Below are 220,637 nucleotides of genomic sequence, written 5' to 3' on the forward strand. Positions count from 1 at the left end.
CGGGGCATTTTTTCATATCACGATATATGGACTCCCTGTCGCGACATGGGGGGGTGGGCATTTTGGCTGAGTATATCCTATCGCGATATAAGGGCTTATATGTCGCTGCATGGGGGTGGGCGTTTTGTCGGGGTACGCCATATCGCGATATGCGGGCTCCATTTGCGACATGGGGGCGAGGCGTTTTGTCGTCATATCGCGATATATGGACTTAAAGATTCGCCAGTCGCAATTGGTATCACGATGTGATCGTGATGCAGGCACTCCTATCGTGACGTGCTATCGGAGCCGTGAATGCGCTGTGGATGCCATGACGTTATTTGTCTGTTATTCAGTTTTGACCTCAGTGCGACTTCTCTTAGATTGATTAGTAATTGGAAACGAATGGATGTGTTACTGTATATCCAACGTGCTCACAGCACACACGGTTAAACGGGACAACAGTATTTGGACCAAAAAGAACATCCATCACCTGTGAATCTACATGTTCTCGGAACTTCCGCTGTGGCGCTTTGCCCAATCAGAGTGTCGATTCTCACTCTTCACCCAATCGCGGCCCGACCTGTTCGGGGGTTTAGCCACTCCCGGGTCTGAGAGCTGTTCAAGCCAGCAGCGCCAGGTGGATCGGCTTGTTTACTGTCAATGAGAATCTATTTTTAAAATGCTTTACTTATTTGCAAAATAACTACATCGGCTTATTTTTTTAATGTATTTAATGATTCATAATGTCCCGCACTTTTCGAAATAAATACATTTTTTATTTGCAATATAACTGTCTCCGCTGCTTTCTGTGATGAATACATGGTATTTGAACATTTTTAATCGTATATTTAAGGTAGGGGAAACACCTTCTGCTTGAATAGAAATGTAAAGTCTATGATCGTTATATTATTATGCTCGTGCTTTCAATTTTGTTTTTATTGTTAAATTATATCGATCTTGAAACTAATACCTAAAAATTTGAATATGAGCTCTCGTGTTGTACCAGCGATAATTTGGAAACTGGTGTCTCTTCACCAGTGAAAGGAGTACACAAGAAATACATTTTCGAGAACATGGTTAACAATTAAAAGAAAACACCTAACCCAATGAACTAACATAGTATCTCCTCCCTAAATGTAAGACTCTTTATTCGCGTAAAGGCTGCAAAGTCTGGGGTCAACTGATCAAAAGATCACAACTGAAAGATCTGGTGGTCGTGACTTTGCTGTCACAGATTGACGTCACAGCCAGGAAAAGAAGGCGCTATATCTCGGGAAAGAAAGAAGCTGGGAAGTTACTTTCACCGGCACAAACGTAGCACTAACGAATGAGACCGGTTTAGTTTCCCTACGACGTTGTAGGGGGGGGCTGAGTGACGTCACGACCCCGATAAAACAAGGCGCTATATTGAATATTGGGTCTCTCCGGCGTTAAAGAAATTCTGGGCGATGCGTCGGAAAAACACGAAACATTCCGGAGATTAGCGAAGGGAGGGAGCCGTGCTGGGCTGCTGCTGACATGGTGGCAGAGAGGCACTCTGAAACACAAATCGTTGTGATGCACCGTGCAGGATTTCGATTTAGCCCAGCATAACTACACAGTCACCATGAAGAGCGTATTTGTAACCGTAGGCACTACGAGCTTTGACGAATTAATAGCGTGCGTCTCATCCGAAGACGCCGTGCAGGTACATCCATTTTGAATGTTTCGCCGCCAGTAGTTAGCTTGGATAGCCGCCGTACGGGGCTTGTGTGGATTTCCGAAACAGTTTTTTTTTTATATTTCTTTTCGTTTTTAAATGTAATGCTGTTTTAAAATGACGCTGTGAGGAGTTCGACTTCGCTCTGCGTCATTTTTTCTGCTTTTGCTTTGTGAAGGGCTGGCGACCCAGAGCTGCAGTGTGCGATGGGAGGTGATGACGGGTTAACTTTAATTACCCCACGTTGGGGTGTTTTATGTCCGTATGGCGCGCTTAGGTAAGCAGGGAGAAACTAAATTCAGCGATAAGCACCATAGTTCGTCTCGTCGAGGGAGTGACGTGTCGTTTTCACGGGTGACTCCAGGAGCTGTAGAGCTGTTCAACCTAAAGATGGCGGCGTCGTCCAGCTCAGAAATCCAAGTCCCCAGAAAAGTGTCACACCTCGTATTCATGTTCCCCAAAGCGCTTTTTTTTTTTTATTAACATCAAACAAAGGAGAGATGGGTATCCAGAAAGATGTAAAACGCAAAACAATACGCTGCCAGCGGTCATTTCAAATCGCAACACAAGATTTTTACATAACACCGTGTGTTTTTTGCCATGTTATTTTTCCAAGTTTATAATGGTGGTCAAGTCATTCGTTTCCATTTTAATAACATAATAACATCTCTCCATAAATAGTAAAGAGGGGAGTAGCATCAGTCCATTTTATTTTGTGAATATATCATCCCAGTGTTCTAAAAAGTAATTACAAATATGTCCCTTTTCCATATTCAGTTTCCGTATCTTGCTAAGCATAACGTAATATCAAACCCCTTAAATCTTAGTCACATTTAAATGCTTAATTATATAGATTTGCAAATCTATCCCAAAACAAATGTCAAAGTTTATTTACCACTAAAAGTGCTTATTACCACCAGGAGCTAAAGTCTGCGAGTCAGAGTCCTGAGAAATATTGTAAGCTGATCATAAACTCGTAGGCAAAATACAACATGAATTGCCAAGACCACATTAATAATGAAATGACATTCTCTTTAGACTGTGGCAGCAAGGCACCATGGGAAAGCCATGTTAGCACTTGGGACGATCCTGGTGAGCCAGGGCCTGACCGAGGCAGGGAAACAGCTCGGGTGGGTCAGCAGTCCTGTGCAGGGTGCCCACAAGCATGCAGGGACGATTCAGAGTCGCCGGTTCACTTAGCCAGCTTGTCTTTGGAAGGTGGGAGGGATTGGGAGAAAGTCCACACGGACGTGCCGACTCCACACAGAAGGTGCTCCAGGTCGGAGTCGAACCGGGGGAGACGAGGGCTGTGCAGCAGCAGCTCCAGGGCACCACCCACTCAGTCACTCTTAGAGCAAAAAAGCAGCCTTGGCGTGAGTGTTTGAGGAAAGCGATGGATATACAGTATAAAGGGCACGTGTTTGTGCTGAAGCTTGATTAAATGCTGCAGCAGTTCATAATCTGGAGCGTTTCCTTGCTCGTGAAGCCTTTCCTCTCCGGAACGGGATCTGCGCTTCCCGGCGGGGCTGTCCGTGCCCCCTCTGGAGACAGCCCGTGACGTGAATCGGGGGGGGCTGACGATCCCGTTAACCGGCACCTTTCTTCCAGGCCCTGCGGGCGCTGGGCTACAGCCGGCTGGTCCTGCAGATCGGCCGCGGTTCCGTCCGGCCCGACTTGGCCACCTGCCCCGGGATCGAGCTCCGCGTGTTCCGCTACAAGGACTCCATCGCCGAGGAGATCCAGAGCGCCGACCTCGTCGTCAGCCACGCAGGTAACGACGGGACGCGGAGACGGAATTGTTCCGTAGGACCAGGGGCGCGAGGACGTAAGAAGGGTTGAGAACGACAGGAGGCCTTTAGGGCTGTATAGCTCATCAGGCTGCTGGAAGATTTCAGGCCCCACTTTCTCGTCCGTCGCCGTCTTGAAAGAATGTCACCCTGCAACCCATCACTGGCAGCCCACTGGAGCTCAGCAGGTGTGAGCCTGGTCAGTACCTGGATAGAAGACTCCTGGGGACACTACTGTAAAAGGGTGCCGTCCTTCGGATGAAATGTAAAACCGAGGTCCTGACTCTCTGTGGTCATGAAAAATCCCAGGGCATTTCTCGAAAAGAGTAGGGGAGTTACCCTGGTGTCCTGGCCAAATTTCCATGGCCTCCTCATAATCCCCCTCTCTGAACTGGCTTAATCACTCTGCTCTCCTCCCCACTGAGAGCTGGTGTGTGGGGAGCGTTCTGGCGCATTATGGCTGCCGGCGCATCATCCAGGTGGAGCTGCACACTGGTGGTGGAGGAGGGGATCCCCATTACCTGTAAAGCGCTTTGAGTGGAGTGTCCAGAAAAGCGCTATATAAGTATATTATCTAACGGTATCTGATTCAACTATTTGGCCTGGTATTTTATTCCAGAACCCTGTAAAAAAGTGCACCCTGTCTTCTCTTTTCACCACCTCTGGGGATTTTCAGTGCCTGCGTGAGGCCCACTGATTGTCTGAGCTTTCCTCCAGGAAGAAAGCCCACAGGAACCCAGCCTGTCTGCAAGCACATGGAACGCTTCCTCCCATGAATCGAGAGAGAGATTTGTGGGCGCTCCGTTTTCGTGACCGGTAGAGACAGGGGTGGATTGGGGTGGGAGCACTGCAGCAGTACAGAGTCTGTGAACCTTTCAGAGAGGAATGGCGGGAATGAGTTTGTTTTTCTTCGAGCGCAGCACGACGCTAACTTGTCGGCCACTCGGAGGGCCCTTATACCGATGTGGTTGTGCCGCACGTCCAGCCCCAGCGTCAGTGTGCTGTTCTGTGCTGCAGGCGCAGGGAGCTGTCTGGAGACCCTGGGGGCGGGCAAGCCCCTGCTGGTCGTGGTGAACGACGGGCTGATGAGCAACCACCAGCTGGAGCTGGCCAGGCAGCTGCACAGGGAGGGCCACCTGCACTACTGTACCTGCAGGTGACTGGCCACTGGCGTGTCTTAAAGTCCCCCCCTCCACATTTCCACACCTGCCACCTCTCCTTCTTCTTTCTCTCGACCTCTTGACCTCCCTCCCCAGTCTCCATGTACCCCTCCCTCACGATATCTCCCCCCCCCCCCCTTTGTCAACCTCTGTGTGGGGCTTGACGTTTATTTCCGAGTAACGTGCTTTTCTTGAAGCTTTCCTCTCTTAAGCGGTCCGTGTCCTAATTCAGAGAAACACGCCACTCCCATTTAGTGTTTCAGACCGCGTACGTGTCTATAGATACACACCGTGCTGAAAGAATAGGTCAGCAGACTTCCTGTACAGCGTGAGGCGCAGATAGCCAAGGTGCAAAGATACGCCAGCGGCTAACTCCCACTGCCAGCAGGATGAAAGGTGTGTCAGGCCGGATCGGGGAGAAGAGATCGTGTGTTGATTTTTGTGTTGAATCGTCAGGCTGAATCGATGCTGTGCTTTTTCAAGGAACGTCACGTGATCGGCCCCCCAGAACTGCCCCTGCTCTGACGATAACTGCCCTTGCTCTGTCGATAACTGCCCTTGCTCTGTCGATAACTGCCCTAGCTCTGACAATAGCTGCCCCTGCTTTGACGATAACTGCCCTTGCTCTGCTGATAATTGCCCTCGCTCTTCTGATAACTGCCCTTGCACTGTCGATAACTGCCCCTGCTCTGCTGATAATTGCCCCTGCTCTGCTGTTAATTCCCTTGCTCTGATGATAACTGCCCTTGCTGTTGATAACTGCCCTGGCTCTGCTGATAACTGCCCTGGCTCTGTTGATAACTGCCCTTGCTCTGTCGATAACTGCCCTTGCTCTGCTGATAATTGCCCTAGCTCTGACAATAGCTGCCCTTGCTTTGACGATAACTGCCCTTGCTCTGCTGATAATTGCCCTCGCTCTTCTGATAACTGCCCTTGCACTGTCGATAACTGCCCCTGCTCTGCTGATAATTGCCCCTGCTCTGCTGATAATCCCCTTGCTCTGACGATAACTGCCCTTGCTGTCGATAACTGCCCTTGCTCTGCTTATAACTGCCCTTGCTCTGACAATAACTGCCCTTGCTCTGCTGATAACTGCCCTTGCTCTGACGATAACTGCCCTTGCTCTGCTGATAACTGCCCCTGCTCTGTCGATAACTGCCCTTGCTCTGCTGCTCTTATGAGAAGCTGTAGAAGTTCGCCTGCTTCCTTCCTCCTGTCTCTCTGGGCTGTTGCTCTGCTGCAAGGTCTTTGATGTGCCGCAGTGTGTGCATCTGGTCCTGGCGTGTCTCTTTGTGTGTGAGTTGAGATTGTGTCAATGTGTGATTCGTACTCTTTCCTGAGGTGGAGGGGGTGGCTGTTCCCTCTGTGCTGTGTGCAACTGTCACATCACATGTTCCAGTCTTCCTTAATCAAAAGCAAAATAAAGCCAATATAAATAACGTAAGCGCGATAGTGAAAAAACAGTTTAACCGTAAGTTGTCGCATGCTTTTTTTGTGACAGACCTCTTACAATGATGCACACGACCTGTTCAGACGTTTAGCACAGGAGCAACAATGAAAATAACATAAAAAAATCCAAACTCTGGTTTTCAAAGATGATGAAACTCTTGTCCGGCATCAGACTGCTCTGCAAGAATTTATGCAAAAGCTGCGGCCTCTTCAGTGGCACAGCGAGAAATGTACTGTGCCCTCTTCCTCGCTGGCACTGTAGCTCTGTCACTCAGTTATAAGGTGCTCGCGATATACAGTTATTAAATGTGCAGGATTGTAAGGGAAATGAGAGACTTGACTCTTGCAGTACGTCAGTAGACGGGTGTGGTGTAATAAACGCAGATGTGTGGCATTGCTCCTTGGGAGAGGCGAGAGGCGAGAGCCGTGAGGTTTAACCCTGGCGTCTCCCTGCCTTCCTCCACCAGCACGCTCGTCGAGACTTTAAGGACGATGGACCTGTCAGCTCTGATGCCCCTCCTGCCCGGCCAGCCTGGCAAATTCGCCTCCTTCCTGGACAGAGCTGTGGGCCTTCGGTGAGTTTCCGGTCCGGACTCCTACAGCTCCTCCTCATGTGCTTGCAGCAGCTGAAGACACACACGCAGACATCTGTGAAGAGTTGACCACCGGCTGCCCTGACCGCCCGGCTGGACACTGGAAAGAGGAGAAGCTAGCCTGCCTGAGCAGCCCCCGCTGAAATCCCACACGCGGTGTTCCTGCATTGTGTTCTTTTCCCATTGCGGCTTTCCCAGCATGTGGAACGCTCCTCCGAATGGATTGAGAGAGAGATTTTTGGACGCTCCGGTAGAGATGGGGGAGGAATGGGGTTGCGGCAGCGATGAGTCTTTACAACCATGCTGAAAGCCTTTCTCAAAGGAATCGCGGGAATGAGTTTTTCTTTGACTTCATTGTGCATTTTGGACGAATCCGTAGCCACTCGGAAGGTCCTGAAAATGGTTAAAAAGAGCAGGAAAGAAAGCGTTAGTGCCTCGGGAGAAACAGCAGTCTTCAGCAGTCGAGTGGAAAAAAAATGAAATGGTTTTCATTTCTCTTGTGAGCTGGAATGTGACCAAATAAACCGTTAGCAGGAACGAGTTTCTAACAATTGAGGGGTGGCTAATTCTGCTGGTTTGCAGTATTTTGTGTAGTGCTCCAGTCATACTGAATAAATGCTATGTAAATATTTGTGTCACTGTGTTCAGTTTGTTGACTGGATTCTTTTACCCTGATCTTTGTGTGGAATTTCTTTTCCAACTGATTAAGCTTCGATCAGCGATGTCTGCAAAGCACAGAAAAATACCTGATAAAACTCGGATCGCTGTTTCTCCAGATTCCTGAAACCCGGACTCCAAGTTCAGTGTTTATAAACTGCTTGTTTTGTAAGGTGCTGTATCAGTGGAATGTGTCCTGGTTATGTCGCATAAAGTCGGCGCCTAAAGCCTTTTCCACCAGTTCGCTTGTTTCCTCTCATGCACCCTGAAAGCCCTGCCATTTTCTTGGCCCACACTTCCTGCCATTGATCTAAAGAGTTTTTTTTATTATCTTTATCTACCCTCTTGCTCGGTCGGAGAGCTCAGGCTTCCCTCTGACCTGGTTGACCAGTCACTCGGACCTGAGCACCCACCCCCCTCCAGTAAAGAAGTCTGAGGCCAGCAAGGATTTTGAGGTGCAGCATGTGACCTTCGGAACTTTCCACAACCCAGCTTAAGCCGCTTTGCCCCCTGGGTCATGTAGTTCTTATGAGCTCTTCTGTGCCACCAAGAACTACAATTCTGCAAGTCTGGGCTATTCAGAGAAAGCAGTGTCTCAACACGAGCTGGCCGGGACGCTGGCCTTTACCAGTTCCTGTCCCAGGACGCAGTACGTGTTGTGTATAACTTCACGGAAAGTACTAAGGCCTTCCCCTGCTGCTGAAATGTAAACACAATTTCGAGTCTCAGTGTTTAGTCTGTGTAAAAGAACAGCTCTTTGGCCAGCATCCCCGAAGCCCTCAGCTAAAACCTTCTCATGAGATAGTCAGACCTCAATCATCCTGTGAATCTCACGTTACTTTATCCTCCAACATGCTTGTGACACTTTAAAGTATTTATAAGCTTCCAGATGGACCCTTCCCACGGACTAGATTTTATCTGGTACTCTAGTTCCAAGTCTAGTTCTTCATCATTTTTTGTCTGTCCCTTTTTTCAAAAGCTTCTCTCTCTTTTTTCAGATTTGTATTTAAAACTTAGTAGGTATGTAAAAATAGGTTATTTCCGGAGCCGACGATAACATTGCTAGTCAGGTGCCCCAGCCTGAACAGGAAACTGCAGAGCTGTCTGAACACAGCGCCACGAGGCTGAGCGAGAGAGGAGAGAGTCACAGTGCCAGCCCTCGCCGATTCAGACCGAGCTCTGTCCGGGAGCGCTGGGTCACAGTGGGATTCTCTCAGGATGATCACGGCAATCGCTCTCCTCCTTTCCCTCACATTTTTTCACCGATTCCAGGACATCAGCGCAGTGGGTGAGTACGTTCTTACCTTCCAACCTGTTCCCAGAAAAACAATTTCACCTGCGCCACTCGACCTCTCAAAACCCAGCAAAACCGATTTGTTCAATTTCTGTTTTCGAGTTTATTGTCTGACCTCTTGTCTTTTTTCTTTTTTTTTACGTGTGATGGATGTGAACGTAGCTGGTTCAGTAACAAGAACGGGTTTCAAGTTCCTGTTTTAAATTACTTTAGATTTTCTTTATGGAAATACTGGTACCTCTTACATCATGAGCATTCTGACAGGAAATCACTCAAACCTCTTGCTGTTTGAGAAAAAAAACAGTAGTGGTGCAGTTTATGAGAGTCGTTAGTTGCTTGTTTGTTTTTTTTAAAGCTTCATGCTCCTTGTCATCTAATTTATTTGCTTGTGTCACATATGTGAACATAGGTATGTTTTTCTGTTTAAGGAAGACTGATTGTTAATTGACTTGGCTTGACAACCCAGGACCACAATCTAAAGACTTTAAAAGCTTCAAAGAATAATATAAAGAAAGCCATTTTCCAAACCAGAGCACTTTATGGAAAATCACATTGTTAATATTCAATAAGGATTTGATTTCCAAAAGTGCACAAAAGACATTTTTCTGAGTGAATTCCCAGACGTGCACCCTTTCAAAGGGGAGAATTTGCGCCTTATTCATGCAGAACAAAAAGCCGAGTTTCACTGGAACACAGTTCCTCTCACAGAGTTTTGAATTCCTCATGGTGAGTGAAAGGGCACCGAGTCTCACATCCCTTTGTGCATCTCTCCCTGTTTGTTCTGTGGCTCTCGAATCCTCACAGCAACCTGCTCTTGCAGGTCTGTTTTATTCCGAACTCTCCCGAGTGACGCGCTATCTTTCGCTCGACACTGTATCAAATGTTCTACATAAACACATTTGCTAGGGAAAATGTAACATCTGGGGTGAACTGTTCCATGTCCCTGCAGAACTTCCTCCCCTGTGGGGAGGTGTAGTTTTAAAGATGTGTCTTTTGTTGTCTTTTATTTTTAAGCGTTTCTTAGGCCAGGGCTTCAGTCTGTCTGAACTTTTGTGGACTCACAAATGAGCCAAATAAAGGGGGTTTCCGCACCAGGCTAGTTGTGATGTCATTTTTTTCAAATCACATCTGCAACAAGTGCAACCAAAACCAAAAGCTGCTATCACTAACGGTAGTTTTATCAGGATTTTTCTATGAAATTCACAGGAAAGCAAAACTCAGTGTCTAACAAGGGTCTCTTTTTCTCTGCAGCAGTACCGTACAGAGACAGGATGTGTCACAGGCATTTTAGAAATGAAACAGCTCTTTTCTGAAATCTGCTAATCCTGGGTAGAAGAGCATTAATTGCTTTGTCTTTAAACTTTCTCTTAAAGAGGTTTGAAAATGTGTCCCATTTGGCGAATTCATCCCCCAACAATTCTCATCAGGTCTGTGCGGACTCCAGCTAGCTCTGAGCCAGAAACCTCAGAACAAAACAGCCTGGTTAAGAAACCTTAAAGCAGGGAGCAGAGCCAGGAAAGTCTGAAACCAGTTCGAAATGACTTTTTTTTTATTCCAGCCTGAAGGCGTTGACCGTTTCAACTGAGTTTATCGTCAGTATTATCTGATGAGTACGGTTTCCTTTGCAAAGAAACTCCCACTCGCCTTGCGCACATCTCTGCTCTGTAATACAAGGACACAAGAGAAGTTACGAATGAGAGAGGCCATTTGGTCCCTCTGGTTTACTGTGGTCATGTAGACAATTGATCAAAGCACCTCATCCAGCCATTTCATGACAAAACTCAGGGTATCGACTTTAACAGCTTCTTCCAGAGTCTGGAAGATACGAATTGTTATGGAAACAATTAACAGGACTAAACAAGAGGATCACCTTTATGGAAATAATGTCTTAGGAAATAGTCATCATGGATTTAGAAAAGATACTGTAGGTCTTGCCTGACCAACTGGTTAGAGTTTCTTGAACAAGCATCGGTGGTAATGGACACACACAGAGCTCATGATAAAGTTCCCCATAAACATGAAATCTCAAATTACTATACATTCAGGCAAATGTGTGCATTTGGATTGTGAATTTGAGAATTATCTGGAAACAGAGTACAGATAAGGGGTCTGGGGTGATGTCACTAGTGGAGTACCACAGGGATCTATACTAGGACCAGTGCTCTTCCTAGTTTTTATAGTTTCCATGATCTAGATTCTGATGTAATTAGTAAACTAGTTGGGTTTGCAGATCATACCAAATTAGGAGGATTAGCTAGTTCTGTATAATTAGCAAATGAAATTCAGAAAGATTTAGATATGATTCAAGGCTTGGCAAACACTTGGTAAATGACATTCACAAGACAAGTGCAGGGTTTTTCATGCATGTAGTAAAAACCTAAACCATAAATACAAAATGTGAAACACATACCAAGAAGATTCTGCTTATGAAAAAGACTTGAGTGTTTCTGAAACTCTTTTGCTTACGTTTCAGACAATATAGAGAAGCGACAAAAAAAGGCAAACAAAATATTAGGCTACATAGTCAAAAAGGTAGAATTCAAATAAAGGGCTGTTGTGTTCAAATTTTGCAAAGCACTGATTGGGTCCCATTAAGAAAATCATACAAAAAATGATATTGCTGCTGGGGAGTTAGGCCTGGCCGGTCTTAATATAAATTGGACCCTGTGCAGAGTAGGGGGAGAACTAGGAAGATGAGAGATTTCTTCAGGCCATAACAATCCGATCCGTGAGACTGAAGTCATGGTCCAAGGACGAGGTCAGGTTAGAAGCCGTGGTTTCCTTTCAGAAAGGTTTTAGCGAAGGCGAGGTATGAACTCCAGAGAGAGAGACCAATACCGGGCACAGAGTGATGTGAAGTGAGGGTTTAAATGGGAAGGAATTTGATGGTAGAAAGATGGGGATAATTAGTTACCTCGTGCGGTGGCGCTTAGCGTTGATTAGGTGCTTGTGGCGAGTAGCAGCCGTAACAGAGTCAGTACAGAAAAAAACCAACCAGATGCATCCTAGGGCCTAAGGAATTTTCTCCACTCACCGGCTGGAGGACCTGAACCTTTTATGTCTTGATCAGAGAAGACGATGAGGGAACCTGGATACGAATTAGTCCTCAATGGCAAAACATGAACAGTGAGATGTGAACCAAAGGGCACAAGCAGAAACTGTGCGAAAGAGCATTTATAATGGGGAACTGGACACTTCTTTATTCAGATGGCTGTGCTCTTAAACCCTGCTTCTTCCACCAATCCAGTCTCTTAACTGTTTCAACCAAATGAGGGTTGTGGGGGGCGCCTGTTCCAGCAAGCTCTTTGATGTGGGGGAAATTTCCTGCAGCAAAGGCTTTTAAAGACCTACGATTAGGTGCCGATTGAGCCCCCCAGGCCCTGAGACGCCTGTGGCACCGAACGTGCGGATTCTGACCAGAGTCTGTGTGTTTCTGCGCAGAGCTGAGCTGCCTGATCCCCAACGAGGAGCGCATCCAGTGTCAGTGGACCAAACAAGGCCGGCCTGCCCTCAACTACACCTTCCACAGCAAGTGAGTCCTCTCCTTGAAAGCCTCCAAGTGAGAACTGCTGCACGGTGTTTTCCACTTACTGTAATGCAGCCAGACCGCGGTGAGAAGCATGCAGTCACAGGGGAAAGGAAGACTAGCATGAGTGAAGGGGTGTAGCTGCCACCTTGGTATACAGAGTTAAGGATCTGTAAGCGGAGGTCTGCTGCCCTCACATTGAAACCGTACAGTGTTGTGTCAGTGCTTCAAGATGGTGATTTTTGCCGGTTCTGAATATTTAGTAGGTGAGAACTAGATTATGTATGAGAGGTCACCCAGCCCAGCTTGGTCATCTGGCATTCAGGCTTATTGTACTTGAGGTGTATCTTCACCTGCACTCAGGTTGTCACGGTGAAAACCCTTTCAACAACGGGGCTGTCTAACTCTGGGCTCGGTCCTCACTGTGCTTGTGAGTGTGGTTGTGTGTCTGTGTGTGTATGATTGTGCGTCTCTGTGTTTGAGTCTGTGCGTGTGTCTCTGTGTGTTTGTGCGTGTGTGATTGTGCATCTGTGTCTCTTTCTGTGTGTGATTGTGTGTCTGTGCGCATCTGTGCGCTTGTGCATGTGTGCATGCGCGTCTGTCCATGTATGATTGTGTTTATGTGTGTGTGTCTCTGTGTGTGATTATTTCAGTGTGTGTTCATACGTGTGATTGTGTGGCTGTGTGTGTGCATGTGTAATTGTGTATTTTGTCAGTGTGATTGTGTCTCTGTGTGTGCACAAGTATGTGTCTATGTGTGTCTTTGTGTCAGTGCGTGCATGTCTCTGTGCATGCATGCATGCATGTGATTGTGTGCCTGTCAGTGTGTGATTGTGTCTCTGTGTGTGCATGAGTATGTGTCTGTGTGTCTTTGTGTCTGTGCGTGTGTGTCTTTGTGTCTGTCCATGTGTGATCGAGTCTGTGCGTGTGTGTCTATGTGTGTCTTTGTGTCTGTCCATGTGTGATCGAGTCTGTGCGTGTGTGACTGTGTGTCTATGTGCGTTGCCCATGAGTGACAGGCTTTTGTCCTCTGTCAGGTTCAAGAGCAAGCACAGCCCGGACTACACGGAGTGCCCACTGTACCTGCAGAAGGAGGGCTACAATGTTGGCTGCATGCTGCCCTACAAATCAGATATGAAGTTCAACCCCCTGTACACAAGGCTGTTGGCAGAAAACAAGAGCATGGTCCTGGAAGTGACAATCAACCTGCAAGGGCTAGGTAGGAGGCTGACGCCATGGCTGTCACACAGGGGCCACAGTGCAGATAAGGGGTGGCAGAGCGGAGCAGTGGGCAGGGCACTGGGCTTCTGGCCACAAGGTTACAGGTCCCTGACCCAGGGAGCAACAAGCACCACCAGCTGGATTAACTGGTTCCAACATCTTTGTAATATCTGTAGCCTCTGTATGCACCTCTGAATAAAAGCATCAGCCAAAACAACTTACTACAACAACAGTGTTTTACATTAGCAGGTGTACTTGACTACAGTTGAAATGCTGAGCAAGAGCAAAGGACAAATGTGTGGTGAGAAAATTAGGGGAAAAGAAGTCCCCATGTATTTTAAATGGTATTAATGTGTTTGCGCTGAAAATCTGGGGCATGAATGACATTGATGTTTCTGTGTGTTCTGAGGTTTCTGCAGGTTCAGGAAAACCTGTTTTTTTCTAATTATATTCAAACATAGGCACCCTGCATCAGCACTGTGCAGTGAAACACTCACATGCAGTTCAGGTACACTGATGGGTGGTGCAGACTCTGTTCCAGATACGTGCTGCAGAGAGCTGGGCAGCCCGTGTGCAGCCCGTGTGCAGCCCCTGTGCAGCCCGTGTGCAGCCCATGTGCAGCCGGGCTGCGGAGGCCTACCTGATGGCGTCTGTTGTCTTGTGTCTCCGAACGCCAGTGCTGCTGAACCCCCCTGACAACCTGACGCTGGAGTTCAGCAACACCTCTGGGCTCTGGCTGTACTGGAACTTCACCAGTAAGCCTGGCTGCGTGGAGAGTGAGGTCCGATACAGGAACAACAAGGACACCGACTGGCAGGTGGGGATATTGCCCATACTGTCGTCATAAATAATTAGCCACCGCAAAAGAAGCAGCAGCAGTAATGATAGCTGTAATGATCATTTTCCCTTAGATAGCACTTCCCCTCCCAGAGAGCCTTGTAAATAGGAGGGGAGATATTTTATCCATCCCTGAAGAGCAGATCCCACCTGGGTGACGCATGGTGGCCATTCTGGGCCAGCAGCCCCCAGCGCACCGATCAGATCAGGCGGAAGAGTGAGAAATCACTTCACAGAGGCCAGACTGTGGAAGCACGGGGTGGAATTTCACACGGCCATCCTTTGTATAATCTGGCTGCATGGTCCCAGCATATAAATATGTTGTTTTTAAAATTGGGTGGATAATGTATTGACAGAGGTCTAGTGATGCTATATTGGACTAATTGCCTAAAGTGCATCAGAGAATTGCAGTTTCTTCTAGATCTAGTTTTTTATCTGGACCATTTTGTTCATTTGTTTGCGTTCTGAGTTTATTTCCACCATCGCTGGATGAGAAAACTCCTGTCTGTGACAGATTTTGCCCATAAGTTCCCAGGACTCAGGCTTTTAAGTTTATGGTGCAACAAACGACTGAGCCTTTTCATTGTGCACATGCATAATCCTGCATTTTAAAATCGAGGAGATTTAAGTCTCTCTCTCTCTCTCTCCCCCCAGATTTCCAAGCCAATCAGCGGCGCAAGCCCCTACAACATGGCCTTCCCCGATGAGAAAAAGCTGTACACGTTCCAGGTGCGCTCCCGGATTGCGCATCACTGCGGCTCGTCGGACTACTGGAGCGAGTGGAGCATCCCTCTGTCCTGGGGCAGCAACAGGACAGGTACTGCTTCTCCGGGATCTCCCACCTCTTCCCAGCCTCCACCTTCCTGTCCTCCTCTCTGCAGCCCTGTTGAATTTAAATTTCTTAACCTTTATTGCCCCTCAGGGAATTCGTCCTGCACATCAAGAGCTCATAACACCCATGAGGATAATACAACAGCATTACACAAAACAACATTTAACAACATCTCTCAGTCAGAACTACAATCCAGTATCATAAGATTTAAAACAGAGAATTAGCTGGTAAAGTGTCTACAACAACAGTAAAAAGATCCCTGCGTCCAAACAATCTTTTCTTTGTTGAATGAAATGAAATGAGATAAATACTCTATCTTATCTTTATACATAGGATCTGGTACCTCTTTTCAGACAGTAGGAGAGTATGTTCTAAAAAGAGTGTGAAAAGTGCCCACAAATACTGGTTCTATATTAAGGTCACAGGTCTTGATAATGAAGATCTTTATGAAGGTGGTGGATTTCAAGTAGCCTCTGAGATACTGTATTCAGTTCTTTTAAATTATGAAGAGTTTAACCTTTAGCATTAACAAGATGACCATCTGAGATTTTATGTGCAAGATGAATAATATGTCGTTCCCTTTGACATGTTATTGAGTCAGAGGGCGCGATATTCCTATCCCAACGCCCTCACTTAAAGCGGGTCAGATGTTCAGACAGTTGGTCTGACCTTGGTCATGGCAGGAGTTGGGCACAGTCTGCCCAGGCACGGAGGTGCTGACCTTTCTGTGTTGCTCTCTCTCTCTCTCTCTCTCTCTCTCCCTCTGGGCTGACGCAGAAAATGAAGATGACTCTGAAAGCCTGGTGAACCCCGGCAGCGCAAATTTGCTCCAGAAAGTGCTGTATCCCATCCTGGGTTGTGCCCTCCTCGTGACGCTGGCTGTTCTGCTCGTCCACAACGAGAGGTAGGCCCCACGGGAAACCCGTCAGTCCCTGGCCTGTCCAGGGCACTGCTTGAAGTGGTCAGTCACAGAATGATTTTTTCTTGTTTCACTAAAGCATCACAAGTAAGAACATTTCTGTCTGTCATATGCAGTTTGCATTTATAATCTATTCAATCGGGATCAGCACATCCTTTTTTAACCCCATTAATGCTCTGAAATATCATTAAGGCATCTGATATTTGGTGTCTATTTTTAAGATGCATACCTCATTTTAAACTATAATAACTGCCTTTTAAGCATCCTCTGTCCTGCCGAGGAGAAAAGTCTGCAACACCGTGTTTTAGAAACTTTTTGCAAACCATTCAAACTTTAAAAGCTGCAGATGTGTGTTTCAGACAGCACACAAGTGCATGGATATTTATTCCTGGAATAATGTTTGACAGCAGGAGTTTCGTACAACACATGGCAAACAGATTCAGCCGTGCAAAGGCACCCTGGAGGGTGAATTAAATTATAGTATAGTGAAATGTGAGGCAAAAGTTGAGGATCAGACAAGCTGTGTCACCTGGCAGCAGTGTTCCTATTCCAGAGGAAAAAAAACAGCAGTTCAATCATTAACGCAAGAGGAACCCCCCTTGTTTTGGAAATCCTGTCTTTTTAATTAGCAAGCCGAAAAAGTGTCACGATTTAGGAATTTGAAAAGGGTGTTTTGCACGCTTAGGAATGAGCACCGAAAAGCTGAAGCCCTAATTATGGTTTTGGTTGGTCAGCAGAAGTCCGTCCTGTCTGCACCGCCAACTCACTAATAGAGCTGCAGACGGAAGGTAGTGTTCTGGTGGTTAGCCTGCAGACGCCACCCCCCTCTGACCTCTCTGTCCACTCTGCGCTCCTCAGGCTCCGGGTCATCTTGGTACCCATCGCCCCCAACCCGCTGAAGAACCTGGAGGACCTCTTGAATGAATACAACGGAAATGTCGAAGTACGGCACGGGAGGGCTTGGTTACAGCCCCCTTCTCTCTCTCTCTCTCTCTCTCTCTCTCTCTCAGGGACCACAGCGCTAAGCAATCCTGCAATCCTACTGCGGAATGCAGCTCTGAACTTGCGGAATGCAGGGAAATCCCTTTCGGGTCTCTGTAGCGCTCCTGAAAGGGTGATGCGAGTCCGGAGTTAATTGGCTTCTGAGAAAATTGAGTGTGCATCTGTGTCTGCCCTGAGATGGACAGGTGTCCCGTCAAGGGTGTACCGTGCCCGGCACCTGGTGCTTGCTGGGATAGGCTCCGGCACCCCTGCAACCCTGTACTAGATATAACAGTTACAAAATGGATGAAGAGAAACATATTCTCTAGCTTTCTCATGGCTTAGAAGCCCAGTCACCAGGGCCACCTCTCTCCTGTCACAGACAGAGTGTTACATGTCTCCGTTAATCGAAGGCAGCCCAGGTCATACGCAGTGCCCCAGTGTCACACCCACACTGCTCTGCCTGTGGTGATAATGCACATCACCGGGAATCACTTCAATGTGTTGGCAGGCTTGCTGGGGAATCACACTGTTTAAAACGTGCAGAATAAAGAAACAAATTAATTTAGATGTTTAAATAGAAAAACACAAGACAGCAGCTCTATATGAGTGTTTTTAACAGCATGCGCTCCGGCTTTCTCGGGGCCTCGTTCCTCCAGGTGGGAGCAAAACCCTGCTGTCATGGTGCTGCTCCTGTTGGCCATGATGTAGGACAGGGGTCCCCAATCCCGGTCCTGGAGGATTTCCAGTCCTGCCGGGCACTTAACAACCTGGACTGGCTTGTTATTGGCTTAAGTGGCTAAGCTACCAACACCTAACAGTCCCTTGTGTCCTACTGCTTGAAAGAGGCCTAAAAAAACCCCCAGGGATCAGGACTGAGGGACCCCTGAAGGCCATTCTCGGGGCCAGGCTTGGGCTTCCTTCAGGTGTCCATCCGTGTGATTCCATTCAGTGCCGAGAGCACCTTGTTCCCTGTGTTCATCCCCTGGCAGAAGTGTCGCATGAACCACTTAAAGGCTTTGGACCTATTTTTCTCCATGTGAGGAGATGTAGAAGGAGTCTGGACGCTAAGGACTGGGTTTTTAGGAGCCCCTAAACCCCCTGCTGCAGACAGCCGGCCTGAAGGGGCGCCCCGCGAGAGAACAGCAGTTGATGAGCGGCCCTTCTGATGAGCCAACCTCTCCGTGCTCTTCTTTGACAGGAGTGGCTGCACATTCCCAAGGACATCATCTTCCGGTCCAACTTCACGGAGACGGCCTGCCCGGTGCGGGAGTACCACAGCCTGCCCAGCGGGAGCTACGGGGGCTCCGAGTGCTCCCTGCCCATCCTGATGGACGACTCCGACTGCTTCTCCACTTCCAGCGCCTCGTCCAGCTCCACCCTGCCCGCGCCCCCCTACGACGCGCCGCCCCCCAGCCTTGGATAACCTCCGGCAACACCCCCCTACCCACCCGACCCTCCCTTCCTCCTCCTCCTCCTCGGCACAGAATTCCCCAGCCATTCCGGTTTCCACAGTACAGCTACCTCTCTCCTCCCAGCAGGACGGACTGTCACGCCCGTCCTGTCGGCACCGCAGAGCAGGAGGCTGGAAGGCCTCTCAGCTCATCCCCCTCGCCTGTCGGATCCCAGGAACCCCGACAGGAGCCCCATCAAAGACAGCAGAGCCCCGGCCTCGGCAGCAGGGCTGTGACTCGGCAGGGTCTTTTTCTTCTGTCCAGAATGTAGAGCGCTCTGGGATATTCTGGGATGAAAAGTGTCGCTTGAATGCGATTACTCTTTAAACAATTATCCTCATGTTTGCCACAACGTTTAGCTGCACTGGCTTGATTTTAAGAGCTGAGGCCACCCAGGGACAAATGAAGTATCATTTTACAGTATCAGAACTCACAATGGTGTTTCTTACTCATTTTCCAAAGAGGCGGTCAATTGGTGGGCGACTGGCAGCCAGGTGAAGGTGGAAATTCTTTTTAGCTTTTTTTTAAATGTATAAAGAAATGTTTGGCTTTATGTTGTAGAGTTTTTAAAAGAAAGCAAGGCTGATCAGAAGGCAGGCCTCTGAAGTCTTTAATTGATTCTTTGCCTTTCTCTGCTGGAGATCAATAGAAGGCAATGTCTGTTTCTTTACATAATCTGCTTTTCTACTGTACGTCTCTTGAAAGCAGGACCGCCTGAATACCTGGGAGAGGTAAATTGCTCCAGTTAAGCCCATAACGAAGGACTTCAGGTTGTTCAACTCTGAGTTGAACTGAGAACTTAAATATACATCTAGACTGGACACCCTTAGTTTAAGCTTTTAAGTCACAGGTGCTCAAATCACAAGTTTAAGAGCCAGAATCCAGTTTTCCAGTTTTTTAAACATACCTTTTCTTAAAGTGCCAAACTGGTTACTTAATTGAAGCTTAATTAGATCATTTACAGCAAAGGGAAAATAAAAACCTGCAGGACTGGAGTTGTGCGTGTCTGTCATAAACGCAGGAAGAATAGCAGTCTCCAATAACCACTTGCCTCTCTCCTAGACATTAACAAACATATCATAGTGTTTTCTGGTGATTTCTGTGGTTTTTACACGATCCATTCATCTCACTCATTTTCAAAGAATGTGTGTTGAGCAGTTTACCTTTTTTTACTAGAATTTCGTGATGCTTTTCTTTATTTAGTGTAGTCTTTTCTCATAATTCATGATTTGGACACTGATTTAGAATGTTCTATCCTTTTCCTGTTAAGCATGAGAAGACATCCCCTAAAATGAATCCACCACACTGATACGGATCTAAAATTAAGATACTCACCTCACCTGCTGAGCAAATGATAATATAAACCTACCAGTGAGGGGCTGTGATGGCCAGGTTCCAAGCAGTCCATTAAAAGGCTTCAAAACTGGGAAGACCTGGAGAAAGAGAACACAAGCAGATCAGACACAAACATGTTTAAATTCACAAAGAGTGTGTGTGTGTACCATGCACTGGTGCATGAGCTGCATAGCAGAGATCTGTATTTATGCCAGAGCAGGCAGATCCGTATAATGCACTGAGCTTCAGAAAGTGCATCCCCAAATAGCAAAGGCTTATATAAAGGGGCTTTGTAACTGCTGCTTCATAGATATTTTATTTTTTGTTTTGTATGAGAGGAATTAAAAGCAGCAACAAATATTCTCCGTTCCTGTACCCATTTGTTGCCTTTTTAACAACTCTCGGGTGTATTTAACGACACGGCCGGTCTGATAAACCTAACAATTTGTCTCTCAGAAATTCTCTTGCGGTTCAGGGCGGATTTTAGCTTTAGCCCGAACGTGACGTGTGAGCGGGCTCAGTTATTCCGCTCTGTCACTGAAATGAAAACCAGTGTTCCAGACAGCTGTGCGCAAACATCTGGGCCACAGCCTCTTCGGGCGGGAGTCCTCTAACACCCCTGGCTGGACGAGGGGTCAGCCGCCACCGTACGATGACGGAGCCGAAATGCCACCCCAGAACCCTCCTCCTCCGCGCAGCGACGCAGAGTTCTCAGTGCCTCCTTTCAAAAAGGAAACTCGACGCGTGGATGTTGCTGAATGTAAAAAAAAAAAGACGCATATCAACTGTTTCCAGGAGCTCTTAAATTAGCCTTCTGAAAGATTTACGTGAAATCTCAAAACTTCACTGTGCTCCTTTTTGTATTCGGAAAAAAGCACAGCGCTTGAGGGCTTTTTGGCCTTCTGATGACACGTCCACATTACAGGGCCTTTGAACAATATTTTACTCTATAACACACGTTTCATTAGAAAATGATTGTGTGTCTTAAAGCCATTGAGACTGTACGTACCATGTTTACTGTTGGATTTTGTCTTAAGAATTTAGTAAAAAAATAAATGTTGAAGCAAAGTGGAAGAGAAATATTGTGTGGTATTAATGTATTCCTATACACGGATTCAGGACGTTATCAACACACGTTTTACAGTGTAACTGTTTTTTTTTAATATGTTACACCATGACAACACTAGTTGCTGTTCCTGTGTTTAGTTCTAGAGCAAAGTTAAATTTGAATGTATGACATCAATTTCTTTTAAACGCTTGTCTGGCTATGACTTCCCGAGTCCCTGATGTGCTGCTGATTGTATCAGTTTGCAAGTTTAGCTAGAACTGTGAGATGTTAAGATAAGAGATGGAAAGGACAGATACGCTTCTGCTGAAACCCTTAAAATGTCTTGAGAGTAAAGGTCATTCTGCATCAGCTTTTCTGGAGATCGCCGGAGCTCTGACATGGTGTGGCTGGGTTTTTGCTTGTGGTGTCTCGCTCAGCAGTTCCTGTTTAAAAAAAAAAGAAGATTCAGCCCTATTTCTGTGACACTTGTGTGAAACTGATAAATGGTGTTTGGGAAAGCAGAGAACTTCACAATTAGTTACCTGATAATGGGGGAACTTAATTTTAAACAGAATAGTGTGCCAAACCATATTTTTATAACCGGAAAGGAACACAGTTTTGCCCATCTCAGTGCAATGCCCCAAAAAGACAGAACACGTTGAGGAAATGTGTCAGAAAAGCATAGGCAAGACAGCGAGCTGGTCACGGGGCCAGTTCTGCACCTCCTTAGATGAGCATGTTCATCTTTCAGCACAACGGTCTTTCTCAGTACCTGCCAGGAGCCCGTGAGCTAGCAGGTACTGTAATTAATCCACCAGTTCAGGCCCCAGAGGGCTCTGCAGGAGGGTGTGATGTTGGAGCTGTAGCCATTAGGTCACACAGATGAACGACAGGCCACTCCAAACCACTCGGCCATTCGGGAAAAAAAAGCAACTGTGTAATTTCAAGATGCTTTGCAGTGCATTTGACCTGAGGGCCTTGAAATAAATTCGAAGTCGAACATGTGCTCTGATGGGTAAAAGGCATCAGCGCCGGCCGATTCTCTCGAAAAATTGCCCTTTCATCCCTGTCCATGAGCACCAAGGTGCTCTGGGAGGTCTTGGGATGCCCAGGGACAGGAAATTCCCTGCAGCACTCCATCTGTGTATGATCACACTCGGGGTTTTCTTTTTTTTGCTTGCTGATGTGGTGGGCTGTGGTTGGACCCGGGGTGATTTCAAGCCAGTAAGCAGAAAAGACACCTGCGGGTGAAGTGGGCGCAGAGGGCTCTGACCCAGACTCCCTTCTCACTCGCGCTCCGAGCGGCAGGAAGCTGCCGGCAGAGCCCCACAGGAAGAGGAAGCGTGGCGGGACAGTGTGTGTGCCGACGCTCTAGCCTGTGAGTGCTGCCTGCAGGCCCGCGCGGCGCGGAAAACCAGACGAAGGTGATGCCTCTGCGGCAGAGTCCGAAGCACAGAACGGAGCTGAAAGCAGGCGGCTTTCGCTCTTGTGGATCAGGCAGTCAAGCACTAAGCAGACACGCAGCAGGTATGTACTGTACAGCCTGGGCGTGGAGCTGCTGTCTTTCCTTAAAGAAAAAATGATTTTTTTCATGATCAGCCCCCCCCCCGGAACTGCTAAAGCTGTCTTTGAGTCTTGTCTTGCCAGAGATTCAGGGGTGACCCTCACTGGGGTCCCCCATCCCTGCTGGAGCAGAGGGGCGACCCTCACTGGGGTGCACCATGCTGGAGCAGAGGGGCGTGACCCAGATGCCTGACCTTTGAACTGGCAACATCAGCGTCACACACTCTGAGTGAGCACCATTACTGGCCCAAACACACGGCCACTCAAGACACTGAAAATAGGGGGTATTCTACTTCCTTTTATGGTGCTCATTTTTTTCAGGCATGACTCTATAACAGCTGTTTTGTCACTGTTGTTGAAGCCTTGTGCAGAAAGCACATTGCAACCATACTTCAGAGTAAGTATCTCTGGGACTGAAGCAACACAGCTCACTTGTAAAATGGAAGAAGTCTCAAGGTGGCACTTAAGTGTCTGAAACACTGTAATCATCAGAAATGTAAAGCAATGTGCAGGAGGTAAACTGCAAATTTCATGACAACTACAATCTGTGTCATTTGCAAGTCTTAATAAAGTCCCCATTCACAATAATGGGGCAACTTTTTGCTCATTATTTGTGAAGATTTTCCAGAATAAGCACCAAGCTTTAACAGCTGATGTCAAATTACCGGACAATACATTGCTGTGTCATTTTCAGCCTGTGCGGCGGGGTCGTTCCCAACTCTCTATGACGTCATAAATATGTACCACAAGGGGACTGTGACATCACAAGGTAGCCACTGTGACACATTAAACCACACCATTGCAGCCACATCCTCTAACCTAGTACTGACTGTGCTGTCTGTTCCGAGGAATCAAGTTCCCAGCTCTGTTGTGTGAGATGTTCGTCTGCATAAAACACGGAGGTAAGAAACAAGCATCTTGCACTCCATCTCTGTGTCTTTTGCTCACATTTTCTCTCTCTCGTTCTTAGACGTGCCCAGTTCCATGATGCCTTTTTATCCTCATTGTTTCATAGCCTATTGCCAGAACATGCCCTGGTTCAAGTGCTCTCCAGTCTCATAAAACTGGGCATCTCTGCCCTATAACCCGATCTTTCAATATCCAGCTCCCAGTAGGTGTAAACGACATAGTCTAAATGAGGAACACGGGGATATAAACTGTTGTGGCTTGGGTGTCTGCGTGGTCTCTGCATGGTCTACAACTAGAAGCATGAGCTGTGTGCTCTTTTTGCCTGTATTAGCTTCCCTTTAGTTGTCTTGTCTGCAAAGACATTCCCCTATTAACCTGCTTCTGTGCACATGCAATGTTCTTCTGTCCAGACAATGAGCAGTTCCTGGCCAACACAAACTGCCCCCTGGTCTTGCTGCTGCAGTATGTGAGGAACAGGCTGGGACTACCTCAGACAGGTAGGACAGCCAAGCCTATTGCCAATTATCCCCTTCAGCTTAACTGTTACACCTGCCTATTCGGTAGCCAAGTGTTTTTAAAAACTAAAGTATGAATAAACCTCATCCTGTCGTACTACAAAGTTTGCAATGTCTTGTGCACAGGCAAAACGGTGTAGTTTTTCAGAAATTCAGATGTCTTGGATATATATATTGTAGTTAATATAAAAATGTGCTCTGTGGAGACATTAAAAATGCAGTAAATGAGTATCAGAACTGGTACCATTTGTTGCGATGTTAATCCCTTTCAGAGTAGGCTCTACTTTATGAAACTTCACCTTCTGTTCAGACCAGGCATAAATGTAAAGGTCATCCCGAAAAAGCTCTTTTTCAAGCATGACACAGCAGTGCTAACAAGTGCAAAACTGAGGCAGAAAAGATTTAATCACACAACCAAAAAACACCTTCGGATCCGACTGCTTCAGACATCACTCTACAGATGTCTGTATCAAACTGAAAATGACTGGTACCCAGGGCTTTTGGGAGGTTCAGTGAGATAAGAGTTTAGTAAATAGCAGGAAGGTGTTTTCCCAGTAAAAGATCTGTAAACTCGTTTGAACTAGTGACGCAGTTCTCTAGTAAGGCGGGAGAGCCGCCCAATCATGACTAATGATCGCAATGATGAGCGCGTGCTGTAGGGGGCGCCAGTGATTACTTTCACCACAGAGTGGTATAAAATGGGCCAGTGGCGGGCAATTCCGGTCCTGGAGCACGAGCTTCCTGCAGTCCCTGGGACGCCACTCCATCACACACACACACACACACTCACACCTGGGCCAGTTTTCCCAGACGCTTATTAACCTACTGTACCAGTACATCCTTGGTCTGTGGGAGGAGACCACAGCAACAGAGGAAACCCACCTGAACACAGGGAGAACATACAAACTCCACACAGAAAGTGCCCCAGGATTGGAATTGAACCCAGGACTGTGAGGCAGCAATGCTAACACTGCCTCAATTAAGGCACTACTGTCTTAAATGGAAAGATATCCAGACACAAGTGTGGCCCTCCGAGGAGGAGAGCGAGCTGGATCTGCTATCAGACGTTGAGGGCTGTTCTGTAAAAACAACATCACTTTAGTCCTAGACAGGGGAGTGTGGATCTCACCAGCACAAACTGTACCTACAGGAATGTGTAGGACAAGATTTACCACAACAGAAGAGACCTGGACTAGCCTAGACTTCACCTCCACTAGTAATCTATTGATCTGAGCGACTGTGACTCTCCGCCACTGATCTGAGACGTGTGAGTGAGGCACTGTCAGCCCGAGACACACAGAGTCTAGACTGCTGATGGGCCCTTTAAATATTTTACAGAGCAAAGGTGGTGTTACTGTCAGGTGTCTGCTTACACCTTCTGCACTGGGAGAGAGAGAGAGACGCCACTTCACAGCCCACCCAGGTCCAGCAGTGTTCGCACAACCCAGCACAATGTTTATTAAAGACCTAGTAAATATTGATGTTTTTGTAAGGGCTACTGCCTGTGCTCTACAGGGTGCGGAGTCCCTGAAAAACACATCTCTTTTGATGCATTTTTCTTTGTCAGTTAACCCCTTACGCTAGGTGCGCGTTTTTCACCGTCTGGGTCTAGTCGATTTGTGATGTCCACAGGCAGACCTGTGAGAAAGAGCACCTCGGCCGGAGAGGGACATACCCCATCTGAATGACTGTGAAATATTAAATGAAATATCCTCCTCATGTACTCAGTAGAACAGCAGTTAGTCAGGTAGCAGACAGGTGTACCAGAAGGGAAATAAAAAGACAGAACAGAGTGTTAACTAATAATGAGAAAAATAATCCCTTACATTTATATAGCGCTTTTCTGGACACTCCACTCAAAGTGCTTTAGAAGTAATGGGGACTCTCCTCCTCCACCACCACCACCAGTGTGCAGCCCCACCTGGATGATGTGACACCAGCTCTCAGTGGGGAGGAGAGCAGAGTGATGAAGCCAGTTCATAGATGGGGATGACAGAACAGGTTGCTTTTGCTGCAGAGTCAAATTCAACGGATTTGGTCTTAATTCCTCCCACGAAGTACAAAGCACAGGGAGGTTCCCTAACCTGCTCCGGGTGATCAAACGCAGGCAAGGGCTCCTCGACAGAGTCTCCGACCCCGGCTCCCGGGAGTACCGGCTGTCTCCCCTGCAGAGCCCCTGTTCGGTCTTGAGCAGGTGTCGCGCCCCTCGCCTGACCGCGCTGTGCCTGTGTGTCCGTGTGCCGCAGCGCTCATCGACCTGTGTGACGACAGAGGAAGCCTGAAGCTGCTGTTCCTGTGCCGCCAGCCGCAGGAGAGCGCGAGCCGGCTGCTGGCCCCGCGCGCCACGCTCGCGGTCTGCGCCGTGCACCGTAAGCACGCCGGGGCGTTGGGGTGTCGGGGTGTGGATTGGGGTGGGTGTTGGGGTGTCGGGGTGTGCCTGTCTGTGCAGGCCCGGATTGGGGTGGGTGTTGGGGTGTCGGGGTGCGCCTGTCTGTGCAGGCCCGGATTGGGGTGGGTGTTGGGGTGTCGGGGTGTGCCTGTCTGTACAGGCCCGGATTGCGTTCCTCCTGATACCCCCGAATTATTCTAACGGAATAGGAGTCTGAACCTCAGATATCTGTGGCTTTGCACTGTGCTAAATTTCTGCTCCTGTCCGTCTCTCCTTCTTGTGTTGGGCTCTGTGCCTGATGATCGTGGCGCTTCGTTTTCACTCGTTTTCTTGTTTGTTTTTTTCTTTTTCTTTTCCTTCAGGAAACAGCAGAGACGGGTCGTACGGTTCCATCAGCCCCCTGCTCGCCAGCCCCGAGCCGCCCCTCTTGGGTAACTGGCCGGTTGGGTACTAATTCCTGCTTTAACAAAAATAAAAAATAAGGGAAGGCGATTTCCCCGGATCGCCCGGTAATAGCATGACTCCCGAAAGAGAGAATGAAGGGGGAAGCAGAAATGCCGATCCTTGGGATGCCTTGTCTGTGGATCAGACAGATCGCGTGTTACGCGCAGGCGGACGCGGCTCTCCGCCGAAACTGGTGTCGCACCGCCCTCTAGCGTGCGTGTCCCCGGGCGACACCCACCTGCTCACCGGACTCTCCGTGCGCTTTCAGAGGCCCTGCAGACCCAGAGGGACAGCCTGGAGAAGGCGCGGCTCCGGCAGCTGCGCTCCCAAGAGGACCGGAGGCCGGAGAGTCCGGCACAGGGAGCCCCCCCCGCCCCGGCGGTAAGACCGCTGCGGGTCCGGCTGTCCGTCTAACACCTTGAACTGAACTGAAGCCTCCCGGGTAGAGCCTCAGCGTGCACCCCCGCTGCGTCTCGGGGCAACGTGTGGGGGCGAGGAGGAAAGGTCGCGGAGAAGATGATCGCAAGAGGCTGGTTTGTTGTTATGTCTCATGCCAGTTTGAGAAGAACAACGGGACACGTGAAGGTGCATCCCGGGCTGAGTAATGGAGACGAGAAACTCGACGAGCGTTTTGGGGTGGGGTGGGGTGGGGGGTCTCCTTCAGGCGTTTCTCCTCTCTGGCCTTCAGCGTGGGGGGATGAACTTCAGCCTCTTCCTTTGCAGCCCAACGCGCACCGACGAACATCTCAAAAGGAATCGCGTAGCTCTGGCAGCATGAGGCTGTGCGATTCTGTCTCCGCAGTTTGCACAGCACGGGTGCATATAGGAATAAATAATAATTGCTTACACTTATACAGCGCTTTTCTGGACAAATCCACTCAAAGCGCTTCACAGGTAATGGGGATCCCCTCCACCACCACCAGTGTGCAGCCCCACCTGGATGATGCACCAATACTCTCCCCACACACCGGCTCTCAGTGGGGAGGAGAGCAGAGTGATGAAGCCAGTCCACAGAGGGGGATTATTAGGAGGCCATGTTGGGTAAAGACAAGGGGGAAATGTGGCCAGGACACCGGGGTGACACCCCTACTCTTTTCAAGAAACTCCCTGGATTTTTAATGACCACAGAGAGTCAGGACCTCGGTTTTACGTCTCATCCGAAGGACGCCGCCTTTTTTAACAGTACAGTGTCCCCGTCACTACACTGGGGCATCAGGACCCACACAGACCATAGAGTGAGCGCCCCCTACTGGTCCACTCACCTTTTCCAGCAGCAGCCTGAGCTTTCCCAGGAGGTGAAGTTCTAATAGTAGGGAGCTGTGTCAGCATGCGTAGGCTGCAAAGGAACAGGTGAAGGTTTATTGTTTCAGGCTGAAAGGAAGGGAAAAGAGAGACAACGTTTCAGCTGTGGAGCTTCTTCAGGCGTGTGGAGAAGGAGTAATAAACCTTCACCTGTTCCTATGTGGAGGCTGGTTGGCAAGCCAGCGATCACGAACCCGCAGCCAGCGGGAGATTGCAGGTCGCCACGACGCGTCTCGGCCCCACCAGGGGTGTAACCCCGCTCTGTCTCCCACCCAGGGCAGGGGCAAGGCAGGGGTGCGAGCTGGGCACCTGGCCGGCGACACGCCGGAGGACGATGCCCCCCGCAGGGCTGGAGGGAAGAGGGGCGTGAGGGCGTGAGGAGCCGACCTGCACCCAGGACCCCTCTTCTGTCCTCGGGAGGAAACGAGTGTTCACCTGCTCCCCCCCGTCCCCCCAGCGAGACGCTGTTTTATTATCACGTGCTTCACTTTCAGTTTTTGTTTCCGCCCAACGTGCTTCTCCGAAGCTGCTCTGGTAACACAACATGACCCGTTGGGGAACAGAATGAGCCGTTGGTGACTGCCGAATGTTTTATTTCTGCTGCTTCACTAGGCTGTGAAAACAGGGCACGAGAGCAGTCAGTGGGGTTGAAGTCAGACGTGTTGGAGATCAGGAAATAGATTACGGGTCAGCCGTCCCCCCAGCCCGAGCCTGGACTGCACTCAGCCAATCAGAAAGCCTCCCACCGGCGCCAGCCAGCCAATCAGAATCAGGGGGGACAGGGCGGATGTGAAGGCCGCACATGCCCTGGGCGCTGCTGGGGAAACAGAAGGGGTGCAGGTTAGCGCTCTGCTCGCCAGCCGGGGGCAGGGACTGTACTGCACGGAGGCACAGTTCAACAACTGCGAAGAAAAAGCAACATCAGAAACACAAGAGGTGAAGCCTGAAGTGGATTTGGTGGTGAGCGGCACAGTGGCGCAGTGGCAAGCATTGCTGCCTCACAGCGCCGGGGGGCCTGTGTTCTGGACCTGGGGTGCTGTCTGTGGGGAGTTCGTATGCTCTCCTCATGTTCTCTTACTGTAGGTTTCCTTTCACAGTCCAAAGACATACTGGTCAATCAAATGGCTTCTGGGAAAACTGGCCCTGGTTTGAGGGTGGGAGTGTTTGTGTGAGCGTCCTGTCCAGGCTGTACCCTGCCTCGTGCCCATTGCTTGCTGGGATAGGCGCCCGGCTCCCTCTCGACCCTGCACTGGATGAACTGGTTAGAAAATGGCTGGATGGGTGGATGCATTTGTGTTGTGTCTTATCTGTGTGGTGTGACTGAGACTCAGTCGGTATGCTGTTTATCACCCCTGCTGGACTTAAACCATTTTCTGGGAAGGTGGGGGTAAACCAGAGCACCCAGTAAAAATGCACACAGATTTGTGTGTGTGGGGGGGGGGGGGACATGCAAACTCCACATAGAAAGTAGCCCAGGCTGGACTCGAACCCAGGACTCGAGAGCTGTGACCGCCATGCCACTGCCCACGCGCAGACCTGCCTGTTGGGCTACAGGGAGACGGTCCTACCTGGGCGGGTGCTCTCCCAGCTCAAAGTGGGGCTCCACTTGCTCCAGTGCTTGGATTTCCCACAGAACATGCTGATCCTGGCTCTCACCTGGAACGCGGCCCGGAGCTCGGTGCTGAGCAGGGGGGCCTTGTACTCGAAGGGGGCGCGGATAGTTTTGGAGACCTGATAGAAGAAAGGGAGAAGGTCTGTACGAGGGACTGTGCAAGAGCTGCACAGGATTGTGGGAATAAAAGTGCAGCAGCACCTAGGGAAGGATTATGGGAAATGTGGACAGGAGACTGAAAGGGAACATGGATGTATAGCGTTTACACTATTCTTTCACTTGTGTAGTGGTCATTTCTGTGTCTGGCCTGTGTTACGCTCCTGACCTGGCCTGTCACTGTCCAGTCTGCTGCCCTGAGCTCTCACTGCTGTGTGCTGCCCTGTCTGTGCATGTGCTCTTGTGTTCTGTTCTGTAGCTGTCTCTGTCCAGTCTGCTGCCCTGAGCACACCCTGTTCGCTTTGTGCTGCCCTGTCTGTGCATGTGCTCTTGTGTTCTGTTCTGTAGCTGTCTCTGTCCAGTCTGCTGCCCTGTGCACACCCTGTTCGCTTTGTGCTGCCCTGTCTGTGCATGTGCTCTTGTGTTCTCTTCTGTAGCTCTCTGTCCAGTCTGCTGCCCTGAGCACACCCTGTTCGCTTTGTGCTGCCCTGTCTGTGCATGTGCTCTTGTGTTCTGTTCTGTAGCTGTCTCTGTCCAGTCTGCTGCCCTGTGCACACCCTGTTCGCTTTGTGCTGCCCTGTCTGTGCATGTGCTCTTGTGTTCTGTTCTGTAGCTGTCTCTGTCCAGTCTGCTGCCCTGTGCACACCCTGTTCGCTTTGTGCTGCCCTGTCTGTGCATGTGCTCTTGTGTTCTGTTCTGTAGCTGTCTCTGTCCAGTCTGCTGCCCTGTGCACACCCTGTTCGCTTTGTGCTGCCCTGTCTGTGCATGTGCTCTTGTGTTCTGTTCTGTAGCTGTCTCTGTCCAGTCTGCTGCCCTGAGCACACCCTGTTCGCTTTGTGCTGCCCTGTCTGTGCATGTGCTCTTGTGTTCTGTTCTGTAGCTGTCTCTGTCCAGTCTGCTGCCCTGTGCACACCCTGTTCGCTTTGTGCTGCCCTGTCTGTGCATGTGCTCTTGTGTTCTCTTCTGTAGCTCTCTGTCCAGTCTGCTGCCCTGAGCACACCCTGTTCGCTTTGTGCTGCCCTGTCTGTGCATGTGCTCTTGTGTTCTGTTCTGTAGCTGTCTCTGTCCAGTCTGCTGCCCTGTGCACACCCTGTTCGCTTTGTGCTGCCCTGTCTGTGCATGTGCTCTTGTGTTCTGTTCTGTAGCTGTCTCTGTCCAGTCTGCTGCCCTGTGCACACCCTGTTCGCTTTGTGCTGCCCTGTCTGTGCATGTGCTCTTGTGTTCTGTTCTGTAGCTGTCTCTGTCCAGTCTGCTGCCCTGTGCACACCCTGTTCGCTTTGTGCTGCCCTGTCTGTGCATGTGCTCTTGTGTTCTGTTCTGTAGCTGTCTCTGTCCAGTCTGCTGCCCTGTGCACACCCTGTTCGCTTTGTGCTGCCCTGTCTGTGCATGTGCTCTTGTGTTCTGTTCTGTAGCTCTCTCTGTCCAGTCTGCTGCCCTGAACTCTCACTGCTTTGTGCTGCCCTGTCTGTGCATGTGCTCTTGTGTATTCGGTTCTGCAGTGGAGCTTGTCTGTTGTAGAGTACAGGTACACGGCATAGTTTCGTTCCTGGCCATCGGCTTCTATGCACGAGAACTGTGCTCGCTACTGTGACAACATGCTTATTACCTGTCCGCTCACCTGCCATTTGGCATCATCGCCGTTCCTGTACCTGACCTGACTCTCCACGCAGTGGACCTTAGAGCTGACGTTCCAGTACAGCCAGGGGCCGGAGCTGCTGCTGACCTTCAGGGTCACGTTGTGGGGAGGGCTCAGCACCACTGGCCGCCAGAGACACAAGAGAACAAGGGAACCAGTGTGTCTCCCCTCCTCAGCACGGGCAGGCTGGTAACTCAGCATACACGCCCGCAGGCGCTCTGAGCCTCCCTGCTCTTTTCTGATAGAGGGCTCGCAGAGGATGGGCAGCTGCTTGGGACTGATCACGAGTCTTCTATCGGCTACAGCTGCCTTCCCCACAGTTCGCCACGGAGCGCTGTGCAGAATACTAGAGCAGTAAACAGTACAGCAACAGCAAACCATGGGGATCACAGATCAGAAAACCCCCCAGAAAACAAACCTCTGGGGGTCTCGGGACATGCGTTTTTGGTACGTGACTTAGAACAAATCACGGACAGCCTTTGCAAAGTCAAGGGCTGGAACACTGCTGCCTCGGCTGACAGTAAACCCTCTAGAATGCGTCTGATAGGTTACACAAGCTTGATTAGCTGCATTTCCTCTGAATGCAAACTTTTTACTAACCTCTTCCATCGCTCCTGTGGTTTCGACTGAACTCACTCCCTCTGCCCAGCAGGAATTTGTCTGGACACTGCCCGACGAGGGCTGATTGTGCATGCCGACACGCTGGCAGGTGTTGATGAATGAATTCACCCGGAGCAGAGAGAGTGTGTGGCCCCTTTTACTGGCCAGCACCTCGGTAACCTGTGGGTGTGCGTGTCTTCACTTCACGCGCCCGAGCCCGCGCGGGGGGGGGGCGGCCACGCCCGGTCTCTCACCTAGCCCATTCAGCTCGATGCCCGTCTCCCAGGCGGCGCTGCTGTTGCCTGCTGCCAGCCTTGCATACAGTGTGTAGAACTTCAGGTTGCTTGTGTACGGCAGCTGGCAGCCCACGTTGTAGCCCCCCTTCTGCAGGTACAGCGGGCACTCCGTGTAGTTCTGGAGCCTCCGGAGCCTGGTCACGGGAAGAGTGCATCATGGGAGGAGGGAAACGTGGCCGACGCGCTCCAGTACTGCGTGTGTTCAGGAATTGCTGCAGAAAGCCTGGCGATGATGGGGCTCATCATGCTGAAGATAGGAATGCGACTGTTGATAGAACTGGCTGACACAGCCCGTATTTTAATACTCATAAATAATTCCATACACTTATTGAGCACTTTTCTGGACACGCCAGGTAATGGGGGCTCCCACTGCCCCCACCAATGTGCAGCCCCACCTGGATGATGCTCCAGCACGCTCCCCACTCACCAGCTATTAGTGGGGAGGAGAACGGAGTGATGAAGCAAATTCATAGATGGGGATTATTAACAGGTCATGATTGCTAAAGGCCAATGGAAAATTTGGCCAGGATGCCAGGGTAACAGCCCTACTGTTCTTGAGAAACACCCTCGACCACAGAGAGTCAGGACCTCAGTTTTACTCCTCATCCGAAAGACGGCACCTTTTTTTTAAGAAAGGCTCCCTCTCACTGTCTGGAGCATTAGGAACCACACAGACCACAGGGTGAGCACCCCCCTACTGGACCCACTAACACCTCTTCCAGCAGCAACCTTAGTTTTCCTAGGAGGTCTCTCATCCAGGGACTGACCAGGCTCACACCAGCTGAGCGTCAGTGGGCTACCTGCTGTGAGTTACAGGGTGTTATGGCTGCTGGATACCAATTTCAGGCTGTTCAATTTCATGCCACCTGATTTCAAGGCAGCCCTGAGCCGAACGGGGCACATGTTGAGCACGCACCTGCTGTGGAAGGTGTAGTTGAAGCGTGGGGTTCCCTTCTTGCTCCAGGTACAGCTGATGTGCTCCTCGTTGGGGATGAGACAGGCCACACCTGCGCGGAAACTCGACATCAGCGGGGACCCGCCGGTCTCTCGGCCCACAGACAGCAGGGGAAACCCCGTACCCCCTGCTGCTGGGGGTCTCTGTCAGAGAGGGTCTCTAGGGCCCAGCCCTGTGATCCTGACTGCGCAACCTCTCTGTGGGGAAGATGCTCACCTCCGTCACACACACAATTCCCCCTGCCCCTCTTGCCGTGACACCCCCAAAGGCGCACATTGCGTCTTCTAGAACTGGAGCACATCAAACCCCACAACAAGGACTCGCACCGCAACGCAGCGCCTCCTGCTGGCCACCCTGTATGACAGCACCTCTCCTCTTTCAGCTGCACCGAACCTCCTCTTTTAAACCTCCTTGAGGCATCACCTTCTTTTCAGTTGCCCTTTCCATACAGCTGCACTGGGGGCTCTGCTGCCCCCCCTTCCTTGTTGCACTACATGTGCTGCTCTTTGCATCCCCTGCCTGGTATGTGCGCTTGTCCGTGTAGCCCCCTGCGATTCTGGATTTTCACTCCCTCTAGACCTGGGTTGGAATGACCCCACTACTGGACACCTGCACTAATCTGTTGCTGAATGATTTACCTTTCATTCAAAGAGGAAAGGTTTCTTCAGCGGGCTGAAGACTTTACAGTTTAACTGATATACCACACCTGGCCAGCAGGGGTCGCCCAATACTCCAGTGCAAAATCAACCCTTTATACCTCGATTTTGAATCGTCTTTGCTCTGAATGCATTCATTGTTAGCTGGGTTATCGTGTGTTTTATTGCAGTTTCTTTTATTGCTGTCAGGCGTTTGCGTTCAAAGAGCACCAAACTCAGCGAGGTGAAAAGTGCTCCATAAACACAGCCCGGTTTAGAGCAGAATCAGACACCTCCAGTTCTCACGCCAGTGAGAGCAGCACACCTGAATACTCTTCTAGTTTTCTGTTTTTTTTCTAGTTCTTTTTCTGCTTGAAGAATCTTGCAGGAGAAAGATATTTAGCAGTCACCCCCATGTGCCGATGGCCCTCATAATTCAGGGCACATTCTTATTACATATACAGTCTGTTTGACGAGCACTGAAAGGAAAGGTACTACTTCCATACTGACCCTTGGACAGTCCATCATTTTGCAGCATGTTGCCCATCCCATTCTGCTTCTCTCTGCCTTTGACTCCCCCAACCCCCCCCCCATCCGAAGTTCAAGGTCACAGACAGAGACACCCCCAATCAAACCCCACTTACTGATTTCGTCAGCGGCGCCTCCCGGGTTCCAGCACCCCACTGCGAACAGCAGGCCCGCGAGAGCCACGATCCTCTCCATCTCGGCCTCCTGCCCCACCAGCAACTGTGACAGCGGTGGCCCCCCGGCCCTCTTACATCCATTCCCTGGAACTGCTGACGTCAGCGGTCATCTGGGAAGTCACACGAAAGTGCAGTCATTTAGCCCCCGAGTTCCCTATTTAGCTTCAACCTTTGTAAAGGGGAACTTGCTGAAGGTGACAGGCTCTGCCCCTGTTCTGTGGTCCATCCCAGCTTCCCCGCCTCAGGGGCTGCCATGCGGTTTGAGGAAGTCGAGTGGCCACAGACCTTTACTCAGGCAGCACAGCCGAGTACTGTTTTGCAGTAGTGGTGGGGGGGGGGGTTGTCAAGACAAGAACTGATGGCCTCCCGCCATCCCAGAGGAATTCTGGGAAGGTTCGCCACCATCCTCCCATGCTGAAAACGGCCTCTGCCCTTGACAGCTTATTAGAGACGGGAAAGGTCAACAGTGCCTCTACCTTGGAAGATAAGAAACCTGGCAGAACGGTTCCGTCTAGCGATCTCATCCTCAGGGTGCCTCATGCCCGGTGCTTGCTGGGATAGACTCCGCCCCCCCCTCTTCGACTCTGGACTGGAGCATTGGACGGAGCTGTGAGAACATGAAATAGTTCCGTTCAGAAACCTACTGGTGTACAGAAGTATAACCTCTTACCAGGACGCAACGATCAGAAGTGAGAAGGAGCCAAGAAGCAACAGTCCTATCTACTGCACAACTGTTCCGCACTGTGCTATCTAATATTTAATCCAAACCCCATTGTTCAAAATGGTTTTCAAACTGGTCAGAATGCAGTTTTGCTCTGCTGGGGCTGAGTGAGAGGCCGGTAGAGGAGTATTGGACCTGACGGACACCTCACTGGTGATGGGGACAGGATCTCACAGGTCTGTGCTGCTGCTGAACTGGACAAATAGCCCTCCAGCTCTCTGGCGCTTCCTTCCCTTGTGAAGCAAGAAGACTTCCCGGGAGAGAGCAGGTCCTCTTCGTCGGGACGGGCCACACTGTGGCTCTAGAAGGTCCCAGTAAGGTCCCAGACCCGGACTGGAAAACAAAGTTCATTCCCCTTGCTAAAACACGATGCGCACAATGTTTGATGTCACGCACGCAATGTCCCGAAAAACACAAAGAACACAGTTTTCTCTAGAAATGACTGCATCAGCTTGGAACCAGAGTTTCAGATTCCAGAAGCAAAACCACGAAAAGGGTGTCACTGAATCAGTTGTCACATCATACATAACTACGTGACATTTGCAGTGGTTTGCTGTATCTCGCTGAAGTAATAAACACAACGGTTTCTGTCTAAATTCGTCTCAGAATTCATTCGGGCTGAGCTTTTTCTACCGCCTGGGCTCGGAGCTGCGGTTTTCCTTCGGTCGAGAACAGCTTCATAACACGAGGCTTGGGATGCGCCTGAACGAGATGTGAAACTTGACAAAGCAGATGCTCCGAGTGCATTTGCTTTTTTTTTTATCATGATAAGTTTACAGAAGTTTCCCGGCATTGAACAGAAACCGATACCTGCCAGAATGAGGAGAGCTGTTCCTGTGCACCAGGCCGGCTCGCGCTAACCACCGGGCTCGCGTGGGTTGACCTGCAGGTGTACAGTATGCGTCACATGAAAGTGAAACCAGCTCGACGTTCACTTTTTTTCCTCAGTAGCCTTTGAATATATATATATGTATTCGTCTAAGGTGAGTAAGGAATTACAAAAGCTCTGACACTGAATTATCTGAAACGCAATGGGAGAATAAGTTTAAAAACAAAATTAGTTTACGCTAAAGAATTTTGTATTGGAAAATGTGTGCATTCACTCGGTGTAAACCTATCTTTTTAATATAAGTACATATATACGGACACAATATTCATTATTTTGTATGTAATTGGGCGGTGGCTAAGGATCTGCGCCCGTGGCTGGAAGGTTACCGGTTCAAATCCCGCAGTCGGCAGAGAAATACTACTCTGTTGGGCCCCTGGGCAAGGCCCTTAACCCCAGCTGCTCCAGTACAATGGCTGACCCTGCACTCTGACCCCAAGCATCTCTCCCTGTCTGTGTGTCTCATGGAGAGCAAGCTGGGATATGTGAAAAGATCATTCCTAATGCAAGAAATTGTAAAGGGTTAATAAAGTGATGTTGTAGATGGCTCTGTACTTGAGCTTCAATCAAAATTGAAAAACCTTGGGGTTATATTTGATTCTGGCTTAACATTCGATCCACATGTACAGCATACTGTCAAAACATCTTTTTTTCACCTTAGAAATATCGCAAGACTACGCCCTATGCTATCATTAACTGTGGCTGAAAAGCTGATCAACATATTTGTATTCTCTCAAATTGACTACTGCAATGCTCTACTCGCTGGGGTATCTAAATCTACTCTGAACAAACTGCAGGAAGTCCAAAATTCAGCAGCCAGAATCCTGACCAGGTCTAGTGCAAGTGTTCACATTACTCCTATCCTGGAGTCCTTGCACTGGCTTCCGGTCAAATTTCGCGTAGACTTCCTTAAATCCTCATGCTCACCTATAAGGCTCTACATGGCTTGGCACCTCAGTACCTGTCTGAACTATTATCGCCCTACTCCCCACCTCGCAACCTCCGCTCTTCAAATTCTGCTCTCCTTACTGTCCCCCAAGCCTGTCTACATTGTATGGGCGACAGGGCCTTCTCCTGCTATGCCCCCAAGCTGTGGAACTCTTTGCCCAAGGATATCAGAGAGTCACCTTCTCTAAACTCCTTCAAATCCAGACTCAAAACCCTCTTCTTCAGAAAAGCCTTTACTTAACTGGTTCCATTCTTCACCCCTCTGCTCTTCTTAGTACCACCTTCCACGGTCTCCTCTATTGTTATTGTTGTATTGTTGTAATTGTAATTGTGTCTTATCTTTTGAATTCTTATTTATTGTTGTAGTCTTCTTATTTATTGTTATTGTCATCCTGTAAAGCGCTTTGAGAAGCCACCTTTAAAGGCGCTATATAAAATAAAGTTTTTATTATTATTATTATTATTATTATTATTATTATTATTATTATTATTATTATAAACATCGGTACAGCATTCTTTTAAAAGGGCATTTTCTCCGCGGCACTTTTAGAAACAAAGCGCGATCTCCACGTTCACCACAAGGGGGAGGTAGAGTACCGGAACACGCTCACTGTCGGGAGAGCAGCGTCTGCCCGTACACTGGCTGCCAACTGAAAACAAACGTCAATGACTCGAAAAAAGTAATAATAGTTAAACTTCTGTGGTTCCTTTCTTAAACTCTATCACTTAAAATGCTCATTTCAGAGCGGAATACAAAGGCCTGTCAACACTTTTAGTTTCTGGCGGTGTTAGACATCCTTTTTCCAGCTCTCGGGAAGGCGAGGAGCATCAGCGGACCCCATCCACTGCGCTTCGTTCTCAGTGCATACTACTCCCATCAGGAAGGCGGTTTAGCGTCCCACATTCAAAGAAAAACATGAATAAGAAGTCTCATGCCCCCTGTGCAATAAAACCACTCAACGAATGTGCGTAAATGTAGTTCTTCCGCACTATTTCTCCATTTATTTATATATCGCATACTGATGTTGTGATTTCATGTGGTTTTAGGAGACGCTTCTGTTTTGTGTGTTTTTTGTACTTCTGCAGGAGAAGCCTGCAGTGGGCAGTAAAGTGCCGGTCTTCTCCTGCCGCTGCTTCAGCAAGGGGCCGGCAGACGTGACACCGGGGCTCCCGAGCCGACCCCTTGTGGCCCCGCGCGACAGAGGGCAGCCTCGAGGCTGTTTCCGCTCTCGAGGAATTATTCCAAGTTGCGTTTATTTTTCTTCCCGTTTTCGTTACGTCAGGCGGGAGAAGCAGCCGAGAAGGTGCTTGTGCAGTTGAAGTGCTACAGTCACCCTACTCGTACACAAGGAGACGACAGTGCGGACCCGGGACGCGAACGTTTATCGAAGTGTTACTACTGGGAGTCGAGCGAACGGCACACGGCGTAAACCAGTATCACGGCTTTACTGGGGAAGTGGCAGCGCCTTGAAAAACTGTCACCAAGAGAAGCACGGTTCATGAAATCTCAGGAACCTAAACATGTTTAGGCGTTAGGTGTTTATTCGCCTTGCCTCTCTAATCTCAACCAGACCGGAATATATAATTAAATTAACTTGGCCTGAATATCCTAACTAAAAGGCAGTTGCACTGCGTTTTAATGTTTATATTTTCTATACAGCAGGGAGATCGATTCATTTGCTTACACACGTGTACCGACGTCTTGTGAACGAGCGGTTTGCTTCCAAAAGCGTCTATTGGGAAATATAGGAGCTCGAGCTCACGCCCCGTGCCGGGAGCTCTCGCGCGCGCGGAGTTCACACCTTCAGCGGGAGCCTGCCCCCCCGGCGCGTGCCGCCCGTTCCGTCCTCGGGCTCGATGACGACTTCCGGCCAGATGCGCTCGCCCGCTCGGCCTCTGGCCTCACCGTGAGAGAGGAGTGGGAGGCCGGCAGCCTGAGCTGAAATCCGATGGGGAATGCGGGCCGACTGCCCGTAGCCTTCTGTAAGACACACAATGCAGCCGCTGTTTCGCCCTCTTTCCCCATCCAGGTCCTCCTGACCTCCCCCCCCCGCGGGCTGCAGCGTTTTGTGTTTTGCTCCCTCTGCGTCTGCGCCCGATTTACTAATTAAGCGTTTTTAACAGTTTTCAGCCTTGCAGCTGCTGAGAGATTGTGGGGCATGCCTATACCACCTGCTGCTCTGTAGGAAAAGAAGACGTCTGATCTCCTCTAACGCTAATCCTAATCAATGCTCAATAAAGGGTTCGATAAAGAAACCCAGAGCTCATTTGGAACGAGAAACAACAGACAGTGGACTCTCATAATCCTGGGCTCAGACCAAATAATTCTTTCCACAGAGAGTTTTCTGTCAGTTATTTGCTTGTGAATTTGCATCTTGCCGATTTCTCTGTTTTTTTTTATTTTTTTTGCCCATTTCAATATTTCTTTACGGGCTGTTGTAGTTCTGTCTGTGGGTACTCCCTGCGTCGGAACTGAAACAGGACAAAATGCTCTCATTTAGAACATTAACTTCAGGAGGCAGGAGGGGACCCAAGCACCTGAGTGAGAACAGGGGTGTACCTTGAAACTCCATATAATAATAATTCCTAACATTTATATCGCTCATTTTTGGAGACTCCCGTCAAAGCGCTTTACTGGTACTGGGCAAATCCCACCGCCAACACCAGTGAGTAGCTCCACCTGCATGATGCGCCAGCAGCCAGAGTGCACCAGGCCGCTCCCCACACACCTGCTCTCAGTGGGGAGGAGAGCAGAGTGATGAAGTCAGTTCAGAGATGGGGATTATTAGGAGGACATGATGGGTAAAGTCCAGGAGGAAATTTGGCCAGGACGCCGAGGTTACACCCCTACTCTTTTCAAGAAACGCCCGGGGATTTTTAATGACCACAGAGAGTCAGGACCTTGGTTTTACATCTCATCCAAAGGACGGCGCCTTTTAACAGTATAGTGTCCCCGTCACTATACTGGGGCATTAGGACCCACACAGACTGCAGGGTGAGCGCCCCCTGCTGGCCCCACTAACACCTCTTCCAGCAGCAGCCTTAGTTTTTCCCAGGAGTCTCCCACCCAGGTCCTGACCAGACTCACACCTGCTGAGCTCCAGTGGGCTGCCAGTGAATAATAGTGCCTTTACAGCAAAAAAAAAAAAAAGAGAAGCATCCCATCAGCAAAAAGCAAATCCTGGAGCTTAGTACAAAGTCTGATCGCTAGCACAAGTTCCCTTCAATCCTGAGAGCCCCTCTTTAGCTTGGAAGAGAGCCCTTTAAAATTTTAGGAAGCTTAAACTAAGAAGAGAAGGTTGCCTGGCCTAGAGCAACGTCAACAGTCCCATTTAGGATTAAGGAATGGGGAAGAAGGCCAAGGAGCAGTTCTACCAACCCGATTATGTAACTCATTTCATGGAGGTCTTGCATTTCGACAGCTCGGGTCTTTGTCAGTGAAGCACTACGACCAGGGCTGAGGCCCAGACTGAATCTGAATTGGTTGTCTTCCAGAATGTCAAAGCCCTGTGCCAAGTGAGAAGTGAACTGTACCTGGCAGATCTAGGTAGATACCATCTAACTGATTCTTCCCACTGATTATTTTTTCATGTATTTATTTCCTGGACTAGAATTTCACAGATGCTGGGGAACCAGAATTCTTCTCCAGCAGCTAAACTGATCTAGGGGGGCCCAGAATTGGCATTCTTTACAATCCTCCACGCTGCAGCCCTCCACCCAGTTTCCAGTCCAGCTGCTGAGTGCGATGACGTTCCTTTCATTTCCTTTCCCTCAAATCGCAGAGAGCTTTAATCCAGACGAACACGCTGGCAGCAGAGAAGAAAATAAACTGGTACCTGTCATTCCGGAGGTCCTGACCTCGTGACGGCTACACATCGAATCCGCAATACAAAAAACACTCGGGCTGACGATCACAAAACCAAAGCGAGCTTGATTCTGCAATATCCCCTCCCTGCCTTTTTTGGGGTGTCTCTGAAAGCTGAAAGCCTGTTGGTGCTGCAGCTGTGCGAATCTGTGGCACCCTTATAATAACCTTTAGCGCTTTCTCAGCCAAGTCTTAGGTAAAAGCAAAGCCCTAGCTGTCTTTGAGGATGCGCGGTTTGCCCCGAATATCCTGCAGTGCTGCGGAAGAGAAGCCAGTGTAGTTCGGGCAACGCCATTTTGTTTTTGAGGGCGTACAGCAGTCTCCCATCATCCCAGAAGAGCTTATGGAGAGGGGTCGTTCTTGGCTGGAGCCCAGAGCTGATCAGGTGTGATAACTGGCGTATTTGGAGGAGAACAGCCTGCATGGAGGGTACAGTCCAGAACGGCCTGGAGTGGGGCAGGCTGACCCTGCTACAGCTCATGTAACTGGGCTCTCTGTTATGATCCCGGTTTTCATCCAACTGGCATCTACCTGTGCCTCCCAAATCAGGTTGGGCATTCCTCCAGTGGTTCTTCACCGTTACTGCAGCCAGCACTTAAACCCTCTGGTCCTCAAAACACGTTCTCGCACCCCTGATTAAAAAAAAATCACTCTGCAAATTGCCTTCTAAAAAATTCTGGAGAGGTCACACAAGCAGAAAGGACATCTCACACTCCCAGGGGGCTTGTTCAGAACCACTGCCCTGTGACCTACAGACATGTTTCCTGCACCGTTATTCTACAGATGTTAGGGTCATATCACGGGAAAATGCGAGAATCTGAAATTCCGTCTTGACAAGGGGGACCAACATCACAGGCCCGGTCCTCTACAGGCCTCTCTCCTTACACAAGCGAAAGTGCAGCTCGCTTTGCCAAAACCAGGCTCTTTCAGATGAGCTCTCAATGCCACTCACTGAACTGTCGGGCGCTGAAGGAAGAATGGCCAACACTAATTTTTTTTTAGGTCTTTGTTACTCCTGCAGGTACAACTGTATAAAGACAGGCTCTTTGCAAAAACACATGTAAATTATAGCCTGCCCGTGTCAGGGTTTTGATCTGACTTAAGACTAACTAGAGACCACCACAGGGTAAAATGCAAGAATAAAATGTGAGAGAAGAGAAACATGAAAAACCGAATGTTAAAAAAATCCATATCCCAAAAAATAGAGGTGTAAGGGGATGCTTGCTGTTTCCTTTAACCTCAGAATTTAGTCTCACAATGTAGCATGACTGCCTTGGAAATCGCAGTAATCTAGTTATTTACCATTACCACCCTTGACTGAAGCTGAGTCAAGGACAGAAATGGTAAATAATGTCTTTCCAACAGCCACAGGGCTGCTCTGTGCAGATAGTGTTTTATTTATTTTTCCTTCTTATTTGTCTGCTGTGTCACAAACACTTGAGTTTTCAGACGATCCCTTACGGTGAAGGATGATGTCATCTCTGGCTGCTGCAATTGGTAGGTATGAATACCTGCGTGTTACCAAGCTAAACACAGCAGTGAGAAAATGAGAAAATGATAAACAGATATTATTAGAATTAAGTGGGCCGAGGGGGAATGCTTTTTTTCTTTGTTTCTTTGTCGTTTCGGCAGCACCCAGAGCCCCCTGATTAACCAAGTCCTAACACAGGGCCCCTGACATCATTGCTCTGAGTTTAGATTCTGTATGGTGGCTGGGTACAGGATCAAGATGATGCTAATCTAATTTTCACAGCAAATAATCCATATGACTCCTTAAAGCCATACGTATTTTTTGAGCTCTGTGCAAATCTGGAACACTGCACTCTCCTGTACTGCCCTGCCTTGCAACATTAATTTCTGAAATCCAGTCTTTCAACTCTTTACGGCTCTCGGGGGGACATCCTTTCGAGTTGTGTGTGGCAATCGAACCTGGAGAAACACGTCAGAGCTCTTTTCCTTACAGTTCCTTGTCGTCCTACCTGCGCAGGTGAACAATAAAGATGACAGGACAGCCTGGGTCGGGAGACTGCATTTCAACAGAAGTGCCTTCGTAATCAGCAGAGGGAGAGGGCTAGTGCAGAAGAAGGCAGATGCAAGAAAAACTTACATTTAAGTTCCAGGAACCACTTTGAAAATATGTGTGCAAAACAGTGAGAGAAATAAACACTCCTGCTTCTCAATGCTTTAACCCGATTCAGGTTATATTTTTTCTCATTCAAGTCCTGAAGGTGCTTAAATACAATCAAAGCCAATCAGAAGCGCAAGATTTCTTCTTAGCTTCTTTAACGTATTACTTTTATTTAGTAAGATTTGGAGAAAAAAAATGTACTTCTATAGTTACATACTGTATGAATGTTTTGTGTTTCATCGGTATAACTTGCAGAACACTGTGCAGCTTGTTAAATCTAAAATGGCTTAAACCACAGTTTAGTGACTAACATTTTCATACCTAAAACTGCTCTTCTGCTGCCCTGCCTCCTCCTTTTCAAAGTTCTTTTGTGTATTTATATTCCCTCATCTCCACCTGTAAGCAGTGCGTCTGTTGTGCAGCCTGAACCTTGCTCCTATTTTTAATCTGTCTGTGCTCTGCAGATGCCACCGCCACCAAACCTCAGATGCAGACCTCTATTTTTTCTGCTCTTTTTTTTTTCTTTCGCTGCAGGAAATTATTCTTGCTCCTTGTCGCTACAACGGCCCACCTTCGCGGAGATGAGGACACCGCAAAAACACTCGACCACGTCGTCACGCAGTATTTAAGGCGGTCGGCCTTAGTTTGACAGCAAGCTGCCAAAAATATTAGTCTGCATCCTCCCTCCAGCCTGTGCCCAGGATGGCTGGTGTTCATAGCTTCTCAGTGTTGCTTCCGGCAGCTTTTCGCCACCCTCTCCAAAACCAGCTGCTTTCCTTGGAGCCTAGCCAGCCCAAATGCTGCGAGTGTCAGCTGGCATCATACTCCAGCTCCTGGCTCTGGTCAGGGCAGCAGGGCCGCAGGCAGGGCCTGCTGGATGTCTGTAACAGTTACTGAAGAGCCAGCAGCCATGTCACCCTACAATTCATAACTGACAACCCACTGAAGCTCTGCAGGTGTGAGCCTGTCAATACCTGGATGGGAGACTCCTGGGAAAAACTAAGGTTGGTGTTAGTGGGGCCAGTAGGAGGTAGTGGCTCTGTGGTCTGTGTGGGTCTTAATGCCACAGTATAGTGACAGGGACACTAAATGAGACGTGAAAATGAGGTCCTGACTCTCTGTGGTCATTCAAAATCCCAAGGCGTTTCTTAAAAAGGGTAGGGGTGTTACCCCAGTGTCCTGGCTAAATTTCCCACTGGCCTTTACCAGTCATGGCCTCCTAATAATTCCTATCTGTGAACTGGCTTCATCACTCTGCTCTCCTCCCCACTGAGAGCTGGTGTGTGGGGAGGGCTCTGGCGCACCTTGGCTGCTGTGGCATCATCCAGGTGGGGCTGCACACTGGTGGGGGTGGAGGGGATCCCCATTACCTGTAGAGCACTTTGAGTGGAGTGTCCAGAAATGCGCCATATAAGTGTAAGGGATTATTATTCTTATTAAAGAGAAAAGGCTCAGCAAGGGGGGTGTGCAGCTCAGTTCCTCCCCAGACAGCTGTCACTGCTCTTGTGTATTTTAGAAAGGAAAGCAGCTGGTTAAGTGAGTGGTTAAGGAGGTTTTACTGTACTTCGAGAATGACATAGCAAAAATCGGAGGTTATTATTTCTCAGTTTTGCCCTGTGCACTCACTTTCCATTCCCCAAAGTGATGATCGACTGTTACACTCAGTTTAGAAAAATCCCCTTCGAACTCCTGAGCGTTGCAAAAGGGTAACGGGCAGCATCTGCGAGAGTCTTGCGGACATCTTGTGGCTTCTGCTGTGAAAGCAAAACGCTGCAGACTGAAACCCCCTGCAGCCTGCGTTCGCTGGAGGGGGCGAAGTCAAAGACGCCAGTAAGGTACTGTCACAGCGCTTGCGCCAGCATGCGGGCAGCCTGTGCTGTGGCCAAGCCGAACCTTTCTCTACGCCAGACTGTCCGAAAGCTGGACAGCAGAGCCCAGTCAGCCACACTCTTGCGATGCAGTCCAGCTGACACCTCTGTGCCCCCACGCAGGGCGGCAGAGTTTGAAAAGGTGGTTTCACCCACCCATTCGATCGTTGCAGGAGAGACACGGGGCAGAAGAGTGTACAAAGAGCAGCGAATAGAGAATAACACACTAATCCCAGTGATCTGAAGCACATAAGAGGTGAAGTAGTTTAAAAAAGGGGCGCATTGTGTTAGGACTTTAAAACCACCCACCCATTTTCTAAACCACTTTGTCCAGAACAGGGCCACACAGAACAGTGGAGCCTATCCCACCAAGCACAGGGCGCGAGGCAGGGTTCACCCTGGACAGGACGTGCTTTACAAACCATGTTAAGCACAACGCTGGCTACTGTTTCTAACTCAAGAGCTCTTCGTTTCTGCTTAAGACTACAACCTCACAGCTCTTTGGTTTTCTGTATTAGCCACTTTCTTGCATCACTCTCAGTTACTGTCAGAGCCAGGCACACTTACAGTCCCAGCTGACTCACGATGAGGAGGAATTGACCGTGGAGGGGTCATTAACCTTCTTCTTCTTCTCCTTTTTTATTTAGAACCGGCAAGGACTTTTTTTTTCCTGTTATGTGCCCACAGAGCTTGGAAACCATCTTCTGGGCGCCCAGGGAGAGAGAGCGAGGAAGAGCAGGCCGGCTCCCGGGCCACGCCACACCACACCAATCGATCCGATCCGATCCGCAGCTCAGTCCCGTTCAATTTATTTGCGTTGCGCACAAGTGCAATCAGGTGCCTATTTGCACGTGTGCTCCGATACAAAGACGTTAAGGAAAAGCCAGAAGACAAACACAGAGCAGCAACAGCAAAGTGAAAGAGCAGCACAGCTTAAAACTTAAGTGTGAGTCAGCACAAGCAGCGTCAACAAAACAAAATGAACTGGTGAAAAAAGCTGGTGGCTCACGAGAGAGTCACAGGCACAGCTGGCTGCTCAGACTCAGACTGGCGGCCTGTGGCTCTCAGAGCCCGGCCTGCATTCAGAGCAAGCTCCTTCAGCGACTGGGCCTCATGCACAGGTCCTGGTTCAGCCCGGTAAGCTCTTCCCCAGGCCCACTGGGCGGGGGGGTTCTACTACACAACTGTACCCTCCACCGATCTCAACCTCGCTCCCTCACTGAGAGGCCCCTAACTTGCCCTAACTTAGTCTGGGACGCCAGCATTTCCAACCACCTGAAACCGGGTGCTTCTTGTGCGAAGTATCCTGTGTCAGACGTGGGAATGTTCCTCGCTTGCCGGTGTTGGAGGCGAACACGAGAGGAACACTTTCACAGGCCAGCTCTTGCTTCTGGGAGACTGACCCCCTCATTTTCCAGAAGTGCCCGAAAATCCCATTTTAAATTCAGGCCACCTGCGGCGCTTGCCACAGTATAGCTCAGAGCGGCCTGCTGCAGGACAGCAGTGGAGTGGAATAAGATGCAATGATTTCTCTGTCTCTGTTCAGTTCAGTTCCAGGTGCATTCCCCACTGGCTGTGGAGGGCCAGACAGGGACAGGAAATTTCCTAAATGTGTTCATATTCATGCTTAGCCCATTGTGTATGAGCTATTTCAGATTTTGTGATTCTGCTTTCAGTTCCTAGTCAAAGCCACAGATCTTTCAAAACGGTTGGTAGAAATGGTCTTTTCCAGGAATGTGCTCACACTCACACAATATAGATGTAGGTCTAGAGGGAAGGCACATGGCAAAAATGTGTAAGATTTAACAGATGAAAAATCGTGTTTTGGTTCTTGATTCACTGGAACCTGAATCAAGAATGTTGGAGGAGAACAGAGAGATTCTGGAAATTCCTTAAAGGTCAAGAGCAGAATGTTGGAGGGGCTGTCAAGGACAGTGGGTCATGTAGGGGATTTTCATCGGGTGGGGTGTTACAAAAATGAATTCAGTAAAATGAGGAAGCTAAAGAAGTCCCTTTTCTAAACGGTAAAGCCCAAGTTGCCGGCTGAGGTTGATGTGCATGTACTATAGAAGCCCGTTATAACCAGGAGCTTAAACCTCATCGTTTCAAAACCCTAGAAGTCAGATGTGATATCTGTCGGACAGAACGGAACTTTTTTTTTTCTGTTTGAAACTCCTGTTTTTCAGGAAGGATTCACATTGCCGTTGATACAAAATAATGAGAAGGTTTTTAGCATGTGTTCTAGCAGGCATATTGTTGAATATATAGGTGCAATTAAGACTGTGCCTATGGAAATAAAATGTGAAAAAAGATTAACACATTAACAAAAGCATTGTTATGGAATCCCCTATTTTGTAATTACTGTTTATGATGAACACACCTCTGGTTTAATTATATAATTACAATAATAATTATAACCATTTTGATTTGGATGCAAATGCAATTGAATCACAGACTGAATCGTATTTGCAATCACACACCATGTGTGAGCCTCTTTCAGTATCAGACAGATCTGCTAGCAGCCACAGGCAGGCAGTGTGAAAGGGTTCCAGAACTGTCGCCAGGAGGCCTGAGTTTTCCAGGGTGTCCAGGACAGGCCTGAGCTGTGGATCAGTGGCAGGAGAAACTGACATCTCTCCCTGCTCAGACCCCAGCTGCCCCCCTCTAAAAACAAGTAAAATTAGAAGAAAATTATTTTGGGAAAAAATGAATTCCTGTGGAAACCTTGCAGATTTGCATTGCAGAATGTTGCAGCAGTCCGATGTTTAAAGTAAATTCCGACCTCCAAAAGACTGAGTAGAAACTATTGATTTTTCATGGTGACTTAGGCTCTGCACTTTATAATAAACTGTAGTGGAGGTTTTATTATTGGAAGGGCTCTTTGAACTCAGCGTAGTTACCGTTCACCTTGTGTAACGTTTAATCTGAATCCGGTTATTGAGCAACAGAAAAATACATGAGCTCTGCAAATAATTCTGTTTTTTGATTCCTTAAAAATATTGCAGGGCACCAGCTAGTTGTGGACATAAAGGCTCTCTTCCAAGACTTCTGCGATGAAGCAGGACACCACAGGGCAGGACAATTAGCAAAACTAATGAGAGCAACTGTTACACTGCCCATCTTCGGAAGCGAACAGAATACTCGTGCAGTCTCACATTTGAAGAAAACAGAAAAGCCAAGAATCTCCTTGCTAATAGGATTAATACAGAATTGCCACAGAGCAGTTTTGTTCAAAGTCCTTGAGAAAAGATAATTATGTTTATTGTGAATTTTTTAGAGGTTTTGGACCAGGTTTCTACAGTAGTAACATTCTCAATCTTTGTCTCCCTATTAATGGACAAAGATTAGTTACTGTGAATTCTCAAATCTGAAAGGAATTCTAATACATACTGTGAATTCTCAAATCTGAAACGAATTCTAATACATTGCTGAAAGATAAAGTATTTTATATACACATATAAAAGTTTGTCAACGACTTCAGAACAAGGGACTGAAAACAGTTGGGCGTATGAGCCTAGCACTGGAGCATGTTCTGTTTGGAGTTTGCATGACACACTGGCTGAGCTGTCCCTTTCTGTATGAAGGGTTTTGAATGGCCATTCGAAACTGTCCTTTGCTCTGCGGCCCCGAGATGGACAGTCATCATGTCCAGGGTAGGAGCAGAACCACAAAGCTGTCCTGCCAAGACAACGGATTCTGCCTGGAGGCCATATTGCTGTGGTTTAAAGCAGAAGTCTCTCCATCTCCTGGGCTGTCCTCTTCAGTCTCCGAGAGGGGCACTTGTTAGGAATCCGGTGTTGTCCCAGTGTGAAAGCCAGTGGGATGGCCAAGTTCCTGGTTCTTCTTTGCTGAAATGTGGGAGTGGAGATGGACTTCCTGCTCTGTGCTGTCCTCTCAGGGACTATTTGTGGTACCTCTGCTGAAAAGCCTACTGCACGCCTCACCAAGAAAACCAGCTTTCTGATAACAGTAGGATGGCAGCTGGGAGGACTGCAATTCTGCAGCATAAACGTTTGTAATGTTTATTCTGCATTGTAATACTGTAATGATTTTTTGCTATTTCATATCTCGATAGTTGGGTGCACGTACTGGACTATTCAAGTCTGCCTTATACCAAGTCTGGAGGTGGCGTAAATGAACAAGTGTTGCTAGTGCTTATGGGAAATGTAGTTTCATTTTTTGAGGCATAATATTCTACATGCCCCTCACTCTGTTAAGGACTTCAAAGAATGGCCTTTTGGGACAGCTCAGTGGCCCGAAATCCCACAATGTGACTGGATGGGTTTATTCATACACAGCCTTCAACCCTAACCAGCAGGTTGTAAGTAATATTATTTCTGTACAGTGCTACACATTGCACACTAAAACCAAACTAACCAGGACTGCTTGGTACACTTAAGTATGGTTTCATATTTTTCTTTTAAAAAAACGAATTGATATTAAAACTACAATTCTGTGAAGGAACATTTTTATGCATCTGTTTTCACATACCGTAACAGCAGTCCAACAGGTGAAAATGTCAGTAAAAACTCCAATAAGCTTATTTCTTGAAATAATTGCTATTCTATCACAGTATTTCGCACAGCACACCTCTGCTCTAAAATGTATCTGGAAGTGGCAGCTAAATGGTTTCTATTCTGCATTTGACAGAGCTATTGTACCATCGTTTTTCCTCAGTGATTGAATTAATCTGGCTTCAGATCGCTGCTGTCTCTTCTGTACTGGGTTTACTATTTCTTAGACCAAAGTGTATGTATTAATGTCCATTTTACTAAATCTCTGATAATGTTATCTGTGTAAAAATGGACATCACTGAAGTGCTCTGCATGATGCCCAGTACGGCACTCTTCAGGCCCTTTAGTCACAACCTCTGAGAACCCTTCACTCTGCGCTGCAGAGCGACTTGGGCAGATCTGTTCATTCCCAGCATCCTCCGGAAAGCACAGATGTCAGGAAGGATCCTTTCCATGTAGATTTCGATTGGCTTAGAGCTTCACAGAAGTGAAGACGCAGCCTGCTGCAGCCCGGCCCGATCTTGTTGTTTAATGTCTCGTACTGGAAATCCTGTCGCTTCCTGTAAGGGATGATTGTCTTGTGTTGCAGTCTGCAGTGCTTGCAAATCTGCTGATTTGCATGCTGACATTTCACGATTGCATGAATTACGCTGCTGAAGCTGCTCACAGGAAGCAATTCTCTAAACAACAAAGGCTAGAATTTCCTTGTGTTTTTCATAGCGTGGCAAACAGTTTTAATGCTCTTCTGAAAGATGTATTGTGATCCGGGCAGTGCAACAATTGTGGAATAAAGGTATTAATTATGGCCAGTAAGGGTAAACCACAATTATACTAAGCTGATGCTGGCCTGCTTAGTTCAAGCTGTCTAAACTAATTACCATCGTGGCCTGTGACAGCAGTGGGGAGCAGAGGTCAGGGCTCTGGCCCTCGTAACTGGACGGCTGTGGGATTTAATCCCAGGTGGGTTATTTGTGTGAGGTACAGTGATCAAGGTGCTTGGCTCTTAAGAATTCCAGAACAGTTACAGACGAGAAGAGACCATTCTGTCCATCTAGACTCTGTGGCAGTTTCTCGCTAATAATTTGCAGATCCCAGCCACTTAATTTGCAAAGAGCCCAGGGTATGAGTTTCAACATCATGACTGGGCTTTTTGTTTCATACCCCCACATCCCTTTGTGTAAAGACGTGCCTCCTGTTCTTGGTTTTCAATTATGTATTTTCCACTTGTGCCCTCTCATATTTTTCCCGAGCTCCGTTTTGATCTGGTCCTCCTGCTCACCAGTGTCCAGTGACGTATTTGGCTAAATAAAAGAAGAACAGGGTGAGCCCAGTGCTGAGAAGCTCCGTCTTCGGAAGCTAAAATGTTGTTAGCGTGCGAAAGGCAAAAGGCCGGTGTGTCCCTGACAACAGAGAGGAAGGAGCCTGCAACAGCAACGGCAATTAAATGCCGATGAGCGAGAGACAGCATTCCTAGTGCTCTACAGATCCCATAACGTCACGACAAACTCACCCGATCTGTCACTGACGAGAAGGTAAGCAGATTAGGTGCACCTGTACTGGCTCAGGCGATCAAGGTTAGGACCTGTTATCGACCCCGGACTTGAGTCACCTGAAAACAGTCTGACTTGAGCGGCAGCTTTCAGTTGCTTTGGAGGAAAGACAGTGCTCATTCTTCAGCCAGTCGAACCAGGCTGCTTCACTGCAGGTGTCAGAATAACAAAGCCTGAAACATCCCCTGTTCACAGTCAACCCGAGCTATTTTTGTGAAACATCTGCTTCTGTGCTCACTGCACTAACCCCATGCGGCGGAGAAGTTCAGTTCTCTGAATTCAGAGCTAGAAGGCGATGGGTTCCAATGCTGCGTAGAGCACTGCTCTTGTACACTTAGAGTAAGGTACTTCTCTCAGACTGATGCTGCTGTATGAATGGGCACAAATGTAAGTCACTTTGCATAAGTGAGCCAGCATAATAAAGTTAAATTTTAGTGATTCAGAGGAAATGCACTATAAATGTGGTGCTATAGTCTGGGAAGAAAAGTTGGGTCTTATGATTTGGACTTTAATTAAGAAAGTGGGGCCTGTTTCTCTCTGTTAACACCCGGTACGAGGATGTCTCTGTCCGCGCTAACGAAAATGAACTGCTTCCGTAAAGGTTCAAACTTCAGCTGAAACGGACATTATTTACTTTATTGTCTTTGTTTTGGTCAGGCGTGTTTTTGGACAAACATACAGTACAATCGTATGAATCTGATTCGGTTGGCCTAAATCCGGTATTATCCCATCTGTTAAATCTGCCACACCAGGAAAAACTTCTCAAAGTTCCCTCGGTATCAGCCTCTTTCAGCTCGGGGTACTCGCTTCCAGTTGGCAGGATATTCCCAGTTTAAAGGGATTTTTACTTAACGTCATTTTCAACGGCACTGGTTGTTTTTCAGAGCTTCGCGGGCACTGCGTCCTAAACTTGACCTCCTCTATTACCACAAAAATTCCGTTTTCTGGCTCACATTCATAAAATGGCTACCCATCGACTTTTTTAAACAGGATTCTAATGTTTTCCGAGCTGTTTTATTTATGTACTGGTAAACCGTACAAACCTTGTTACAAGAAATGTGGAGAGAAACCCTGGTATCATACACATTTTATACACTTTGATCAGTGAACCGGAGTTTTGTTTAGAAATGTCGTCGTTAAATCCTGTTAGTATCCCGGTATGCCGGTTTACAAAGAATTTACACGTCAGGCACTGTGTTTCATAAGGGGGGTTTTGCAATTTGATCTTAAACTGAATTTATCGCCTGCTGACCACACTGTTTTGGGAGCGAGTTTAACAAGATGTTTTGCGCACACAGCACAACTTTTCGATAGGATTTAAGGAGTCGGCAAAGTAGCGCAGACGTTATTATTTGTATTATTTGCTATTATTTTATTGGCTCGTGTTCTGTAGCAGCTCTCCCTGTATTTTTTTTTAAGGTTTTTGACGTCGGGGTCGCACGCGCTGGAAATCAACACTGAAAACGATTGTTATTGTTACTAACAAAGATTGCTGGGAATAAACATTATTACATTATTCTCCCCCCCAAAATGGGCTGTCGCTCCCTTTTTTCCGGATTAAACTACCGTAATGTGAGCTTGCAGGCAGTGAAAAGTCTTATAAGAAAACGGGGGTGCAGCATACGTCACACCAATAGAGAAAACCGGACTGGTTTGCAGGTCTTGACTTATACAAAATATATACAATGGACGAGAGAAAGGAGGACGATAGAAATTAGTGTCAGGTGTGACAACAATTAATAATAGGCAGCTTTATTCAGGCACTTGATTCAGATCACCTAAAAACACAGAATGCAAATGAAGACGGATATCCCACCCAATTAAATACTTAATTACAGTTTGTGACACTGCTGTTGTTTTTGATGGAAAACTTTTAATAAGCAGATTTCCTAATATTTAACGTTCCCCTTGGCGTGAATCGATTTTAAATTAAGTGCCCCCCCGTATTCTCCTGTCTGTAGCTGTATTCATACGAGTACAAAGCTGGCCAGATAAGCCAAGGGGGTCTGGCTGCATACTGTTAATTAGTTTTTTCAGTAACACGTATGTCTGTTGTCAACGGTTAATGGCATTATTATCTAGAAATCACAGCCAGTAGTTCATGTTAAATCAGCCAACATCTCAAAAACGCCACCAATGATTAAAAAAAAACCGCTTTCAAAATCGCCTGCGCGACTTTTGTCTTGGCCAGAAGTGAAAATGTAACAACAAAAAACGGGTCAGACCACAGACGCTGCTTTGATTTCCCACTCAAAAAGTCATCACAACAACTTCATTTCCCCCTTCCTAATGGTCTTCGAGGGTTGTATTTTCTTAAGGATTGTAACGAGGCGAGTCTGTTCAGTCGCAATTTGCTTAATGACACTCTAGCATATTTAGTTTGGGGGGGGCGTGTCGTGTGTGCAGAGAATAAAAATATGACCAAACACAACATCCAGCTGACGTCACCCTCGGCAGCTTCCGTCCACTTCCCTCTTCATCACTACTTCCGCCTGCGGCTTCTCGTCCTCCTATTGGCTGGGCCAGCCGGGCGCTGATTGGCTACGGACACCCCACGCTGTTACCGGGCGGAATGTGGAAAAAAAAAAAGGAAGAACCTAAAAACTGAAACCCGAGGAACAGAAGTCTAGTCTGCGATGCTGCTAGGAGCTTGTGCTTTTTTTTTTTAGAGTTTTCCATTTTTATGGTTGTCATTTTCGCTGTTGTATTTGCTGGTAACGAGATCACTTCCCGTGCCCAAGACACTCATTTGCTCCCCGTCCTGTCTCAACGCTTATAACCGATACTGTGGAGGATCTCATTATTAATGGTTCGCTGTCCTGTACAAGGAGAAAGTTTGGTGCTGTTAGTTTGGCCAAGCAGAATGAAGCATTATAGAGTGCACTGCAATCGCCAACATCTGCGAACCATCACCCTTTTGCGTGATTTTAATTCCCAGCGTCTGTTTTTGAAGACCCGTGTCTGAAGTGGACCAACAGGCTGTCTGCCCCCAGAAGCGGCCCAGCGGCTCACCCCTTCCCTGACCTGCAGAATCACGGCGCGTTGTGGTGAAGTACCGCGAAACTGATACAGAACCCTCAGGAGAGAGCAGTTATTTATTACGGACGTTAACGTGCACAACGTTTCTAGCTCCCCCCCGTATCAAAGCGTTAAAAAAATCTCAAACCGTTGATGCGGTTAATTCAGTCTTGCATTTCCATGTATTGCGCGAGACGGACCGAAATCCAGGGTTCGGTCACCTGAAGCTTCATGATGTCACTTCCTCTCTGCCGTCCTCGTGCAGTCACACATCCTCTGGGTTATGAGGTGAGGCCGAAGCCGAATCATCCTCCCAAGCATTTTGTTTTCATTTTTGAAAAGAATATTGATTCGGGAGGCATGTGGGAGAAGCCCTGTGCGATTCCAGGCGTCCTCAGGCCGGTTGCTCTGATAACTGGGGGTCCCCCTCAGAAGATGAGGCTTGCACGCACAGAGAGCGTCCTTTTACCCTGCTGTGACAGGGTCAGCCTGCTGTGTGTGTGTGTGTGTGTGTGTGTGGGCCTCACCAAGGCCAGGCCTCAGGGCTGAATATGAAAATGACCTGGAGCTGTCATGGCCCCGTGCATTGCTTTACACAGAGGGCTGTGGGAGCGTGGAACAAGCTAGCCCAGCCACGTCGCTCAAGAAGACGCAGGTGTGCACGCAAGTCTAGAAGATTGCCGTTGAGTGTGAGGTCCGACAGGTGTCTCGGTTTGTGACTCTCGGTCTGAAGCGGCTGTCGTCAGTATGACGAGTGCTGTTCTTATCAGATGCACGTTTGTCTGTCTATGTGCTACACCTGTACGCTATACAGCAAATAAAATCAATATATAAAAGGAGGGGTTTTGCTTAATGTTTAAGGTGTTTTAGGGCTGCACTGGTGCAGGACCTCCAGTCTGATTCTGCTGTGATTCTTGGGAGTATTTTCTGGCTGGGAGGAGGTGCCGGAAGCTGTCCGGCCTCAGTCCTGCGTCACCGTCTTTGGGGCCGAGCCGTTAGTTTGTCCTCTCCAGCGGCGGGGTGCGGTGCGGCCCACTGTTGTCCTGCCACGGGGTTGGGTGGAAGAGCACTCCAGCTTGAGAGCCGGAGGCCCGTCTCTACACTGAGGGTTGTGGGAGCGTGGAACAAGCCTGTAGCTGAAGACGATAATCCAGATCCCTGGATCGATGAGCTGCTGCCTGCCTGAAGGGCCTCCTCTCGACTGTAACTGATCTTCTGTTTCAATTTCTGACTGACGGAATGGTGCTATGGCTGCAGCACAGGCCCTGCATGGGGATCTTTCATCATGCAGCTGAGCTGTAGCAGGAGCTGGGATAATTGGTGTGCTGTGAGCACTTCCACTCTGATACCATCTTGCAGAGACAGAGGTGCCGCAGTGAGCTGACGTTCTCTGGAACTGGGGGGGGGAGGAGGGGTGTTGCTCTCTGAACCGAGACTGACTTCTCTTTGCTCTGGCTGGAGTCAGACCCCCGGTGGTTGGTTCATCCCCGGTCTCCCCGCTGGTCCAGGGGATCCGGACTCAAACCACGGAAGCAGCTTTTGTGTTAAAGCAGGGAGGCTGCTGGGAGCCATCTGTGCTGCCCAGGAGTTTGGAAGCCTGGATCTTCCCAGGGGGAGTGGAGGAGAGCAGGACACTCAGTTGCATGCGTGATATACTCTATAGCACACCTACACAGAACCTGTCCTCTTCTTTTCTAGAGTGGCAGTGCATGATGGGTAACTGATCTGTGTTGTTGTACCTCAGATGAGCAAAATCATTACGACCTGCAGAGAGACATGGAGCTGCGCCTGGAGAGGGCCAGAGTCCTGGGACTGGACCTCAGGAGAGGCAGCTGCTGTGGAACATGTTTAAAAGTACATAGCCTTCCCCTTTCCCCCTGCCCTAACCCAGACCTGTTCATCTCTCTGGCCGCTGTGAGTCATCGAATCAGACACACACACACACACAACTGCCGTGTTTCTGAGCTTCTCCCCAACCCCATAACATACCACAATTATCTTAGGTTAAACAGAGACACACAGCCTTCCTGGTGAAACAGTCAGGGCATTGTAACTCCCAGTGAGATGAATTAAAACAGGGAACTTCAAAACTAATATGCATGGTTTTGTTTTTAGAAAAGGGTTCGTAAAACAAGAAAAAAAAAGCACCCACAATCGTTAAAACCATGCTGTTTAAAAAAGCACTTTAACAACTTGTGGCATTGTACTTCCCCAAAGTGCAACTTCTGTACCACTGTCCTAACGGCACTGTGGTTTAGCTCTTACAAATATGACGAGCTTTATCGTCCACATAATACTCCTCTTAATAAGCTCAGGAGCTCTGATCCGTCTCTTCTGCTGGGAGAAGGACTTGTGTAATACATTCATAGCTGCCTGTTAAACTAAGGGGATGAAACCAGGAAGCAGTTTAGTCCAGGATGCTGAGGCGAATAACTGCTCACTCTGACACTAAAACACTTCGGCTGGAAAAACTTTCCTAAAACACCTCCACAGGTGGGAATTAAACGTTTCCCCTTTCAACGTTTTTTTTCTCTCTTAATGGACCAGTGATGAAACTGAGCGTGCAATCACACTGGCCTGTGACAAAAAAGTGGGCCTTAATGATGATCCAAGCAAAATAAAATTTTGAATTAGGTTCCAGGAGGAGCTGGGAAAAAGGGAGGGGGGTTATATAAATGGCATTGACTCTATGTTCAGAGAAGACAAATAATTTGGAAGCTGAATTGCATCTAATCCAGTTAAGCAATTTATTTAAAACAGAACTGTTACTCACCAGACAGTTATGGTGACTGAATCAGCCCAGCCTACAGAGAGAAGGTGGTGAGTGCACTGCCCAAACACTAACCGCAGTGTGAGGGGCCAGAGCTGCTAAATATCACAAGGACTCCTACTGTGCATCAATGACATCTTTTTAATTGGAGCTGGATCAGCCAGCTAAGCATCGTGCCAGCTTTGATTAGCAATCGAAGCTTCGCATTTCCATTGCAAATAGAGCCTCAGAACCAGCATGTCTGAGTTACCAGGCTTCCACATGAATAAAATCTTGCTTAACCAGTTTCTGTTCCACTAAGAAAACAACCCTGGCACTCATCCCTTCAGGACGGTCTTTGAAGAGGAAGCGTGAACTCTTCCTTCTTAGTGCATTCATTTCAGGAGTTAAAATTCGGTTTCTGGTCATTTTTAAGGCACGGGGCTGTTCTAGACACCACTTCTGCCACACAGCTCTTGGATCACAGGATCGATTCTGTGTGGAGTGCTCACGTTCTTCCCACAGCCTCAAGACAGGCTGGTCAGGTGTTCATTGGTTTAAAAAATAATAATAATAATTGCTTACACTTATATAGCGCTTTTCTGGACACTCCACTCAAAGCGCATTACAGGTAATGGGGACTCCCCTCCACCACCACCAGTGTGCAGCATCCACCTGGATGATGCGACGGCAGCCATAGTGCGCCAGAACGCTCACCACACACCAGCTCTCAGTGGGGAGGAGAACAGAGTAATGAAGCCAATTCATAGATGGGGATTATTAGGAGGCCATGATTGGTAAGGGCCAATGGGAAATTTGGCCAGGACACCGTGGTTACACCCCTACTCTTTTTGAGAAACGCCCTGGGATTTTTAATGACCACAGAGAGTCAGGACCTCGGTTTTACGTCTCATCCGAAGGACGGCACCTGTTTACAGTATAGTGTCCCCGTCACTATACTGGGGCATTAGGACCCACATGGACTGCAGGGTGAGCGCCCCCTGCTGGCCCCACTAACACCTCTTCCAGCAGCAACCTTAGTTTTTCCCAGGAGGTCTCCCATCCAGGTACCGACCAGCCTCACACCCGCTGAGCTCCAGTGGGGCTGCCAGTGGTGAGTTGCAGGGTGATATGGCTGCTGGCTAAAGGCTCTGTTTGGGCTCTGGCTCACGACAACCTTGTATCAGAGTATGCACTTATTGAACATGAAAGGACGGAAAAGGCTCTAAGAACGCCCTGTAACTCCACAAGCACTTTGTAGCTCCGCGCTGTCATGGCGGTGAGGAGGAAGCCAGGAGTGAGAGAGAGAGAATCCGATTCCACAGTTCCAGGGCAGGGATGACCAGGAAATATCACGCCACTGCTTTCCAGATGGGAGTGGGCGGGGCTGTCTCCCGGAACAAAGCTGGCTAATTTAACCTGCAGCTTTTTTTAGCCACTGGAAACTTTTCTTTCTGCTCTGCATCGAAAGAGGAGGGATATTTGCAAGATAGCAGCCCCCTGGCAGTATGAAAAGTTGAATGCACACTGACTGTGACCCCTCCCTCAGGGGGCTCGTCGATAGTGCTCCGAAAGAGTTGATATAATAATTTAATATGGGGTAATGCAATATAGTTATTATAATGCCTCTCCTGCCCATCTTGTTTTCTTCTACATCTCCAGAGGAAGCACTGGATTTAAATGATTTGTCCTATTGAATATTCTCGGACGAGGGCCATTTTTATGAATTGATGCAGATTGGTCTTAGGAATTTGCACAGATGGTTGCTCATCACTGCCGTACAATTCCTTCCATCACCATTACTAACACAAACCAGTACACAATGCGAACACACAAGAAGGGTATGGGATGAAGGCTTTTGGGCCCACCTAGCCTGTGGGGAAGGCTGGAAGTAGTTAACTGATCCCAGGATCTCTTCCAGAGGCTTCCTGAAAGAAGCCAGGGTGTCAGCTTCAAGAGCACAAATCAGGACCTCATCTGAGAGCGCCAGGAGCACAGCTCACACTTCACTCCCCTTTCATGTGTGTAAAAATACATGTATCTAAAAATGAAATTGGGAATGACTGTAATTTTTCTAATGTGCAAAGCTGTGTAGTTATTATGTTTCTCTTCAGTTGAGTATGAGGCTCTCTGACACGGCTTCAACATGCTCCACACCCCCCCAGCCCTAAACTACAGTACAGAGATCACTGACCACCCGGTCTGTATTTCACTCCGCCTTCTAACAGAAGCCCACTGAGGCGACTGCTGGTTAGCAGGATGGATGGTTTTTTAACAGACGTTAATAGAAACTACATGGCTGTTGAGCTGACTTCTGGGCTGTTGTCTATATGTGATTTATACGTGACTCACCCACAGTTTAAACTGTCTTGGGGGCCATTCAGCAACTCGTCCCAGAATACCAAAAAAAGAAACACAGCTCGAAGACACACCTGACCGTTACAAAAACGACTCATTTCCGAAAAAGTGGTTGAGCTCTAGAAGTTTCTCTGGGAAACCTGGTAAGGCTATTTCACTTCCAGTCATCGGAAAAGTAATACCACCACACTAAAAACAAAAGCTGCCCTGATCCCTTTATTATCGACACATGACAGCCTCAAGCTTTCGTAGCTGGAATCTTGGGAACCATTTTCGCAGCGATCACGCCCCGGTGCACACGCAACTGTTGTAAAAACACTGGGGGGCAGAGAAACGGACGAGGCTCTGAAACGCTGGCTGTTGCTCCAATGTTTTGCGAATCCAGCAGTCTGTTTTAACAGATCCTCAGGGCTGGATTTTCTCCGGGGGGGGGGCTGTAATGACACACAGAACTACAACGCATTTCATCCACTCGGTCCCCTCTTGTATTGCAGGAGGGAAAAGGGAATATTTTGTGGAACGGGTCCACACGCCTGGGGGGGCGAACTAGTATCTGATAGCAGCACAGTAGAAAAAAAACAGCATTAGAATAACAAAGGCAGGGGCAGCTCGGGTGCACTGTGCGGTAGGAAGCGCTGGGTGCTTTGCATGCACAGTGCCGCTTGACTGAGGATTGCGCACGCAGGCACTACAGGCCCAGGTTGGCTGGCTCAGGCCTGGCAAACTCGGCGCCCTGTTGCTGCGGTTGCCCACCAGCTCGTCGGGCCCGGGGGGGCCTTGCTTTCCGAAAAGCAGCGGCTTGTTTTTTTTTGACAGCGGGAAGGATGGAGGGCGGGGCCCACGCCAATGCTTCACGGCAACAGGAAGATCCGCGCACCTGTCCCGGCCGGGGGTCTGCGAGCCGAACCCCCACAGAGGGTGCGGTTTCCAGCGCTGAACTCTGGGAGCGTGCCTGATCCCGGCTTGCAGCTCTCTGTACACCTGTTAGAGCACAGCAGGCAGAGTGTGGCGGAGCGCGAGCCCTCCTTTAGCGAGTTCTTCTAGGTTTTATTGGTTTGCAGATAGAATGAAATGCATGAATAAATCCAGAGTCTTCATCAGTCTATAAAGCTGTCAACTTAAGAACTAGTTGCCTTTTATGTAATGTTTTGTTTTCAAAACTGTGATGATCCTTAAATAAGATAAAAGGACAAAAGGGGCATTTCCCCCCTTTTTTTACATTACAATTGTGACACCTCTGGGTAAAAAAGGCTTTTAATGGCAGAAGGTTTTGTGTTTATAGTTTATAAGGTAGCTACCTATGCAAAGGTTGACATCACACTGCACAGGCTTCTTAAACGAAGAGACTAGCTATGTGTCTCAACAACAAAAAAGCGTTTAAACTGAATGTGTCTTAAAGTAACTTGAAATCCAATCCGTTTGGGGGGGAAAGAAGAGAGAAATTGCATGAAGATTTTTTTTTTCTCCCAGGCCTAGAAAGGAAAGGGTTAACTACCAGGCCCCTTTTCCTCTTGCTGTCTCTTTTCTTGCCTTGTAATTTTCCACTGGAGTTTGTCGGCACATAACAATTGCCGTTTGGAAGACAGGGTAGCCGAATGGGTTTTCAGGCAAAGCTCATCTTAAATAGCATCCTCATTCACCACCCATCACCACCATCAGCCTCTGTCCTGAACTGAGCTCCTCTGCTCCTCTCTCTGTCAGTATGTGCTTGTTCATCTGGGGCCCTGTCACATTAAAATGAGCAATATGCGTGCAACACATCACTAGGCAGTTCCAAGGTGGACATCATGCCAGAAGGGCCAGACACATATGCTCATGCAGAAGACTAGCATTTATGTTCAAATTATTTGCAGAAATATGCATATATTTTTATCAATGGTCAATCAATGATCATTTATGGGTTTTTTTTGCTCTGTGCAAATTTAACATTTTAAAATGTTAAGGAGTTTAATTCATGCTGCGGATCAAACAATTCTTGTTTGGCATTATTTTTCCAATATTTACTTATCAAGTGTCATGCAAAATGATTTTTTTTCAGTTGCAGAGGCTTTGCCATTGTAACGCAGAGCCAAAATCCGAACGAATCAAGTTACGACAGCTTCTTGGAAGACTTCTGAATCACCAAACTGTTGTGTGTAATAATACCCCCCTTGTGTTGTGTTAACAAATAACCACGTATCATCATAAAACACGAATCCTTCAGCAAACGGTTTCGAGGGTATCTGCCATCTTAAGACCCGCTACAATAACATCTCTCTGCACAGACACAGCAACACCATTCGGATCGTCCAAAAAAAAAAAACGCAGCGCAGCTTTTCAAAAAGCACCAGTTTTTTTTTTTAATCAATCCCCCCGCCCTCTCCGTGCTCGCAGAGGGGGGGTCTCATTTCTGTCTCCACACACTGCGCCTGAGCCTTCTGCGGCAGTAGAGGGTGGGGGCGGAGCTCGGAAATTGACAGGTAATTTTCCACCAGGCGCTCTCTCTGATTGGCTCTGGCCGGGAGTCACGGGCTCGGGCCTAAACACTTCCGTAACTGAGCTCTGATTGGCTGCCCTCCCTCCCACCTGAGCCCCGGCCTCCTGTCCCGCCCCCGCCCTCCCTGGATTGGCTGAGCCCGCCGCGGATCTGTCACTCTCGGGTCTTTTTTTTTTTTATGCCCAGGCTTGTCGATCTCTTCTTTGTTAGCTGGTGAACATCAGAGAGAGCGGACCAGACCAGACTCCCACCCCCCCCCTCTATCAATGCACTGAACAAGAAAATGATCATCTGTACGAAGAAAATGGACTACCCCATAGGAAACCAGTGCCAGCGAGTCCAGAACCAGGTACCGTGTCGCCCCAGTTCTGCACAATAAAAGCGAGAGAGGTGACTGGTAACGAGCGGACCTCATATTCATCCTCGGCTTTTAGAAAAACAAGTTGTGCAGGGAAAAGTTGGCCAGTCTTGTCGCTTTCATTCATTCGATGGACCGAAATCAGTTGGTGCTGTTGTTGCTGCTGCTGTTGTTTTTTTTAATTCGGGTTCCGAGGTGTTTTACTTCTTAAAAAATAAAATAAAATGCGATTGCTGGCTATATGCATCCTCTTACAGCAGGAGAGCGATTCGCATTTTTAATAACTTCTTGACGAAGAGGTGACAGTTGCGTAGCGCCCGTCCTTAAGTCTTTTTGAAAGGGGGGGTGGGGGCTTTTAACAATTTTGGGGGGTTCCGACACTCATGTCTCTTGTATATTTTTCTTAACGCGAGTTTATTGTACCTCATGCCGTCCTTTTACCCTTATCATCGACCATAAAATACGTCTCGTATTTACAGTTTTGCCTACAGAAACACGTTAAGGTGGTAGCTCAGCAGCAGAGGGGAAAAAAAAAGAGCACAAGAAAATGAATTTCGATATGCAAAATAACGTTATACCTCGCCAGGACAGTACAAAAACACGTCCCTCCTCCGTTTATCTTTGCCTTCGGAAACTTTTCAATGCATGACCAACCCCAGACTGTAATTAGTAATTAGCTTTTGAAATATTAATTACCCCCCCCCTCCCCACCGAGCAAGCATTTTAAAGTTATATGATAAATGTATAAGGAATACTTTCTTGAAGGATGTTGAATCCATTCCTGGAGTTGTGTGCGTGCTGTGTGTGAGGGGTCTACATTCTGTAACTGGGGATTCAGATGTGAAACGTTGAGGAAACGGTTTGAAACTGAGGAGACAAGAACAGATCCATCAGCTGTTTTAGGCTGAGAGCGGATCTTAATGAGTCCGATCGTTTGCAATAAGACCGTGCGTAGTGCTGCTAGAGACGGAAGACTGTGCCAGTTATGTACAAGCATTCAGACCAGTATGGGATGTGTTGTTGTTGTTGTTGTTGTTGTTTTTTCTGCTTAACGCTTTTGTTGCAAATGTAAGAGACGGATTTCCAGTCGTATTCCTACCGCTGCACAAGAAACTAATGTCTTTCGTGCCTTGTATCTTGTGAAACATCCCTGGACTTTCCAGTCCCCCCTGACTACAGCAGCTCCGGAGGAGGGACGGCTCCTACAGTATGTCTCCACTGGGTCCTATGAACATGGACAGTCGGGTCGTGATTCCTGGGGGTTCGCTTGTAAGAGTCGCGGGCAGACTTGATTGTCCCTCAAGGTTACCGTTTTGTGACTCGTGTGAGTTTTTTTTTTATTTTGTCGCTTGTGGTGGTCGTTGAAGTAAGGTGGTGGGGTGGTGGTGTTGGTGTTGTGATGCGAAATGAGTGGAAAGGTCGTGGTTGCAGCAGTCCGGGGCTGGAGTTGTGCATCTGTGCCGTGCGGGGTTGCCCGTTGTGTCCTCCCGAGAGATGGGGAGCTGTCACTTGCCCTTCCTCTCTCCGTGGTCGTGGATGTTTTTAGGGCAAACTGGATAAGGATCCCTCGCCGTCTTTGTGCTGTGATGCTGGATGCTGCCAATCAAAGTTGTTTTTCTCCACTCCTGGGTGCAGTGCGGTAGATCACCGACGGGGGGCGCTCCTGGCGCTCGAACTTGTTTACTGCGATTTTTCAGATTGGGAGAACAATAGAGGAATTTCATTACTGGGTGTTTTTTCCCCCCTAATTAACGTGATCAGACCTTTTTTTTACAAACGCGAGTGTTTTAATTTAACATTCCCCTTTCTATCTACGAGCTTCTTGTGCTGAGCTTCTCGACTGCTTTCCTGTTTTCCTAAATTCCCTTGTTCATATTATTCATCAATTTTTCATTTCTTTTTTGGTCTCCTTCTTCCGTGTCCTGCATTGGCTGAGAAAGCTGTTGGCGAGGGTGGTGTGAGTGAGCTCCTCTGATCTTTTACATTTTTGTCCTCGGACTGCGCTGTAATAAAGTACAGTAACTTGGCATTAAAGTTTTGATTCCTGTGGTCCTTGATCTGTAAAACTCCCCATTCATCGGCAGTGTTGGGGCAAACATTCTTTTAATGACACTCGTGGATGAAAAAAATCTTTTTTTCTTTCACATCTCTCCTTCTTTCATTTGGCGTTACGCCATCGGCAGTCTTTTTCTGAGGTGCAGGCGGTTTTGCACGTCCAAGCGATGGAGGAAAATGAATTTCATTCCCAGAAGTTCTTTTATTGCAGTTTTTGAAAGGGCAGAGGAGTGACGTCATCTCGGCCAGCTCTGCCCTCCTCAGAATGGTGTCTCTGGGGCGGGGGAGATAACTAACGCTTGCATAGGAATTTCAGACTGAGCAGCAGAGAAAGGTGGACGGAGCAGCACGATATTTTTATAGTTTTTCTTTTCCCGGCACTGGGACTTGGGGGGACCGAGCAGGCAGTACACAGGAGTGCTCTTGTAGGAGTGTCCTTGTCCAGACCGATCCGTGCAGACCTGCTTCTCGCCGGCCAGTGGGTGCTGTTCGTCTGTGAGGGTGCCACAGTCCAGTTCTGTGCACCAGGGACGACTCTCCCCCCTCCCTTCCTTGAGAGCAGAGCGCCTCTCGTTCTCTCGTCCACTCCCTGCCCCCCTTCTCCTAGTCCGCACGCACACACTTGGCCCCCCCTACCACACGCACGCACGCACGCGCGCGCGCGCGTGCACGCACCAAAAAAAGCTATAAAAATAACAAGTGCTAAAATGAAATCTTTATCAGCTGACACGAGCTTCGCATGGGAAGTTGAACTGAATTCCCCTGCTGCTGCTGCTGCTGCACTCAGGGAGGCCCAGGGAGGCCCAGAAAAGCTGGAACATTTGGAAACCTGCCGGTAGATGGGTGAGGGGGTGCACAGTGAACACCACAAGTCCCCAGCGGTCTGGCAGTGCGGTTGCCCTCTCTTCTGCACCCCCGCCAAAAAAAAAAAGAAGAATCGGGGACCGAGCTTCTCCAGTGGAAGCTCCCGGACGGGTCGCTGAAGGGGCAGGCAGGGCCACGTCAGCGTTTCCGTTCCCCGTGGGGTTAATTGCACCCCGCCGCCCGGAGAAGACGGAGCGCGTCCGTACACGCTGGGCTCCCCGAAGTCCAGCAGAGCGCTGTTGTTCCCCTGCAACGCTGGCGAGGAAGGCCGAGCAGCGGCGTGCTTGGAAGTGACCCCCCAGGAGTGGAATCCCAATGCCAGGAGACCAGTTCTCCAACAGCCTGAAAAACAAAAGGATGTCAGGTTTTGCACGGCTAATGGCAGCTCACAGGACTGGCCTGTTTCTCGTGAGGCTGCGGGGAGGGCCGAGCCCTGGCACCTGTCCGCCCGGCCGTCTGGGCGCTGCTGTGCTTCCCCAGGCAGTACCTGTTTGCTGCCTGCGCTGCTGCAAAACGTAAACCCCGGCGTAATGGAGGAGGAGGAGGTGGCGTCGTGCAGCTCGGTCTTGGTGGTTTGCAGCACCTTGTCGTGCACGCTGGCAGGGCTGCTCTGCTCTCATGGCGGGGTGCCGCAGTGCGTATGGGGAAAGGGCCCCGAGTCTGGGTGCGAGCTGGGCAAGGCAGCAGATCGGCCGTCCCACTGAGACTGCCCAGGGCTTCCCCTCTGTGTCCTCAGCTCTTCATCCCCCATCCCCTCGAACCCCGACCCTGAGCGAGGGAAAACGTCTGTTGAGCAACGCTTCCCCGAAGTCCGACGCCGCCGGCCGGGCAGGCAGAGAGGAAAACCGTCTCGTGCCGGTCCAGCTCCGCGTCGGCACTAGTCTTCTTTCTGCGTCTTAAAACGAAATTTTCGAACTGCGGGCGACTGCCCTCTGCGTTCTCCCTTTCGAAGACGCCCGCTCCGCCGCCTGCCCTCTCCGCGCCTCATTATTGAGAGTGAAAAAAAGTTTCCTAGCTCGGCGACTGTGTTTTCATCGAGAGGGTCCCCCTGGTGGGGGGGGGGGGGCCGTTTCACCCCAAAGTCTGCGTGCTTTGAAATTCGCCCCCGGCGGGGAAGGGAAATTGTTTTTGTGGCTTTGTATTTCGTGGGTTTGCACGTAGCGGCGCTTGCAGTGTTGGCTGCCAAGGAGGACTCGGCCTGTTTGTTTGACTAAGTGCTTCACTCTGTAGACGCTGCCCTTCCAATCTTCAGCTCAGATATTGAATCTCTGAATGGGCTCAGGATCCTGTTATTTATTTCCACATTAAATTGCTGAGGTGCACCTGATTACTGTACAGCATGCTGTGGAAATGAGTCATTTTTTTTCTACAGTACCCTTGTTCTTGGGTTCTGCAGACAGCTTGCGGTCATAATATTTCCACAAGAGGTTTGTTGTGAAAGAGGTATTTGATGAAAGGGTCTGCTTGCAGAGGAAGTCGGGGGGGAACAACATACAGGCAGAGGGCTACTTTCTGATTGAGGATTCTCTGTAAAAATCGACTTCATTTCAGTGGAAATTTCTTTTTTAAGAATCGGAAAATGACTGGCTTGTACCGGTTATATGCACCGACTTTATTGTGGAGGCACAGTTTCAGGTAGCACTGCAGGACCATATCCTGGGGGCTTCATGTGAGAGAAAGTAACACAACAGTGAAAAGGGCCGTGTGTTGGAGAGAGAGAGAGAGCAGAGGCTAACAGTTGTATCGGTGGGTGAGCTCGTGTGGAGCTGAGCTCTGCCCTCGCACCTTGCGCAACATCTGTAACTCGTTCCCCTGTCCTGCTGTTTCGGGCTCGGGTTCAGGAGAGGGTGATACAGCAGGGAGGGGGGGACTGGAGTGGAAAATCACTGGATAGCGTCATCGGCCTAGGTCCGCGTCGGGCTTTCAGAGAGCTCAGTGCTGCGCTCCCCATTCATCGGGGGGGAACTGACGTTTCCCAGAACCAGCATTCTGGGGCGGACGTATCCCCTTCATTTCCCTTCTCGCTGGCGCTTGTGGAGAGGAGGGGGACCCGCCTTCGCGATTGCCTGTACCTGAGCCGCCAGTCTCATTGTGCCACTGTGTTCAGAGACACCCCGGCCTCTTTTCTTTTTATGTGTTGATGGGGTTCTTCGAAGACGGAGGCAGCCAAAGCCACTTTGAGATGGCCATCAAACGACAAATGACTGAGCAGTGTCCGAAGCATCGTTCAGGGGAGATAAGGGCCGGCTTTCATGAGCTAGGTGTTGGATTGTGGATGCACGGATGAGTAGAACAGAAGATACCAGGTGCCAAAGCCTATTGATTGGAAGGTAACAATATGCCATAAAAAAAAAAAATCATTCACAAAGCAAAATAAGAAAAACCCATTGCTAACTCTTACAGAGACAGTCTTCAAAAATGCTTCTGGTAGCCTTGTCCTCCGATGTCCTGCAGGAGTAAGGGATGAGTTCGGAGTTGCTCATCCCCCTGTGTCCCTGCTGAGCCTGCTAACCTGTGCTCTCGGCTCTCCGACTGCACTCTCTCCCCGCCTTGCAGAAAACAGCCTTTCAGTCATGGGAACGGAAACCGTTGCAGAAGCTAGTCGAGACTCACTCTCAGGTTGGCGGGTGCAGCAGGTTTGCAGGCTGCGATGTCATTTCCTGGCAGCCGGGGGAGCCGTGTCATGAGTGCTGTCGGGGCTCAGCTGCGTGGCGTTCCCCCGATGTGCCCGGGCATGTGAGAGCGCGAGGCGACGCACGTTCGTGGTGACACGTCCGCGGTGAAGCGCTGACCCGCCTGACCCCCCCCCTCCCTGTTGTAACAGGAAAACAACCACTTCACTGTTGGGGGAAAAGAGAGGGGGTGTGGTTGGTTTGTCAAGTTTTAAAAACAGTTGTGTGCACAAGCCTAAAGTGGCAAATGATGTTGGTGTAAACATGCAGCAAGGGCTTTTGCTGTTCTCAAATTAGATTCAGGGTGCAGCTCCAGTCTATTCGTGCTTGAAAAGAAAAAGGCCGCTTCAATGAGGGAAAAAAACAGCCCAGCGGTCAGCGTGTCTGCTGATGTTGTACAGGTCAGACCCCTGGCATTGCAGCCACCGACAGCTCAGTCTCTGTCAGTGTGGGAGACTCGGGAGTGTCGTTCCCTTAAGGTCAAACGCTGTTGCTGCTAAACTGGTGAAAAGGGGGTTTCAGAAGGGTGGAGGTGGCTAAAGCCCTGAACGTATAGGTGTCCTGAAGTCAAACCTACTTTTAATAACTTTAAAGGCACGACAAAAATGTTTAAACCTGCGCCATTAAGACGCAGTGAAAATAGAGTCTGCAGGGCGCTCAGCCCTTCTAGCCCGCTCGGTTGTTCGGTTGCAATTGAAATGGCTTAGACACCAGGGGGCTTGTTCCAGACCCCTGCAACTCTTGGTGTAAAGTTCTTTTCTCAGCGAGGCTGTCTTTGCACATGGAACCTAACCTAGAGGTGGACCACTGTATTAAAGAATGGAGGTTTTCTCCTGTTGACAAGCTCTTCTCAAAAGCTTCTTAAGAAAGAAAGCCTTTTCTTCAGGCTTTTGCACAGAGTTGTGACATACTGAATGATGCTCTTTGTAAGTGAATGTAAGTGTGCAGAATAAATTTAGGTTCCCAACCCTATCATCCCCTGTGCTGAAAAATTGTGCGACTGAATAAAATGTTCTTTTTTCCAATGATTTGGCAGTAACTTCTCCCTAACTGGTCTGAACCCCCATAAAAGCTTATCATGGTAAACCAATAGTGTTACCATGTCTTTTTCCCATAATGACCTTTAACCTTTAACATTTAACCTTTACTGTGGGGCATCACAAGGTTAGTGCTCTACTTTAATGCCCTGTAGGATTTGTGCATGGGGGGGTGTGTCTTCAGCAGGCAGGTCCCCTAATCTCTTGTTGAGCTCCACACTCAGTTTTTCCTGAGAGCGAGAAAACGCAACAGACACAACCAGCTGCTTGTGAGCAGGATAACCGAGGTTGTTTTAATAAGGCGTTTGTGTTGGAAAGAGGCAGGTTAATTAGAGGCAGAGCTGGGGAGATGAACAGGCTTGGTATTAAGAGGCGGCTGAGAAGCACTAGACGATGACATCCGACCACCCCTAGCTCTGTCACGATAACCAGAGTCCCCAGATCTCTCTCTCAGATGTCTGCAGGGGCAGAGGGCCTAGAAGTTATTTTTAAAAAAAGGAAAAATAAGTTCCTGTGATGCTGCTGGAGGAAGGTTTTATTGACCTTTTCCCCTCGAGGAACAATAACGCATTTCACCCCATCTTGAAAACCTGTTTTCATTTTTCTCCTTGTTTTTAGTTTGCGATTAAAAAAAGGCCTTTAGCCCGTGGGGCTTCTGGCAGGCTGTCACCAGATCATGCACACATGGAGTGTTTTTGCGATCAGGAATGGAGGATTTACATCTTTTAAAGGCAAAATCAAAAAGAACTGCTGCGTTGTTCGCTGTGGGGCAGCAGAGTGGATCTGGCGCCGATTGTTGATTTGAAAATTCAAAAAGATGGATGCATTGTAAGAAATACAGATCGGTATATATTTCCCCACATACTATTCTCTCAGGTGGTTCTTTCTGGCCTTGTCCTGTAGCCTGCTTGCTTCGATTCTGAGAGGCAGGGGGGTGAGGAGGGTGATGGCTTGTGTGTCTCTTTGCAGTTCTTTACTATGTATGAAGCTGTGGATATTTTATTCTGGGAGGAATGTAAAATAGCCAGTTACGTTGGCAGGGAGGTTTCTGGAACGTAGCAGCTCTTCTGCCTCAAAAAGAAAGCATTCTGGGTTCTTTTACTTTTTCTTTCTCCTCTGAGGGTGTGTGTCTTCAACCATGCCAAGAAAGTACCAGTGTTCCTGTACAGAGTCCCTGCTTGCTGTTTGTGTACCAATCTTTAATGTATGGTCTTGGCGGAACTGGCATTGCGTCATGGACCACAGGTGCACCCGGCTGTCCTGCCTCATGAGCTTATCCCTGCTGTGGTTTTCCTGCTGCACAGGAAACCGGTCTTCAACAGAACCATCCTCCTGATTCTTGGCCACTGGGCGCTGGGGCAGTGCTGGGCAAGGCTGTGGTGGAATGCCAGGTCTGTGGTGGAAGGCCAGGGTTGTGCCTGGCAGAGCATGTGGTGGAACGCCAGGGCTGCGCTGGAATGCCAGGGCTCCGGGGGAACGTCAGTGCTGGGCCGGGCAGGTCTCTGGTGGAACGCCAGGTCTGTGGTGGAAGGCCAGGGTTGTGCCTGGCAGAGCTGTGGTGGAACGCCAGGGCTGTGGTTAGACGGCACAGCTGTGCTCTGGAGAGACGCTGTTTAGCTAGACATGATCTTCTTCCTGTGTCTGCTGCAGAGGAGGCAGTGACCATAGCTGCTGTTGTACTGCCAGTGTGTTGTACTACTCAGACCACAGCTTTGAAGCTTTGAGACATGACACATGTTCTGAGGTATTGTTAAGGGGGGAGGGGGGTCATAATGGTCAGGTGTTTTGTTCCAAAAGCTCCTAATTGTGTATTAAGATATTAATTTCTCCCCATTTTTCCACATAGCAGTTTGAGGGCGATTCAGCTTGGAGCCAGGGTTGGTAGGCCTGAAGTTGCTTCAGGCAACAGCTGTTCATGGCGCCCCTGAACAGCTCACTGACTGTTCTAGGGTCGTTCACCCATCCCGGCACAAACAAAACAAAGAGTCCAGAGACGACCGAGACCCTGACCCACAGGGTGTGCGCTCCAGCTCCTGAGCAGGGCCCTCAGTGATGTAATCATCTGAGTTCAAGTGCTTCCTGATCTTGCAGAGCAGTGGATTTCAGACTGAAAAATGTTGAGAGAAGTTTAAAACAATTCCCACCTTTTTATTGGGTTGCAAAAGAACATAAAAGTTAGAAACAAGAGGGGCCACTTATCTCCTGAAGTGTGGTTGGAAGTATGTAATTTTCTGATCCCAGGATCTTATCCAGACACTTCTTTCTGCTTTAACAGCACGGCTGGGTAGCTCGTTCCATACTCCCGCCACCCTTTGTGTAAAGAAGTGCGTGTTTCTGCAGACCCGGTCCTCTTGACAGCCGCATCACCGTGAGTGCGTGCCTTTCCCGTGTCGAGTTTTGACAGCTTTACACCGGTAGTGTGTGTGTGTGTGTGTGTGTGTGTGTGTGTGTGTGTGTGTGTGTGTGTGTGTGTGTGTGTGTGTGCGCGAGACAGGCTTGGCCCGGCTGTCCTCCCTCTCAGGTTTCCAGTTGGTAGTGGCAGCGGGGGGCAGAGGGAATGACAGCGATGTGGCAGCGGGCAGATAAAGTGACAAGACACATGTGCATCGGACTATAAATATCCGCCAGATTCTGCGGCTGTTTTCCTTGAGAGACAAAAGTGGATCAGCCCACTCAAACCCGTGCTCGCGCTACACTGGACAAACCTGCTGCCTGCCTGTCTTCCACCCCCCTGCGTGCACACACACACAAAATAGTTTAATTTCCCTTCATTCCCCCAGCGAGATCAGAGAGGCAGCAGGAGTGACCGAAGCAGGCACCAGGGGTGAGAGCAGGCTCTCCTGCCCCAGCGCGTGGCGGCGGGGGCGAAATCTTACTTTTTTGGGGGCTTGTTCTTTAGGAACGCTTGACTGGCAACGAAGCATGTGACAGGGGCACTGATATCAGGATCCCGTTTCCGGCTGGAGGTGCTCGCAGTCGGGTGTCCGAGCTAAATGAGCAGCTGAATTTGCAGAAACGTCTCTCTTCTTTAAACCAAACTCTTCTTTAAATAGAAAAGAGCACCTCCCCTCCCTCTTCCTCTTCTGTGTGTAGGATAGGTTTCCTCCTGTTCATCTTGCTCGCTAGGAAAGATGAAAGAGAGGCTCGTTCCGCAGAAGAGAAGCCGGGCCTCCTGCTCGCGCCCAGTCGCCAACGAGCTCGCAGCGCGGGGCCGTTCGAATGGGTGACCGCCGCGCCGCGCCAGCTGGGGGGGCCACGCAGACGGGGGGGGGGGCGGGCAGGTGGCAGGAAGTCGACCGCCCGGCGTGGGTGGCACCACATGTTTCCCAGACAGCCCACCCGCTGCGGGTCAAAGATAGTCTGCCATGGCACGGCGCAGCGGGGGGGGGCGGTGCCCGCGGTGGCTGTGGTGGCACTCCGCCTCCTGGTGTCGGGTGCGAGCGGCCGGGCCGGTTTTCGCAGCTGCAGCGGCTCGGACTGCCCTCACCTACAGCACGAGCGCCCTCCCACCCGCGGGCGAAATGGAGCCGACATTGGCACGGGCGCACAAATGCCCGCGGAGAGGGAGCAGGCCAGGCGGAAGAGCGCTGCGCGTGCGATCCTCCGTCGCAAGTGAAGCTCGCCACGGCTGCCTGCCTGCCTACCGTTCGCGGTGAGGGGCCGGTAACACCCCTCTCGGGGCCCCGGGAGCCCGTGGCTGGCAGGGGGGACAGAAGGGGCATCTCCTGGCTGGTCACCCGCCTGTTCGACTGCAGCCCAGCAAGGGGGAGCAGCTGGGCCCGGAGTCCAGCAGCATGACTGTTCTTGAACCCCAGCCAGGACAACTCCAGCAGAGCTGGCAAACCTAGACCATGCCCCCCTCCCCACGTCCAGCTGGGTACCCCACTCCTCTCTCCGGCACTCTGATTTACACCCCGACTCTCAGGACCCTATTACACTCACCCCCTCCCTCCTGCCCTTCTGGCTCCTTTCAGTATCGACTGTCGCCCTTCAGACAGTGTTTTTATTCCTTGATCTTATTTATTTTTTCAACCCCCTTCACCTCTTTCCTCCTCTCGTATGTTTCTGCCTCCCTCTCAGGGCTCCGGGTCTCTCCCCCCGGCTCCACGTTCCTCTGCCTCTGCTTCCCCTCCCTCCCCCATCCTTTCCCTTCTCCGGTTTTGCATTAGTCTCGGTTGCTAAAGCACTTCTTTACACAAAGAGTTGTGGGAGCATGGGGCAGTTGTGTTGTTGAACCCCCCCAGTTTTTCTCTCTTTCTCCCCTTAATCATGGTCTGAACCCCAGATTATTCTCACTCTCCTCTCTCGCTCTCTCTGTACCGCTGTCCCAACAGACTCTCCTGCATGAAAGGGAAACTGCAGTCACAATTTCTCAGACCGATTTACACTTCATTCACAATATAATTTACTTGACGGTGTGGCAAGTTTGTACTTATTCCTAATTAAGCACAAAATCGTGAACTATGTGAAGGTACTGGATGGTCGCCGTGTTGTCACAAACCGCTGGTAAAACGGGCCCTTCCTGCTTGCTAGTCATTGTAATGACTGATGTCAGGTGATGTATGAGTGAATGAGTACAGGTTGTGCAGCAGATATTTCACAGCAGAAATATTCCAAAGTGGTCAGCATGCAGAGTCAACAAGCAAGCAGTATTTGTCGAAAATAAACATCTCGGAAGTCAAGAGCACTATTTCTGTTGGACTTAAAGAGCTGTTTAAAAGAAGCCTGCTTGTTTAAAATATAGTAGTGCCACATTACCTTACCTGAAGTTTTGTTAACTTGTTCTGAATTGCTGGCAATGAAGGCAATACGGCGTTGCGTGTACCTGGAAATGTCTTCTATTTTGTGATGTAAATTGGAGGTTTTAAACATTACAGTGTACGTCGTCCTTTCATGGTGGTTTAAAATGCACTCATCGTTTGCGATTCAGATGCTGTTTTTTTTTTCGGGGTTAGAGAGAACGCCGATTCTTTCGTACTCCGAAATCTAAAAGCAGCGTTGCGTGTTCCCCTTTAATCCCTGGGTGTCTGTCACTCTCCCAGGAAGCAGCTGTGGCCAGTTTGCTTCCTCACGCAAGAGCTGTCAAGGGGGAAAGAGAGAGAGAGAGAGGGAGGTCGCCTTACTCAAACCTAAACCTTTCTCTAATCCCCCCAGTCGTCTGCTGTACAGCGCAGGGGGGAGAGGTAGGGGGCGTTTCTGCCACTTCATCCAGGGCGATCTCGTCCTCCTCCTTCAGACGGCTCCGACAGCTGCCAGGGCCCTGATCATCCAGCTCTCCGTCGGTCCTGTTTGAAAATCTAGACCCCGAGGGGGGGTGATGACTGGGTCGTGGCTCCTGTGTTTCGAAGGGGAGCGGGGCTTGGCCTGCTCATTCACGGGGCGCGAGGGAAATCAGCTCCAGCCGTTTTTGGTGGAGGTGGGGAAAAGGGGGCCTTATTTCTGGTATTGATAAAACAGTGGCTTTGGGCAGCGGGTGTGGGTGTTTCAGCTCGCTGGTTTCGGGCGGGATTCACTGCGAAAAGCTGGGGTTCTAGAGGAAAGTTTCTGGAAGTGAATTGGCAAGCATGATGGCTCCCAGCATCCACAGGGGCTGTTCCCTTCCCATGTGCGCCCCACGACGCCGGGCAGCGGGTTCTGACAGCACGACGTCATCGGGAGCGACGGGTGGGTTTTAGACGGGGTTTGTGTTACTGGTGCTTCGACAGGAACGCTGCAGTGGGAAATTCGGCGCGCGCGTCGTACCTCGCGCGGAACGCAAGCTTAGAGACAGTGGGAATCTTCGCAGACTTCCTGGTTAGACTCTGGCAATGGTTACGCCACACTACCAGCCAGGATTGCACCCTTCCCCACACACACACAACCCTGCAGCTGCAGCCTCGTCCTGTCCTCCTGGGCCCCGACTGCCTTAATTAAGAGCATCCATTTGCTTAATTAGTACGAACTGGTCAGGTTCTCCAGGTCCAGTCGTAGTGACTGTTGAAGGCAGTGCTGGAGGATCTGCGGGGGTTTATGGGTAGCCTCAGGGAGTAAAGATCCAGAACCAGTGATCAAACAGACCGATGAAACGAACCGCCGATTCGGATAAAGTCATCAAGAGCCCGGGGTGAAATGAAAATGAAAAGGCATGGTGTGAACTTCAGTGAGCTGCAGGACAGAGGCTCTCCAGAACCACTTTGTATATACTCAGTGACCAATACTGAATAGTGCAAAGATGGAAGATGGGGGCTCGGCTCAGACAGTCTTTGCATTCCTGTATTCTGCACTTGGGTAGCTCTCCAAACTATCCCACAAAAAGCTCCTAAACCACCTTTTTTTAAGGGACGGGATTACATTGGGAGTAAAATGCACTACACTGATCTAAGTACACAGATTGAGACGCTTGTCAACGTATTTATTACTGAGCTCAGACCTGCAGTAGGAAGAACAGAATATGAAGAATAAGGAACAGTAACTAAAACCAGGCTTTCATCTTGTGAAAAGCTTGTTGAACCAAGGAACAAGGAATGTGTGTGTCTTGTAATTATTGTTTTCATAAAACCTTTTGAGGAGATTTGTTTGTGCTGTCATTGTGTTTTATTTGAGAGTGTTCCCTGTAGATTTTCTAAAAGTCTTATCACCAGGTGGAGATGCCCAGGCTTGTATTGTGGCTTTTAATAAGGGGTTTTTTTTAACCCATTTAAAATCTTTTGAGTTATTGTCATGGGTGTAAGAAAACACAGGAAAAGAAAAAAAAACTTTTCTAGTGTTGGGTGGGTATGAGGCTGTCCTCTTAAAGAGGAGGTCAGCATCAGTCTTCTGTAACTTAACTAGATTTGTAGAGCACAGAGAAGAATGTTGATTTGCAAAGTGATGTGCGGTCCTATTTTGTGCTGGAAAGTAGTTTTATTTCCAGTGTTTGAGTTGCACCTGTGTGGTTTTTCTCGCGTCTCACATTTTGACAACAAAATCAGAGAGTTCATTGTTCGTTTTGTCCTTTACCGAAAAAAATTGAGTAGATACTGCAGGGCTCTACGACTTGTTTAAAGAGTCCAGGGCTAACTCATTTGAATACAGTGTGAACACAAGAGTTCATTTGCATATGCCAAGCAGAGCTCCAATGTCAGCTGTGCTTAATCAATGATAGCGGGGGCTGATTGGTGCTGTCTGTGTGTCCTCCTGGCCAGGTGGTGAAGATGAGCTCAGAGAAGGAGCGGTCCCAGCTGCTGTGTGTGAAGGCCCTGGCCAGCAGGGGGCGCCTGGACTCAATCACACAACAGATGGGCTACCACCCGCAGTACCTGGAGAGCTTCCTGCGCACACAGCACTACATCTTGCACATGGACGGCCCCCTGCCTCTGCACTACCGCCACTACATTGCCATCATGGTGAGCCACATGCAGCAGTCCTCTGAAGTTTACTGGGGTATAGCATAACGCAAACAAGAATGCGTAGCCAGTAATGGTGCCTTGCATTAATATTGTGCTGAGTACGGAAGTGTGGTTGCTGACCCTGCTGTAGTAACCGTTCCCATCTGCCTGTGTCCCCGTCTGTCTCTCTGCCGTCGTCCCCACGCAGGCTGCTGCCCGGCACCACTGTCGCTACCTGGTGTCTCTTCACTCCGCCCACTTCCTGCGGGTGGGCGGGGACCCCGTGTGGCTGCAGGGCCTGGACTCCGCCCCCCCGCGGCTGCGCAGCCTGGACCAGCTCAACAAGGTGCTGGCGCACCGGCCCTGGCTCACCGCGCGGCAGCACATCGAGGTACGGCGGCCCGGATAGGGGAAAAGAGCGAAAGGGCAGCGCAGGTCCGCAGGGTCTCCCGTCAGGAGAGGGAATGTAGAGATCCGAGTCCTGGCCTGGCTCGAGGGAATTCTGAACGGACTGGGACTATAGAGCCCCCTGCAACGCTGCTGTAATTCGGGGCCCTGTGAGAAATACTCCTCGTGTGTGCGTCCCCTCCAGCGTTCTTCCAGACATGGCCGTTTTGGTCACGAACTGAACTCATTTCTAACCTCCCCTAGTCTGTGCTGTTGCGGCCCTACGATAGGAAGCACATACCTGTATCTGAACCGTTCCCTGAGTGAGTCATTGGCATGACGATGTGATGAGGCCTGAGAGATATTAATAATGCAGAGGAAAAAGCCAAGATTTTAAATGGAGGGTCTGAGGCCGTTCTAGAAGCCCCATGTCTCTTCTAGGCCGTTCTAGAAGCCCCGTGTCTCTTCTAGGCCGTTCTAGAAGCCACGTGTCCCTGTCTCTTCTAGGTCGTTCTAGAAGCCCAATGTCTCTTCTAGGTCGTTCTAGAAGCCCCATGTCTCTTCTAGGCCGTCCTAGAAGCTCTGGGTCTCTGAGGCTGTTCTAGAAGCTCCATGTCTCTTCTAGGCTGTTATAGAAGCTCTGGGTCTCTGAGGCTGTTCTAGAAGCCCCATGTCTCTTCTAGGCCATTCTAGAAGCGCTGGGTCTCTGAGGCTGTTCTAGAAGCTCCATGTCTCTTCTAGGCCGTCCTAGAAGCCCCATGTCTCTTCTAGGCCGTTCTAGAAGCCCCATGTCTCTTCTAGGCCATTCTAGAAGCTCTGGGTCTCTGGGGCTGTTCTAGAAGCTCTGGGTCTCTGGGGCTGTTCTAGAAGCTGCAGGTCCCAGGGCCTTTTCTAGAAGGTTCTAGAACACCTCGGAGGCCAGGCTTGGCCTGACGCTGTGGGACTGGGGATGAAGAGAAAGGGGTTCATGCCTGAAGCTGTCCCTCTCCCGCAGGCGCTGCTGAAGATCGCCGAGCAGTGCTGGTCCCTGGCGGAGCTGGTGCAGGCCGTGGTCCTGCTGGCGCACTGCCACGCGCTGGCCAGCTTCGTCTTCGGGGCGGGCCTGGAGCAGGACACCCCCGAGCCCCCCGGCCTGGCCAGCTACTGCTTCTGCGACGCGGCCAACGGCAACGCGGCCGCCCCCCCCGAGGGGCTGCGCTCCGCCCGCCGCAGGGTGAGTGTGCCGTCGCCTGGCAACGCCGGCACCTCCGCCAAAAAAAAAAAAAAAGGCAGTACCAGTCGGCACTTCCCCGGGGTCGGTTTTCACAAGACGTGACGCAAAAGAGGAGAGGAAAGCACACTCCCAGCAATGAAGGAGATGTGTGGGGTAGGGGAACCTCTGGATATAAGGGGTTCTCAATAAGCCAAACGCGTTCATCCTGATCTTGTGCTGAAATGTAGGCAGGCTGGAAAATTAAAGACGCGTTTGGGAGTATAGAGTGTGCATTCAGCAGACCCTACCTTTCAGATTCCATAGAAGACTTAAGGAGAGATTTTTTTAACTCGTATCCAAGCTCTAGCCAGTTCCTGCTCCCGAGCAGATGTCCTTTACGCTTGAGAGTAAGCAGGGTATGTAGCATTATAGCTGTATTAATAACTGCTGAGAGCCCCTGGTGAGTACCTGTCCCTCAGCCGGTTCTGCACTTGGGACGTCCAGAAGCCCAGCTGTGCAGTCCGGACCACTGCACCGGAGCCAAAGCAGCCTGTTCTGACGCACTATGGCGGAAACCACGGGGCCAAGTCAGACGCAGCCCAAGCGACCAGCCAGTTGCTTTGAGCAGAGGCACCTCAAGTCCATGCAGAACAGCGCGATGTAATGCGATCCACAGAGGATCACGCCGTGAAGCTCAGCCTGGTGTCGCGTGACATTTTCCAAATCCATCCCGGTCCTGCAGTCCTTGAGCCTGTTGAGTGGGACGGCACGCAGCAGGCTCTACATTGTCGATCTCCTTTATTAGTTAGACATGGGTTGCGTCTGAACTTGTAATTACAGTCTGCTAGAATGGCTGGACTTGAAAAAGTCCCGCTGCCAGGTGTGGATCGTGCCTTTGGATGGCAGCAGGAATAATCAGCAGCCCTCTGGGCGCAAATATGGACCAGAGGTTTAAGAGGCGGATATAGGAATGTTAGGGACGTGGTGAGTTCTGCAGCAAGCTTGCTTGTGGCAACAATCACCCCGATTTCATCAGAAGCAAGTGTCGTATTTTCGCTTTGGGAAGTGGCATCGGTCAGACTTCTTTAAAAAAGGCGTGGCTTCCGAAGGGGAGTGGGCTAGCGACTCCTGTAGGGCGGGGCCTCTAACTGCAGCCTGTCTCCGTTGTCAGTCGCTGGACTCCAGCTGCGAGGGGGGCTGTCTGCAGGAGCGAATCCAGTGGGTCCAGGAGGAGAAGGAGAGACGCGGCGAGAGGCGGATTAATGCACAGCCCCTCCTGTACACAGGTAAGCAACAGCCAACCCGGCCCTTACCCCCTCCCTGCAGGTGAGATCACTCCGCGGCCCTCATCTCCCACCAGCGGGAAAGGTGCTGATGCTAAGATCATGACTTTAGCGCTCACATTCCACCACGAACAGGCATGTTTTGGCGGATAGATTTATGAGTTTCTTCGACGGGCAGCGAAGCATTTGTAAAAATAATTATAGTGGAGTAAGGCCATGTGAATTATTCCTCATATTAATCCTTTTTAATTCTTGGCCTGTGGCATGCCAATGATAGCAAAACACATGGCTGCCGATAGATTTTGCAGTGCAGACTGCAGCTGACTGAGGGTACAAAGCGGGCTGTGCTCTTGGGCCCCCGCTGTCTCTCCAGAGCGGCTGAAAGTAGCTCCCCCATTCCTGAAAGATTTGGTACAAGAATAAGAGGTGCAAATTACAGATTAATAAAAGTAGGTATAGGGGCAGCCTTAATCCAGAGCACAGTTCAAGAATTGAAGTGGGAGTTGATCTGGGGATAGATTGAAGTAGCTTGCATTTTCACAGCTACTGCACAAAGCTCTATGGAGCAGGGAGGTGGTGTGTGTGTGTGTACCGCGCACTCAGTGCCTGCCTGTGTGTCTGCAGAGCTGGAGGAAGAGGAGGAGGCGCCGTGCTGCGCGGACCCTTCACGCTTTGTCTCGGACCCCGAGTTTGGATATCAGGATTTCGACCGCAGAGAGGAGGACCACTTCCAGGTGTTCAGGGTGCAGGTGAGGATCCCCTGTTTTGCGAAAGCATTTGGTTTGACATCAGCCACCCCTGAGCCCCACAGAAATGGGCATCGGAGCTGTGTCAGCCCTCAGTTTGAATGTCCTTTGCATTACTGCTTCACAGTAGTGGCCAAACGGGTGGCCAAAACGGGTATTAAGAAGAGGCTGTGTGCTGATTGCCTTTATAAGCACGTACCTGGTCTGTTTGGTATTATCATAGTTGAGTAATGGGGCGGAGCGGTGGCTCTGTGGCTCAGGATCTGTGCCTGTGTCACCTGTGACTGGAAGGTTGCCGGTTCAAATCCCGCGGCCGGCAGAGGAATCCTACTCCGTTGGGCCCCTGAGCAAGGCCCTCAACCCTAACTGCTCCAGGGGCGCCGTACAATGGCAGACCCTGCCCTCTGACCCCCAGCTTCTCTCCCTGTCTGTGTCTCCATGGAGAAAAAGCTGGGGTATGCGAAAAGACGAATTCCTAATACAAGAAATTGTACAGGGCTAATAAAGAAACTATTATTATTATTATTATTATTATTATTATTATTATTATTATTATTAAAGCAGGTGATAAAGGTAGCAGTGGTAGAAACATTACAACACGGTGCAGTCATGGAGCGAAACTGAGCACGAGGTGCCGTTCCGGCAAGCATCTCGGAGAGGAAAGGTCACCTCCGTGTCTCAATTCTTTTTGTTTTGGCAACAGGACTATTCCTGGGAGGATCACGGTTTCTCGCTGGTGAACCGGCTGTACTCGGACATCGGCCACCTGCTGGACGACCGCTTCCGCACTGTCACCAGCCTGCCCAACAGCGTGCTGTCCGGCGGCCAGGGGTCGGAGGTCAAGAGAGCCATCTGGAACTACATCCACTGGATGTTCGGAATCAGGTACCCTTGACACCCTTGACCTTGACACCTCGGCGGCTCTGACGGACCCCTTGACCGAGTCTTACTGACCCGGAAGCTCTCGGATTTGAACCTGCGCTCCTCTGTGCTCGCCCTTGCAGCGTCAAGTCTAGATACAGCATCGGCATCAACTTATTTGTGAAGTCAGGGATTTTTTTAAACATGCATATATGTCTGTGTGGCCTTACTGTGTCTTTTTGGACACTATTTTAGTGCAAGTATTTCGAAGCCTCCCCGCCAGGCTGAGAGATGGGCAGTGAGAAGGAGAGACCCTAGTGAGTTTTTTGGGAGATGAGTCCCTGTGGTGCCCCAGTGTCTATGCGCAGCTGTGTGCTGCTGGGGTGCTTTTCATTTGAGTTAAACAAACCGAATCGCTGATCATCTCTGAGCGCACTCCGCAAATATCCACCAGACCACATGTTCTTAGCTCCCCAGTGTTGCGCCAAAAGCCATTCTCCTGAAGACACTGGACTGATAAGCCTCCTCCCTGCCATAACCGGCCCCCCCCTCTTCCTTTTTCCCTGCTTTACTGAAAACGCCAACGTTTTGTTTTTCTCCCACGGGGCGGCCCCAGTGTTTGCAATCAGTGTCAAAGTTGTAGCCGCGGTGCAGCGTTTAATTGAGTCCCCCAGGTGGCTGTCGCGTTCTGTCTGCCTGCCTGGCGGAGCAGCTGCCAGGGCCCTGGGGACCGCATTAACCGAAACACCTGCAGCAGACAGGCTGGAAGCGTGTTTTGTAGACGGGGCCAGGGAAAGTACTGCAGGGAGAGGGTAGGCCCACTACAGCCCCGTTGGCTCAGGGCTCTGCTGCTAATTCACGCGCCTGTGTGCGTCCGTTTCCCGGTAGGTACGACGACTATGACTACGGGGAGGTGAATCACCTGCTGGAGAGGAATCTGAAGCTCTACATCAAGACTGTGACGTGCTACCCTGACAAAACCAAAAGCCAGCTCTTCCCCCGGCCCTGGAAACCACTGAAACCAGCAGAGAAGGTAGGGCGACCCTCGGCGCCGCGTGACCAGCATCACCGGTCCGGTTTTGCTCTCGCCTGGACGTCGCTTGCCGGAACGTCGCCTAATTTTCTGCCCCGCCGCACGCCTGCGAGAGGCTGATCCCCCCCCCCCTCCAGAGCTGCTGTGCGTCTCCTCTCCACACGGGGGCGTGGTTTCAAGGGCAGCGCAGTGTAGTTATACACATTCAAAACCGGAATCAAAAAACAACTCCTGCAGCACACTGTCAATCGTGTGACAACACTCACTTTCAGAATTCTTGTCACAGTCGAGCGGGGGTCCCCCAGTCCTGGTGACCCCGACACCTGTTGGTTTTCACTCCCTCCCGCCTTAATTACGTTCTTCTGCCCTCAAGTGAGCTAAGAAGTGGCTTCATTGGAATATTTGCATTTTGCTTCCAGTCACAGGTTTGGGATTGCATTGCCCTTACGAGACACAGAGGTTAAAACTCCAACCCAGCCTCTGAAGAGCGGGGAGCAAGCAGCTCAAATGGATCTGATTATTAAGTCAATGAAGGGCTTGATTGTGTCACTGAGGGCTCGGCTGGAGCAGAAACCAACAGGTGTTTGTGTGTGGGTCACCGGGACCAGCACTGAGAACCACTGCTCTAGGTGGTGTCACTGGTGTTACAAACCACCCGAAACATCACGAGCGAGGGGGGGAGGAGAGAGTTCATTTGATTGAGTCACAAGTGAAGATTGGTGTCGGTCAGGGAACTGGGTGCCGAGGGAGGGAACAGAGGGTGGCCTTGTTCTCCCGAGAGCTCACTGTGGCTTTTGTCATCTCCCCCAGGTCCATGTGAACTTGCTGATAATGGAGGCCAGGTTGCAGGCGGAGCTCCTGTACGCCTTGAGAGCCATCACCCAGTACATGATCGCCTAGGCTGGGAGAGGGTGCGCGCGTGTCTGTGTGTGCGTGAGTGCGTGCGTGTGTGTGTGAGAGATGATGGGGAGGGGGGGGGCACGTTGGAGAGAGCGAGAGAAAAACGCACCTTCCCCTCCCTCTCCCCCAACCCACTCCCAACCCCCCCCCAGGGGAAGAGATGGGAAGTGCACTTGAAGGAGAGCGAGAGTGGGAGCAGAGCATGATGGGACTGCGCGAGAGTGCGAGGGCGCAGAGGGAGAGTGTGAGTGTGAAAACAGTGGAGGAGGAGGAAGAGTGAGGCATTCAGCAATACAGAACTGTTAGAACAGTATCTTGATGGGAGACCGCGTTCTTTAGTCCTGGACAGGGAGCCTGTTCAAGTCTAGTTTGACGGGACTCTTTGCATTGCTTCCTTGTTTGTTTTTTCTCTTGCTGTTATTTTGTTTTGCCACAGCTGTGATGCTGTGACAGGTAATGTGCAATTATTATTATAATTATTATTGTTATTATAAATCTCTAGACTGTGATGGAAGCTGAAGTGGGGCTCAGAGAATTGTGCACCGGACACCGTGTGACAGAGTGGGGTTAGTTTTGCTGTTCTGTTTTTTCTTTTCCACTTTTTACGGTTGCGTTGTTGCGGCGCGCCACCTGTGCGGTACAGTGACTGATCACTGCTCGTATCACCGGGATCTTAATGGTTGTTTTTTTAGCTTGGGAGATTTCACGCAGCATTTCAAACTGAAGAAATTCAGAGATTGTTCTTTCCCCAAATTGTTCTTTTTGTCTCGGCACCATCCCCTCCCCCCACCAAAAAAAACAAACAACAAACAGAATGGTCCATCTGAATGGCCATGAGACAGACACAAGTGGAAAGGTCAAAGGTCAGGGCTTTAGGTTTTAGCAACATGCAGAAGGAAGACCTACTCGAACAAAAACACTAAATATAACACTTTTACATAAGCTATAAAGCTCCTTATGATGTTAGAAAGCTAAAACGTTTGTTTTTGCAAATGAGAAGCCCTGACAGTAAAACGTAAAAGTATTTAAGCAGTTTGCTTTTCTCCCAACATCCTATATAAATTTCGAAATGCATCCTAGCACAAAACCCACACCTACCCATCTATGACATGCGCCATTCTCTGGTGCTCTTCACATTTTTCCCAATCTACTGTTTTAAACAAAATCAACTGACCTGTAACACTTCACTACCACCCAAAGAATCTTTTTTTTAAAAAAAAGGAAAAGTGGATGAAAGATTTCCTGTTTGTGAAATTTAATTTTAAGTGAAGAAAAAATATTTTGTTTTGAGTAGCTCATATAAACCTCAAAACATTTGCAGCTGCTGAAGGCAGCTCGAATGAAGGACCGTCTCTCTGGACAAACGGGGAACTCCCTGATACTGACATGCTCATTGGCTGTTGGTTGGACAACTGTGGGCAAGCTGTTGGCAAAGCAGATCTTTAGACAGAACCAGGAAAGGCTGAGGGAGAGGTGCCGTCTGGAGCACTACAAGGCAATAACAGCCATTATGAGCCTCTTGCCATGAGACCTACTCATTCAGCCTGAGTGCTTCCAGGCTGCTGTGACAGTGCAGGTGAAACAATCATCTCCCATTCTGTCTCGGTGTGATCAGACATACTGGTCTTGGCAGGAATGCTACAGACCTTGACTGGAGTGATGTGACTCCCATGGTTTACTTACAGATAACCCCGGTGCGTTTAAAAAAAAAAAAAAGCGTTATGGTACGACTTGGTATTACATCTCTGGTCCCCACCAAGAAAAAAAACAACAACTTTTGTTTATCGTTATTTTTGTTTTATTTTGTTTTTGAGTTCGCTGCTAAACTCCACCCACTGTATTGTTACCCTGAATATTTCAGAGGCAGTAGGTTTGGAAGGCCCATTGCGGGCGCCTTTGTTGAAAAAGAATTTGCATCTCTTATCTCAAACAAAACAAAAGAAGAAAAACAAATGCACATGTCTTTGGTCTGAATGATCCGTGAATCCTTGGGATTTTGACTGTCTGTGCTCCCCCCCCATGCGTTAAGCACAGGTGCCTTTGTTTCGGGGTGGCCTGGAGCTCTGCCCCTATCCGAAGCCAACTGTACTGTACGCCCGCTGCCAACGTTGTGCTGCTGGCTGTGGGGGCACAGGGAGCACCAAATGAGGCCAGCCCACATGCTCTCTCAGCTGTTCTCTCCACACTCTCAAGCCCAGCAGCCACAGCTTTACAGGCGGACTGAACTAAAGAGCTGCCATTCAGCTCCATTCCTCGGCCCTCTTCGTCTGGAGGTCAGAGCTGTGGTTTCGGCCTTGGACTGGAATCTCCAGCAGTGAGGACGCTGGCCAGGGACTGTAGTTTGTTTGCCAGTGGAATCAAAGAGACATTTCTGCCAGTCTGCTCCAGCAGCTGTTACTCCTGCCCAAGTGCACCCAATCACCGTTGAGGACTCCTAAAACAAGCTGTTCACACTCCGGGCCCTGTTCCGGGAGGTCAGGGCAGAACGGATGGGGGCACTTGATACCATCACTGGATTATTTTCATTGGCCACCGAGACTGCTTAGTGACATCACAATGGCACAATCCAATCCCCCTTCCCCTACCGCGAAAGACTGGAGGGGAAAAAAAAACTGGAGGGCCACGCCCCCCTCCCCCACCTATCAGATGGTGAGCTTCAGCCATCACTCACATGGCTCCGCCCCCCCATCTTCAGCAGAGCAGCGGCACAGTGCAGACCCCGAGGGTGACTGAGGGTGCATGGCTACAGCCTACTTGTTCAATATTTACCGCGTAAATGTATGGACATAAAAACTGAAACAAAAAAAATTGTTTTTGGAAACAAGAAAGAGACTTATTTTTTCTATAAAGATAAATATGTTTGACATGTTCGATCTCTGGTGTGCGTGTGTTTTGTCCTTTGGTGTACTCTGTTTTTCCATGGTGTCTCGCATCAGCATGTGCCCAGGGAGGCTTCCAGGTGCTTGATGAGCCCTGAAAGCTGCAGCCCAAACTCCTGCAGATTAGGACAAGAAACGTTCAGCTTCAGGAGAAAATTCTGCCTTCTTGTTCTTGAATGTCAAAGGTAATTTCACGCCACGGGACGGGCCAAGATATTCACGTTGGTTTTCGCTAGAATTGAGTATCTTAGGTAATGTATTAACATGCTTAACAGCTGCAGGTTCAAGTGGGCTTCTTAACTGTTTTTAAAAAACCGTATCGTGGAACAGAGATTCCAGGCGTCTGCAGCCCAGGTTGTGTGGAACTCAGTGCACCTGCTTCTGTTTGTGAACAAACTCATTGACATGCTGTTAATTTTAATTTAATTTAATTAATTGTTTTGAGTACTTGAAGATGTTGGGGGGGGGGGTAGTTGCTTTTTAACTACAGCTTTTCAGAGATGACCTTTGGTTTGAAAAAAACACTTTGCAAACAAGTAAAGCCCTCGACAGGAAAACGAAATCGGCAGGGGTGGGCCTTCCCAAGACCAAGGTTATATTGTCGGAGTCTGGAGCAAATCCCCCACCCAAGTTGTTGAAACAGATACCCTGAATTCTTAGAGGAAATGGCTGGATGACACCCTGGGATCATTTCGCTCCTAACTGCTTAGCAAGCTGGGTGGGGCGAACAGTCTCCTCTTGCTTGTTGTTATTTTTTAACATTCTTATTATCCCAAGAGTTGGGAACAGGTTCGGAACTGCGAGACACTCGTGGTGGAAGAAGCAGTACATGCTCGGCGCCAGCAGAGGGCGCGCAAGGGTCGTGGTTGTCCTGGTGCGCTGTACTGTAGCTCGGCCACCGCTCTGGGCCGTAAGGTGTATAGCCAAGAGCCGCTACTTCAACATTTCGTTCACGGCGGTTCAGCAAACCACGAAACCAGAAGGCTCTGGTTTTCTCGCAGAAACGCCACCCCCAACCCCGCTCCAGTGTCAGCGGTGACCGGGTAAGTACTCAGGAAGTGAGTCACAGCGTCCTCCTCGCTGCTCACTCGCGAGCAGTGTGCTTTCCAGTACGTTTTTTTTTTGTGTGCTACATCTTCTAGAAACCTCCTTAGACTTGTCTTGGGTGGTTTGGAGCCGTTTCGGTTAGGGGAAATTTCTCTTCAGCTCAAATGCAGTGCTACCTTAATTTAATTCATCAACTGGAGCTGTTTTTTTTTTCATGAAAAGTAGGGATATGTGAATGTATTTCTAACGCATTCGAAATGCCGAATGACACGACAGAAGGAAGGGCTTCATCCCCCTGTAGGTGATGCTCCGCTTACGGGGATGGATGGCGGTGCAAAACGCTACGAATTTAGAAATTGGTTTCTAAGGCTCTGATGCAACTGGTTTAATGCCATGAGATGCCTAACGCCTTGCACAACGCTCGGTGCCAGCAGACCACCTCCAGAAACGGCTCAGTCCAGCCGCAGGTGTCTGATCTGCTGATCCCCCGAGTCGACAAGATCTGTTCAGCAAAATGTCACATCGCCGTCTCGACACGTACAGTAAGCGCTCTGACAGTAAGGGCTGTAGATCTGAAGCTGCCTGAATCATCCGCTCGTAGGCGTCCGCCACACATTTTCAGTTACTTAAAGCGACTTTCCTTGCTCTCTTTTTTTGGCGAAACATCAGCTCTGGATGCTGTTATCTAGAAGTAAAACAATGTTCCTATTTGTGACATTATCGCTCCACCTAGTGGCTTGAAATAACGAAGCGTTTTCACAGCACAGCCAACGAAGAAAAAGCGTTTGGCGTAGACGACGGGTTATTGCGATATGTACAATATTTTAGTTCTGTTACTTATCGGGAAATGTATCGCTCGCAGCACGAAGCTCTAGTCATCCTGTCGAAGAAAGAATGGTGTTTAACATGCGTAATTACCCTTTTCCAAGAAAACCTACATTTAAAACATCCACGTACCTCTAAACGATTAACAGAGATAAAAACATCTAATGTTGCTTGTGAGATAAACGTGTCAATGCAAAGCGAGGACGAGCAGCCGATCAGGAGGAAAAGCAGTGGTTGTAAAAAAATATAAAGGCTTTCGAAATCGAAAGCAATCAGTAATTGTTATTCTTGTGAATGGAGTAGACATTAACAGGAGATGTTAAACGGAGCCTAGAAATGATGCCATTTGATCCCACCTTCGCGTATTTTACTTTTTGATACACTCAAGGCAATAGAGCCTTGAAGGGAGCCCAGCCTGACGTAACGCTGTCTCGGTGGTCTGGATCAGACGCCTTCACCCTCTCAGGTTTCTACCACAGCACCCTGACCCCCCTCCCTCGGCGTCCGAGATGGCCGCCCCAACAACCCATGCTTTCCAGAGCCGTTTGCCAATCCGCTGTCTCCCAGGTTAAAGGTTAAAGTCACCCCAACTGCTCCAGGGGCACCGTATTAAATGGCTGACCCTGCGCTCTGACCCCCAGCTTCTCTCCCTGTCTGTGTGTCTCTTGGAGAGCAAGTTGGGGTAGGTGAAAAGACAAATCCCTAATACAAGAAATTGCAAAGCACTCAAAGCACTTTATCACAACCTCAGCATGAACTAAAGTGCACGGCCTGGATCCCCGTCAAAGTCTCTGTGACAGCAGCCAGGGTGTGAGCGTGCTCATGACCACGAGAACGCAGACTGTCCCGATTTGAAGCAACAGTGCTTCCCGCTCAGTTTCATTATCCCTAGCAAAGGAATCGCTGTGACCCCTCCCTTTCCCAGCTGAGGAACAACAAAAAAAGACGATAATCTATCGCAGACGTGCAGGAGAAGACGCCACTTGTTTACCACGGTTCGGAAGCTGGCGGAAAACTACGCAGCCTCCCTGCTGGAAAGGGCTGGCCGCGTTTCTGGACTGCTGACCGCAGCTGCGCGGATCGCGGCGTGGGCTGGGCTGAGCTGTCAGCAAACCCGGGGGCTGGAGCTCCGCTCCGGAGAACGGCAGCTCCTACCTTTTCCTCGCCCTTCACGTCATGTCCAACAGGATTCGGCTCCTGGATTTACCACGTACCCTCATCCCCGGTGAAAACATGGCGGGGCTGAAGTTCCCGTTAGTTATTTAACTGCGAAGGAAAAGCTCAGAGGCCCCTGCTGACACTCACACGGCTGTGGTTCAGGGGAGAGGGCGACCGGCCGACACTGCAATAAGCGGTAAAGGTTTCACAAGGACACCCAACGACATTATGTTTCCTACCGTGGATCGAAAGATTCAGTTTTGAAATACACCAACAAACTGACAAAACCGTGCTCTATATAAGAATACAAAAAAGGGTTCCAACGAGAGTACTTAATTGAATAGCAGTCTCTTGAAAGAAGCCAGGGTATCGGCTTCCAAAAACAAGGCGGAGCAGCATGTTCCACACCCCCACCACACTTGGTGTAAAGACGTGCCTGTCGTTCTCAACTGTAAATGCCTTTCCCTTCAGTTCCCACTTATGTGCTCTGGTTCATGTTTCCCCGTTACCACAGAAGAAGCCCAGAGCGTTGATCTTTAAGAAGAAAGGCTTTTCTTGTGTTTTTTTTATTAGACAATTGCAGCAGAAGATTCGTGGTTGATTGCACATGTAACGTTGTATTTTATCTGACACTTAATAAGTATATACAGTAGCAAGATTGCAAAAGCATGCTAAGGAAAATGTATGCACTACTTCATTCAGACACTGGTAGTGAGATAAGGCTGAATAAGGAGGACAGCCTCTTTGGCAAATATGACACTCTTAGATAAGGAGTGTGGGGGACTTTCTTGATGTATTAATCTCAAGGAACTACATAAACCCTAAACTGTTTTTTATGGGTGAAAAAACACCACACTGACTCCGGTCTATCAAAAGATCAACATCAGAGCAACTCAAGCAGGCTCATGGGAGCAGTCCTGTAGCTGTCAAGAGCACTGCAGCTCCGGGCACCAGGAAGAGCAGCAGGAGCTCACGGCAGACGTTTCTGATCATGGCAGACGTGAGGCAGGAAGTTCAGCCTCCAGACTGCTTAAGGAGAACAAATACTGAGAAACAGGGCACGCTGCTAATACAGGTCACTGCAGAAAGGAAATAAACATATTTTATGCAGCACTTTAGCACACTCTGCTACTGTATATGCAAAAGGCGTACTGTAGCTGTGGCAGAGGTCATTTCAAATAGCCTTTCTGCAAAACGGCCAACGTCTCTCTCCCGTAAGCCTGCACACATGAACGCTCTAGGTTGGCGTTTGCACCCGCCCGTCTGTCAGTGTGGTTTTAGAAGGTCCTTGTCCGTACAGAATGGTTTGCTCAGTGTGGCCCGCTGTCCGCTGGGGAGTGGGCGGAAACCATACTGCACGCGTCACGATCTGCGGCGAGAAACTACGGCAAAGGGGCTTGAAATTGAGAACAGGAAGCACCTCTGTTCATGAGGAAGCAAGGGGGAAGCTCTCCAGTCATGTTTGTTGTCAAAGCCAAGAAACGGGGGTGAAAAATCTCAGATCAATGATCTACAAACAGTCTAGTGGGCTGACCGTCCTCTTCTTGTCCATCAGCTTTCTTCTGTTACAATGGCTCTAGACTGATAGAAACTCATTCCTCAAACCTGAGGAAATTACCTATTGCAAGGGGTCTGAATAACAATTAGTTGCTCTACAAAACTAACACAAAATGTAAGAACATTCGTTTCGAGCTGGAGGAAGCCACTTAGCCTGTCATGCTTGTAGCTTGCAGCCAAATTTATCCCAGATAATTATGCAATTTCCTGGCATGGCTGACGGTTTGCGTAACACCGTGCGTGTGGAAATGCATGTACTAACTACAACCTTGCGTGATTTCGACCTTGTGTCCCCCTGATCTGAGTGTACCCCAAGACATGCAGATGTCCTGTAGTGAGGACAGGCACTGCAACAGCCTCTGATCATTAATATCTAATACTAGGTTATCAATAAATAAGAGCCGTGTCCTTCCTGGCTTTGTGAACAAAAGTCGAAGAAATGCAGGGAAAATACTCAATAAAAAATTATTTTATTGTGTTAACAGCAAAATTTCCTTTCTTGGACTTTCATGTCAGACATTTCTGGATACTTTACAATATGTAAAGTGAGATTTAGAGAGGATAACAGCTAATGCATCTGAATTAAGGTCGCAGATTAAATTTAACACGTATTGGCTGTGCACAACCCTGAATCCACCACACCACAGACATCCCACCACACCAACTTTACTTCACCTGCAATGACTAAAACTGATGCAGAATGCAATGGGATGATAACAGTTTTCTTTCAAAGCTACACACTACTTTTCACCCTGCTGAAAAGAAAAAAAAGGAATACAAAACACAGGGAGAGAAAGGTGAACATCAACACACCTGCCCAAACTCCGCCAGCAAGGCTGATCGCCTGCACATGCTGTCAGGTGGAGCTGACCTGCAGTGTTTCAAGGGTAAAAATGTCCACAGTCTCTCCCCCATCTCTCACACACACACAGTCTAAAAGTCCTGAAGAGTTAACACTGCACGGCTTTCGACTGAACAGGAAAAGGGATTCCCCGATTTGCAAAATGAGAAATTATAGTTTTCACCTGTACTGAAATTATTCTTCCTACGCATGTCAAAGACTAAATAAAATGTTAACTTCTTGAGTATTCACACTGCCATTGAACTTCAAAACACCCTGTTTATGTTCACTTGAGGCCCCAGTGTCGAGAAAATATGTTTTTATAAAATAATATGAATTATGCTTTAGTCGGGGAAGGTTCATCAGCCTGGATCACAGCTGGTCCTGGGACTTCGGTCGTAAAGTAATTTTTGCTATTCTTTATTTCAGACTTGGAAACTCATCTATGACTCACAGGTGACTTCCATGCAAAATGTCTTTGTGAAGCTAGGGCATTAGTCCAGGTAAAACAAAAATCAAATCCACCCCCCCCCCCCCGTGTTAAATTAGAAAACCTCCCATATCCTGTCACAGGGAACTCGCAACACAGGGGTTTTGCATTCGTTCCATTTAAAAATCTTTACCAGTTTAATCTCACAAAACATGCTCACAGACATGTCTCGGGATGAGGAGAAAAAAATCATGTACCGACAGTCAAGAACACGACGAGGGGAACGGTCTTTTGAGCACGCTGGTCTAAAGGACTACAGCCCGGAAACGCAATATCGCAGAGGTGAGGCTGTGCTGACTTCTATGTCCCACTCTGGGGGGACGAGACCTGCGAGAACAGGTGCTGAACAGGTCTGGTTTAAAGTAGAGGAGCACAGCTCCAGCCTTGGAAGGCCTTTTGTGTCTGGAGGTTTTCATCCCATCGGAGTTCTTAAATACCTCATCGACCTATTATGAGCTAAACTAGGCCAGATGAGCTGCCTTCCGCAGTTTCTGGTGCTGAAGGTACAGTATAAAGGGATCTTCAAGGCGCTCTGGAGTGGGACCTTCCATGATGGAGCTGATTTCTGTAAGGCTGAAGGGACTCTAATCTTTAGGTCTCACCAACCACCGCTTAAGATTTTGCCTGTAACCAGATTCTAGCCTCAACGTTCTCAACGGATCTCGGACACCTCCCTGCCATCGCGAACTGGGAAAAGTTCAGCCAGTGGAGGATTTCCAAACACATCCTGCTAGGACACTGACAAGGATTTCAAAGGAGACGAGCTTCAGTTCCCAAGCTATCCGCTACCTTCGGGAATCAAAAAGAAAACCAGACCAGATAAAGCATAACATCTCAGCTTAAGTCTGTGCACGACGGGGGTCATTAAGAAGTGTTCATTATTAGGCTTCTCCGAGGGGCACCAAATCGTTGCAAAACGAAAGACGGCTTCCTCAAATTAAACAGAGCTGCCAGACCCGATAAGACTGCCACACTGGCGTCTCGGGAACACCTCGGACCATGCGTGCTGCCGGCTGGGAAGAGCCTCGCTGACCTTGGCAATCCGAGCTGCAGGTCCGAGCCAGCTGGCCTGGCTGCAGCACTGCGCGGCCCTCACTTCTGCAGGGCAGGACACCCCCCCCACCCACCACTACCACCACCACCACACCACCTCCTACACCGCGGAGGAGACTGGGTGCAAGTTTTCCAGGCGTCACTACAGAAAAGTTTTATTTAAAAAAACAAAAGGAATCTGGGATTTTCTTTTTCTAAGTGCAATGAGATATTTTAGGATTCTAAATAAAAAAACCCAACCACACCCTCCCCTCCTCCTCTATTTCTACCCATTCCACCACCGGGACGCCCCAACCTCCACCCCTGTCCTGCTGGGGCTCTCGGCTGTTTGTTTCCAGCGGCACCAGCATCTTCCCCGCAGGCAGACCTGCTGGGCCCCCCCGACCCCGCCACAGTGGCCCTCAGGGGCCGGGGAAAACCTTCCGACTCCTCACTGAGCTGCTCGGCGAACCTCCTGCCCCCAGCTAGGACGCTCTGATCCAGCCCTTTCTAAATACTCTGTCCGTGAGCAGAGAAGGGCAACTGAAAAACGTCAGCGAGCACAGCCAATTCTAATCGTCCCACTAGTGCTATTTACAGACTGGCAATTCACTACAAGCCAGAAATAATAATAAAAAAAAACACATGAAAAAGCTCATCCGTCGCTCAAAAGTTGCTACAATGCATCCGTTTGTCTTTTTTTTAAATGTAAACAAAGAAATGCTTTGCAAATTTCAGAAGCAAATAAGAGATTCTCCCTTTTTAAAGTTTATCCTTTATAGAACCTATTGCCTTGTTTTTTCTATAATGATTGCAGTCTCCTACATTGTTTTAGCATGATTATTTTAACCACCCTGAGAGTTAATGGCTAACTCAAAATGCAGCCTATCTGAGATTATTAAAAGTTTGTGTACTGAGGTGTAACGAACATTTGCTTAAAAATAAAGAAGTTGTACAGAAGGCATACCAGGGACCAACTTTACAGCTGCAACAAGAGAACTATTCATTCTTTTTCATTTTTAGCCAAGCAACACCTGGACTGCGTGGCCTACTGAGTCCGAAAAGTGCCAAATGGATTTCCGTAAGTGCTGTTTCTTTGTGCATGCAAGTTAGTAAAATCTTCCAGACTGCTCCGTCCTGATCGTGTCACATCTCAAACAAGAGACAGGCAGCTCGCTCCCGTAGAGGGGCAAATTTCACGTGGAAAGAATACAAAAGACCAGAGTTTTGGCCTCGCAGTGTTGGAGTAAGGGGGAACCCCATTCACACACAGGCCTGCCACTGTTGGCCTGGGGCCTCTGAACTGTGGTTCCACACTGGCGAATGTGCAACTCTCCCAGTTCACTTGTGGGAGGGGAAAGGGAGAGGGGAAATTGGGGGGGCAGGAGGGTCCTGGGGACCCCCACACCTGCTGGCACTCATGGCAGCTCAACTCTGTACTTAAACCCAATCTGACCCAACACGTTGACTGGGTTGGAACCTCTGCAAGTTTGTTTTTTGTCTGCTCAAAGCTTGACACCCTTTAAGTCACTTTCAAAATGCAGCAACTGGAAGGCAGCTTTCCTGCCATGCTAGGAACACAACAAACCTACTCTCAGGCGCACTAAGGGTTCGCCGCCGCCAGCAGAGCAATGCAACTCCAGTGTCCGAGAGGGCCAGAGTTTGAGTTTGACTGGTTTGTTCTTTGTCCTTTCTGTTCGTCCTCTGCAGAGTTCACACCGCTGGTAGCCTTGCTGTCGAAAGCTCTTTTGTTCACTGTGAAATAGGCTGCCTCTCGGGCTAGCGAGTTGCCCCCAGGCGCCTGCTTCGGCTCTCCTCGTAGACCGAGAGGCATGCGAAACGTTGCAAAAAAAAAGTTGATGCCTCTCGGTCTGCACCAGGGGGCCCTCGGTCCTGGCCTGAAGGGGGCGATGTGTCTGCAGGGGTTCTGGGTCTCTCTGGAGCAGCAGCACCCGAAGAGCTCGGAGGAGCTCTTAAATCGGTCCAATTCAACCAATAACGAGCTGACTTGGGTAATTTAAGGCCCAGCTTGCCTGAAGACCTGCAGATACACCAACACTCCAGAACCCCAACTAGGGCACCTGATTTATAACAAGACATTCAAGACACTACAAAAGCTTCCAAGTCTGACCCTTTCATTGCGTTTTAATGCCTCTCCGTATATTTATTTTTTAAGCAAATGTTTAAGCTTATAAATGCTGAAATACTTTTGTCTGCATTGCTCCCATGTTGAACGCAGTGAATTAGTGTTCCTTTGGTTATGTACAAATCTACATGTATTTCATCTTTTACAAAATAAAAGACTATATAGAAAATGATCGTTAAAAATGATCTGAAATTCTGCTCTGATTTCTTTCCTATTAATATAGTTATATTTGTTAATGTCATTTTTAGATACCCTCCAACTGTATCTTCTATTAAAATTATCATCAAATATAGCTTTTGTTTAGTTTTTCTGAATTCATTTCTTACAAAAAAAACGTTAGTATGTGGAAAAAAAAGTAATCAGTTGTAGAAAATATTTCATTTTTTTTCAAATTCAGCTCACACTGCCCCTCCTTAATGTGGGACTTTAAAATATCTTTCTAGAGCTGCCTTGTTTTTCTATTTGTAAAAAAAAAATACAAAATGCTGAAAGAGAATGGTACCTTATCCTTTTCTTGTGAACATTGCATGTCTTGAAGACCACTAATCCAAACCTTTTCGTTTTTTTTCTGCAGCTGTTTTGCCTACAGCCCTGCAGCTGGGTGGACTTCTAGAACCAAACGATTCGAGAACGTTCTAGAACCTGCCTTGTAGGCATTAAGTTGCATTAATCTGGGGCACTGGAATCCCCTGAAGTAAAAAAAAAAAGGGTAGGTATCCCATCACCCATCACCTCGGAACATAGAGGTTCCTAGAATGCCCATTTTGTTTGAGAGAATTCCGCACTCTCGAGTTTTTTTTTTTAGGAAAAAACGCGATTCCACTTTAGCGCCTCCTTCCACTGTGCGCCGCGCCACAGACTGGGAGGCCGGATGTGAGCAGAACACATTTCCCGGAAGCAACGCCCTTTCCAAGGGAATTCCGGGCCTCGGCTTAGATCCGACGGGGCATCCGGACGCCAAGTGCCCCCGGGCCTCATTCCGGACGCCTCCCGGGTCTGGGCGCCCCTAGACGTACCCCCAACGCAACGTCCAACGTCCGTCGCAGTCTCTTTCAAAAGAGGAGAGCAGGGCGTGGGCACGGGAGTGACTCCGGCGTTCCCCACGTCTGCAGGCGAGCTGGGAAGAGTCTGCTGTCCGGGTGGCGCTCCTGGGCGAGTCCTTCGTGCTCCGGAAGGCGAGGAGCTCCCCCAGGGGATTTAACGACCCAGAGGAGAGCTCGTACCCAAGGCCGAGCGACCCGGTCCTTCAAATCCCTGGCTGCAGGCTCCTGCGCTCCCGGACACACACACACACAGACACACACACACAGGCTGGGAGGGCGAACTAGACCACACACACGCACAGGGCCACCAACACAGCCAGGCGTCTCCCGGATAAATAAGAGATCCTCGTGGGAAAAGTGCAGCCCGCACAATGAAGGCGCTTTATCGAGGTAACCTGGACCGCTATTTACACAGAAGGGTCTGAGAAACTGAGGGGGCACCTGCAGCAGGATCACCGTGGTCAGACTTCAGCTTAGGGGTGGCAGGATGACACTGGAAATGGACAACCAACCAGTTGCCGACGCGTTTCTGGCGTGTTGCAGATGGAACAAGATCTCTTCTGCGCACGGCCCCAGGGTTAGGGGTCAGACTGATGGGAATTCCGCTACGGCAGAGGTTGGTTATGACTCCGCTGATCTCGCGCTGTTCAGCCGCGGTTAATACACCTCCATCTGCGACCCCTGACCTGAAGCGCTCCCCGCTGCTGCAGGAAGTGCTACCCCCCGGCGAGCACCATATCGCTCCCCGAATCGGCAAGGGGATGGACCCACTGCTGAATCTTAAACGTCCAACTGTCGGGTTTTTGTTTCCAACTTTTACTCCGCCCCTCGGCCAGACGAAGAGACGCGGCGACTCGGTTTTCCGAAACCGGCCCGCGGGCACCAGAGGGGAGAGGGGGCGAAAGTTCTTCCAAGAGACGGAGAAGCACCTTCGTTGCCTCGCACCCGTGCCGCCCCCTGCCCTCCGTCGTTTCCGCCCGAACGCGTCCAGGGGCGTCCAGGGGCGGAGTGTCCGCTGTCCTTCTTCGCCGGACGCTGAAGGCCGGACACGTTGTTCGGGGAGCTCCTGTCCGCTTGAAAACTGTTACTTGGCACAATTGAGGCTGTGTTTCTTAAAAAAAAAAAATAAAACCCTTAAAAATACCTACCCACCCCCTCACACCCCCAGGTCAAAATTAAACAGGGGATTTGCAGCTGATAGACCTTGCGAAGAGGTGAGATTGGAGTGTCGTGCGTCCCCGCAGTGAACCCCTAATTTCTTGCTCTGGAGGGGGCTGCTGTTTTGGGGGTTCTTAAGGGGGTGTCTTCAGAGCACTATTCCTACAAAGCAAAAAAAGGATGCGATTCAATATGAGCACATCACGAGTCTAGCACTAATGGACACACGGGAGGACATGATAAACTGCGACATGTTCGTGCTCTGTGATTCAGGGCTCCTAGAGAGCACCTGGACACACTAGTCCTGCTCTCCGGAAGCTGCAGTTTTACGGTCTTCAGGAATAACCACCAGTAGCAGGGAGGCTGAATTTAGTTTGGAAACGGTGAGGCCAGCCGGGCCCTGCAGGTGGGGGGGAGAGGCGGGGGGCTGTGTCTTAAATGAGGCAAAGCGAAAAGGCAGAGTACGGACTCGAGAATCGTTCCCAGTTAGCCCCTGCTCCAGAAGGCCAGTCTGCTCCTGAAGGATGCGGCCCAGAGGTCCGAGGAAGTAAAGGCACACCAGCCAGACAGAGTGTGTGCGTGGCGGGGAGGGGAGTGTGTGTGCGTGCGTGTAGCTGAAGGGCAGTGTGTGTGTATGTGCGTGTGTTGGGGTGGGCAGTGTGTATGCATGTGTGGCGTGTGTGTGTGTGTGTGTGTGTGTGGCAAGGGTGTGTGTGTGTGGCGGGAGGGGAGTGTGTGTGTGTTGGGGAGGGGAGTGTGTGTGTGTGTGTTCGGGAGGGGGGTGTGTGTGTGTGTGTTCGGGAGGGGGGTGTGTGTGTGTGTGTTCGGGAGGGGAGTGTGTGTGTGTGTGTGTTCGGGAGGGGGGTGTGTGTGTGTTCGGGAGGGGGGTGTGTGTGTGGTGGTAGGGGACTGGAGGACTAGAGGACAGGAGGACAGGGGGACAGGGTGTGTGTGTGTGGCAGGAGGGGACAGGGGGACTCTCCAGGTGGTCGCTGGGCTTCACAGAGGCTGCGTCACGCAGGCAGCAGTACCGGATCCCGCCTGCCGCCCACGGATTAGGGACCAGGAGGCACATCCAGATAAAAAACAACTTGACTGTAAGGCAAACAGAAGTTTGCTGCGCCAGTACTTTTGGAGGGCACTGTAGACGATCCACACCTTGTGCAAGTCAGACGAGGGAGGCTGCCTCACTCGTATGTTTTGGAGCTGAACGTGCTCACACCAACGGACGCAGAGGCGCGACCTCACCTGTATCCTTCCGCCAGACAGAGCTGACCCGCGCGACGCATCCCATCTCGGGAAAACCTCGAACTTATTTCGACAGTTTCCGTAAAGCTCAGTGACACCGATCAGCTTCCAAAGAACGAATTTAATGACCACATCGCCAGGGACACACACAAGCCGGAGAAAAACAAACAGACAGCTGATGTGGGGCTGGGCCCGCGCCGAGTGACCCAATCAGTTACCTACCTGGCGCCGGGCGGGTTAACCGGGTACCCAGTTGTGGGAGGAGCCCTGGGTGGTGCTGGAGCTGGGGTAGCTCTGGCTGGCGTTGAGGATGGGGTCGAAGTTGAAATCTATGCCCTCGCCGTCCATGAGGTCACTGTTGATGATGTAATCCACGTCGCAGTCCAGGTTCTCCGTAAACATGTCGATGTCGAGGTCGGTGGGCAGCTTGTCCTGGCCGGGCAGGAAGCACCCCGAGCTCCCAAAGGGTACCATCCCGGGAAGGCCGGAGGTGGGCTGGGCCCCCCCAGCGAGTAACAGCCCCGCGGAGGGGCTGCCCTGGCCCTGAGCCAGCTGGGCCTTCAGAGCCGAGAGGTGGGCAGAATCCTGACCCAGTCCCGGGACCGGCAGGCCCAGTCCCAGCTGCTGGGGGGGGGTTGGGTTCCCGAGCTGGGACAGGGCGTGCTGCTGTGGCTGCAGCGGCAGGGACAGCGCGGCCCCCAGAGAGCTCTGCTCCGGGCCCTTCTCCAGCGGGTGCCGGCCTGGCGCCTTGCCCCGCCCTCCCAGCGGCCCCCCCAGGACCAGCAGGCCGGCCGCCGCCGCCGCCGCCCCCTGGCTGGGCATCAGGGGGTCCACCTGGGTCATCATGACATCGCTGGGGGGCGGCGAGTCGGAGGTCAGCAGGGCCTCCAAGGTGGAGGGCACGTGGCCCCCGAAAGGGCCCGCCCTGCCGGGGCTGCTGCTGGGCTGGGGCTGGAACAGGGAGTTGCTGAAGCCGGAGGGAGTGCTGGGGCTGCCGCCGCCCTGCGCGCCGGCCGTGATGGCGGCCACCTGCTGGGCGGGCTTGCTGGGCTGCAGGGGGCGGTAGCCCGGGAAGGCCGCGCCCCGGGGCAACAGCGTGGCGGCGGCCGGCAGCGGCGTGGGGGCACCTCCCGCGGGGGGGGGCAGCGCCGCCGCCGCCGCAGGGCTGCCGCCCGGCTGGGGGGCCACGAGGGTGAGCCCGTCGATCAGGTCCAGCTCCTCCATCAGCGTCTCGGTCAGGGTGGGGGGCACGCTGCCGGCGGAGTATCCGGCCAGCGCGGGGCGCAGCTCGTCGGGCGCCGGCTCGTCCTCGTCCTCGCGGCCCGGCGCGATGGGCGACAGGCGGCCGCTCAGGGTGCTGGCGTTGGAGCTGGTGCGCGGCCGGAAGCCGGTCCACACGTCCGGCTCCTCCGGGCCGCCGCGGGGCGGGGGGCTGGCGCCGCGCGCCCCCCACTTGGGGTACGGGGCCGGGCCGGGGCTGTCCGCGCCCCCGCCCGGGCCGTCGGCGGGGCCCGGCGCGCCCCCCGCCCCCGCCGCCGCCCCCTGCTGCTGCTTCTTGGTCTGCTTGGCGCGCACGCGGCTCTTCAGCAGCTTGCTGCTGTTGTCCATGGAGGCGGCCCGGCGCCGCGGCGCCTTCCCGCTCTTGCCCCCCTCGGGGTTCAGCATCCACCAGGAGCTCTTCCCGGTGGACTCGTTGTGCACCCGCAGGAACTTGCTGTGCAGGGACAGGTTGTGGCGGATCGAGTTCTGGAGAGGGGGGGGGCGAGAGAAAGGAAACGGAATCGGTCGGCATCGGCGGGCATGTAAATGGGATCCGTACAACTGCGTGGGCTGATCCTGAGGGGGGGGGGGGGGAGAGGGGGCGTCGTCCTGGAAGTATCAAGGACAACCCCCACCTCCCTCCCCCCAACACAGATGGATCCCCACTCCCCTGCAGGACCCTGGACAGAGCTACAGCTCTGAGAACAGACAATCACCCCCCCCTCCCCCCCGGGGAAGAGCACGCGGACAGAGGCCGGGGTGGCCAGGACCGAACCCCAGGTGCTGCGGGACAGCGACACTGATCGCCATGCCTGCACGCCGCCCGCGAGAAAGTATCTTGCATGCAATAACAATCCTAATTCCTCACACTTATACAGCGCTTTTCTGGACACTCCTCTCAGAGCGCTTCACAGGTAATGGGGATCCCCTCCACCACCACCAGTGTGCAGCCCCACCTGGATGATGCACCAGTCCGCTCCCCACACACCAGCTCTCAGTGGGGAGGAGAACAGAGGGATGAAGCCAGTTCAGGGATGGGGATTATTAGGAGGCCATGATGGGTAAAGGCCAGGGGGAAATTTGGCCAGGATGCCAGGATAACAATCCTGCTCTATGCCTAAGCATACGCACAGAGTAGGGGTGTTAAACCTACCCTACGCATGTGATCATGTTTGCGGGCAAAACACTGCTAAACCATCCACCCTGCTGAGATGAACCGGTCCCGTGTGTATGAGTCTCCCCACACGCTGCCGAGACATACCAGTGGCCTGTATTCTGTTTCTTTAAATCGCTGAAAACACCAGATTCAACCACCTGTGATAAGAACAGATTCGCTAAGGCCACGAGCAGAGGCTGGTGGTGGGGGGGAGCGTAGTCACACATGTGGGCGCTGTCTGGCCCCCCCGGCGATGGGCGCTGTCTGGCACGTAACACGGGCGCCCGAGGAACGACTGCTCCAGGGTCGCTGGAGCCGGTCTCTTCCAAGGCACCGCCAGGTAATTAGTCCATTAGCTGCACTTCAGCACAGCCATGTAAACAAGTGAAGAGGAGCACCGGGGCTCAGGGCGCCCCAGGGTGGCGCAGGGGGCACAACTGCGAACATGTGACCCAGGAGCGACGGGGTTAACGTGATGCAGCCCCCGGGGGCAAACCGGGGGGGGGGGGGGGGCACCGACAGGCCTCACTGTCGTAAACACAGGGACAGAGTGAGAAATGACCACAACCAGCTGTCCCGACACAGGAATCACGAGCCCCTTAAACAACTCCTGTTGGTAACTGTGAGCACACAGCTTGTGCAGCTGGGCCTGGTGCTGCAGGTAAGCCTGTAGAAGACTTGCGTTGATACCAAAGGTGAAGATATAGCCCACAAACTGGCAACTTTACTACTCTCAGTAATGGTCACTCATATGACCACCTGAGCTCCGTCAACAGCAAACATCTGTATGCGCACTCTTTTAAGGGCATTCAAACATACTACCTTCCATCCCGCAGAACTGTTGCTGTCCCCTTTATCCTTGAAGTAAGGCACCGTTTTGACCATCCAGTCGTATATCTGGGCTAAAGTGAGTCTCTTCTCCGGCGAATTTTCAATGGCTTGGCTGATGAGATCCGCGTATGACTGATTACCCCAGGCATTCCTCCGGGACGAGCCTTTCCTCGGGGTGACCCCGCCCACGCCCGCCGGAGCCCCGCCTTCCGGGATGACGGCCTGCTCGGCCTCGGAATCCATTGGCAGGGGCTCCTGCTTCTCTTCCTCGGTGGGCGGGGTCGCCGCGGCGGACACGCCCCCGTCCGCTCCCTCTTGTTTGACAGTAGAAATATCGGGCCTGGGCAGCGGCCATGTGCAAGATCTGGGCCGGCTCTGAGGCTCAAAGTCCGGATCAATCTCTGCGATTGCTGGTACCTTTTCTTCCTCCATGCCTCCTCTGTGTGCGGTCCTAAATATCCCTTCGTTCTCCAACCTTACATACAATGTCTATAAAAATTTAAAAAAACGAACCAAAAACTAAGTAGAAAACAATGCCTGCAGATCTATATGCGCTCTAAATACAAAACTCTTGATTTTTTTTTAAAAAGGGGGGTTTTATATAAAAAAGCGTTAAAAACGTATCAAAACAAGCAACAATGAAATAAAAAAAACCGCTGAAAAAAAGTTTGTTTTGAAAAATCGTCCGTCGATCGCGTTAAAAAAAAAGGCGATTATGGTTTTAAATGCATCGCAGCCCACCAAATCTAAAAAGATTGACAACTCAGTCTCGACCTCTGTTTATTTCCCTGTGGCTGTGTCAATTAAATCACGCTCTCTCACCCAGACACAAAGCATTTCCCACTTAATGTAACATTAGAGCAGCCGCTAGTGAAGATTTACTATAATCCGGATCTGACAATATAGCGTCATCTAATCCCCCAGTCGAGAGATCAGAACGGACAAATAATCTCCTTAATAGTAAAATCTCTCGGGTTACAGGAGGGCGAGACACGTCTGGTCAGGATTTTAGCTGGTATGAGGGGAACAAAGAACCTCATCAAAACATCTGGCCAGCGGTTCGCACGCATCAGACACGGCCCTGGCAAACGACTGGTCCCGAGAGCCTACCTGTATCTAAAGAGCACAGCGGCGCGAAATCTATTATTGGTACCATGGACACAAAACGTGTCCTTAAAAACCTGAAGCCTTAAAGTAATTTCAAAGCATTTTTCTGATGTAAAATTTGATTTTTAGCCAACGAGCAAAGAGATCGGGAGCCGATGTGACTAAAACTAAGATAATACAGCCCCCCCGGGGGAATGCACTAGTCAGAGTATTCTTTGAAGAACTACCACGTCTCGCATCTTTTCGCAAAATCTTATATTAAGTTTTAAAGGCTGCTACAACCCCAGCGATTTCTCCCTTTTGGTGACCAGAAACCCGGCGGAAAACCCGTCCCCCCACGTCCACTCGCTTTCAAAGCAAGGATTACTGTACTACAGTAGGTCAGTATTACGCGGGTATGACGGTCTGACAGCTATCAGTTTCCCGTCTCGTAAACAAAGTACTTTCTCCCAAAGAGGAGGAATCACAGAGCCCTTGCAAGGCTCACAAACCGTTCTATCATACTCGAAAAGTCAGCTTCAAGTCAGAGATGGAGAGATCTAAAAGGAAAATACTACCGCTCAGCAGCACCTATCATTTAACCTGCTTTCTTTAAATCCATGCGGCTTTCCCACGCCATGCACGAACGCGATCCTCTCTTTTGTTTTAGAAATTAATAAAATAAATACCAGGAACGCGATCTTGTATTTCGGTGTTAAGTGCACGATTTCAATTTTCCCAAATCCCTTTCCTCCGGTCCTTTTTTTTTGTTTTAGTGATAATCCATGGAGTACCAACTAACGACAGCAAAACCCACCAAAAAAAAAAATCAGCAGAGAAAAGCTTTAAAGGTTTGCTGAGTCACGAAGCGCATAGCAGCAGAGTTGCAATCCGGCACAAAACAAACGCCGTCAGCACGCGGGAGTAACAGGTGAGAAAGCGAAGCCGCGTGTCCCCCTCTTTTCACGTTCGCACGCTCCTCGGGGCAGCCTGGCGCGTGGCCCCGTCTGCCATATTCTGCGTACAGTCCCGCTGCCTCGCGCTTCCCGGGAGGAGAAGCCCGTCTCGCGCACCCTCTCTCCCGACCGCGCGAGCACCTCCGACTCGAACTCGCTCCCCGCGGCCGCCGAAAACTCCAAACTTTTTACTCTTCAAAAAAACATGGCAATCGCCCTCCTAGGCGTCACGAAAAGGGGAGACCGGCAACCCATTCAACGCCGGGAGCCCGCGCCTGTCTGCGGTCCTTGTATTTAATTCCCAGTCCGCGGATCCCAACTCTTTCCCTCGCAGCTCTTTTTTTTTTTGTTTTGTTTTGACTCGACGAAGACTCCCTTCTGACGTCTGTTTACAACAGCAAGGGTAAAGCTCACTGCGCCTGCGCGGAGCGGCAGGAAGTGGAATGCTGGGAAATGACGTTCTTTGGGTACAGTAGCCGTGTACAGTAGCGCTGTAGAAGACAACGCTGTCCGGCCGTGTGCTTTCCCGCTCGGGTGATTTTTAGCGATGGCAGTCCTAACGACGTGCGATACAGCCCACACACGAATAAAACAATACATATTTTTCATTAATGTGACTTCCCAGTAGAATTCGCGGCCGCCGGTGTGGATATCTCTGTCCTAATGCAACTTTCCAAAACGCTCACACCCTGATTCACCATGAAATCCAGAGATGGCATCCTTTTCAAGATTGCACTTGAACAACAGACTGAAAGGGAAAATCTAGTTTATATAGCAATACACATTCCCTCCTGATTTTTATGTATTAATTAATGTGTGAGTTTTCACGGAAACTACACACGCACACTGTATAACTGGTGTGCACAACAGAATAAGCGGTAAAATTAAAAAAAAACATGAATTGAACGATTAAACACTTAATCCAATCGTTAATTTTAAAAGTCATCACGAGGGTATACGCCTTCGACATAATTTCCTTGTATGCTGAAATGCGTTCTATTCCTAAAAAAATACCATGTAAAAGGGGATACTCCGCGTGCAGAATTGGGAATAATGGAAAAGAAAACTACAGCCCCCATAATTCGCACCGCCTCGTGCGACCCAGGCGGCAGTGCGGATGGGAGGGGTGCACGAGGCGGTTCGGTATGATGCAACTCAGATGAAAAAGCACGAGCACATGGAAGACCGGAGCTGTGAGGTTACATAAGACTGGTGTGATATGGGTGGGAATCAGGCTTGGAAAAAGACCATATCGCCACAGTCAGAACTAACAGAAGGGATTTAGTCGTGAACCTCAATCCAGGAGTTGCATTCTTCTAATTAGGAAAAACAAAACTGGGCGCATTAAATACAACTTTAATTTGTTGCCATCCACGTGTCCTAAAGTCTCGAAGACAATAAAGCTCATTTAACACCGAAGCTTCGCCCGAGTGTTAAACTGTAACGTATTGTGATGCCGCGGGCGAGCATCTGAGATTACAAATAAATGGAAACACAGCTCAAACTTGAGGTTTACATGCATATCTTGAAATCTTTGCAGAAGACAAAACAGGTTGAGTTAATTGCGGATTTGTTTTTTTTTTATCGTTACAGCGATACTTGGCGCAAACCTGACTCCCGAGTTCACCTGTGTTGACTTTACTAATTGAAAAGTACATAATGTTCTCGAGGAGGTACCGTCACCCGTCCCGCGTGCTGTTACGTCACGGCAGATAAAAGGTCTAGGCCGTTCTGGCTCGGCTCGCGGAAGGTGAACGCGATTTGAACACAACACCGAGACCCACCGTGTGGGAGTGAACGAAGCACATTTTTTGTACAGAGATTATCTTGTAGATAATTGTTCTGAAATCTTTATGATGGACTAGGCGTATTCATTTCTTTTGTCTCTCCTGGACTAATGATTTGCAGCAGGTGTATCGAATGCCTAAGATATAAATGTCCATAACTGCCCAGTTTGTTGTAATTCATAGAAGAAAACACTTTTTGTTCTGGAGATTTTCACTACGCTGTTAGTTTTTATGTGTTTATGTTGAATATTCTGGGAAATTGGATTTATAGTGCCCAGATCGACAGCCTCCACATCAGCTAAACTTAAATGCCACGTCTGGAATAGGAACTGAGTGAATTCGCTGCCTTCTCACTGAGGAAAGATGTCATTGTTTCCCCCAAATCAAATTTAAAGAAAGCCTTGTCGGCCTGTGGGGAAAAATAAAAAGTTAAGACATTTCATGCTGGAGCTGTATTGAGTTTTTTATTTAAAAAAAAAGATACTTAAAAAATGATGTCACACTTGCATGTCACAACATGCATCTCTGTAAATCCTATCAAAAACAACTAGTTCTTAATAATCACGCTCAGTCATTTGGTTTTGCAAGCTTATTAGACGACAGGGGCTTTGGGTGAAAGCAATCCTACTTACAAACGTATAGTTTCTTCTTTTTCCTACGTGTGGACAAAGATGCCATAACTGCACTCTGAAATGGGAGGACTGGGGGACAAAAGTATTCTGATTGTGCACCATAGCCTTGCAAAAAATGAAAACCTGTTGTCGCCTTCCTGTGTACAGTAATGCGTAGGATTCTCAAAGAAATAGCACAGTTTCGCCGCTGGGTGGCGCTAGAGTACCGAACCCCGTCCAGTTCCATCCAGACTTGAGTTTGACGTCAGTAACGTACAACGAAATATATAATGTATTCAGCACCGTCATAAGTAAAAGCGAGAGAAGCATTTTCTAAACTGGTATTTGTCTGGAAATATCCATTTTCCATTTTGACTCACTTGAATACAGTCCTGTTAAAACAAAGTGAATATGTAAAAAATACAGTTAATGTATGTATCACACTCCATTACAGTGAATCTCAATATGCTTCATATGAAAAAAAAGGCTAAAAGAAAAATATGGAGCTTAAAAATGACTAAGAGGGAAAAGACAGAAGATAGGAAATCAGACTGTTTATAGTACTGGAAGCTAATAGGCTTACTGGTAGAGAAGGGATTTAAGATCTTTGAAAGGTTTCCATTGCATGTCTGAGATGATCAGGGAGAGCAGAGTAACAGAGCCAATTCATAGATGGGGATTATTAGGAGGCCATGATTGGTAAGGGCCAATGGGAAATTTGGCTAGGACACCAGGGTTACAGCCCTACTCTTTTCAAGAAACAACCACAGAGAGTCAGGATTTACATCTCATCCAAAGGACGGCGCCTGTTTACAGTATAGTGTCCCCGTCACTATACTGGGGCATTAGGACCCACATGGACCGCAGGGTGAGCGCCCCCTGCTGGCCCCACTAACACCTCTTCCAGCAGCAACCTTAGTTTTTCCCAGGAGGTCTCCCATCCAGGTACTGACCAGGCTCACACCTGCTTAGCTGTGAGTTGCAGGGTGATATGGCTGCTGGTTAGATTAATTTGACTTGCTCTTAAAGACTGGGGAGAAGTGTGAACAAGAAGGTGGTCAGTGTGGTAGATGGGACCTTCAGAGCATTAAAACCCAGGAAGCAGTACTTTAAAATCCACTCTCTGGTGGATGGTGACCCAAGGGAGCTTTATTAGAATAGGGGTGGTATGGTCTAACTGCCTTGCTCTGGTGAATGCCCTGGCAGCACTGTTCAGCACTGTTCTTGAACCTGTAATTGAATGAATGTGCTTAAGGGCAGACCACAAAAGTGGGAGTTACAACAGTGTCATGTTTGTATGTTCTGTAAGTTTTTTGATCGTGTAAAATATATCTGCTTTGATGCCAGACAAATTTCTGAAAGATCACACAATAAAATACTATCGTTTCGATTCCTCTAACGTCTTCAGTTATAAGGACAGCTCCTGATTGGATCAAACGCTCACCAAACGGGCATATTGCCTAGGTCAGGCACTTCACTGCGTTTAAAAGGTAAAGACCTAACATGAGCCACAGCTCATAAAATTAAAATCCATTATTTCCAGTGTCAAGTTAACATATCTGAGATACTACAGGACCTTCAAAGTTTCAGAGTTGATTACTGGGTACATAAAATCACAAATTTGTATACTGATAGTGAGTTTTTAAATATGCAATTAATTCAATACCGAAAGCGAAAAACACTGGGCAAATTTACGATTTACTACAGTTTATCAAAAGACCGATGAGAACGGCTTTCTGGGATTTGTAGTCGGTTTGTATCCTTTCCTATTTCCTATTGGCCAAGACGGACATGACGACACACTTTAACGGGTGGTCGTGCCTGCTGTTTTATTTCTATTGGTCCGAACAACCGCTTGTCAAACTGTGGGGCGGGGCGACAGTGCTTCCTCGAGTGCCATTGGCTGTGGCGATAGAGAATGGGCAGATCTCGTGTACCCCTCTGCCGTTTCGCTGCCTTCGCCGACCCGAAGGGGCAGCTCGCCAGCTGAAAATGTCGGAGCCTACGGTCGCTGATACCCGCCGGTTAAACTCCAAACCTCAGGATCTCACGGATGCTTACGGGCCTCCCAGCAACTTCCTAGAAATTGACGTTTACGACCCCCAGACCGTCGGGGTCGGGAGAAACCGATTTACTACCTATGAAGTGCGGATGCGGGTGAGTCGCCCTCTTGAGGAGAAATCGAGGCCGAGGATGAAGATCGGGCCTACCAGCGTATAGCGAGTGAAAACGGAACCCCAGGCAGGGAGGGTCTGTTAAATGAGATGAAACATGTTTTTTTTTTTGCCTTCCATCCTTTAGAATGTAATCATGGGAGATGCACATACGGCGTAGGTGATGGGGAAACGGGAGATTAATAGGTCGTGCGAATGAATGACGATTTTAACCCCGAACTCTAGGAAGATCTTTGTCTGCGCGGTGTAATGACCGTAGACCCACTATGAGCCCGTTAACTGGGAGAAAGGCAGTTGAGAGAAATATGCAGACGTGTATATATATATAAGAAAAGCTTCCAGTAGCTTCCTGCTGTTATTTATCCATTTAGTGCTGGGCTGGTGATACAGTAGTCGCAGTCGGTTCCGCCGTCGAAACATGGCAGACGAGACCAGCCGGGGTGGGAGATGGCGAAATGGCTGTTTTCACGCCTGGAAGGGAAGCTAACCTCCCGATTGATTTCCTCGAAGAGTAGGATCAAAATTGTGGAGGTTCAGATGTGTAAGATAGTGGGGGGAATAGTGTAGCCCCTTAGTCGTCTAATGCAGAAGGCAGGAATGCGGGATCTCTCCGGCGTGTCTGCGGAAGGGGTGGTAAAATCAGGCGAAGCACTAAATGGGGAAGGGCTGGCAATATATTCCTAGAACACGGTTGTACCCTTAATACATTTTGTTCCGGTCTTTGCTGTGATTGGGCGTGTTTATTGTTTTTTGAAATGTTGCGAGATTAGTTGCGCTTTCCAGTTCGGGGATGTTGGATGTAATTGACGTTTTTCACTCGAGCCCACTCGGGAATCTTGAGCGATGTGTTGTGGTTAGCTCGCAAACAAAAATGTTTTAAAAGCAACACTTTCACTGGTTAACTTTCTGTAGTTGTGGCCTGTCTTTAGCTAACGAAGCAGCGGTCAGACAAGTATGTATGCGGAGGAAGATTCTTAGCAGGTCTAGCATTCTCTTTGTAACGATTTAGGAGTATGTACTGTATTTAAAATGCGTGTTTAAAATGAAAGCTATAATTTGTCACATCAGCATATTTTTCCTTGCCTGCTGATTAGGGCAAAGTACACTTTTTTTTCTCCCCCAGATCTCACCCAGGCTATGCTTCAAGGTGTCAAGCTGAAAGTGTGTCTTAAATATCTTATTACTGACCTTGTTGGACTTTAATTCAGGGCAGGTTCTGTTTCTCAAGCTAAATTATCACTGTCATGGTCTTTAGAGAAAACACAATTTAGGGTTTTGTTTTTACAGATAGGCAAATGTCAGCCAGGTTCTGCCCTGCAGGTAACCTGCTGCTGTCTTGGTTGAAAATAAAAGCACTCGGTCTTGCTGTAGATTTGCTCTGTTTTCTGGTTGGAAGGATAGCTACGCATGCTAATAAATCTACCCTGATAGAGTGTCTGAGGTGTGCGAAAATGTTTGTCATGGCAGCTCTGGAACAGCCAAGCCTGTAACTGGATATTTTATTCCGAATGTGGCCTTTGCAAGTTGCAGCAGGGGCCAGTCAAGACAAGAAACAGACTTGCTCTCCTCCAATTTAATAATGGGGCCATTGCATTCTGCAGCGCCTGTGTTGTCACCACTAATTATGCCTCAGGTTTTTCTTCCCTGCTTATTCACCGGCGCTTTTCCCAGCTTCTGACAGGGAATGCAGCTAAAGCAGGTGGAGAGAGCTGGTGCCTTGGATTCGGTTCAGTTCCAAGTGCTGTGTTCATCCCCAGGGGGGTGTTTTCATTATTCCATAAAAGTGGAAGGGTCATTGATTTCTGAAACTGCCGTGGCTTCTGAAGCACAGGGCATCCCACTTGGTTAAGGCAAAGCCGCGCGAAGTGCCGATCGACCCAAATCCAATATTTACAGTAATGTCTTGGTTAGTGAAGCAGGTGATTTCCACGGTAATCACTTTAGGTAGGGAGAGGAGTGTCTTTGACATGTGAACGTGCACCATGGGATTGTCATCCGTGCCGTTCTCTCAGGACACGCACAGTGCAGCACACAGCACAGAACAGACAACGCCACAACACGTAGACACAGCAGTGCATTTCGAAGTGGTAACAGGTGGAAGGGAATAGATTCCAGAAAGGTTTGGTGGTGTGGGGGTAACTAGGAAATTATCATCCTAGAATATAACTATGGAGGTAGCTGAAACCATGAAATCTTTTTGCAAGTGTGTATTTTAAAAACAATCTAGAACAGCCAGTTGTCGTCACCTAAGTGATGGCTGATTAGGGAGTGGTTAGTTAAGACACAGCGAGGTCAATAGTCTTCTGCACCAAGGACTCGAGTCTTCATGCTTTAAAAGTGATCCATCAGGTTTTCTGCGCTAACCCAGATGAATGAACCTCTTCCTGGTTTAGAAATGGGCTGTCGGGTTGTCTGTACTGGCCCAGGCCCACCAGCCCTCCACTCCTCGTCTCTCCTTCCTCTGGCCTCCTCCTGACCTGCATTCCCATTTCCAGGGAGATGGACTGACACAGCACTTCTTGCCCAGCATGGCTGCTAGCACTAGACAGTCATGTTGGCTGACACAATGGCGGTTAATTAAATTACTTCATTGCTGCCGAAGACACAGTAAGATGCGATTTTGTCATGAGGGGCTTGGGAATGTGATTATAGCTTTTATTTCTAGTCTTGAGCAAAGTGCTGGCTAACTTTGGTAGGAAGGAAATTCGTTCCCAGTGGTTTCTTGAACCGAGCTGTTGCTGTAGTTTGCAGGAAAACGGGTCAGGCTATATTAAGTGAGGAAGTGAGGTAAACGGGCTGTAAATTCCTTGGTCACCCGGGCTTGTTTTTTGGGGAGAGGGATTTTTTTTCCAGTCACGTTGTGGAAGAGCTCTCAATGGCTTAAAGGGATTGAACCTGAAAGCAAATTTGGAGTATCGAAGTTCATTGAGCTTGCCGGGGCCGTCAGTGGAAGTGTTGCTGTTTTCCTTCTAAAGGGGGCCACGTCACCTTTCTGCTGCTTTCTAACAGAAAACCAGCCCGCGTCCTTGGGGAGGGACAGGGGGGCGGTGCCAGGTTTTCAGTCGGCCCGAGACGGGGGTGCCAACTGTCCCTGACGATCCAGGCGCAGTCGAGGGAGGCCCGATGCCGTCCCTGAGCGGCGGCGGCGGCCATGTGCAAATGGCGTCCTTGTGATCAGAAGCTTGCAGACTTGTGGTTAAACGTCCCTTTTCCCCAGGGCTGTTTCGCAATGACCTACTTGTTTTTTTATTTCAAATCCCATCAGTGCGCTGCAGCCGCATTGAATCAGTGGGCCTCATTGGAGCCCCCTGGGGCCTCTCTCTCTCGAAGGCCTTGACCCGGGAGGTTCTGCTTCTCTCAGGGGCTTGCCCTGTCGCGCTGGAATTGTCCTCACTGCCGTAGCGGCGGGCGGATGTGCAGTCCTGCTCTGGGACTCTGCTGTCAGACTGTTCTGTATTGTTCAGGACCTCTGTAAAGCAGGGAAGGTCAGCGGAGCCTCTGTCCTAATTTTCCTTGTCTTTGCGTTTTGTGGATCAGGAGTCAGGAGATAGGGAAGTGCTGGGAAGCAACTTATCAGGGGTGGAAGGAGGCGCACTGTGTAACCTAACAGTTTGGGAACATGTAGGGCAGCAGACAGATGATAAACTGTGGATTAGTAGCCTATGGGTGGCTTGTGAGCAACATAATCAAGTATTTCACTTTGTTCTGGTTTTACATCCGTTTAGGCTTCTCTGAACCTGTTCCTTTTGTAATGTTAAAAATGTTTTAAGTTCATTTTGATTTTTAAACTAATACGCATGCGTGTCCAAGGAGTTGTCTGCCCAGTGTAGCATAATTTAAAGCTCATTTTACATTTTTGTGTAGGTTGGAGATTAGTTACTAAAACTGATCTTTGCAGAGCTCCCTTGTATCACAGCAGCAATGTCGTTTCATTGTTTTATAGTTGTCATTTTTTTTTTTTAAATAAGACCTCCTCTGGTTTCCCTGGATTTTTTTTACTTCTATTTTAAACCTTTAAAGAAACAAATATGCTGGTGATATTGTAAAAGGTCTTATGTGTTAAAAGTGTTAAACCACAGAAGACTAAAGAACAGCAATATGTAGTGTTTTTATCCTCTGGCCTTTGTCCCAGATTGAAATGATTTGCTTATCCTTCAATGTATCATCAGTAGGGAAGTCCAAAGTGTCGAAGACTGGAATCTGGATTTACCAGCCATAAGATTACACTTTCAAGACAACTTGTTCATCTTTGAGATGCTCTTTAGCCCGGTCTTGTGTCTGGGTAGAAAAGCACTTGTGGAACTCAAAGACAATATTAGAAGCAGGAAAGTATTCCTAGTGCTCTGCAGGTCTGTGCCCTGTTTTGCTTTACCAATTACATCTCAGTGGTGTTTCGGAGGTTAGCAGTTGGGATTCTGGGAAGAAGTTGCACGGGGGGATTGGTTCATCTTTTGCTTCAGTTTTTTTTCATTTTAAGAATTTGTTTTTTTGTCAAACCTACAGACCAACCTCCCGATCTTCAAGCTGAAGGAGTCTTGTGTGCGGCGAAGGTACAGCGACTTTGAGTGGTTAAAGAATGAGCTGGAGCGAGACAGTAAGGTGAGAGGGGGCAGGTGCATTAAAGAAGTCATCTGAGCACACTTGTCGTCACTGGAAAGAAATGCATTGCTGTGTAGAAAAATGATTATTCTTTTCACAGTTGCATTACCTACAGTTTAAGTTGAAAATGGGACGCGTGACACATTTAGGGTCTTATATGCGATGTTGTTGTGCAATACGAGCGTACGATTAGTGAACAAAGCTGAAATCTTAGCTATTAAAAATACTGCAGAGCCGGAGTGTCGGCGCTGTACACAGGGGCGTTCCTGGCCATGGCCGCAGTGAGGCTCTGACGGGCAGCCTGTCCATCCAGGTGGCTCCCAGGTCCACTCGGCTTTCCAAATGAATCCTGCTGGGGGTAACAGGCTGGCCGGAGCGTGATGCTGACCACCTCCAGTGTGGGATGGTCAAGACAAATGGTGGCCCTTGCCATTCTGAAAAGGGACCTACCTAGCTGTGGACTCTCTCCATCACTCTGCTCTCCTCCCCACTGAGAGCTGGTGTGTGGGGAGCGTTCTGGCATCATCCAGGTGGAGCTGCACACTGGTGGTGGTGGAGGGGATCCCCATTACCTGTAAAGCGCTTTGAGTGGAGTGTCCAGAAAAGCGCTATAGAAGTGTAAGCAATTATTATTATTAATTATTGTGCGTTGCAGATCGTCGTGCCTCCGTTGCCTGGGAAAGCCCTGAAGAGACAACTGCCCTTCCGGGGGGACGAGGGCATTTTCGAAGAATCCTTCATCGAGGAGCGGCGGGCGGGTCTCGAGCAGTTCATCAACAGGTACGTGGCATCACCCACCCCTCTGCACGCTGACGCGGCCCTGAGAAATTCCTCATTTCTGCACCCACAGCCCTCGAACTCTCTCCTTCTAAATCTCCTCTGGGCTGTCTGCTTTCCGCTGGGGATTTCTTTACTGCGGCAGACAGAGACTTTCTGTTGATCCATCAACAGCGGCTGTTTAGTGTTAACTGACCATTAACACTCATAACCAACAATCACCTCATCAGCAGATAAGGTAGGGTGCATGTTTAAACATCAATCAAAACCTTTGTTGTCTCAAAAACCTCCTAGCGGGTCATAAAATAAGGGTCAGTAAATATTACCTCCGAAATGTATTGCCCTTTTATAGTGGTAAAGGTTTACAAAGTAGTCTCCAGTAACAATAACAAAGACTTGCAGTTGTTTGTGGCATGACCTTTGACCTTGAGCTTATTGTTTTCGCTTTCTGCCCCCCATTCTCCATCCCCCAAACCAACCCCCCCGCCCCTGCTTGCAGGATCGCAGGTCACCCGCTGGCTCAGAACGAGCGCTGCCTGCACATGTTCCTCCAGGAGGAGAGCATCGACAGGAACTACATCCCCGGAAAAGTACGCCAGTAGGGGGGCGCCTCTCGCTTCGCTCTTTTTCTTCCATTCCACCTCTTTCACCTGCGCAAAATAACATTTATTTTTACACTAAGAAATATATATATAAATATAAAAAAAAGCTTTCGTTTCTAGACGTTTTTTTTATTTTTTATTTTTTTTTAAATGGTCAGCGGTATTATTTGGGAGATCTACTGGACTGTTTTTTTTCCCCTTCGTGCGTGTTTGTTCTTTTTTGTAAACAGGGATTAGAAACTGAAACTGAGGTGGTGGTGGGGGCACAGTGGAGTGATTGGGAATAGGACATTAGGACAGGGGAAGCATTGTTCTCCCGTCTAGTGGGAAGCCTAAAAATCCCGTTATCTCTTTAATAAGCAGCCATCTTAACCGCTGGCTTATTATTGAATGTCTTTAGGCTTGAGGCTTTTGTCATGGAAGTTGGGAGGGTATCTTGATTCTTCAATTGCTCTTTCTCTGCTTCTGAAAAAAACCCCACCTGCCCTACCTGTGACTCCACCCCTGTTTGCTTCTTTATAACCCCCCCCACCTCCGAGGTTGTTGGCACGATGTGATCGCACGCTTGGATGAGACTCTTCTGTCATGTTTTGAGGAAGGTTTCAAATCTCAGCTGATGCACTCGAGAATCACATCCAAATTGGCCTAGCGGTGAGGGGGAGACCCCTCTTATCAGGCGAATGAGTTTGGAGCGCTTTCTCGGGCATAGCCTTTCTCGGGCCTGACATGGTATTGCTTTCCTTTTTTGGTATACCAGTAGACGTGAGCCCCTGAACCTTTTTTCTGTCAGCGCTGCCAGAAATGTCCATTTCTTTAAAACTGTTTGACTTTTTTAAAAGTAAGCTCGACAGGGTGAGATTAACTCATCCTGAACGGTTTCTGCTTCCGTGACTTACTGCTTGCATAAACAGGTAGCAGGTTTAAGCTATGATGTAAGGGAGTACGAAAATCTATATATACACACACATGGGTTTATTATAAGATCTATAATTGTTCAGATGGATGTTCTCAAAAATTGTTAAATATAGTAAGAGGATCAAGGCTATGAGCCTGAGGCCTGACAATGCTGAGCATATATAAGGGAAGTTTATTTTGCCTACTTGGGTGATTGTTTATTGCAATTACTGAGCTCTGCTCTTCTGACTGGATGAAGACTGAATGCCATGGCATCATGCCTACACGCAGAGGCCTGTGAGCTCTACACACTACAGAACACAGAGGCTGTTCCCTCTTACACCAAACGCATTAAAGGGGATTGGAGTACAAGTAGGTTATACGGGGGGCATTAACATCCTTCATTCTGTGCTTTAATACCTCTTTTTATTTTTGATCTAGCAGGGAGAGTGGGGAATTATGTAGTATGAGTATTTGAGTATACTCATATCAACATGTTAAAACATTGCTTTACAGGAATAGTATGCCATCTTCTGTTCTTTTTTACCTTTGCATTATTCTGTTTTGTGGTCAGGTGAAGCTTTTTTCAAGGCAAAGCCAGGCCTTTTCATTTCATTGGGATTTTACAACCCCCAGAAAATCTGTTCATAAACTGAAATTCACAATTGGCAATATTTTGTGCAGGTAGAGCAGCCCTGCTTCACGCTGATGAATACCCTGTTCGCTGTGCTGTCGTCACAAAACATTGTGCTAAACAATGTCAGTAATGCGTAGAGGTTTTCATTTAATGCCTGTAGCGTGCTCTTTAGAGCATAGAACTGAACAGAATTTCGACCCCTTGTAAATCAACTGAATCATTTTGGATCCTTTCGGGTAATTTACCCTACAAACTCAGGTGACGCTTTTTTATTTCTGATTTCCGCTTAGAATTTAAGAACAAGGGTATTTCAGTGGCACTTAACATCTGTGTGCTGGGCTGCTGCTGATTTTGAAACTCTTCGTGAAAAAGCTCCACCTTTTCGAAGTCGGGCTTTCCTCGGCTCCGGTGGGGAGCTTTGCACGCGCTCAGACTGGGGTCATGGGTCCGGCAAAAGGGAGCTTCCTGACCTTGGATTGTATCGATAACCTTGTGCCAATCCTACAGCCCCCATCAGTTGCCTCTTTACAGTTAATCTGCATGACTTTAAATGGAATCTGATCTATTTTCATCTTAAATCTAGCACCAGTGATCCAGAGACGCTGAGCAATCACACCAGGGCCTAGCAGTTCGTTTTATTCTCTCTTCATGATTGAGCCCGTGCTGCCTCAACAACAGGTGATCCAACAGGGTGCACTCAGCTGTTTTCCTTGTATGTATATGTATATAATGTATATATCAATACGTTTAGCAAAATGCCGTTAAGGAGACCTCGACACGGCTGCGTGCCTATATCTGTCTGCTCCACTGAGGTCGGTAAGGATACGTTTTTCTAAAACATTAAATCTTTAACGTGTCTGCTCACAGCTCATGCTGCGTGTTATTGCTGAGACAGCTGGCACCAACAGTTCAGACTTCCCCTGAAAACGTGTGCACAACCCCCCCACCCCCACCCCCACCCCCCCTCTGCAGTACAATGGTTTCTCCTGATTGAATCCCTTCTCTTGTTCTGTCAGCACCTTCTTTCTTGAAGATGTTAGGTGTCCTGTTTGGGGGGTGACTGTTGGTGCACATGCACATTAAAAAAAAAAATTGAATTCAGAGCAAGCATGGGCTTTGAGATCTAGTAAATGCTCCACACAAGTTCGCTTTGAAAATGTATACATTTTTAGTTAGTAGACTGTTTCCTTACTCTCCTTTACTATAAGAGCTTCTTGTCATGTTCTGGCCAAAATACAAAACTGCTCAGCAGTTGAGATGTGATTGATATAACTGCAGTTCAAGCAGTATTGGAATCCCGGCACCGTTTAGATGTTAAATTCCACAATTACGCAGCTATTAAAACATCTGCACTAATATGGGGAAGCTCTGGAGCTGTCCTCTTTCTCCTGCATTTGAACTGATACGCACCTTTCCTTGTTGTTACTGTAGTGAACACAAAGAAATTTCTCTGAGACACTGAAAAGACAGATGTGCCTATGTCAGTACAAGGACTCAAATCTGTGTCTTTCTTGACAGTCAAGATTTTTAGCTTCCCCGTAGGCCACACCATTTGCTGTGTTTGAAATATTTACCTTTCCAGTTATCTACTAATTTTTCTTTGAAAAGTTGGCTACCTCAAGTAAGAGAAAAAGAACAATCCTTCTGTGCCAGCCCAAACAACCCAAAATGGGTCTTTTTTTTTAGGACAACATGTTTAACAGTTGTTAGGGAATTTCATATCTGTCAGGGCTGGGAAAGACATGCAGTGATTTTACTGGTGCAAGAGGTTACTACTCTCCCAATTCATTACTGTATGGCCCAATCACTCTCGACAACTGTAGCGCTTATAAAGAAAAAAATGGGACAAGTCTTCCTTAACATCCCACCCCATTTTGTTTTAATTCCCAATAATTTCAGCAGAGTATGTTTTATATCCTGTTATTGCATTATCCTTATACACCTTTTATTATTTAGCCATTTTTCATGTATGTAACTGCTGTGAATTTTAGTCCTGGCTTTAATTAAAAAAGCATTGTCTCAGATCTGCTGTCAAGAAATGTAATGTCAGATAATCATGTTCATATTAAACCACTGTGAAAACCAACAAAGTCTTTGTCTTTTTCTCTCCAAAAACTGTACAGTGAGTACTTGTAAATTGATTTATTTCATTCAGCATTTCATACAGTTATGCCGTGACTTCATACTGTGTCTATTCCTTTTTGGATGCAAAGACCATGTAGTGATTTGCCTTGGTAATTCTTTACAGCAGGGGTGTGTGCCCTCATCCAGGAGGGCTGGTCAGTGTGTCTGCTGCTGTTCTCTGCCTGTTTTAGCGCAGCAGCCTCTGAAGAGCTGGGAGAATCTAGTGATCTGGTTAAACAGGCATCTATATGGTTTAGATTGGGAAGAGTGATATTCCAATGAAACCTCACAGACACACTAACCCTCCATGACCAGCACAGTGCACCCATGCCTTAAGCAAATTCAAAGCCCTGTACAGTAAGCAGAGCAAGAAATGCAGCAGAACTGTTGCCATTTGACACATCCATTTGTTTAGGTGTGGGTCTGTATTTCACATCAGTATCTTATTTTCACGTTGACATTTGTATTCACTTATTGCTGTTAAATCTGTTCAACGTAAATGGGGATGATACCATAATAGTGGTTCATAGCATCTGCCAAATCCTTTGGTAAAGTTTGTAGAAAACCCTCATCAGGACGAGAATTGTTTTTCTATCAAACACAGCTCCCTGGAGCTACTGGTTTAATAGGTACAGTGTGTGTCAGGGATTTATCTTATGGATAATTGTAATAACTTTGAAATTCCAAGGTCCTGTGCACACAATGTAAGACAACAGCTCCATAACAGATGGAAATAAAACTAGCATTCCTTAACGATTTGAGCCACATCAGGGCTTGGCTCACATTGGCCTATTGATACAAGTTAGAAATAGTGTTTAATGCTGTTTAAGCTCATTTTGAGTGCATGTAGACTAAAATGGAGTTAACACGGTGTTCATAAAAGGTGGAATTAATCGATTTACTCTAAACGTGGATTTGTCCATGAATGTACAGCAGTACAGTATCTATTTTAAGATGCTTTCAATGTTAAGTACTGACAAATGAAGCGGAGTCCTCCGTTACTTATGAAACGCTTTGAGTGGAGTGTCCAGAAAAAGCGCTGTAGATGTGTAAGCATATGTGTATATTTATTATTAGGCGCGCATGCTGACGCAGCTACCCACCTGATATATTAATAGGTGGCTCGTTCGACTACTCAACCCCGAGCGTTGTTCGCTTCTGTGTCATATAAGCTGAACTACGATTTATCACCATTGTTGATACGTTATTTAGCGTCAACATTTTCTCAGGCTTGGGGGACATCTTATAATAAAACAAGAGTTTTCAGTTCAACAGTATTCCTATTGAGAAACATGTTAGTAATAAAGTTACTCTAGTCAACAGTAACGCCTAACGAATAGACCGATAGGTTTCTTTCGGCTCTGTAACATTCTACAAATATTAAAAAACTGAATCAGTCTACAAACCTACAGTTAGCTCAGGCGAATCCTAACATAGTGTACTGAGCAAATTGATATTAATTTTAATGTTGCCCAACGATTTTACCGTTTGATAAAAATCTTACTTTTTATCCTAAAATATAGGAGTCCCATTATTATATCAAAAGGCTATACTGCAAACAATTGCAAGTTGTGCATTGAATTTATTGTTTTAGATGCTTTATTTATTTGACAATCAACACGGTCCTGTAACATTTGAAGGCCCTGTTATTTTTAAATAAGGGGTGTGACTTATTTAAAGGGCAAATTGGGAAACACGTGTGCTAAACCGGAAGGGCTGGATTGTTCTCCTGTCGGTAAGTGAGGTGGTTTCTGTCAAGTCAAAGTGAAGCGCCTACATGAGCTATATATAGGACACAATATTTTTAAATATAATTTTAAGAAAACTGATATCTAATCTTTATATACCATTAAAGAAATGAGACTACGAAAGAAAATCACCACATCGTGCTGATGGTATGCAGGTCTTCCCTTTATGTCGTGTGAGTTGTGTTAGTACACACACGTTTATGAGCCACACCTCTCTTTGTAACTTGACCGTTTCATCGTCATTTACGAGACGCTCCAATTAAAATCACGTTATCAAATGTTAAACTGCAATATTTTGCAGCCGTATCACATAAGCTCTGAATCTTCTTTTAGTACACAAAAATGCCTAACACAAATGTTGCTTGGCTAGAGCCCATTTGCAATTTTTTTCTCAACTGTTAGCTGAATGACTCATATTTTCTGTTACTTTGTTAAGCGGCATCCTTTTTTAAAGTTGTACTTCATCATTTTCATTTGAAACGCTATATTTTACCTGCGAAGCAATTCTAACAACTGTGAGAAGTTTGCCCGAAGCGCGCAGAGGATTGGCTAATGCAAAAATTAACGATGTCGGTGATTGGCTCATGGTGAAAAAGGACTTGCTAATATTCTTGCTGTCTATTGGCCAGTAACTTAAGAGCTCTCCTATAGGCTGGTGCTTGAGACGTCAGCCAATAAGAAGCGAAGAGAAGGTTTGAAAGTGAAGTGAGTTCCGGACCGGTTTAGGTAGCTGGTGGGATGTGTTGTTATGATGAAATTTGGAATTAATATTTTACTTGATCGTTTTTAGAACTGCACAATGAGTTTAAAAATACTGACTCAGTAGATGCTACATTACTGCAGTTAGGTATTTTTATTGCAACACTATTTTTAGATAACGCTGCCTGCTGAAGTACATAAGTATATTAAAATACATTTATGTATTTAAAATTATAATATTTATTGTATTGGAAATTATTTTGTTGTCAGTAGTCTAGCTTTTATTTATCTAAAAAAAACTTCTTTTCCTGACGTTCCCTTTTTACTCTATCTGTGTGTAATATCAGCGGAAGAAATATATATAGTTGGACATCGGGAATGGTAAGTAAACTCCTTTCTCTCCTCTAAATGCAACTTTATCTTTACTTACGGTTTCGGAAGCTCCCGAGCATTCCGTTCGTGAATAAAATGATCTTAATGCGCAGATGCAAAATAGTGATTAAGTATGTTAGGACAGTTTGCAAGCGAAAGAATGAATTAACGTTTTTGTGTTAACAAATGTTTGGGAAGAAATTAACCACCTAAAATCTTTTCCAGGAGTTCCTCGTCAGTGTTTTTGTATCAGTCATTCTGTCAGATTTGTTTAGGGTATAGCTTTATCGATCATTATCCAGGATCAATAAACGCATACAAAACGAGGATCACCCGAACAGCCTCCCCGTGTGTGTGATGTTTTAACTAACCCGTCTTGTCCCTGTGGCTGGTTTGGGTGACACGTTTTTCTTTACTTCTAAACAAAAAAATAATTAAGCCACTTAATGTCATCATATGATGGAGAAATTAAACAATTTACAGCAAGTTTGTCTGAAGCATTGTCGAATGTCGACCAAGGAACAGGCTGCATTTTAACGTCTTTTGTAAAATTGTCATGTCGTTATTCTCCTGGCGCCCTATCTTACATTCCTGCTACATTCCGAGACAGCGCCTTCCAAAAAAAACGCGATTATTTCGGGGGCTGTAGTTTGCTTTGTGTACCGCAGATGGCGCCAATTGGAACTGTTGCACACGAATGAGAGGGGTATCGGGCCACAAGCACTTAGGAGTTCAGAAGCGTATCTTGCTCTTGCTCAATGAACTTGGATATCTACCGGCTGTAAAAGAGCAACATTTTCCATGAGCCGTTTGCTTGAAGTAAAGATTGATTCAGGGAGTGATCCTGAATAGTTTACTCTCCGAGTGCTAGGTGGTTCAAACCCCAACACTGGGCATGCAAGAGTTAAACCCCCATACGGTCACCAATAGACCATGATTTGTTTTTACTCATGTCTGATTGGTGAATAATGGTGCAAAGATGGTCTAAAATATAGCATAGACACTTGTATATGCTAAGAATTTCTGAGCTAGAAGACTTTTTCAAGGAAGAGTTGGGGGGGGGGGGATTCTAAAGCAAGTATAGAAAGACTCTTAGCTGGCTGCAAGAAACGTTTGGAAGCTGTGACTTCTGTCAAAGGAGGTGTTGCTGAGTAGTGACTGTGACAGGATGCCCAAACGTTTGCACGTGCCACGTTCACTGGCTTATCTTTTTTCCAATCTGTTAAGTTAATCAAATAAATAGTAACTGTGCTTTAGAATGTGCGGAAACCTGTCATGTTTCGGTTTGTATCCTGCAGCGTTTTTCATTTCGACATGCAGTTTTAACCAGGGGTGCCCAAATGTTTGCATACAACACGGGCGGAGCGGGGGCTCTGTGGCTCAGGATCTGCGCCTGTGACTGGAAGGTTGCTGGTTCAAATCCCGCGGCCGGCAGAGGAATCCTACTCCGTTGGGCTCCAGAGCAAGGCCCTTAACCCCAGCTGCTCCAGGGGCGCTGTACAATGGCTGACCCTGCGCTCTGACCCCAAGCTTCTCTCCCTGTCTGTGTGTCTGTGTCTCCATGGAGAAAAGCTGGGGTATGTGAAAAGACGAATTCCTAATGCAAGAAATTGTATAGGGCTAATAAAGAAACATTATTATTATTATTATTATTCACTGTTTTAAATGGTGCTTCAAATTTTATGTAGGCATCTTTAGGATCCAGGTAATAGGTTTGCACCCACTCTATATCCAGGTAATAGGATATATGTACATGAATGAGTTTTCTCTCCAAACCAGGCCAATGAAAAGGAGAATCCCGGCAGCACAGGGTACCGCCTGCAGCGCCGCGCGCCGTCCCTGCTGAAACGGCAGTCCCTGCCCGCCCCCGGCGCGCAGGCCCGGCTGGCTCTGGTGCGGAGGCCTCTGAGGGACACGTGGAACCTGCAGGAGGCCCCTGGCTCGGCCCGGGGAGGCCCGAAGGAGCCCGGTTCCAAGTGCGGCGATGGCCTAGGGGCGCCGGGGAAGCGGACCTCGGTCCCGGAGAGGCGGTTCAGCTTGGACAGCGCGAATGCGAGGCCGTGCCGGGAGCCGGTGGCCATGGCCGCGAAGGGCGGCAAGGCTCCCCTGAAGGAGCCGACGAACCGGGCGAGGGAGCCGGGGGGTGAGGGAGCCGGGCGCGCAGCGAGGGAGCCGAGCCTCGAGGCCACGTTTGAGATCGCCCCCGCCGCGGACGATCCCAGACCTGCTTTCTTCCCGGCGCTGCTCGGCGCGGACCCGGATCGCGGCCTGCCGGTCGGCCTGCTGCAGGTGGAGGAGGACGGGGCCGGGGCCGGGGCCGCGGGCGGGGGGGCCCTCTCCCCGGTCAGCGAGCACCTCCGGCAGGTGCACGAGAAGCTCTCCAGGCGGCGGTACTTCCGCGAGCCCTCGGCGGGGCAGCCGGCCCGGCGGTGCCTGACCCCCGTGCTGGAGGAGCTGGCCCTGCCCGAGGAGGAGAAGGTCGCGCCGCTGGACAGGATCTGCTCGCTGTACCGCAGCTTCTTTGCCGTGGAGTGTGAGGGCCTGGTGGAGCAGATCCTGAGCAACCCCTCCAGCCCGGCCGGCCGGGGGGGCACCCCGTTGCTCGGGGGGGCCAGCGCCGGCGGGTGGCTCAGCATAGAGTTGGAGCCCCCGCCCCAGGGGCCCGGCCTGGCAGACAGCGTGGTGGAGCCGCCCTGCGGCGGGCTGGAGGCGTCCGAGATGTCGGAGGTGAGCCTCCTCAATCTGGACGAGCTGGACATGGAGCTGGTGAAGCTGAAGCAGGCCGGGGGGGCGGCGGCGGCGGCGGCGTCTGAGGAGCCCTGCAGCTCCCCTCGCAGGAGGTCCCCCGTGGCCCTCCTGATGGAGCGAATCCAGTCCTTGAGCAGCAACGCGGGGTCTTCCCTGGAGGGCACCTTCAACGTCTCGGACAGGAAGGAAGGCGGGCAGGCGGCGGAGGCCGATGGCCAAGAGGGTTCTCGATGCTGCGGCGAGGCGGGCTCCCCAGGGGCGAAGGCGAACGTGACCCTCGTCCTCTGCCCGCCCTCCGCGGCGGAGCCGAACTGTGGCGCTGTGGATCCCTCGGAGCTCGCCGCGGTGCCCGGCCAGGGCGCGGTCAATGAGAACGACACCTGGGAGCTGACCCTGGGGGGCGGGGAGGGGAAGCCTGCCACGTCCGACAGCAAGGACAGGATGTCGGTGGGGAACAGCTTCAGCAGCGACGTCTGCCCCCTCCTGGGCGATTTGGACAGCATCTTGTCCACGGACGACAGCCTGGTCAGGAGCCACCCCCTGATCAGTTCCACGCCCCTGGCGGTGCCCGACGTCTTCAACTTCCACCAGAGGGCGGCGTCGAACCCTGCCCCTTCGCAGAGGGAAGCGGTCAAGGCCAACAGCAGCGCCGGCTCGGAGGAAGGCAGCGTCCCTCCCCTGACCGACGGGCTCTTGAACAGCACCCGGGCGAGTTGCGCCGCGGCCAGCGGTTTTCCTAAACCCAAGCCCGGCACGTCCACCCGGAGAGCCAGCCTGGGCGGCCAGCCCTCCGGTGTCGCCAAGAACAGGAAGTCCCTCCTGCCGCCTCCCCCCCCTCCTCCTCCTCCTCCCTCTGCTAAGACCGGGCTGCAGGCCAACTGCTTTTCGCACCCCAGGATGCTCGACCTGCCCAAGCCGGGCCCGTCTCGGCGCCTGTCTTTGACGTACCCCTCTGGACCTGTCGGCGCTGCTGGTTCTTGCCCCCCCAGCGCTGTCCTCCGGAAACCCCCAAGGTCTGCGGGGAAGCAGCTCGACGGGATCCCCAAACCTGCTGCTCGTGGCCAGACCCCCGCCAGCTCTGCGGGGGAGGTATGTTCTTCCCGTTAAGGCCTGCAACCTGCCGGTTTTCTTTAAAAGCTTCTTTCACGTTAATCAAAAGCAGCTGACATTCTCTCCTTCTGCTGGAGTCCCTCCAGCCTGGGCTCACTGTTTCCAGGTCTGGGCTCGCCGAGGGTGATCTAGCAGGCTGTGTCCCTCGGTGTCCAGCAGCGATTGTTGTTGGAATGCATCACACGACGTGTTAAGGGCTTTGTCCTGGTTAAGATGCAACTTTAAGTTTTCCGTCGGCTAAGATGCTCGTTTTTTCCCTGTAGAGTTCTGCAGGCGCGCCCTCGAGCGTCCTGTCGAGACTGTCGTTCGGCGGCAGGGGCGAGCATCTGTCCACCGCAGGTAGGCCGATCGCCGTGAAGAAGCGGGTTTTAAGAGGTTGGGTGGACGTGGGGCTTGACAACAGGGCTCCTGCAGAAGAGGGTTGAAAGTTAAATCTGCAGATCCCAGTCTTGCGAATGAGTGTCGTAGTTAGCAACCTTATTGGCTTCATTATAATGAAGAATTCAGTCAAGGGTGGCCAGGCCTGCTCCTATCCTCTCTAATCTCTAACCTGTTAGATCTGTCGCTTAACTGAATGGACGAGCTGCTAGATGGTAGCCTTGGTAAATTCATTCAATTCAAGTTCCTGAATACATATTCGTTCAGTTGTGAAACGCCTTGATAAAATACAACTTCCAATGTGTGTAGAAAGTGGGGGGGGGGGTGAAAAGTGCGAGTCAATTCTTTTAGGTAGACGCAGAGCTGGATTATGCCGCTGTGATGCTGTTAAAGTAAAAGAAAGCAGCGAATTGACTTGGCGGCTGTGCTGTTTATGATGGGATTTTGTCTTTCCTCAGGTAACAGGCTGCAGGCCTCGGGGCTGCCGAAACCTGCTGCCTCGGGGCTGAGAGCGCCCGTGTCCCGCAGGTCAGCGCTGGGGCCGAAGGTCCCGGGGACACAGCCTGGGAGAGGCACCGCGGCGTCGGGCACAGCCAACCCCAAAGAGCTCCTCGGTGCGCCAGGTCCGTCCCTCATGTATCGTGGCTGACCAGTGTAGAAACAAGCCCAGAGCCAACACTGGTCATTAAGCCTGTAGACCAACGGGTTATACCTGCGATCTGCTGTCTAGCTGAGTAATTGCAGTGAGCCCAGTCAGTGCGGCAATGGTTCATTGATAATCAAGTATACTTTTCTTTCATAATGATCGGCTTTTACCAGTGTCCGCCTGTTTTTTAGGAGCAAATAGAGGGTTTGTGTTAGTTCTCTGCCCTGTTTGTGTTTGAATGTTTAGTGGCTTTGCTCTACAAGTGAGAGTGAGGGTTCGGGGGGGCCAGCGGGTGTACTTTGGGTTATTTTTTTGTGTGTGTGCGTGTGCGTGTTGCAACACCGCCCGTGTGCCTGTCCCAGAGTCCCAGCCTGCCGCTGCACGGACTTTTCCGGCACATTGTGGGACTGCATGTGATTTCCAGAACCCCCGAGGGAGGTGTCTGGGGGCGGGGGGGTGTCTCTGTGCTGGGTGGTTTTGCCTTGGCCATTCGGGGGGGGCCCGTGTTGAGGAGCTGACCTGTGACCTGTCTGCAGGGTCCGAGGTCCCAGGCTCCTCCAGCAGGGTGCGCCCACAGACCCCCAAGCTGGCTCGCAAAACAGCCGACGAAACCCTTCTTCCTGTTGCCAAGAGGAAGAAAGTCGGTAGGAGTCTTTCTTTTTCTAGTCGCCTAGCTTTAGAAAGGCACCGCCGAGCAATTTAAGTCCTGACTGATTGTGGAGAAATGCATGTGTACCACACGAGCCATACTGGCTGAGCTGGGACTACCACGTACATCTTTCAAAGATCACACCGTCTTGTGTAAAATGGGTTTTCCTGGGATCCTGAATCCCAGTGGGGCCTCAGTGCAAGCTGTTAGCTGAGCTGTCTCCTCCTCACTTGGGAACTGGACATTTTTCCCCAGCCCATTTCAGACTGGTCGTTGATATAAGGCTCATCTGTATTTTCAACTGTAAACTGCTACACTGGGGGGGTTTAAGCTTTATTTTTAGTGGTTCCGTAACAGTTTTATTGGAATATGGGCGGCCCAGCGGTGTGGTGGTCACGTTGCTGTCTTGCCGACGGCTTTTGGTTCATAGGCTCAATTCCAGAGTGAGGTACCTTATGTGTGGAGCTTGCATGTTTCCCATATCCAAGTGGGTTTTCCCCAGGGCCTTTGGTTTCTATCCACCTCCCGTAGACTGCTTCCTGGGTTAATGGCTGTCATAAGCGTGCCTGCGTGTTTGTTGTATGCACAAGTGCAATGAAATGGTTATGTGCATGCGTGCTCCAAAACCGACATTAAGGAAACGCCGAACATAAACACAGAGCAGCAGCAGCACAAACAACAGAGTTAAATAACATGCATCTTAAATGCCTAAAAGGTCAGCACTAGCAGTGTGCAAAAAAAACCCATCAGTGTGAGTCTGGAAGAGGTAGAATTCAATAATCTGACTGCTTGCAGGAAGAAGCCGTGTGTCCGGCAGTGGACTAGTCTCTAGAGTCTAGAGCCTCCTTATGATCCAAGCTCTGGCTTTCTGCCCCTCTTAACCGGAGTAAGGAGCTTCCTGATGAAAAGAGCACAGGCCGCTGCCTTTGGCCCACAGCCTGGCCCTGCTTTTGTTGCCCTTATTACAGCCTGTTCCTCTGCCCCAGCAGACCCTGTGTCCTCGGGCATCGCTGTGCCGAAGGTCCCTGGGTCCGCGGGGGCCCCCAGGGGGCTGAGGCGGCCAGCTACACGCCTGTCTGGAAGGATACCAGAGTCAAGAGAGACTGGCCCTCCCTCTTCAAAGGGCTTGCAGGCAGGTAGGTGGGCAACCTGTCTGAAGGAAGAGGTGCTGTTTCCAGTATGATGAGGGTTGGACTTTATGAAAATGCCCCTGCTTCTAGTATGAAGTCGCAAGTGTCAGTCGTGTATGTTGCTTTTATATAGCATCTCAAAAGGGAAACATTCACAAAGCACTGTATTTTAAAAACCACTTGATCTAATAGATGCCTGAAAACAGACTTGATAGGGCAACACTGAAAGAGAAAAAAGGCTTGTTTCTTTCCAATAACTCTATATATCCTGAATTATTGAAATCTTCGTGAATCGTGGCTGACCAGTGTAGAAACAAGCCCAGAGCCAACACTGGTCATTAAGCCTGTAGACCAACGGGTTATACCTGCGATCTGCTGTCTAGCTGAGTAATTGCAGTGAGCCCAGTCAGTGCGGCAATGGTTCATTGATAATCAAGTATACTTTTCTTTCATAATGATCGGCTTTTACCAGTGTCCGCCTGTTTTTTAGGAGCAAATAGAGGGTTTGTGTTAGATCCCAGTAGTGAGGATCTGTCAGGGGTAATGTTTCAGAGTTCTTTAATTTTATAGTTCTTAGTCGATATGAACTGCCAGTTTAATACCATTCATTGGATGCTTCCTCTTCTCCATCTCTGTCTAAGGGACCCCCCTTTCTCTTTTTCCTGTTTTTTCTTTTCCAGGTTCTGCCCTCTTGACTGCTCCTAAACTGGGACTCCGGCCCCCATCTGTGTGTCTGTCAAAGAGGAGCAAAGGTCAGCGAATCGCCCCGCCTCTCCCCCTCTTACCCAGAGCAGCCCTGGCGTGTGTTTATCCACTGGGCTGTGTGCTGTTCGCAATCTGTCCACCTGTTCCTGTTGAGCGGGCTGTTGGAAGCACCGCCTGTGTGTCTGAAGTCGGGGCTCTGGGCTGTGAACTCTGTGGCCAGACTGGGGGAGGATGAGGGGGGGAGAGACTCCGCAAACCCCGCCCCTCCCCCCTCAAGCCACCAATCGCCCTTCAACATGTCACAGGCCGCACACCTCCCCCATACAGGAGGCTCGGTGCTGATTGGACAAGAGGCGCGTCCCCCTCACTGACCGCACCGCAAGTGGCTGCAGGGGTCGCTGGCAGATGAGGGAACCGTTTCCCCTCTGGTGACGGTGTCCAGGCTCGAACCCGCGGTCGCGGAGCTCCGTCCGCTCGGCCGTCGCCTTTATCGCTTCAGCTGCTCGGGGCTCTGTCCACGCTCTCTAACGTTTCTGGTGCAACGTCCTGTTAGCCTCGCTGCTCGGGCCTGTTGGAGGAGTGCGGGTTACCACCGAGCCGGTTTCCTTATCGTGGTTCAGAGGCCAGTCTCTGCTCGCTATGGCCGCGACCGAGTGGTCTCTGCTGCTCTGTAGGTGGTGACGGCGTAAAGCTGTGAAGTGGCAAACGGTTCTGTGTGATGCAGCACACCCCAGTCATAAACGCGACATAGATCCTGCTGGGCAGAGACTGGCCACCACTGACCCCTGCTGGTCTTCATCTGTCCAGGTGCTGTCCCCTCGGCAGACCACGGGTCAGCCACTGCTCAGCCCCAGGAATCTGAAGGTAGGCCACCAGAGCTGCTGGACATGTCGCCATGTACAATTTTCAGTTTTTCCACTGCAGTCTCTTTGCAATCCAATGTTTTTGTGGTTCATTAGAGGCTGTTGCCTGCCTTTTCCCATGATGCCTGAAACAATAATATAAACAGGATTCCTGCGAAGCTTACTTTAGCTTGCAGCTGGCCTGTGCTCCCCTGACTTTAAAACCAGAGCAGCACCTTTTAGTTTTTTGTATTCGACATCCTGGAACACCTCTTGAATTCTGAAAATGGCAGAGCATGGAAATGTGCTTGTGGATCTCTGATTGTCCAGGGTTTCCTCCCAAGCTGTCGGGCATTTGCTAGCCCTGTAGCTGCATAATATGATTGTGCATTGAAATCAAATTTAAAGACGTTAAATTGCATGTGACCACTGGCTCATGCATCATTCCCTGAGTTATCTGCTCCAATTTCATTACAGTGCATTTAGAACAATGCCCACGGCTAATTAAGGTTTTGCCCCTTTAGTGCTGAGCTTGTGTGATATTTCATTCTCCACTGTCGTGATCTTCTCTAGGCAGAATTTGCTGACTGAGACTTGCTCTGTGGCAGTTTCACACTTACTTTTCTCCACAGTGTCTGCCCTATCAGCTAATGTGACGTTTGGGGCAAAAACACCACCTGCTGCAACTCCAGAGATAGCAAACAAAGGTATGATTTGATTAATGCTGTGCCAGAAGGCTAGTTAATTTCTTACTGTATGTCCATAAAAATTGATTCGACCTTTAAAGTTCCTTATGAGGTTTCAGTTAAATTGCATCACCTGATTCTTAGATATGGACAGAAGCAAGACTTTTCCTTATTGTTGCATAAGTTTAACCTGTCAGCCAGCACAACCTTTGTGCTAGAGCTGATTTTTGTAAAAAACTGGGATCAGCTGCATCCCGAAGATTTTATTTGGGAAAAGTCAACAGGTTTGGCCCTACTTCTAAACATAAGGTTAAGACTGGCTGTGGTGGTCAGGCCTGGGGCTGTAGCAAGATTTACAGCCCTTGTATCTTCAGACTCTGCTTGTGGAGATAACGCCTCTCTCTTCCAACAGAGCTCTTAATGAGATCATTGGGCACTGTTATCATGCTCTAAAATGGGTTACTAATTTACAGAAGCTCTAAACCTCCTGCTCTGCTAGTGCTATGAGCGTCTGTCCCATCCTGTCCTTTGTGTTGGCCAATTTGAAGCCAAAACCAGCAAGTATCTGCTTAAAGCATCTCCTCATGGCTTCCGTCTGAGGTCTTAGTCCAGTGGGCGTTGGGCTCAGGCGCATTTGGGCTGTTTTTTTTTTTTTTTCCCCCTAGGTGCTGCTCAGTCCCGTCTGGACCCTAAAGACCCAAGCCCAGAACGAGCCGCCCAAGGTAAAGTCCGTTTATGATCCCTCTAACGGACGTATTATTTAGTGGGATAATAGGGTTTGGACACTCCAGTGACCCTTTTTTTAAAATCTCCTGCTCTGTAGACGAGTCTTCTGCGAACGTGACTTTTGAAACAGCCCGGCCAGCTGGGCCCGGGACACAGAATTCAGGTGAGGTCCTGGCGCCGAACCCGCTGCCCCTGGACTGCTTTCGCTTTGACCTGCCTGCCTCTGAGGCCTGATATGGTGTCCTTCTTCTGTTTCTTTCCTGCAGTTCCCTCCCCGCCTGTCAACCGGACGCTGGACATCGCCAGCCCTGGGCGAGCCGGGAGCCTGCAGGAAGAGCCAGCCGGTAGGTGTCCGCCCCGGCTCCTGCGGGCGGGCTGCTGGGCTCTATCCCACGTCCGCCGCTTACCCCCACTCTGCCTGCCTGTTCCCTCCAGGTGGCGCCGCGGCCTCCTGGGCTGGACCCGCACCGCAGTCGGACTCACCCGCAGCCCCCCTCCAGAACGATGGTAAGCACACGTGCGACTCGGAAACCACTTCTCCGCCATTGCTGTTCTTAGCTTTTTTTCTTTTTTTTCCTGACCCTCTCGGCCAAAGTGCTTTGCCCGGGTGTAAGTGCGTCCGGTGTATTTTGCTGGAGCATTCAGAGTGAGGCACCTGGCTCGGACTACACCCGGGATCCATCCTGTTAGACGCCTGGAGATCTAACTGCTCCTCCACCCTGCTTAAAACGCCAGAGAAAAACCTGCAAACATTTTGCACTTCGTGGTTTTGTTGCTGCAGAGAGCTGCCTTGACCCTCAGGTCAGAGGTCACGCTAGCAATGGTGTTGTCCCCAGAAAAAAACTTTAAGGCCAGACGTACGGGACTCTGGGGGGGGAAGCTGCATCCACACGTTCCTGTGTGACTGCGTTAACGAGAAAACATTGAAGTGTTCTTGCAACAGGTGTACAGCAGCCAGATGAAACCTGGACAGGCGGTGTTCCAGCCTGGGAGCTGGAGGAAATGGTGACAGAGATGCATTGATGCTTTCTCTCTGCTGGCAGGATGACTTTCAATGGCTTTTCAGCCGGTTCTGCCCTTGAGAAACCGCTTTTGACAATCCTGCAGTTCCTGACCCTTGTGTAGCTGGGGGTCTTTGTGCGCTTGTATCCCAGGTCGTCTACTGCGTGTCTCTTGTTTGGAGATCTGCCTTGTAACTGTCAAACCAACCCCTCCTTTCCCGAGCTCTTGATCTTTCCAGCTGGCTTACGGCCTGATCCGCTTTTCCAGACTCTTCTCCGTCGGCCAACCTGACGTTTGAAGCGGGGGAGCGTGCTGGGAGCCCGGTGGGGGAGAATCTGGGTGAGTTTCCTGTGTCCCGCCTGCGGCGGCCGGCTGGCCAGCGACACACTCCCTCTCCCCCAGGGTTGACTTCTCCTGGGTTCTCCTTCCCAGGTGCCTCTTCCTTGGACGAGCAGGCTGCCAGTCCTCCAGACAAGAGCCAAGGTAAGAGCAGTTCCCCCTTTTATTTAAGTGTCTCTAGATATTTAACCCTGAAACGGGGGGTCTCCAACCTTAGCCTCATAGCTCACCCTAAATCCCTTGCTGCTTAAAGATAAGAACATTTACAAACAAGAGGTAGCCATTCAGTGTCTCCTGTTTGGTGGTAAGAAACCATAATTTATTTTTTATGGTCTCCCGTGTGAGTCCTTTTCAGTTAAGTACGCTGAGCTTATGCACAGACGCACACCTCTGTTAAATGTGCTAGATGTTGCGTCTTTACCTGCATCGGGGGCAGTAAACCAGCCCAGCTGGCAGGTAGTGGCTGATTGCAGTGGTGACGGGGGTCCTGCAGACTGGGCGCGTGCTGATGCTCTTTCCCTGTTCTCGTCTCAGGCTCTGCGTCGTGCAGCGACTGCGCTGAGAGCCGCCGGGAGAGCAGGGCACTGCTGGCCAGGTGCCGACGTCTAGAAGAGCAGCTGAAAGCAGGTACGTCTTTGTTCTTCTGCCGAAGGGGTCACTTTATGTGAAGGTGAAAAGCTTATTTTCCCCCCTGAGGGGTGGTGGGGCTATGAAATGATGGATGCATGCAAGGAGTCTCTCGAGTCTGCAGGGTGGAGGACCGAGTTGCAGCGGCCCTGAAGAGACGGGCCTTTCTGGGTGTTTGTCAGGTGTGAGGAGTGGTACATGTTGTAGTACCACCATCAGACCACTAGGGGTCTTAGTGCCCAAAGAGCAGTAATACTGTGTTCTTGTATGCGGCCCACTCCTGGTCCTAGAGGGCTGGCGTATGTGTATGTGCAGGTTTTATATTCCTGCCCTCCATTCCTTTCAGTTCTTCAGTTGCTCAGTCAGCTGATTATTGGCTTCATTAGAGCACTTGAACATTTTTCTTTTCCTGCTCTTAATGGGGGGGCAGTATTCACGTGTCCAATACTGAATTTGTGCTTCTTAATAGAAACATTCCACACAGCCCTGCTTTTCTCCTTTGCCTTCCGAAACAGAGTCAAAACTATATATTTTTTTCAGCTTCCTGGGTGTTTAATGGTTTCTCCGTTTTGAGTAGGTCTATGACACTCAAGGGGCAGCAGTGTGGAGCAGCATGTAGGGTTCTGGACTCGTAACTGGAAGGTTGTGGGTTCAAATCCCAGATAAGATACTGCTCTGGTACCCCTGAGCACGTTAGCTGCTGACTGAAGGGTTGCAGTACAATCCCTATATACTCCAGTGTAAATGAGTGTAGACAAACTTCTAGAGCTAAACATCAGCCAAATAAAGTAGTAAAAATACAGTGAGAATCCTTTATGCAGAAAGCTATTCAATAATCCCCACAATGTTTTTGAGATTATATTGCATTTTCTATTAAAATGTGTAGCTACATTTTCTAAGGACTAGAAAGTTTCATGTACTTTGCATTTTAAAGCCTTAGCGAAAGTGCTTGATTTCATTGCATACTGTACTTATCGAACAACTTTATTGTTTGCAGTGGGTATGTTGCCTGCATTAAGGCTTTGCAGAGTTCCCACTTTGCTGTCTTTATTAAAACCAATCTCCCAGATCGCTCCTGTGCCTTTTATAGCAGTTGTCAGTTTCTGCTGGTAGTGAACCAGAAGACCTGCTACCACTAAAGACTGTGGAAAGAAACATCTCCTGGTCTTTCCGGTTCAGTCCTGCTCAGGATACACAACGTTGTCTTTTTCTCTCTTGCCAGGATCTGCGCAATGTGAGCTGTACTGCCAGGAAAACCAAATGCTCCATGAAAGGTGTCGACTTCTAGAAGAGCAACTCAAAGCAGGTCAGCTCTTCCTCTTAAGAGCTAAAGCAAACTCGAGGCTGTTTTGCGCTTGCACAAGAACAAAATCCCTCATCTTGCAAAGGGTCCCCCAAAAGCAGACCCCCACCTTTTCTGGTGAGGTGCACATCTATACATAATGCCCGTACACTTATGTGGTGCTTTTCTGGACATGCCACTCAAAATGCTGTTCAGGTTCTAGGGAATCCCACCACCACCAGTGTGCAGCCCCACCTGGAAGATGCACCAGTCTGCCCCCCCACACACCAGCTCTCAGTGGGGAGGAGAGCAGAGTGATGAAGCCAGTTCAGAGATGGGGATTATTAGGAGGCCATGATTGGTAAAGGCCAGGAGGAAATTTGGTCAGGACACTGGGGTAACACCCCTACTCGTCTCGAGAAACACCCCGGGATTTTTGATGACCACAGAGAGCCAGGACCTCAGTTTTACATCTCATCCGAAGGACGGCGCCTATTTTACAGTTTAGTGTCCCCTTCACTATACTGGGGCATTAGGACCCCCACAGACTGCAGGGTGAGCGCCCCCTACTGGCTGCACTAACACCTCTTCCAGCAGCAGCCTTAGTTTTTCCCAGGAGGTCTCTTATCTAGGTACTGACCAGTCTCACACTGCTGAGCCCCAGTGGGCTGCCAGCTGTGAGCTGCAGGGTGATATTGCTGCTGGTATGGTTATAATGGAAAATGGCATTTTTGCGTTGATGCCGTTCCCCTGTGCCTCCAACGCTTTCAAACTCCCCCTGCCGAGAGTGTTTGGTCACTGTGGACTTGGCACGTGTCTCGATAGTGCGGTGCAGGTTCCTCTCAAGGTGACTTGAATTCTGTGGAACACTAACCGTTAGCAGTGGTAATGAGCTGAGTCTTGTTGGCTTTTTCTGAGCTGTAAAAAGATGTACTTAAATATCGGAACACTGTTCCCTGTATTAGTAAATTCCCCTCCCCCCCCCCCATTCCATTTATCTGGAATGTGATTTGACCGCAAAGAGCAGGAAGGGGGGGTTTTAGCAGGATGTTCTTGGCTTTAACCCCCTGTGTGAGCTGTGCGTTCGAATCGGTCGCCAAGTGCGGACACTCCCGGAGGGGGGGGGACGTGCTCTGTGGCTGTAGAGGACGCGTCGGCCGTCTGCGGGCCTCCAGCGGCGCATGTAGGGGCTCCCCGGGGGGTGTGGGTTATTGACGAACCCAGCCCAGACCTGCGCCCCCGGCGGCCGGGAAGGATTGCGATCTCATCCGCACACCTCTGCAGAGGAGACGAGCGAGGGCTTTAAAAATCCTTCCAGCGCGATCAAGCCAGCGCAGCCCTTCGGAGTGCGCTACCTGTCCGGGTGAAGCGAGGGTGTTGCAGAGCGCCGGCGAACGCGTCTTCATTCGTTCCCTCTCCCTTTTTACAGCCATTCTGAAGACCCGCGACGCGAGTGCGACAGAGACGCCCCACTGAAGGATTTATATCGGGTTTTTTTTTTGCTTTTATTCAACAGTCTGCTGGGGGTGGAGTGGCTGTTGGCTTCTACACCGTTAGGTTGCACGATAAATGTTGTATTAAATAAAGCATTTTTTAAACCATTATTTTAAAAATCTGTCCTTGCGAGCTGAGGTGGCAAGCAGGGGCAGGGTTCGAAGGCGTCGCGTACACTGCAATCTGACCTGCTCCTTTTGAATGTTTTTGCTGCACACAAAACGCTAATAAAGTGCTTTAGCTTTTTGTCAACCAGATGGGATGGATTCATTTGCTCACCTTATCCTGTACAAGAGCCTAAGCCTTGTCAGTAATGTGCAATTTTAAAATACTCATCTTTTTTAGAATGGCCCACAACTCCTCCAGGGCTGATCTTGCCCTCCATTCCTGTGGGTTTTGTTCCTCCCATATTCCTAGGTATCCAGTTCGTATAATTATTTCATTAGATAACTGATTCTTGTAACCAGACTCTGGTGTGATTTATAGGCGATTTTCCTTTCAATGAAGTGAATGCCTTGTGTGATCAATTGTAAAAGACTTGAAGAAAAATCCTATGTCTGACGTAGGAACCTTAGGTGGCTTTGTGGTTTGACAACTCGGATTGGAACACAAGAAGACACCACACCCTCCAGGAACTTGAGTTTGGAGTTCACGACTCCTGATCAAGAAGCCTCGAGACTAAATGTGTTAAGGGAATGTGAGTGCTCAGTAAATACCCCCCTAATCATTCTGAACTTCTTACTAACATGACTGCAAAGTGTGATTTTGGTACTTTGAAGTCAAGTTGTCCTTGGCTTTTTTTTTTGTGTGCAAAAGTACCGTCTTGGTGGAAACACTTATGCTGAAAAGTAAAGAAGGTTTTGGCTGTGGGTTTTGTGATGCCTTCCACTCTCACCTCTTCAATCCCAGCGTGCATTTGTTGGGTGCACCCAAGGACATTGCTGAAACCAGAGGAAATCCTTAAACTTCTAGTGAAACCAGGTCTGCTGACCTAAGAGTTAGTTTTGCAGACCGTGGTTAGAAAAAGATTGTATGCTGTCTAAAAATAGGCAGCTCAAGATCCGTGATCATAAAAGCCGGTGCAACAGTTCAGATGCTTCCTCAGTGCATCCGTCTTGAAGAACTGTGATCATCTCCCATTGACCAATTCTTTTTAAAAGGTAGTACTCGGTGATGAACTGCAATGGCATACTTTGACAGATATTCAAGGCAAGGAGAGTGAATTGCACCCTTTGTGTGTGGTCACTGTAAATGAGAATGCACAGTAGGAGTGGACCAAGAGGAGGAGCCCAAGATGCCAGTGCTGCTGGCTGGGTTCTCGGAAGCCAGTGGAGCCAAGGGTCTCGTCTGTGTTGCATGACTGCAGTGTCGGCTTCAACAGCACGGCTGAGCAGCTTCTTCCAGACTCCTGTCACCACCGAGATTCCACTTGTGTTCCCTGGTTCACATTTCCCAATTGGTTCTGAAGAAATCTCTGGTGGCTTTGGCCTTGCCCGTGCGTTTGAGGACTTTGAGCACGTGCGTCAAGTCAGCTGGCGTTCTGTGTTCAAGCGCAGAGAGATGGTGCGGTACGCTCTTTTCCAGTTGGAGAGCTGGACAGAACAGTAGGACAGTCTGTCCTTTGCCTCCTCGTCTGTCAGGTGATAACTTGGTGTTTGCAGGTCTGCTGGGAAAGCGTTGAAGAACAGATAGCACTGATGAGCCCTTTCACTGAACTGTGTGGCCGATCGTTTGTTTGGAAGACCTGCGCCAGAATTTTGGAATTATCTGGCCTGGAGAAAGCCATAGTCCAACCAGGCAGCAGGTTTAGAAGAGCCTATGGTGGCCACTATAAACAGAGATGAATGTTTATAACAGTGTTTGTGTATGGGGGTTTTTAAAGGGCCTAACCTGCATCTGTCAAACACAAAATGAGCTGAGTTGGAGGTAAGAGGTGAGCTGAAACCCACATCCTGTTTCTAGTCTAGAAGCAAAGCGTTGCAGTTCATGTTAAAATTGAGCTGTTTGCCCATTTGGTTATTTTACATGAGCACCTTGGTTTCTTAGAGTGCGATTTAGACTTCACTAAACGTTTACTTTTGTCTTCCTCTTATTTTTGGAAGAACAGATGGTGCAGGTTTCTTCTCTCATCTCGGGGTAGAATGGTGCCCCACGGGGAAATTCTGTGGTCTACAGTAAACTCCAACTTTGAACTTGATTGCCTTGCCCTTGCAATCCTAAAAATGTAGTTTAGACGTGAGAAGCCTAAACTGGTGAGACATCCCCTTTGCATCTGTTTCCAGTCCTTGAAGGCTGACCGTACAGATAGCAGCTGCTTTCATGATTACTCCCCCGTCACCCCCCCCCCGTGCTCACCCACCCCCAGCAGAACAGCAGTGACAGCTGCCAGCCTGCAATCAGGCTCCTTGTTGCATCAGCTGCCTGGAGTCTCCACAGGCTCCTGCAGTCTCTCTTCCACTAGCCTCCTGTATAAGCCATCCATCCATTTTCTAACCTCTGTTGTGTCACACACATGTTCAGGTGTCTGGGTAGGAGAAGTCTCTATTTCATACGCATGGGGAAGACCGGCTTGCACCCACCGGACTCAAAAATAAGTAACTAAGGATGGTCTTTTATACTGTGAAACAAGCAAGTTACTACAACACAATCTAAACAAATGATAAGACAACAACACATCCCAATACCATAAACCATATCTAAGTTGCAGACTAGACAAAAGTTAGTTCTTTTCATATGTTCTGGGCACACAGCCAGCTTGCCTCTTACATGCCCTTTATCTTACTGACCAAGGATAGGCCACACATTTATATATTTGGGTGCAAAGCCAACTACAAGCTACTAGACTGCATGGTTTGCAAAAATACAAAAATGATATCTCACTTCCCAGGTCTCTCCCTTATCTCTTCACCTCTTTGTCCAGTTCAAGGTCACGGGGGGCAGAGCCTATCCCAGCAATCGAGGGGTAGAAGGCAGGGTACATCCTGCAGCCATATCACCCTGCAACTCACCACTGGCAGCCCACTGAAGCTCAGCAGGTGTGAGCCTGGTCAGTACCTGGATGGGAGACCTCCTGGGAAAAACTAAGGTTGCTGCTGGAAGAGGTGTTAGTGGGGCCAGCAGGGGGCGCTCACCCTGCGGTCCATGTGGGTCCTAATGCCCCAGTATAGTGACGGGGACACTATACTGTAAACAGGCGCCGTCCTTCGGATGAGATGTAAAACCGAGGTCCTGACTCTCTGTGGTCATTAAAAATCCCAGGGCGTTTCTCGAAAAGAGTAGGGGTGTAACCTCAGCGTCCTGGCCAAATTTCCCATTGGCCCTTACCAATCATGGCCTCCTAATAACCCCCATCTATGAATTGGCTACATTACTCTGCTCTCCTCCCCACTGATAGCTGGTGTGTGGGGAGCGTTCTGGCATCATCCAGGTGGAGCTGCACACTGGTGGTGGTGGAGGGGAGTCCCCATTACCTGTAAAGCGCTTTGAGTGGAGTGTCCAGAAAAGCGCTATATAAGTGTAAGCAATTATTATTATTAAATATCCTGGACAGGACGCCAGTCCAGCGCAGGGCGGACAGGCAGGCACTCACACCAGGGCCAACTTCCCCAAAAAGCCAAATAACCCACCCCTGGGAACAGAGGGAGCTCATGCACATAAAAACTCTGCACCCACAGCACCCCAGGTCTGGAATTGAACCCGGGGCCCCAGCGCTGTGAAGCCGCCATGCTGATCACAGTGTCACTGTGACGCGCCCCCTCCCCCGGTGAAGGTTCAACATGACTGTCGGAGTGAAGGACCAGACGTGCTCACGTTCCTGTGCTGGAGACCTAATAAAGCACGATCCCAAGAGTTCTGCACTGCTGTGGGGACCAGTCCTCGAGTATAGCTGCTACATTATTGGGTTTTAATGGATCGGTAGGGAACACGCAGATAGGAATGGGAATTCTATAGGCAACCTGCTGGAATTTGATACGAAGGTTAGGAGTTCTCTTGGTTTCCTTTAAGGTTGCAGCGCATGAAAAGAGTTTAGGCCAAAAGAAATGAGAATCAGAAGCTGGTCATCTCATGGTCCTTCTTTGAAATTAATGTTTGACGCAACATGTACGTCAATGTCTACAGTACCTTCATTGCTGTGCACTGTGTTAATTCGTACTAACTTGATTGCTATGGCTTAATTCGATTTTTGGGAGGACAGACCGAAATAACTTCTTAAAATAAACGCCACACCCCCTTCCTGGGACACGTACTGTGCACCAGCGCTGGACCCTGGCAGCCTCTCCGGACTGACGCAAGGAAACCTTGTTGCGTCACGGAGAGCGCGGCTGGTCAAAGACCCCGTCACGCGCTGCAGAGCCCAGCTGTCTCTGCAGGTATTGACTAAAACCGAAAGCTGTATCATTCTTAAAACGCCTTTTTAATGAGACCGCAGGAAATAAAATGTACTGGAAGCGCATTTCGTCTCTCTGCAGAATGTAACACTACCCTATCAGTTATCAACGACTTTTTTTCCCTCCCTTGATACAGAACTTCAGGGTTGCGGCGTAGCCGGAGCCTATCCCGGCAAGCAACGGTGCGTCACATGGCGTACCTCCCAGCGCGTCTGGACTGCGGGAGGAAACCCACGCGAACATGGGGAGAGCATGCAGACTCCACACAGACAGCACCCCGGGTCCGGAATGGGTCCCGGGGGCCCCAGTGCTACCCCCCCCATTGCCGCCGTAATAATAAATACATTCGTAGTTGCAATGCAAGCACGAGCGGCTCATAACGCTTTGATCACGCGCTAGGTGAAGCGCGACTGCACTGGCGAGCTGGAGCTCTTGAGCGAGGACCAGCACCAGCGATGTAACACCTGTGACGGGGGGGCTGCGTTCAGTCGCACGTTTTGGGGGAAGATTCGGATTTCTGTCTGTCTGCTTTACATATATTTACGAGTGGCGAGGAGGTTTATTTCAGTACCACAGCCGATGCAGTGATTCTGCATTGTGCAGCCGGCTTTGGGATTTTTTTCGGGTACGCTTCGACGGAAGCCATCGCGCGGAAGTGCAAAGATGAATGATCACCCAAGGCTTCCTGATTCTGGCGCTCACGGTGCGCGTTTTGGAAACAGCACGGTCTTTTAACTGGCGCGTTTTGTCCCTAAACAATACAGACATCTACCGTTTCGGCCTCCCTCAGTTCGCGGTTCAAATGAGGCCTGATCAAGGTTATTATGTGATCTGTGATTCCATGTCTCCGACCCAAGGGAAAGGGATTCGATCCCATCCGGGCACATCTGTCGACTTTTCCAGAAAGCGTTGGCGGCAGCTTCTGGGATCTCCGCATTTAGAAGTGGCGTCTCTGTAGCGTCTGTAGTATGCCACATCCAGATCATTCAGACTTGGAGCTTTAAGCAGGAATTGTGTTCATTCAGTAAGGTGAACTCTGTTCCTTGTGAAATGGGGTGCACTAAGACATTGGTCCTAAATAATCACTTACTGACTTGCTTTCACAAATCGCCTGCTTAACTGATCACAGCTGAAATCGCTCCCAAGTCTTTTGACCTTGGCGGTTTAATGCAGACCCACAAACCCCAGCTGGGCCGTGGCGCTCGAGATGAGACCCCGGGTTTACAAGGAACCCCGAACGTCCGGAGTCCAATGCGAGCTGTGTCACGCGCTTTGCATCCTCCTGCCGACCCGTTTCACACGCTGGTTATCTTAAAACGGGGGTACGCTGGACCCCAGCGCCCCCCCTGCGGCGGTTGCTATCCTTTCTGGAGTCTGAATGACTTAATTGAGCCAATTGAGGAGATAAATAGAATCTAATCGGTTGTGTTGTCCAGGTCTTAATCGGGTGCTAATTGAAAAGTCCCTCAATAAGGTGCAGAGGCGCGCTCTTATCCTTGAGCTAAGGAATTTAGTTCCCGCCCTTAACAGACCAGGAAAAAAAAGCCGAAATTCTTTCGGGAACTTGGCGCTGGGATTTTTCCAGAATCTATTAGAACGTCAGCTTCCAGGAATCCTTCTGATGTCGCTTCATGTTTCCGATGTAGCAAAACTCCTTTATTTCCTTGACCCGCCTAGTCTAGGAAACCGCACACGAAGGGACGTTGTTCTGAACATGAGAAAAATAGTAACAGAAGTAGTACGGAGAACTCAAGGACCTTCTCAGGCTCCAGACTGTCATTCCACACTGTGCTCGCCTAAATGCATTAAAAATCATATGATCACATAAATAAAACACGTGTTAAATTGAAGAGGCATGCATGCACCAAACTTACGTCACCATTGATTATTTTCGCTCTCATCTTAGAATTAATTGTATTGTATAATTAATAAGGGGAAAATGACGGCTATTAAAACACCAGGCGTGTTAAACTGCATACGTAAATACAGTACCAACCGCCAATGACTGTTCTCCAGTAAAATACTGAATTATAAATAAAGCCCTTCGTGGTCTCGGATCGCATCGGTTTGCTACACAACACAGGCGCGTGCTTTAGTTTTTCTCTGGGCTGTTCACGGTTCGTAAACGACCCTGCAACCACGTGGCAGAGGTATTATTAATACCGGCGATTCGAGTAAGGCCTCAAGGGTCGGGTATTTTCTTATCGGCTGAAATATACATCTGAAAAAATAAATAAATGAGATGATCCCAAAGATTTTTTTTTTCTCTCAGAAGGGCTCTTCTTCCCATCGTCGTTGCACTTGTCAAATTCGTTGATTTGCTCCGGTGTCAGACTGTTTTTTTCCAATGCAAGATGTTTTTTTCCCATCGTTAGCAGATTTTTTTTTTACTGCCCGGCGTTAACCGGTAATTTCTGATCCGTTTGTTTGTTTTTTTTAAAAAAAAGATCCAGCCACATTCATGAATGGAACGGCTTCTGCACCCTCCCCGGCTCGGAGGCCCCCCTGACGTCACCGCCACGCCTCCTCTACGTACGTCTGTTGACAAAACAGAACCGCGAGCCCCTCCTCGAGAAACCCGATCTCGGTTTTAAACTCGGAGCGAGCCGGCCGGAGCCACTCACTAACCGCTAACAGACGCAGTAGGTCGACGGGCTCCGCTCCGCAACCCCCGCCTTTTTGCTGAAGAAATCCGACTTGTCCCTGGCTACTTTCAACCGTCTGGAAAGGTAACCGAACTCCTCGGGTCTGAAATCGAAAAAAAAAAATCCCGCTGTTTCGTGAGTGTTTTGATCTAACTCGTCGTCTTCCTCCCCCCCCAAAAAAAAAATCTAAGGGGGCCTAAAAAACGGAACATCTCCTCTGCCCTTTTTTTTTAATAGAAAAAAAAATCTGACGCAATGTACTCCGGGTTTACAATCAGACTTACTCATGCGAGCAAATGACCGCTCGCTGGTGTTGGCGGAGACGTGGGTTTACTACTCCCGGCAGAGTGTTTTTTTGTCTCTGTATACCCCACGCGTGTGGGGATGAGGGAGCTCAGGGGAGAGTGAACTGAAATCCGTGGGGGTTGTCTCCCGTGGGGTATTTTAAGTGGGGACGGACAGCTTTCGCCCCTTACTAGTTTGAAAGCCGGCCGCTCTCGTGCCCCCTTTCCGAGGCGCGTTACTTCCTCAGCTGGCCGCGTGCCTGTCGGCGCCCCCGCTCGTTAACGCGGTATTGATTATGAATTGGGATCTGGAACTGCTGTGTGTTTTCCTTTTGTGGGTTTGCTCTACGTCGGTGTCGAGTACCAACAAGCCACCTCAAGCCTTTTTCGGGGCTGAGAAGGCGAACGAAACGTGGAGGGGGTGGGGTGGGGTGTACTTTCTCCACCTACGGCCGATTCTCCGTGCCGACAAGGAAAAGAAGTCGGTAGTTTCCTTTGTTTGAATGTCTCCTACCAGCTCCGCAAGCGAAGGCTGTGTGTAATTTAATTCAGTGCCACATCGTGAAAGCGAGAAGGGGGGGGGGTAGTTTCTAAATATGCCCTGATCACGGGGCTGGATTTGTCCCGGGTGGTTTAGTAATTATACTGTAAAGCACCGGATTAAAATTAACGCGGCAGATCATTGATTTGGGCGCCAAGTTAAGGCACATGAAAGGGATTTAACATGGACTAGCTACTTGTTTCGGTCGAAAGAAATGAGCGGCGGGGCACATTTTTTCACGTCGTCGCTGTCGGTTTTTCCACTCCGCGTGCCAGGGCTTATAACATTACTAGAGCGCTTAGTGTGTGTATATGTATATTTTTAAAAAAGTGATTAATGACATTCCTGCCCCCACCTCTACCGTCTCCTGCTTTTTATGTTCAGATTTTCACGTAGCCGCCGAATCGGAGCTGAACTTCAAGTATTCTAAAAGCAAAACTAGCTGTCAATAACATGAATACTTCGGTTTCGACACGTTCCACATCCGGCTTCTGCAAAAAAAACCGAGAGTTACATCAGCCAGCGCTGACGAGGTTGCCTCTTCCTTAGTGCACAGCGGGCTTTCGGTGTAAAATAACTTTGCATATTTACAGAATTTAGCCCGCGGAGTGAAGTAGATTTATTCTCGATAAGAGAATGTGCTGCACCAAGAATTTGAGAATTAAAAGGGAGAGCAGAATAGTTATGGAGCTAAACAAAAACAGTACGTTGTCTCAAAATGACGTTCTGGTGGGAACTTGTTTAAGACGGGTGCTGTGACTTTCTTTAAGGATCGCCGTGCATGAAACGTTAGGAGTTTGTTAAACGTTAAAAATGAAGTGTTTAGGAAGTGGAATGTCCAGTCGAATAATCGTGGTAGGGATTTTTCCCCTCCCACTGTCGAGTTCAACACAGCGTGGCAAAGAGAAACACGAGTTTTCGGCTCCTTTCCCCCCTCTTCTCCAGTGCTTTTCAGGGTCCAATCACGGGGAAAAAGGGACCTCGGGCTCTTCCAGTAATGGTAAAATGCACAGGGTGTTCTTCACACGTTTGGGATCGGGAGAGTGGCTTATTTTAACCGCGCACCACAGTGCTCGTAATTAATGGCCATGTCAGGCTGATCTGCCCTTCTGCGGTCTCTTGTCTTTCTTTTCCACACAGAGCCGTTTTTCATCCGAAAGAGATGAAGCAAAGTGAGGGGGCTCTGGTCTTTTTGCACGTCGCTGCTTTCTTGGCATTGCTCTAAAAGGACTCTTCGTACAGAGCTGCCTTCTGTAGTGCAGATTTCCATTCTCCTTTTTTTAAATCGCCCTGGCTCTCGCACAGCCACGCTGGCAGCGGGAGTAAACTAGCGGCTGGGAAGGCTGAGCCGGGCTCGGCTGCTGGGATACGCCTGGGAAGTGTAGGAAAAACTTGGATATCGGACCAGCAGAGTAAATTGTTTACCAGCGGTATGAAGGTCTGTGACTGGGATGCAATTAAAGATCTCTTGTGCTTGCCCGCAGAGAAACGGAGGGAGAGTTTTAGGAAGCTTGGCAGTGTATTACTGGGGTATAGGCACAGAATGTTCTGCTGCTTTGATTTTTGGCTTGGAGGACCTCACACATTGTTTGTAGCTTCAAATCTTTTTTTTTTTTTAGCCCGCAGACACAGTGGAGCCTGAGCCGCTTTGTCTACAACTAGACATTCTCAAAAGTGTGGTGAATGAAGTTTGGTTCGCAGGCCAACTGCAGTATCAGTGTGCTAAATCAGCTGTGATGAGGGTTTTTCAAGGGATGGAGGGGTCTCGGATGGAGCTCTTTTGTCTGCTGTCCTCTGTCTGGATGTTCACAGAAGTGGAAAAAAAAACATGTTATACAACTGTCCTCTCGGCATTAAAGAGCACATCCCTCGGGGTGCTCATGGCCAGAATACTGAGTGTGAGTTGTGGCTTTTCCAGGGCCAGACCTGGAAGGGAGAATGCTGATAGATCCTGCATCTGGAATGGAGAATGCAAGAAGATTCAGATTCTCTTGACTGCTGGTTCATTATTACTGTAGATGTGCAACGATGGATTACTCCTTTCACAGCTCCTTTTTGCAGCTGTGTTGTTTCAGTGCAGGGTGCGCAGAGTGCAAGTCATTAGTGTAGGAAGTCCTCACGCCCAGCATAGCTGAACTGGGCAAGTGATCAGACAGTACAGTGCTCTAGAGTCACTTGGATAGCAGGACATTGCTGAGGAAGGAAGTGTATCCTGTTGAATGAGTGTAGTGGTCTGTTATATGAATGAGTCTGAAGAATACAGTCTCTAGGACTGGTCAATTTAGTGACGTTAGGCTGTTTTACCTTCTTAAAGTGTCTTTTATAAAGGTAATTCCATTTTTATCATATTGAATTTATTAGGTTTAAGTTTAGTACCATAATTTCCATAACTAGTTGCATGGAATTTGGTTAGGGGAGCTTATACAATTAAAAACATACAGTAGGGTTTTAACCTACAGTACTTTTTCTAAAGAAGGTAGAACTCCTGTTGATTAGACTCATACCAAGATGCTCTAATGATCGAGAAGAAACAAAGTCAGTTTCTCCACTCCCAGACCTGCTGGGGCTGCTGGAGGCTGCGTCTGTGATGGTAGTGGTGCGCAGGGCTGGTTCATGCTGGGGTGTCCAAGTGTGTCCCTCTCTCCCCCTCAAACAGTCCCAGCAGAGCTGCGTTCCACATTTAGGAAGCTTTGCCTGCATTGATCAGATATTTACACAACTCAGTATAAAGTGTCACTAACAAAACGGTTTCGTTCCTCTTACCAGGTCCTACAAAATGTAGCCGGTGAGGGAAAGGGGTTGCATATGGTGGTTTCTGAGTTTGACACCAAATTAATTTGATTACAGTCTTTGAGCGAAAGTGCTTTGGAATTGGATCAGTTCACTGACTGCCAAAAGAGTGCCTCTAGTTATTATTATTGCTATGGTGTTGAGGACCCGGAAGTTACTGATAATTGCATCTGAAGAAAAGAGCTCAGGGCTGAGGACTTCAAAGCATCTAGCAAGCTGCTGGAATGCTGTGGGTAACCATAGTGACCAAACAGAAGGGTCTGGAAGCCGCCTTTCTGACTTGTACACAGGCGGCAAGGAGCACCTTTAAGAAGGACATTCTTGAGAAAGAGAGGTGTGAAAGGAAAGTGGGGGGGGGGTAAACTAATCTAACAGTGGGTTCTCAATTGCAGTGTTGCAGCTGAGCTGTATTTTAACTATAAGTGCTTTGCTTCTAGTTTGTCAAGCAGACCTGCACTGGTGAAGCTAGCAGAAGAGTGCACAGGCTGCTTTTAAAGTGAAACGGCCAAAATCCTGCTAATGCTAGTGGGGTAATAGTCTTGTTTCAGCGTGGGACTCCCCATTCAGATCACTTCGCCCTGAGCTGTCTACAGGGCTTTGTAGCAAGACCTGAATTAGCACTGCAATGCTTGGTGTGGTCTTGATACTCTGACTTAGAGCAAGCTAAGCAAACTGAACTTCACTGCATGCCAAGTTTTTCCTTTAAAATGTTACTTTTGCTTTGAAACATCTGTTGGTCTTGGACTGTTTATTGTTACTTTGGCGCTAAGAATGGGACGGGCTGTACTGATTCTGCATTGGCCGTTATCAAAAAATAATGTCCTTGCAGTAGCGCAACATTTAATGCCTTCCTGAGCATAGAGAGAGTGGGAGTAGATACAACAGTAAATCGAACAGTCCAGCCAGGTACTAATTATGGTCTCATTGCTTTGCCGGCTCTGTGTGGTTTCATGTGAGGGAGGGTGTGCGCCGTCCTGCCAGGGCAGCCTCTGCATCATGAAGCAGGCCAGGAGTTGAAGGGGCCAGGTGATTATCGTATACGGGGAGGCTTTGTGGGATTTAAAGCATTCCTTCTTCGAGACGGCGAGAATCTGTGCACGTAGTGAATGTCTGACCTGCAGACAGAGTCATTTGGGACATAATCCCCTTGTGTCCTTCGCGTGGGCCCTGTGGGGAGGGGGTCAAGGTCACTTTGTGGGCGGTGAAAGTTTCTTTAATTAAAAGGATATATTTTTAGATCCCTTCTGCATGGGTTGCAGAAAGCTTTATAAATGGGCTCTGCTCTCAGGGGACGCGAGGTTGGCATTTCCAGTGAGGCTCGTTGTGGCAAGCAGTTTGCCTAGATGCACAGCTACCCTATCCCAGCTGACATGTGCAGCTCTTGTTTTTTTTTTATGTTGGTCGAACTTGAAAACTTTTACTCACGCCGCAGACAGCTCCTCAGCTACAGTTGTAGACCCTGATGGCCTCCGTCCTGTGTGTAAACACTGAACGTGCAACATGGCGATTTGGTTATGCCACAAAACTAATATACCAACAAACAAAATTGTCCATTTACTAAACAGTGTCTGTTGTGGTGGAGCTGTCTGTGTGTTGTCTTGCTGGAGGTGCCAGCTGGGCCTTAAGCAATCGTGTCATAACAGGTCACTGCAGAAACTGAAGCTCGATGTGCTGCTTACGCATTTTTACAAACCCTCCCATCTTTTTATGCCTGGCCGGCTCTGTCTGTCTGTGGTGCAGAGCAGTCTGTGGTAACAAAGGCAGCTGCATGTACAGAGTTTTTGCACGTAAGCTTTTTATCCCCTCTCCCCTCAAGCGAGCCACTCGCGAAAGTATCAATTATCCTGGCTGTTTAAAAATTCATCCGTCTGCACTGAGATGCCAGTCAGGTGATTCCACATTCTTACCTGTATGTTTCCATTCCCACACTGCCATGAAGTGGCCCGTAGTACTAAGTTGGTTAAAAGCCAGAGATCTTTCCATTTTAGCCTCAGGAAGTCAGGCTAGTGGCTTACCTTGGTGTGTGTGGAGCTTTGAAAGTGTTTGATGCTTCTGGCTGTTAAGAGCATCTTGCACACCTGACTTGTATCTTAAGCATATAGCTGTGTTAAATTAAAATTGATTCAAAGGATGACTGAACTGTTGATATCTGCCCCATTCTTTACTTTGAGGGTAATTACAGGGATAAGAATTTTTTCTTATCCCACAGATATCGGGCCTTACCACTCTTGGAATCTTTTCTGTGTTTTTGTTTTATTGTACCCATGCTCTGGCATTTCGATTGTAATTGCCACTGACACACTCGAGAGGTGTTGTATTTTAAATGTCAACTTCTTTCAGAGGCAAGATGACCTTCTATGGTAAACCGAGATCTAGAGAGCAAGTACTGCTTTTTGTAACGCTAGCTTAAAGACCTGTTGTTGTGGGAGCACTATGGAAAACTTGCTGACGGAACATAAGAATAAAACGTGAGCAGGCCATTCTGTACACGAAGCTAATTGATCTGGGGATCTCAACCGGCTACTAATTGAAAGAAGACAGGATATCGGCTTCAACAACACGGCTGGGTAGCCTGTTACTCCCACGTCCTCTTGCAGAAAGGAGTACCTCCTGTTGATTCAGAAAAGGCCTGCTGGTTTGTCTTCTCCAGTGCCTTTCAGGATTTTGAATCTGGTCCCCTCTGAAACGATTGCAGAGCAGCACCGTGCTGAGTTGGACCTGAGTGTTTTAAGTGTTGCACCCCATCTGTATGACAGCTTATATTCCTGCATTTGTCTGCCTCATCCCCCTCCACTGAGGGTGTGGGAAGAGGACCTCTGTGTTTGTTTTTTCTATCTTGAAGCGTGCTGACGTAGTTTTGGGCGTCACAGGCGGTTGCTCTTGAGAAACAGAGAGGCTCTCTTAATCAGCACAGCCTCGAAAGCTGCCTTCTGATAGCAGCAGCTGAGCACTAGGAGGGGAGCAAACAGAAGGGCGTGTGATATGAAGCACCCTACTTTAATTGCACTTCATGGCTTCTATGAGATCTGTGCTGTTTTTATTCCCTCAGCCTTTCTGTTTCTTTGAAGTGCAGTGGCCTTCTGTGTCTGCCTGCTGCCTTCTCTGAGCACTCCAGGTTCCCTTCATAACTCCACACAGTCCCCACGCAGGGTCAGCTGTTTACAAAGTTGTTGTTTTTTTTAGGTGCTCTGGGGCACCACAGACACCCTGGATAGTTTAACTGGTTTCTCTTTTGTGTGTGTACATGACCTGTGATGCCCTGCCTTGTGCCCAGTGCTTCTGGGATGAGCTTCTTGTTGCTGTGGCCCACACCAGGAACGAGCAGCTTTCCTGTGAAGGATGGGTGAACCTGTCATCCCCTGTTTTGCTTTTTCACCCTCGGTGCTTGTACATCTGCTGTATGTTTTGAATACATGTTCTTGCAGCCTTGCCAATGATTGCGTGCAAAAATCTTGTCAAGGAGAGCATCTGCTTCTGTTTTCTGCTTTAACTCTTCCCAGCTGTTGCTCATTGTGGACATCAGTAACCAGAGACCCTGCTTGGAAATAATTTTCACAAATCCACATTGCTAGTGGGTAAGGGAAGAATTCAGTTAATATCTGGAAGTATTTTTCCCCAAAAGGAGCCTAATTGCAGTGTTGTAGATTAGAAAAAAAGTCACCTGTTGGTCAAACCATTGCACCAGTGACTTCCGGTCAGCCTTTAGTTTATTACGGAAGGGTTTACTGCTGCAGAATGTTTTGTTTGTGGTCGCCACCTTCCCCTGGAAGCTTCAGTTCTTGTTTTGTGTTGCTGGGACTGCACTGTGTTTTGAAATATTTCTCAGAATGTGAAAAGGGATGTAGTGACGAGACTGAGTCTTCCTGTAACTCTGTACTGATGCCACAGCTTCCTTTTGAAATGCACAAAAACAGCAAGGGGTTTCTAATTGGTACGGCATGTCCAGCTTCCCTCCTGTGCAGAGAAATTATCCATTTATTGCATTTCATAATGCCTGGCAATCCAGACGCAAAGCAGCGGTTGTGTGGTATGGCTTGTTGCCGTGGGAACCTGAAGGATGCTACCCCTTAACCTGTTTGTCCTTAGCACTTGAAATCTCAGGTGACTCTGGTTGATGTTATGCAGGAATATCTAAAAGGATGCAGACTTGAAGAAAGAAACCATTTGTCCCATCTTGGTTTCTGGGTTGCTCATTAATTCAAGTACCTCATCCAGTTACTTTGTGAAAGGATCCATTTGTTAAGGATTCCTCCTGTTAAGGAACAAACTACCGTTCTTTCTTCCAGACTGTAGGGGACCTTTTGCTCTCTCGAGTGCTTCTATCTTTCTGCACTGAGCTTCTAGACTACCATTTTCTTCTTCTGCTTCCATTTGGCCAGGGGGGCATTGAAGGTAGGCTTGGGGCAACAGCAGTCGGGATTTGTCACATAAGGCCTTGGTATTTCAGCCTGTGTGCTCAAATAACTCTTCCACAACAAAGCTGTCCTTTTCTTCCTGCTTTTGTTCCCCACAGAGCAAAGTCTGTGGCAGAGAGTTCAGTCTCCCCTCTGACCCTGTGCCAGCTGGCAGTGGTGTACAGAATGAGAAATTGTTTGCAGGACCTCAGTGTGGGCAAGTGGAGAGGATGAGAAGGAGAGTTTGGCTGGGGCGAATGAAGTGTGCTGACCACGCATATAACCTGGGCCTCTAGGTGTCCTGGATCTGTCATTAAAGGTGATGGTTACAGTTCAGGTAGAGCTGTAGTCCAGTAGGGATTGATGGATTTTCCACTTGGCATCTTCCTGCTTTAGCAGTGAAACACGTTAAACCTCCTACCTTTTTTTAAAAAACATCACGTTGAAAAAATGTCGTACTTGGAAAAGGGGAAAGGCCGCCTTCTTGGATTCTGTACAAAATCTGAGGTATCCTGATAGGAGTCTCTACACTGGTGCTGTAATAGAGCTCTCTTCACTGTTTATAGTTACAGGTCCAGGTCAGGGAGTGTGATCTGAATGATTTTGAAAAACTAAATTTTCATATCAACCCCTAGACAGGGTACATAGATAAAAGCAGAGAACTGTGTATGGATTTGTAGTTTGATTTTGAAACAGTGTTTGGGCGTTGACCACTATAATACTGTGGTTAATCCAACATTAATTGGGTGTGTCTCTGAAAGCTCTGAAATGCAAAGCAATTGCAAAATATTGTAAACTAGTTTTCTGCATGTTTTGCCGGTTATACCACATTCTACCCGTCTGTTGTGATCTTATGTCTGCGTGGGTTGACCTACACGGCAGAATCCACCCCTGCACAAACTCATTTTAACCCTGGAGGGGGAACTGGGTCTGTTTTAGAGTAAGATGATTGTGTTCTTGCTTATGTTGCAACAGCTGCCAAGTGTTTCAGTGTAGCAGCTCTGGAAAGAAAGTTGTTGCCGTTTCCTCATTCTGTTGTGAGGAAACAGAAACTGCTGTACATCACCCCCCTGTCTGCGCAGTTATAATAATAATTATATGGCGCTTTTCTGGACACTCCACTCAAAGCGCTTTACAGGTAATGGGGACTCCCCTCCACCACCACCAATGTGCACCACCAACGACGGCAGCCATAGTGTGCCAGAACACTCACCACACATCAGCTCTCAGTGGGGAGGAGAGCAGAGTAATGGAGCCAATTCATAGATGGGGATTATTAGGAGGCCATGATTGGTAAGGGCCAATGGGAAATTTGGCCAGGACGCCGGGGTTACACCCCTACTCTTTTTGAGAAAGGACCTCGGTTTTACATCTCATCCGAAGGACGGCACTTGTTTACAGTATAGTGTCCCCATCACTATACTGGGGCATTAGGGCCCACATGGACCACAGGGTGAGCGCCCCCTGCTGGCCCCACTAACACCTCTTCCAGCAGCAGCCTTAGTTTTCCCCAGGAGGTCTCCCATCCAGGTACTGACCAGGCTCACACCTGCTGAGCTTCAGTGGGTTGCCAGTTGTGAGTTGCAGGGTGATATGGCTGCTGGCATTTGACTATGTCAGGGCTTGCATTCACCATCACAAAGCCACTCCGAGTTCTGTTCTCTTTATGTACTTGGCACAATAACAGGCCTCTCTGACTCTCAGGTGTTTGGTTTTGTCTAAGTTGTATAATTGCTTTGTTGCCCATAAGGAAGTACAGTGAGCACTGGTGGGAATCAGAAGTATTGCCTTACTGAGGAATGTGTTGCTTCACTCAATCCTTCCAGGAAGAATTTCTGGGGGGAAAAATGCATCACGCCGTTGTGATCTTGTACCGATCAGGAAGAGTGATGTCCCTTGCATGGCAGGTGGTTTCTGGTTAGAGAGAGCCGAGGTGTTTGACCCTTCTCCATTCTTTAAATCCAGATGAACAGCAGTTAGGCAGCAGGCCTGAGTGCTGCTTTTGAGATTCAGGTTTGGTAAATGTCATACAAGCCTTGTAGTTTAATGCATGGAGTCAGACTAATTTTTCTGCTTGAATTAAACATGTTTTAAGCCATTTACTACTTGGTTCTCTTGGCGGTTGGTAAACATGTCTTGATTGAAATGTAAGATTTTTTACTGCATGTTTAAAAACACTTCAGCAACCATATAATGGTGAATTGCATCCACCTGTCTTTTGAGACATCTGGGTTGGATATCTCCTCCTGTGCCAAAAAAATCTCACTTCAGGTTCAATCACTCCTCCCCTTGTGTTTACAACTGTTTGAGGAAGTGCCTGTATAACTGTAAGGCTTATAAAGGATGTGAGCAGAGGAAGAATATATTGCCAGAGAGAAAGACCTACTTAGCAAGCTGCTGTAAAACTTGCCACACCTGTAGCGACTGGGAACACCACTTGAAATCTGGTAATATCTGTTTTTTCAGCTTTGTTTTAGTGCATGCTCCTTTGGAAAGGTAGTTTGGCTGTTGGTTTTTTTTATACTACTCCACTAAAACAAATGCTTGGGGATCTTACCAGTAACTGATGCTTTTGTCTCTTTCTTTTCCACTGTCACTGATTTAGCTCTCGACAATATTTTGGTTCTCCCATCCCCCATGAAATATTTTAAAATATGTCAACAAATACAATACTGAGACGTTATTTTGTAGAGTATGCATTATTCTGGCTTTTCAGCATTTCATGATATGCTTTCTTGTATTTCAAATGTCTTTGCCTTAAATAAGAAGTATCTGTCAGCTCAATTTTCAGCATTTAAACAGAACTATTAAGATAAGGCAAAGTTTACATCCTTTTTCAGAGACCTTCAAAGGCAGGGACTGTGTAAAGCAACTTACACTTTCTTCTCCTTGACGGAGATGCGCAGGTTTTAGACGGCGCAGAGCCACTCACTTTACCATGTGAAGCAGAGGTGGAATCACGTTTGTCTCAAGATTCACATCGCACAATAGTGTTACTAGAGATGAAATACCAGTAGCTTCAAACCTTGCATCATTTCTTTTTATATAGACCAGAGGTTCCCAGAACAGGTCCTGGAGGAAAACAACTGTCTTGTGGTTTTTGTTCCAGCTGAGTTGTCAGTTACAGTCTAGTTGATTTCCGTTTTTTTATCTGGGGCAAAGTTTGAAAATTTGCTTTCAACTCTCAAAAGGGTCAGATGGGATTTATAATTGGTGTCATGCCTGTACCAGTTTCTGAGTTTCAGAACTGCTCTTATGCAGTATACCTGAAGTATAACCAGAAGAAAAAAAGCACTTTTTTGTCATGTCTGATACTGCCATTCCCCCTGTGTCTGTTCATCATTGGCTGAACAACTACTAAGAGCCGTTTAGTGAGAGATGCCAATAAGCAAGTTGAGGAGAGTATCTAAATTTCTGTGTGCAGAAACGGTACTCTTGAAATAGGGTATTTGTGACCCACAGGTATGACTGAAGGTGTGTAGCTCAAATGAAATGAGCACCTGTATTAAGGGCTCCTTTATATACAAGTGTATTATATATATATAGGAATTTGTGTTAAGTTAGTTTTAAGGTAATAAAACAACAGCAGATAGGTGAGGGGATCACTGTTGACTGTAGTATGCACTATTTGTATAATGTAAAGAAAATTCTTGTTTGTTTAGGAATGGAACTAGACAACTAGGTTATCGTGGCAAGCACTTATTCTTTCTATCTGACATGCAGGTCAGAAGGGAAGCTCTATCGTACCCTTGGGGTAATTGGCATGCTGGCAGGGGGCTTCTCTCAGATTATTCTACTGAATGTCCTGCTGTGTCTGGGTCTTTAGGGTATTGTTGTAAATGAGAACGTTCTCTGTTGGCTTACCTGGTGAAGGAAAGGAATAAAAAATACATTAAATGAGTTGTATAATGACAATTCCTGTAATTGATAGTGAAATAGTGAGAAAAGAATTCACATCTGTTTATCAAGCTCCTCTTTCTACAGGGAGTTAATAGCTAATTGACTTGGGAGTGTTCATGCTTTAAATTCCAAGTTCCTAATTTATCTGGCTGTTACACCTAAGTCATCAGGTTAACATGAAGCAATTTTTTTCTTCAGGGTTTTTCTATTTTCCTCTCTAACAAGATGTTCTTCCACTTCAGGGAGTTACTACATTTAGGACATTCCAGGTCTTGTAAAAAGCGTTTCATAAGACCTGGACTAGAACATTCTTCAGACTGGATTTATGCCAACTCTCCAGGAACTTCCTCAACTTTAGAACGTTACATAACATAGTTCTGGTAAATTATACCGGACACAAGAAAGAGTTACTGCACCTCGAAACTTAAAGGAAGTACAAGTACAAGTACAACTGTTGGTGCTAGTGCTGAATTATTTACAGGTAGGGCCTTCGGGTAATCAGATGAAACCAAACATTTGGATTTCAGTTGTAAAGTGCTACGCAGTGGGTGGAGATTTTGGGTTTGTTTTGGTTGAATGAAATGATCCTGACTTCTGAAAGGCGGCCCCCCCTCAAGCCGGACTGTTCTCCCTCTCCCCCGCCCTCAGGTGTGTGTTCACAAGGCTGCAACCATGACCTGTAAGAACCTCGCAAGCTACGGGAAGATGCTGCTCCGCCGCCGGCTGCTCGACTGCTCTGAGGAGGAGACGCGCTTCGCCCGCTGCCTGTCCACGCTGGACCTCATCGCTCTGGGCGTGGGCAGCACTCTGGGCGCCGGCGTGTACGTGCTGGCGGGGGAAGTAGCCAGGGAGAAGGCGGGGCCTGCCATCGTTCTTTGCTTCCTGATCGCTGCCCTCTCCTCCGTCTTGGCTGGGCTCTGTTACGCGGAGTTTGGGGCCCGGGTGCCCAAAACCGGGTCTGCCTACCTCTACAGCTACGTCACGGTGGGAGAGATCTGGGCCTTCATTACGGGATGGAACTTAATCCTATCCTATGTCATAGGTACGTACACACTTGTCACGCATGATAAACTGTTTGAATACCTAACAAAGCATAATTTCATTTAAACCTGAGTCGCTTCCCTTTTGATCATTCAGGGCATAGTTGTGAACTCTACATGTTGGTTTGAGAAGGATGTTTTCTATGAATGCTGCAGTTGTATTCAGACTGGGTTCAAGGAATGCAAGCAAAGCAGAATTGGGGCAGTGTTAACTGAAATGGCCAAGAGGACTGCTGGCTAGTCCAGAGAAGACCAGATAGGCGTCATATCCTGTAAAGGGCTCTTATTTGAGAGGGTTGTAAGTAATGTGCATATCTCTCTGACCAGTCCCTACTCCTCTTTCTTCAGGTACAGCAAGTGTGGCTCGAGCCTGGAGCTCCACATTTGACAACCTGGTGGAGCAGAAGATCTCCAGCTTCTTCAAGGCTTCGATGTCCATCAAAGTGGAGGGGGTGCTCGCTGAATACCCAGACATCTTCGCCCTGGTTCTTGTGCTGTTGCTCACAGGTGCGTGCCCACTCTGGCGTTCCCACACGCCCGCACCAGGGGTGCTTTCATGTTGGTTTGAAGCGCTGTCGGCTTACCCCTTCTCCCTCTCCTTCACGGCAGGCCTGCTGGCGTTTGGCGTGAGTGAGTCTGCGCTGGTTAACAAGATCTTTACTGGCGTCAACCTGGTGGTGCTGGGCTTTGTCATCATCTCGGGATTTGTGAAGGGAAACGTCCACAACTGGAACCTGACTGTGGAGGACTTTCTGAACAGCACCAACATGAACACCACAGAGTAAGGAGTCCTTGTGGTATTTATGGGATGGGGTAAGGGCTCTTATTTGGCCTTAAATGACTAAGGGACTATCTGAGTCTGTGTCTGGCTGTTTCAGCCTTGTGCAGAATATCTGGATCTTGAGCATTAAAGTTTTCTAATACTCTGTGTTGTACTGTTCTGTCTTACACATTGAAACTAACCCATAGCTCAGTTAGAGCAGAACTGAATGGATCTGTGGAAAGCAGGCCCTAGGCCTCCCTGTCTGCTTGTCTCTGGTCAGAGCTGGAGTGGAGACTGGGAGGATGCATGTCATTTACCAACAGGGAGAGAGAACCCATGCTACTGTTCCATGGCAGAATTATAGACTAGGGGTAATGTTATTTGTGTATTTTTGCAGGGCAATAGAAAAAAGTTTTGGCTCTGGGGGTTTTGCTCCATTTGGGTTCACCGGGATCCTGTCGGGCGCAGCCACCTGCTTCTACGCCTTCGTGGGATTCGACTGCATCGCCACAACAAGTACGGAGAGCACCGCACACTCCCGACAGCAGACTTTCACACTGCTACAGTACTTGAAACCCTCAGTGGTTACGACTTGGAAAAAGTGCTTGGTTAGACAAGCAATGTTAACAGTTGAGCAAATTGCATCACCCAAAGTGAGGAAGAATACAATCCAGAAGCTTAAATGGTCCTGAAGGACCCAGGGCTGAGGTACATTGGTGCCATGTTTTGAGCAGTACATCTAAACATCTCTTCTCTTCCCCAGGTGAAGAAGCCAAGAGCCCCCAGCGCTCCATCCCGATTGGAATTGTAGCCTCCTTGCTCATCTGCTTCTTTGCCTACTTCGGTGTGTCTGCCGCTCTCACGCTGATGATGCCTTACTTCAAGCTCAATACCCAGAGCCCCCTGCCGGAGGCCTTCAGCTACGTGGGCTGGGGTCCGGCTCGCTACATCGTGGCTGTGGGCTCGCTTTGTGCCCTCTCCACCAGGTCAGTTGCTGCAGAATTGGTGTCTTCTGAGCTGAGCTCTGTTTCTTTGTTTCTGCCGTGAAGAGCTGATGGTCAATATCTGTTTATCTCTTTCCCTCAGTCTGCTTGGCTCCATGTTCCCCATGCCGCGGGTGATTTATGCCATGGCTGAGGATGGTCTGCTCTTCCGTGTCCTGTCCCGCATGAGCAAGAGGACCAAGACCCCCTTGCTGGCTACCATTGTATCTGGAATAGTGGCAGGTATGACCTCAGTCCTTAACCCCTAGCTGTTGGTTCTATCATGCTTTTCTTTTTTAATAAGGATCTTATTTATGTGTCCACGTTTCATTTTGTGTTTCTTATTTCTAATCCAGCTCTACAAATTTCACTTAAAAAACACGCTGCGCAAGATGACATTCTCTTTCGGAATGTATCCTCAGATGTTTCTCTTACTCTGCCTGAGGTGTTTTCAGTCCTCTCTCAAGATTTCTTTTTAAAAAAAAAAGAAAGCTGCCTGTTGACGGAGCAAGCAGAATCTCCCATCCTGTTGTCTGTCTGTAAGCCTGGCTCTTTCCCTGCCCGTGTTACAATGCCGATCCCTCTCCACAGCGCTCATGGCGTTCCTCTTCGAGCTGGCTGCCCTGGTGGATCTCATGTCGATTGGGACTCTGTTGGCCTACTCACTGGTGGCTGTCTGTGTGCTCATCCTCAGGTCAGTGCCTTGCCCCCACAGGTCTTGTGTGTCAGCGTCGCATACCAAAAGACTGGTGTCTGTTCAGAGTTTCAGTTGAGGCTTACTCAGTGTATAGTGCCATTTGTATACTGTACAGATCAGGTCTGCAGTTCCTCATAGGAAGGTAAACACGGATGCAGTTTAGCTAATGCTTTTCTTTTGTCAGTGACTTAATCTTAAGATCTCCTCCTCCAGCCATTTCTTTATAGATCCCAGTGTTTGGTTTAGGGACTTGAATATAAGAAAGATGGGGTGTTTTGAAATGTACACATTCCATGGTAATCTACAGAAAAAGTAAACAAGGCCGCGTTTTTTACCTTGACCTCTAGGCAGCACAAACTTGGAGATGGTTAGAATAATTGCACCTCATGCCTCTCTACTGCCTTCTGTGCAGGTACCAGCCGGGCACCCTGAGCACACCAAGATACAGTGAGAAGATGGTGGATATGTCTGGGGAGAAGACAGCCATGACTGAAGTGGACAGCGCTGACGAATTTGCCACCGAGACGGTGCCACTGAAGGAGAAGTTCACCATGAGGCTGCTGTTGGTGCCCAACTGTGACTTGCCAACCAAGACATCGGGCACCATCGTCTATGTCACCACTGCCATCATCTGTAAGCTGCCCTCCAGCTCACTCCTGCACTGCATGCATGTGGCGATTCTGCCCGTATCGCACTTTTAGACTTCTCTGCAGTTTCTCACTACACAGATTCGTGGTGTGTTGTGGCTTCTTCTGTCTGTGTAGATCAGTCTTGGAATTAAGCCTCTCTCTGTCTGCCTCTCTCTGCAGGTACATTGTTCACCGTGCTCTGCTGTATTCTGTCAGTGAAGGGCTCAGCTGTGATGGCCATGGAGCCACTGTGGGTAGCACTGTGCATGGTCTTGTTTCTCCTATCTGTTGCCTGCACAGTCATCATCTGGAGGCAGCCAGAGAGCAAGGAGTCGCTCACGTTCAAGGTAAAGGGGAAGGGGAGATCTGTTCTGTCTGTGCTCTCTGCAAATGTACAACATTACACTGCAAATACAGTATTCTGTAATGTATTACTGTATTGTAATTTGTATGCTGAAGCACTCTCACACTGACTCTGTTCACAGGTACCTTTCCTGCCCCTGCTCCCACTACTCAGCATTTTTGTAAATGTCTACCTCATGATGCAACTGGATATGGGTACCTGGGTGCGTTTTGCTGTCTGGATGGCTATAGGTGAGTTTGTTTGTTTTTTTCCCTGTTCTTGGAGTTAAATTCACAAATAAAAACTTCACTGTGATGCTGATAATATGTAAAATATCCCAATATCTGTTTGTTCAATAAGCTACATACCCAAACCAATGATCTGGAGCAGGTGTGGTCTAGAGCTCGGTGCTTTTCAAAGCGCTATACAGCTTGTCTTTATAAACTGTTGGAAAGGAGGTCAGGTTCCTCTGAGCCTAGTCACTTGCTTTGTGATTGAGTTATCAGATTAGTGGTTTCAGTGCTGCAGAGGTCCCTGTTGGCCTGGCAGTGGTGATGGCACTAATAGATTCTGTTGTTTAAGGCAGTAAATGAGTCCTCTGGGGCTGCCCCACAATGCATACAGTGTTATTAACTGAATCACTTAGTGTAGTCTTGTTAGTGAAAGATGTCAACACATGATCCTTTAAGATGTAATTAGCCAGGCACCTGAAGCACTGGCAGACAATTTAATTAACTGATGGATGGTGAAACGTACATTATCCTCATCTTTTTCCGTTCTCATTTTAGTAGTGGTGATTGTATGTTTATTTTTTTGCACTTGTATCCTCAACCTCTCTCTCTCTCTCCTGCAGGGTTTGTTATTTATTTTGCCTACGGTATCTGGAACAGCACAGAAGCCCAGAAAATGTCCACCAAGAAATACAAGTCTGCTCTCCGAGCCAAAACCCCCATCTACCGGGGTGAGGACTCTGAGCCGGAGGGGTCAGTTGCCTGAAAGAGGAGGGGGGAGGGGAAGGAGTCCCCTGTATCCCATTGAACCAGACAGTCACAACATCCATTAGCTTGAATAAGACTGCTAGTACAACCCCAAATCCCCTACTGTTTGTCTTCTGTAATATTTATTTGCACGGTGTATTTGATGTATATATTGAGTTATTTATTTGTGTGTGAATTGCTAGGAGGTTTTAAGACCTGGGTGGGCTGTTTCACAAACAGTAGCTTGTGTTACATAACTCATTAATTTAAAAATACACGCATGTGTGTGTACACAAAGCCACTGCAGTATTGGCAGTTTTGCACAAAGCTGATGTTTTGGGAAATAGAAAGTAAGTAACCTCTGTGCAGGTCGGCAGATTTGAAGGAACTGGCAAAAGCGATTGTTGTGGCTTTTTGGACATTCAGTATGTTAGCTGGAGCTGAACGCAAAGAAGAAGGGTGGAGGTGTCTGGCTTTACTACAAAAATAAATGGAATATTAGCAGACAGCCTCTGAAAGCTGAAAGCACTGCTGTATCTCTGAGTTTGTCATAAGCCAGCATCTCCTTTTTTAAGGCCCTCTTTAAACCACCCGGTTTTGTTTTGGCAGCCTTATAAGCCCCCGGGCAATGGAAAAGAGGCTTTCAGCTCCACGTCCTAGCTGCATGTATAGCATCAGTGTGCATCTCATCTGTGTGTGAATCTAGTCTGCATTTTATTATCTCCACAAGGGGAATTTAGAGTAGGGGAAAAGATTGTGCCGAAAACCTGCTTTGGTTCTGTGTCAGTGCAAGGTGGAGACAATGCACTTCAGAAAAAAGCAGCTGTAATCTGAGCTGAAACCCAGGAGCAACAGTGTCTCCTAAAGGACAGGGATCATTACAAAACAGATGTGTCTGACTGTCTATTCTGTCTCCTGGTCATTCCCTCACATATACAGACTTTTACAGTGTGACAACCCAGAATTCCTGGTCAAAACATCCAAAAGTCTCAAGGTTTTTCCATCTTTCTGGTAACGTTTATGGCTTGACAATCCATGTTTGGGAGTGTTTCAATATTTGGATAGGTATCCAAAAAAGATTAACTATTTTTCCTTATGTATGTAAATATATATACATGTATATTTTTAAGATACATATGTACTTATGTATATGTTTACATGAGGGGAAATCTGACCAAACAGGTCTGTGCTGTTATTTGGCAGTATTAAAGTGTCTCTCTAATGTTGGCACAACTGGAGCAGGAGTCAAAGCACAGGTGCAGTCTGCGAACTGCAGATAAGAGGTTAGGTTTTGACTTACCAGATAAAAAGAATTTAGATATTCCAGTTCTGAATAACACCCAATGCACTTAATATGAATGGATGGATCACTTAAAATGAATGTATATGACAAGTGAAACTAATTTCATCTGTTTCTTATTGGAAGTTGGCAGGATCCGAGTGGGAGGATTAATGTGCTTACATTGTTCACGTTGTAAATATGTTTATTGAGCTATTGAAGTTTAGTAAGGTTGTCTTCATTGTATATAGCTTCGGATGCAAATCTTATTTGTATAATCTCTCTTTAAATTAACTTAATAATTTCATGTGTGTATAGTATGGCAAAATGTACATTAAACTTGATTAGCTGAAAAAGGGCCTCTTACCTTGGCACGGCGAGTAATCGCGTGTTCCTCAGATTGGCCTGTTGCATCAGATGTGGTGGCAAGAGATGGCTGTATTTTTATTACAGCAAGGTCATTTTTTTATCTCCACCAAGGCAAACCCCAACTGGTCCTCGGAGCCATCTCCTTGGGGGAGGCTCTGAGCTTTGTCAATCACCATTCCTGATTGACGGTTTGTAATTGATGGGCACTTGTGTATAGTCTGTTCACGAATAGCACTCTAGTTTCCATTGAAACCACTGAATCTCACCCCAGCCTGTGTATAATATTGTATATGTGTTTTGGCCTGTGGGTCCAGTTATTTTCCGAACTTTTCAGAAAATGTGAGGTGAAAGCCTAATGTTCTTGACCTTTGAGAAAAGGTCACGATTTTCTGCATTTTGTGATGTACAAACTGCAGTTCTGATATGGTCCCTTCTCTGAACAGGGAAGGTGTCAATGTGTGTAGTGTCGAGAGACCTATGGGTTATAGTGCATTGTTCCCATCACATTGACTGTGAAAGAGGAACTATTTAAAGTGATTAAGGCAGCCCTGCTTTGGAACTACAAAGTATTCCACACTTCCCTCAAGAATTCTGGGGGCTTTTAACAAAAAATATATGAACACCAGCTGTCCTTCTGAAACCTGAATCATGATGTTGTCTCTAAACGGGAAGACATTGTTCAGTGGCTTTTAGTAGCTTTATCCTCTGTTCCCCTTTTGTACTTTCTGCTGTTAGTGTTCTTACATATCAGCTCTTTAACTGTTGGGTATGATAAAGGTGATGAATAACTCGAATGTGACATCTATTTTTGTAATTCCAGTATTTTGAGACCAAATGGTTTTAGTTGATAAAAAGGCCTGTAATAAAAGGGTATTTATATGTTGAAATGTAAACTCCCAAGTACAGCTGAAGTACATCCCCATTGTATTTCTGTCCCGTTCAAGTGTGCTGTTCTGTCCCTCTTGTGCGTTCTGACTTTCGTACTAAGCAATGTGCTTATTTGTGTGGGGAACTGAACCTTTCTTTTCCTAATCTATTTTTGTAAATAGTATATTTTTGTATAAAATGTATGTTTCTGTCATTAAAATCCCTGTGTTCATTTAATTTAATGCACTTGTTGGAGGTCTGGTTGGCATTTTAAAAAAAGATTAATGGAATTGGTAGTGTCTAATTCGTCATTGGGGAAAAAAAAAATGCTTTTCTGCATTGAAGTGAGCCATTGGACATCGAACTCTGCATTCAGTTAACCTGAGCTGAGAAGCAAAAGAAGGCTTAGCCAGATCCATACTGGTATGGGTGACCTCCATAGAAAACCAGACCAGTTGGTTGTGCTTTTCCCTCTGGACCAGAATTTTCAAACAAAATGCCCCTGTATGGTGACAGGAGCCTTAATGCCACAGCAGATGTCATTTAGATGAGACATTAAACTGAGGTCACTGATTTCTTAGTTAATTGTCCTGTGGCTCTGCTTGTAAGAGAGTGTTTATCCTGGCCTGCACAGTCTGGCCTTTCCCTCTGAATTAAGCTGAAGTAGTTCTTTCTTCACCTGATCTAAGAAAGCTGCTGTATATAAAGTATATGTATTTAAAAGTGATGTACCTGCAACAACACAAGATTCACTGATGCACAGGAGGAATTCAGGGTAGTGTTCTGTACTGTTCTTCCTTTCCTTGAAGATTTGTGAAACTCAGCAGACTGAGTTTGGCAGCTGGTGATGTAAATTAAGCCTTCTGTATTTGCCCCATATTGTTACTAATTTTTATTTTGCATTATTACCTGTATATATTTCTGTATTGTTTTGTAGGAGTGTTTAATTTTTCTAAATAAACTTGCTCTGTTTTAAATTAAAGATGTGATGATTTTTTTTCTCCTCTGTAACGTCCATGGTAGGAACAACTTTTCAGATTAGTTTGGGATGATGTAGTTTTTCAAAATGTATTAAGCTTGCAGGAGATGGTAACAGACTATCGATTCATAATCTGGTTTTAAGATTAAAGATTAAACTTTTTTAGATTAAAAAAGTGTCCTTTAATGCATCTAAAGGAACATGTACAATAGAGTACCATAGAAAATAGTGCTTGAATGAAATTTTACTATGCTATTAATAATTCCTCATGTTTATGTAGTGCTTCCTGGACACAAGCACTTAAGAGGTAATGGGGACTCTCCTCTACCACCACAAATGTGCAGCCCCCACCTGGATAATGGGATGGCAGCCACAGTACACCAGTATGCTCACCACACACCAGCTAACGATGGGGAGGAGAACCGAGTCATGAAGCCAATTCAGAGATGGGAATTGTTAGGAGACCATGATTGGTAAAAGCCAGGGAGAATTTTGGCCAGGACATTCTACTCTTTTTGAGGAATTCCCTGGGAATTTTAATAACCACAGAGAGTCAGGAACTCAAGTTTTACACCTCATCCAAAGGACAGTGGGTTTTTTTTACAGTATAGTGTCCCTGTCACTTTCTGGGGCATTAGGACCAACACAGACTGCAGGGTGAGCACCCCCTACTGGTGCTCTTCTCTTCCAGCAGCAACCTTAGCTTTCCCAGGAGTCTCCCATCCAGGTACTTGCCAGACTCAGACCTGCTACACTTGCCAGCTGTGAGTTGCAGAGTGATATAGGTGCTGGCTGATGATTATATACACCGGATGTGTTCATTTTAAGAAGCTATGTAGGTAAACATTGGGAGGTATTGAAAGGAGGTTTGCACAACCTGGATGAGTCGCCTTGGAAATATTACACAACAGACAGATTGTAACACCACGTTCCCTACTAGAGCTTCCCGTGTTGCTCACGAATCCACAGTGGTCACGACGTCACGCACAGAACGGCGTGTCTTTTTAATCTTCCGTTGTGCAGGGGGTTGGGCAAACTGACGCCAAAACGAAAAACATCGCGAACGAGGAGGCGTGGATTAGCCAGGAAGTGTTTTGCGCTGCATTTTGGTAAATTAAGTTTATTTGATCTTTCCGTCACTATGCTGAAGCTTCAGTAGAGAAGTAGTCGTGTTTGCCGTGTTTGGTGCTTGAAAAACAGAATTTTGGTGTTGACCAGGATGTTGAATGTAGACTTATATATATATAGGATAGCCAGAATATATATTTAGGTGTCAATGAGAAAATAGTATATTATATCCCCTACACAACGTGCTCTTTTGTGTAGGGGATATTTGAGTGATCTTATATGTTCATATTAGTATCTAACAAAATACTACTAACTACTAAATAGTTTTAATGCTGGTGGCACAGGATGTTTAACAAAATATTATAACTTATTATTATTGCGGTGTTGAGATAAACGTGCTTTCGAACTTCAGCCGAATTAAAATACTGCAGTTGTGACTACGTCTCAAACAGGAAGCAATCTATGAAAAATACAAATCCCATGATGCTCGTCTGGGTTGCGTTTCCTGAGTGGAGAGGCCAGCTGACTTCCGGTGTCTTTAAATCGACTGCCATTAAGTCAGTCCGTCCGGGCTGCTTGTGTTTTCTGGCGGATCGGAGCGGTCCAGACGGCGAAAATATAGATGGAAAAGGACATCTTTATTCCGGTTTAGATATTTTTAGAATCGAAAGAGAGGTCGGCAGCTGCTTGATCGGCGCTTCGATGTAGTTTGTTCGATATTGCGAAATCTGTTTGTTTTTTTGTTTTGCGTGCGTCTTCTGTTTTCGTTGCGGTTCCTCTTTGCTGCTCTAAAATGCTGCTGGACTCAGGACTGTCCGTCACCCGCTCAGAACGGACACGGGTTTATCAAACCGGCCACTGGTTTTAAATGACCGTCGGAGCCTTCTGTTTAGAGAGAGTGAGTGGGGGGATGACCTCTTCATAGCCCATTCTGATAAATCAGGAACTTCCAGCTTCCTAGTGCGTCCGTCTACGGGCCTTTTTGATAAATCTCGGAATTTATCTCACGCCTGGATGAAGAACGGCTGTGTGTGTGTGTGGAATATATTGTTACATGACGACGTGTAAAATATTGATTGTCCTGAATACTGGCGGCGCCGCTGGATCTTGGAGGAGCTCCTAAAAACACAGCGAGTTGTGGAGGATGTGAGAAGAGTTTATCCCGTCGGTAAACAGCCCCTCGGTGCACAGATGCACGCCGTTCGTGGCAGTTCTGTGAGCCGCTGTTGTTAATGGCGCTTGTTGGTGTTGCGTGTATTGGTTTGTAGGCGGTCTGGCAACAGGCCGCTAGCCCCCCTGGACTCGTGAAGTAGTAGTACTACCGTCGCCCTGAAAGCGCATTTACACGAGCCGGTTGCGCCTGTGCCAGGCTGTGTAACGCGTGGGTGAGACGGTGGGGGGGAGGCGGAAGAGAAACGCATAAACATTGCCTTTGTATCGGCTCGGGGGGGGGGAGGTTGAACTCGCTTCCTGCTCCGACCCACAGTGTCTTTGTGAAGGCCAGCGACGGGACCCGGTGACGCCGACATGACTTCTCATCGAGACCAGGAGACGGTGAGTCCCTTCGCTGGGCGTTTTGTGTTTGTCGGTTCCGGGAGCCTGGCGTTCCGGGGTTCACATGTATCCTGCGTAGAGCGACTTAAAAACAAAAGACCCCTCTCCGTTGCCGGGGTTACCATCTGTCACGTCTTGCTTCGGAGCGACTGCCCCGAATCCTGAATCTCACCCCGCGCCCACCCCAAATCTCATCGGCTTTAATGGAGTCAGGTGGCACTTTGAAATTAAATAACTCTCCGGGAGGACAGAGGTCAAGTCGCCGTTTCTCCCATGGAGAGGCAGAGTGTGTCATTAGGTGGGTGAAGAAGGCATCCTGGACAGTCCGGTCTTCTGAAATAACTGCCCCTGGATGAGTCTTTTTTTGTTTTGCAGGGGTAATAGCCAGTCTTGCATTTCGCAAGCAGTGCAAAGCAGCCCTTAATTTCTTTCGCAGCTGGCATGCCCATTGCAGATGTCCATTTCTCTTGTCTTTCTGGTGGCTGGAGTTGATTTGGAACCGAGAACAAGAGCATCGTCTTGTGTTTTACAGCGGTCTCACCAGGGGCTCTGTGATCTGATGTTTATGTAAGGGGTGATTGCTGGTGGGGGAGGGAAAACGATGAGTTCTCACCCAGGAATGAGAGGGCTCAAATTCAGGCCCCCCCTGTATCCAGCTTAGTCTTCTATTTTGCTGTTGTCTTTTGAGGAAGTCCAAGTCGTGGTGGTTGTCGTTGCGGCCTTGTGGTGCTGGGCTCCTGGGTTCAGTTCCAGACCTGGAGTGCAGTCTGTGTGGAGTTTGTATATTCTGTATGTGTTCGTGTGGGTTTCCTCCCAGGGTCCACAGACGTGCCGGTAGGGTAACTGGCTCCTGGGTAAACTGGCCCTGATGTGGGGTTGCCTGTCCAGGGTGTAGCCTCCCTAATGCCGGTTCTTGCTGGCTCAGGCTCCAGCTCCTCCTCGGATCAGTATTGGATAAAATGGGGAAAATGGGAAACGCTTGGAGAGGGCAGTAGGATCAGCTGCCACGGTGGCTGTGCATCTCGAATGTGAGTGAGGGACCGTCGTGTGGAGGAAAATGTTACTGGTAAACCAGGATCCTCCAGTCTGATTCGGACATATTAGTCATTGGTCCAGCTGGAGACAGTGTTGGTGGTGGGGGGGGTCTCTCCTAACTGCTGACGCGGGAGAGCGCTGTGTCTATGAACATCTTCTGTTTTGGAGACCGCGAGCCATTGAATACATCTGTATGAAATATTTCTCAAGTGGCAGGTGTTAATTATATAGAGCCACGTATGAGTATTGAGTGCTTGGAGTGTCCAGAAAAGCTCTATATAAGTGTAAGCAATTATTATTATAATAAGTATCCCAGCGGTGTAGGAAGAGGGTGCTGTTCAGGAGCTTGGAGCCATGCTTTCACAAAGGAGATCCTTCAGATGCGTTCCTGGCCTTGAACCTTTCGCCCCGCCTCTGTGATGCTGGTTGTAGCTTTTCGTGAAGCACCGTGGTCTGTTGATTTAAACTCTTCTTGGACTCCAGGGGTCTCGGGCTTAGACTTATGTGGGAGAAAATGCACCTGGATACAAAAAGGATAGTTGAAGATGTACAGATGAGAGAAACCCGTTTACCAGGCGTAAGCTTTGTAGCTTCTCGCTAGGCAGTGTACTGTATATGTTCGACTGCTGAGCTCCATTGTCTTGGGAGTCTTACCTTCTCCCAGCAAGGGAAGCTTCTGAAAGCCCAAGGCCTGTAAATGCTGGCCATTTTTTTTTGCTTTTGTGAGGAAGTCCTGAACCCTTAAAGGTAACGGGGGGGGAATGAAACCACAGCGAGTGAAGTGGGGCAGGTGGCGCGGCCCCCCACTCCTTCTCCGTTTCCTCGTTTTGATCGTCGAGCAGAGAGTTATGTTTTTAACAAGGTATGCATGTGCTGTTTTAAGTCACAAAGTCATCAGTTGTATACATTTTTCAAGGTTGATGAGTGAGATGTGTAGAACAATGATACAGCTACATTGGCTCAAGAGTTTAATGGGGGGGAAAAACTGAGACTTTAAGTTTCACCACAAAGCAGGTTTTTGTTTTTGCAAAGGAGAGCTTTGCAGAGTTTGCAGCTTGAAGGAGGCCAGGATTCAGTTCTGTCTCAGTGGCGCACGGTTCCCACCCAGCTCTTGGGGAGTCGAGCCCTGGCCAGTGTCCACCCTCATTCTGCTGTCTTGTGTCATTTTGACATGACTTCATCGTCCTGCCGGGCCAGGGAGGGTTGAAGTAAAAGTTGTTTGTCCTGCGTCAGTTGGATCGTGTAGCTCGTGTTTTCCTCCCCCTCCTCACGTGTTTTAACAGTACATACTGTACATTCTTATTTTCCTTACATTTAAGAGAATCTGCTTGCCTTGTGCAGTGCAGCTGCGCCTGTTGCACGGCAGGTGTTGTCTTTTACAGTTGCGGTCTTATCCTTTTCCCTGAACTAGTTGGGCAGGTCTGACAGACAGCCTTTCCGTTGCTGTCCTGTTGCCATGATCTTGCCCCTGGAGCGCTGCACTGGTCTTCCTTTGGGCTCACGGAAACGAAAGGATCACCATTGCTGTGCATCGGGTTTGCCCCCATGATTCCTTATAAAAAAACAAAAAGTCAGGAACTGAGGTTACTGAGGCCTGCAGAGCACAGAGCCTTCAGAGAGGTCTTGTTAGTCAAGGAGAGGCTTATGAGCTAAAAGAATAAATGAAGTGTTGTTGCTGTACTTAAGTTATTTTTAGTGCACTAATACTAGTCTTGGCTAGACAGTGGTATTTCGTTCTGTTTTAAATGTAACATTCATACGGGAATTAATGACGGGTGCTGGCTTAGCAGAAGCTTGCAATAAAAAAAAGGGCTTTGCAGAGCAAGCAGGCCTGTGGCTTTTGCAGGTTGAAGCAAATCTTGTGCATTTCATCGAAAAGGCGGTGTGAGGTTGTCAAGAAGGCCTGGGCCACGAACGTACAGTTTGCCTCAGTCTTTACAAGCTCGTTTTGACACTGGGGAAAACCCCAGACGTAACCTCTAGCGGGCAGGAAATGGGTGTGCTGTCGTACAGGGCCGAGCGCTGGCTGGTGGTGCGTTTATGTTGGCAGAAAAAATAGAAGGTCCTTTCAGGTCTGTGGTCCAGTGTTCAGCTCTGCCTCTCTGCAGTCGGAGAAGCCTGTCGGCCAGGAGGTGTGCAGAGGAACAGAACCGCTTATCTTGCTGTGGTTCGGGACAGTCCGTGGTGTTCTCCGTGCTGCCCTTGACATCTGCAGTGAAGGGCATTCTGGGAAGGATAGCTAGATGGAGTGTGGACAGATACTAGGGAGGGGGAGCTTCTCCTTGGGCTGGAATTAGTAATGTCCTTATTTGCACCCAAAGGGAGGATCATAACTGTTTTACTAGAGAAGTCCTAATTATTCCCGCACAATGTGATAATTTTGGAAACAAAACATTCGCTCATTTCATCCACCTTTTCGTTTGGTCGAGATCTGCTCTCGTTTCTCGGCGTCAGCTGGGCAGATGCGAGACGGCCCCACGCGGGGGTCTTGGTTAAAAGCTCCCCCGTCAGCCGCATTCACGATCCCAGTTGTTTGAGAACTCTCCCAGGCGGAGGCTGGCGCGACTGTGTCCTGGCCGCTCGGAAAGCGGTGCGATCGATCGCGACACCGCTGTGAAAGCTTGTGCTGTGGGCGATGATGAGCGGTCCGGCTCGTTTGTGGGCTTTGAGGACTTTGACACCTTGGCGGTTTGATGAAGACTCTGAAGTGCAGTGCAGAGGGTTGCTCATCTTGCTTGGAGAGATCCCTTCCTTATGGCCACATATTGCACAGTCCGGTTTGTAGGTCATAATGTATTGGGCCCTTTGAGACGCCCCGCTGGGGAAAATGTTTGTAGGTCAAGGCTGGAGCAAGGGAATGGCTGTTTCCCAGCTCTGCACAGCACCTCTCTGCTTTCCCCCTGCAACTGGTGCAACGAGGCAAGACCCTCGACTGTTCACATTGTTCACGCGTGTTCAGCTGCGTCTTCAACTTGACATCTCGGGCCGAGAGTGGTGTTTCTGCTCGGAGTGGGGGCAGGGCGGGTTAGGGCGACGCTCCCGTTTCCTCTGGTACACGACGGCACGAAGGACCAGGCCTGACCCCCCCCCCCCCCCCCCCGGCCGATGTTGTGGCCATGAAAATGGAATCCCCTCCCCCACCCCGGCCCGAGCCGGCGGGGAACACCTGGGACGGTCCCAGCAGCGCGGACAGTGTGTGGACTGTTCAGAGCTCTCCCCGCGCAGGAGGAGGAGGAGAGCCAAAATAAGAGCTCGCTTGTCTTCACATGCCAATGAGACTGGCTGGCTGGGAAACCATTTTTTTTTTAATGGAAAAGGGCTAAATTGAAGTACACTCAAACCCAGGTTTCGTGGTTCATGCCAGTGACATGGGCTAGGGCCTGATCTCTTTTTAAGTGCCCTCAAAAGAGTGTTGGAGCCAACAGTATTACTGTGTACTTTTTTTTAACAATAGCAACTGAATGTTAGGAATTATTATTATATTATGATGTACAGTGCTTTTCTGGACAATCCACTCAAAGCGCTTTACATGTAATGGGGATTTCCACCACCAGTGTGCAGCCCCACCTGGATGATGTGACACCTGCTCTCAGTGGGGAGGAGAGCAGAGTGATGAAGCCAGTTCAGAGATGGGGATTATTAGGAGGCCGTGTTTCTAAATAGGCTTTGTACTTTCAAACATTTTTTTCCCCAAGGTATTGTAATAAATAGCCATCCTTTTAATCTGAAGTTGTAATGATCTGAAGAGCACCGACCTAGGGTCAGAAACTCGGACTCCTCCGAGAGTACCGTCCTTGTTTTCGTGTGAGCGACTTGTGAAATGGCAGGGGATGCCTGGCGGGGCACGGTTATACCTCTCGAGCCGCCTCGTTGGTCTTGTGGAGGTAGGAAAGTCGAGAAGTGTTATTCCTGAACTAACGGCTCGGGTCTCTCCCCCCCCCTCCCAGGTGAACCTCCGTCTGATCCTGGTGAGCGGGAAGACCAAGGACTTCAGCTTCTCCCCCAACGACTCGGCCACTGACATCGCCAAGCACGTCTACGACCACTGGCCCATGGGTGAGTGGCTGGGCGCGGGTCCGAGCTGGGCGGCACGGCGCCGAGACCGCCGGGCTGTGAGGCAGTGGCAGCAACTAAGCAACTGAGGGTCCGAATGCATGGAAGTCCTCCTGTTTTACTGACTGGAAGGGCCAGTGTCCTCTCCATTATGGAGAGGATGTGGTCAGAGAGCCATTCTCTTTGTGTGTGTTGCTGGAATAAAATAAACTTGGTTCCAAACAGTAGGCATGCTAAAAAACTCCTTCCTGCTTCAAGGCCGAAGACATCCAGTAAAATCTCCTTAAAGGGGCAGGTTTCTGGTTGGTCGGTCCTATGCAGGTGAAAGCCATGATTTTGTAATGCTGGCAGACGAGGCCCCCTTGTTCCCAGTGTTTGTGTGGCTGGGGCAGGCCTCTCCCTGCCGGTGCTGACTGTCCTGTCCTGTTGCAGACTGGGAGGAGGAGCAGGTCAGCAGCCCCGGCATCCTGCGGCTCATCTTCCAGGGCCGCTTCCTGCACGGCAACGTCACGCTGGGAGGTGAGGACCCCCCGGCTGTCCCTTCCTGTGCCGCTCGCCTCTCCTCTTCACCCCGGGGGCGGCGGGTGGTGGCGGCAGCGGTGGATCACTACTGCCTCAGGGCTCCAGGCTGCTGCTTTCCAAGTCCTTCTGGACTGAAACCTGGAGTTCTGGCTGCGACGCGGCACCCCTGCAGCCCACCCCCGCCTCATGTCACCTGTCTCTTCCTCTCGCCCCCCCTCCATGTTCCTGTTGCATTAATTGCAGCTCCTTCTTCCTTCTTGTTTCTCTCCAATGCTGCGCCGCCACTTTTCCCTCCTGTTCTCACTGGGGTGAGGCGGCGGCGGGCATCTCCGGTGGCTCTGCTCTTCTGTTTCTGTATTAAAATTCTCCCTCCCCTCCAGCTCTGAAGCTCCCCCCCGGCAGAACGACGGTGATGCACCTGGTTGCCCGGGAGACCCTGCCTGAGCCGAACTCCCACGGTGAGCCAGCTGGCAGCCCCCCTCCGGGTCCGATCTCGGCATCCAGGGTGGGCTGCAGCCCTTCAGACATGCAGGGCAGCGGCGCACGGTGATGAATAACTGGGGCAGCGAGATATGCATTTTTAACCAGCACTAAGCACAGAACGGGGCACGCACCAGCAAAGCACTTTCTGGAGTAGCTTAGCCAAGTGATTTGAAACAAGAGCTGATGCGAACTCTTCTGCAGGGGGTTGACGGGAGAAAATGTACCAGCTGTGGGAGCTGGTTCTAAATATACCAAGGATTTGCGTTACTGGATGTACTGGGGAGGGTCATGTTCAGGACAAAACCAGCTGTTCAGTCCCTCAGCTGGGTGTTCACTAGGTGAGGTCATGCTGTTTAGTAATATAACCGAGCGATTGGTAGGTACAGTTTATATACGTTGCGAAGGTAATGAAATGCCTAAAAATATAAAATGTCATGCCTGTGTCTGTGAGTAAAGTTACTTGTACTTGATCTCCCTCCTGTGCGCAGCCTCCTGACTGTGGGGATATGGCGGCGCAGGTTTGCAGACACCAGATTCTGCAGTAGTAACACTGCAGTAACCCTGGTGTTGGGTTTTGTCACCACAGGAAGTGTAGAAACCAGACTAGAGTCGGGGGAGGCATCTCAGAGTGGAAAATAATCCAGTCAAGCTCAAACTCTGCTCGCTGTCGACAGGGCGACTCAGCTGGGCACAGTGCCGTAGCTGTTTCCAGACATGCAGTCCAATGTTTGCTTCTTTCCTCTCCTCTTCCCCAGGTCAGAGGAACCGGGAGAAAACTACAGAGAGCAGCTGCTGTCTGCTTCTGTGAACCCCTCCCCCCGCCTGCCCTTTCCTCACTCCCAGCCCCTCCTGTCCTTTGCCCCCCGTTTGTCCACCTCCTGCAACCTGAGGGCTGGAAGTGAAGATCTGGCTGCCTAAACCCCCCCGCACACCCCCTCCATCACTCCCACCCACTCGTCGCCATACTGGACGATAACGAAGACGAAGGCCGCCTCAAATCCCGAAAGGATTTCCGCGTTTGCCAACACAAATCCTGAAGGAGCCCGTACCCTGCTCCACCGCCGCTTGGCCCTGCTCTTCTGGCGTGAGGCCGGGGAGAAACGCAGTGGCTCGCTGACCGGGTGCCCTCGGAGGAGGCAGGGGGCTGCCTGCCTGTGATCCGGCAGGGCCCTGTCCGACGTGGCCTGAGCAGCCGAGCCATGTGCCACTGTTTGTCCCCCCACCAGGAACGCTGGACTAGAGATCCGCTTCCGCGCTGGTGTTCCCCCGACACCAGAGTATTCCGGATTCTGCCTTACCTTCTTTTATTGTATTTGCTTTGTTGTGACTGTTGGGGTCGAGTGTGGACGCATACAGCAACACCTCCTCCTACTCCGAATGAGGATCTCCGTGGTTTTGACGGGAGGAGAGATGCCTCGATGAGCGACAGTAGGGGTGGCTCATCATTTTAACAGCTTCCCCGTTTCTTTATTCCTGGGAACGCCTTTTTTTTTTTGTCCGGGAGGGGCGGTTGAGCCGCAAGCGAACCCCGCCTCCTGGCCGCGGGCTAAACCGCACCTGTAATGGCCAGTACGCGTCCCGGTGCATCCTGGGAAAGCCGGGGGTGGGCTTGCGTGCAGCGCACCGACGCCGTGGAGGCGAGGGCTTCGCCCGGCGGGCGGGGAAGATGAGGACAAACCCCCCGCGGGTTCGGGTCGCAGCGCCAGGCCTCGTCCCCGGGGCTGCCCTCCGTGTCCCGTCGGCGCTGTGAATCCAGTGCCTCTTCCCTCCTCGGCTCCCCCTTTCCTGTTGCCCGCCGGCCCCCTGCCTCCTGTCCTGCGCTGCAGCTCTCGGCCGGGTGAGGCCTGCCCGCTCTACGGATTGGGATTTTTGCTTGGCTTGTTTAAAAGGCGCAGGTGCGCAGAGAGGTTATTTCCCTCAACACGGCTTCAGTAAACCCTTGGAGACTCCTGTGCCCCCGGGAGACGGGTTCGGATCTGCCTCCCGGAGCTCCTGCAGGAGGAGCGGCCGTGCCGCCGAGCGAGCAAGCGAGCAATGTCGTCCCGGGGGTGTGGAACACACACCGTCCCCCCCCCCCCCGTCCCCCCCACAGCTGGAGCAGCTGTCTGCCCGGCGCTGGGCTGCACCTGCCCTGGAGCAGGGAAGGGCTTGGGGATCAGGTCTCGAGGACTGCCTGGACGGCTTGGCCTGCCGTGAGACACGTGCGCGTTACTGAACGCAGATCCTCTCCGGCCGGGCGCTGGGAACCCAGTTCAGCCTTTCGCTGGTGTCACGGTGTCGGGCGAGGGGCCTTTTTTCAAAATTTGAAATAGCCAGTCTGGGGGCAGTGTTACAAAATGCCGAAGAAGAGATTGTCTTTCTTAATGGGGAAAAAAATGTTTGCTTCCCAGGGTGTGTCTGTCCCAAGGGCAGGAGCAGAGAACTGGACACCCTTAATCTCGCTGGTTCTCTCTCTCTCCTACGTTTTAGCTGCTGCAGTGTTTTTTTTTTTATCTTCCATCTTGAATTTCGCCAGCGTTAATCCTTCAATTATGCTGTTCAGTGTACAATCTTGAATGCAGGCTTTCTTGTAATGGCGGTCTACCGGTGTCGTCTTCTGAGCCTTGGAAACCGAGAGGGGCTGCTAGCTCGGTTTCCCAGTCCTGATCGTGACACCCCCCCACCCTCCTGCCAGATCAGCTTCCAATGATCAAGTTAACTAATTAAAGCCTTAACGGGCTTAGGAGGTTTACTTGGAACTGTTTTGTTTTCCTAGACCCACGTGATTTTTGCCTTCTAAAAAAAAAAAAGTTACAGAAGTATCTTGAGATGCCAATTTTTGGTTACAAAAAATCTCGTAGACGTTCCAGGCAAGCAGTATGTTTCTTCAATTAAGGATGAAGCAGTTGTGGGGTCCCCGGAACTAGGGGTAGGGACCCTTGTTCTACAGGGCCCTTAGTCGATCACAGGGGGGTTCAGTCCTAGTCCTGTAGGGCTGGAGTCTCTCTGAAGGAGCAGCGCTTGGGCAGCTGAAGGAAATTAGATTTGTTCATCTTGGACACTGATGTGCAATGAGCTGCATGAGGTTGTGCAGGCCTGTGATTAAAAAAAAAGATAAAAGGCGTAGACGCCACTCGGCCTCCTGGGCCTGGATCTGACAGCCCTGGTCTTGTTTTTGGTGTTTGTCCCCATCTCTAAAAATACCTTGAGCCCATTTTGTTTCCCAATTTAGAAATCGTAAGCCATCCGGTTTAGTGCAAGTTTCTTTTAATCCCTTAAAACAAAAGCTTGTGACTGTGTCAAGGATGACCAGGCCTGATTGCCTCAGCTAGATCACCAATCCTGATTACCCGTCACGCATGAAGATCAAGATTGGACTTGTTTCTGTGCTGCGGTTTCCAGTTTTGCCCCCCAAGTGCTGTTTTTAAGTAGCTAAGCAAAATGAATCATGACAAGAGCTCCCGTTATGTTATACAGTGGGGGTGGATTGAGCGAAGTAATTCCAAGGATAATGTTTAAAATTAACATGAACATTAATAATGAGATTACCTCTCCAAAATAAACACCAAACACAAAAGGCCTGTAACTAATCTGTGTCCAGCCCTGGGCTTGAGTAATCCAGCAGATTTTATAGGTCACCATTAAATCAGATTTTTAAGACCTGGCACAATTTAATGCTCAATTCTGGGTGATGATGGAGCAATTAAGAGATCATTTGTTTTATTCAGGGCTGACAGTTTGTTTCAGTGTTCCCTTAATTGAAAACTGTATTTCCTTAACTGCTCAGTAACGTGCCAGTGTGCCCAGTATTTAGAAGTGGGTGATTCGGGATGACTCGTCAGCCCTACTGCAGTGGGGTTCTCTGGGATCAGGAATGGAGACCCCCCGATTTAGACTTTTCTGTCTGTGGCCTTGAACTGAACACAGCCTGAACACCTGCTGGTGTGTTCAAAGGGTGAGAGTTTCTTCCTACCCAAATGTTTTGTTTTGCATTGACCACGTCACGTATTCGTGATCATCCTGCCCGCCTTGAAAGCTGAAACGCTGGGATCGCTGGGGTTGACCCGCAAGAGAGAGAGGGGCGCCAGTCCGGGAAGAGCTGTGAGCTCACTTGTGCGGGCCCTACCGCTGCGTCCTCGTACGCAGACTCCGGAGCTCCCTCTGTTGTGCGACTGACCGAGACGAGTCGGTGTTCCGGCGCTCGGCGCTGCTAAGGTCTGCAGGCCCGGTGTATTAACGCCCGGCACACGCATCTCTCTGCGGTGGTCGCGGCCTGCAGAGTGGCGCAGGAGGCTCCTGTGCGTTTGGGAGAAGAAAATGGGAACTTGGCATCCGTCTGTGTTTGTGTGTGTGTTTGTGTTTTTTTTAACGCAACTCCCTCCACGCCCCCGCGCGCGGAGAGAATGGCTGCACCTTGATAAGAAGGTGTTGGCGTTGATGTCACGTGGCCGAAACCCTCCGTGGATTCGGTGCTGGCTGGCTAGCGCGCACTGGCGGAAGAGCGGCTCCACGGCGCGGGGCTGCGGTGACGCTTTAGCCGCGTGGCGGCAGTGTGATTTGCATGATACTACGTCAGCCCAGAACAGGAACTGCAGTATGACGCACCTTTACAGACTTTATGCGTAAGGGTACTGTCTGGACACTAAAGTATCCGTAATTTTACCTTGGTGTGTATGCATTTTTTTTCTTCTCTTGGAAATACTAATATTAAAAGAATTATAAATAGAAATTCTATCGTTTATCAGCGTTGTTCGTATATTTTACTACTAAAATAAATTGCTGATTCTTTTTTTTTTTAATAAAGAACTGGACTCTGTCCCTAGTATGAAAGGCGAGATAAGGCGTCGCCAGCTGGGACAGTTCTTCTGGAATAAACTTTTAAAAAAAATGACGCGTCTCTGCCGTCAGCCGTCCGTAGGTAACAGACATACATGTGAATTAGTGCCGGTCGATGACACTGCTGAGAGTTTGTGCTTAAATAAAAATGTAAAATATGAAATGGTCTGCTTTCAGCTTGTATTGTAAATTAATAAATCAGTTTAAAGGTAAGAATTGTACTCTCCTCATTTCGTGCAACTGATGGGTTTTGCATGTTCCTAAAACAGCATAGTTAGTAAAAATAAAAAATGTACCCTCATTTGTACACTGAATGTGCCCAGAATATGCACAGTAGTCTACAGTAAGAAGTTCCTATGACATTCAGACGGCCAGAGGTCAGGATCCAATAATCACCTAAGGAACAATGCATAAGATAATAATAATTGCGTAATGGGGATCCCCTCCACCACCACCAGTGTGCAGCCCCACCTGGATGATGCAACAGCAGCCATAGTGCGCCAGAACACTCACCACACATCAGCTCTCAGTGGGGAGGAGAGCAGAGTAATGAAGCCAATTCATAGATGGGGATTATTAGGAGGCCATGATTGATAAAGGCCGATGGGAAATTTGGCCAGGACGCCGGGGTTACACCCCTACTCTTTTCGAGAAACGCCCTGGGATTTTTAATGACCACAGAGAGTCAGGACCTCCGTTTTACGTCTCATCCGAAGGACGGCGCTTATTTACAGTATAGTGTCCCCATCACTATACTGGGGCATTAGGACCCACATGAGCTGCAGGGTGAGCGCCCCCTGCTGGCCCCACTAACACCTCTTCCAGCAGCAACCTTAGTTTTCCCCAGGAGGTCTCCCATCCAGGTACTGACCAGGCTCACACCTGCTGAGCTTCAGTGGGCTGCCAGTTGTGAGTTGCAGGGTGATATGGCTGCTGGCCGAATAAGCGAGGTATTTGTGTTTTAACGCCTCTTGGTGAACAGAATTTAGTTTAAAGCTGGAACCTCAAGGCTGTCAGACTAATGGAGCGTGGCAACGCTTGAAGACGACGGCTTCTCAGAAACCGCCGCATTCAGGTTGCTCACATCCACAGGCACGTCTGAAACCTCTGGCGTGGTGCTGGGCGATGGCCGATCGGCGCTGGTGTTTGTTAGTTACACCTGCGGGTCAGTTCAAATCCATTAGAGGCCCAACCTTCCTGCAGCTCTGGTCTCCCTTAGAGCCACTTTCTCCAGCCCAGGCCCTGTCGTATCCCTAAGTCCAAATGTATTCTTTCTAGGGGCCGTGTTTTGACTTAAGTGATCTTCAGGGAAGAAGGAACTTGAGCTGGTCCCCAGTACACAAGTCTGAGAAAGATTACTTCTGTAGAAGATCGGGGGTAAGAGGCAATACGTTTGGCGTCATTACACGGCTTTTGATAACATAAGTACAGCAGCCATATCCTCCTGCAACTCACCACTGGAGCCCAGCAGGTGTGAGCCTGGCCAGTACCTGGATGGGAGACCTCCTGGGAAAAACTAAGGCTGCTGCTGGAAGAGGTGTTAGTGGGGCCAGCAGGGGGCGCTCACCCTGCGGTCCATGTGGGTCCTAATGCCCCAGTATAGTGACGGGGACATTATACTGTAAACAGGTGCCGTCCTACGGATGAGATGTAAAACCAAGGTCCTGACTTTCTGTGGTCATTAAAAATCCCAGGGCGTTTCTTGGAAAAGAGTAGGAGTGTTACCTGGGTGTCCTGACCAAATTTCTCCCTGGCCTGTACCAGTCATGGCCTCCTAATCATCCCCATCACTGAACTGGCTTCAGAGCTGTGGGAGCTCAGACGGCAAGGGTGTCTCGCTCCTGACCGGATGGTCCCGGGTTCAATCCCAGGGATCCCAGCAGCTCTCATCGCTCGAATTCCTTCCAGACAGCTCCCAGGTCCACTCAGCTTTCCAAATTAATCCTGCTGGGCAATGCTGACCACATCACCTCCACCTCCAGTGTCGGATGGTCAGACAAATGGTGGCCCTTGCCATTCTGAAAAGGGACCTACCTAGCTGTGGGCTCTCTCCATCACTCTGCTCTCCTGCCCACTGAGAGCTGGTGTGTGGGGAGTGTTCTGGCATCATCCAGGTGGGGCTGCACACTGGTGGTGGTGGAGGGGATCCCCATTACCTGTAAAGCGCTTTGAGTGGAGTGTCCAGAAAAGCGCTATATAAGTGTAAGCAATTATTATTGATAGCAATTATCTATCACTTGGCTTAATCACTCTGGTCTCCTCCCCACTGAGAGCTGATGTGTGGTGAGTGTTCTGGTGCACTATGGCTGCCGTTGCATCATCCAGGTGGGGCTGCACATTGGTGGTGGTGGAGGGGATCCCCATTACCTGTAAAGCGCTTTGAGTGGAGTGTCCAGAAAAGCGCTATAAGTGTAAGCAATTATTATTATTATTATTATTATTATCAATTATCGTTATAAGCGAAGGTTTAACACGGTTTTTGTGACAATTCTCCCTTTCTCCACTAGATGGCAGTCCTGTGTTACAGATACTGTTGGCCTGCTATGAAATGTCACACTACCCTCTCTCGCCTGCGATAGAGTACGCGTTTTCCCGCTGGTCTTCGTCGCTGACACGTACCGCCGCAAAAGCCAAGCGACATTGAAGGTGTCGGAACGACAGGCCGACAGGGGAAAACAACAAACAAAATTCCTCGGACAAATTTAAAACGACTGTGCTTGTTGTCAGATTAATGCAACGGCTACATTCGATCACCACGGCAGCCTTTTGTCCCGCTAATGAATTTCTGATTTTCTGGGGGTTTCGAATTACTCAGATGTGTACAGCGTGCTGCATAGCTTGTGGTCGTCATGCTGTTCCATGACATTGTGCAGAAATGTGGTAAAAATACGCTGAGAGTTTGTTCCAGTACAGATTTAATTGACGCGCAAAAAAATTGAATCTACTGTCCCGAATGTGTGGAAAATAAAAAAATAGTTTTTAGTTTAGTTTAGTTTTTAGCTTCACCTTCACGTTAAAAGCATCCAGCATCGGGACTCTGCCTCGCACAATTTAACAGTTAAAGTCTCGGTCATTTTTCTGAAGCTGATACGGTAAACGGTATTTTACAGAACTGTCTGGAACTTCATGTAGGAACTTTCTCAGGCATGACCGAACCACGGAGCTCAGCCTGAGAAGAAACACGGATTCCCACGCCAGGACGCCCCTCACGTTGGTAAGCGTGAGGGAAAATACATGTGAGGCATCTACAATGCTAGAACTGCAGTAACTCCTGATGTCAGTTTCCGCGTTGCGCCCCGTGCTTTCTGCTCGAGTGCCCCCGCGCCTCTGCCTGCTCGCGAGGAGCGCTCTCTTCCAGCCCCAGCTCGGAGAGATGACGTCAGCGGCGGCGAGTCCAGGTTTCCAGTTGACGTTGGCAGAGAAATTTGGGAAAGCGAAGCTGTCAGGGCCTCGGCTGTGTTCCAACGTTTCTTTCTATGTATATAATCTATATATATATATTTCAAGGTCCAGGTGCGCGTACTCCTTTGTTTTTTTAATCCCGATACAGCTCTCGTGGATTGACGGCAGTGTCTAATCTCATGGCCGGACTCCGGCAGGATGGGCAAGAGGTAGCAGCAGGCACGGCGGGGAAAGAAAAGGGGTCGGTGTAGCCGGACTTCTTCAGGCCCTGAGAGCTTATCAACTAGGGGCTCTCCGCAGAGCTCCCCTAGGCTCGGCGACCCCCGATCTGGAGGAGGACGCGCCGGGTCCGACCGCAGCGCAAAGCGGACAGCCTGCTAAATTCGTCAGAGGCGACAGGGGGGTAAAACAAAACAAAACAAAACAAAACAAATATCGCAGGAAAAAAAGGCAGGAGCAAGCCTTTCATAAATCACGTCGTCCGTGGAGACCGGGGCTGCTATATTAGTTAGCCGACTCCACTATATCTTGTCTAGGAGGACTTTTTTCCAAGCCTGCTGTTTCGGACTTGTTGGCCAACACAAATAACAAGGCGTTCTGCGCACAACCTGTGTTTAATTGCCTTGGCTAGGGGTTCGGTAGCACTGGCACACAGTCCAGGCCTTCTTCTCTTCCAGTTTTCCTCATCAGTTAAACCCCTCTCCACCTCTCCTCGTACACAAACAACTGAACTTTTTTTTAACATTTTCTTTTTATTTTGCTTTTAATGGTAACAAACAACTGTTCTAAGCGGAGAATCGGGAATTTTGCCTATGGGGGTGTGTGGCTGTGAGCTCTGGTTCAGCTCTTCTCTTTCTCTCTGCAGGTTTTATCGCTGCCGTCTCTCAGGTCAGCTCGCGAGACCTGGCCCTGCGGCCAGTGTTGCACCCAGCTGGGGCAAACAGCACACAGCTACACCTGGGTCCCAGTCAAGCGCATTGGCACCACTGCCATCCCATCATGTGTCTGGCATTGTCTTAAGGATCTCTTAATTTTTTTAGAAACACCTGAAATCTAGCAGTGCACTAACTGTACAGAAATATGCTTTTCCCTCTAGGGATCTTTCTAAGTGGTAGAATAAATTATATGACTAGTTCAAGTAATAATAATAATAATAATAATAATAATAATAATAATAATAATAATTGCTTACACTTATATAGCGCTTTTTCTGGGCACTCCTCTCAAATCGCTTCACAGGTAATGGGGATCCCCTCCACCACCACCAGTGTGCAGCCCCACCTGGATGATGCACCAGTACTCTCCCCATACACCAGCTCTCAGTGTGGAGAAGAGCAGAGTGATGAAGCCAGTTCAGAGATGGGGGATTATTAGGAGGCCATGATGGGTTAAGGTCAGGGGGAAATTTGGTCACGACAATGGGGTAACACCCCTACTCTTTTCGGGAAACGCCCTGGGATTTATTACTCCACCTCTTCTAGGTAAGTAGGTATCTGCATCAGCATGCGCAGGCTGCAGAGGAACAAGTAAAGGTTTATTCCCTGCTGAAAAGAGAAGAAAAGAAAAACAACGTTTCAGCTGTGGAACCACCTGAAGAAGACTTGACAGCCAAAATGTTGTGTTATTTCTTCTCTTTTCAGCACGGAATAATTATACGGATTTACCTTTTGTCCAAATGGAGCTTCCAGACCCACAGGGCAGTGCCCACCAGCAAATAGATGATCCCACTCCATGCCCAAATCCCCACACACAGCATGGAGCCAGAACTAAAGAATGAGGAATTCCCCGTCAGCACGGAGGCGGTGCCGGGCTCTCCCAGCAGGGGGCGCTCGAGTGCTCATACACCTCTTTCTCCCACGTGTCTTCTCCAGAGCCCAAGTCGGTGGAGTTCCCTGGCGGGGGGGGGCTATGTAACACCCCAGAGGAGACAGGTCAGATTGAGCGGGTGTTTGGGATTGCTCCATTTCCGGACACGTCCTGTTGAGAAGACACAGTAGGGGTGGTGCACGGGGGGGGGGGGCACAGACCACGGAGTCCTGTCTGGGTGGAGTTTGCATGTTCTCCCTGTGCTCCCGTGGGTTTCCTGTGGTTTCCCCCCACAGTGCAAAGACATGCTGGTAGGTTAGTGGGCTTCTGGGTAAACTGGCCCTGGCATGAGTGTGCGTGTGAACTCTGTGATGGACTGGCGTCCATGATGGACAAGGCAGCGGATATCCTGCCTTGTGCTGTTGCTTGCTGGGATAGGCTGCAGCTCCCCCGTGACCCTGAATTGGAGGAAGAGGTAAGAAAATGGTTGGATTGGGATGCAGTAGGGTCTCCTGGAGCTGAACACATGGGAGGAACTGGGAAGAATTTAGGGTGTATCCCTACATAAAGTGGATATTTGGGTATATCCCTTCCTGAAATCCTGGACAATCAAAAAAGGTGTTCCTTTTGAACATGGCCTCTTGCTGGATGCTCGTCGCGGTCGGGGTGTTTGACCTGGGCTCTCAAGCTGGAGAGATCAGCCCAGCAGGAGCGGCCGCCCCTCGTCGTCTGAACCTTTCTCCCTCGTTTCGATCCGTTAGGACACTAACTGACTCCGAGGGGCAGCCGAGACCCTGACTGGAACGAATACCAGGTGCCTCTAATGCTCCGGGACCCCTGAACCGCAAGGTCAGTGAGGGTTTGAGATCACTTTCCTTGATGGGGATATTTATGTCATTCTGCTGTTTCACAGGGAACTGCGGGTCACAGAAAGAGAACTTCAGGGGGGGTCAGTCAGAGATCTTCTAGATCCCTTCGTTTTCCTCGATGCCACTCATTAACAATCCATATTGTCGTTGGGTGGTTTTTTTTTTAAGTTTTTGAGATCCTCAGGATTTGCCTGTTTCAAGTGGCTTGTGAAACTGGGACGTGTATCTATTTCCCCAGTGCTGAGAAACCTGCGCTGGCTACCGGTCTCTTACGGGACGGACTTTAAACGGTAAATACCTACCGGGCGCTGCGCGGTCTATCTCCTGTTCCCCCGCCGGCTCTTCGCTCCCGCCCGCTGGCTCTCGGATCCTCGCCGCTCCGCGGGGGACACGGCGTGCTTTAGGGGACAGAGCCTCTCCATGAGCCGCCCCTCGCCCTGAGCCTAATAAAACTGTTCCTGCTGCTCGGGTTTTTAAATCTCACCTTAGAACATATGTTTTTGTCATCTATTGATTTTAGTTGAGCTTCACGCGTATGCATGGATTTGCTGTATTTTATATTGACTTATATTTTTTATAGGAATAAATGATGTACAGAGCCTTGAGAATCCCCTGGAGTGATGGATTGATTGATACACACGAGTTCTGTGTTATTTTAAGTATGTTAAAATGTGTTCAATTAACGGCTGACATAAAATAGCTAAAAACCAGAGGACTGCGGATTCCCTGGGATGAGGGTACAAACTAGGTAACTGAATATATAACCAGTACCTGGTGGAATTTGCATTATGTGGATGACGGGGGGGTTCCTACAAAAACAGCAGCATCGAATACTGGGCACGTGTGAGACCTCACAGCTCATGAACGGGCTGCCCTGTCCGATTCGTTTTTCTTGTCAGGGCCAGTGACTAAAACCCACGACCGCCTTACACACATTAAATTGATTTTTTTCTCGCCCCCACCCCCAGAAAAAAAACCCATGTAATTACTAGAAAACAAATTGGAAGGCTCACCAAAAAAAAAAAAAACAGAAACTTGGGGCGTTTTCAGCACTTGATGTTTTCACCCCTTTCCCGGCCAATATTACGCTCAGGCGCGCAGTCAGACATCTGCCTTCAATTTTTTAATTCTGCGCGTCACGTGGCAAAAGCCGCTAATTTTAATGCAAATTGGTTACAGGTGGGGGGGGAGGATAAGGCCAAATCCATGTTTTCTCAACCTCGGTTTTTGTTTTAATTGCTTAACTTCCAGCTTCGTTTTTTTTTTTAAACAAAACAAAACAAAGACGTAACGATGGACTATTACCCTAAGCCAGCAGCTTCCAAAAAGCTTAAAACCAACGCTGACAAAAGAACACAGAATGAATCTTATTAAGCCCAGAAGAGCGGCCCAGCACCGGAAATAAGGCAATGGAAGCTTGTTATTAGTCTGAAGGGGACGGGCCGGGCTCGGCAGATGTGCTGAACAGTACGTCACCCGACAGCAGCCTGGCGCTTACCTGCAGAACGTCGTGTTTCTCTTCTATCGGATTTCACAGCAGCTACTGCTTTCTGTGCATAAAAGGCTTATGCTGACTTAAGCACATTATGGCCTGCTTCTTGAGCAAACATTCCTGTCATTTTCAAGCGGTCTGTACGTCATGCACAGCTCCGCTGGCCCCTCTCTGCCCCGCGACCCTGAGCTACAGGAGCAGGACACCCGCGATCTGGGGCGGCTGTGGAGGAAGACGAGCCCTGCGCGTCCTCTTCGGTCGCCAATGTTAAAATCGGCGTCTGGAGGAAAATAAAAGTGACCCCGGCTGTAATTTGCTGGTCTGTGGAGTGTGTGTGTGTGTGTTGCGAGCGTAATGTGTGTAAAATCTGGGAAGACCTGCAAAATGGCCGGACGTTCCTCTCCCATGCTAGCGATGTCACTGAAGGTCGCAGCCCGCTGAAAGACCTCGCAGTTGATCTTCGTTTTCTGCCCCTGTTGGGGGTGACTGCGCTATGAGGAAGTAGATGGGCCTGCTTTAGGTTACGGAACTGAAGGCTGACCTCATAGGCCATCCCTGTGCGCTGCTCTAGTTTCCCAGAGCAGCGAAGCAGAATGAGAGCGGGGGTGTGTGTGTGTGCGCGCGCTTGCTGTCCCAGCTCCGGCTGAGCGTTCTGTCCCGGCAGGCCCACACCGGGCTCGGTTTTACTCTCCTCACGATCTGCTCCGCGATGGCGAGGGTCCGGCTCCGGAGTTTCACTGCTGGCCTCCGGCGATATATGCAAATCTCCGGCAGACGTGGTTTAAAAAGCAGACAGCACTCATGCCCCTATCCTACTGAACCGAGCGGCCCTGGCACAGACAGCGCTTGTGTGCAGCACAACACCAACCACAAAACCGAGCCGGCACAAACACAGCCCAGAGGCTCCTGCTGAAAGCTGGCGTGGATGCCGCGCTTAGGCCACAAAAATGTCGAAACGCAGAAAGTCGGGAGCAGAAGCTTCAGGGAGTGTTTTGACGGCTGAATTTACCAGGATCCTTTAAGAAGCATCAACCCACTGTGACGCTGTTGCACAAACTCTGCAGATTTATAGCCATCGGTGTCTGCCCGGGAATTATTAGTGGAAATTAACTGACTGGCTGCGTTCACAGATATGCATTCTGTGCCATGTAAGTAATGCTTCTGATATTACGTATGCGTCCCTTAAGATGTTGGAAGAAACGTCCAGAAACCCAAATCTGCGATGAAAAGGCACCTCTTTTTTAGTTTCTCATGGTCTAAAGTCCTTTATTTCTGGAGAACATGATTTTGAAAGGCTTCCAGACGGTGGCCCGTGGTCTTCCGTCTCCTTGACTGTACAGAAAGTGTGTGTGTTCGTGCCTCCTCCATTTCCGTTATCGTGGTGAATTAGAAATCGCCCTCTGGCCCATCACTGGGCCGCTTATCTCCCCAGCCAGATGATTTACAGCTGAGCGTTGATAAGCGCCTTATCAATAGATGGCTCCTATCACAGGGGGGTGCGCGTGGAAGTCAAAGGCAATTATAACTGGCGCTATCAATACGCCCCAGCTGCGAGAAGTGAATGTTTTTCTTTCACCTCTCCGTGTGCCAAACCAGTCGGCGCGAAAAAACAACTTGATGCAGAGTCGAGAGTCTGAGATACCGCTCCTGGTAAACAGGGCCTTTCGTTCTGAAGGCTCGTTATTCTGAGGGATCGCAGCTTGGCTTGGGACAGGGACCATCTGCCTGTCATATGGGGAAATGGTTTTAAAAAGCCAAAAGCGACACCACAGATTTCTTCTTATTTTCCTTCTTGTTTTTTTTTTTTAAACAGTTTTTCTGCCCTGGAACAAGGAAGCCTTTGAAACCAGCAGCTGTCGGAGTTCAGGCTGAGTTTGATGAGGTGGGGGTGACAGGTAGGGTGTGATCAAACGCTGAAAGCAGAATGGAATATTTGGTTGTGGTATGCAGGATGCGTGTGTAGTCTAGTGTCTGTTGTGTAGTATGTGATATGTTGTGTGTATGGTATACAAGTGTGTTTGTGGGACAGTGTGTATATTTTATAGCATGTGTGGTCTAGTGTGTGTATTGTATAGTTTGTGTGTGTGTGGTCTTGTATAGTGTGTGTGTTTTGTATATCGTGTGTGTGGCCCATTGTGTGTCTTGTTTAGTGTGTTTTCTATAACATGTTTGTAGTTTTGGTTTGTTTATTGTATAGCATGTGTATGCAGTATAGTGTGTGTGGTCCAGTGTGTGTATTGTATATCACGTGTGTGTGCAAGGCACAGGCGTGAGGTCTCTCTCGTGTTAAGGGCTAGCTGGGAGAGCCATTTGGCAAACCACCTGTATTGACCAAAGTGGACTTGACAGCTCTGACAGAACATTAGCTGTTGACGTTGAAGTGATCTGAACCAGAGTGGGCTAAAACTGCAGAGCAAGCCGGACTGCGCGTGCTGCCCACTGAAGCCTACATTCAGAGCGTCTGGAGAGCCATTACATACAATATGCTTCTTTTACCTATTAATCAGCTCCTGGTTCTGGCTAAACATTGCTGTATTTTTCCACAATCAGCAAAGGGAATTTGCAAAACGGTCTCCTTTTTTTCTCTCCCGTTTATGATGAATTTGAAGGTGTGTACTGTTTGAGTCACATACAGACCCCTCGCTGTACCAGATCTGTGTAGGAGTCCTCTGGTGCTCTTACGACCTTATGAAGCTGTACTGAACCACCTAAATAGGCTGTAAGTTAACTTGTGACACTCAAAGGAAGGACTGAAACACTGGAAATAAGATCGGTGTTAAGTGCTTAAGAATGTAAATGTGTCTTATTTAATTTAGAGGGCCTTATGCTTACCGAGGGTAATGTAATATGTTTCTAAAGTGTTTTGGAACCAGCAGAGAGGGCTATTTGTCAGGAACTTAAACAGCATGTTTTATTTTTGCACAAAGTGAGAACACCTGGGTTGAAACATATCCATGCACATCGGGTTTCAGACACAGGTTGGAAAGGCTACAGCATGTGTGACTTTGCAATTGTTTTTGTTTTTTTTCGACAACTATCGGGCAGAAAGCAAATTGCACCAATTCTTGAAAACGCGGCGCAGTGCACAATGCACCAGTTGCTGGCTGTGATTCGTTAGCTGTTGGCCCGTAACCGGAGAAGCAGAGCGGTCTGGGAAACGACGTCGGCGTGCTCTTAAAAGGCTGGCCCGTGCGTTTGTGTTGGATCTTGTTCGAAATCCATCTGCGTCTGAGGAAATATCCCTTTGACACTCAAGGTTGCTGGCACGTTAACGTCCGGTATTGGGACAGAACTTTCCACACATTAATCACAAACTCTTTGTTGTTAGCGGTGTGATGGAGGATGTGTGAGAAAACAGTGATAACAGCACAAAGCCGTAAGCACGGGGATTGGAACGTTAGCTTTATGAAGTTTAGGTGAGGGTGGGTGGGTATGTTTCTCTTCAGTGGGTGATCATCTGATTGGGGGGTCTTTGTGGAAAGTCACGGTCCTTGCAGATTTTATTTAGGAAGCGTGTAGTCTAGGGATCATCACCTCTCTTGCACTGATTTTTTTTTTCTTTACAGCGATCCTACATTCCCTACCATCTTTACCTTCTCACTAAATTGATGCCCGTTGCCCCCTCGGGCACGGGCAGTGCGTGTTTCAGGATTGGCAGAGTAGCTCTGGTCTGGTGATTACCAGGGCCTGGACCTCAGATCTCAGCAGCGGGACGTCTGGGCATTGGGGCTCCACATCTGCAAAATCGGTGCTTGCTTGCGTTATGCCGTAGCCGTGCGGTCCTCATGGTCCTCTGTGCAGCACATAGAAATAAGAAAGAAGTTATTTTTGTTTAAAGCCGAGTTTAGGGTTACTCTGTGGCTGAATGTGTGGCTTGATTGTGAGGGTTATTCTGCGTCTGGGGGCCCATCTCTGAAGGTGGTAGCAGGGTTGCGCGTCTTTACGTTAACCCTTTAGAGAAAGAGGAAAAACATTGTAATTCGCACACGGCAGCAGTGAGGTGTTGGTCTTGATTAACCAGTTTCACCACGATTGCAGGTGAGGATAGAATTTGGCTACTGCTCTTAAATAGAAGGCGATGTATAATCAGCCCATTCCTAGTGGAGCTGCACTCCAGATGCAGGCTCGATTTGATATTTTTGGTTTGCAGTTTATGAAATATAGTTAAGTAGTATTAAAATATGTTTAGTCAATTAAGCAAACCTTTGCATCATTTAAGTAGCTTTTGCTATTGAGACAGAGGAGAGGAGATTGCATTTTCTCCCCGTGTTTGCATTTTACCTTATACCTCCCACACACGTGGCATGGCTGGGATCTGTCCGGTGCCCGCGCCCTGGCTGGATGGCTGCCTGCCTGATTCCCGCAGGGAAGGGAGCTCGGCACCTCTTCACCTGCGCCTGCGCTCGGCGGGTGCGGGCCCCGTCCGCGGAGAGGCAGGAGGGGGTCGCGCGGGCAGCGCAGTGAGTGCGCCGCAGCCTCGCGGGCGGCTCCGTCCCCCAGCGGGGGCTCGCGGTACTCCAGGCGCTCGGAGCACGTAGGCGTGCATCAAACCTCTGGGAGAAAAAGCGAGCCGAGGCCTTTGCACCTGAGAGCCGGGACAAGCGTTCAAGGCTGGAGGCTGCATCTCCCTGCCCCCCATCTCGCACTCCAACTCATTCCTGATCCGAGACCACACTGCTTGCACGGTGGGTCTGGCTGGAGGATGGTGGTGGTGGTGGTGGTGGGGGGGAGCTGTGTTGTAAAAGCCTTATTCTGATTCGGATGTCCAGGCTGGGTTTCCTCGGCCAAGTGTGTCTGAGCCAAAGAATGCCTGTAAATATTTACGCCTGCCTACCAATAAAGACGCAGAGAGCCCTGTCGGTATCTGGGAGGAGGAGGAGGAGGAGGAGGAGGAGGAGGAGGAGGAGGAGGCAGCGCTGGCTGGGGGGGAGGGGGGTCTGGCAGGTGGAGAGAAGGTTCTGGAAGGAGCAGCTGGAAAAGAGGCGATGTGGAGCCTGTCTGACGGGCAGGCCGGCAGCGCGCGGGAGCTGGGGTCCAGCCTCCCTCCCTCTCCCCCCCTGTCCTGGCCCGTGTTGTGGGGCTGCGTGGCGGCCGGGACCGGGGGATGCGATGAGTGTTTGTGCAGGAGTGTCCGCGGAGGAGAGCACACGGAGCCGCGCTCCGGATGAGGGGGGCTGTTTCTCCGGAGGCCTGAACGCGGTCCAGCAGATAAGCACTTCAGAATAAACATTTCATCACTGTCTGGCTGTGCAGGGACTGGAGTCATTTCAAGACTCGAAACGGTTTTATTTTGTTCCTCTTTTATCTGCGCTTTGCTCTGCTTTTACGTGTCCCATTAATCTTTGAATGCATTGCTAGAACAGTTTTATTTTTTATAGTTCTGGAAAATACAATACTGGCAGCCCCCCTTTTGGCAGCCTTGTACTTTCTCTAACAGACTGCAAAGAAAGAACCTTTAAAGCTCATAACGACCGCATGCCTGCGACCATAACGCAGTATATTTCCGATAACGTGCTTTACTTTTGGTGTTATACTCTGACGACGCTCCACTGATATTAAGTATTTCACTAGACCTGAGCCCTGACGACGAATGTGCGTTTTAGAAGAGTGGGATTTTATCTTCCTCAGAAACTGAGAAAGGCTTGAAATGTTCTTGTTTTGTTGAGGAAAGCGCTCACCCACAATGAATCTCCCCTTTGTTAATAAGCCTGCGGAGCTATGCTCGCCCGATTCGCTCAGCATGCTGTGTGTAGTGGACTGTGATGGCTTCTCTCTGGCAGACGTGCAGTGGCTTCTTCTGTCATTTGGTAGGAAAAACAGGGCTATTGTATTTGTTGGTATTACTGTAACCCCGTTTTGAGCACTGCTTTCCAACACAGCACCTCAGCCCTCCCTGCAGGTCAGAGAGCATGCAGACGACACTAATTCAGCCCCTTCTTCCCCAGCATGCCCTGCATTCAGCAAATCATAAGAACACAAGAGCAGTTACGGAATGAGAGGAAGCCATTTGGCCCATTCAGCCCCTTTGGTGAGTTAGTAGCTAACTAATTTGATCTGAAGATCTCATGCAGCTTTTTCTTGAATGGAATCCCCTCGATTGGCTTTGATGTCATGGCGGGGTAGGTTGTTCCACAATCCCACAAGCCTGTGCATAAAGACGTCCCTGTCGTTTCCACTTGTGTTGTCTGGTTTTTGCTTTGCCATTCTCAAGCAGTGAGAAGCCCCGGGCCAAGTCTCTCTCGGTGCTGGCTGACAGGACTCTCTGTTCAAGACTGAAAAGGCTCAGTTCCTTCAGCCAGTCGGTGTAGGACATTCTCTAAAACTGTTTGCACTCTTCAGGGCGCTGCTGCCCTCTCTCTGATGAACGCGGAAACAGCCAGCGCCTTCCGCCCTGTCAGGTGCTGAGCGGAGCGACAGCAGTTTGGCCGAGCTCGCTGGTATTTGTCTAAGCCATTGCATGTGGGAGTCACAGAGCTGCTGCCTCAATCCATCTGCTCTAATCCCCCGGAGCTGGGCTTGGCCAGCGCTGTGCGGCGGTGTGGGAAACAGAACAATCTGCGTGTTCAGAATCTAGCACTTGAAATTTACTGTTCCCCCTTCATTTCTTTTATTAAAGCAAACTGTTTAAAGTTGTTTTCAGTTACTTCATCTCGAAGACAGGGCCAGACACCTCACTGAGGCTCACTTAGAGTGGGTTTGGACTCGTGCAGAAGTCTCTCTCTTTTTTTGTTTGTGTTTGCATCATCTCTGAACATCACCGACAAAGATTGCTTTTGTTTTTTCTACTTTCTCTCAAATAGATTCTGGTTTGTCAAAAAGACGTACTTTTTTATTCATCTTGGCCCGCACCCGGGGCCCTGTTTATTCTTTCTGTTATATTGTACTAACAGTGCATGCTTCAGCAATGGTTTCAGGATGTGTCTGGTCTTGCGAGGGTTTTGTCAGTCTTCATGTTGTTTCTTTTCAGCTGGATGTTGATTTTTACAAAATCAAAAGAGAGAAAGAGAGGATGAGAGGGACTGTAATCCTTTCCTGCGCACACCCTGCTCACACGTGCAGCCCATAGGGTTTTGGCAAAGAACCTCACCCCAGATTGGAATGCACCTTGTGTTGGGGTATCCGTGCGAGGCTTCAAATTAAGAATCTAGCTCATTAATAACTAATCAACTCAATTGCTGGATTGAGTATCAGCTCAGTTGTGGACGCAGCCATGAGACTAACATCATGCTGCTCTCTGAAATCTCATTGGAATCCAGTCAAACCCACAAAACCATCCTAGCAATGCCTAGACTCAAACTGCCAGCCACTGGTGTGACTTTTGCCAAGCTGACTGGGTTGGCCTGAGCTGTAAGCTGTCTTTTGGCACAGACATGAGAAGTACCAGTTGGTAAAAGAGGAGATCGTCCAGATTACCAATACCTTACTGGAACCAGCTGCTACCCAGCCCAGTGATGGCCAGTGCACAGTAGCAACCTGGCAAAGGGAAGCTGGGAATGATGTGACTGAGTGTCTCTCAGCAGCTGAGCGGTGACCATCCTTGCCACAGAGAGCTGTAATGTAGATAATGTGAAGATGAGCATGAGAGTTCAGCAGAGCACCTCCATGTGGAAGATGAACACAGCACCAGAATGAGGAGGTTTTGAGAACGTGGAAGGAATGGTGGGTACCAGGGGTTTTAGGCTGTGCCTGGGTCTTGCGAAGACCCACTAAAAAACGATGGGTCCACTGAATGAAGTGCATTTTCAGCAGTGTTTCACAGATCATGGGACAAGTATCCCTGGTCACTGTGACCAGCTGGCTCCGTCTGGACCAGCTCGACCAAATTATTATTTCTTATCCTCTCTTGGACAGTGGTTTTTCTACTAAGGTTAATGTGCAATCGTTAAATCAAGAGGCAGGCAAGGATTGGCTAATTTGCACTTCTGAGTGCCTATTTCTACAGCTCCACAGCCATGCAAAGGATGAGAGAAATATCCGCCCCCTGCCTTTTGTACCTGTGGCTGCGGTCGGTGATGGGTTAAAGTGAGCTCTGGGCTCCATGAAAGGCTGCTTTTCTGTCTTTGTTTGCTGGGATCTCAGCTCGCTGTGCGCGAAACCGCCTGTCGTCAGCCAGCGACGTGCCAGCACACAACCATCAGGCTGAAATACATTCTGGCTTGTCGCTGCGGAGGGGAAAAATGGAAGAAAAAAAAAAAGGTCGTGCCAGACCTCAGTAAATTCCTGCTGAAGGAAAGAATGCAACAGGGAAAGCAGCCATGAAACCCCCCTCTCTTCTTTCTTTTTCATTAAAGAAAGGCTGATATTTTCACAGCCCTCTCTCTGTGCCTTGGGGTACTGGCAGTACTCTCCTGTCCGAATGCTTTGAGCAGAGCTCTGGCGGCTCGTAAAAGACAACAAACACAACAAATTGTCCCTCACGGATCTCTCCAGAAGCCCCCTCTCGTCCCCCTCGCACCCCCTGCGCACAGGACAGGAAGCAGATCCGCATAATTACTCGTAATTAATAAGAAAAACCATCTTTGTTTTTAGTTGAAGACGCGAGGAAAAGCCCCATGATGGATCTGGATGTCATTTTTAAATTTAATGCAATACACAGCCAAGCCAATGGAGCTTTGCACTCAGAGGAACTTACATAACTGTGAGTGAGTCCTGTGAACTCTGGGCGGTCACTATAGACTCTGGATGAAATTTAGCGTTTTGCCATTGCTTGGGTGAAATTTGTTTTTGAAAAGGGGCTGGTTCTGATCTGGCCTCACCTGGCAGCTAGCCTGACAGTTCTGTGTTTTCCCTAGCCTGCGGTGAGATTAAATCTCAGGTGAGGGAGTTCAGGATCGTTCCACCTGCACCGTTTTCCCCGGGGAGTAAGAGCTGATTGAAGATCCCAAAGACCTTTGCTTGCATCAACACCACGTTTCCTGGAAAATCTGTAACACAGATCTGGGATTATATTTCCCGCATCAGCTCAGAGAAATCTCAGTGTTTTCCCAGGACTTTCCCATTCAGTTTCATAGAGCCGTCACTGAGAGCATTCTCGCACCTTCTGTACCTGTTCAGTTTGGCAAAGCGTCGCTCCTTTCTAGAGACAAATTGCAAAGCATTGTTCTCTGTGCAGAGACAGCCATTGGCTGTCATTTGCTCTTTTTTGAAGACTTGTTTATTCTCAGACTAAGCCAGGAGAAAAGATTGCCGATGACTCCTCTCATCCAGGATACCATCTGTGTCAAAAAAATCACCTCAGGGAGACGCTAGCAGTCAATCAAAACTCAAAGCACCCCAGCACCTGAATAGCTTCTCCCCTAAGGCCAACACCCCGCTTAACCAGAGCACACGAATCTGGGATGTAATGTGTGTAAGTCTGGGGAACTGTGTACGCACTGTGTGAAGTGCACATGTATTGTTGAATGGTTTCTGGTTCATGCACCAAGACACCAGACCAAATTCCTTGTACATGTAACACACTTGGTAAATGAAGTGTTTCTGATTGTGATTCTGTGGTTCTCAGCCAGGGTCCCCAGAGATCTGGAGAGTCATCAGCGAAACTCCAGTACGTGGGGGTCCCAAGACAAAAGTAGACCCTTTACGCCCCAGAATCTGGCGACTGCACCCCAGAACACTCTCGCACAGGGAGGCTGTCCTGACAGCACGTGTGCTGGAACTGCTCACCTGCAGTTGTGCTTTTAAAATTGCTGTAACTAATAATAGGATGATTTACAATAATTAGTAGCCACTATAAAATGGTCTGTTTAACCCTGGGAGGTCCTAATTGGAAGAGATTTCTTGAAAAGAGGTCCCCCAGCAGGCATACCAAACAAATCCACAAAACACACACGTGTGCACATTTAATGGGGTCATGAGAGGCCTCTTGACACTTTTTATACGAGTAGGGGTGTTAATCCTGGCTAAATTCCACCCTGGACTTAAACAGTCTGGCCTCCCTAAAGTACCCCCTTATTTCTAGAAATAAAACAGTTTCTCTCTTCTCTAGCTTGTCTCAGTGGGGCTGCCCTTCAGTGGAGGGTGACGTTGGTCCCCTCCTGTATGTGTATAAGGCACTACAAACATGCAAGAAAGTATTATTCGGTTTCACTGAAGGTTTAAACCAGAAATCTGTCTGGGTTTCATAATCGAGCATCTCAGTAGTCAAGCAAAGTCTGGTTGTCTGCTTTATATTACTATGCTCTAGATTTTGAAACAAATGAATAGATGCTGCCTGGTTATATCAGAAACCCTGGAGCTCCAACACTACAGCAGAGAAGCTCGGACTTTTAATTTGACTCAGTTCCTCTGGCTTTTTATTGTGCAATGAAGGAATATTTTGGATGAACAGAATTCCACCAGTGGTTAACATCTGCCTCACAGCTCGAGGATGTTATCTGCATGAAGATTGCATGTTTTACCCATGTTCATGTGCTCAGGTTTCCTCCCACAGCCCCAAAACACTCTGGTAGGTTAATTGGCTTCTGGGAAAATTGGCCCAGGTGTGAGTGAGTGTGTGCCTGTCTGCCCTGTGATAGACTGACGCCCCACCCAGGGTGTATCCTGCCTTGCACCTGTTGCTTGCTGGGATACACTCTTGCTCCCCCCAGATCCTGAATTGGATGATACAGTTCGGGAATGGATGGATGAGGTCTGTCACAGTTTTTCTCAACGTACGGCACTGCTGCAGTAGAGCCTACAGTATAGCTCTGCAGTGCAGTCCCAGTTGTAGGGCTTGGTATTGAGCTGCTCTTTTGTTTGAAACAAAGCTTCTAGGTCTTCGCAATCGCTAGAGAAGTCACTGTGTGGAGCCTCTGAGAGGGCCCGGATGGCTCTCCGGACTCCTCCGGTCCTGCCTCCCGTGGGTCCGGCTGATTCCTGACTCACGACGGAGTGGAAAATTCCCTGAGAGCGCGAAGTTGGAATTCCCTTCGGGGTCTTCCGTTCAGGAAAACATTTCTGCCGCCGCTCTGCGATGACAAGACGCCACCCCCCCCCCCCCCCACACACACACACACACCCACACTCTCCCCCCGCCCCCGCCTCCCTCACTAATCCTCTTCCGCAGGGGGCGCCTGCCCCCCCTCTTCTCCATGCTGTTTTAATCAGATTTATGATTTCATAAACACCCATGAATTAGAGCGAGGCTTTATTTCTCGTCAGGACGATAACTCAGCCTTGAAGTGGAGGGACTGCTGCTGATTTAAGCTCTGTTGAAGCCGACCTCCTGACCTCTAGTCTGCTCTGCAGACGGGGCTTACCTTACCCCCCACGCAGACAGAAACCAGCCCCTCCCTCCGCCACCTCCGCCAGCTGCTGAGAGCCGGCGAGCAGGGCCGCCTCCGCCATGCAGGCACGTCTGGATCTTCGGGGAGCAGATCTAAAAGATCTGGGGGCGCTCCCGAAACTGTGCGGCCACCAGTTTGCATGTCGTCCCTGTGCCTCCCTTCCCTGACTGGAAGATTGCTCCCCATCTAGCGCGCAGGGGCCATGCTAATCCTCAATATCATTCCCATTTGAGTTCTCGCGCTGCCAAGACTGCTCGGAAAAATGATCAAGGAATCTTTTACATGGGGGGGGCGGTGTGTGGCGCATGCTATGGAACCCCTCCCTCCCCAGGGCCTCCCCGTAAAACCGGCCGTTGTGTTCCCTTTTGAGCGTGGAATAAACCTTTACATGCTCTCGTGTGCCTCTCTTCCCCTCAGGTAGGTGTGTCCTGCTCGGTTCTTTTCGTCCGAGCGGCTTCCTGTGGGGTTACCTGGCAACCCAGGCACCCACGCCCCGCCCCCTTCCCATCATGACCTGGGTGGCTGGAATGTGCTGAGAAAGAGGAGAACTGTCTCCGCCGCCCTTTGTCTGTGCTCTGACCGGCAGACGAGCTCCTCTGGGCCCTGGGCTCAGTCCCACAGGTGTATCCCTCGCGCAGTGGATTTGATCTGGGAGTTTACAGTTCCTCCGATATCTGTCTTCAGCTCCTGAGCATACTGAACGCGGGCATGACAGATCAAACAACTCTCTCCGCTTTGTCCCGTTCTCCATTGTCCCATTGTCTTCCTTAAAATGGATGACTCTGGGTAGGCAACCCTGCTGTCATGCATACCCTGCGTACACCTATGCCTCAGGCTTTATGCATATTTGCTGTTTTGCTGCTTTAAAAAATGTTCCAGCATTCCATTATTACAATTAATAAATCCTTTAATTTATATCTCGAGGGATCCCAGAGTGTCTTACCTACAGGGGACACCCACTCCATCCCTCACTCAAAGTACAGCCCCGTACAGCAGCCCCTGCGCACAGCAGATCAAGCACAGAGGGGGAGAAAGTGCTTCACAGTGGGGGTCAGGTCACCCCTACCCTAATGAACAACCCAGGGGATTGAGTACTGAGGTTAATGCCTCAGCTGAGGAATAGCACCCCAGTCAGAAGGATGAGCGCCACCTGCTGGTCCACCAACATCACTTACAGCAGCAGTCTGGTCTTCCCTGTATTCATCAGGCCAGTCCTCCTCTTAGCTATTGATAGATATGGATTATTATATCGTTATTGTTCCGATATATGGTTTTGTGTTCTAATGTGTTTTGTGTTTTTTTGTTTAAGTGTCTTTTTTGGCTGCACATGTGCGGATGCACATGTTCGTGTCCATAACTTCAGCCCCTTTGCGTGATCAATGCAACAGATAATCAGGAACTGTTTACTGCAGCTCTGATTGGACCAGATGGCATCTGTATTTTTCAGTCTTTCATTTCTGTGTGAAACTGCACATTTGTTTATGGTTTCGAAAAAGCGTTGTTGTCTTCTCTGTGAGTTTGTGTGTGTGTGTGTGAGAGAGCGCATGTGGTGGGTTTTATTTTCCCTGGGCATTAAAACATTTCGGAAACAACAGAAATTCTTTTTCCACAGCTTGTTTGGTGAACACTTACAGTAAACACGATCTTATTGAGGCTTTTGATTGCCTTTCAATAAGGAGGAGTTGGACCATCAAGAAATCAAAAGGAGACATTGTTGCTTGTTGAATCTGCAGCCTTTAACCCTGTGACGCTCGGAGACCTCCGCAGCAGACTTGCCTGTGTGCAGAGAGAAGCAGGGGGCACCGTGCCCTGGATAGCGGGCCACGGGGCTGGCACAGGGTCCGGGCTGCTGTCCGGTAGGTGGCGGGAGGGAGCTGGGGGAATGATGCAGTTCTACTCTCAGCAGGCTTGTTTCCCAACTCATCCCCCCCCCCATTTCTTTCTTACCTGACCCCCAGACCGAACTGCCGCCAGCCTCAGGAGCCTCAACCAATTAAAAAGCTCGTCGAGGTTGACGCGATCAGAGCATCACGGGAGTCTACAGTCCCAGGACCTGGAGAGCCCACCTGGCTGAGCTCAGGACCCGGGCCTTGGGGGGGGGGGGGGACGTGACAGACTCTGCAGGGGCGGAGGGCGGGAGACGGCGCGGCCCACTGGGGAGCGGCCACAGTCGAGTTGCGAAACCCGCTGGGCGAGCTGGGAACGTGCTGCAGGCCTGAAGGCAGGGGCATGCGGCTCCGGCGGGCTGGTCTCGGCGGTGGCGCCTCAGTCCGGCCGTCGTCCACCCTCCCTCGGCCCGGTGGGTCACATAATCACAGCCCCGCCCCCCCCGCCCTCCGCGCCCGAGAGATCCCTGCTGGTCTCCATCCAGCTCCTGCCACACAAGGGGGCTTGCGCAGCTCTGACACAACAGAGCGCATCACCCGGAGACTCGCTCGTCTCACCCTCCTGTAGGGCCGGACCTCTCAGGTGATCTGCAGGCCCTGGCCCTTCTAATATCTGTGAAAAGATTTTATTTATTTTTTCCCTTTGGAAGAGCTTCAAGGAGATCGTACACAGGATGGAGTGAGCCCATAAAAAAACAGTGGTTTGGAGTGGAAAAAGCAGAACTATTTCACTTATGAGCAAAACCCTACAATTATCTGGGGAGAGTGACCCTCGTGGATTTGATTGGATCACATATTCGCTGGCTCCTTTCCCTTTTGGCACGGGGACTCCGTTTTTTTTTTTTTCCGCTTGCTGTTTTCCAGGCTGTCTACATGCTGCTGTTTGAAAAGCTTCTAATTAAGAAAATACTGTCTGGGTTGCCAAGCCTGCCTTGTTGTTACTCCTAATGGTTTAATACACACAGCGCTGGGGATGGAAGTAAGAGGCCAGCTGCATACTGTTGGAGCTGTTTATTCTTGAACAAGCCCTGGGCCGTTCAAGTCGAGCTTGTTCCCTATTTCGAACAGTTACCGAAATGTTACATTTGGTCAAATACATAATGTATGTACAGACTGTGCACAAGTGAGGAACCCCAGCAGATCCTGCGTGCTCCTGTCACGCTGCAGGAACAGCTTGAGCTGGGTGTAGCACTTGAGTTCCCATGAGGTCGGGGAACATTTGCAGCCCAGTCTCGTCCCCCTTGGGCTCACAGGATCTCCTCCAGAGATCGGGGGGTTGTGAGGAGAGACCCACAGTAGTGCGGGGTGGGGGGGGGAGGCCTACGTGTCTGGTTTGCCCAATGGGGGGGCGTCTCTGCCCTGGGGTACGGTGTAGAGTGAAGGGAAAGGAAGCAGTTAGCAAGCTGAGTTCGAACCCTGTCTGGTCAGGCAGTGTCATGGTATAGGGCCTGGTGGGACAGAAGGCACGATGAAAACAAACATGTGGAGTTGAAGCACAGGTTGTCTGTAAGGAATCGAAAGAGAAGAGGAGACAGCACACACACCAGCGCCGAAAGGAAACTGCGGCTCAAAACGGGCAGGAAGGCAGCCTTTGCTCTGAGAGCCCGATGGCAAATCTGCTGAAGAGGTCTGTGGTTGGAGCAGTGGTGGAGTTTAGCCAGAGGACGAACTGAGAAGAAAAGCAGATATGGGCTGCTGCCAGCACAAGGTGATCAACATTTCTGGGATTGTGGGATTTTGGGATTGTGGGATTGAGCTGCACATATCAGTAGTTCATGCTCCTCAACCCAGCAATGCATCTGTTTGTTTGGCACGGGCGGGGGTTCCTAATATTTGGCCCATGTGTATATTTTATACAAGAGCCTGCGGCCTACAACATCTGAGAGGGATTGCATGCTATTTGTTTCCCGGAAAGATGCTGAACAGGGTGTTCTGTACAGAACAAAGCCCTCTTTCCTTGAAGCGCTGCGATAAGTGGTGTGGCGTGTCCGTTCAGCTGCCCAGAGGACGTAATTGAATAACTGTGATATTCTACTGCGTCAGACTGCTGTGGGCACATCTGGATCCCTCCCCAGCCCCCCTCCTCCCCGCCCGTGCTGCAGCTGTCTGATCCGGAGACATTCCGGCCTGTGCCTGTGCACTCCCCCTCTGCAGGACCTGAGCGCTGTCCGCTCTGTGACTCACAGCCCTGGGGGCTTCCGGAGCAGCTGTTGCTCAGGATGGAGCACGGGGGGGGGCTAGAGGTGCCCCTGCCGTCCTCCAGCACGGGGAGGGTGTCGGATCCGCCGCGCACTGGCCGGGCCAGAGAGCACTGGCCGACGAGCTGCTCCGATGACACCCCAGAGCGCGGAGGTCGTTCTCCGCAAGCTGAGAGCCGCTTCAGGGGAGAGAGACTCCGAACGCCTGGGTTAGGTCTGTGTTTCAGCTTGAAAGCATGCTTCTACAGTAGGTACTGCTTTATCACAACTCTGGGTCACGAAAGCCTTGCATTCATTTCTTTTAAAAGTGTTCGTGGAAATCTGCCTCTTTACTCTGTACTTTATTGTGAAGGTGAATATGAATGTTCTGAATTGCTGTGGATCTGCAGAGGCAGTGGTGGCTCTGTGGTTAAGGATCTGCGCCTGTAACTGGAAGGTTGCTGGTTCAAATCCCGTGGCCGGCAGAGGAATCCTACTCCGTTGGGCCCCTGAGCAAGGCCCTTAACCCTAACTGCTCCAGGGGCGCTGTACAATGGCTGACCCTGCGCTCTGACCCCAAGCTTCTCTCCCTGTCTGTGTGTCTGTGTCTCCATGGAGAAAAAGCTGGGGTATGCGAAAAGACGAATTCCTAATGCAAGAAATTGTATAGGGCTAATAAAGAAACATTACATTACATTATTATCAGTGAGCAGGGCCGAGCATTTTCCATGTCATTCCAGTACATTCCAGTAGGGGGCGTTTGCCTAGAACAGGAGGTCCAACTGGAGGCTTGTCTGGGAGAGGTCAAGCCATTGTGCACGAGCCTGCAGTTTGCTCTCCAGCCACGGCCTGTTTCCCGCTGGGCGCGGTACAGAGCAGTGAGTACTGAGCAGTGAGGTCAAGCACGACCTCTGCAGAGCTCGGTTTCAGTCCAGTCCCAGGTCTCCAGGTGACTGACACACTGGCGGGGCGTGTTGATTGAGAGAAGGAAGTAGGACGTGGTCTCAGTTTTAATCCTGCCTGTTTGAAATGGACAGTGGTGAAAGCAGCACATCACTGCCAGGCATGCAATTCTGTCTCCATGGAGAAGAGTCTCTTCCATTTCTTCTGACTCTTCCGAATCCAGAAGGTGTATCGTCTGTACTTGTATCCCTCACTGCTTGATGGACTATAGTGTGTGTGTGTGTGCGTGTGAGCATGCGTGCATGTGTGTTCAGGCTATTAGTAAGCAGTAGTTCACAACTCACAGAGCACAGTCCAGCAGGTTTTAAGGGCCTATATAAATTTGCAGCAGCTGAAGACCTGGGAAAACTGTTACATTGGTCCAATCAACTCAATTGATTTGATTAAGCCATAACTAAGCACCACTGCCCCCAGGATCTGGACAGATCTGCTGGATGGGGAACATCCTCTGGTCCTCTGGGGCGACAACAGAGAGTCCTCACCCCAACCCTGGTCATGATGGGGGGCCCTAACTAGCAGGTTTTAATCACTGATTCCTAAAGACCTGGAACAATGTTGTTGCGTTCAGTTAGCCAGTCGGTTTGTTAAATTCATTTACTGATCATGTGCAACCAAACCCTGAGGCGTCTTGGGCCCTCGTGAGTCACAGTTCTCTCTGTTGAACAGATTACTGGCTCGGCCCAACTAGAGTTTACAGGTTTTCCCAGATCTCTGGGAAGACGTGACCTTTAAGACTAACTGGATCGGAATTCTCCAGGACTGGATTCGCGTCAGCCTGCTCCTAGAGAGGAGGAGACACACTGGGATAAAGATGCTGCAGATGACTCTGCCCCACTTACACTGGCTCCTGGCTCTTCATTCCACCTCCCTCTCCTCCTGCACCCCTTCCCACTTTCCTCCAGTGGCCCCTGGCTCTTCCTCCGACCTCCCTCTCCTCCTGCCCCCCTCCCCCCCCCTCCACTTCCAGTTCGGATAAAACCGTCTGGATCGGCCAGCTTCCAGTGCTCTTTCCTCAGACCTTGTATCTGATAAGAACGATTCCATTACTCATCCTCCTTCGTCTCCTTGTTTTTTTTTCCAAGACTATTTCTTTTTCTCTCTTGCTCTGGAAGGAGGTGACCTCATAGTGCTGGGATGCAGCTCTGAGAGTACTGTAAATGCCCTCTGTAGGCCCAGGAGGAGACCCAGGATGAGCAGGGAAAGGAGAGGCTGTGGGGGCTCTGTGTGTGTGTGTGTGTGTGTGTGTGTGTGTGTGTGTGTGTGTGTGTGTGTGTGTGTGTGTGTGTGTGTGGGGGGGGGGCATTAGAGACACAGCTATGAAACGCAGCTCCCAATATCTGACCAGCAAGAGTTTCCTGCTGTTAGTAATGAACCACTGACCAGCCTCTGATTCAGTCAGCTCGGGGGTGGGACAGAGCTCTCAGCAGCGCATTAAAAGGTGCTCTGCTCTGTTTGAAGTGAGAGTTTTCACATTCTCTTGTTCCAGGACCAGCGACCTGCAGGACAGCCACAGCCTCTGATCCTGACAAACTGAAAGCTGATGATCTTTAGAGGCTGGGAGTCCTCACGACAGCACAGTACAGACAGTGGCACAGATAATCACTGCCACAGATGGCAGGCCTCCGAGGGCACAGCCCCTGAGCCTTATCTGTGGGCCTGCTGCTGGGAGAGCACATGGGCTTCACAAGCTGAAGGGAATTCCTCTGTTCTGCATACAAGACAGACAAGTCACCGATGAGTCACGCACTCTGGATGACACGGGATTTCTTACTACACCACAGAAATATCTTCAGGTGGAAAAATGCTCATTTCTCAATGCACAGTGCTCCCCTTCTTATAACATTTTTTTTGGTTGTTGTTGTTCCTGGTTTCATCCAAATCGGCGCGAGTCAGTATCTCCGAGGCGTGGAATTGTTTCACTCTGACGAGCAGAATGAATCTGTTCTCTCGAGGCCCCGCCCGTTTTCCACGGCCGCGTCTCTCACGCGTGAAAAAAATCGGCGTCAACCGCTCTCCTGTATCCTCTCCTTGTAACTGCGAGTATCCGGATTCTTTCCGAGTTATGTTCCCCGGGGATATTTTGCACCGCTTTTACTCGGCTTCATAATTGCAGTCCCTAAAAAGCGAACTTCTAAAAAGGAATCCGAAATCGTGCCCGGGGGCTGATAACAAGGCCGAACACTCCCTCCCTCTCAATCACTGTTCTCAACCCCAGTGGGGGGACTGGGTGATCAATTACTCCCCAGTCTTTTTTTGCTTTTTTTTTAACCCTCCTTTTGCGTTTCACCTGGATGTTGGTGCCCCGTCCTCTTTCACACCACGGTAATTCTACGCGGGTTTTTTTTTTCTCTCCAAAACTCCCGATGGCGTTAAGAAGCGCCGATCTTCTGTGCCTGCTCTTCCACTACAAGACCAACCACCGCAGGCCGCTCTCTGTGTCCCGGTTGCCCCTCGCCGTGACGTGCAAGGGGCTGTTCCTGACGACACGTGAGTGGAGAGGGTCCCTTTGTCCGCGATTTGGGGAGCCGTGGGCTCACGCTTCCCCCCGCCTCCTCCACACTCTTCGTGTCGGGGCTCTTCCAGGGAGGAGCACGGCTTGCAGATTTACACCTCACGGCGCCGGGGTTATTCTAGGAAATTGCTGATAGTGTTCACACCTCGCTGACACGTGAGATAATGGATTGCCTTCTAAAATTAATGCTGTGAGGGCCCACACCACCGACGCCGTGAAGACAGGCGTCCGGGGGGGGGGGGGTGGGTGAGGCGATGCCTGCGGAGTGCTAATGACATGATCCCCCAGTGAGACACATGGTGAGCTTCTGGGTCAGAGACCTGTCGCTTTCAGGAGGGCAGCCTTAATGTAAACATGGCACAACACCCGGCACAAAACGGAGGCAGCACAAACACAGCAGGGACCGGTAGCTTGGCGCTGCCAAGGGCCCGCAGATGCAGTCCCACCTGCAGAGGGCTGGTATTGTCTGTGCTGGTTGAGCACAGGGCAATTTCTCTCTGTCTGGGAAACAGGGGGGCTTTTTTCTCAAGTCAGGGGGCCACTATGTCAGAACGTCAGAACGTTCTCTCAGAGCCGCCCCTCCAGCCCCCTCCACTGGACTGCAAATGGGTGGCAAAGATTGGCAGTGCAGCTCTGGGCCTCTGCTCAGCCTGGGCACCTGGGCACTGGTCCCCTCGTCTTAAAGGAGCAGCGCAGCTCCCTGTGGCCTCCCCTGGTCCTGCTCAGGAGCAAGGCGGGAAAAGACGAGAGCCGATCAGACGCGGCAGCCGGAGATCTGTTTTTAAATGGATTGAGATGATCGTACCAGCAGCCATGTCACCCCAAGGGAGGCGTTATGGAGGCCGAGAGGGAGAATGAACCCGCCCTCTGTCGGCCCCGCTCAGACTGCCCCCTGCTGGCCGCGCAGCTTCACTGCAGCTCTGGGAATGAACGGGTGAGCAGGGGGTCCAAAATTGCACATCTCCGTAAGGGGGCATGTCAGGCACAGGGCGGTCAAGGTCAGGGGCTGGGGTGACCCCGGGGGGGGGGCTTTGTTGTTGTACACCCAGATATCCCAGGAAAGTAGAGGTGGGGGCCCAACAGTGACCCTCACCTGCAGGTGACTGCTGCTCTTCCAGGGGAAAAAAACAACTGGGATAAATATATACAAACTTCCATAACATTAGGTACAGAACTAGGATACACAAGAGGGGCTTTCCCTGCTGTATCCTGAAGCATTAAATTAATAATTAATCAATAATCCACCTTGAACTAAGAAAGTAAAATCAATGTAACAGCATAACATTGGAACGCCTAACTCTCCAAGAAATGCCGATCAGATGAAGCGGACAGATTTTGTTGAGGAACCTCCCTAGGCCTAAGAAGAACAAATCCAGCTCGGGCAGTCGAGTTTTGACGTTAAAGAGCGAGTTCCTCGGCAAAGTCGAAGTTGTTCAAGATTTCAGCGCCATTAGCTCCACGTACTCCTCCCGCCTCTGCAACCCTGAACTCTTGAAGATTTGCAGTTGTCTGCCCTAGCAGAGCTTGCAAACAAAACAGCTTTATTCAGCGAGAACAAATGTGACAGTGTAATGTTGCGAATCTACTTAAGAGACTACACTGGCATAAACACACACATGTGTATATATATATATCCGGATTTTATTTACAAGTCTCATGGTGTGTCATATCTTGTTCAGCGGATATTGTAGCTTTGTAAGCCTCCAAACGTATCTGTGCCCTGCAAAACCTTAGACCTGCCTCGCCTGCGTGTGTTTTCCCATGCTTGCTCTGCATAGAAGCCAGCGTAGATCGCCTCTTAGCGCCAATGTGTCGTGTTAGCCGTGTTGTGCTGTGCATTGGGCACCAGTGAAGGCGGGCACTAGGACCACGCGCAAGGCTCACAGCGCGCACCGCGTTCGCCTCCGGAGAGTCCTGTCGGTGTCTCGGGTCGGCAGAACGCGCTCTCGCCCCGCGAGCGAGCAGAGGGGAGCCGCACACGTAGCGCAGCGAGACGGAGGCGCGGAGACGCGGCTGAGACAGACCCCCCGCCGCCGACAGCGATACAGCTCCCTGCGGCTCGGCCACGCGTAGCCCCGCACGCCATCAGTTCCCAGGGACCCGGCGGGTACCTGTCACGCACAGAAATGCGAGTTATCTGGAGGGACAAGCTCGGTTCATTCGGCGGAGGGGAAAACGAGATCTGGGCTTAACTTTCGCGGACTGTGAGATCCAGCAGGTAAAAGATTCGCATGTTTATTGAACAGAGGCGTAAGCCTTTAAACACAATTTTCAAACCATCCATTACACATTTTTTTTTAGGAGTCATTAACTCAAATATGCCAAACAACCGCACAACTGTCCCTCTCTGAACTCACGTCTGCGATGATATTTTCAAACACAGCTGGAATGTAGTGGGAACTACCGTGCATTCACCAGAGAGAGTGGCAGAAGCGTTAAAAATATTGCTATAAGACTTTTATTTCCTCTACCGTGCAGTTAACTGACGGGCTATGGCGTACTTGAGGTGTTTTGTGGACTTCTGTAAACGTGGGTTTGTGAAGCTGTATCTACGATGGCAAGCTTTTCCCGAGACCCGCCACGGTACGGATGCGCCGCTGTAAACACAGGCGCTGCCGTTGGGGGGGGGGGGGATTCGTGTTTTCACACGTCCCTGCTTCATGGCGACAGCCGGGAAGGGGGGCGGCTGTAAAGACAGCTGGAACAGCACCAGCGGTGCCGATCCGCGGGTCACCCGGTTTGTTCTCTGGTGCCCGTGGGTCGGGCGGGATTGCTGGTCCCACAGGTGTGGGCCTCTGTGGACCTCCCTGGTCCGAGCCCAGGATCCCGACCCGTGACCCAGCACAGGTCCGGGAATGCCAGAGGGCTGGGCTGCGCAAAGCAATATCCACCTGACCCCCTGCTCGAGGTGTGGGAGGGGTTCGAGAGGGCTCAGGTCAGGGGCGGGGGGGAGGAAGGGCAGGCTGATGTGGAGCTCAGCTGGAGAGGGGAGAGGTGAACGGGCTGACCAGCTGTCCCGGAGCCATGCGAGTCTAGAGGACAGCTCAGTGGATGCTCCTCTCCCCACCTCTGGGTGCTGAGACAGCAGCAGAGTGGCACTAAAGGTGGAGCCCAGCCTGTGGACCAGGGCGAGAGCGAGAGACTCTTTTCCCCAGGAATAAGACTCCGGTTGCACAGTCCTGTGATCCATTTCAGTTTTTACCAAGCTTTCAGGCTCTTGTACGGAAAAAAAATATGTATATAACAGAAAAAGTAAAGGTTTATTCCATTCTGAAAAGAGAAGAAAATTAACACAACGATTCGGCTGTGGAGCCTTCTTCAGGTGTGTGAACAAACTTCAGCTTGTTCCTTTGCAGCCTATGCATGCTGACGCAGCTCCCTACCTGATGTATATTTAACTGCTCAAGCAGAAGAGATGCTTGTGTATTCGTAATGCAGTGTATAAAAACTCTACATTCCAAGAGGACGTTGCCCAAAACAAGGAAGCGATTGTGAAATATTCCGCACTTTTTGATGTCTTATTCCCCTGTGACGTCCTGCCATGTCCAGGGTGCACTCTGTCTTGCTCCCAGTGCTTGCTGGGACAGGCTCTGGCTCCCTGCCACCCTGTACTGGGTGAAATGGGTGGCTGGATGGCGCTGGTTTATGCCGAAGAGCTGGTGCCTTGGGAAACCAGCACAGACCAGTCCTGCCCTGCGGGGGCTGAGGTGCCGCCCGGGATGAGACTGGGGTAGCGAGGCAGAGGGGAAGCTCGGGCTGGGGTGGAGCTGTTGGCTGTAAACCCAGCGCCGGCATGAATCCCAGATCAAAGAATTCCTGAGCCGGAGAGGGCCAGCTCCCGGGCGGTCCATACCCCGCAGGAAGGAAGGCCCAGAGGAATCTGCGGGACCCTGCGAGGCAGCTGTGAGCATCACCTGTGGGGTCCCTGTGTGGGGAAAGCACCTCGACTGTCTGCAGTCTCCTGTCGCCCTTGTTGGACCTGCACAGCTTTCGGAGTGACGGCGTAGGATTCAATTCTGAGCGCAGATCGGAGAGCACGTTCTGGCATTCGCCCCTTTCCCCCCCCAACCCCCGTACGAAACAAAGTAAGATGGTCAAAACAAAACAGCTACAGCCCCCCCTGGCTCCTTGCAGCAGAGCGGGCGAAATAAGGAAAGGCTTGTTTCAGTCACGGCGCCCCCCCGCACGCCCCCTCCTGACGAGCCCCCCCAGAGATTGTGAGATTCCTGGCCAGGCCGGGAGGGGGGCTCTCCTGCCCAGCGGCTCGTACAGCCTGTCCTCGCCCCAGCTTGTACTCTGGCTGAACAGACACCTGCTCTCTCGTTCACCAGTAGAGCCTAAGGGCTCTTATTCTTAAAGCTTATCATATTTCTCCGCCCGCCCGCCCCTCTGCGCACACACACACACACCGAACAGCTCATGCTCTAATGCTCTAATGAGGCTGGCCTGCTCCTCACCCAGGGGCTGCCTGTACAGAGAGCTGGGTGGGGACACAGAGCTGCCAGATTAAACCTGAACTCTCCCCCTCCACCCCCCCCCCCATCACCTCCTGTCGCCATGGTGACACCCTTTCTCTGCTGGCTTACCTGCCTGAGCCCGGCCTGTGCCCCTGGCGGCCCTGTCCCAACGTCACTTTCTCCCTCCTGCTTTCAAAGAAGACCTGTCTCCTCTGTGGCGCGTTGTTTTTTATGGTTTTTGCCGGGCAAGCGTCTGCGCTCTTGCGCGCTCAGAAGGTGAGATTGGACTGCACCAGCGGGACCTGGAGGGAAGGGGTAGGTTTATTTTTAAAAAAACAACAGGAGAAAAATCTGTCGTTTCCGATTACAGGGGGTTCTGAGAGGTTCAGTCTCCTCCGTGACCTTGCCCTCCCTCTCTCAGATAATGGGAAAAGGGGAAAAAAAATAGATTTTAAGTACAACCAGACTCTTCTCCACCAAAGTAATCTGTTGGAAAAATGCCGGTGCTGAAAGTCTGTGCTGCCTGCCTGGTCATCTCTTCCCTGCCTTGAAAAGATCATTTATTTAATATTGTTTTTTTGTCTCCATGCTTTAAAAACCCTCCATTAATCAAGCACGCTTCTGTAGTCTTGGTGATCTAAGTTGTAACTCTAGTTTAAATGGGTTCCGGTGGTTGTTTTTATTTGGGGGAAAACGAACAGTATAGGGAGCCTGCCCCCTTGTGGTTGAGAGAGTAAAAAAAAGGACATTAAATAAACCTGTAAAACACAGCTTCTAATCTTTGTTGACTTCTTTGAGTTCTCGTTTTTTGTTCTACTTTGTCTGCTATAACAGAACCAGGACCTTTTTTTTTACCTGTAGACTCGAGTTACCTTTTTTTGTAACCTAAGATGAAAGTAACAGTAACGCAGACGTACAGAGCCTCAGGAGGAAGTGAGTCTTTTGGGCTCATCACATGGATTATTGTCCCATCAAGTCAAGATGCCACATGGTCACTGGTCATCCTGGTGAGACTAAGGTGCGAGTGGCCCAAGTGACAAGTGGCACAGCTTGGTTTTGAACTCGCAAATCCTGACACTAGAATAGAAGAAGATTTCTACCGTTTGGGGATCGGACACGGTAAAAGACGCACACGAGGGTCCGGACATCTTTTAATGTCTCACGGTTTTGTTTCCTTTCTCAAAAAAGCCTGCCACTTTTCTAGTTAAAAAAAAACGTTCTTGTTTTTCAGGTGCACCATCGCGACATGTTACCTCAATCGAGAGCTGCCGTTCCCTTTTTCTCCTGCTTCCTCCTCCTCCTGCTCTCCCTCCCCTCCTCCGTCGCGTTACGGGCCTCCTCCCACCACCCAGGGCACATCCCTGCCCTGGTGCCCCATGCTACCCTTCCCCTCTCTCGGCCTAGCTTCTCCGCCCTCCCCCAGCTGGACTTTACCACGCACTGCAATACCACCTGCTACCAGCAGGGGGAGGCGTCACCCAGCTGGGAGCTTCTGACTGAGCGACTGGCCTACGAGACGTTGTACGCAGACGGCACGCGCACCCTGACCACCGTGGATCTGGAGGACAAGGAAGAGGAGGAGCCCGGCCCCGCAATTCAGCCTCCCCCCAGGAGGTGGCGCCCCGCTGCGCGCGGGAGGCGCAAGCGTCAGATCTACGGGGCCGACGGCCGCTTCAATATCCGCGGCAACAACTTCCTGCTGGACTACCCCTTCTCCACCGCCGTGCGCATCTCCACGGGCTGCACCGGGGTCCTGGTGTCGGAGCGCCATGTGCTGACCGCCGCCCACTGCGTGCATGATGGGAAGGATTACGTCAAGGGGGCCCGCAAGCTGAGAGTGGGCTTTCTGATGCCCCCTTCGAACAGCACCAAAACCGAGCGCCACCCGCCCGGGTCCCAGCCCGAGAGGAAGCCGCTGGTGCGCTGGGTGAGGGTCAAGCGAACCCGGGTTCCGAAAGGCTGGATCCAGGGACCCCAGGAGGCCAGCATGGACTTCGACTACGCCCTCCTGGAGCTGCGCGCCCCCCACCGGCGCCCCTACATGCGTCTCTCCGTGGCCCCTTCCGCCCAGGACCTCGCGGGCAAGCGGATCCACTTCTCCGGGTTCGACAGCGACCGGCCCGGAGAGCTGGTGTACCGGTTCTGCCCCGTGGAGGACGAGTCCAATGACCTCATCTACCAGCACTGCGACGCGCGGCCCGGCGCCAGCGGCTCGGGGGTGTACGGCCGCGTCTGGGACGCCGTGCTGGAGCGCTGGGAGAGGAAGGTGATCGGAGTCTTCTCGGGACACCAGTGGCTGGAGATCAACGGGGAGAACCGAGACTTCAACGTCGCCGTCCGGTTCACCCCTCTCAAGTTTGCACAGATCTGTTACTGGGTGAAGGGGAACCACTTGGACTGCCTTCAGGACTGAGCGCAGGAGACTGGGCTGGGGACCGTAGCCTGGGGGTCCCGGTGCCCTAGTCCCATATCATTCAACTTCTTTAAACGGTTTCATGCTTTGTGATTAAAACAAGGTAGTCAATTCCTAAAGAAACAGCCTTTATGCGGGGGCAGCCCGTGCATGCAAAGGCTAAAGAAGAATCTTGTCTGTTCTTAGTGGGAAATGTCTGTCTTGGGCGCCCTTCCTGGTTCTTGGCTTGCTTTGCCCGCACTCACTGATAGCGATTGTCTCAGCAGAGAAGAGTCTTCGTGAAAGGAAGCTAACAGACCACTCTGGACCTCTTTGTGCGTGACCTACGGCAAACCGTAGGAGCGCTGTGATAATTTAATCGATACTTCGTTGATGCACTTTTGCTTGCCCTACCTGCCTTGTGTATTTTACTGTGTCTGTTGTCGCGGTCTGAGAGGACCCGAAACCGGTCCCTCTCCTGATATCTCCCCCTCCCCCCGCGAACAGCGAATTCCCCTGCCCCCTGCCCCCCGGGCTGTGATGGACCCATTAGCACAGGACGGGCCAGGCTCCGTTCCCACAGGACCGGGAGGCAGTCGTAGCTCCACCTTCCCAGCTTCCAGCTGAAAGTTCCAGCATCCCTGTGCCGTGGGCCGCATGAGCACCCTTTAAATCAGATCCACTGAGATACTTCCTCTCCAGCTACCGTCAGGTCTCTTTCAAACGACCTGCGCGCCCACGAGCAGCAGGAGGAGGGGGCTCCGTTTCATAAGGGTAACCGGTCAGGTTGAGGAAATCACTAAGTTGGAAGATTTAAGGAACTAACGTCTCAGTGTGCTTTTTTGGCGGGTGGGGGGGAGGGGCGGATCTCCCTGTAAATATAAGGGGAAATGCGCTGAAGGGCCTTCAATGAGAGTTTAACTGGTGGGACAATCTCACAGCCTCGAGACTCCTGTGCCTGACAGCACCGCTCTCTGCAGAGCACAGGCTGATGCTGACCAGCCTGCTCCCGGCCATCCCCCCCAGTAACACAGCACTTCCTTGTCCGCGCGTGTAGCCCTGACAGCCACGCAACGGCTCGGCGTTCCTCTGCCAGGGCCCGGCGGGGGCACTGCCGTTAGCAGGATTCCGGTTGCGTTTCATTTCGTTTCATTAAGTTTTATTTGAGAAAGCCTTCTATATATTTGAATAAACTGGATATTTGATTAACTGTTTCTCCCCGTGTGGGTGTTGTCTGTCTTGTCTTGTTTTGGTTTTTCTTCATGTCCTTGAAAAGTAGCCGAGATCGGGAACCCCATCAGGATAAAACCCACTTTTCCCTGAGAGGAAACGTGCAGCTTTACAACAGCTTTGTTTCAATGCTGCGTGTTGAGCCTGTAGCCAGGTTGTTTTTTTTTTGCTGTAAAAAACTACAGAAGGAAAGAAAAGATGAACAGCACTTCAGGAGACGGCTACGTCTGAGCCAGCTGTCTGTGCTCAAAGTGGCAGAAGACTTGAGTTTCTGGGGTTGATATCCATGAGCTTACTTATAGATCAATTCATAAATTAAGATAATGCAAGAAGAAAAGTTTGAATATAAATGCATAAACGAATTGGGAAAACAAATAACATTAGGAATTTAGATCCCAGGGATAACTAGCATGATCCTATAGGACAAACAGCCATTCCCCTGGTCTTAACCACTCACGGCCTCCTAATAATCCCCATGAACTGGCTTCATCACTCTGCTCTCCTCCCCACTGAGAAATGATCATGATGGCTGCTGTCACATCGTCCAGGTGATTCTGTTCACTGCTGGTGTTAGTGGGATTCCCCGTTACCTGTAACGTACTTTGCAAAAAAGCACTATAGAACTGTAAGGATTACACTAATGATGAGGATTATTATTAATATCAGATAAGATCACTTTATTGGCCATATACAATTTCTTGCATTAGGAGTTCATCTTTTCACATACCCCAGCTTGCTCTCCATGAGACACAGACAGGGAGAGAAGCAGGGGGTCAAAGCACATGGTCAGCCATTGTACAGCACCCCTGGAGCAGTTAGGGTTAAGGGCCTTGCTCAGGGGCCCAACGGAGTAGGATTCCTCTGCCAGCTGCAGGATTTGAACTGGCAACTTTCCAGTCACAGGCGCAGATCCTGAGCCACAGAGCCACCACTCCACCCGATATTCTGTTTATATATTGCATGTTTATAATATGCTGTTTGACTCTCAAGATTTTCTTGGCCACTGAGTTTCCTGCCTCCCGTTGTCAGAAAGCTGCTTGTTCCTGGCGAGGGTCACGCCAACCGGGAGCCCATTCTGGGAAAACAGGGCGCAGGACGGCACCCGCACCCCGGACGGGGCGCTAATCCACTGCAGTGCGCGCACACACAGCGGGGACAACAAATATAATGAACGTAGCTCACATATGTCTTTGCGGAGCGAGAGGAAACCCGTGGGAACATGCGAAGACATGCACACTCCACCCAGAAGGTGCCCTCGTCTGAAACTCAACCCAGGATCCAGGGAACATCTGTTTTTGAACTAAGCCGCACGATCAAAATCGGCGGCAGATTAATCATTTTTTATTTAAAACAGTTTTTCTCTACTTGGAAAAATAAATATTCATCTGCTGGATGGGGCAGAATTGCAGCCTGGCAGTGCAGGGGCCCTGGGTTCAAATCCTAGGGTGCTGTCTGTGTGGAGTTTGTATGTTCTCCCCATGATTACATGGGTGCGCTCTGGGTTCTCTGGTTTCCTTCCACAATCGAAAGACATGCTGGTTGGTTAACTTTCTGTTCTGTTCTGGGAAAACTGACCCTGGTGTGCGTGTCTGTGTGTCTGCCCTATGATGGACTGGTGTCCAGTCCAGGGTGTATCCTGCCTTGTGCCTGTTGCTTGCTGGGATAGGCATGACACCCCTAAAGCAGTTAGAAAATGAATGGATCCACGGGATTAACTACTTGTCATAAAGGCTACGTTGCATATTTTGATTGTGATAACTGCTCAGCTGTTTAAATTCAAAGCCTTGCTTTTAGTGTCAGATTTCACGATGACGGTGTTTTAAACGATTTCCTCCCGAAAATAAATTAGCATTATTTCAGGAGTAGCCTGAAATTTACAACACCAGGATCCCCCCCGCCCTAACTTGTTCCCCCACCTTGGACAAAGAAACGAAAGATTAAACTACACTCTCCAGAAAGCCTTACGGGGGACTCGCCCATATCCGGCTGCGTTTCTCTACGATAGGTCCTACCCGCTCGAGCCGTTCTCCCCGGCGTCCAATCAGAGTTGCAGTTGCGGCTGAGGAGGCGGGGAAAGGTGATGGGTGGGGTCCACGTTCGCTACGCACAACGTCAGCGCCGCTGCATGGCGTGAGGGGAAATCTGTCCAAGATGGCGGCGACCACGGAGAGCAGCAATGCTGTGGCAGCAGGCAAGCGAAAACACTTAGGCATCCCGGAGGCTGTATTTGTGGTAAGAGGCCAAAGGCAACGTCTGTTGTGCCTTTTTACATGTGGAGAATTATTGATGATGAAGGGCTGGGAGAACTCCGTGCAGAAAGGAGAATCCGATATTACAGTAGCTAGCCATCCACATCCTTAAAAGGCAGTTGGACACACTTCGACTATGAAAGCTAAGCACCGGGATCTGAGACTACAAGGAAAAGGGTGGTCTCGCTTGCGGGCGGACGACAATGGGGCATTGAGCAGCCCGCACCCTTAGAGCTCAAATGCATTTTTAAGCATACCTCCACACCCAGAGCATAGATTTTATGGTATCCAATGGTTACCGCTGTACCGTGGAAGCAAGTCGATTGAATGTCTTGTCTCAACTACAATCTTCGGACGTTCAAGTTCCGACCAACATTAAAAGATAGTCAGGGGGGCTGGATCGGCGTATTTTGTATTATTTTATTGAAAAAAAAAATATTTTTTAGCAGTTCGGCTGGGGTGCGAGTTTGACAGCGTCAATATTTCAGTTCAGGAGCCCTTCCGGCCGCGGGCTCCAGCGCGGTGCAGATGAGTCACTGCGTGCTGGGTTAGGACCTCGGGTCGTGGAGACGCGCTTGTCGTTTGCGGAGAAGGAGGTGGACCCGTGTCTGCTCCACAGCGAGAACCTCACGAGCTCCATTGTCGTTAGATGGCGTGACCGAGAACCGTAAACGAAATGTCCGTTTGAGGTCCGGTTAAGAAATCAGAGCAAATCATATGTTGCAATAGTTCATTACCAAAAGTGGCGATGGCATCTTCCATACCCCTTTGTCTTTATCGTTATGTTTCTGTGCTATTGCCCGTACTGGTGTAATTTTCGACCCGTTGCTGAGTTGTTTCTGTGTAAATGTCATCTGGATTTTTTTACAGGGCAAATTATGGGAAAAAAAAGCGTTTTGGCCCAACATTACATAGATTATTTTCTTAGTGAAACCGTTTTTTTTTTAACATGTTCAGGCACAAGAACAACTGTCTCCTGAGTGGAGACTCTACAGAGCCATGATAAGCCTCCGACTGCTTTTATATTGGGAGACACGACGAATAAAGACGTCTTCCGGGCTGATTAATGGGACTGACGCAGACCCAGAGCTAGTATCATCTTCAAAACAGTTAAGCTTCTGAGCCCAGGGTTGGAACCCGAGTCTTCCTGAATGTGGTTCTTGGGGGCGATGTCGGCACAATTAATTAAATCCCTGACCTTTCTGATCAGCTGCCTTCCTGGTCCCAGCTCCATCTGCCTCTTGTTCTCTTAGTTCTGAATTCAGTTCAGGATTCAAGAGCAAATCAGGAAGGAGCCTGCAGTATTGTACTAGAACTGCGCCTGGGCAGAGGGCTCTTGTTCACTAGTGCCTCTTTGAACAAGAGTCTTGTTCAAGTGGAGTCTTGTTCTACTAGAGTAGGGCACGTCTGCCATGACGGGCCTACACTCGGGATTAAATAGCTGCCGGAGTCTTGATGTAGCAGAAAGCCCGGCTTTATCAATGCATTCCCGAGCAATTTCACAAAGCCGATAACGAAACAGTTCAGTTCCTGTTACCCAGTATGGAAGAGATTTTGCCTTTGTGGTTTTAAACATGAGGGTTAGTGTGCCAACGGGTTACCATGGTGACAGGAAGTGGGAGGAGTAACCGCCCTGATGTCCATATATGGCATATATATGGGAGGGGCACTGGCTGCTGTACACCTGAGCAAAGTACATCACTCAGACTGCCCCAGTGAAATACCCAGTGGTAAATAAAGGGTAGAAACATGATGCTTTGGATAAAAGAGTCGGCCGAGTAAAGTTGCCCGATGAACTATCAGGAGGGGTGATTTCACAGATCCTCTCTCTCGCAGGAGGATGTGGACGCCTTCATGAAGCAGCCTGGCAATGAGACGGCTGACGCTGTGCTGAGGAAGCTGGATGAGCAGTATCAGAAGTACAAGTTCATGGAGCTCAACCTGGCGCAGAAGAAGCTGAGGTGAGCCCGAGGGCGTCTCTGCCGCCCGTCGCCCGTGGGGGTGAGGGGGGTTATAGGTCTTGCTAAACCGTAGGTCTGAATACTCGCAGGAGAGGGTTGTGTTGCTCCAGTCAGTCTTGAGGTTAAGTGATTGGGAGGAGCCTGAAGCTGTTCACCATTAAGTGGGATTTAAAAACTGCCTGTTTTGAGAAACGGGGAGTTTTCTGGGAGTAGAAAGCGTTTGCTGCCGTGAACAGAGCTCGCGGAATGTAGTGGCGCATGAAGAGAGAGCCATTTTTTTCAGGTCTTTGTAAAGGAACGCCGTCAAACGGCACCCGGTCCTGCGTCCGGAGGCTCGTCCTCCAGATGTCCCGGTGTGATGGAAGACGGTCTTGCCCATTAACCTCCCAGCTTTCCTGTTTTTGTCTCTTTTCAGATTGAAAAGCCAGATCCCCCAAATTAAGCAAACACTCGAAATTTTAAAACACATGCAGAAGAAAAAGGTACATCTCGGCCGCATGGGGTCACTGCCCACCGAGTCTAATTTCTTTTCCACCCCTCTTGTGTGTTTTACAGCTGCTTACTGTGATTTTATTTCCACCTGCCTTAGGACACCACAGATCCTTTGGAAACCCACTTCCTGCTGGCTGATAACCTGTATTGCAAGGCCTTGGTACCCCCCACAGATAAAGTCTGTTTGTGGCTTGGCGTAAGTATTTAATCCATACTACTACGTCTCATTAGTAAATTGCGTTAAGTTGACGGTTATTGTAACGAGCAGAGATATTGTAGTGTTAACTTTGGGGCGACCAGGGGGAGCACTGCGTCCCCTTTTGGGGCGACCAGGGGGAGCACTGCGTCCCCTTTTGGGGCGACCGGGGGTAGCTCTGCGTCTCCTCTGGGGCGACCGGGGGGAGCTCTGCGTCTCCTCTGGGGTGACCGGGAGGAGCTAAACTAACAGAAAAATGTTAATCAGCTTGAAGGACTCTCCTTTATTCTCCTGTTCTTTACAGTCCTGCCTCTTTACTCTCTATCACACCTGACATCATCCGAAATGCTGTACTCCTTTCCCATGTTTCAGCATTTGCGTGTCCCTTAGAACCTTTTACTGTTGGATCAGCCTCAGATGCGCGGGCACGGTTTGACATTCTGTCTCAAAAAGAGCATTTCGCGGCGGGGGGGGAAGGGCCATAAGTCACCGGCAGTGTCTCCCCCAGGCCAATGTGATGTTGGAGTATGACATCGATGAAGCCCAGGCCCTGCTGGAGAAGAACTTGGCCACGGCCACACGCAACCTGGAGTCACTGGAGGAGGACCTGGACTTCCTGCGGGACCAGTTCACCACCACCGAAGTCAGTATCCTTGTCCTCTGGAGAGCAGCGCCTGTGCTTCCTCTACCTCCCCAGGGAAGGCCGGGGTAAAGGGAAAGGCTCCTTCTGAGGAGCGAAAGTAACTAGGCCGCGCGCGACTCGAGGTGAAGAGATAGTCAAAAGCAAAAGAGTTTATTTCGCCGTCTTACAAAAGCCATTTAATCCCTCGGAACGCGGAAAGCTTTTCGATGCTTTTTATCTAGGTAGGAGACATCACACAGCCGTTTTACGTTGAAAAGCAAAAATCCCTTAAAAGGAAAAAAATCGATACCCAATTTTAGATCTTGGCGATCGCTAAGCTGCCAGTGCAAGGTGACCTCGAGGCCACGTCTGAGAGATGTTACGTTTTCCTGTGGTCCTAGAGATCTAGCTAACAAGACTAGCTGTCTGGTACCTCATCTTACATTAGCGTATGTGCGAGGAAAGCAAGATCGACTTCCCCCACCAACTAGTCATACTTACTCCTGCAAATGTGTATGTGACTTTATAAAAGCAGTCTAGGATTACTTTGCTAATGCACCAGATACGTTTCCATTCCTTCTTCAGTCTAGGCCGGGGGCATTCTTTTGCTTGGAAGATCTTTTTTTGGCTCGAGAGAAAGGTCTGGGCTACATCACTGTAGAGATGGTAGGGGAAGTATGTAAGAAGATTAGAGAACCCAGGAAGGGCATACCGCGAACAGGAGGGGGTCCAGATTTTGTGAAGTTTTCACACAGAGCTTCTCTGACGTGGCACCTTCAAATTAGTCATCAGCTCTGGTGGTACGTTTCACTTAATGAGCACCGCGTGTTGAGTGTTATCTGCTGCAGAGCACAGGGTCTGAATGGGTGTTAAACCTCCCACCAAGCAGCTGGGTGTTAATTCTGGGGTGCACTAGAGCTACTGAGGGGTGTGCAGCTCCGGTGTTGCGGGGGGTCCAGGTGTTTCCGTCCAGCAGGCCCCTCGGAGTGGACGACCGCGGAGTTTCCTTAACCTCGGCTTCCGCAGACATGGCGCGCGTGTACAACTGGGATGTGAAGAGGAGGAGCAAGGACAACAGCTCGAAAAGCACCGACAAGTCTTAAAACCTGCCACGCCCCACGAGGAGCCCGCCCAAACCTCTTTTTTTTATTTTTTTTTTCTTTGAAAAAAAACGGAAAACAAAAGTCGCCGAGCTATTTTTTTATTTTTATTCGGAGAGACTGCAGATAGGTCACCCTGGTACAGTTCTTCTTTTTCGTTCTTCCCCAAAAAGCAGCCGACTGGGAGGTGGCGTGGGAGTGGCTGCTCTCTGGCGCTGGAGCGGGTCCGCAGAGACTCGGGTGCGATGGGGCCTACGCGCGTCTTTGTGTGGACTCACCTTGCCCGAATGAACCAGCGAGCCGGGCCGGTCAGGGTTCTGATCCGGCCTCGGCGGCGAGCGCTGCCCAAGCCAGTCGCATCCCTCCTCCCTCCTCCCTCCTCCCTCCTCCACCCACAGCCTCTGTCCCTCGTCGCCCCCTCCTGGGAAAAACGTTCCAGTTCTAGTTCACCCCCTCTCCTGTGCAGACATGAGAACGGCCGCCTGTTCGTTTGTGGTATTTATTTGTCTGTATTATTAAATACAAGATTCAAATAGAAGTGGCCGATATGATGAGCTGACGGATCTGCTGTGTTTGTGGGTGTGTTTCGTGTAGAAGAGTGAACGTGTGTGTTGGATCGCTGGGCTGTGTGTATGATGACATCCCATAGACGCAGCGTTGCACGATATTATATTGAAACAAAAAGGTTTCAGTAGCTCTAATGGTAAGTTACTGAAGCGCAGTGCTGCTGGGCGCTCCTCTGAAGGCCAGCGGCAAAGGGGAGCTTGTTTTGCGGAATGAAGGTAGAGGCAGCGGAAGAGCAGGAGGGATTTCTGTGTGTGGATTGTCAAGTGTGCAGTGTGTAATGTGCAATGCCATCACGCCTATGTAACATCCTTTACAGCAGGATATAGAGCACGACGGCAAAGGGTTGTTTTTAAAGGATTTATTAGTAGTCTGTTCAGACTGTGTTGTGGTAGAGCCTGGAAAAAGTCATCCAGGTTGCAGGTTGTTTCAAAATATGAACAATCACTGGAATTTTGCTTGGTTTCACATGGTGGTTAATTCAGAAGTCTAAAATAAAAAAAAATGGTTTTGGTTATACTGAAAATTACCATTACCACTCGCTTAAATTGGAGCCTCCGATGGCTTACATTTTGCTACACAGTAGTGGCTCCTGTCCCCCTGCAGGGAGAATGAGGAAGTGATGAGCTACAGGCTCCGCCCACTCAGCCGGCCACCTTGGCGCCCTACAGGCTCCGCCCACTTAGCCGACCATCTTGGTGCCCTGCAGGCTCCGCCCGCTCAGTCGGCCATCTTGGTGCCCTGCAGGCTCCGCCCACTCAGCCGGCCATCTTGGTGCCCTGCAGGCTCCGCCCACTTAGCCGGCCATCTTGGTGCCCTACAGACTCCGCCCACTGAGTCAGTCACTGTGGTGGCCAACAGGCAGCTCCCACTGAGCTGTTCACCTTGTGATGTGCACATATGGGGGTGATGTGTGCCTTGCTGATGTGATTAGAAATCTGTCTGAAAAGTCTGGTGGACTACTGGAAGCAGAGGAGGTCCTGGTTGGGTAAGCCAAACTCTGTCTGACCTCTGAAGGCAGTGAGCCAGTTATTAGTCTTTTGGGCAGGTCTATAGAGCCCTGATACTAGCCTTTAAATCCAGACTCTAGCACAACTGGACTGTATGTACACATGTCATTGTTTCAACTGTAACGGAAACGTAAACCATAATACAGCAAAAGACAAAATCATGGGATGTAGCACTTTAAAGCAGAGCTCAGGGTTCAGCGTGTGTCCATAATTTTCATGTGACCCACAATTTAAGATAAAATTGGTCAGTTTATGACAGTCGGTTTCGCAAATCAGCTTATAGTTCAAGCCTGCGCCCTGAGGGAACTTACTGCTGACCTCTGGCTCAATGCAATTTGTTTTTTTTTTGTCCATTTTTTCTTTTAATTTTAGGTTTAAACCACACCAAGAAAATGAATCTGGCCACATTTCCATTGCACTGTGATTTAGGGTTTTTCCCAAGATGAAGAACGGCCCTCGACACTCCTGTGATTCATGTCTTAATAGTCCAAGAATTGGATCACTTTGTGGGTTCGAAGCTCGTCTGTCGTCACAGGATGTATTGCTGTGCTGGAAGAATATCCCTGTTTTTCATCACACTTGGCCGCACATTCAGCTTGTTTTTTTTTTAAGGTTGCACCGAATGTAAAAAAAATTGCCAGGGTATCCCAGAAGCCATATTTTCACCAGTCAGCCCCTCTCAGCCAGCCTGCATTTAACCCCTTGGCCTGGAGAGGCTGTTAATCACACCATTGTGCAGAATGTGGTCAGTTTAAGATGTACCGTAGGCAGGGGGGGGGGATGAACTCTGAGAAACAGGAACTTAAAAGATTGGAAAATCAGCAACTTTAATCCCTTCGGTCATCTCACGACTTTATCCAACGGGGGGGTGGTCACAGGAGAGCCGGAGTCTGTCCTGGCAAGCAGTAGGTGGAAGGGGGGTACACCCCGGGCAGGACGCTAGGCCGTACAGAACAAACACACATGCTCACACCATGGACAATTTTCCAGGTGCCAGTTAACCTCTCCTGGGATGTGTTTGGGCTGTGGGAGCAACCTGGAGCCTCCGGAGGAAACCCACGTGAACAGGGGGGAGAACATACAAACCCCACACACATTGCACCCCAGGAATCGAACCCAGCAATGCTAGCCACTGTGCGGCCCAGCAACATGAATATAAATAATAATGATTTCTACAGCTCCACCCATCTGTGGTTTTGGTTCTGGGGTTTGGTCAAGGCCAGTCCCTGTCCTGTTGTGAGATAACCAGCTCAGCTGCCTACAGAACCACACCTAAGGACCTCTGGGTGAACTTGTTTCTCTAGCAAGAACTGCTCAATTGACACTGTCCTGTGTAGAGTCTAGGGCAGGGTCCATGATTATGGTGAGTCCAGTGTGTGTGTTCCAGGTTTTCTTTGTAATTCAAGTCTTAATGAGTCTGCTTAATCTGCTTAAGTCTGCTTAATCAAGTCTGCTTAATTGCTGGTGTAATTGGACCAATGCAAACACTACAACCTATGAGTGCTGCTTTAAAGATACCTAGAACATCTGCAGACAGGCTAGCCAGTCTGCAGGTTGATGCTGCACATTGGTGGTGATGGAGGGGAGTCCCCATTACCTGTAAAGTGCTTTGAGTGGCGTGTCCAGAAAAGCGCTATATAAATGTAAGCAATTAATTAATTAGCCCTCCAGGACCAGGACTGGACAGCCCTGGGAGTTCATTTGCCAAAGTGCACAAAGCCCCGAGTGGGTAGTACTGACTTGTTCTTTGCTGCCATCTAGTGGTTTAGTCTGGTACTTAAGCAAACTCGTGGGCCGGGCTGAATATGCAAGTCGATGAGTTCTAAAGGCTAGGCAGTTCAGAAAACCTTTCTGTTTCTGGGTAGAGAGTAACTGCTATATATATATCTTGTTTAATAGGTGTTGGAATGTTAGCGACATGACCATCAGGCTCAACAGAAATTATACTTCTTGTATAGAGTTAGATTCTTGTTTGTGTTTGTGTTGTACTTGTATGGGTTGTACTTGAATGCTTTACAACGCTAAACCTTGAGGAGTATGCGATCATATTAGTCTGGATAATAATGTGGGCCATGCTAGTTTTCCACAACTTGAAAACTGTAATTTGTCAATTGGTTGTGTGTTAATTGTTTATGCTAGGACATTGTGAAAAACTAATCAAGATAAGTGCCCTAGATTTCAGCTTCCTT

The 220,637-nt window shown here is 49.3% G+C and overlaps 12 protein-coding genes and 3 long non-coding RNA genes across 24 annotated transcripts; 11 read left to right on the forward strand and 4 right to left on the reverse strand.

The window, feature by feature from the left end:
- Positions 1–1,354: 1,354 nt before the first annotated feature.
- Positions 1,355–7,299, forward strand: LOC148653922 (UDP-N-acetylglucosamine transferase subunit ALG13). Its single transcript, XM_088597015.1, has 4 exons — positions 1,355–1,669; positions 3,290–3,452; positions 4,486–4,624; positions 6,545–7,299. Exons 1-4 carry the CDS (start codon positions 1,589–1,591, stop codon positions 6,654–6,656), a joined length of 495 nt encoding a protein of 164 aa, XP_088453141.1. The 5' UTR covers positions 1,355–1,588; the 3' UTR covers positions 6,657–7,299.
- Positions 7,300–8,387: 1,088 nt separating this feature from the next.
- il2rgb (interleukin 2 receptor, gamma b) lies at positions 8,388–20,806 on the forward strand. The gene is made up of 8 exons (XM_088597014.1): positions 8,388–8,615; positions 12,063–12,153; positions 13,185–13,366; positions 14,046–14,185; positions 14,860–15,022; positions 15,815–15,941; positions 16,815–16,899; positions 18,139–20,806. Exons 1-8 carry the CDS (start codon positions 8,546–8,548, stop codon positions 18,361–18,363), a joined length of 1,083 nt encoding a protein of 360 aa, XP_088453140.1. The 5' UTR covers positions 8,388–8,545; the 3' UTR covers positions 18,364–20,806.
- Positions 20,807–23,126: 2,320 nt separating this feature from the next.
- Positions 23,127–28,464, forward strand: c10hxorf65 (chromosome 10 CXorf65 homolog). Of its 2 annotated transcripts, XM_088597018.1 has the most exons (6): positions 23,127–23,239; positions 23,657–23,743; positions 26,008–26,130; positions 26,513–26,581; positions 26,863–26,975; positions 28,173–28,464. In XM_088597018.1, the coding sequence occupies exons 1-6, from the start codon at positions 23,215–23,217 to the stop codon at positions 28,272–28,274; spliced, it is 519 nt and encodes a 172-aa protein (XP_088453144.1). In that variant the 5' UTR covers positions 23,127–23,214; the 3' UTR covers positions 28,275–28,464. The 2 variants fall into 2 exon arrangements, with proteins under 2 accessions (XP_088453144.1, XP_088453145.1); XM_088597019.1 differs by lacking the exon at positions 26,513–26,581.
- LOC148653925 (uncharacterized) lies at positions 25,557–26,868 on the reverse strand. The gene is made up of 2 exons (XR_015924881.1): positions 26,370–26,868; positions 25,557–26,018 (listed from the first exon to the last, which is right to left on the reverse strand). It is a non-coding gene; the product is annotated as an uncharacterized LOC148653925 (long non-coding RNA).
- An 8-nt stretch (positions 28,465–28,472) lies between the features above and the next one.
- On the reverse strand, positions 28,473–35,066 carry LOC148653926 (cytokine receptor common subunit gamma-like). Of its 2 annotated transcripts, none has more exons than XM_088597017.1 (7): positions 34,967–35,066; positions 34,431–34,600; positions 33,113–33,203; positions 32,155–32,330; positions 31,283–31,422; positions 29,465–29,627; positions 28,473–28,710 (listed from the first exon to the last, which is right to left on the reverse strand). In XM_088597017.1, the coding sequence occupies exons 2-7, from the start codon at positions 34,507–34,509 to the stop codon at positions 28,619–28,621; spliced, it is 741 nt and encodes a 246-aa protein (XP_088453143.1). In that variant the 5' UTR covers positions 34,510–34,600; positions 34,967–35,066; the 3' UTR covers positions 28,473–28,618. The 2 variants fall into 2 exon arrangements, with proteins under 2 accessions (XP_088453143.1, XP_088453142.1); XM_088597016.1 differs by having other exon boundaries at positions 28,473–28,713; positions 34,967–35,064.
- Positions 35,067–52,706: 17,640 nt separating this feature from the next.
- On the reverse strand, positions 52,707–54,245 carry LOC148653927 (uncharacterized). Its single transcript, XR_015924882.1, has 2 exons — positions 54,137–54,245; positions 52,707–53,527 (listed from the first exon to the last, which is right to left on the reverse strand). It is a non-coding gene; the product is annotated as an uncharacterized LOC148653927 (long non-coding RNA).
- Positions 54,246–61,764: 7,519 nt separating this feature from the next.
- Positions 61,765–85,176, forward strand: sesn4 (sestrin 4). 2 transcript variants are annotated; one of them, XM_088597022.1, is made up of 10 exons: positions 61,771–61,920; positions 63,093–63,253; positions 75,721–75,921; positions 76,112–76,294; positions 77,285–77,503; positions 78,654–78,768; positions 79,390–79,514; positions 80,215–80,396; positions 81,261–81,405; positions 82,216–85,176. In XM_088597022.1, exons 3-10 carry the CDS (start codon positions 75,730–75,732, stop codon positions 82,303–82,305), a joined length of 1,251 nt encoding a protein of 416 aa, XP_088453148.1. In that variant the 5' UTR covers positions 61,771–61,920; positions 63,093–63,253; positions 75,721–75,729; the 3' UTR covers positions 82,306–85,176. The 2 variants fall into 2 exon arrangements, with proteins under 2 accessions (XP_088453147.1, XP_088453148.1); XM_088597021.1 differs by lacking the exon at positions 63,093–63,253 and having other exon boundaries at positions 61,765–61,920.
- A 5,046-nt stretch (positions 85,177–90,222) lies between these two features.
- foxo4 (forkhead box O4) lies at positions 90,223–103,403 on the reverse strand. Its single transcript, XM_088597023.1, has 3 exons — positions 100,968–103,403; positions 97,952–99,475; positions 90,223–96,643 (listed from the first exon to the last, which is right to left on the reverse strand). Exons 1-2 carry the CDS (start codon positions 101,406–101,408, stop codon positions 97,967–97,969), a joined length of 1,950 nt encoding a protein of 649 aa, XP_088453149.1. The 5' UTR covers positions 101,409–103,403; the 3' UTR covers positions 90,223–96,643; positions 97,952–97,966.
- Positions 103,404–107,339: 3,936 nt separating this feature from the next.
- Positions 107,340–117,189, forward strand: snx12 (sorting nexin 12). 2 transcript variants are annotated; one of them, XM_088597025.1, is made up of 5 exons: positions 107,342–107,573; positions 112,094–112,189; positions 112,845–112,969; positions 113,466–113,556; positions 115,683–117,189. In XM_088597025.1, exons 1-5 carry the CDS (start codon positions 107,409–107,411, stop codon positions 115,689–115,691), a joined length of 486 nt encoding a protein of 161 aa, XP_088453151.1. In that variant the 5' UTR covers positions 107,342–107,408; the 3' UTR covers positions 115,692–117,189. The 2 variants fall into 2 exon arrangements, with proteins under 2 accessions (XP_088453150.1, XP_088453151.1); XM_088597024.1 differs by lacking the exon at positions 115,683–117,189 and having other exon boundaries at positions 107,340–107,573; positions 113,466–115,364.
- Positions 117,190–117,268: 79 nt separating this feature from the next.
- Positions 117,269–134,661, forward strand: LOC148653931 (uncharacterized). Its single transcript, XM_088597517.1, has 19 exons — positions 117,269–117,273; positions 118,904–118,958; positions 121,822–123,879; positions 124,164–124,239; positions 124,737–124,901; positions 125,461–125,568; positions 126,560–126,709; positions 127,384–127,455; positions 128,216–128,272; positions 128,859–128,957; positions 129,602–129,658; positions 129,760–129,825; positions 129,929–130,006; positions 130,098–130,169; positions 130,932–131,003; positions 131,097–131,147; positions 131,538–131,630; positions 132,853–132,936; positions 134,342–134,661. Exons 1-19 carry the CDS (start codon positions 117,269–117,271, stop codon positions 134,386–134,388), a joined length of 3,465 nt encoding a protein of 1,154 aa, XP_088453643.1. The 3' UTR covers positions 134,389–134,661.
- A 6,701-nt stretch (positions 134,662–141,362) lies between these two features.
- Positions 141,363–162,277, forward strand: LOC148653932 (cationic amino acid transporter 3-like). Of its 2 annotated transcripts, none has more exons than XM_088597031.1 (12): positions 141,363–141,523; positions 153,997–154,390; positions 154,737–154,895; positions 154,998–155,169; positions 155,549–155,667; positions 155,915–156,137; positions 156,238–156,377; positions 156,726–156,828; positions 157,244–157,464; positions 157,641–157,807; positions 157,946–158,054; positions 158,657–162,277. In XM_088597031.1, exons 2-12 carry the CDS (start codon positions 154,021–154,023, stop codon positions 158,797–158,799), a joined length of 1,926 nt encoding a protein of 641 aa, XP_088453157.1. In that variant the 5' UTR covers positions 141,363–141,523; positions 153,997–154,020; the 3' UTR covers positions 158,800–162,277. The 2 variants fall into 2 exon arrangements, with proteins under 2 accessions (XP_088453157.1, XP_088453158.1); XM_088597032.1 differs by lacking the exon at positions 141,363–141,523 and adding an exon at positions 151,745–151,895.
- A 1,148-nt stretch (positions 162,278–163,425) lies between these two features.
- Positions 163,426–176,020, forward strand: ubl3b (ubiquitin-like 3b). Of its 2 annotated transcripts, none has more exons than XM_088597036.1 (6): positions 163,426–164,240; positions 164,842–164,896; positions 169,879–169,987; positions 170,417–170,503; positions 170,887–170,964; positions 171,745–176,020. In XM_088597036.1, the coding sequence occupies exons 2-6, from the start codon at positions 164,870–164,872 to the stop codon at positions 171,795–171,797; spliced, it is 354 nt and encodes a 117-aa protein (XP_088453162.1). In that variant the 5' UTR covers positions 163,426–164,240; positions 164,842–164,869; the 3' UTR covers positions 171,798–176,020. The 2 variants fall into 2 exon arrangements, 1 of the variants encoding a protein (XP_088453162.1); XR_015924884.1 differs by having other exon boundaries at positions 163,429–164,896; positions 171,745–174,383; positions 174,425–176,020.
- A 3,161-nt stretch (positions 176,021–179,181) lies between these two features.
- Positions 179,182–182,490, forward strand: LOC148653934 (uncharacterized). The gene is made up of 2 exons (XR_015924883.1): positions 179,182–181,861; positions 182,120–182,490. It is a non-coding gene; the product is annotated as an uncharacterized LOC148653934 (long non-coding RNA).
- A 2,431-nt stretch (positions 182,491–184,921) lies between these two features.
- prss23 (serine protease 23) lies at positions 184,922–210,238 on the forward strand. Of its 4 annotated transcripts, XM_088597029.1 has the most exons (3): positions 184,922–185,023; positions 185,187–185,268; positions 207,864–210,238. In XM_088597029.1, exon 3 carries the CDS (start codon positions 207,879–207,881, stop codon positions 209,043–209,045), a length of 1,167 nt encoding a protein of 388 aa, XP_088453155.1. In that variant the 5' UTR covers positions 184,922–185,023; positions 185,187–185,268; positions 207,864–207,878; the 3' UTR covers positions 209,046–210,238. The 4 variants fall into 4 exon arrangements, with proteins under 4 accessions (XP_088453155.1, XP_088453154.1, XP_088453153.1 ...); XM_088597028.1 differs by lacking the exons at positions 184,922–185,023; positions 185,187–185,268 and adding an exon at positions 201,816–202,150; XM_088597027.1 differs by lacking the exons at positions 184,922–185,023; positions 185,187–185,268 and adding an exon at positions 202,178–204,393.
- Positions 210,239–212,336: 2,098 nt separating this feature from the next.
- On the forward strand, positions 212,337–217,412 carry vbp1 (von Hippel-Lindau binding protein 1). The gene is made up of 6 exons (XM_088597035.1): positions 212,337–212,486; positions 214,340–214,464; positions 214,880–214,946; positions 215,054–215,152; positions 215,661–215,799; positions 216,801–217,412. The coding sequence occupies exons 1-6, from the start codon at positions 212,406–212,408 to the stop codon at positions 216,875–216,877; spliced, it is 588 nt and encodes a 195-aa protein (XP_088453161.1). The 5' UTR covers positions 212,337–212,405; the 3' UTR covers positions 216,878–217,412.
- Positions 217,413–220,637: the final 3,225 nt, after the last annotated feature.

The sequence above is a fragment of the Lepisosteus platostomus genome, chromosome 10, assembly GCF_059453375.1.
Source record: "Lepisosteus platostomus isolate fLepPlt1 chromosome 10, fLepPlt1.hap1, whole genome shotgun sequence".
In the NCBI taxonomy this organism is placed as follows: Eukaryota; Metazoa; Chordata; class Actinopteri; order Semionotiformes; family Lepisosteidae; genus Lepisosteus; species Lepisosteus platostomus.

Coding starts and splice junctions, on each gene's coding strand:
- vbp1 (XM_088597035.1), top strand. CDS start 212,406: ATGGCGGCGACCACGGAGAGCAGCAATGCTGTGGCAGCAGGCAAGCGA. Junction 212,487..214,339: donor TCCCGGAGGCTGTATTTGTG/GTAAGAGGCCAA, acceptor TCTCTCTCGCAG/GAGGATGTGGACGCCTTCAT. Junction 214,947..215,053: donor AACACATGCAGAAGAAAAAG/GTACATCTCGGC, acceptor CACCTGCCTTAG/GACACCACAGATCCTTTGGA.
- ubl3b (XM_088597036.1), top strand. CDS start 164,870: ATGACTTCTCATCGAGACCAGGAGACG. Junction 169,988..170,416: donor CTACGACCACTGGCCCATGG/GTGAGTGGCTGG, acceptor GTCCTGTTGCAG/ACTGGGAGGAGGAGCAGGTC. Junction 170,504..170,886: donor CGGCAACGTCACGCTGGGAG/GTGAGGACCCCC, acceptor CCTCCCCTCCAG/CTCTGAAGCTCCCCCCCGGC.
- prss23 (XM_088597026.1), top strand. CDS start 206,864: ATGGTTTTTGCCGGGCAAGCGTCTGCGCTCTTGCGCGCTCAGAAGGTG. Junction 206,948..207,863: donor GCGGGACCTGGAGGGAAGGG/GTAGGTTTATTT, acceptor CTTGTTTTTCAG/GTGCACCATCGCGACATGTT.
- LOC148653931 (XM_088597517.1), top strand. Junction 124,240..124,736: donor CGAGCATCTGTCCACCGCAG/GTAGGCCGATCG, acceptor GTCTTTCCTCAG/GTAACAGGCTGCAGGCCTCG. Junction 132,937..134,341: donor AGAAGAGCAACTCAAAGCAG/GTCAGCTCTTCC, acceptor CCCTTTTTACAG/CCATTCTGAAGACCCGCGAC.
- foxo4 (XM_088597023.1), bottom strand. CDS start 101,408: ATGGAGGAAGAAAAGGTACCAGCAATCGCAGAGATTGATCCGGACTTT. Junction 99,476..100,967: donor ACAGTTCTGCGGGATGGAAG/GTAGTATGTTTG, acceptor CCCCCTCTCCAG/AACTCGATCCGCCACAACCT.
- il2rgb (XM_088597014.1), top strand. CDS start 8,546: ATGATCACGGCAATCGCTCTCCTCCTTTCCCTCACATTTTTTCACCGA. Junction 14,186..14,859: donor ACAAGGACACCGACTGGCAG/GTGGGGATATTG, acceptor CTCTCCCCCCAG/ATTTCCAAGCCAATCAGCGG. Junction 15,023..15,814: donor CTGGGGCAGCAACAGGACAG/GTACTGCTTCTC, acceptor GGGCTGACGCAG/AAAATGAAGATGACTCTGAA.
- LOC148653932 (XM_088597031.1), top strand. CDS start 154,021: ATGACCTGTAAGAACCTCGCAAGCTACGGGAAGATGCTGCTCCGCCGC. Junction 156,138..156,237: donor CTTTGTGCCCTCTCCACCAG/GTCAGTTGCTGC, acceptor TCTTTCCCTCAG/TCTGCTTGGCTCCATGTTCC. Junction 156,829..157,243: donor GTCTGTGTGCTCATCCTCAG/GTCAGTGCCTTG, acceptor CCTTCTGTGCAG/GTACCAGCCGGGCACCCTGA.
- LOC148653922 (XM_088597015.1), top strand. CDS start 1,589: ATGAAGAGCGTATTTGTAACCGTAGGCACTACGAGCTTTGACGAATTA. Junction 1,670..3,289: donor CATCCGAAGACGCCGTGCAG/GTACATCCATTT, acceptor CCTTTCTTCCAG/GCCCTGCGGGCGCTGGGCTA. Junction 4,625..6,544: donor CTGCACTACTGTACCTGCAG/GTGACTGGCCAC, acceptor TTCCTCCACCAG/CACGCTCGTCGAGACTTTAA.
- LOC148653926 (XM_088597016.1), bottom strand. CDS start 34,509: ATGGAGAGGATCGTGGCTCTCGCGGGCCTGCTGTTCGCAGTGGGGTGC. Junction 32,331..33,112: donor AACTACACCTTCCACAGCAG/GTGCGTGCTCAA, acceptor TCCCGTGACCAG/GCTCCGGAGGCTCCAGAACT. Junction 31,423..32,154: donor CATCGAGCTGAATGGGCTAG/GTGAGAGACCGG, acceptor TCTGGCGGCCAG/TGGTGCTGAGCCCTCCCCAC.
- snx12 (XM_088597024.1), top strand. CDS start 107,409: ATGTCGGAGCCTACGGTCGCTGATACCCGCCGGTTAAACTCCAAACCT. Junction 107,574..112,093: donor CCTATGAAGTGCGGATGCGG/GTGAGTCGCCCT, acceptor TCAAACCTACAG/ACCAACCTCCCGATCTTCAA. Junction 112,970..113,465: donor CTCGAGCAGTTCATCAACAG/GTACGTGGCATC, acceptor CCCTGCTTGCAG/GATCGCAGGTCACCCGCTGG.
- sesn4 (XM_088597021.1), top strand. CDS start 61,855: ATGATCATCTGTACGAAGAAAATGGACTACCCCATAGGAAACCAGTGC. Junction 75,922..76,111: donor GCCACTACATTGCCATCATG/GTGAGCCACATG, acceptor GTCCCCACGCAG/GCTGCTGCCCGGCACCACTG. Junction 79,515..80,214: donor TCCAGGTGTTCAGGGTGCAG/GTGAGGATCCCC, acceptor TTTTGGCAACAG/GACTATTCCTGGGAGGATCA.
- c10hxorf65 (XM_088597018.1), top strand. CDS start 23,215: ATGTTCGTCTGCATAAAACACGGAG. Junction 23,240..23,656: donor CGTCTGCATAAAACACGGAG/GTAAGAAACAAG, acceptor TCTTCTGTCCAG/ACAATGAGCAGTTCCTGGCC. Junction 26,582..26,862: donor CCCCGAGCCGCCCCTCTTGG/GTAACTGGCCGG, acceptor GTGCGCTTTCAG/AGGCCCTGCAGACCCAGAGG.